The sequence below is a fragment of the Cyrtonyx montezumae genome, unplaced genomic scaffold (assembly GCF_038088225.1).
Source record: "Cyrtonyx montezumae isolate F1298 unplaced genomic scaffold, pur_monq_1.0 scaffold_7, whole genome shotgun sequence".
Lineage (NCBI taxonomy): Eukaryota > Metazoa > Chordata > Aves > Galliformes > Odontophoridae > Cyrtonyx > Cyrtonyx montezumae.
The window spans coordinates 10218273-10506630 of record NW_027072078.1 but is presented as its reverse complement, the minus strand read 5'-3'; the positions used below and the strand labels follow the sequence as shown (position 1 = coordinate 10506630).

Here is a 288358-nt window from a genome sequence, read left to right as displayed (position 1 = left end):
AGACTACAAGAACAGGCAGCCTGTTGTGAATACAAACAAGAATTTAAAGGAGATGAGAAAAAGTTTACAAATTCTCCCACACTATCTCTTACAAACCACAGAGTGCAGCAAACCAGCTAGAGAAAGCAAGCAACAAATCTAATATAGTCCTTGGCTTCATATCTTATTCTGCACCAAAATGGTACAGGCAAGGTTAAGAAGACAAAAAGCTCAAAGAAAATTTAGCAATAAGGAAAAATCAAATTACAGGGGTATCACCTTCATAAAGCAGCAGAGAAGCTAAAAAAATATTAAGCATTCGTGCTCACACAATTGGCTAGATTAGTGTCTTTGAATGGACAGAAATCTTACATAACAGACCTTAAATTAGCCACTGCACAAATCTGATTGCAAACTGAATATAGCACTCTCATGAGAAAGCACTGACTGTGGCTAAAAAGAAAGAACAAAGGTTTTGCATCACAGATTCCTGTTGTTTACTTAGTTTGTAAGTTATTTCAACTAATAGATAGATCAAATAACTTCTGATATGATTTCTCACATGAGGTGGTATCCAAACAAGTACAACACTGAAATTTTGGACAAAATTTAATATTTAAATGACTTTTTGTCAGGAAATAACATCCAGTCAGAACATGGAGGGTCTCCATGATTTTATTTTGCTCAGTTTTTCAAAACAGACTTCCACCTCTGGGCTGTTACAGCTTCTGGTCTGAAAAGTCAGTTTCTTCTTCACTTGAATCTCACATTAACAACAACCCTTGGTCCCCCTCCTCTATTTCTGCTATTAGAATTTCTATTTTTGCCAGAAGCCATTAGATGAATTAAGGGTAAACACAGTAAAACACAAGGACTAAGTTTCATCCAGCTGTCCCTGCTTGAAACTCACACGCTTCAGTGAGAGAAAAGCAAGAAGCTGCACAATGCAGGAGACCCTGAGGTACAAGCTAAGCCCACTGTACTAGAAGAAAGCTGACTGGGAAAGACACACTGACAATTTCATGAGCAAATGAGAGCCTTCACTGCAGAGAAAGAGAATGAACCTGATCAAGTTGGTATTCAGAAGAAACCTCCTTTACAATTCAGAAACTGGACCTACAGTCCAAAACACATGAGAGTGACTTATCAGAAACAATCTGTTTTTTTTCCTCAGAAGTCTATAATACCAACAGTGGAAAAACTTCTCCATCCCTAACTCTTGAAGTTAGGGAAGATGTTTAGGGAAGAATAAAAACAAAGAAGCAAACAAAAAAGAACACCACAATGTGAAGGATAACAAAAGAAGCTCCCTTGAAACAGAAATCACGATACCAAAGGTTTTATCATAATTACTGCTTTAATGCAGAGCTCTATGTTGAAATAAAGATGAAGGCTTATATTAATTTGGACTTAAAATACCACCCGTTAATTTGCTTCTAAAATTGCACTACAGTGTGACATTTTAAGCACACTCCCAATGTAACAGTTTGGAATCCAAGCCACAGTGAGTTTGCCATCTTTACAAGTACTTGTACAAATGTTTTACTCTCCTCTGAGATCAAGAGCTGGAACATGATAGCAGGAGTGCAGTCACGCAGCTTAATTCTCTCAATGCTGTCTCGCACCATGCTTGAGTGACAGCAGCAGGAATTATGTCTTTTGAAAGTACTTCTCAGCAGAAGTCCAACAGAACTCCTAACCCTTGCCAACAAACACTGCACACTACTCCCAGAAGATTAGTGATCTCTTACGGGTTTCTAAGGCAGAAGCTGCGGGGGCAAAAAACAGGAAAAAAGGTAAAAAAAATGTTGTTCTACCTATGAAAATACATACCTACCTCAAAAAACAGCTAGCTTAACACTAATGACAAAAGCATAGGGAGCAAGATATCGGTTCAAAGGGTTCTGCTACAGGGGTTTTAGGCTCAAGTGGAGATAGAAGTTGCACCAATAGTAATTTAAAAGCACAAAGTGCCTGCCTGAGCTCATTACAGATTTTAATAATATATGTACTTTCAACATAAAAGTAATGAGAGATTTCAAGCAACTGCCAATCTAGGACAGACCACTATATGACTCAATTTTCACCCTCATCAAACAAGCAGTGACTAGATGTTTACTTGGTCAATGCCTTGCATGACGTGAGTTACAGGCCACACAAATTCATTTCCATTAACTTGTTCTTCATTTTATACTGCAGTTCCTCAAAAAATAAATAAAAATCCATTCTCAATTTGTAAGACCATATAAACATAAAAAAAACCCATCAGAAATACTGACTTAGCTGTACAGTGGGTAGGAAGGTAGAAGATCCCAATTCAGCATAACACCAGAGAGCACAAACTGCCATGCTAACAGACCCATGGGCATTAACAAGAATACCCATATGCTCAAATTGCACCACTGAAGCTTCAGGTCTCCAGACTGAGCAGCTGGTACTTCAGCTATGGACGTTCCACTTGCCAAGTGCTTTCAGAAAATTCAAAAGAGGGATTATAGAGGCATTCCCTCTTTTCCTCACAACCTTTTTCATTTCTGATTTTTAAGGATGTGCAGCTCCTAATTATTGTAAGGCAGAGACAGCCTGCAGATGCTGATTTACTGTAGCTTTACCAAACATACTGTGAAATCTATGCAACCTTACATTTGGACTTCAGTTTCTATCTTGGAAACTCAGACAGTTCCCTCATGCACGAATCAGCGTACAATTACAGCTTATTATGTAAACTGTTACTGCCAAATGCAACATACAATCTAGGCAAACATTAAAGTCAACACTTACCTCTTAAACATACTAAATCTCATTCTTGAGGCAAACAGCTACATCCTTGCTGAAACACCATTTCCTCTGCCAGGTGCAACGGTTTGCAGATCAGAGACAGAAAATTTCCAATATCAAAACAGTAGATTTGTCCATGCAGACAAACTTGACCTGGCAGCCTGACACCTCTGTGATCTGACCTTGCTTACATGTGCATGTTGCTTGCTTGTCCTGGTCATACCACTCAGTTCCTGAACACTGTAAAACAAAGCTCACTATGAAGAGTCCTCTTCTGTGATAGCAGAGGAGGGAGAAAATGGCACACAACAGAAACTACAACATCTAATTTTAACTCTCCTGTATTTCTCTTGTTTTTTTTCTAACATCTAAATGCCTTTTCCTGTGCCTGGTGCAGTGCTTATAAACCAAGGCTTCAGATCCATGTGCGAAAGAGGAACAAAGACAGAAACACTCCTTTAACTTATCATTCAAGCCAGAGACACGATGTGGACACAGACTGCAAAGAATCTCAAAGGCCTTCACCTGCAGCCGATGTGGCTGGAGCACATAGGAGAAAAAACAAGTTCAACCACAACACAACTAAAAGGAAATACTGGACTCAGTCAGTTTTGAAGGGCAAACAATTGATTTTTACTTCTGAACAATTTTGCAGTGATAAGACTTGAAAATAATTAAGTATAACCTTAAATAAAGGTAAGGTTACACTTGAACATACCTTAAAAAATGAAGAAAGTCAAACATTGACTCCAAATTAATCAGGACCAAACTGAGAAAATAACCACAATCAACATGATAAACATACTTTAAAACGTGAATAGAAAACTAAGGTTTGCTGCGTCAGACACTAAGGCGCCTGAACGTATTCACGTGTACGACTCAACTTTCACACTGTGAAATTGCCACTTTCAATGGGTTGGCACCACACACAGAGATGATGCTATGGTTGACTCAGGATGAACAGTAAGAACATCACAACTAATGTTCTTAAATCTAAATGACTTAAACAGCACTCGAATGGGAATAAGCACCTCTACCATTTTATCCTTTATCCCTCTTACATTCATTAAGATTAGCCACTTCCCAGCTGTGTAACCAAGGCCATCTACTGGTCAGTGGCGTGCACAAATCAAGATGGTTTTCTTGGCCAGTGTCAATTGATGCTCATCAAAACTTAGTTGGATACAGGAATCGAAAATGTACCAAGCAGCTGTTTACAATTAAGCAATGACAATAACAGGAGACATGACCATAGTTTCTGATGAATGTACAGTCTTCCCAAATTCCATATGAACCTAAAGAAGCAAGATTTTACCCAGTGAGAAGGACGTGGTTATTTTATGACTCACACGGTTCAGTCCTAGTCCAGACACCTTGCAACCTCAATGCTCTGTGTAAAACGAATCAGCAGAGTCAGCCTGGCTAACAGGTATGGACTTTACCCTAAAACACACTCATAAACCTAGTAACATTGTTTTCAAGAATTACCACAGCCTGTGTGAAAAAGTCTACAAACATCCTAAATTTGTATGATAGGATGTATATAGACTGTAAGCCATAACTACAACTGTCCATGACTTACAGCAGCAAAAGTAGAAGTCAGAAAAGGAGATGGAAGGCAAATAAAACACACTCAAATCCATACTTTTCTAAAGTGAAGTCTAAGACAAAACAGCAAGAGAATTTAGGAGCAAGCACGCATGCTGTGACACAGAACCCCACAATGTTCTGGTGATTCCTGTCCTGCACTTTTGTGGCAGTAAATTAATTCTTCAATGTATGTGTATTCTTTTTAAGTCAGAAACTAACCCTGGATTACTTTTCTTTTTCCTTTTTTTTTTTCTCCTTACTTTTGGCAGGAAGCATAGCAAAGCCCCACACAGCGTGGTACATGTGCTACTATTGAATATCTACTGCTTATTTCTGAATCAGGAAGATGTCTGTAACAGAGCACCTTCTTTTACTCTTTTTACAGTTCTGTAATACAAGTTACTTGTATGAATTTTGGGCAAGGTGTTTGAATGGCAACACTGGAAATCTCTAAAGCAAAGGACAATGTTCTCCAACTTTTTCAGCAAGTCTTGGATCAGAATTAAACGAACAACCCCATACTCCTTTCTGCCATGAGAACTCAGGACAATCTTTATAGTATATAGCAATGTATTCAACTAGGAGTTAGCTTGAATACACTACATCTACTTCATACTTCACAGTGGTTAGAGTAGCTACATTTGGCTGGCAACACAAAAACAGAAGTTGTTTGTTTGTTTAACCTTGAACAACATCAAAGAAGTATTTTCACACAACCCTATTAATAATACTAGTTTAAGTCTTGCAATTCACATGCTCTTATCAGAGATTTTCAGACAAGGAGAAAAAAATGTAGCAGTTTAAGATAACCGCAGTATTGGAGACCAATGTTCAAATTACTAGAGATAATGTTAAAGCATGTTTCAAAGCCAGCTACAGTTACAAGAGTGGAAAAAGTCTCCATAGACAACTAAAAGAATTAAAGACCACTGGCACCCTGCCTGTCACATTATCACAGATCTCTATCTCAATTTTGATTAGGAAGAAATGTAAAAACTTGGTATAGTTACAATATTCACTGATGCATGTTCTACCCAGAACCAACATTCTTAACACGTAACTCACGCAATTCATGATAACTCAGGCAATAATAAGTGTTAAAGTCTAGAGAAGTTTTAGCAGAGTACTAAGGCCTTACCGTTGTAGTTGTAACATTGACTAATTCATTCTTTAAAGATGAATATTCACTTCAGGAATGAGAGCAATGGAACAGAGACTACAGTAAATGTGACTTGCTTTACAAACTCATCCTGCATCATTTTGATTCATCCTGTAAGAAATACTCATCTTGCTTGACCTTAGCTATGATCTATGACAAAAGTACATTCATTAAATCCTCAGTCCCTTCAAATGTACTCCAATTAAATCCCATGTCCACAGGAAAATCTGTTCCTGACAACATACCAAGAAGCAGCTATTCTTTGTTATGCCAAAACATGGAGGAAGTCTTAGAAAAAGAGTATCACACTACAGTAATATTTCCCTAATTCTGAAAACCATTCTTGCCATAAGCTAAGTAGGGTCAGGAAATCCAGTTCTTATGAATAAAATGGCATGACAGACATCATCAGATCCCTGTGGGTGCAATCAATAACTGTTATGACCCTACCAATCAGCAAAAAGGAAACAAGCTTTCTAAGGTGTTGCGGGTTTCTGGACAATGCACATTCCGGATTACAGTCTGACTGTAAATCTGTTTTACGAAGTGACCCAGAAAAATGATTTTACATAAGGCCCTGAGCAACAATAAGCCCTTGAACAAATTAAACAGGAGATGGTTCATTCAGTAGCTCTAGAGTCAGCCTACACAAGATGAGATGTAAAAAATGTGCTGTACACCACAGCCATGGAGAAAGGCCCTACCTGGAGCTTCTGGCAGAAAAAGCCTATAGAGTTTTGGGGCTGGGGCCCAATACACGCTAACTGAAGAGATATTGGCAGCATATGAAGGGGTTTGAACTGCTTCAGAGGTGGCTGGTACTGAAGTACAGCTCCCCTCGGCAACCCAACCATCTGTCTGCACTTGTGCCCACTACTGTCTAACAACTGAATGAGAAGTTTAAAAGGGATTTCAGATTTTATCTTCATATAATGATTTGCTTATTTCTTCTACAAACAGTTCCAATGGAGTATTTCATTTAGCTACTTTAACAGGACCTCTTAAATTCAAATTTTAGACTGATCATTCTAACACAAACTTCTGAACTTGGAATTATCTGCAAGTTACCAAATTGAAAGGAACATTGTTTTTATTATAAAAAAGTCTACAATCCATTTTCGCAGTGCAACGTTAAAGATCTTTTTTTATTCCAACCTTGCACAAAACATTAATAATGGTTCTAAGTCTCCTAATCTCAAATACATTCAATAATGACATTACCTCAAAATGAACTGTTGAAGCTAGACAATCTAAGAAGTCCTTCTACTGCTATTTCATCTTGCATATTATTCAGTTACATATTATACAGTCCCTAGGGAAAAAAAACACATAAATAAGATAATTTAGAAGGGTCAGAAGCCATGAAAGTGTTGTAGTACTATTTCTTTCTTCTCAGAACACAAAAAGTCAGCATCCCCATAGTAGTGGCCCTTGTGAAAGTGTGCCATCTAAACACCTTGGATGAGCACTATTACCAATTAAACCTGTACCAACCTGTTCCATTAAAAAGGCTTTATTGCAGAATTTCAGCATAGTGGAAACAATTTTGGGGAAATCAAATATACAAAGTTCTTCCCTCCTTTTGGAAAAGAAGAAAAAAATAGACCAAAATGTCTGATATTTGTAACAACAGAACAACTATAATGTAAAGACACCACAGAAGGTATTTATTCTAATAGATTTGGATGTTCAATTCGTGTAATTGTCCAGTCTGGTTTTGCTCCTTCTGTAAATTCCCTTTGGAATCTAGAAAAGGGAAAGTAAGCAAAGAGTTATTAAAATTTACTCTACCCTTAAAGAGCTACTAATATCAACAAAGAAGAAATTCAGGAAATAAATATTTTACTTCTGTATTATTCCTTTGAAAGCTCATAGAACAATGCTCATGCACCAAAGAGGAAGATATAAATTAACTCTTTACAAACTTTAAACACTTAATACATGTTCTGCACTGACACAGTGTGTATGTTTCAGTTGCCAGACTAGTTACCACACAGATAGCTGATGGACACAGTAGGGGCAAGGAAACTTACTCATAGTTTGCTATTAAGAGATGTCTTTTTTCCTTTGTGCTTTCATCTCCAAACACAATCTGGAAGACTTTTGTTTCACCTGGTACTTCTTCAGGTAAGTTAGCACCATTTAGATACCAGAAGCGCATCAGGATACTAACAAACTTCCTTCCTGTTGGAAAGGAAGCAAAATGTAGAATTCATGTTTCTCATTTGTCAGATGTTCCTGATCTGCTATTTAGCCCAGCTTCTACTGAGACCCAGGAAAGGTAGTTAACTTCAGCCAGAAACACTACAACAGAATAATTAACAATAAAGCTTTTAAAGCAGTTTTCATGTTGTTAAGCAGTAACAAAAATACAATCAGGAGAAAGGTATGCAAATTTAGGAGCTCGACCTCCTACCTCATGAAAACACATACAATCTAACTGTATAAAAAAGTTGGTTATCACAAAATCCAAGCATTCATACTACAAAAGAAAGTAGAGAAGATAAATCTCAGGACCAAACAGGAAAAAAAATCTCTACCTCCAAAGACCAGAAAAAAAGCTCACTTGGTTTGAGAATTTGAAATTCTGATTCCAAGACCCAACTCAACTGTGTTTGACAGGGCATGCAATATTGGTATTTAAACAAAAGAAAACTTGTTTGAGCTTAAGAAAAAGTGTTCTGTTACTACTATTCTGCTTTCATAGGATATAGTTAAGACAGTAAAACATCTTTCATCACCCAGCTCTCACTATTATTCCTGGAACTTATGTATTTACATTGCTAAATTGATGAGCTTTCTGCATGTAGAAAAGCCACTGCTTGACTGCTTAGAGATTAAGGGCTAACTACAAAAAAACAAAATTACAAAAGAAGAATGAACGAAACCTACACAGAAATCAAAAAAGTACTGTAACTTACTAACAGTAAGGGTTCTGGTTTAAAAAGAAATTAAGGAGCTATATACTGATGAAGTACAAACAGAAGAACAAGGAATGAAAAAAACAAAAACTACGCCTTTAAAGAGATCAAAGCCAGGAAAAAGACTACCTATTGCTGAAACATTTTAGATTTCTAACATACCATCATCGTCATAGTAAATGCGAACATCTCCTTCTGTTGTGTACATAATAGCATCCATGTCAGCTGCTAAAGCATCCCTGTGGTTCTCAGAGAGTGAAGAAATCTTTTCCTTCAACATCTGAAGTACCTAAATTTAGAAAAATTCGTGCTTAGGTTTTCACTAGGAAGCTGAAGTAGCAACCTCATCTGTAACTGTTAATAAAATGGGCTATACTGCTAAAACACTTGTCTAGCATTGTAAAACACTTAGCAGAAATAAATAAAGCACTGGGTACTCTCAAGCCCTAGTTAATCATATTAAACAAGACCCATTTAATATTCAATTTGATGACAAATGTTTAAAAACTGTACTGTCAAAGCAGAAGCTGTAAGACCAGAAAACACCAGTAAAGTTTGCTTCCACAATTATACTTACACTCTGCCTTTACACTGCTGACTTCACTATATGCATATTCTTTAGGTTTTGATTCAATCATTTTTCAGTTCTCACCAATTTCTTTGTAAATCAGTTCCATTACCATTAAGTTTGTCATTCCAGGATCCACATTCCCACTGGAAAACGTTTAGACATTTGCCAATCAGTAAAGAGTGGAAAACCATTCCTTTACAACTTAACTAACAGATCCCACTCACTGCCACAGCTTTTGAGCATCCTAATATATACACAGCTGTGTTACTTAGAAAGGGTGTGATGCACTAGCTGAACAGCACCACAAAAGGTGATATCACAAGTCAGGAAGAAATTTTGCAGCACATCTTTAACTCATATTCAATTCTTAATCCTAACTTGAATTGCCACTTTTAAAAAACAGAAACTCAGAGGCTGATGGAAGTGCATCTTCACCAGAAGACACTGGCTTGCTACCTCTGTCCCCTGGGAAGGCCAAGGCAACTTCAGCAGTTTAGAATTCATAAGCGATAGGTACACCAGAAATCCTTTTGGCAACTGGTCCCTAAACTTAATGGCAAGAACATTTTTTTCTATACATCAACTGAAAAGCATTGTTTTCTATTCATCAACAAGTTTCACACCTTGAAATTAAACATAAAAAGCTGGGAGAGAAACAACTACTCTATTGAGTTTTACGCTGTTCTCCCCAAATTAACCAAACAGGCAACAGAGATAGATGCCCACAGGCTGAATGCACATTACTTCATACTGGACAATATAATTGGCAGAATTAGAGATGGAAGCACTTACCTCTGCTGAAACCAGACCCTCCAGCAGGTCAAGTTTACGCTGAGACAACAGCTGTGAAACAACAGAAAAAGCCTACAGAAATAAAAAAAAAGTACAAATAAATAATTAAGTTCACTTATTCTTCAGGCAAATACATTGTTAAAGGACAAGTTAACTAAACATTGCATGACTTAAGAGTTCAACATTTGCAGAGTATATCACCATTGGAATGAAACTCTTCCAGCATTAAAAAAGTGATTCTATTAACTGATAAAAGCCTAAGAGATCTTTCCAGGCTCATTTAAAGCACAACAGTTTTGGCAACAGGCAAACAAGAACCTTTCTGTGAAAACATCACAACAGGCTACAGCTGCTTTTACCCTTTTTTTTTTTTTTTTTTTAGTAATTCAAACAATCTGTGCCTTTCCAGTCAATGTTCTCCTCCCTCCCTGGCTGCCCCTTGTCCAGCCCCTTCCCAAGCCACCTCCCAGTCCCAGTCAAAACAGATGCTCGGGACTAAAAAGAAATTGTTTTATGAATTGACTGTATTCCCTAAACCTCAGAGGCATGCAGCTTCCCATCTCTCTAAGTTCTGAGGACAGCGCATAGGGTGAATAGCCCAAAAGAATATTAAGAGAAAATAGTGAGGAAGATGGTATATTTTGCTAGACTTATCTGGAGGGTAAACAGGCAATCAGTAAATAAAGAGAGGCTCACCTTTTGCAGATGGTTGAGATTCACTGATAACTGCACAGGGGAAGGATCTCTGAGAAGAGATCCTTCCCTAGTGGTGGTCAGCCCTTAAATGAGGTCTGGGAGAGGTGGAGCCAGACTCCACCCCTTCCCATCACACAGGTGAATTGCCTTCACCTGTGCCCCTGCAGCTGACTCAGTGCTTGCCTCAAGTGATCCATCAGTGGTTTAGGCCATGATTCAACAGTTCCCATACACAGCGTCACATGCGGTAGCGCCTCAGTGCGTTGACACGGTGTAGGCGCGAAACGCTGTTAGCACGCTTCGGGCTTTACCGCAGGTAAAAATTGACAAGAAAAGGGCACAGAACCAGCGTTCCGCACACGACGCGAGCAGCACGGCGCACTTCGTGCGGCTTTATCTCACGTTCCCAGGCACTTTAACACCACCCCCGCTGTCCGCTGCTGCTCAACCAACCGCAGAGCCCCCGGCCGCCGCGCTGGGCCCCACCTGCTTGGCGCCGCGCGTGAACTCCTCGATGCTGAACTCCGGGTCGAAGTAGAGGCGGATGAGCAGGTAATAGAAGCGGGTGCGGAGCCACGCCAGGGGGTTGGTGATGCGCACCACCACCACCCGCCGCCGCGCCCCCTCTCCCTCCGGCCCGCCACTGGCGAATCGCACGGCGGGGAGGGCTAGGAGGCATCCCGGCGGCGGCGGGACCGGGAGCCGCGCCGTGAGCGGGGCAGCACGGGCCGTCCCCGGCGCCAGGAGCGCGCGCCCCAGCCACCAGGCGCGCCGGGGAGCAGCCCGCAGCGCCATCATGGCGGCGGTGCGCACCGGCACGTCCGTCCGGGCGCCGCTCCGCCGGAAACGCAGCCCGCACCTCCGGTTCCGCTTTGCAGTCTCCTCGCAGAGCCGGACTCCCGGCCCCCACCCGGCGGCAGGAAGTGCGGAACGCTTCCGCTCGGATTTCCTTTCCCGGAGCGGCGGACATGGAGCGGCGCGAGCAGCCCGTGGTGCGGGTGCCGAGTCTGGACGGCGTGACGCGGGAGCGCTTCCTGCGGGACATCTACCCCCGGGTACGGGTACGCTGAAGCGGGGTGCCGGGGCTGCGGCGGGTTCCAGTGGGTTAGAACTCGGCTCCTGCAGAGCATGACACACCGTTGGTGGCTGAATTTCACTTATCGCTGGTTATAAACTGTGCGATTGCTTTCTGTTACTTTGTCACCTCGAGTCTCCAGTCCAGTCATTGTTCTCTGCTATTGATTTTTTTCTCTCCTTCCTTAGAGAGAGCCAGTTGTGCTGAAAGGAATGGAGCTGGGCTCTTGCACAACCAAATGGACAGTAGATTACCTGAGCCAAGCCGAAGGATCTAAGGAAGTAAAGATCCATGTCTCTCCAGTACCGCAGATGGATTTCCTCAGTAAGAATTTTGTGTATAGGTACTTTCATCCAAAACCTTTTGTATTTGGAGGTACATATTTGTCACATACAGAAGTACAGTGCATCTGCATGAAGGTGAGGGTGAGAATGTGAAGCTAGCTTGTGAGAACTTGAAATAACATACTTAGTGTTGTCCTTGGTTCCCCCTCTTCATTCAACTTACAAAAATCTCAACACCATGAATAATGACAAATGGTCCTGAAAGTGATGGCGTGGAGAAATGGTGCAGAGAGATTTTGACAGCGCTCTTTTAGGAAATTTTAACTTGGTATTTGCTAGTGTTGATATTAGATGACATGCTAGTTTGTTTTAATTGTATGATGCAAACAAGCCTAGAATGTTTAGAAAAGACACTGAAGTTGCACTTTCAGTTACAGTAGATATGGTGAGAAAGTTTATGATTTTAAGCCTTGCATTTAGATCATGCGTTATGTTATTGTATTAATTTCCATGTTTATATTTCAGAACTCTGCCTTTTGATGTATTTGTACGAAGGGCAGCTGAAGTCAAACACAAAGAGTACTTCCTTTCTGAGGTAACTTCTTTAGTGTCACAGTTTTGTATTTGGAGGGGAAAAATAATTGTAAATTCAACTCAGTCCACTAAAGCGCTAGATTTTAGAGTTTATGTGGCTTGGAGCCAAGGGAAAAACGTGAGGGATAATAATTATTTAAATGGAAATTGTTTTGTATGTACAATATTGTTAACCTCAGTGGTCCTGTTTCTGCTATCAAGATCTAACTTACATCAGCAAAAGTTCCAGCAAAAAATTGAGAAATTTAACCTCGTTCTAAAATACATGTGTACTTCAGGTGTTTTATAAGAAAATGTCATGAAGATATTTTAGAGTTTGATTACATTTGCTATCAACATACAAAAACAGATTTATTGTGATAAATTTGAGTAGCAAACCTATGGCAATCTTTATGCAACAATGTTCAACTTGGATTTTTCAGATAATTACAATTAGCAAGCAAACAGTTCTAAACGCAAATGTGTTTTTCACTGTTTATGCTACATAGGATACCATATGATTTGAAGGCAGTTGAAATAGCTTCCCACATCAGTGTTCTGAAGCATATAAGTTAGAATGTGCATTTCCTTTGAATTTAGTAAAAGCAATGCTGAAGCAGCTAACAAGTCTTCCACTTGACTCCTCACTTCATTTACATTTCCCATTTGTTGAGATGAACAGCAGGGAGCAGTAAAGTACAACTGTGGGGTAAATAACCCCCAAGGATAGTACTTCACAACAAAATAGTATAGATGATGGTATGTTTTAAGTAGTTCTATATAGATAGGATACAAATAATACAAAAGAGAAGATGGCTTACCTTCAGGATGTCAAGGCACACAGGGGACTCAACATGGGAGGGATCTCCGAGAAGAGATCCTTCCCAGGTGGTGGTCAGCCCTTTAATGGGGTTTGGGAGAGGTGGAGCCAGGCTCCACCCCTTCCAATCACACAGGTATATCACCTCCACCTGTGGGCCCATGGCTGATTTGGTGCTCACCTCAGGTGACCAATCAGTGGTTCAGGCCGTGATTCAGCAGTTTCCATACAACAACAAAGTAGCTGAATTTGTAAATCTATCTGTATAATATTTAAATACATACCTACGTTAGATTAATGAGAAAATGCAAGGTCTTAAGTGTATTTCAAACTGATATTAAAAGCAATGCAATTGTCTTTGTATATTATCTACAGGATGAGAAGTACTATTTGCGAACAGTGGGTGAAGATGTTAGGAAGGTGAGTTACTTGAGACTGCAGTTCCAATATTGTGAAGCAGCAATTTTTGTTGTCATCTGGCTGTGTGGTATAGGTATAAAACTCGTTTGTGGCTATTTAGTCTAGGAATCTGAGTGGAATATTTAAACCTAGGTGTCTAAAATAGTTGCTGTTATAAGAAGTTGGCTGATCACTTTAGAGTATATCCTTTATGTTCTATTCTCTAGCCGTTCCTGTAATCTAATATAAAAGAATTTCTGATGGTCACTTCTACAGTGTGATTTCTAGCAGTCATGGTTCACAGCAGCTCTGTTTTTGTTACCGTCGGTGACCAAGTCTGAGCTGAAAGAATGACAACTGAAAAGCATTGTTTTCTGAAGTTATTTACTAATGCTGAATGAAGTTCTGGCCCCGTGTTCCTAATGATGGGAAGCGATACTACAGTGCCACTTTATTTTAGCATGCATAGATGATTCTCTGAGAGTTTTGTCCTCTTTTATTCAGGATATTGCAGATATCAGAAAACAGTTTCCTGTTTTGGCAGAAGATGTTCAGATTCCAGAGTATTTTGAGAAGGAACAGTTTTTCTCTAGTGTCTTCCGCATCAGCTCAGCAGGATTACAGCTATGGACTCATTATGATGTAAGTAATAATATGTTTAGCATCAAACATTGCAGATGGCATTGTGGGGTTGGGACATTAAGTTACAAATCTCTGTTGACAAGGTTCTGTTAATGACAAACTTATCATACGTAATTGTACAGTGATTTGGGCAGTCTGTTGCTGCAGTGTGGTAGATTCCAAACAAGATGTCTTCTGACATCATACACTGCAATTCTGAATAAATGTATTTGTAAGAAAAATAGTTTTTTGCATTGCAAATAAGACTTAAAAAAACCTATCAGTAGAAACTTGGCAAAATGTGGTAGAGGTAATACTGAAAAATGAGTCAAAATATATTTTGCATTACATTTTGCTGCTTTATGTATCTAAAGAGTGGTGTGCCTTGTGTTTTAAGATGGAAGAACTTGACTCCTGTACAAGGGAAAAATGTAAAGTTACTGGAAAGCAACGTCTTTTAGATTAACTACGCGGAAACTTTTAGCTAGTTCTTAATATATGAGGGATCTAATGCTCTTTTTTTGTACTGATGCTGGTTTAGATTGTTTGCAGAATATGTATTTACTCTTAACTTTAGGCTGACATCTCTTACTATGCTCATTTCAGGTAATGGATAACTTCTTAATCCAAGTAACAGGTAGAAAAAGAGTTGTTCTGTACAGTCCTCGAGATGTACCATATTTATATTTATCAGGTATGTATACCATGTACATCTCATTCAGAGTTTGGTGATCTTCGCTGCCCTTCCAGGTCTGAAGTGCTTCACTCTGGGAAAACAATCTGTAACTGATGACTTTAATTGTAGGAGGTGATTGGTTCCTCTGACTTAGTTTGCTTTGATCAGAGCAAAGAATTTTAGTGATGCAAGTTAGGTAATTAGCAGATGGACACTGTGACTTTGCTTGGTTCTGTTTTCAACACTTAATTGTGTAGTACCGTGCTGTGTCCAGTTTTAAAATGTTATATGTGCCAGTGGAAGTGACTTTCAGTGTTAATAAGGTTGCGTGTGGTTGGAGGAGAAATACATGCAACAAGAGAATATTTGTCTTCAGTACATGAGGAGCGCCATCAGATTTGCCTGGTTTTTAGACAAGTTTCAGTACAATAAAAAATACTAAACTGGATTCAAGAACTGCCATTTCCAGCAGTGTATTAATGCTTTGTTTCTGTTTATTTATTACTTCTGAAAACTTCCCTAGGTACTAAATCAGAGGTTCTAGATGTTGATAACCCAGACTTTGAGAAATACCCACTTTTTGTGAAAGCCAAGCGCTATCAGTGTTATCTGGAAGCAGGAGATGTGTTATTTATTCCAGGTAAGTAACAAATAGTTCCCGGCTGTAGTACAATAAATACAATAGTTGAGGCTTTTCCTCGGGTAGAATTAGTTTAATATAATAAGGATAATTCTGACACTTGCCATGAGTCACAGGGAAGTTTTAGATTGCAATTTTTATTTTAGACATCTTTCTTTCACAGCTATGTGGTTCCACAATGTAATTTCTGAGGAGTTCGGAGTGGCACTGAATGTCTTCTGGAAACACCTTCCTGCTGAATGCTATGATAAGACTGACACTTACGGAAATAAAGATCCGACAGCAGCTTCTAGAGCTATTCAGATCTTGGACAGGGCCTTGAAAACACTTGAAGAACTACCTGAAGAGTACAGGGATTTCTATGCTCGAAGAATGGTTTTACGGATCCAAGAAAAAGCCTATAGGAATGATTATGGATAAAACAATGCATTGTAAGTCACAGGCTCCTGTGAAAATTCTATATGTAAAAGAACTATATATAAAGACAGAAACTGTATGGCTAAAAAGCAGTGTTGATAAACTTTGTTATACATAACTGTTGACCTTGTAGGATGTTTTGTTTTTCCTCATGTGATGTGCACAATCTCTTCTATACAATGAGGCATGTATCTGCACTGCTGGCACTTTTAAATCTACTTGTTTTGGAGTTATTTACATAGGGTTTTTTTTTTCCTGAAATAAAGTTTTGATCTAGACAGATCTAGCAGAATGTATGCTTAGAGATAACCACACATCTTCCTGACTGCCTCCTTGTTTATACTAAAGTTTAGAAAAGCTGTAGAAATTTCTGTGCAGTCCAATAGAGCCGTTGGTGGTAATGGTGATGGTAGTGGCCTGGGATTATGCGCGGGGAGCTATTGCTCCCTCTTGTGGTGAAACTCCAGAGCACAATTAAAGGCTGAGCTGGCAGTAGTGCCGCAGCTTGACCACAAGGTAGGTGATGTATCCTTTTCCTAGCTGAATGAGGCATTATGCAGGAAACTCCCTTGCAACCACAGTCGCTGCCTCAGTGTATTTAGGCAGTACTTCTGCTTCTGCAGCTGTAAAATTCTTGCAACTAACTTTCTCACATGTCAGTCCCTCTATAGCAGGATAATCTGAAATGAAGATCATAGTGCTGAAGGAGGTATAGGATCTGAGGTATAGGATCAGTATCTGAGATGCATTATGTTACCATATGGAAGGAAGCTGCCATTTATTTGCTGGTGATATTTGTGGCAGCCTGTGGTGCTTACAGAAACCATGTAAAATGAAAGTAGACGTGTCACAGAAAGGGTTTCCACTGCCCCTTTGAAATCTGTTTCTTGTGCAGTTTGAGGGGGATATAGTATTTATCTCACATCCACGTCAGGCAGTGGGGCTGTTTTTTGTAGGATGGTATCTTTTCAAAACCTCTTAGACTAGATATGTAGGGCTAATAATGCACTGGAAAAAAACTCTCCAGAGTAGCAGGGGCTTGCTACACTGTGCCCATTATTTCTCTAAACCTATTCTTCTTGGCAGTTTAACACAGTGAAAATAGCTTGCTGCCATGTGAATGGGCACCCAGCCCGGAATGAATAGACATGAATTGACCCAGTCAAGCGATTCTGATGGGCATCATTGTGCACTCTGTGTGTAGAATTTAAATCTATGATCACAAACAGATCTCTCAGAATTTCTTCTGCAGTTGAAGGATTGCTTGTGCAATACTGCTTAGATGGAACCTGTGTCTGTTAGGCTGGGAAAGTCTCTTGATTTGGCAAAGTTGTAATGGCAAGGGCAACATGTGAATTGTTATTGTATGCTAGGAGTAAATGGAAAGGCAGAAAAAGCCTGCAGGATACAGAAAGCTGTTCCAGCATTGTGCCTTTGCATCTCTGTTAACTTTAATGGTCAGCAGCTTCTCATTATGCTGGTACAGAGGAAGTACTGTGCTGATCCCTCATTCTACCGCTTCTTGATTCTCTGCTGTCAAAGAGAGGCACAAACTAGGCTGGGGTTCTCAGGCCCTCTCAACACTCAGGTATAAATAAGGAATCTCTGTGTTCTTCAAATGTAGTTTCTAGTGTGGAGGTAGCCCAGCAGGAAAGCTGCAACAATTCATTTGTTGGGCTGGTGTGAAGTTTGGATTGGAAAATACATATCTGGCTAGGCAGAGATAGCCATGAATTAAATGTCAGCCAAGAGCTATAGGAAGTGCAACTACTTAAGCTTCACGTTACCAACTTTGTTTTTATTATTATAAAAATAAAAACCAACTTTGTTTTTATTTTTATATGACAGCAAATGAGATCATCTCACTGTGACAATCAGCTGGCAGTAACCTAGCCCTGCTCATGCTTCTTTTCCAGTGTTCTCTGAGAAATGTGGGTGAGGAAGGGTCCTGGGGAGGGAAAAAACCTGTCTTGTTTTCACATCTCTGAGAAGACAGTCAGTAAACCCCTAGTGATGTAAGCACATATTTGAGAAAGAGGAACAAATAATACTTCATGAGGATCAGTGAGAAGACCAGCACAGCAGTTATTCTGTCAGTATTTTTTCCACTTTGAACCAGTTTCTTCAATTTCTTAAATAACCGATATGAAACACATTGTTCTGAAATCCTATTAAATTAGAAACCAAGCAGTTTAAAAGTGTATTTTCTTAACCCGAGCATAATGTGTCTGGTGACAAAAATATTGAAGTTAGTGTTCAAAAATAAAATATTAAAAAACAGAACAAAAAAAGCATTGGTGCTTTCTAACTGCTGTGGTACATGTTGTGAAGCAGTACTGCTGAATGAATGGTGGAAGTATTAACGAAATAACTGAGCTAACACTGAGAAAATACATGTAGCTACACTAAAAATCGATGACTAAAATAAGACATTAGAGCCACGAATATTCTGTGGAAGTTCATCCTTTAGGGTGCTACATCAAAATGGGATTGTTCCCCAATAAAACACATGAAGTTGTGGCAATTATAAATGCTGACAATATTAGACATGGAAAACAGTCACTGCCAGCAGTGTATGTAACAGGCTAGTTAGCTGATGCAGGCTGCTCTGGACAAAATATAGACTGTATCTGCAGTCAGTGGTAACCAGATTTTTAGAGTAAAGTTTGAACTGATGCTTTTAAAATGTAATCAACTTCATTGCAACAAAATAGCTGGGGAAAAACAAACAAACAACCTTATCCTTGACTGTATGAAGTATAAGGGATGACACACTACTTCAGAAGAAACACTTATGCATTTTTCTTAATGTTTCCTATAGTGAAAATCAAATGCCAAAACTGATGTCAAAATATTCTTTTAAACGTGTTTCTCTCCAAGAGTGATAATAGGGTCTATCTTAAATGTTTAATAAAAAAAGACTAGGATTGATCACAAAGCATCAGAAATATTTGCAATTGCTTTCAGATATGCAGGATGAAACTCTCTGCCTCATTCACATAGTCTCACAGTGAGTCTATTAACTTGACAAAGGCAAGGATGATTTTACCATAGTAAAGGTTATATTGTGTATATGATCCCAATATGTATTACTTTACAGCTTCAAAAGATTCTTATCTTCTCTGGCCAAAATGTATCTTTACATATCTGGGATATTTAGATGTTTCTATGCAGACAGTATAGGTGCTGAGGATGTACACTCAAAGACAGTAACTTTTACAAGAAATTCTCTATAATCTAATATCGTTCCATAACCAAAGACCTTAGTGTTACTAAAAGAATTATGTATTTATTTTTGACATTTTTTCTTTCAATTATTTTATCTGGGCTCGAGTCAGACTGTAGGAACTGATTCTAAACTCTGTAGGTATTAAATTCTGAGAGCAGTTATCTCTTTATTTGGTGATTGCTATGAGAACCAAGAACAAACTGGAAAGATTAAAAGAACTGCTCAGCCATGTTAAAATGAGCAGCTTCACATGTGATGTTTGGCCAAAAATGCTCAGAAGATACTGCTTGTGGTAGATCACAGCAACATACAGTTTTTGCAGTGAAAGCACCTACATTTCAGATGTCAAGCAGTACATGAGTTGCTGAAAACTTCCATTACAAAACTCAGTGTAGTTCTAAGGAAGGCAAATGAGAATGAAATACACAGATGTGATGCAAGAGTTTCACCTGACATCAGGCTATGGAATATTCTTCGCCAGCTGAAGACCGCTGTTTTGCACATCAGCAGTGCTGCATTTCTTGACAGTGTTCTGTCTTGCGGCAGTGTTTTCATTAGAAACAACTCAGCTCTGAAATGCCAAGTCTAACAGAGGAAACAAACAATGCTGACTAAAAGCGATCTCTGAAAGCCTACTGAAAAGGGAAAACCGTATAAAAATGTAGACTGAAAATTGAAGTAAGAGCATTCTGCTGCTTTTTAAATACATTAGATGTTTATACACATTTAGAAAAAATATTTTTCCCTTTCTCTAGCAGATGTTTTTCTGATCATTTCCTTAAAAAGAATCTGGCACTTCCTGAGTCGCTTAAGAAACAAGCATAATGAAACCCTAGGGACAGGAAACTACAGTAGAGCCGTCGCTATCTTAGAAGGCACAGTACTCTAAGCAAAATGCCTGCCTTAATCAGTTTTTTCACAGTGGACCTTAGTGGTGTGAAACAGCCAGTACTGTGTAATTTTTTGTTGTTTTTGTCAGCAGGAAGAGTGAAATACGCAATGCTAATACTGCTAAAATGAGCTCAGTCAGGACGGCCTGACTGGCATTGGGAAAAGCAGTATCTGTCTCCTCCACACAGGTGTATGTGATCTTAGACTACTGGCTTAGTTACTTCATATTATTTTATTTGAGTTGAGAACAGACATCTTGGACCTTAACAGGGTTAAGAGATAGTAAGATCAATGGAAAGCCAGCTTTGATCTCAAGGATGTCATGAGCAATATTTACATGTGCCTGAATATCTATCAAGTTGTGAACACTGTAAGTAAGGTGTGTGGTTTTTTTTCTCCTTCAATCTACCTTTACAAAAATGAAATTAGATTTCAATACAAGATTGCAAAGATTTTGAAGAAATAACTCCAAAGCGTGATTTGAAGGGGCTGCCTCCCGTAGATTGCAATCTGAGACATGGGCTTTTGCTTTTTGCATTGCACAGGGACACCCTGCACAAAATTTACATCTATAGATTCTGCTAGGCAGTATCTAAAAGTATGGCTCACAAGAGAGCACAGAGATTAGTAGCTACGTTGCTGCATGAAGGGCTGTGAGGCTCTTGGCATCTATGGTACAAAGAATCCAAAGCACTGCTCAGTGCAGGTTTTATGCTAAAGCAACTACAAAAGCAAAGGTTCACCAAGGTTGGAAAAGACCTCTGAGATCATCCAGGTCAGCCATCCACCTGTCACCAACATTTCCCACTAAACCATGTCCCTCAGTATAGAACATCTATGCTGGTTGCTACACGATGTAGCTTATCAGCTACAGAGTACACTGTCATATGTCTTGTATTACAACACACACAGCACTATAGATTATTTCAGTGTTATTTAGAAACAGTGGAACAAAAACCTCAAGCTAGTCAAGATTAATGTATTATATATACAGTAATACCAGTACCATATGTAAACTCACTAAAACAATGCAAAACCAGCTGAGCCATCCATCACTTTTCATGAAACACGTCCTTTAACTTTCCAATATATTTTTTTATCATAGTTATTGCAGAATCACATTTACAAAACAGCTCAAGTTACCTGGACAGAGAATATTATACAAGTCCAAAGTATTCTTATAATTTAACGAATTATTTGAAAGAGACCAGAGAAGAGTTGTCTTCAGAAGTACAAAATTCAAAAACAAGACCACTTGACAGGTGAGAGACAGACATCAACAAAGGCAAGAAGAGGAAAAATAATCTACTTCTGATAAAGTTTAAAGATATTTTGGAGCGTTTGATTTTACCCACATCTTTCCTGTTGTGGTTCCATGTGATATCAAATAAGTCAATTCAGTCAGGCAGATTGTTTTCAAACAGATCGTGTTCAGTTATTTTGCTCATTTGACAGACACCTGCTTTGAGACTCTAGAAGAAGATCTCAAAAAACAGTGAATATATACCAACCCACTGTTATGCTGAGCATATATGAAAAAGAAGACCCTAGTATAATTTCAGATATGTGCTCAAAGTAAATGGATGGGTATGGTCTAAACTCAATAATTCGACTTACAGACCCTAAGACAGGATAAATACCTCCACTCCACACAAATAGCAAAGTAACTGTCAGCTGAGAGAGAACAACATTGTTGCAAACACCGTAAGAGGAAGAAAAAAAGGTGACTTTTCTTTCTGCAAACAGCTCAAAAGGACTCTTTTGGGAAAACTTAAGTGCATGATCATATGCAATCACTTTTATCCAAGAATATCCAGTCATAACGTTCTAATTCCTGAAGTGACTTTGCAACCTTAATTTCAATAATATTTAAATACAGGGCACTCCTATTAGTTCTCTCTGTATCAGCAATAATGTGAATTAAGCAAGCTAGAGCAGCTTACTACGAAGTGCTAGTGCTAACTTACACAAGGAGGCAGAAGGATGTTATCACTGGGAGAACAAAAGATTCCAGTAACATTTTAAGACTCGGACCCTCAATCACCTTTCAAAATGTCAGGTCCAATTTATTACAGAAGCATCTACAGAAATACAACTAAATTAGTCCTAGACAGGAAAAAAGTTAGCTAAGTTTCTAGTATTTAAGATGCACTCAGAATAATTTAGGTTACCTGTAATCTGGACAGTTTCACAGAGCTGAACACTGTTTTAAAGGGATTTTTAACAGCTGTGGCTTAAAATGTTAGTATTTCTCAAAATCTGAACAATGTCTTTCCTTATGTGCAAGAAACAAGTAATATAAAGAATAGCAGCTATTACACACCTGGTTGCACTAAGGACAGTGTAATGTTTCCTTACTCCACTCAAAAATATAAGTGTAAGCAAGAATGAAACCCACTTGAGGCATTTACATCTAAGTATACTGAAAAACTGCCATTACAGTTTACATCAAGAAACAAGCATATACAAACTATGACCCATTTCATCCTAACATAGAAATGTTCACACCTTTGGGTACTTCAAAACAGCTTTCATAGGGATGCAAGTTTCCAGTAAGCTCTTCTGGAATTATGGATGCCAACTATGCTAATACAAAGCCTGCCCTGCAAAAACACACTTTCAAATAATTTGTTTTTTAAACTAGGTCACCACAAACTGCTGACAAAGCATAATGCACAGAATTCAACTGTTTAATCATTTTACACTCACAATGAAGTGTTTCCACCCATTATAAACAGTTTATTTTCTACATTCTTTGCACATCAGTTTTGCATGCATTATAATGAATGAGGCACATCCAACGAAGTACTACAACTGTTAGAGACTAATTTAAAAAAACCCAAAACAGTCAGGTTTCCCTCCATAACATTAAGTCTCAAAATAAGATTAGCTTTTTAACAAAGTGCTTATTCTTCAATCTAATACAGCAACTCTTGAGCTGATTTTGCTTAACAAACTGTTGTAAGCCACCTCTACCAAACAAGTTAGTGTTAGGACAGCAGTTCAGGAACTTCTGAAGATGATGCCAATATTTTAATAGCTGTTTTCAGAAGCTTTCATCAATCTATTCCTGCTGTTTCGGCTGGCACTGAGTTGTTCAGAAATTGGTCTGCGATCTGCACTGCTACTGGATAGGGCAAGTCTCAGCATATCTAAATTAGTCTGCTTACTTTTGAAAACAGCAAAGCTGAACTGATAGGAAGGAAGATCAGTGGTATATTTATTTATTTCAATTTAAATGTGGATAATCAACAATATTTCAAGCAATCTGCAAGCATGTGTAGGCCATTAAAACCATTTTTAAGGTGATCCACATTTCCTTTAAAGAGTCCTGACATACGCTACAAGGGTTATCAAAAAGACAACAGTTCCTCTTTAGTACAGATAAGTATTTAGAATCTCATTAAAATGATAATTGATAAAGAGTGGGCAACTTTGCAAGAGATGTCAGAATACTGTCTCCAATGAAAGCTGTATATTCAAAATATTCCAGTAAAGGAAAGGTGACCCAGGTCTTTCCTTCCCCAGTTTAATAGTAATAGGAAGCAAGAAGCAGGGGAAGGGTACACTAAGCAATCCAACATGGGAGCAAATATAAAAATAAAAAAATAAATTTTTTTTTCTCAGAATTGAGCCTCATTTGTTTCTATAATTTTCACTTTCTTCTGTACTTCCACCCTTCACGAAATCCAAAGCCATTTTAAGCCACGGGTTCACTGTTAAAAGCTGCAGCTGTATTTAAGAAGGATTCCCTAAGATATTAGAAGAAGTTGCTTACAACAGTAGAAAAAAATGCATTGCATCCGTCTTTCATGTTGAAAAATACTCAGGTTTGAGGCAAGAGCAAGATTTGTTCAGCTTGGTTTTGTGCTGGTTTTGTTGCTTTGTTTTTAAATGTCCTGTTTAGAACACTATGCTCTGAATATAGAATTTTGAGTGGCTGTCCAAGCAACCACCGAATTACATGTAAAGGAGAGAATAGTTGTACAAGCAGAACTATGAAATGGCTACAGGCAACAGCCTAAAATTTTTTAATGTGACTTCTCATATACTGTGTACTTATGCCTTTGATTCAGATGAATGCTAATGCTGCCCTTTGTAAGAAAAATGTCATCATTCCAAGATCAGAAGAGCTAAATACCCCTTGAGCTGAAAATGCAGATATTACTGCTGGTCCTTAGAGAAGTTAGTCAAAACAATAGCAAGGTATGTTGAAACAGCAATAAACTATGCCCTTGCAAACATTCTTGGTCACTCAACATAGCTATGTTTAAATTTTTAAGCTCCCCAGGCAAAATGCCTATTCACAAGCAGATGCTGTGCAATGGGTTAAGGAAACACTGCAGTCACAGTAAAGGCAAGGAGCTCAGAAAGAAAAGCAGATTGGCACTATTGTTCCAAAGAAAAATACTCATGACTTTTTTTTTCCATTAGGAGAAATGTTACAAAACTGGAAGATTTAGTTAACTAAAGGAAAAAATCTTCAGCAAAATACAGAACTAAGATTGCTCTAACAATCCTTACACCAAAAAACTAATGCTGTATCTCCTATTGACAGACCAAAGTTTTTAGCCCTGGAAGCTACTAAATTGATGCATCCAGACACGTGAAAGTCTTGAGTACTTCAAACTCCCATTGAAGGCAGCATATGACTTCAGACCGACGACTAAAAATTCCGTCAATAATTTGACGATAAGCATTCACACAACACAAAACTTTTATAGAATAACTCTTCATAACAGTCTTTTTTTCTTTTTTTTTCTTTTCAGGAATCAAATGATGACGTCTTGCAGATGTCCTCCTTTTGAAGCTACTTGAAATGCATATATGGCAGCCACTAGTAACTCAGTACTGATGTAGTATTCTCTTCAGAAAGCATCTGCTCAAAGCTGTAAATCTAGAGAACAGGATTTACCTGTGTCAAAAGTGCTTTAGCAATGAATATACTATTTAGATACAGTCTCAAAATACTTCATGAACTCGGAAATGGTTATCTAAGGAGGGAACTTCATCAGCAAAATGTAGTTGATCATTTATTTCCACGCCCAATTCTTCAAGTATCTGTACAAATTTCTCATGCTCTCTCCCAATCCATGACCTCATTGTGTCAAACACTTGATACGGTGTAACATGAGAATGAACTTCAATTCCTGTCTGTGCAAGTTCTTTCAGCACTTCCGGATAAGTAACCCAAGTATTGCTTCCTCCCGAGTGACCACCATCCAACCAGTAAATGGCTTTTATGTTTTTTAGGAAGGCGTCCATATTTTTGTCTTTCTTAGCTTCTTTCAGCTCATAAAGCAGCTGGTTCAAAACCACACAACCTTTACTGAAGCCAATCAAAGTAAATGACACTGCACCTACAGCAGATGGTATAACGAAGTTCATGGCGGAATTATTAGAGCATTCACAATCTTTCTCTCTTTCTGTGGATGAGCAGCCATTTGCTGTAGGAACAGACTGTGGCTCTGATTTATGAGCAGATATTTTTGCATCCTTGCTGAAACCACATGCGGTTTTCTGAGACTGCAGAATATTCTGAGAGAGTCTGAATGCATTAACTAGCAATGCGTGGAGATGCTTGAAAGCTCCAAAGTCCGTGCTGTGCTCTGGTGCTCCAAACATGTTGCTAGCCACAAAGTTGTCATAACAACTGAATTTGTGCAAGTGCATTCGAGAACACTTTATGACCCAAATAAAACTATTAGGGAATCGGCGAGCAAGTATGGTAGCAACGTTTTCGAAACTCCAGTGCTCCCACTGAAAGTTTTCTGGGTGGCAAGACATGATGTCATAATAGTTCTGAAAAATTAAAAAATAGAGAAGACGCATTACTACACTGCAAAAATAGCTCAGCTCCACTTAGTACATTCACAAGGGATCACGAGCAAGAGAACTGTTTTGTACTGCAAAGATGCTCTCTTGCTGGGCTCTGAGAATAAGAAAAATGTTAAAGAAACTGTTACATTTAAATTCACCTATTCTACTTTAATATTTTTACCACACATTTTTATATCCCAAAAAACAACATAATATTAATACCTTGAAGTACACATCATATCTATAGAACTCAATCCAAAAGAAGAATAAAGTATTATTCATTTTAGTATGACACAGAATCATAGAATGGCTTAGGTTGGAAGGAACCTCAAAGCTCATCCAGTTCCAACCCTCTGCCAAGGGCAGGGTTGATAACCACTAGATCAGTCTGCCCAGGGCCCCATCCAACCTGGCCTTGAGTGCCTGCAGAGATGAGACACCCACAGCTTCTCTGGGCAGCCTGTGCCAGCACCTCACCACTCCGAGTAAATATTGCATCATAACACCTAAATCTCCCCTCTTTTAGTATAAAGCCATTCCCTCATTATCCTGTCACTATCGGACTGTAAAAAGCCAGACCCCTCCTGCATGTAATCTCCCTTCAAGTACTGGAAGACCACAACAAGGCCTCCCTGGAGCCTTCTTTTCTCCAAGCTAAACAAGCCCAGCTTCTTTAAACTTTCTTCACAGAAGAGGTACTCCAAAACACATAATTATAATGTATTTACTCCATTTTCAGAAATATTGGTTGTCCTATTAGAGGCAAACAACAGACTCAGATCTTCAGAATAGGTTTTCTCATGCATGATCCTCACCCCTGAACTTCTAACAGCAGAGAACATGGATCAGTTACATGTACTGAGGACAACACAAGCTCTGAACAAGGCGCAAACAACAGTGGCAACCCAAAGGGTTTTCTTAGACCATCCTGATCCTCAAAATGGGAGTTATGTACTACCAAGTGCGTACAGTTACCGTGTGCCTTTTGATGTCTTCTCTATATCTATCGGAAGGGAGGTTGTGGTGAGCTGGGGGTCAGCTAGAGATTAAAGACTAGAGGGAATGGCCTCAAGCTGTGCCAGGGGAAATTCAGACTAGATGTTAGGAAATGTTTCTTCTCCAAAAGAGCTGTCAGGCACTGGAATGGGCTGCCAGGGATGTGGTGGAGACATTCAAGGAACCCTTAGATGTACTGTTGAGGAACATGGTTTAGTGAGAGCTACTGGTGATAGGCGGACGGTTGGACTGGACAGTGTTGTAGGTCATTTCCAACCTCGGTGATTTCCTGATTCTATGATGAATGTCACCTTAGAGACAACATCTGCATCCTTACAGGCACGATCTCGGCTTTAGCACCTAGAAAGCACCCCGGTGACTGCACTACCCACAAATCTGCTCTGGAAAGCTCCCAGCTTGCCAATTCCCTCTTCTTCTCTCCAAAGACAAGCTCTGACACAGCTCCAGACGCCGCCGCCGCCGCCGCCGTCAGAAACGACGCCCGGAGCACTATTTACAGACGCTTTCCCTCAGCGCAGCCCCACGCGGCGGGCAGGGCCGGCTCCCTCAGCCGCAGGGTCCCCGCTCCCGGCCCCGCACCTCGCCCCGTACCTGCACGTCCCCCGGGAAGTACACGACGTGATGCTGAGACGCGGCCGAGCCGCGCGGGGCCGGCGGCAGCAGCAGAAGCAACTCGTTGGCCCGCTGCGGTTCCGCGCCTTCCACCTCCGGCAGCCGCAGCCACGGCGGGCTCAGCCGCGCTGAAGAGTAGCCGCCGCCGCCACTCGCGGGCCCCGCCGCACAGGCGGCCGGCGTCCCGCAAAGGCTCATGCTCCCGCCCAGGCCGAGGGTTGCGGGACCAAAGAGTCCCCACAGCAGCGAAGCTGCGCCCGCCCGGCAGCGCCCGCTCATGGGGCCGCCGCCTCCAGCCCGCAGCCCAGCCCACAGCGCGCCTGCGCACCACCCCCGCGGCCCACACGGACTTCCCCCAGGGGGCGGTGCACGTGCGCTCGTAACGGCCGCCCGCCTCGCGGTGACGTCACGGAGCTTTAAAAAAGAGCGGGAAAGGGCGTGAGGAGCGGCTGCGCGGCGGCCCTGACAGGGCGGGGCTCTGTGGCGAGGACTTGCTGCGATGCCACGCTGATGGCTCCTTGGCCTCGTCCTGCCCTTGTTAAGCCATATTGAGATGGCAGTGCCCGGCATGTGTTTGGTCTGTGTGGCCTTGCTTGAAAATAGTGCTGGTCTAAAAAATGCAGAGGAAAAATAGGGCAGTGTTTGCCTGTGAGTTTGTTGCTGTGTTCCAGGAGCCCCTGTAAGTGTGCTGCTGTGGTGTATATTCAGCACTATGGGGCACCGTGGGCTCTGCACAGAGCAGTTCATTTCAAAGCAGGTATGTGGGCCCTTACCTTTCCTAAGAGGACTGTTGCATTTTTCAAAGCAATTTAGATGTGTCTATTTCATTTCCCTTATGCTAGCTTGTATAAGGGATGACAGACATAGGAGGAAAGGCTTTTTGGTGTCTTCTGTATTGAGAAAGTGCACAATTCATGGCAAATAAGGAAAAGTGAGCCTTTCTATCCTCCATAGGCGTCCCTGAGGGTGCTAACAATTTTCTTGTTTTTTGTATATTCATTTCTTTGTAATTTCTACTTTGAGCAATACTTTTTTTCATTTGTTTTTGTTTTTATACACTGAAATCAGAAACAAGATTGATGCCTGGTTCTTTTGCTGATGGAGTTTGGCCCTTCATCAAAGGGTTATGGTGCTTCAATGCTTTAAATAGCATTTTTTTTCTGCTTTGCATTTCTAGGAGAAACAGGGTTTTAAAACTTTTTCTGTGATTTTTAGAATTTTAAATCTTAAATAATTTTAAAACTCATCTTTACTGTTTCTCACATAGAAATTACGCTTGATAGAGTTTTTTCAGATATTAAAATTGACAAAAAAAAAAAAGAAAACGGCACTTTTCCATTTCGCCAGGAGATGGTGCTATGCAACGCGAAAGCACTGCAGCAGCCTCTGGTTGTACCCGCTGCCGAGACCTGCGGGGTGTTTCAGCACTAGCTAGTGCTCTTACAGTAGAGCCAGTTGTCATTTCCAAAGTCTGCTTTTAGAGCTGGAGTCCCTCTAGAAACTCAAGTTACTTATCCTGATGTGCTCCCAGGAATTCAAAGCTCTGAGCAATTTAGAGCTGTGGAATTGTTATGACTGGAAGATGGCTACTCAGGTTGTTTAGCCAACCCATCTGCTCAAATCAGTCAGCAAGAAAAGGTTGTTCAGGATCTTGTCGGTCTGTGTTCTGGAAAACATCCAATTTTGGAGACTTCACAACCTCTCTGGATGATGTGTTTTAGTGTTTGATTATGTTCTGAAGAAATCAAGTTGTTTTAAGGGTAGAACAAAATTTTCTGTTTCAATGTTTGCCCAGATGCTCCTGTCCCTTAATCATGTTGTCACCTTTCCACTGGGCTTGCTTGGGTACTTCAGTACCTGGTGAAAAATCCAGAACTGAACCCAACTCAGCAGGCAGATGTGGTCTCACCAGTGCTGAAAAAATGGAAAGACCACCTCTCTTAATCTACAAGTGAAATTTTTCCTAATTCCACCCATAATGTTGCTGCCCTTTGCTGTGATGGTACCCTGTATGTTGTGAATGGTGTGTTTTTCAATTACGTTGCATTTTTGTCATACAAATGTGCATGTTGCGTATTTATCATTACCCTGCTGCACATATTATCTGGAAATTTCCAGTGTTTAAACTGTTCATGTTTCCAGCATGGTAACAGTTTATGAATATCCTGTTAGAAGAATCATGGAATAAGTCAGGTATGAAAACTTACAGAGCTTTTTGATGAAATTCTAGGTCTGTTTAAAAAGTAGAAGTCAGTGCCTATATTAGCTCCTAAACTTAGGCATGTAAGCCAGAGTTTGATTTTCCAAAGAAGTTGTGACTGAGTCACTTAACACACCATCCATAAATTAATACTTCTAATGAAATGAAGCTGCAAATGTCCAAATCTGTCACATAATCTGTCACATACTTGGAAAGAAGCTTGACTTTCCTATATTGAACAGCAGTACTAAAGTTAGATAATAGACATCAAATAAATGTTTGCAATTGTTGAACCTTATTTCACCCTTGCTTCTGTGTGGACTATGCAGCAGCATTGTTTCAGGGAGGTGGGGTTACACTAGGATTAGTGGGGCTCTGTACAGACAAAGATTTGTTTAGGATGAGGGATTACACCTCAGTTTCCTAAAAGTTTTACATGATACCTGTGAATGTTAGGAGAAATTATTGTGCCTAGGGCCAGCTAGAAATATTCAGGTGTTTACTTTGGAATTTCACCAAGTAAATCCCTATTTTCATTACTTTTTTTTTTTTTTAAGTTTAAGGGATTAGTTATAGAATGTTTTTTAGATTTTCCCTGTGAGCATGCCCAAGGGTTAGGATCTTAAAATGAAAACTTTCAGAACCTCTGCTGGAGAAGCAAAATTGTGATGGGGAAAAAAACTTCTAGATCTTATTGTATAATTGATATTTGCAGTTCATGCGGGCAATTTTTCATAATCCAATTAGGGCAGTTCTGGTCTGCGCTGACATAAATTTTTAATTTACAGAACTAATAAAATGTTGTCACTTCTATGTTTCATTAGGTACTGTGCTAAGGAAATACTAAGTAAGACCTATACAATATATGAGAGCATGAAAGCACACAAATGTTTTGGTTTTCTCATGGATACATTTGTAAAGTTGACCAATTGATCAAATAGCGACTATGATACTGTTGTGTCTAGTTGTTTGGGTTTTGATTGTTAATTGTTTACACAAGCAGAGCTCTGACTACTGAATTATGACTACTGAAATTCCATGAAGTAGTAAGGATCCATCTAAGAGAACAGGCTAGGGGAGTGGGAGATTCCATTTTAGTAATTAAGTAATATGAAAGATTATTATCAGTAGCACAAAAAATCTGTGATCTTGGCCACATCTTATGTTGTTTTTTCCAAATGTGTGTTAATTATTCCTACATTTCTTTGCAGACATTATTAACATTTTAATGAATGTTACACTAACTAAAGGTGGTAGTGGTACTTCTGCCTGTAAAGCACTGATATGTTTATATCCTTTATAGGAAATGATGGTCTATATGACCCATTCACACTTAAAATGGGAAACACCAACCTGTTCGTAAACTTAAGAAGATGAAAGCAATTTCACTTGCATGCCATAAGATACATTCTAGTCAGTGATCACTCTGTTTACTTTGCATGTTAGTGATGTTGCTTTTGCAATACACAAGTATCTTCAATGAATCTCAGTATAATTCCTCAGTGTAAGGCACAGAGGTGGTGATTTATGCATCTTTGGTTCCTTAGTTGTTAAATTTATTAGATGTATATTGATTAAAAAGTAGAAAATAGGCACAAATGTGAGGCTAGAAGATGGAACTCTTTTTTTGAGTGCAAGTGTCTTTGCAAGGAGTTGATTTTGATTTATCCATGTGTTTATGAAGTATTTCAAAAGCCAGAAAAAAAGATGCTGAGTAAATATGATGATAATTGTAAGGATATTAGACTATTAAGTGACAGCACTTCATGTGGTGCTACATAGAGTAGGGGCTCTTTTGTTTCATAGGCAGGTTAGAATAATTGTTTTCTGTTACTCCTTGCTGTTGTCTGTTTCTTTCTCTCATGTTCTTTCTTTCCAATTCCTCCCAGTATTTCTGCAGAAGTATCCAAGCCTACTATTGTACTTGTTTTTTCTTATGAGATGTACATATACACATGATCATCTTTGTATTATATTTTATTTTCAGACTGTTTTCAGCTGCAAATGTGTTCAGATTGCTAATTTTTGGATTGGTAGAGGACTGGAAGAGCTGTGAAAATACCTGTTAAATACTGATAGGAAACTCCTTTTTAGATGACATGCAGCTGTGTCTTTCACTGTGAAGAAAATGTATCAGATGTAGCTTATCATTCTTTTCAGGTGTAGTAACGCTTAGAGATACATAACTCTGTCCTCTGTGGTGAAGTATGTGCAGAACAATTCCCAGCAGCTACATAGTGATGGATGGTGAGGTCTTGACTCACAGTTTTATTACTGTGTTAGTGGCAACAGTTCAAATGAAATTACATCTATTATGTTCTGTTACAAGCACTAAAAATTCTGCTGAAATTCCTACTGACAACTATGCCTGCCAACAGCCATCTTTTGTGTAAGGTTGTTCAGGAGAGCATGGGGGAAATTACACTCTCAACAATTTATTGAGTTTTATGAATGTGGGAGTAAAAGCTTTTCAGGATGAAAAATAAATCCCTGGTCTTTTTCTGTCGGAGATCTTTTGGGAACCTACTAAAATAGCAGGATATATGATCTCATCTGAGTATAAAAAATTAAAAACTACAGATGCTGTTTCTCTTGTGCTATTTTTCTGTAGAAATTTATTATCTTTAACTGCTCTGTCTGTACTACAGTTTATCTACATGTCAGTCCTTCCCTTTTGCCCTCTTGGCCATTTTAAATGAGGAATAAGAATTTTAGAGTAAATAACCTGTGACTATTGGGAAAGCTGCTAAATGAATAGATGAGGATGATTCAAATGTATGCCTTTGCTGAGGCAAAGCTGGGAATAAAGTTGGCATTTTTACTTCATGTTTGGGAGCAACTGGCTGAAAATTCTGCCCATGCTGGCTTCAAGTGTGCTGTCTGTTGTCTGCTCTGGTTCTTAGAGGGTGTGGTGCATAGAAAGGGCTGAAATTATTTAATAGAGAAGTTTAGGACAAAGGGCATGAGTATTTAAAAACCAAACCTAAAGCTGTGGTACTTCTGCTATTCTTGGAATGCTTAGTTAAATAACAAGCAAAGAGCTTGTGTTGCAATTTGTCTAAGATATAAGAACAGCTTGTGGCTTAAAGGAACTGTAAACTGTCTGGTATTAATCAATATAAATTGGAAATCTGGTTGGGATAAAAATGAGCACACAGTGGCCCTGGAATTGGAAATGGAAGGAGGTTTTTATTGTTAAAAAAAAAAAATAAACTGGGCCAAAGCTCAGCCCCTAACAATTCCTGTGGTCTGAGATGAGTCTGGCAGAGAAACTATGAAAATCTGGCTTGTACATGTCTGCATCTCAATTTTCCTTCTCTCACTCTTAGTTTAGCTACTGCAAGTACCAGCCTTTTATATCAGATTTCAACTATATTCACTATAGCTTTAAGTTTTTTAATCTATCCTGGATACCTTTGAGTTAGCTCATAGTTCTACAGAGCTGACTAGAGTTTTCCTGAATAAATCAGGAGTTGGAAGTCCACACTCTGATCATTTTCTAAGTTTTCTCATGAGTTTTAATGAGAGTGAATACTATTTAAAGATGACATGAAATCTGCTAGAAGATGTTGAAGTGGTGAGATTTGAACATCTTCCAGCAGAAAGTAGCTAATTCATACGTAGTGCTTGAATGCTACCAGTAAGGTGTTGAGGTGGCCATCTCACTAAAAAGACACTTATAGGCTGATGTTAGTCCACCAAACATTTTTCTTGGTTAATGGAAGTAACTGGGAGTAAGAGAATGCATGCCTCTTACTGGGGTTGTCTGAGACTGATACTGTTGTAAAGCTAGAAAATAAATTTCTTGATAGCTTCTGATTTAGTCTTAGATATTTATATAATCAATAGGCTGATGCTTTCCCAGTCTTTAGAATACTGATATCTAAGCATCTATTCAAAAAGAAAAATTGTCTGGATCTTATACTGAGGTGTTTAGACACGTGGAAGAGAGCATTGTAAATCTGGCTTCAGATACTCAGTTCTTTTGTTAGATGACACGCCAAAGAGGTGCAAAGATAAGTGGAATTAAGTTGAAATTCTTTTTGTAGCAATTTATTATTCTCTGTGAATATAGTACTTATGGAGAAAATGTAAAACATTTTTCCTTGCTATTATTGTTAAAATACTTGAGTCTTGCAAGTAATCTAAATACATTTTCATTGTGTACCAACTCTGACTACTGATAGAGAAATAAGACTTGTCTTTTTCCCCTTTAAATGGCACTATGTTACTATTTTAATGTGTAGTTAAGGGGAATTGATATTTATGCAATATGTGAATGCCACAAACCATCAAATATTAACATTAAGCGTCCAGAAGGAGTTTTTACTGAGCTTTGCTCACCAGCAAAAACAGCAGAATAAAATGTTAATTGTGCTTTGAAAACATTTTATTTCATCCCAAAACTTTGAGTACCATTCTTAGTATATTGTGGGTTTTCTTATAATAAGCCCAATTATTAGAGTTATAAAACCTCATAAATTTCTTATCCAAATTGGCTTGGAGGATAAGGATCAAGCTATTGATGAGAGTGAATTAAAGGGATAGTACTTCATATATGGAGGAAGAACATCCTGATTTCAATTTTGTGGTCTTTCTAGGAAGCTTGCTTCTAAATGAGTTGTCTAAAATTGACTTCCCTGTTTATGCGGCCATTTGAGAAGTGGTATTATTCTACCCAGGTCTTAGTGATTTGTTTAAATTCTCTGAATGTCCCCATTTGTATTTAGTGACTGCCGTTTCTGCCTGCATTGACTTTCAAATCAATTTATATGGTGATGCAGGCGGGAGTCTATCCTTATGTTGTGGCTTTGGCTTTAATTCCAATTCATTTGCTCTTGACTAATGTGGGGTATGGAGGAATGAAAAGGTAGTTTGGAAATGTGTAAATTGAGACCTTGAACAGACATTTAAAATTTAATATTTAATACAGAAGTAAATTCCACAGATAGCTTGGCATTGTGATAGCTGTGATACCTGCTTGTATTGCACCTGATATTATTTACCTGCTAATACAGGAATTTCAGTCCTACCTATGAATTTTGTTATCCATTTATAAGAAACAGGTGATATCAACTTTCAGACTCCTAATGCCTTTCAATATCGTATTTGTGAATGGACTATTGATAACAGTCCTTTAAACTGGAATGGCTTTGAAGGTATGAGATCAAAATATTACTTGCTGGTGGATAAAAGTGATATTGTTTTGAAATTATACACAATTAAGTTGATTAGCCTGGTCAAAATGTACTTGCTAGTCTTGGCTTGTCAAGATGTACTAGCAAGGTGTCAGCGTTTAAGTTTTTTGAGTCATGGTCCCTCTTACATCATTACTTTCCAGATCAGCTTCCAGAATGGTGCTCTCACCAGTGGCTGGGGTAGTAAACTAATGAAATATTGTGGATAATTTTTTCCTACACAGAGCTTTCTTCTTACAAATAGCATAACTATTTGGGATTTCTTTTGTTCTGAGGTTTTAAGAAAAGAGGAAAAAGAAATTAATTGAAGGGTGAAGAAGGAATTGAGTTAAATCTGTGAGGGAACTTCAAAATATCTCTTGATTAATACTTATGGTTCAGGAGGAAATTTTTATCACTACGATTAATAAAATGAAATCCTGTAAAAGAATTATTATTCCAAAATTAAGCTGTCAAAAAAACCAACAGAAACACCTCAGAGAGGTGACTGTAAAGTAAAACTTCAGAATTCAAAATTTGAGGCAAATATACTTTCTGAGAACATAGTATTTTAAATCTCTAATGAAATTGCTTGTTAGAAAAGCATTACCTTTAACAGTGACATGCAACTTTGTGTACTTCGTGGTTTTCATCTTGGTGTTTCAGAGCTTTCAATTGCCAGACAAGCTGACACTGATGAACAAAAGCTGTTGTCTTTTTTATTTTTTTGACAGCTTTGGCTGAAGCAAATGAAAAGCAGCATAATTCATCTGAATAACTTACACAGAGACTTCAAGTGATTTGCAGTTGTTACAAACAGCTGATCTCAGACTCGTATTATCCTAACTGTAAGAGTTTGCTGCTTTCTGTCAGACCTCATTCTAGAAATAACATACATGTTAGCAAAGTTTTCTGAAGATGTGAAATTAAAGAGGAAAAAATGGGAGCTGCTTCTATGTGAATATTTGTAATGCTTGCCTCTTGATGACTAATCCAATGCAATTTCTTGAAGTGCCAATACTTTGTCAGTGCTGGAGTTTATGAAGCTTAATTTCATGGATGAAATTATCCCATTTGCAGATCTTAATATCAGTAATGTTTCAATGTAATACTTTCAGCATTACTCTGTAGTTGCTATTAACTTGATCTTCTAAACAAACTAACTTGATTGAGAGCATAATAACTGTAGTGTCCTGAACACTAGCGCTTTTCTGCCATCTTAGAAGAGAAGCACTGTGTGGCTTTTACTCTCTTGTTCTCTAGTGTAAGCAGATATACAAAAGCAATACACTTCAGGTGGACAGCTCACTTTGTGGAGTAACTTTTCCCAGTACTCCCTCAAGCTGCATTACCAGAGTACAAGTCTCCAAAAATTCCTTGTGCTTTTGCAGTTTGTACTGCAGGATGTGGTTCCAAACAGTACATGCCTGTATTCCTATTTTGTGTTACCCTTTCCTAACAGTTTCTGCCATTTCTGTGATGCTGGCCTGAGTTTATTTTCCCCAGGACTAGCCACTTCTCTATGTTTCCAATGTGCTTCTCCATTACTGCAGAGTGTGAGCACATTGCTTGGAATGGAATGCGTGGGTCAGCAGCAAGTACAGTTAGGTTTGAACAGATAAAGGACCTTTCTCCTCAAGATGTGCTAAATGAATGACAATAAGAAACTGTTTCCTATCAGTTGCAGGGTGCTATGGCTCAAACTTTATAGCAAACTTTATTCAAATTTTATAGCAGCATATTTCTAATTCACTGAAAAGGACTCCTGAATAAATTTAGTTAGCAATTAAGACTTTCCAAATTCTGTTCAATGAAAAGTAAAAAGAACAGCATGCAAGATACACAGATGGCAAAGAGGCAATTTGGAGCAAGCAATTGAGATTTTCTCTTTCCACAGAGAACAATCTGATTTTTTTTTCTCTAGCTTACTCATTATTCAGATAACTGTGGGCATTTGTTTATGGTATATTTTTGCAGCCAATTGATTGACTGCATATATTTGACAACTCAAATTGTTATATAATACTTTTAATTGGATGCTTAGGTCACACAATGTTTCCTTTCTCTGACTTAATGACGTTTATTGCTAACAAGGCTTCCCAAATAAATGTTCAGTACTTAAATTAGCTGCAAATAATTGCTTGCTACTTGTAAAGTTCCCTGTTCTCGTCATTTCTGCTGATGACTTGGGTACTGTAGTATATGCAAATAATGGGTGTGACCTGAGTTTTAAACAAAAATTCAAGTGAATATTCTGGGGCAAAAACATGAAATCATTTTCCAGTTCTGTTTCCATCAGAATTTGAGAATTAATATAGATTGGTGAGCATGGAGCAGGGCATCATATTTGTGCCATTCTAGAATATCCTTTCTGTCTTTAAAAAAAAAAAGTAAAAAATAATTTTATGTTTAGAGAGGTGTTTGTACTGTTAAATCTAAATGTTTCCTGAAAAAAGAAACACTTTCTTTGTGTTGAGCTTGTTGCAGTCCTGCAAAATGTTCTTAGGCAAGCCGTATGTCTGCCTTTACTGAACAGTTTTCTGTCCATGAGGTACTTGTAAACTAGAATGAATTCATCTGAATGTGTAATATCAAAATACCTTCGCAGGATATGGTTCAAATGTTGCAGTTGTGCAACCTGTCATGTGCACGATGTCTGTGCTCTTCATATCTTCCCATGTAGACTTCTCTGCAAAAGTACCAAGCTCAGATATGAAAAGTGAGGAATATCCCCAGTCCAAGCACTCGTGCTTTTGTAGAGCACTAGTCAATGGAAAGTGCCTTGCAAATCCCTCATCATTCCATGGCTAGTTGAAAGTTGCTACTGTTTAACTGATTTTATAGGCTTTAAAATTTCAGCAAAGCATATGATGATCATGCGTTGTCTTTCTCAAAACAGCCATCTTGGTTTATATAGAGCTCTATATCATAGGTCAGTGGGGTAAATAATCTTTTATATCAGTGCCAAAGTGAGTTGCTTGAGACTATGGCAAAGTGCTAGAGATTCTTATTTGCTGTCATATATAAAAACAAACACTCATTTAGATATGGTACTTGATTTTTGCTTTAAGTGTTACTGTATTTCAAAACTGAACTGCATGTTTTGCTACTGCTTGCATGGCTAAGGTGGCTTAATGAGGAAATGTTTCCAGTGGCAAGATGAACATTTAAACTAGAGAAGCTTAGCAAAAAATTTTTTTTTTCTTAACCTTTAAGGTTTTTGTCACTCATGTTTTCATTTACCTGTCTTTGTTTCATTCATATGAATGAACTGACTTGATTTCCTACTGAAATATCTCTGTACAAATGAATGTTTTGTCAGCCTTTGGTTTATTTTTAAGTATGTCAGACTTTTCTGAGATCTTGGAAATCGGAATCTGCTATTTTTCATTTTGATCAGTCGCTATTGCTTCCTCTCTAGCGCTAAGTAACCTTGTCGTTGTTTTGGACTTCCAAGGAACTTTTGATTTTTCACTGCTGCGTTAGAGGGCAGCAGCAGGCTAATAATGCAGGAACTCACAGAGCGTTCTTTCTTTTTGCTGTCATCTTGCCACCTGGTGGCAGAATGTGGAAGGCTGTAGCGTGTGAAAAGCAAAGTCTTAATGCTTTCAGAGGGAGCCTTTCTTCTGCTTATATTCGCGCGATGGACTAAGTCCGGGCTGTTTCCCCTCAAATCTGAGTTCTTTGTATTCAAGTGAATAACTTTATTTCGAGTAACCATAATTTCAAACAAATCCAGAGTTGAGCACTCCTCTTGAAAGAGGGAGGAGAAAAAGACTTTCTTAGCCCTCTTTCTCAATATAAGCTTAAAATGCTTGTCCTTATACTCTGTCTTAAAAGGTCAAGCCTAACTCTGCTTTTGCTGAAGTAAACAGTAAAACTTCTATTGACTAAAGCTTTATACATGTGTGTATTAGAAGTGTAATTTGCTCACTTGTAGTTGGTGTCTTCAGTGTTGTTTCGAAGTGGTTACATTCAATCTTTTTTGTTTTAAACAGTTACCACACAGTAGCAACTGTAACACTGGAAGAGTTTCTGCAAACTGAAGGAGACAACAGCTCCTGAGTACTGAGTAGCACGTGGTGAGTTTGCTGAGTTTTCTTTTTAAATGGTTGCCACTGTAATTATTTGTATATGATCATATTGCTGCTGGAATGGGCTGCCCAGGGAGGTGGTGGAGTCACCAACCCTGGAGACATTCAAGGAATATTTTGACATTCTGATGGGGAACATGGTTTAGTGAGAACGATTGGTGATAGATGGACAGTTGGACTGGATGATCTTGTAGTTTTTCTCCAGCCTTGGTGACTCTATGATGCTATAGCTGCTCTCTTAAAATAGAACTTTCTGTTCTTTAAAATGTAGTCAATTAGTCTCATCAAAATTGATAGATAAAAGCTGATACAGAGTTGATGACAAGAATTCTCTTAAGTGTAGGAGAACTCTTCCAGATACTCCTGTGACCTTTATTTAAAAAAAAAAAAAAAAAAATACAAGGAAACCCTTAATGTTTGCAATGTTTTATTCTTTAGCTTTTTTAGATATCATTTCTATAGGATCCTATTTTTATTTAATTTTCAGCAGTTACTTAACCAGAAAAATAAGATGTATATGTATAGGGAGAGAGATGTCCTCTCAGTTTTAGAAAGCTTCTTAATGCATTTCTATTTGAGTAATTGCAAGCCTTATCCCTTCCCTGTGGACACTATTACTAAGGCAGTTGTCTTACAAGTTTTAAAGATTTTAAAGTATATAAAATATATGTTACAATTATAAAATATTATGTAGATTTTTCTAATATTTTCATAAACAATGTAGTATCTTCAAAATTGTACTGAAATGAAATACTTCATGAAATAGTTGTTGAACTGTTATTTCTATGTATAAATATAAAGCATATGGACATACATGCAAATATTCAAATATGCATTCTTCAGTGAAAATGATTACTTCACCGTATGCTCAAAAATGCTGCTTTCAGTTAATGCTGTTTTGCTGTTGGTTCTGCTGTGATGCTTAATTTTTAATGAAATTAAAATGTAGTTCTTCCCTGATTCTTGGACTGTTTCACATTCAATTCCTCAAGGAACAGTGCAAGGGCAACATTAGGTTTGCATTAGTGTTATTTTTCAGATCATGCACATTTTGCAGTCATTGAGGGTTCAAAGCCCATGACGGTTTAAAGGAGGTGGGCTATTTAAATTGTAGACCTGAAAGCTTTTCAATTTTTAATGTTTGTTCTCTGAATAAGATGATGCTGGTATAATTTAGGGTACTATATTGAATGGAACACAGTGACCTGTTCATGATGAAGTAAGCTTACCGAGGTAGCCTTGGCAGTGGTTTAATGCTGCAATTTCTTGATGTTGGTATGGTAAGTCAGTGCCCATGCATTAAGCTCTGCCACCTAAATAGTCTAATTACTCCTCACTAGCAAGACATTATTTCTTTACCTCTCCAATGAACAAAAGCAAATATTTTTTATTTCTTTAAGGAGCATGTATGTACATAGGTTGCTCAGAAAGTAGTGCCTCCAATTTTTTTTCTGTGGAAACTACTGCAGATAGAAATAAAACAGTACCACTATTTGATAGAGCAAATTCTCATCTACTAAACATTGTTTTTCAACATAGTCACCACCATCATGTATGCATTCTTGCCAGCTATGAACAAAAGACCTTGCATACTGTATTTGTAAAAATCTTTTCCAGCAGAAGTGACCCTCTGTTGCCACGGCTGAAAAGCACCAACCACCAGCTGTGTTCACATCTACTGCTTGGTCTCTGTAAATGCTGAGCAAGTGTCGATGAATGACAATGGGTGTCATTTTTTCCACATGAAGGAATTCTGTGACACACATCTTCTTCATCCACATTTCCATGTCAAACACCTTTTTGTCAGACTGCACCTCTGCTGCCATTTGTTGCACATCAATAATGTGTAATGAGTACTGGTAGGAAGGTTCAGCCTTTACTGCCATATCACCACCATCTTCCTCTGACAGTGTGAGCAAACAAAATAAAATAGAAGACATTACTTTAGTGGAGCCATTGTATAAATGTTCATGCTATACTGCAAGCACTGCTTGCTGTTGCTTCATTGGCCATATTTTTCCAGTATCCTAAGCAATTCAAGATTTCACATACCTAATGTGTCAAAACTACTGAGTTCAATAGAACCCACTGAAATGAGTATCTGTTAAGGGAATAACTCTGCTATTCATTGTCACTTCTATTAACCGAAAATGATTGTGACTTTTTGGATGTTAATACTAATTGCCAGCTGCTATTTCAAACTAAGTCATAATTTCCTGTACTAAACTGGTCTAAATTATTCCTTATATGTACATACAAGCATCTCATTTTTATGGTTATCCATGTAATTTCAATGCAACTGATGGACATTTGTCTCAACAAAAGGAAGAAAATACTCATAAGACTATACTTTCTTGTTTAATTCACACTTTTCTATGCTTTTAGACAAACCCATTCCTTCAGAATGTAATGTGTATATACTAGTGTATATATGTGTGTAAATATATAAATATACACTGAAATGTTATTTACTACTTTTAGCCTAGCAAAGTGAAAGCAGGATGCGACAGTATTCAATATTGAGGAACTAGAGGTAGAATAAATACACAAGCAGGAAAAGTTGTTCAAACTGAAGGAAGATATAGACAGAGATAAATAAAAGAAAACAAATAGAAGCTTAATGGAAGGCTTCAAAACATCATTTACTGATATTTCAGAATAATGTTTCGTTAGAGTAATGGGAACAAGAAAGCCTCTCTAGTTTTAATTTAGATCCTGATAAATTTGAGTGGAATTAAAAATTATATCAGTCATACTGGATCTGTAACCTAGCAGGTTCCCCCTCAGTTCTGTATTGCCAAACAAGTAATTTTGAGTGCTATAGTATTATAGTATGACACAAATAAAATATAAAATTTCAAATTAAATGCAATTACAACTCTTAAATATGTTAATACAGCACATTAAATGGCCAGTTCTTTAAATTTTAGTTTAACATATTTGTTTTGATAGTACATAAGAGAACTGTTAGAACCACTATGTAAAATTGCTTTACGAGTTGCCATAGTGATTGCATTGCAGGGTTCAACAGTGATCTTTTCCTTCTTATTTCTCTTGTATATTTAGAAAAAAACAAGCCAATATTTCACCTTTTTTTTCTAGAAGAAAGTCTAAAGAGAAAGGGAAGTCTAAACAGATAAAATTGTTTTGAATTTTGATTTGTGCTCCTTGTCTTGACTGTGCTTAACTATTACATGTTTTAGTGTTCTCATAACTTGGATTCTTTCTGCTTTGTTTGCTCATGCAGGATGCAGGCCATATAGGGTGAAGTCAGTTTCATGAGATCTCTGATGACCTGTGTATTTGTTCTTGTGTGTTATGCATTCTCTCTCTGTGCAACTTCTTTCACATAATCACAAGTGTTGCCAACCCCTACAATTTTCTAAACTATATATCTGCTTAATAATTGGAGGGTCTTTCTTTCCCAATCTGCTTTGATGTTAATTTTTACAATTATGAACTCAGAACTTAATAAGGAAGCTATATTTAGACTCTCTTCTTATTTTAGTTCCTTCCAGAGGCCATCAATTAGCGCATGCTAATGGATAGCTGCTGAAATGAAGTGCTACCAAATTGGACATGTAAGACCGAGGGAGGGAGAATAGTGATTAACAGTTGTCTAACAGAGGACAGGGAGCCAAAACACCAAGGGTGGTATTCAATAACTATGCTATAGTGACCAAGGTGAAGGGCTTTTTCTCAGTTCAAACTTCCTTCTGCACTGTTTGCTGCACTCTTGTCCATGGAGATACGTTGAACTGGAGAGAGTCACTGTGGTATGAGTTATCCATATATATATATGAGGACATAAGCTATTTTAATGAAAAATCTCCACTGAGCAAAGAATAACTTCCGCCTAAACTTTATTTCTGTACAGATCTTAAATACACCTGAAGAGCACAGATAACATTTAACAACCAAGCACTATTTCACATGCAGAGCATACTGTATGTATACATGCCAGGGAGATTATCATCCCCCTGTACTCAGCTCCGGTGAGGCCACACTTTGAGTACTGTGTTCAGATTTGGCCCTCACTACAAGAAAGACATTGAGGCCCTGGAGAGTGCCCAGAGAAGGGCAACAAACCTGGTGAAGGATCTGGAACACAAGTCTTTTGAGGAGTAGTTGAGGGAACTGGGATTGTTCAGTATGGAGGAGGGGGCTCAGTGAAGACCTTATCGCTCTCTACCTGAAAGGAGGTTGTGGTGAAAGAGGAGGTCAGCTTCTTCTCCCAGGTAACTAGCAAGAAAACAACAGGGAATGGCCTCAAACTGTTCCAAGGGGGATTCAGGTTAGATACTAAGAAAAAATTCCTTCTCAGAGTGGTTAGGCATTGGAGCAGGTTGCCTAAGAAAGTAGTAGAGTCACTGTCCCTGAAGATGTTGTCCTTAGGCATGTGGTTTAGTAGGCAATAGTGGTGGTAAGTAGACAATTGGCCTAGATGATCTTAGTGATCTTTTCCAAACTTTGATTCTATATATTTATATACTTATGAGCGTCTATATACGTATGCGTACTCATGATGACATAAATAATGTGTATGTATTTATGAATCGTCTCAATCTGTTTTCCCAGGCTTTTTCTGGGAAGGAGTGAGAACTGGGTATGATTCTGAGACTGATGGCTTGGGGAAGCCATCTGTTGGCTCAGATCCAGTTTGTAAACCCTTTTGTATTATATCTCTGCCAAATGTAAAGCATGTGTTAAACTGACAATCAGTGCATTTGCACTAAGTACATTCTTCTGCATAAGTGCTGCTTAATGTTTAATTTTGAAGCAAACAGTGCATCTATGGATACCCAATATCCTTTTATTAATCCAAATCAGAAACCTTATATGTCACTATTTATGTGAGCTATGAAAGTTCAGCTGATGCTATAGTACAAAGCTGGTGGAGCTGAGACATGTTAAGTTGGACGAAGATCATATCATGTTCTCAGAAGAGCTCAATATCATGTCAAATGCTTGAGCTCTTTATTCACAAAATAGTTTTTATGCATAGTTTCAAATTCTAATAACTTTTTCAGATTAATAATGTAACTGTTCTGAAGTATTTTTTAAATAACTGGCAAGCATTTAGAAGTACTTAAGAGCCTACATTATTTGTATTCAAGTCACAATATAAAGAGGGAGTTCAGTATAATATGCTACCTCCTCTCCTTCTCAGCACTGTGCAGAAAATATCAATGTTCAGAGCCTTGGAAATGACAACGAACGCTTAATCACTTGCATAAAACTCTTCCATTGACTAAGTAGATAATGAAAATACTCTGAAAGTGGAAAAAAAAATCACCGTATTCTCTTCCAAGGTAAACAAAAGTCCTGCTTTCTAGGGTGAAGGAGTTGGCAAATAACAGGTAACAATTTCCAAGCTCAAACCCTCTTTCAGGTACTACTTGAAGTTTTTTTATTTTTCTGGATTGTGAAACTAGTGGTTTTCTGAGACTGTACCTTAGAGTTTTCTCTTCTTCCTTCCTTGGTGCTTTACTTATCCCACACATTTGTCTGCAGTCAGAATGGCACTTGCTGTTTCTGAATGCAGGCAGTAATTTTGCTGACCAGGATATAGTGTTGATTTAGTAGTGAAATCTATCACTTTTTTCTATTCCATAGTGACTTCAGTTCTATTATTCACATCTGTTTTTTTCACGTGACCTGGAATACCTAAAGAAAAAAATGAGAACTTCAGATTCACTTTCTTTATAGTTGCTTATAACTCATTTTCATGCCACCTCTGATGCAGCCTTCCAGGGCATTTTCCCATGGCTGCTCCCAGCATTGGGCAAGCTGGAGAGTCAGCAGTGATATACTACTAGAGGCAATGCAGCTTTCAGGACATCATGCCTCTGAAGTGCCTGCTTGTTAGACTGGATCATCATCTCCATCAAAATGCTGTCTGTGATTGACATTTACCATTTGAGACGTTATTCAACTGAATCCTACAAAACGTGTATTTTTATATTGGATTAGCAAATCTAAAGCAAAGTTGTCATGGCAGATTTAGTAATTTTTCTCCCAGTGAAACTTGTGCTGTTTCAGTGTCTAAAGATGTAGAATCTATGAATGAGTGATGAATTTTGTAAGGCAATGATCTTGTATCTTGTATCTCAAACACACTGGTTACCCTGTGGAAAAGCTGGTGTGTGGTGTGATGCTGTACTCTACAAAACAGGCTTTTAGACTCATTCACAGCTGGCTTCAGGAAGGACTGAGGCAATATCAAAGGGCTGATGTGACACTTCTCAATAAGTGAGGAAACAAACAGTTGTTTTACACATTGGGCCTAAGAATGTCCTAATTTCTGTCATTCTGTAAGAGAAAAACTGTCTCAATGACAAGTTTTTATTTTCAGAGTGCTTTACTCAATATTTTTAAAGCCTAGATGAGCAAACCAATCAACGCAGTTACAGTCCTAAGTGCTAATAACTGAAGTTACTAAATAAAGATGGCATTCTTTTTAAAGGCTATTATTTTCAAATGCAGTTTCCCAGTTCAGGTTATTCTCCCTCCCCCCCAACCCCAAAGAAGGCACACCTAATAATTTTTCATTGCAGTATTTTTGTCAAATCTGCAAAGCCAGACAACTTTAAAGAATGCCTTTTCTGTGAAGCTAGGAAAGGGATTGACATCATGAAGCTTACTGTTTGTGTGATTCAAGATTTCCAAAGCTGACTAGCATGTGGGAGGGTCACTGTAGGGAGCCCATTTGTTCTGTCTTGTGTGATAACATTCAGGCCTGACCTCTCCTAGTGGCTTACCCCACCAGTGACTATTTGTTTCCTTTTTCACTTGCAAATTTAGATTGTGACCTACATCTTTTCCATTATTTTGCATTAAGAATAGCAGAACTTCAGCAGACTGGATCTGATCAGGATCATTATACAATTTATGCTGAAGTGCTAGAATCCTAAACGAGTTTATGGAATGTAACTTAGACAATGAATAAGGCTGGACTTCCCAATTCGTGTATTTGGATTATGTAGGACTTAATTGTGATCAGGAGCAGCATAACTTTTTTCAGTACATGAGTAAATTTCAACATCTAAGCACTCTGAGTAAAAGTTGCTTTGGACTTGGTGGGTCCCTAAATATCTTTATAAGTCACTTTGATATAGGCATGTTTGCATTGAGTTATATTATAAATAATGCAAACTTAATGTCCATCTGGACAGTAGGTTTTTGCTGTCTCCTAGCACCAGCTGCAAAATTCACTGACAACAAGCTATGTAGCTGTATTATACGTTCAGTGCCAAGAAGGAGCATATTGCTAATTCACCTTCAAGTGCTTGGGCTGGTAAATGGTATGGGAAACTTTCAAGCAGGGTATGAACCTTTGTTTTAAGTCAGTCACTTGGAGAAAACACTTAAATTGAATCACCTTGCCTTAGGTTGGCATTGGCCCTCAGGACTTGTGTTATCTTGTCTTCTAGTCCATTGTAATGCAAGTTGCGATTTTTAAGGTGACACATACTAATAAGAGATACATAACTGCACACAATCTCTACATCTGAATGCTTCAGTTTGTCACATCACTCTGGCTTCTCGACTTCTTATCTGAATAAAACAGCAGATCACCTTCTATAGTGCGATCTCAGTGTTTCCTGGATGTTTTGTCTGCCATGGTTTTGAATCCACTTGTCAGTCTTTAAACATTAGGGATCTTCTTAATTTCTTTAGGCAACCAATCTACTTTATTTCTCATTCAGGATTTTGTTGATGCTTTTGAGTGCTCACTGTCTTGGAAATGCATGTCCCGGAAGACCTGAGGATGCTGTTGAGGAGCCTAGGGCTAACACTTGGTAAATTGAAACTGAGAGCTCAGAGCAAAGGCAATTGAAACTGATGATGGAGGTAAATACGAGACCTAAATTGGAGATGGATATAAGTTTATTGCAAGTTGTTTTTTTTTTTTTCATTTAGAGGGCATTATTTCCCTTCAAGGAGAGATCCATGCTTTTTGGCTGTTTGTATTTATTAGCTAATATATTTAGATCTCTCTAAGCATAAAGCCTATGCTTTGGGCATGCACTTGTATGCATTAGCTATATAAAGCAATGCTCAGTTATAAAGGAATATTGCTTCCTAACAAGGACTACAGCTGAACAAAAGTGTTTACCTTAAACTGAAAGTATCAAATATTTAGCCATGTCCTCCAGCAGCTGACTTAAGGCTGGCAAAAATCAATGTCAGCTTTCTGAATGTGTTGGGAACTATGTAGGTTAACACAAGCTGAGAAGACAGATATTACTTTGTCTTGGCATGTGCGTGTCTGGTTGATTATGCTGTTCTGTTCATGTTGTTTGCCAATGTTAGAGCAGCACTTTGGGAGGTATCAAGATATTTTTTTGTCATCTTTCACACTGCAGTGGATGATCTGGTGGGAATTAGTCTTCTCTACTTCAAAGAATGGTATCATTGCACCTTACTGGAGAGACATACACAAATGCTTAACAGCTATGAAATGTGTAACTACCTTTTTCAGCAATAAACATTTTAAAAGTCCTGCTTTGGGGAGGTTGGTGTGTTGTTGGTAAGTAACTCAGAATGTACTTAATGTCGGTCACATTGCCCTTCATGAAAAAGGCATTTCAACTTTCATGCAATAAAAGAGCAAAATAATTTCCCCCACCCTCATATCCAAAGTAAGATTCTGAACTGATTGTGTTTATCTGCTATGACACTAACTATCTTTGGGTTTAAAGTTCAGGATGTGTTTTCCTGCTGTGCTGAATGAGTGCTATGGTTCTGTCATGCAGTCCCAACTTCAGTATATTGACCATTTGTGTAAGCTCACTGAGATGTTATAAGGCATAATCTGGATAATACAAAACATGTCAAAATGGAAACCACTATATACAAGTAGAAATCATCCCTTGATATTTAAAACCATGGGTTATAGAGCCATTGAGATGCAAAGTAATTGACCTCTGATAGTCTCCTGCTCAAAACCTTACTGAAAAGCAGGGTGAGCTTCAAACACAAAATCACCTGCAGATGCTACAGCATTTCCTGGCTACTGCGAAGGCACTCACTGGGTTTTTACCTGATAGAGGGGTCTGAAATGAGATTTTTTTTACTGTTATTTTACTATGAAAGTATTTGACAGAGTATTTTGGAAAATGGGACTGTGAGCTTTTTACATTTTTATTAAGCAAGCCCTGTGCAGCACCACAGTGAAGCTTGCCTTTCCCTATTCCCCACATTAGCATCTCTGGGGTTGCTATGCTGTGCACAGGCTGTCCTGTTCTGAGAAGGGACATGCTGGAAAGATTAGAAATAAATATACTATGAGGCAATTAGAGCTGGAAACCAGTGGTATGGCTTGCCAGATCTTGGAGCACGTGTATGTCTGATGCTTTCTAGTCCTTGCTCTACTCTCCTCTTCTGCTAAGTGCACTCAATGTTCCCTTTTGAGGCAGCCTATTAAAGGATGTCAGATTGACTCTAAAAATGCTTTGATGGTTGAATCGGTATTCAGCAGGAAAGGAAGCTGTTAATGTGGCTTCCCCCTCCCAGACATTGACTCCTGGAAAAAACGTTGCATGGAAATTAGAAGATTTCAAAACAGAACACATTCTGGGGAAGTATTTATCTCAAGTCCTGCATACTAGAGCTACCTACTTTTAATTTAAGGCTCAGAACTTCAGCTACCTTCAGTATTCTGGCTTTCATGTTTAGCTTTCCAATCTATATGTAGGCTGAACAGTGGTTTGGGATGGCCATTCTAGTAGCTTGTTTTCAGTAATTTTGATGGTGGATTTCAGTACACTACTATCTGTTCACAGGACATTTTATAAAGCCTCCATGTGTTTCTGATGGACTCAGCCAACTCTCAAAAATAAACTTACGCAGACACATTTGAATTGGCCTCATTTGTATGAAAGTTCATTTTGTGATAACAGGTGCTACTATCAGCTTATTACCAGGAAAAGCTAATGAACCAGAGTCATCTGTCATGATGACAGAGTGGGTGTTGATGTCTAATAATGAATTTTATGTTTGGTGTACTGCTTACTGCCAAAATGTGCCATAGTAAGTCTCCTGGAAGAATTTACTGTAGCATTAAAATATAACTTATAAATATGAAACATTTCTAAGTATTTACAATTAGTGAAAGATCACTTTTGAAGAATATATGGCAGAATAGAGCAGCTAATTGAGCAAATATAAGCCATAAACACCTTAGGAGAACTCTTAAATAAAGGACTCTTCTAAAGCTAATTTAGGAATCTGCTGGCTTTGGTGTTTGCTTTGTTGTTTTGTTTTTGTATTCCTTTTTGTTTTTGTATTCCTGACTCTAGCAACACTTCTTCCAAAGTCTGACTTGCACTACGGAGACTGGAGATAGTGGTTTGCTTCCATGAAAGGAAGTGGTGGATTCCTATCAATATATGTTAGCAGTCTACCTTTATAAAACAAGGAGCTAGAGAGAACTGACAGACACTGATTCGGTAGAAATTAGCTTATAGCTCACCTGAGGAGATTTCCTTTCTATGTTTTCTTTAAGTTAAGAGAAAAAAATTAGTATGCATTATTTATCACTGCTCAGTTTTGGATCTGGGTTTATGTGACAATAGGAACGAAGATGATCATGAGATTAATATACAAATTTGAGGAAATCCTGGTTATAGTACAGCCAGGGCAAAGTCTACGTAGGACTAAGGCTTCTAGTTCACGCAGGCTGTGTTTGTACCTTATGTCAAATGATTTAATCTCTAACTGTGTAACCTGCAAAATGGAACAATATGTAGCTCCCAGAAAGCAGTTACTGTTGCAAAGTTCTCTGCAGGCTGGAGATGTTATGTAGATTGAAGACATCTTGTTTCCATTTGTGAGTTTCTGTCAAGATCCAAATGGACTGTTAATGCATTTGGTGAACACAAAAGCTGCTCAGAATTTTCCACTCTTTTCCTCAGACTTTCTATTCATCCGTGTATGTTTAAAGAAGTGAAAAGTGTCCAACGTGTATGTGTTTTAAGAACTTCAAGTTAACTTCATTCTTTCTAAATAATGCTTGCTCAAATATTGTACTCTTTTCAGTTGGTTATTTCTTTAAAGTTTGTTAGTCATATGTTTATTACTGTAGGAATTTAACATGTATTTCAAATTTATTTAAAAACTACTCTGGGGTTTTTTACTCTGAAAATGCTGACCAGTACCGTTCTTAATGAAAATCCTGTTCACTGTAGTGTGTTTAATTAGTTACTTGGCCCTAGCTTATTTTGACTTGGTTAGTGTAGCTCCTCACAGGCACTTTACATCATGACTTTCCTTGCTGAAGCAATTACTTTGACAATGATTGTGATACCTCTTAAGGTTGGGAGATCTGTAAATCTCCCAATCTGAATTCTTACAGTCTTTGCTTAGTACAGGAATGCAAGGAAGGTTTCCGTGGAAATCATTATTCACACTCCAACAGCTGCCATAGACATATTCAGAACATAAGTAGAAGTTTTTGAAGCCCTGTGATGTGCTTGCTCTGGTATGGTGGTTAAATAATTCACCATCAGATTAAGGAGCTGATATGACAGACTTGAGCAGCTATAGGGAATTGCTGAGATATTACCAGTGTAATTTTACCCATAGAGGAGGATTAAGTCCTAGTTAAGCTCCCTTTGGAGACAACAGAAGTTTCAGATGTGCCCAAAATGGGACTAGAGTGGGGGATGAAGGTTCAAATGCTACTCAAAGTATTTGGTAATTCATCAAACACTGTAGGTGATTTGCAAACAAGTTTTGAATTTTAACAGTGATCTCTTTTAAGTCTTACTGAGATATCTAGTAGGTGATAGAAATAAACAGGAGCTCTGACCTGAGTCTGGCTTTTTTGCAAAGACAGACTTTGCCAGAAGACGTGCAAATTTGCAGGCATATTCACGTATTCAGGCTAATGGGTCAGGCTTTTTGATTTCCTGTGCTGTACTGTCTTTATTACAAAATTACTGATTGGGTAAGGATCTTAATATATTAATATTGGTGCCTTAGGTGAGGTATCAGGCAGCTTTTGAGATGACTAATTTTGTGGTCCCACATTTAAAATCATGGATACAGCAGTTGAGAAAATACTGTTATCCTCATTTATTTTTCATATCACACAGCCAAACAAACATCTTATTTTTTAGATCTGTCCCATCTTTTTTGCTAAGCAATTCCATTCTTTATTATTTCAACAAATAAGATCTTAAGATATTTTCTGGCCACAGATGGTTAACTATTTGCATATGGTCGATTCTGTTGTTATTTACAAAAGTGATTGTGGTTATTCTTTATTTTCTTTTTTTTTATTCAGTATAATAAGCGCCTCACAAGCAACTCAGCACTGTTTGATTGTTAGTGCTTGTTAACAACTGAATGCATTTAAAGTTTTGCTTCAATTATCACTATATATATTGTATCTTTGAATTTGTATCTTTGAAGAAAGCAGGTAATGTCTCATTTTAAAGTAATATTTAATTTAAATAAGCAGGAAACAAAGATGGAAGTGTTCTGTATAGTACTAAACAGAAGTAAGACCTGATTTATTTCATTACATTCCTCAAGAACAAGTTGTGTGGTGTTGGGGCAAACAAAGGACATTAAAACATTTAACATAATACTTAGTTTAGTACTAGTAAAATAAGACTTGTGGGAGAGTCTCATTTGTCTTTGGGAGAAGAGTCTAGTTCTCAAAGTAAACCAAATCAATCCTGAAAGTTTACACAACACTCAGATGAATAAAGGAAACTCTTTTATCATTGTTATGAATCTATTGATTTGGATGATCAGACTTACGATGCTTGAATTTTTGGTGTAGGCAGTAAAGTACTCCCTGGTTCTTTGTATCTTTCTTGAGACGCACACACCACTAATTCACACCAGACCCTGGAAGAAAAGATTAGCTCACTGACTGATAGAAAACTGAGATAAAAGCTAAATGATTTCCTAAAGTGCTGGTGCCCAGACAATGGAAGCAGAATTTAGTGGCCAGCTGAGAATTTTGGTTATTCTAGGTTCGAGATAAGTTGTTTCTTAGCAGTAAGAAATTTTCCTCCTCTTCTTCATCTGATTTTCAGGATTTGAATCAGTCTGCCTCTCTTCTCTCTAGGCATATTTGTGCTTTCCCTTCTTTATGACATAAGGAATTCCTTTGAAATATCCTTTAGCCTAAAAAGAATCCCAACACTTAAGCACGAGGAAGTATTTATAGCTCTCAAAATATGTTTAAATTCTTTAAAGTCTCTGAAACTTTGCTAGAAGTGCTGAGCTCCTGATCACTTCAGCTGACTTTGAGAACTGCACTTAACTATTCTTTTACTGCTCTAAAAATACTCCTCTAATGCTGGCTGTTTAGAGGTGTGCTCTCTATGTGCTCTTTATGAAGCAAGTGTTAGCTCTGAACAGGTTAGTAAGCATCAAGACTGTGTGGAACAGATGAAGATGAGTCCACGAAAAAAGGAAACTTCTGTGTACTTTATGAATAGCCCCCATGCTAATATGGTCAAAGGCACAACAAACTCAGTGGTTTGGGCTGATTATCAGTTTATTTGAATGTGAAATTCAAAGCAAATCTTAGGCAGTGTAAACATAGATGTGATCTAAGGCCGGAAGAACCAAGAGAAATGAGACTTACTTTTTGTACCGCTTTCATCTGAAAGTAAAATGCATCAAGAAGTAAATCCTCTATGCCACCATTTTCATGAAGGAAGATGCAGATATTTTTAGACTTCTAGAAATATGATTATCTGCTTTGAGTGGTCTGCGTGATCACTACAGAAGAAATAGAAATCAAGCTTGGGGACAGGGAGAGTGAGAGGCTCAAGTTTCTACTCAGACTTCTACTGGACTGCTGCAGTTTGATTTCTTGCTCTGGATAAGAAATTCAGGTTCTGAATGTTCCAGAGATTGGCATTCCAACCAGAAACTGGATTCAGTCATCCTTAATTAACAGAAGAAGAGTCAATTTCTATCAACCTACCTCACTAATTTTTATTTTATTTTAATTTTATTTTTTTAAGAAGGGAATGTTATCTTTCCCTGTTTTTTTTTTGTTTGTTTGTTTTTTGTTTTTTGTTTTTTTCCCATTTGTATTTATTAAATCTCCAAACGTTTAGGACCAGATTGCAAACTTTAGTGGAGATGGATGTGTATTAGTCATATGAGGAATGAATAAGCCTATCCAGGTGAGCTTATAATTTACCACACAAGATTCACAAAATATGCCTATAGCAATTTAATTGTCAAAGATATTAATCTGTGACTGGCATAATTTCAATTTGGTACAAGTCTAATAGTTGCATTATAACAACAAAGAATCTCTAGTGAAGAACATAGTGTACTAATTGTTGATTACAATCAGAAAAAAAGATTTCCTGCTCCAAAAGGTATATAGTCAGTGTATAAACATCAGCATGCAGGCAGGAAAGCAGAATACAGTACTGAACACCTGTATCTCAGAGGAATTTCAGCAGAGTATGAAGTGATGTGGAAGAGAACAGTGAAATAGTTTAAAAGTTATCTCGTGTCGTTTGCAAAAGGCCACATGAGACAAAGAAGGCTTCTCTGAAACTGTAACAAGTAGGTAATGAATACTGGTATTACTTGTAGAATAAGGAGCAGAAAGCTGTCATGACAGTACATTAAATGAACCGAGTAGAGCAAGATTTGTCCCTGAGGGCTTTGAAATAAAAATGTCTTACTCCTTTCTAATAAAAGCAGATAAAAGTTGAAGAGCTATGTGAGGTTGAAAAGAAAATATTCCTTTTTCTTATTTGGTGATTACTCTTTACACTAATTGCCTCTCTTGAGTGACCTGCAATGCCTGTGAAGTGGATGTCATAATACAATACGCTCAGAAGAGGGCAGCATCAGCCTGAACAAGTGGGGAAAGAGAATGTTGAGGATTTCAGTCTAGCTGGGAGAGATTGCAAAACTTAGCACAAATGCAATTGTTAACTTTGTTAAGATCAGAATCTAGGCCTGTATTCTGACACTAAAACGAATTAAATCCATAATTCAAAATTACAGGAGTATTATAGCTACTCTGTTATGATAAGGGGATGCTTTGTTATCCTGCAATAGCAACGCATTCCTAAGAGTACTGGTTACAGGACCTTATGGCTGTGATACCTACAGCCCTCTAGTTATGGGTCTTTTGAAATGTAAAAATGAAAACAACATGAGAAAAGAACCAAATCCTATGTATTCAATGATGAAATGCTACTGAAATCACAGTCAAGCTAATGTAAACCAGGTATCAATACAGGTAGCAATATTTCCACTGGTCCTGAAGAAAGCTGTCAAGTACTACAGTTTGGCTTGGGACCAGGAATTGAATTAGATTTAGACTAAAGAATGCAACGCTCATGTAGTTATGTTATGGTTTTAGTCTGAAGTGAACTTGCTAGAAGTTTTTATTGAACAAGTACTGGACTGAATCCAGTGTTACTTGGTTAGCCATTATCTTCTAGCTTCTGATGACAAAAAATATTTTATGCAATGGGTTACATTCTGTTTCTATTCAAAGAGCCACTATAAGAATAACAGATTTTACTTTAACAAAGCAGTTAGAAATATGGTCAAGTCATACTGAAGTCAGTGACGTTTACATATGTGTGCTTCTGAGAGGACTCCAAAACAAATTCCAGATCCTTAGGTCTTCAGTATAGCAAGACTGTCAGCCTGCGTAGTGGCAATAGGTGACTTGTGAATAAGTGTGGAAGCTTTTGTTGTAAGAGCTGTCTAGCTATATTCTCAATCAGGATACAGGGAGATAGCAATGTACATTGAGAACTCCTGCTGGCTTTGTTTCTGAAGCATTTAGTTAATTACAGATATTTTGCTGAATGTACTTAAGAGTCCTCTGGCTGAGGAAGATGCATCATGTTTCACTTGGTTCCTTCCTTATAAGCTAAAAGAACTGGAACATGCAAGCTGTTCTTTTTTTCCAAATCTCAGGGTAGGTTATTTAACCTTGCATTGTGAGTCAAAATCCCATTTCAGTAGAAAGACTGCATGTGTATGCACTTAATGAACAAGACCCTAGAGGTTTGTAAAGCACCTAAGTTTATATGTTCCATTAAATATGATCTTCACAGGCTAATTAGTTAGAAATTTCACCCTTGCTTATAGTATAAGTTGTTTTATGGTCAATAACACTAAAATCTGTGTAAACCATGCTCTTTATTAATAAACATTATATGCTTCTGGCTTTCAAATAAGGAAATGGATTACTTGTTTTTTCTCTTGTGTCTGGACTGCTGGCACTGTAAAATTCATGGAATTAGAATTATAGATTGACCACTTCATGTGAGATACAAAAGCAGTACAGATAATTTAGTTTTATAAAAGCAAGACCTCTAGTAAGGACACTAGTACAGTAAAGTAAGCTTACATCAGCAGTATCCAATTTAGCATGCTTCTGGAAGGGCATGAAGTCTCTGGGGATTGGGACAGAATAGCGTGATTCTCTCAATACTACAGGTTTGGATTCAACCGAGATTGGTACTTGCTAAAACTGATTGTTAGCTACTTCTTGTTGGATAGCTTCTGTTCAGTTCCTAGCATATAACACATGTAACTCTAAAACCTCCTCCATATATGGCACTGTTGGCATTCTAACTGGAAATGGAATGATTCTGGATGTGCACCACCCTCCCCATCCCTGCAGAGGCCTCTGTGGGTTAGCATATGAAACAAAATGGTGAAATAAAGGATCTCTGTGGAGCTGTAAACTTACATGATAAACTTCTGTTCTGCCAAGACATACAGACATGTTCATTCTTCCAGTCCAAGGGGTCTCCAGATGATACATACTTGGGGATACATATATAAACAATCAACTAATTTTAGCTTGTCAACTAATAGGATTTCCTGTTTACGACAGCAGAAAATACCAGTGACCTAATGTTTTTAATCCGTACTTCCCCAGAAAGTGACATTATTGAAACAAAATGTCCACTCATCCTAGAATGACAGATTTGCTATGTACAGTTAGCCATACATGCGTATATGAAGATCTAAAATGTATGGCAGCCCAAATATATTTATTAAGTATCTCTTGTGGTAGTGCTCTCTTCCTTAGTCACATTTTATAAACAGATGCTGAAATATTTTCAAGATTTAATTAGAAAAATCAACCTAGTAGTTACTGTGGCAATGAATAAGAATTTAGATTGCCTTTGTATTTTGCAAATGCAGCTGTTTAGCAGCAAAGACAGACTTTGGACTTAATCAAGACCAATTTTTGTTCTGTCTGAAGTAAACAATATTCATCTGATTATGAATATGATTTTGTTTAAACAGTAATACTGTCACATACTGCATCTGCCCTGTCCCTCCAAAGATGTTTCCTGAACTAGTAACATAGATTTGAGATGCATGGAGAAGCATGTGAACCAATATCCATGGGAGAACAACTCACCTCGTTGAGAAAAATAGCTGTTAGATATCTATAGGGGAACTGCTGAGTCACAGCCTGAACCACTGAATGAGCACCTGAAGGAAAGACCTAGTCAGCCCTGGGAGCACAGGTGAAGGCGATTCACCTTTACCACCTTTTAGACCTCATTTAAGGGCTGACTGCCACCAAGGAAGGATCTGTTGTTGGAGACCTTTCCTTTTTGGAGTTCCTTCCCTATGAGCCTTTACCTTTGGAGATGGGTGAGTGCTGTTTTCCTTCTTTTTCTAACACCTCCTTGTTCACACTGGTCTTTTTGCCTTTAGGACCCTTACAAAGCCTAACGTAGACTTCCCTTCAACTTGTATATTCTGTTCTTTCATTTCTTTTTTTTTTACCAAGTACAAAGTATGTTTAGAAGTACTCCATTTAGAAGAAATACGTTTAGAAGTGTTTCCTAACTTTTTCTGTCCTACAATAATTCCTCTCAAAACATGATGTTAAATTAAATTTATGGATCACAGTTATTGCTGAGTTCAGAATCCTAGGAAATATGAAGGATTAGTTAATCTTTCATGTGAGTGCATTTCTCTAAGCATAGAAAGGTATCTATTACAGAAATGCAACCTTGTGGTCCCTGGAGCATCTATGGATGCTTTTTCTGGATTTCTTCTTTACCAAGCTATGCAATGCCCAGTCCAAGGAAAATCTGAATCATGTAGAATTAAATAGTTTAATCCTGTGTGCCTGGGCAGCGCCTGCTCTTGGAGCCTTTTTGTTTATTTTCAGAGTTTAGATCTGGTTCTTGTCTGAGCAATTCTCAAATAAGCATTAAGTATATAATTTATCCAGGCAATGTGAACGTTATTGATAGGGCCCTATGTGCTAGATGATGTTTTACGAGTGAAGGTCAAGTCCTACACCTCTTATGTCTTTTCTTTTGTGTGTTTTGGAGGATTATTCTTCCTCCAAAATCACATTCTGACTGTACATGGTCCTACAGATATGCGAAAAAATGGTATTCATTTTTACAAACTGCCATGGCTGTTACTGACCCTTAATCTCACAGGTTATAAATCCTTCTTCAAGTTCTTCCCCAGGTGATGGGACATAAGTACTGAAGTCCTGTTGTATTCCAAGTGCTACTAATGCCACATAGTTCAGAGACTATAGAAACATACTTCAGGCGAATGCGGGTTTATAGCTTTTTTCACAATGTGGACTTGAAATCAGTCATCACTAAAGCTGACTTGTGCTCCTCCATTTTAAAGGAGATTTTTTTCTTCTGAGGATGTTTCCAAAAGTAAATCTTTCTCTCTAGAGAAACAGAGGGAGGTGTTCAGATCACAGAGCTCAACTTCCTCGTACTACAAAAATTCTAGTGTGCTAAAAAGTAGGGGGTCTGTGGGCTTGAATGGATGCTTTTCTTGCTGCACATGAAAGCAAAATCATATTGCTACTTGGATGGTAGATTTCCCTTAGTAGGCAGCCACCATCTTATTTACAAGGAAATCTCAGCCATTAGTGTGTATGCAAACTGCTTATGGCCGACTAGTTGGCTTTTAGCAGAGATGATACAAAGAAGATATGAGACACACATTGGGTTGAAGTAAGCAGTCTCTATTACCACATCCATATTACTAACTTACGTTTAATTGCTCAGCATTTATGAGGTTCATAGTTTATTGTCTTTCTTGCCACACAATAGTCTGAGCAAGTTTAAAAAGCTCAAAATTTCAAAGGCTGGAGTTCTGGGTGCCTGCCAGCACTGATCTGTTTAACAAACAGGCAGCAGGGTGCTTATTAGTAGGTTGTGGTTTGCAAACTGTGAAGCCTGTGGGGCCAGAAGCAATGATCAAATACTGGATCTATAGATCTCTAAACCTATTAGATGAAAAAGGGGAGTACTGCTGAGTATAAATATATTTTTCATAGGCTCAATTAGGCCAGTGTAAATGACTCTTGTAACTCTTTCTGTTGACCCAGCAGTCTAAATATTAAAGATTAGTGTAAGAGACATTTGTTCCAAATTGCTTGTCTTAGAATTTCCCAGTGACTTATAATTATATAGTATTTGTACCAAAAGAACGGGTGCCAAATTCCTCTTATTATTTCTGTTTATTTCAGTGTAACAAATAGTGCCTTCATACAACTTGAGGTACTTATATATTATTAATAAAAGCCTAAGAAAAATTGGCAGTGAATCAACCACTGCAACCACCAGGTGATTAGCTGGCTTCAATCAATGAAAGTCAGCATGAGTTTGAGTTCCCTAAAGTCACCGAGGCTATGAAAATTTCTAGTTGTTCAGCATCCAACCAAAGGACTATGCAAATGACATTTCACCCCTCTAATTTCGAGCTTCAGTTGCAGCAGCACAAGTGGCTACAGCTATTAATGGCTGCAACCAATAGCTACAGCCATGAAGCTTCTGGGCACAGGTTTTGCTGAGTTAAAGTGATTAACTTCCCTGAGAGTTAATTCTTTTTTGCAATTATTTGTAATGACATCTGCTAAGATAGTCGTTCGTGTTGTACCTCATCGCTTAAGTCGGCTGGCAAGATTCTCCCTTTTTCCTGATTGAGTACATGCTGAACCCATGGCACTTCTAAGACTTAAGTGTTCTCAATCCTGCTCCTTTCCATAATTGCTCTTGTAGATGTATTTTTACTGTTATTAATGCTTGCAAGAAGAAAGTGAAAGAGGTTTTAAAGCTGCTGAAAGACATCACTTTTTTTTAATGTAAAAATTTGTGAATTCTTTCTGTAGTGTATGCTTGATGGTCAGTTTGGTTTCTTTCAAGGAAGGATTGGTTAAAAAGAAAAAAAAATCTGTAATAGTAATCGGAGGGTTGATCCAGATTTATTTAGGTAATAAGAAAGGATAAATCACTTTCTGCAGCTGAGAATCTTCTATTGAAAACACTCAGAATAAAAACAAAAAACTTTTCTCATCTCTTCCTACTCTATTGTCAGCATCTTTTTTTTTTTTTGTTTTGTTGTGTAACTCAGGGCTGCTCTCAGTTTTGAGGAAAAATACCGTGAAAGAAAACATGTTGGCAGCTTTCCTTCAGTGTTTGTCCCAAACTTCGAGTGGCTGATATGAATCAATTTAATTAGAAGGTATAAGTTGTTGGTAAAAATAAAAATGTTCCTACCAAGCCTAATGGAAGTTATGTACTGCACCAGTTTGTAAGAGGTTTGTTACAAATGGCATTTTCAGCGTAACATTTAGCTTCGGGTCTCTGCAGGCTACCGGAGAAATATATATTCACAAAATATAAAAGATAATCAAAACCCAAATATATCTGACCTTACTGACATGCAGCTTTGTTTTAGGTCTCATATTAGCAAGATACTTAAGTGTATACTGAGTGCTGTGTGTGTCAGTAGTTTCATACTGACATGCTACAGAGGGTTTTGTGTTCAAAATTCAGTGTGTCTCTACGTTGCTCAGGCTAGTGCACACCGGGACTTCGTCAGTTCTGATGTTGTCAGCTCAGCAGAATTAAAATACATATCTATAATCAGGTTGGCAATTTTAGAATGTGTGACTTACTTGGACCGTATTTCTGTTTCTAACTCTTCAGTTGCAAGTCTAAATCAGGTCATTTAAGGGCTACATTGGCTCTTTCAGGTAGGAAACCAGAGTCTATTACTCTGAGACTAAATTAGGACTAGAGGCCAGATTAATAAGAATTCTGGAACGTGAATCAGTATTTAAATGTCACTCTGCAAGTATACGTATCAGAGGTTTATTAGTCTCATTATTCCTGAGCAGAAATGACATCTAAAAGCATGAACAGGAACAAAGACTGACTGAAAAAGAGCCTAATGCTAATGCAGAATACCTACATACTCTTGAATACAGGGCAACCTAAAACCCAGCATCCTACCTTTTTAGGTTATTTTTCAAGTTCTAGCACTGTTATTACAAGGGAAATGCAATTACTATGCGACCTTTGTGTTAAGCTGATCCTTAAATTAAGATGTTTTGATTCCCGTTTTTTCTTTCTGGGGTCAGTGGCTATAAGTCAGCCAAAGCAACTACTTGCTCCTCTGTGTGTGAGTACTGATAACGCTTTCCCCCAGTCCAGCTGACAATAAATCTGTTTTTGAAGTCTATGAAGTTTCAGGTATATTGCAAGGAAGAAGGGTAAGAGCTAGAAGGTGTTATTTCTTATTCTCTAATATTCCCTATAGCTGGAGAAATTTTGGTCTCTTTGTACAGCTGGAGTAGTATGAAGTCCTTACAAAGTAGCTGTGTAGAGGTCAATGATTTCCAGTAGTGATGTGGGCTAGTAAAAGGGATCCTAAATAAAAAGCAGTAGTAGTTTTTCTCTGCTAACTTGTGACTTCAGAGTTAACAGAACACTACTCCTACACCTCTTCATTGTAACCTCAAAACGTCTGTCTTTGGCTAGCACCTGAATCCAGCGATTAGTCCTGTATGGGAAAACCTCTTCCTGGAGCACAGCAGAATTGCTAAGATACGCAGGTGCGGTAAGGAAGGAAATGATATAGAAATTATCTTCACCCATCTTTCTCCTGTCTCAACTCTTACTTCCATGGCCTCACACCAGACAAAAGGCCGTAACTATTTGGGTTGCTCAGCCTTATGCTCTGGCTGTAGTATACAATTATGTGCTGTAGTATGTTAGCTGAGCATGGCTTAGGCAAGTTAACTACCTTTATTTAAAATGCAAAAAAATAAGGGCACCTTGAGTTTTATGTTGGGATGGTATTTGCCATGAACTCCAGATTTCTCAATGATCTCTGTCTTTAGCTAACAATTTGTGTTAGAATCTTACTTTTCTTGTTTTTATTGCAACCTAAGATATCACCCTCCACACTACCTCTTTCCTTTCTCTTAAAACCTGCACTTATCCCTTAGTACAGGTTTAAATAAGTTCTACAGCTTCCAAGGACTTTTGCTGTGTTGCAAATACTCAGGACTTCCAAACTATGAATCTTTAATGATGCATTGAAAAAACAAGACAAAATACTCCAAGAATAACACATGTTACATGTCTGTAGAGAAATGTGGAAACTTTTCTTCCATTAGACCAATGGATTATAGATAACACTATGAACCTGGACCAATGTTTTCATGAAAACAAGGCAACTTTCTTGAATTCATGCCATCTTGCTTTGCCTTGAATATACTCTATTTGGCTGAAGTTCAGTAAGGGCATTAGGAGCTGCTACTAGCTGAATGCAAAACAAGCTCTCACAGCCAAAATTAAGAACAGTGCTGTCTTTTGCAGGGTTTTTTGAAACCTAATTACAGCAAATAGTTGGGAATGATTAAAAGGCGTACACCACTTTAAGATAAAAGTTTATTATAGTTAAAAAAAAGGAAGCTCTGTAATTTAAAATGGAAAGTTTGTGAAGCTTTGGGATAAACTTCAGCTGGGAAAAATAACAGGTTTCAGATGTTCCAAATATCGTGTTAACCCCAAATGATTGTTCTATAACACCAGCTTCCTTGTCCACAGCAGTCAATATTGGAATGACCACTCTGCTTAAAGGCACAGTGCTCCATACAGTCAGTGGTTAGTCACTTCACACTGGTCCCACACCAAGGCTGCAAGCTTCCTGATTGAAAAGGGAAGGATGATGGCATGTCTATCTTAACTGGCTCTGATTTCATCATATCTGGGCATTTGAGCAAGAGGTTGGACTAGAGACCTCTTGAGGTCTTCTCCAACCTGAATGATCATAGCAATCTAGTAAAACAAGTGAGTGCAAGAACCAAGATACAATAAAATGAAATAGCCAGGAGATAGTAAGTTCTGCAAGCATTTTGGTACTTCAAGTAATCTCTGTGTATGAGGGAGAAAGAGAGAGAATATTCAAATCTTATTTACTTAATTAATGTTAGCTGCTATTTACTCTACAGTCAGATTTATTTGGATAGTTACTATAATTAAATTCAAACTGACTACTAGAAACACACTGAAAGTTAACAACGATGCAATAAACTTTCTAAGAAACAATTAAGTGTGTTGGGGGACAAGTCTGCTAATGTTTTAAAGGTGCCTTAGAAATGGAGACAAACTATTATCTGACAGCAGTATAGTTAAAAGTAGGGTATTACATTAAAAGAAGTCAGCCTTTGTTTTGCCGTTTTGGGTGCATCTATTCAATAGTGGGCAACAAAATACTGCACAGTAAGCTGGTAGTGGTAGAACCTGCAGCCCACTCCTCGAGGCTGTCAGCATTCTATAGTTTAAAACAACAAGAGCATGTGAGCTAGAGTCTTCTTGCAGTAAGAAAATAAGAAACTAAGAGGAAAAACTCTGTGAGGTATGTTACTCCGGGCCTGATTCTGAATGTATGCTGTCAAGTTAGACCACACTTGCCAGGCATTTGTAAGGTAATGGCAAAGCTCAAAGCTCATTTTTCTTTCTTTTCCTCTTCCTCCTCTTTTGGCCCCAAATATTTTTCTTTTTCTGAATCTGTATGTAAGAACTACTGGTACTTTCCAATTAATAATTTAATCATAAAAGTGAAGTAGGCAGAGTGACAAGCACAAGAAATGCAGTAGAACATATCCTGAGTAGTCTGTGTGATTAACTGAGTGGTAGTCTGAAGGTGATTCTGGTTCTAGCTATCTTAGTACTAATTTGATTTCCTGCCAAAAATGTGGATTTTCACTGAAGGGGTAATAGTCATGTCGTCCACATCGTGTTCCGGGATATAGTACAAAGGATGTAAAGAGTTTCTATTATTATATATAATAAATATTTATACTATTATAATGTTTTAATAATTGCATATAGCAAAACTATTAAATGCTAAGTGAGATATTTTAAAATTAATCTCAGAAATACTGTGAGCTAGATACTGAATACTTTTTCATAAAATTGGAAGCTCATAGGCAAATGTTTGAAACGCATACCTGTTTTGCATATTAGGCCAGAAAAATTTATATGATGCTCTACAATCATCAAAATTTTAACACTTTAGACACAGTCTCGTGGAAGAATAATCTACATAGGTATTTTGACAAAGTTTGGAAGTTAATTGCATGCCCTCCCCAAACAGAGAGGATGCAAAGAATTGTCACACAACCATGGTGGTGCTTTTATTAATCAACAAGAACAAGTAGTTCAACAGGAATGGAATAATTTGAAACAGCTCTGTTCATTCTAATTAAAAAATAAAATAGAGGAGAATAGGAAATGCTCATGATAAGTTGTATGAAAGTAACCAAATGTATACTGTATGAGTGAAAGCCGCCTCACCTTCTAGCAAGATACCTGCTGTGCAATTAGGCCTAAACTATTACATTTTCACTAGTGATGAACAATGAAATACTCCGATATCTTCCATTTGTAGCCACTTGACTTGTTTATCCTAACTTCTTTCTGTAAGACCTTGGAAGTTATTGCAGTTTGCTTCCCTTGCCATATACTGCTGGGATAACGTTTGTCTGCCTTGCTAGTGTCTATTTTGAAAACAGTTGGTGTTTCTTTATGGCCTTCTGGTTGCCACGTGAGTTTTTTTCTTTCTCTTTGGAGCTCAGAAATGTCCTAAAAGGTCCACTACTTATACTACAAAAAGCTTTTTCAAGAGTGAGCCAACAAGATAGATGATAGACACCTGATGAATGGTACAGTGCCTGTTTGAAATTAAATCATCAAACAGAAGATGAAAATAAATGGTTGAGCAAAAATACCTTTGCAGGAACAGTCAGTCATGCATGATATTAACTCACTGAGAGAACTCTGAATTAGAGCAGATGTCAGGAGCCACCTTGTCACTCTGGAGAAGCTCCAAGAAATATTTGAAGATAGAAAGAGTCCACCCATAGAAGCAGACCTTTCAGCCTTGTCAGAAAATTTGATTACCTGAGTATTCTCTTGAAAATTGAATTTTTAATACAGAACACTCTGCTTTCTGTTACATTGTAAACAGTCTCTAAGACACAGGCCAAAGTCAAGGAGAAAACACAACAAAATTAAAGAGCAGTGCTCTGATCCTGGAAGAAAGCTGTTAGTTTACCTCATGAACAACCACCTCACAGCAACACAAGTAGTGTAAGATATTCCACGCAGTGTGATTTTCACAAGTGGTTATCCATGGCAAACCTCTATTCCATTTTCTGGAGTTTGAAGCTTCACAGCTGGAAACACACACAAAAGGATCTTTGTGACCTTTCTCCTTGCTTACCATGTCTGAAGATCTCTATCTTGGCGCACATGAAGGACTCAGATATGGGCTGCTAGGTGCAGAAGCTTCAGTATGGGAAGAAGAGACTGAGAGTTGTAATGTCACATCCTCTGGACATAACAAACTATACACACTTGCATATCAGAGTCATTGTATACAGACACAGGGTGGCCATTGAAGACCTGGGCACAGAGCATCTTATTTCTTTGGGTATTCAGTTTAATAAATTCATTTGTTGGTTTCATCAATATACAGGGCATGATGTAGAGCTTTGCCTGAATGTATAGGAGTGTGTTAGTTTACTGCAGGGCTTAAATCCTAAATAAATGAGTAAAATCTAAGATGACAGTCGTTTCTTGAAGTGATGGGCAGCATGATACAACACTTGCTGGCTGAACTGTTTTGGTCTGTTTGGCAGAGACTTTAACAGGAACCCAATGAACCTCATCAGTGTTTAAGAGGGCTTGAATTCATACCCTCAATGGGCAGAGATAGCAACATCTAACCAGAGAGTATTAAAACTAAAGCTTTTTAAACAATTCTGTTTAAATAATTCTGTTGTGATTAAATCTGAATGGATTTGTTGGTGCAGGCAGTATTTTGAGACCATTTAATGTTTATCAGATACAAAGTGAAGGAGTTAATTTTCTGTCATTGTGGGATATGGTGACCCACTGTGCTTAATGTCAGCATGTGATTCTAGCTCCTACTTTGTTCAGCTTTGTTTACTTTCCACTTATAACTGGAATTTATCTGTTGTGGCAGAACCAAGCATTCACTTGGTTCTTCATACGTGTGCGATGTTAATATAGGTATGATAAAGAGCAGCTTGATCTTGTATTTCTTACTCAGGCAAAATTCTCACTGACTTATTGAATCTGACTCAAAAGTGCTGTTAATTGATTTTTTCAATAGAGCTTTTGTAGTAGTGCCCTGAGAACTGGTACAGGTTTTTACAAGATTATATAATAAATAGGTTTTGTTCTTGCTCTTCCTTTTGTGAAGGAAAAGAATGCTACTGCTTTTGTGATTATAGAAACGTAGTATTTCTTATGACTCAATAGAAGACCAAGTGCTGTCTCACTGCTCAGCATATGGGCAGGCAAATCTCACCCAGGTATGTTAAGTAGTACTTACTGCCATTTTTTCTGCACTCTTTTTGCACTCCTTTTTTATTGTGCTTTGTCATTAGTTGTTCTGTTAGTTACATATAACTTAACACCTGGCAACAAGCAGTAATAGTATTGTATTTTCTGTGGTGAGGTACTTCTTCACAGTAGTGAGCATGTCTAGGATTTGGCCTTCCACATACGATGTCCTTCTAGTTGCAGTGTTGTCATTCAATTTTTTTGCTTCAGGTTCTCATGTTCATAAGCATAAGGAGGTTTATTGATTTCTTGCTGATTACTTCTATACAGTTCATGTTATCTGTAGTGCTTGCTGTATTTGGGGTGGACATCACAGTATCTGTCTATGGCAAACTGTGGATAGAAAAACATAATCACTAACTTTACCACTTAACAGAGATTCATAAACAGGGCTTACACTTAAAGAGAGACTCCCCAAGTCTTCATCTTTGGTTCTGGAATCCTGTCTTTTTTTACTAGAGTTAGAGTAAGAGGAGGTATCTGAGGAAAAGGTCCTATGCAACCTGCTCTGTTGGTCTTGTTTTGAGAAGTGGTGTTGGACTAGATGATATCCAGAGGCACCTTCCATCTTCATCCATTTTGTCATTCCTTACTACACAATAGGACTGACCAGTCAAGAGCAAGGAGGACTTCCTTGAACAAAGACTTGTTTGTCAGCTTCTTGAGAAAGACAGAGTTTACTGCTGGCAGCCCTCAGCATTTACACAACTGGAAACCTTTTTTCACGTGACAATGCTAATGCTGTTCCACTCAGTGAGTCACTAAGAGTTTTCTAGTGCAAGGTCTCTTAAATTATTTCAACACAGTTTATATTTCAAAGTGGCAGAAACTGATTTAAGATGTTTTAATTAAATTTGAAGTGGTCTATATCCAGATGTCTAGAGAAATGTGAGGCTGATGGAACTGCAATTTTGTGTTGTTTTGTCTCACGTATGGAAAGATATCTCTAGCAGAACTTGAACTTTAGAGCTATGTGAGCACTAGAAGTCAGAAGCAGAAACAGGTGACTGTCACCACTGTCAGGAAGTATCAGCTAGTATTATTCATGATGCCTGGTACAGCAGAATCTATGCATCAACAGAGAACATGCTCTTTTTGTGCTGGTCATTGCAAAACCTGAAGAGAAAACATAACTGTTGCCACAGGAAGTTCACCATGTAAATGTCCATAATAATGAAAACCGGTGTTTGCAGGATGTCATGGAAATGCTCGCCTTTTTTCAGTAGGTTTATGAAACACATTTTTCTTTTATTAGCATAGAATGATTAAATTATAAATCAATGTTTTTATTTCTAAAGTTTATTTATCAGAATGAAATACCATAAAGTAGGTCACAGGTGGAAAAAGAAGAGTCCTTATCTTAAATGGGAAATATTTTTTTAATGAAAGTGAGACCATAAGCTATTAATTGGTATTTTGCTGTTTATTTGTATCTTCCTGTTAACGCAGGCATGCTGTTATTGCATAGAACCCATTATACCTCTTAGATATACCATATTGTCTAGGAGAGTATGGCTATTGCCATAAACATCAAGCTTGGAGGAATGCTACTTTTGTTTAAGGTTGAAGCTCTTCCATTTTGATGGGTAGATTAGTTCATTATGGAGTAGATTTGGAACCTTTTAGTGACATCATCAAGGAGTTTCCTAAGATTAAATAACATGTTCATTGCTGAACTGAAATGGTATTATAGCTGAAACGGTTGCAATAACTATAGTGAAGTCAACCAAGACTTCAGAACACGAACTGTCTTTTTTTAGAAACATTTGAAGATTTTAGACTTCTACCTGAAAATTGTGTTATTATTCCATAGCAGAACTCAGCACAAATGTGACTATATGGAAAGTATGAACGGAGATAATTCCATCGTGTATTTGTAGAAAGAGAGAATGGATCTACTGCACAAGAGAAATGATTGGAAGACTTTACAGGACTTTTCACTGGAACATAATTTCCTCAAAATCAGGGTGGGAAAATGTGTTGTTGATGTGGACAATCCTCAGGGCTGACAGATCAACAACACTTGCAAATTGGTTTTTGTAAGCATTTTCTTCATAACTCTGTTTTCACCTCTAAATTCTTTGTCTTACCTCTTATTTTTTTTCTTTATAACTCTTGCAGTTTACATGCTTTTGTTAATATGATATCAGTACTAGAAGGACTTATTTTTCCATGTTGACTCTGTGGTTCCAGAGAGAATGACATAGCAGGAAAGTGACTGCATCAGTGAAAGAGTATCCAGCTTGGCATTTAGTGTTGTGCTGGTGACTTTGATTTAACGAAGAACTGGTTAACTGACCTTAAAAAGCAACCACAATTTTACAACCATGGAAGCCTAGGGAGTCTGGCTTAATTACCTTGCTGGTAACCCCAGGTGGCTTATCAATAATTGTTTCTTTATTGTGAACCTGGAAGCTTCTGAAGTTTAGAAAGTGAATAGCTATGTTGTCCAGATTCTTTGAATCAGGTTATTTTATTCTACACATGTGCAAAGCCCAGAACTGTGATTCTGTAGTCTGGGTCCTCAGTGACATGGCCATACAAATGAATAGCAGCACCAGCTGCTTAGCTTGCATTTGAAATCAGTGATTCAGACTGAGTTCCTGGGATGCTAGTATGTACATGTGTCTATGTGAAAATACACAGCAGGCAAGACAGAAGGGTGTTCAAACTGTATTTGCAGGTAGTATTTGAATGATCTTGGGTATGAAGACATAAGAAAACTGAAACATGCTGTATATTCAAGCTTCTGATGCAAGAATTCATAGAACTTACCTACGTTTTCTGTATGTAATAGTATTTGGATTTTTACGTTCACAAATGTTCATAATTCATTCAAAGGAGTAGTCCTTAAGTGTCCTGTTGTTGAATTCTGAGAGTTTTTTTCCGTTTTTTTATTAAAAAAATTTTTATTAAAAAAAAAAAGGATATAGTTTTAAAGCTGTGGTTAAAATCCTACTAAATTCTGGTATATAACTGCTTATTTGGGTTAAAAGGGAACTCGGCATACAGTCTATATGTTCTTGCTGAAAACCCTCAGAAATGCAGGCTCACAGCTTCTTCAGGCCTACAGGCTACTGATGGACCTGCACTTGCATGGAAATGTACCTCAGGACAATAAAGAAGCAGCAGTCTTTAATTTCCTGATCCTGCAGACTTCTGCATAATTAAATGCAAGAAGAGCAAATATATAAGGACTAAGTGTTCCCAAGATCACTTGCCACTTCGTATCTGGAAATAATAGGGCTGCTACTCAGTTCCTGTACACTGTAGCTCTGCTGAAATGAACTGTGCTTTAACTGTCCTTCTAGCTGTGGCTCTGGTCCAGTATCAGCTACATGCTGCTGTCTGTGTGTGAGCAGCTTTGATGCATGTGCTGTGGGCTGTAGAATAACTATATAAGTGTGCTCTCCACATCATAGGTAAACACAGAAATCTTCAGCAGAAGTGTTGCAGGGTTTGGGAGGGAGCATGGAGTGTGTTCCTTATTTTCTTTTGCAAATGAAAGATTGCTCTGTAAGCTCAGAAGGTGTTCTATTTCCCTTTGAGTCAAGGTCAGTCAGTGTATCTGAAAAGAAAAACTCTCTCAATGTCCTCCGTGTTAAGAGTCCTCAGGCTTAAGAGGGCAGTATGATTTGACAGAATGGGCTTGCATTGCTTCTTTGGCGTGTTGCTGCACTATGTGGTTGCTCCCTCTTTTACCTGCTGAGTGGGAAAGTCACTGTGGTTTAAAAGCACTTTAAGGCAAATTAAGTTACTTCTACATGGTAAGAATTTGCTTGCTTTATAGGTGAGCCATTGTTAGCAGTGGTTATCAGCCAGGTGCAGCCACAAACTATGCAATTGCAAACTTAGGCAGCTTCAGCCTTACTTGCTCCTGGAACCTTGTGTCAGTAAAGATTTTATTACAGATCAGTGCTTGTGCTTCTCAGTCCTTGGTGTGGACCCTTGGTAGTCTCTAAAATGTGAAGAAATCCTGCACATGCACCTTCACCCCCAAGCAAGGAAACATAACCACCGGAAAAGAGAAATGAAAAGTTGAACTCATTCGGGCTTTTATTAATTTATGTACTGGGTAACTTGGGACAGTATGACTCTTGTTTCTCTCTCCTCCCATGCCCCATAAGCTAAAAAGCTGAAAAAGGTTTATAAATTTTGTGACTCTTTGTAGTAGAGTTTGCTGGTATCTAGACAGCTTTTTCTAGCTGTGGATGCTTTGTGAGAGGGGTGATATTAGAAAACAGGTTGTTTGTCTCACAGACCACACAGAGATGATCAAGTCTATCTTGCAGCTCAGCAGCAGAGACAGGTTTCCTGGAGCTTGCTACTAGAAGGCATGACTTATCCGAAGAGGATCTGATAGTTCTCTGCTTCTTGTTTGACTATTACTCACTGGGACTTTAAACTCCCAGGACACTGAACAGTGGAAGAAATTTTAGTTCACTGCCTGCCTTTGTTGACATATGCAATTTCCTACCCTCAATTGACGCCCTGAGCCCCGAGGTGGAGGGGCCATTAAGGGCAATTCAGCACACGTTGTGCATTTGACTTCTGGTTTCTCAGATGAGGCTCCCAAGGCAAGGAACAGCTAATGCCAATTACAGTTGTGGCTTTTGTGTGAAGAACACTAGTCCAGTAGAAGCTGTCCTGGGACCACCGTGGTGTTTTACCAGGGGGGAAAAAAAAAAGAAAAAAGGTGGAAATAATTTTCAGTCTTGAAAGTATAGTATCTTGCCAAGGTCTTTGGAAAAACTTTTGTAAATGCTTTCTTCACACGTCAAAAACAAGAAATTCCTTTCAAGGCATTAGTGACGACTCTACTTTGACTTTTTTTATAATCACTTGTTTTTTTCACAAATGCTTTAAAATGATCTTCTGAATGTGATTAAGTTCTCTATGTTTGTGATTAAGTATGTGATTAAGTTCTCTCTTGAAGCTTTCATAAACAAAACAGATTTTGAACTTCTTTTTACATGAAGTTCCACGTAACCTAGAAGCTGTGCCAGAGTATACTGTGTGAAAGCCTCTGTGCTATGTAGGTCCCCATTTCACCAGGGTAGCGCTGATTTATCTTCCCTCCTTGGCTAACATTTCTATACATCTAAGTATGAAAGTCCTGGAGGATTAATTTTATATCTTGTAAAGAAGTTGGCATTGTTCATGATAATGCACAGCCTTTGTTACAATTACAGCAAGTCTTGGGAAGGTTCAACTATTTCATTAGCTGGCTGAAAACAACAGAGTCTAAAGTTTCATTAAAATCAGATGTAATATTTGTATTGCAAGATCATTTGGAAACTAATAGGAATAATCTAAGACAAAATATCCCAATGAAGTTTGGGCTACACTAACCACATTGAGGATCATAATTCAGTGATACTGTATTATGCAGTATTGCGGTCCCAGACTTCAGAGGTAATCTCCAGGTGGTGTGGATAGTTAAGGTGAAGTGATGCACGCTTTGCTTAGGGGAGTATGTTATGTGGGGCACAAGTACTGGGATAAGAGACTGACTTGGGTACATTGTATTTTTCTCATAGCTGAAGCTGTCACAAATAACAGCAGGAGGGCATGACGACTTGCCTGAGGAGACGTCAGCAGTTCATAGGCTCCTGGGTTTGGAGGCTGTGCAGAGTTTGTGCAGGGATTCCCTCTCAGATTATTTTTTCTGGGAAACAATTGTGGTAGTATATGGTAGTGAAATACAGCAGCTTGATGATTACTAATGGTCATATTCGGCTTACCACTTGCTCAAAGAAACCAAGCTGGGCTTGCTCATACATTTCAAAACAGGTCCTAATGGTAAAGGAAGAAGAGAGGGGGGTTTGAATGCTGTTGGCCTACAAAAATACAAGTCACTTTAACAGCAGCAGTATTTCCTTCTAAGCTTTACAACTTCTCTTGCTTCTTCAGCCTGGAGAAGAGAAGGCTGCGATGAGACCTCATTGCAGCCTTCCAGTATTTAAAAGGGGGTTATAAAAAGGAGGGGAAATCAACTTTTAACTCTGTTTGATAGTGATAGGAAAAGGGGAGATGGTCTAAGCCTTCCCTCCTTGAGTTTAAAACTGGTTGTCAAGGGGAAGTTCCTCACAGAGGGAGTTGAGAGGTGCTGGAACAGGCTGCCCAGAGAGGCTGTGGATGCTCCAATCCCTGGAAGCGTTCAAGACCGGGTTGGGTGGGGCCCTGGGCAGCCTGATCTAGTATCAGATCTTGAGGTTGGTGGCACTGCGTGTGGCATGGGAGTTGGAATTTGATGAACGCTGGGGTCCCTTCCAACCCAAACCATTTTGAGTCCTATGATTCTGTATTTTGTTTGTGTTTTGAATATCTGTTTAACTTAAGTAGCTAATGTAGTGAAGGACAGAAGTGTTTGTTAGAAAGCAAAAAATGGTGTCTGTGAAGCAAAACTGTAAAAGTTCTCATTATACATGTTCTGAGGAAATCTAAGTAAACAAAGATGTTAGTTCACACACGATGTGTTTATAACCAAAGGACATTTTGATAGAAAACAACTGCAGTAACAGCAAAATATGTAACAAATATCAAGATGTTTATGACCAGTTCTCAGTGCTCACTTTTAAAGAGGAGTGTTAAGATTGAAGAGCCTTAGTATCTGTTTTCTGTAATTAAGGCTCAAACACTGAAGCAGTGGAGGCTTATCAATTCCTAATCCATTATCTTTGGAAGTAAACTGAGAGCTCAGTGGAAAACTTACTGAAATCAAGAGGAAAAATTCCCAGAAACTGCAGTGGGATTAAATCAGGTACAAATGCTCTTCGGATTCTTTTGTCCCAAGACTTAGGAGCTGAAAATCTTGTCTTTTCTTTCCATTTCCATGGGGAAGGTATCAGTGGTGAGATGGAGTTAAATGCAGTAGAGCAAACTGTGTCTGAACTTTAGGTTGGCAATGCATATGCCTTTGGATAAATGCAAAATAGTCTGTAAATGAAGAAGAGAGAGTAGAGTCAAAAGCAGTTTTTCCATTGATAGCAAATTGTTTGCAGCACGAGTAAAGAGAGTTCAGGTTGGGGAACTTGTGAGACTCATCAGGGTAGGAAGAGTGACTTTATGAGTTGCTAAACAGGTTTCTTAACCTTGCAGAATTCTGAATTCCAAGGGAATCCCTAGGGAATGTCAATGGAAAAGTGATGGTGAAGGAGGTCTGACTGGGTTAGAAGAGCACTGGGAATGTAAAAATGATGCAATATAACCTCACTAATATTTTTGATTCAAGAACGCTCTCATGGAATGAGCTGAAGTAATTAAAGTTCATATAGCATTCAGCCTTACTTGTGTCTTGTCTTCATCATGCAAAATTATTTCAGCCCAGAACTAAAACATTAAATCAGAAAATGTGAAATGAAAAATAAGCAGCAGAATACATGGCTTCTGATGAGATTAACTGGCTGTAAAAACCGGGGTGAAGATGTTGAGGTTTACAATTATCAAAGCTGTCTTTGCTTTTTTGCTTTTTATTTTTTGCAGCACTTTCTCAGCCACAAATCTGCTTCCCACACAAGACAGCAACAGTGTTTCTTTGTACAGCTATCGTTAAGTACAGCAGAATGCCAAGTGAATATCAAAGCTTTGAATGCAAACTGTTAGTGTTTTCTTTCCTTCCTTCCTATGGTAAAGAAAATAAGAGGTTTATTTCAATTATGTGCTTTTAACGCATTCAAATTACAAAATAATATATTCTACACACATTGCTGAGTATTTCTGTCAGTAAGATTTTTTTCAGAAAGATCTCTTCTTGTATATGGAGTGTGTATTTGAGACCTTTGGAAAGCTGAAGAATGTTTTCAGCAGAGAGACAGTGATCTGACTCTAATTTGTCTTTGCCTGACTGATCTGGCTGAACTTTCTTACTCACCAGAAGCAGCAGGAACACTCACAAATCATGCTAGCTCACAGGGCTGAGGCAGTGATAGTTGACTGGGAACAAATATTGCATATGAGGTGTGTTTCAGTCTTTGCAGTTTTGGAGATCTGTTAAGTTCCTTCTTCATAATTAGATTGTTACAAGCTGCATGGTGGATGAAATGCAAACATCACAACTCCATGTTGGACTGAGGTTACATTACAAGAAAAGTTAGTTATGTCTACATGGCACAATGCAGCGTTGTATTGCTGTGCCAAGCTAGCACTGAGGACCAGAAGCACAACCTTGAGAGCTGGAAACATATCTGCAGTGGTATGCGATAGGAAACTTAGTAATGCAAGCTGGCTGTAGAGTAGCTAAAGGCAGGCACACTGAGAGTTTGTGTAGCCATGCCTCTTGCTTCCTACTGCTCAGCTCACACTGTTTACTTCATTGCCTGCAACCACAGAAGATGGTGGATATGGATATGTTCTTTCCCCACAGCTTGTAGACTCCAGTGCTGGGAATACACTAGAGAGTGCTTCTGAAAAGTTGTTACGTTTTATAGTACTCGGGAAGTGGATTTCTGGATTCATGGCCTGTGTTCCTCAAGGTTACCATGCATAGCCCTGGCCTCTGGCTTCTATGAACAGACCTGCCAATTGATGTACCTCCCCTTCTTCAACCAGCCTCAAAGTTCAGTAAGATATTCTGTTTCAAACAATGTCTACTTCTGCTTTATCAATAGGATACAAGTACAGATGGATTTAAACCTTTATGTTTTCTTGAAGTAATATTCTACTGAATGTTGATGATGCTGAAAAGGAAAGAAGGACAGTCTGTAGCAAGGTGTGTGGTGATAGAACAAGAGGAAATGGCTTCAAGCTTTAAGAGGGCAGATTTAGATTAGATAGAAGGAAAAATATCTTCTACAGTGAGGTGGTGAGGCACTGGGACAGGTTGCCTAGTGGTGTGGTTGATGCCTCATCCTTGGAGGCTTTCAAGGCAAGGCTGGATCAGGCCCTGGGGACATCCCTGTTTATGGCAGGGGCCATAAACTAGGACTAGATGGCCTTCAGGACTCCGTTCTCACTCTAAGGTTTCTATGGAAAACCTGACTGTTTTATGTACTGACCCATGTGCAGTTCCATTCAGTTAAACAGTGAACTACCTCACTGGAAAGTAACCACTTGAGTGTGTGTTTTTTTTTGTTTGTTTTTTGTTTTTTTTTTTTAAGTTCTAGCTCTCATCTGGAAGATTTTAGAAGAGGATTAATCACTTCCCAGTTTTGCTGAACCTGAAACAAGACTTTCTGACTGAAAAGCACATAACTTGATTTTCTTGTGGCTGAATGTATAAACCACCAAGGAATGCTGTCATCCAGTCAGGATACTTTCATTTCGTTTTTGGGAGAATTGGCAGTGGAAATAATCATACAGAAATAAGACAGTCTCTACCTCTGATGCAGTTGGTATATTTTAATTTCAGGAAGTGTGGATCCTCTTGCTGGGGTTCTGAGAGAAGATAAAATCTGTTGGCAACAATTGGAATCTTGCTTTGTCAGTTTCATGCTGCTTGCAAAGAGGGCAAAGGCAACAACACAGATTGAGCACTGGAGTGAAGTAAATTATGTAATTGCAAAATGGATATAAAGTAAGAAAACTAGCATTTATGTTTGGGAGAAGAACAAGCAGAACATGTTAAAATGTCCCAGCTACCTTTCATCTTACCAGCTGGACAACAGAGAACTTTGCTTGTCCTGCTGCTCTGAGGAATGAGGGGAAAAAAAAACACACCAGAAGCATTGAAACAATTATCAACTTGAGGTGGCACATACTGCTGAAATGTGCTAGGATACTACTTACGCTGTAAAGCAAACTGCAAGCCACTGAGAAGAGCTCTCAGAGAGCAAATTTTTCAGCAAGAGAAATTCAAGAAGTTTCTAAGAAGTAGAGCTGGTCAATACTTTCCTATCAAAAGATTTTTAAGATTAACATTGACTGTGGTCATGTACTGATCTTGTCTTGAAACATAGAATCATAAAATATGTAGAACAAAGAATGACAATAGCATTCTGAATACCCAGGGATCTCAGCTGAGTATGTGAATGCAAATAGACAGCACTTCGCTCACTCAACTTTTTCCAGAGTGATGTATGTACTGGTATTTTGGTAAGTGTGATATCAGTGTTATTGTAAATAGAAGCCAACATTTAAAAAGGGGATTGTTTATATTACTGTATGATATGTGATGAACAGAAATCTCAGATGCCTTTACGTAGAGCCTTTGTGAGTGGGTTCCTCACTGCGTTAAGACAAAATCCTTGCATTTATGATCATGTTACGGACATAAGCAGGAGGGAGTATTATGTGTCTGCCTAATTGCTTGAAGGATGCTGATTACAGCCACTATAAAGAGGTGAGGAAATACCATTGAAGTTTTCTTTGCTGCAATAGCAGAAGCATGAGGTTGCTCATCAAATGTCTTTTACTGTTGGTCCCTAAGGGAGATGAGTGTGATCACTTTCCAAGTCCACATGTACTTGGAGAGAGGCAAACTGAAACATCTGCAGGGAGTGGAGATTGCTGCTGACAGTGCAGATGGCCTGCATGTGAACCTGTGGTCTTGTTGGGATCCTAGAGCATTCCCTACAGGGCACTGAGATGACCCAGACAATCCTCTTTAGGAGGGAGTTGAAAACTTTTGCAACACAGTTAAAAGATTATAGAAAAACAAAAACTTCTGTGGATTACAGAATTGTGTGGGTTGGAAGGGATCCCTAGAGGTCACTGAGTCCAACTCACTGCTAAAGCAGGCTCCCTATGTCATGTCACACAGGTTGGTGGGTCTTGAATATCTCCAGAGACGGAGTCTCCACAACCTCTCTGGGCAACCTGTAGGAGTTTTCCAGGAATGTTTACTGCACCAGCCCTAGAAGGTTTGATGGACCTCCAATCAGTCCCTGGGAGGAGTGGCAGCGTTCTCCTAGCACCCGGTCTGCCTCTGGGTTTGTAATCTTGTGCTACAGCCATTAGCTGAAGATGAGGCCTCTGGAAAATACCAAAAAAAGCTATAACAAATAAATTCCATTTGTTGCAGATACTGCAGCCTCCTGATGGAAAAAAAAAATGGAACATCAATTTGGTGACACAAAATTAGTCCAACACCTAGAAAACATCCTTGTCTTTTCCTTGCTGGAAGCATGTTTAATGTCAAATTAAATGTTTGTGGCAGTTCACCACAAATTATTATATGTTATGCGCTACCATTGCTGCACTGAAAAAGCCTCAGTGGTGGCAAAGTAGTATGAGTTCATGGCAGTTGATAAAAAGAATCCTTCAGAGTAAAGACATGCAAAGATATTTACCTTTTAATTATTTCATTCTTGTTATTCCTCTGAAGAGATATATGAAATGAATTAATCTACTGATCCTTATCAAATCATTTCTTGCTGCTTAGCTGTGGAATTTTAGAATCATAAGAAGCTTATGAGACATAGGCATTGATTGCCAAGTCAGTGGAAACTTTAGAAGACTGTCAAAACTAAACTTGTTTGACGAGTAGGGCCAAAGTATTTGAATTTGCATAATGCTGAAAAGACTTTGGGTTTTGGTTGGGTTTTTAGTAGTTCTTGAATAGCAGTTGATGTCCGATATTGCAAGATACAGATATTAGAGTGCTCTGATGTGGAGAGGAAACTGCATTGTTTCTTGCATTGTAACAGCAGAGGTGGTTATTTCATGGTGATAGAAACTAATGAAAACTGTAACAATCTGACCCTGGGGATGGAGGTCTCAACCACTCATTGTAACAAATGTGTACATACAGCTTTGAACTGTACATGTCCCATTGCTTATTGTAGTATGTGTGCTGTGTGTCTATGACACACATTCCCGTTCCTGCAGAACTATTGTCTGATAGCCACAAGCTGGGACTGACTTAGTTATGTGCCAGTTCTTCAGATGAATTGCTTAGCCTGTAAATTTTGTATAATTACCATGTAAGTTTTTATCAGTATGCTAAGTCCTAAGAATTCTTTCAGACTGACCTGTCACCAGGAAGGCTTGAAGCTAGACTGGCATTGGCACAGGTAACTCCAGTCTTGGAAAGTTTTGCCTATTTGTTTCACTTTTAAAATGCATGCTTCTTATTCAGTGTAAGATAAGAAATTAGCTATTGTAACTGCTACTGAATGAGTTCTTGCACTATCCTTAACTACTGTGCAGACCTGATGCTTACTCCAGATGACTCATGTATTCCCTATCACCTTGATGTTGAGGGTGAGGGAAATGAGCAGTTGTTGTTTTTGCCCTGTTTGTTTTCATTGTTTTAAGAAATGCTCTGTTTAGAGATTTGTGATTGGTAGGATTGTGCTGTTATCTCCTGCAGTAACCTCCCCTCTGTCCCACCTCCTATGAGCCTTCTCTTGGTGAGAGGCTTGTGTGAGAGAATAGACAAATCTACATACAATATTTTTTCTCCTTGGCAACAATCAGCTGTCAATCCAAGGAACTCAGGGACTCCTGTAGAGCTCCAGTTAGTGGTGATGGGAACAGAGGATCCTATGTACAGTCTTTGAAACTCTGGTCACAGGTCCATGGATTCTCAGAAAGGAGTCCTGCCCTGGTTTTAGGGAGGAGTAAATCCCATCACTGTCAGTGACAAACTGATTAGAACTCTTCAGTGTATGTTAGCAGAGAGATCTCCAGAAGTGGTATTTCAGCCAGCAGTAAATCTATGGTCCTAAATAAGCACTTCAGATAGCTTGAATAAAGATAACAGAAATCTTAAATTAAGCCACTTTAACTGTTTTCAGTCAGGAAAACAGGAGAAAAGCTTGAGTTCAGAAACCCGGTGTTCAGTTTGCTCTCTTGCAGAATTCCTATGTGACCTGGACAAGTAATTTTCTGTTTCCATCTAAGGTGGTCCAGTTATAAGACTCCTCTCCTCTGTCTTAAGTTTTTTAAATTACAAAGTTTGAAAACAGGGATTGTCTTTTCCTATTGGGAATACTAGATATTCAGTAGGAGGGAACCTCATTTCAGCTCAGACCATGTTGTTACACAGGTGATAACGGTACCTCTGAAATAGCGTGGTCCAATTATTTAAGATTAAAGGAAGAAGTTACATTAGGCTCTGAAGTTTTTCAGGTTAACAGGAGATTTCTTATACCTCCTAGAAATCTGTGTTGTTATGGAACTGGATAGAGGCAGAAACTGAGAATCTGGAACTGCCCTAAGTGGAAAGGGATATCATAGACTCTTATATTGACAGAAATCCTATCAGTGTCCATCTCATCCGTGGGAGAATAAGGGAACTGCTGCACACAGCAGAGCAGGTGGACTACTGAATTTGGGGCGCAACAAGTGAAGTTATGGGTGGGTCATAGGCTGCCATCCTTTCATGTTTTTGGTAATAAAGGCAGCTGTGGTTTGAGTGTCAATGCATGGCTTTTGAGTGAATACAAAGGAGCAGACAGCTTCACTTAGTTCTGAAATGAGATGCAATCATATCTGTGAATCAAGCAGTGGCTAATCACACTAATCTGCATTACAATGCATCCTAGTGCTGAACTACCAAACTGCAGTGCACTGCAAATGCCCTCATTGCTGACCTGGGCTGTGTCTGCATAAGGCATAGTGCCATCCTGACACAGGAAGATACAAAGAGAAATGCTTTTTGCCGCAGCAAAGAGCAGTCTTAACAGGAGCCAAGTCTCACTAATCCAGGACTGGCATTGTTTGTTCACAGTTTGCATGACTGCATCTCATGAATAGTTACTATTATTGTTGTGGTTTTTTTTCTGAAACTAACCCAGTGTTTCTTAAGTTAGCTATTTGAATATTACTTTCCTAACAGCTCCAGCGAAGTACGTAGAATGTGAAAAGATGGCTGCCTTAGAGCTAACACTTTCAAAATAAATTCAGTGTCTCCTGTATTAGTTGCTACTTCTATTTCTGCTTCTTGAGACACTATGAACACATGTTAGCATATTTTGCCTGATCAGCAGTAGGAATAGCATCAGAAAATATCCCTACCAGTATTCCTTTGGCCCCTTCCTCTTCTCAGAGCATTTATTTTACTCATACTGTGAAAACAGCTTGTTTAAGTTCGTTAAGAAGAATGCAACTGTCATGAAAGCTGAGTTAATAGCTCATGATCACAGCCTAGCCAGTTCATAAATGTGCCTTTCTCATCACTTTTCATTTTCCTTTAAAATAAGATGGTATGTAAGTATCAGGGCACAGACAACAAGGAAACAAAATATCCACCTGGTAGCAGTCTTGAACCTATAAATAAATTCAACTCCTAACAGATAGAGAATCAGTCATAGAAGTCTAGAAGAAATCTTTTTTTTCTTATTTAAGACCATGTATCCTTAGTAGAAAGGTACTGGGATGTTTGACTTTCCTTGACACTGAAGATTGGATGAAGATTTTAATTTCATTTTAAAATTAAAATAGAATTTAGAATTTTTACATGATTAAGCTTATTGGAACTTCAGGATTTTTAATTCTCTAGATTTTTGCCCAAATAGCATAGGAAAAATAACCTCTGTGCAGAAGGATTCTCATTCTAAAGAGTAGCAGGTGAAAGAAAATTATATCTGTGCAGAAGATTTCTAAACAAAATAGCATATGCATTCATTTTTTAGAGATTTTAAATTAAACTCTTTATTGTGAAGTAGCTATAGAAGTACTTGCATTTACGTAGGTAGTGGCTAGTTAAAGCAAGGGAAGCACGATTAATGAAGTTGGAACTGTTCTGGTGGCAAAGAGTATGAAAGATGTATTTGATTACGAGTAGCAGCCCTTCTGGGCTTGTATGCTGAGTAAATGGCTAATATTTTTAGAAATACACTTGTATTCACTGATAATGATGATAACTACCTCTTGATTTTTGTGCCTTCAAAAACTCCTATTTCAACAAAAGCAGATGTTGCTGTCAAGTCTGGAGTCTTTATAGTCTTTTGTCCTAGTGCAGCAGCTGAATACAGGTTCACATCTTCAGTGTCCTGTGTTAGAGCATACTGAGTCCAACACGGAGCAGCCATGGCCACCAGTACATGTGCTATTTTATGTTCTAAGCGCAAATCAAGTTATGTTCCAGTCTAGAAATTAGGAGGGTGTAGATTTCAGTATTACTTGATCATTAGATTGACAAGTTTCAGGCTAGGTAGCACTGAAATGTTTTGGGAGCTTTAGGAAGCAGATATTCTGTTTAAATAAAATAGGAAACAATCCAAACCTGCAAATAGACGTGAGAGTGTGGATGGATTTAATAGCACATTTATATTCAGCTCTACATCCACTGCAATTGCCTTGTTTCTTAAAGGACTTCATTTCACAGTGGAGAAAAGTACAAAACACCCCAGCAGGGCCTAGATGGGAAGGATGTTTGCTGTCAGCACTCTGAGGTCATGGGAAAGTAGAAAAGTGGGGAAAAAAGCTGTGAATGACAGGGCAGGAGAGACCAGAACTTTTGCCCTGGTATGTCAACATCTCCCACACAAGGGTAAGGAGTTTAGAGAAGAGAGAATGAAATTAAATTTGAAAGGGTATCTGCAGGAGTAGTTGCTTACCCTGAAGCTGAAAAAGAAAAGGTCTAAGGGACTGACTCTGAGAGTGTAGGGCTTGAGGAACAGTCTGCTTTTTGCAATGGTTGACTAAAATCAGCTTTATGAAGACATAGGGAGTAAGAAGTAAACAAGAAAGATCCATTCTTGACTGGAATCAAGCACATGAAATGAAGATCTTTCAGAAAAGGTTTGTGTGAAAGATTATGGAAATATACTCCTTCTAGAAGGAGTTTTGAAAGTTGTGCCAGAGGCTGAGGGAGCCTTCAGCACTAGGATGCTTGCTGAGCGTCAGACAACCACACTGTAATTCTCTGGTCAAATGCATTCTTTTTGTTTCTGAATTATTGACTGGGATGAGTACAGGCAGTGGTTTTACTACTGTGAATTTATTTTTCCTTTCTTCCTTTCTTTCGTTTCTGGAATGTGGACAAGTGTTTTTAGGATGTGTGAGCTGTGCTGTTTCAAGTTGTTGTGATGACATGGAATACTGGTCTTGAGAGTAAAAGGAAGGAGCACCAGGCCAGCTGTGCTGGATAAGTTTAGATACAGGTTCCTCACTTATGTCAAATGAACAGTTTGTGCCGAATTCCTCAGCCACTCTCTAAAGGTGTAGTGCTGACTCCTGGTAGGAAATCAGGAAAAATAGACACTGACAGTTGACAGCATGTAACTTTATGGCTCTTGGTATCTATTAATACAGCATTGCAAGGTTGTACAGTTGTGTCAGACTGTTGCAATTCCTATTCCATTTTGTCACCATGCATTCAATACTGTAGATATGTGGATAGCACCCTGCTGCAGAGTAGCTGTCAGCTGACAAGGGCACACACTTCTACCGCTGTCTGTTCTTGTGTAACAAAGCAAACAGATATTTTATCTGTTTAACTACACAATGCAAATGCTTCTTGCCCAGAGCCTGTCTTCTCAGTTTAAATATGTGTTAATTGAATAACAGACAATATTTGTCACAAGGGAGCTATATATCTCAAGGATGTCTGCCACTGGATCCTGACAAGTTTTGCAGAGCAGTATTTTTTTAAGCAGCACATCCTTGCTGCATCATGTGGGTTCTGCTGCAGCTATCGTTCCAGACAGGACTGGTCATAACCTCTGGAATAGATCAGCAGTGTGAGCTTGGTTTTGTTATTGTGGTAACTCTTGTAACTTGAGAAGTCAATAGCTGGCTTCTTTCATATAACTTATCTTATAATACAGAAATGGCAGTGTGCTTCTGGTAAGGAAACCCAATTCTGTTTATTTTTTTTCCAATTCATAAAGAAACATTGTGTTCACTGTCTTACTGGTTCAATCATTTTGAGACTGTGCCCCTGAAAGCATCTAGAAGGATTTTTCTGTCTAAATATTCTCAGGAGCCAGGGTAATTATTACATGTTTTTAGTGCCTGCCTTCATTTGGATATCAAGTCACTAATCTTCAAGACCTTTTGGAATCAGATTGTAAGGCCATCCTGAGATCTATTAAACAAGTTTGCCTCTCAGATGATGGATACTCTAACTTACTAAAATCATCTTTCAGATAGATCAGACCAGATACTCAAAATCACTAGTCAGTTTTAAATGCTGGGAACCATCACTTAGTTCTTTTCAGTGATGTGTCAGGTTGACATATGACTTTTTTAAAACTCCAAACCTCTTCCAGCATCTAGAATTATACAAAAAAGTTTGGACTGAAATTAGAATCAGACTTCGCCTGATTCTGGGACACATTTTGAAAGTGTTGTATCAACTGTGTATCAGCAATGGCACTGTTGATTTTGATATTAGTTATTTATGTACTGCCTGAGAACACTACAGCGAATCTGTTAGCCACACTAAAATACATCGTTTGTCCTGGCAGAAAATTTCTCACAAGCAGTAGATGTCTAAAACAAATTGGACACACAGGCACAATCTTAGGATCCTGATTTTCATCCACCTGCTCTGTATAATTCCCCCTTTTGCTTAAAGTAATTTTCCACTTGCACTGAAATTTGCCTTTAAGTGGGAATATCTTGAAGTAGAGCTGTAATTACAGTTAAGGCTTCGGTATCTGCATAAATCTATTCAATGAGAATATTTGCATAGGAACTGGAAACTGTAGGGCTTTGGGGGAAGGTCATCTTTCCAGAACACACTAAAATAATTTTTGTAAAGCCTGACTTTATCCAAGGATATATGCACTGGAAACAGTCTTTGTTGTACTACTATTTTATTGCAAGCGTATTTGTAACTAGAGATGGGCAAAATTCTTCACTTAAAATCCAAACTTGTTTTCACATGGCTGCTTCTAAAATTGGTTTGTACTTACATACTTCTGATTTTACTTTTTGTTTAAATGTACTTATTGAGGACTGGAGAAAGCAGGCATAAAATCAGAATTGATCTTAAAAGCAGTAGAGCAGAGAATGAAAGAAGTAGAGTACATTGAGAACAGTAATAGTGTTGGAGATAAAGGGTCAGAGAAGATCTAGAACAGAAAAACTGCTGCGTGAAAAGGAATGAACACAGATATTGTCCTAGAGAATAAAAACTACTCTCATTTCTGTTTCCGTGGTGTCTTTAAGAGAGAAAAGTTTAGATGTAGGTATTTAAAAATTGTTTTTCAAGGGCAATTCAATTAGAAATCCTATTCCTATTTAGTTGGGTGAGCACTGCAAAATGTGTCTTAAGAATTTCCTCAAATCAGAAATTCAGAGAGGTTCACTCTTTAGTATTCAGATGCCAGTTTGGCCCCAGCTTAGCAATGTTTCTGGTTGCTTCGGTGATATGATTGGTTTTATTCTTTCCGATAAGTTGAGCAAGGGCTTCACAGGAAAAGAGCAGTGTTAGATAGTAGTATTATGCAATTCATCTTAACACTGCAGATTTTATATTGCTTCTTTTTGAGACACTATTCTTCTTATGAAGTTGCCTAAAGACCTTAAGTATTTAAAGTAATTAAAATATTTCTAGGAAGTGTTGATTATTTCTACTGTTCATACCTGGCTCACTCAATGAAATAAATGTACATTTTAAATTGAGTAACCTCTGCCTTTTAAGTGTACATATTGTCCCTAGTAGCAGTAAATACAGTCTGGTTATTTGCCTTTAACCTCCCGTGTGGCTTTGACTGAATACCACTGTCAGTAACATAATAAATCACTAGAGAATATGAAACAGCATCAGAGATACATTAAGAACCATTCCCAGGGTGTCTCCTCTTTCTGAGTCTCACCCTGAAGGCCTTCATTGTAGCTGTAGCTGTTTTATCTGTAATGTATTTGCTTTGATTTTGGAAAGATGCAGTCATTTTTCAAATTGCCTTGTAATAGTTGATATAGAGAAGAATGGTATTACCTTGCCAAAAAAAAGAAAAAAAGAAAAGAAACCTTTATTCTTTCTGTTTAGTGTTTTCTTTAATCCTTGTTAAGCTCTTCAGATGAAGAGAATGGATATTTTAAATCAATTCCACTATTAAGTCCACATAGAAGTTCCTATAACCCAAGAAAATTTTTTCTGGAGCCATCTATGCATTTGGTGTAAAAGCATGCATTAATTGTCTTTCAAGGGCAATTTCCCTCTGAGACCTATTTGGTCTTGTGTAAAATCATACCCTCTGATGAATTTCCAAGAAAAGGAATGAGAGCAGAGGGCTGTTTCTCTCAGATTACTGTCACCTAACTAATGGTAATGTGAAATCTAACTTTGGAAAAAAAAAAAAAGGTTCTGATCTGGTATTTCAGTCTGGTATTTGGATCCAACTGGAATTAGATGCATCAGAAACCAAGGATGTTGCCTCCATGGTAGCCAGAGGTATGTAAACTGAGAAGAATCCTTTGGAATAACTGACATCAAGTTCTAGAAGTTCTGTTATATTTGGACTTGCAGAGAAGCATCAAAGGTATGGAGAAGGCCAGTACTACTGCAGAGTTTGCCTTTCTTTTCTCAGTGCTGACTACTGGAGATGGTAACGTTATAGTGAAGTAGCTGGTAACGTTGCCAATGGGATGTTGCATCCTGCACGTTGGTTACAGCAATCCCATGTAATGCTACAGGCTTGGGGTGGAATGGCTGGAAGTCTGCAGAGGAAAAGGACCTGAAGGTATTGATAAGCACTTGGCTGAACATGAGCCATCAGTGTGCCCAGGTGGCCAAGAATGCCAATGGCATTTTGGCTTCTATTAGAAATAGTGTAACCAGCAGGAGCAGGGAAGTGATCATCCCCCTGTACTCAGCTCTGGTGAGGCCGTACTTCTAGTACTGTGTTCAGTTTTTGGCCCCTCACTATAAGAAAGACATCAAGGCCCCAGAGCATGCTCAGAGAAGAGGAATGAAGTTGGTGAGGGGTCTGGAGCACAGACCTTATGAAGAGGGGCTGAGGGAACTGGGATTGTTCAGTCTGGAGAAGGAGAGGTTCAGGGGAGATGTTATTGCCTTTTATAATTACCTGAAAGGAAGCTGTGGTGAGACTGGAATTTACCTCTTCTCCCAGGTAACTAGTGATAGGAAGACAGGGAAAAGGCTCAAATTGCATCAGGGAAGGTTTGGGTTGGATGTTAGGAAAAAATTATTCTCAGAGTGTGAGGCATTGGAATGGGCTGCTCAGGGAGGTGGTGGAGTCACTGTCCCTGGAGGTGTTCAAGAAACATTCAGATGTGGTACTAAGGAACATGGTGTGGTGGGTGGACAGTTGGACTAGATGATCTTAGAAGTCTTTTCCAACCTAAATGATTCTTTGATTGCTGTGTGGTAAATGCAGATATAATGTATTTGGAAAACAAAGGAATTTGATTATAATACTAAAATTAAGTGAAGTAGATTAATCTGTTGCTGGCAGTATGGAAAAAGTAGCTGCATCGCTCTGGAAATTATGTGCGTGTCCATGGGCAAAGTATTAATGTCAAAAGATCATATCTTTCCTTCTCCACTGCCTGAAGTTTTTGTTTAGATCTGGGCAGTTAGACAACCCTAATGAGAGTTTGGCTTTGAGAGTCTTTTTTTTTTTTAATTTTATTATACACAGGCATTTGTTAAACCTAGAGCCATCCTGCTGCATAGTCACATTTTTGGGCTTAATCTGATCCATTTCCAAATGGCTTGTGATAAACTCAAGACTGCCAGTTTGAACTCAAGGCCTTGCAAGGTGTTTCAAAAATGCATGATCTGTTTTGCACTGTGGGGGGGAAATTCCACTGAGGGGGAAAAAAATCAAATCAAGAAACAATTGTCTTACTTCCCTGACACTGTCTCCTGGGCAATTGTAAAATATTTTACTTCCATTGTGATTTATTTGTGTGTTGGCCAGTATGGCTAAATCTGCTCTGCAAACTGCTGCGGGGCTATTTCAGACCTCAGCAGAATAGGACGTGAAATGCAGTCTCCTGAGTGGCTCGAAGCTGTTCAACTGCTTGGAGACCCCAGGGCACCAGATCTCATGACAAAGAACATACTGTCTCAAGTGTAGCATTTAACTGTGTCGCAGAGTAATAGGAAATGCGTTTTGTGAAGAAAAAAGTTTAAAACACTGAAGAGTTTTCTACCAAGTCAGCAGGGTAATTAGTTATCTCACCTATGGGTCCACCAAGGGGTTCTTGGCCATGAAGGGGGAGTAGGCTGTGCTGACAAAAGCAGTGGTGAAGAAGAGGCAGGTGGGGGTAGGTGGAACAGCATCTTTCTGTTTTCACAGTGGAGAGCTGCAAGATTGGTTCAGCTTTAACGCTGCCCCTTATCTTCATCAAACAAAGTAAAGACATAGAGGATGGGAATCAATCCGAATGGAAAAATGATGACTGGCATTGTTAAGACATTTAGAATGAGGTGTTTCCTACATGGCCATGGAGAACACTTGCTGATTCTTAACATGAAGTCCCTGAAATCAGAAAGCAGGGACTGGAAACTAGACCTGCAACTAGTTTGAGATGGACCTTTCTCTGCTACTGCTAATTTGATTACAGACATGTAAAATGATGTGGTTACACATACAAATGTGGCAAATGGAGAAAGGAGGTTTAATTCCCCATTGCACAACACTTGAAATGTGCCTGTACAACCCTGGGGAATTCTAAGTCTTTTTGTTCTTTACTTCTTTTGACATATAATAATTAGAACCAATAGCAGTTCCTCATTCTGTGAGGTGTTGTGAAAATAAAAAGTGGAAGGTGCTTGGATGCAATGCTAACAAAGACCATTTCAAGACATTAGATGGACGACATGATACTTTAGTTTCTGCTCAGCAGTGAGGAAGAGTATTCATTTCTCTAACTCTTTCAGCATTTTACTGAAGTATTAGTATCGTCTCAAAAAATATGCATTTGTTTCCATCCAGGCTTTCTAAGTGAAATGATTCAGGGAGGAGGGGAACAAAAAAACATATTTTAATATGATTATAGATAATTCAATTTCCATGCTAGTGATCAGCAGTTAATTAGTAGCTGAAAACATTAATCCAGTCTGTGAACCACAAAACTACAGTCTATTCCAATGACTCGAAGATAGAGCAAACCTTTGGAGCCAGTTTAGTAATATAAGTAGAGCACAAATCTGACCAAAGCGATCTAATGAAAAGTTCAAGCGCGACCCAATGGTCTCTAGAAAGTTAGAATTCCAGAATAATTGAATTCAGAGTAATTTCATCCATTTGTGTGGGCTTCTGTGAAGTGGGAGATGGACAAGAGTTTCATTTCATTCTGGCTCATCTAAAGAAATCTTAGACTTTTCCTTACTGATCAGGTTACCTTTAGTTTTCAGTATGACATTTTATAACAGCTTGTTGGGACTGCCTGCTATTGTTCCTCACGTAAACTTATGGAAATTCTGGGTAGAAGTAAGCACAATGGTTTTTACCACTGTGATTGGTACACATTTTCCACACTCGATAAATGTGAGTGATTTGCTAAATGCCTGCCAATTACATACTGTAACTTTCCCTTTTTATGCAATTATTCGTATAATCTAGATACTCCAATCAGTGATAGCTTGTGAAAGCTGCCTTTTATAACAATTAAACCAGTTGTGGTATCGAAATGAGTTCTTGTATCTTCTACCGGCAGCTACAATTTTGGTTAAAAGGATGGTGAATGTAATCTGCAGCCCTTTGAAAAGGGGGAAGTACTGCAAGGAAATTCCAGCACAGGTTTTTTTTTTTTTTGTCTGGCTATTTGCAAAGTTCCCAGCAACTTCCATCTGTCTACCTCTGGCAGCCATGTAATAAGTTAATAGTGCAATAATAGCTGATGAACTGGGAGGGAGCAGAGGAAGCAGCGGAGCTGTGCTAAGAACGGAACGATGTGCCCTTACTATGATAAACTGATCCCATTCCATCAAATGACAAAGCTGTCTCCACTCTTCATCCCGTATGAGCGGCTGAAGAAAAAAAATCATGGAATTGCTATAGCTCACTGCAGCTGTCAGGAAATGATACTAATTAGTTTAATTTGCAATAACACAAGCACTTAACTCTCCAAATAATCTAAGTTAGTAAGTCAGTTTTTATATTATGACAATGACATGTTTAAGAGCCTCTGGAGCAGTGATTTCTTTAACCTCTGACTCAAATGTTTTACAAAGGAATACTGCAAAACTCTTTGTCCCGTGTTACTTTAGTACCTGCTTAGGAGGGCAATTACTTGTTAGGAAATTGTGGCAGCAAAAATTAAGAGAAGAAAATCTGACAGATGTCATACACTGAGATTCTGCATGGCAGCATCAAGAAAAGAAATCTTATTTCAAATAAAAATGTCTTTCCTATGCTATTAATTGCTATAAGATGATATCAACAAAAATTGGTTCTTTCTCCTCATTTCTTCTTTATGCTGTTTCTGAATATGGCCACATTTTCTTATTTGTTTCACTTTTTGAAATTTAGGCGCTCATCTTCAGGTATTGCATGCAAGTTTCTCATTTTTCTGTCCAAGACACTGTGGATAAAACACTTGGAAATGCTGGCCAAACTCAGAAAGGATTTTTTTTTCGCACCAGATTGGCTTGAAAATAATGAGTTTTAAATAACCCGTCAAACAGACTATCAGTTAGGTTGGTTTCATTTCCTTTAGACCTCTTGTACTTTAAGCTGGACAGTCAGACAGGTGGCCACTCAGTTTTGTGCAGTTCTCTGGTACGATATGCAGCCATTTAGTATAGCATCAGCTTTAGAACTGTAGAGCAATCACATCTTGGAAATGAATGGGGCACTTTATACCTAGGCAAGTTCTTGTTTCAGGCTCTGTTCAAATTCAAATGCTACTTTAATTAATGCATTGTTTCTATTTTCAGAAGTTACTTTAGTTTTGCTTAGTATAACAAGGATGATGATGGGAAGGAGGAATGCACACTGTTATGGCCTATCTTCATTTTGGAATTAAGTATTAAACTTTGGAGCAGAATTTTTTTTCTGAGAGGACACTAGTGACAAGTGATTGTAGTTTCCAGTGATGGAACAGTGGAAATTGGTGGCTCCCAATACATTCTGTGAGCTGACTTTGAAGCCTTAACTGCCCTGACTTCTAAAGGCTTTGGTCAGACTTTCAAGGTTAGATCTTAAGAGCTTTTGTAATTGGTACAGTTTCATTGTACAGTATCAATCATACTCCTCCTGAAATCTCTACTCTGCTTCTTGAATTTTACTTCAAAGTATATTCTTCCCAACCTTTAAAAAAAAAAAAAACTGAGTGCCAGGAATAGTGATAACAGTTTGGAAGGTAAATTGACATAATAAGCAGGCAAAAAAAGAAATCTCTGTAATCACATAAACATACAGAAAACAAACAAAAAAACAGTATTAAAAAACCCTTGCTTACTTTAAAGAAAAAAATGCAGAACTTCCACTTTGTACTCGTTTCTTCAACCCTCATAATTCAGTTTATCAGCTGTCAATAACCAAATGCATGCTTTTCTTTTCCCAAGAGCTGATTAATGCTGTAGTCTTCTCCTGTAATTTACAGCATAGCATTCTGTTGATTCTCCTGGAGTTTTCAAGCTGAATTACTGTAACTAATATACCACTAACTCTGTACTGCAAAGCCCTGACCTTTAGAATCTCTCATTTTAGCAGAAAACTGGCATAGAAAATTTCAACGCAGTAAGTGTTTTTAGCATTTTTTTCTTTATCTCAATCCAGAAATACATATGCTCCATCTTATTAGTTTTATTTGCCACTAGCATCAGGTTGGGTTAGACAGTTCTAAAGATAAGGAGATAGCAAAGGATGGGCTATTGCATTTGCAATGGATGAGCTATAACCAGGAAAAGACTGGAAACGTGGTTCTTTTGGCTTCGCTCTGAAAAAGAGTTAATACATTTAAGTCATGGTGCATATACCCATACACATTCTGATTGCAGGTCCTCTCAGACATCCTTTTCCTATAGGAAATACTCAGATTTTCATATCCAGGAGAAAGGCTTTGCAGCAGCAAAGAACTACTATCTGAAATATAGTTGTGATAATTGTTTGAATTCAAATTGTAGCATTTGCTCTTTAGATCCTGCACAAGTTGAGATTATTTCAAATGAGAAGTGCTAAATAGCATTTCTATGCAAACAGATACCATTTTCTCATGGTCAGCAGTGCTATGTCAGGACACTGATACTTACAATGGAGCCTTAGCAACACATTCTGTTATGAAGTGGGGGTAGTGAAGGCTTACGAAGAAGAGAATGTCTTTATTAGACTTTTTCTGTGTGTTATTTGGAGGGTTATGAAATGACACTCATCTAGGGGTGCTTATGTGCTTCTTGAATCAGTTTGGGTAGTCAGTGCTACTTTTTAGTCCGCTTTCCTTTTTCCTAATGTTCTAAAGAAAATGTTGGTATTTTTTCAGGCTGTAGTGTGCTGTTTTTGCAGAGGCACCCTATCCTGAGGCAAAAGCAATATGTTTTGATCAGGATACCACAACACAAAAAGTGGAATTACCCTTTCCCAGGGACTTCTGTGCTTTCTGGGTAATATTTTCAGGCAGAATGACATATATTTTCCCATGAGTTCTGGCTAGGCCACAGGAATGGTGCATAGAGGAATAGATAAATGACTTGAACCTCAGTATAGAAAAAAGCAATAACCAGATAACGATAGTTCTCTGGCTGTATGGAACTGCAGGATTCCTTAGAGAAGTAAAACCTTGCTCAGCAGGTGAAATGGAAGCCTCAAACTAGAGGTAAATGATCTTGTTGCCATCAGAGGGACCTCACTGCACAGCACGGGGAAAAACAACATGCTATGTCTTTCCTAAAGGAGTAGTTTCTGATACCTTCCTCATTAAGCTGGAGCTAGTCATTCCAGGTAGCAATATGGACAGGACAACTTGCAAGTTTCCCCCTCCACCTTCTCTCATCCTCTATTGCCAAGCCTCATCCTCAGTATATCTGTTTTCTGGTACTTCAGTGTTATAAAAACATAGGTTTCTGGTGTGAAACCCATAAACACTGAGAGCCCCTTCATGGTTCAACTGGATAAATTCTTGTACAAATGGTTATCTTAAAAGCAAAAAAGACATCACACATGAAAATTAAAATCTTAAGACTGTTGATCAATGACACAAATTCAGTATTAAAAACAGGATTTTCCAAAACAGATGCATTAAATATTTAAGTATTTAAGGGGAAAAAAACCTTCTCAGTGTTTGTATCAAAGTGAATAGGATTTTTAGGGTAGTCTGCTCTCTGAGAACAGCAATATAGCTGAATTGAAATACTGTCATTCATTCTGCTGCGTTTTTTTTTGCTTTTTTTTTTTCTTTCCCAAGAGGTAGTTATGTTCTAAACCCATCACGAAAAATATCTTCTCCTAAAATGTGTAATTACCCTCTGTCACTCTCAAATCTCCTCTGGTTTCTGAGCTCATTTAATAATGGTGAATAGATGAGCAAAAGTTACAAATGAAGGTACTATCAATTTGATACTCAGCACATAAATACCTATAATGATAGTGTGCTTGTCAGCATCTATTGTTTCCATTTCTGTCCATTTTCTGCTTCTACAGGGAGCATCCTCATCTTGTGCAGAAAGTGAGAGACAAATAGGGATTTCAAACTGTATAAAAAGGGCCCCAAGTATTATAGAGTGTTTCAGATGGTCTCTGTGTTCCCCTAGATTTTAGGCTGCTGGATTAAGAAGTTTTAACTTGGAGATTCACATCTTCTGCGTGCCAAGACAAATCTGGAGAGATTTGTTTCCAAGAAGCACGTTGAAAGAGTGAATCAGGGCAAAACATGCAGGCTTATCTCTAGTGTGTCAAAAGCAATAGCTTATTTTGTATGCCATATTCTATTTAACTTATTTCCAAGTGGGTGCCACAGCGAGGAAGTGTTCAGAAAAGATCAGTGTAAAGTTCTGAAGAGATGGTTAAGGGGAGATTCGTGGGCAGAGTTGTTTTGAATGGGAGAGAGAGTGAGCAAGGATGAAAGTCCAAGGGTATAAAACAAAAAAATCCCTATCAACTCCCTCACATATATTTTGACTTGTTACTATTGCTTTCTTCATGCCACCTTTCAGCCCTTTCTGGCAGTCATCATGCAGTCATAGCAAACATTTAATTGCCAATATTAGAGTATTAGAATGCTCTAGTGGATTGTTCTTCTAATAGCTGTGGGCATGGATGGCTTGTGGTGCAATTGCCATTATAAACAAAAAGCTGCAAGTGCCCATGGAGCTTTTCAGTTTGCCTCATATGTGTGCAGGGCTGGTAAAAGACTGTGATGTAATAAACTGCACTGTTTGCTGCTTTGCATGTCATATGTGGGTGGAATGCTTTCAAAAGCAGTCTAGGCTTGGATGGTGGTGTATGAGCAAGAGCTTCCAGAGTATTTCTGTAGTAACCCATTTAATGTGTACGGGTCTACCGAGGGCAGCCTGGTGGAGGTTCTGGCCTCTTGTGTCACCCTGGGAGTGCTGGACTGTTTTGGAATTTGTCTTATTTTCAGATGTGCTAAATTTACATCCATATCCTACAGTCTGTTATGAGGAAGCCTTAACTTGCACTTGAAGTTTGTGGGTAGTAAGGGGTCATCACAGACCCAAATTTATTTTGCTCACACACCTTAGATCCAATGGGCTTTGTGACAAAGGAGCCATAGGGCAATTCAAATGAATGTGCCTGGACCACGCAGCATCCCAGGCCACCCCTGCTAGAAGAAGCACTTATACCAGACTTCAGGCCTCCCTAATTCCAGTAAGGAAACTGTGAGCTGGGGAGGGCAGAGTGACTGGTTGCAATTCTAGTGGAGACCTTGTGCCACATGGATCTGTGCAAACACACACATAATTTCTCCTATTATTGCTCTGTTTTCTTCACTGTTTCACTTCAAACAAAAACATAATCTGAATCTGCTATTTCAGAGATCTGTCCTTGCTACTTTTTGCAGGTAAAGTACTACTCTGTGCTCTGATTTTAATATACTCATCTCTTAATATTTTAAATGGAAAAAATTGCCACTGTTCTGTGTAATATTTCAAACATCAGTATTTACAGTAAAGGCTTCTTCAAATGGATTGCACTGACGTTGCCCTAAGAAAGCACAGTACAGATGGGGCAAGGCTAGGCTGTGATATTTTTTATGAGCAGTGGGAAAATCCCCTCAGGGCAATCATTTGCTTTGCTACACACAGACATTCCAGGGCAGAGTCAACAACAGTCTCTAAAATACCTTCCTCCAGAATACATGCTTGTTATTGTGATGTGAAATGTCGGACTTCATCAGGGCTCCCATAACTGCATTTTTATTCAGTATTTCACTGTTTCTTTCTCAAGGGAAACACCCCATGTATCTTAACTCTGAAAGGAAACCCAATTGCTACTTGTATGCCTTGTCTGCCCTGTTGAATTTTCCAGAATTGAGGAAAAGACTGCAATTTGAGATATACGTAAAACTCACAAAAGATAATATATACCCTCTCAAACACCCTCCTGCATGATATTATTGGCTTGGGTTTGTTTTGTTTTAATAAATGCTGCTGTCTGCAAGAGGCCAAGGGAAAGTTTTTAAAGTGATGGAAATTTTAGAGCTAGCTTTGCTAATGTAGGTACTACCTGGAAGGAGTCATAAAAATATTTCTGAAGACGTAATTTACCATTTATTTGCTTTTAATATTTCCTTAAAATGTTTGCCAAACTGATACAGTTCCTGGTGTTTAGAAGAAGGCATGCCTGCATTCTTGCCAAACCTCATCTTTCAGCTGAAACCTGCTCCAGTTCCATTTCCGTCATTTTTTTGGTACCAGAACTTCAAGCCTGTGACCTCTATTGTGGGATTAGAAGGAACTCTCAAGGGCTGCTGATAGAACTGGGAATTTTGGTAAGAGTAAGGAGGTCACGGATGTGCCCTTCCCAGCAGCAGCTCTATCCCAGCCCTCCCTTCTGCTCCTTCTCAGCCACTGTGTGGGAGCACACACATGCACGTGTGTGCACACACCTTCTCAGTAAAAGTGAAGCTATTATGTCTTCACTACTGTATTCTACCCATTTACATTTAATTTTATGAGGTGCACAAGGCCCTGACACGCAGGTGATTAACTATAAGTTACATTTACAACAGAAACAGCGTAACAGCAGCTTTTGTTCTGCGTGTCTTCGTCTTTTTTGTCCTCTTTCCTTTTGTTCAGATCAGGTAATTTTTGTAAAAATATTCCCTCTTTGGTGTGTGCATGTGTTGGTTTTACAGGACAACAAGCTGTTTGGCCATTTCTGTGAGCTGAAGTAAAAGTTAAAAGTAAACGCTCTGCTCACTGAATTAAATATAACTTTTTCCATGAGTCTGTTGAGACTGGGTCTGAACTCAGGGCCTCATTATCCAATCCAAAGCAATCCAGGTGATAAATTTCTGATCCTCAGACCCCAAAGTCGCAGCCTGTGAGTTCCTGCTGCTATGTAAATATCCCTTATTGATCCTCCTCTTCCCACCAGCCCTGCTGTTGCAAATTTCAGCCAGGACCAAAATGCTGCCCTGAGCTCCTTCACGAGGATGTTTCATTCAGCTTCTGTCCTTGCTGCACCCACACAGCAGCACCAGTGGGCTCAGCTCACAATGCAAATAAAAACCAAGACAGAGATATACAAGTCTCTGTTTGCTCAGCCATTCTTGCAGAGAACAGGATAAACTACAGTGCTCAGTTTCAGTACAGATGTAATGGATGGGGTGACTGTCTGTGGAACTAGATGAAATAAAAGAATGGGTTATGTTTTTTTATTGATTGAATAGGTGTTCAATCAATACACACCCGAGGCTAGATCTGTGTTGTAACCAAGGCCAGTGATTAGTACCGCAGCTGTGAATACCATAATCAACTTCTCACTGATTTTATACAGTACTTAAAAATAACTTGCAAAACCACAAGGTGATAATACCTTCCTATAGATCTTTCTTCTTATTAGTTTTTAGGTTTAATTATATTCCTATTTGTTCTGTATCTCTCGCAGACCTGTCTGCCCCTTCTCACTCACAAACACCTGTGTACAAATGATGTACACAATATATTGAAAGGACCCAGAGGTGCTTTGCAGATTGTGGGCTTGATTCTTTCTTTTAAGCGCTAGCTTTACATCAGTGAATTGGTGTGATGAGCCGCTAAGCCAGCTGTCAGGCTGTGTCACATAGCTGCAGCAGTTCAAGCTACTTGAAAGCAAGAGGTCTGATGCTTTATGTCTTGATGTCCTTTTCTCCAAAGAATGAGTGTTCTCCATCCTCATCATAGTGACGTGCCTACAGAGGCTGTTAGATTTAGCAGCCTTTGTATGTATGTCCACGTGGGAGAACAGATGCTGATTTATTAAAAAAAAAAAAAAAAAGCCAAACCAAACAAACCTGTGAAAAAAGAATTGCAAAAGTCATCTGTTTCAGTGACCTTCTAATTCTGCTGTACTGGTACTCCTGAGGACGTTGCTGTCAATGCCATTTACATCTCTGAACGGAAGGGAATGTACAGCCATGAGATAAGGATGTTCATCTACTCTTTAAAATTGTTTGTTGACTTAGTTCCCCTAGTTCCTGCTTGCAGCAGAGGAATACTTTTGTTTCAGAGCATTTGTTAGACCTTGCTTATTTTTTTGCTCAAAATATAAAAGCATGAGACCCAACTGCCAGGGTTCATTGTATTCCTTCAAAGGCAGCAAGAGGTAGCATTACAATTAACAAATGAGCAGCTGTTCTGGGATGAGCACACATCAGCCCGAAGTCTAGGCTGGGAAGGAGGAGGCCATAGCTTTGGAGCTCTGACCACACCATGTGATTCGGAGACATGTTCCATGCTGACTGAGGATGAGCAAGGACAAAAGCTCATCTTTCCCCTGATAAAACTGTTGCCAGGTGCTAGCCAACAAAATGTGCAAGCTAAATAATAATAGAATTATATTTTACAGGTAGTTTCAGCAGTGAGCTACAACTGTTTCTGCTGAAATATTTGAATTTTCTTTCAGTTATTCCACAGTCCTTAAGTTAGGTAACCCTGTTTCCTGTGACAGAACAGATTCCTCTTTTGCACAATTTTTCAGAAAGAGTTGTTTTTCTTTATAAAGAAATCAGAGATCAAAAATCATTCATACAAGTTCACTTGAAGTTTGCTTTGTAACAGCAGCCAGATTTTACCAGCTAAAGTGAGTATGCGTGGAATATATCTGAAGAGTTCCCACTGTTCAGAGTTCATACTTAGATATCACATCAAACTCAGGGAAAAAATAAGTTGGAGAAAGCTCCACAAAAATGGTTTATCAACTAGGGGAGCACTCAGCTATCATTTGAAGTTATAAGGTTTGTGCAAGTTTGCCTATCAATAAATTATAATACATCTGCCATTCAGGTCTTGTTACTGGGAGCTGGAGTGGAAGAGCATATATTGTAACCTCTGCAGTTTTGCTTTTGCCTGAGGCAAGATCCCAGCTCTACTGAAAGCAATGGCAAATCTTGCATGTGTTCAGTGACACAGGGTTTCTTCTCAGAGTTTTTCTTTTTTTTTTTTATTATTATTATATTGGGCAACAGGCCCCCTCTGACCAAGTCTGGTTCAGTCTCAGTAGCATTTACAAATTCTGTCTAGCAGGACTAAGCTCCAGCATACAGAGAAAATAATTCTACTTAGAGTTGTTTAACACTGGGACCAAAGGGAGATCGTATGGTGCCTTTTGACTCCAGCAAAATATGCATACACACACGTACTCCACATCTCACCTGGTTTAAAGCACCCCTCAACTTCAGCTTTAATTTTGCTTATTTTTGCCCCATAGTTAAAAGCTAGATGAATAATTATCAAGGGCTGAGTGTACCAAAAGCCCCTTATGGCCCCAACAGCCTCACCTGTGGCCTACACTTCCACTGCTGCCCATCCACCCAAGGACTGTGTTCAAGCTGTGCTCTGGCTATCCCCTGCTTCTTCTTGGAAGTAATGCATTCTGTAAGTTAGAAGCAAACAATCCATCCAACATAAGTAACAGTTCAGGTCAGACTGAAAAAAAGAATTTTTCAGTGGTGAATTAAGAAATGGAATAAAATTTTGGACGAAGTTAACAATATATTCCATTGAAACCAAAGGGCAGCTTTGGTTTCTTTGTTTTATTCCTCTTGGAACCATTGGCCTTGGTTTTTAAAAATCACTTGATTTTTAATTTGTTTACGTTTTAACTGAAGAAATATGTATACCAGAATGAGAAATGTTGTTTGGAAAATGTTCTGAAGAAACATCTGTGTCTAGAATGCAAAAATCCTTCCCCCCAGATGCTTTATCTACTGTTTGAGAAGTGATGCTGTGCAAAAATACAGGTAGTGCAAAGATCTCTGTGATTTTCACAGCCCACAGGACGTGTATGGAAACTTGACAGCTTCTGACCTTCACTCTGCAGCTTGCTATCTTCTCTTTTCAAGAAATTCCTTAACTGAGTGATAGATTCAGCCTGCTTGCTTACAATTTCACCTGTACTGTATATAGAAAAAAGCATGTTAAGTAATAGATCCTGTATGTGAATTTTGGCTCCTGGTAATCTTCCAAGTTCCTTGTACTGCTGCTTGTCAGAACAGTGCTTTGAAACAACCTCATCTGCTGAATGCTACTAAATATTTCTTATAGCTTCATAATTCTCTTGGCTGATCATTCTCAAAGTTTTCCACAAACATTTAAATATTTGCTAAAAACACCCTGAGAATGGAAGGAGATGAGATGTAAATATGACACGTGATTCATATGAAATTATAAATTAAATGCACTTACAGTTTTACTTTCTTGAGATAAGTAGATTTCTGTGTCTCACATGGGGCTACTTTAGTGGAGTTGTCCTTAAAATATACAGTTAAAATCAAACCAGATCAGTTATGAGAAATAAATTTCTCACAAAAAATGCCAGCCTACAGAAATGTTATAAAGAGCTAGAGTGTGTTCTTTAATCACAAGTACCCCAAACAGCATGCAACTGCCTTAATTTTGTATAATACGTATTCCTAACACGCTATCAGAAGAAAAAGTCCAAAATCCTGAAAATCATTTTGAGTAATTAAATATAGCCACTTGTTTAAATGGAACATCTCTAAACCCTAAGGCAGCAGGATCTGCAAAAGAATAACTCACCAAAAACAAGAGCATTCATCTAAAGTCAAGTTGAACATCGGATGGAGGCTAGCAAATGCTGATGAACTGTCCAAGGCTTGTGTCTTGGCCAGTGACACAAAAATGAAAACTGATGATTTCTTCAAAGGAGGTTATTACAGCTCAGTCTGAGCTGTAGGTGAATAGTTTCATTTATTACCATATTAGATATCACAGGGACATAAAACTCTGCATGACTGATTAAGAGTCACCCTTAGTAAGTCTTAATGTTGAGATGAAATCATTCAAGTGATTCTGGGCTTGGCTCCTATACTGTTCCAGGCTTTCTGAGTTTATTTGCAGTTCAACCTTTTTCATCTTTCTGTAGATACTATGAAACAAGTTGAAAGTTTCTTCACTGGTTATGGCTCCCTATTTTTTGACATGTTGATTCCAACTCGGATTTTTCCATGATTTTAAGATTCTATGATTATTCTTTTTTGTTGCATTGATAGTCTTTGAGTGGTGTTCATAGAATTTGTGGCCCGGAGAAAGGAACACACCAGCAGGTGTGCCTTTCTGGCAAAGCTTGCCTGATATCTTTCCTTACAACTTGGTACTAGCTATGGATTTTGCAAGTGCAGAAGGGGCTGGATTTTGCTGATGACAGTTCATTAACTCCTTTGATTTAGTAATAGCAAAAGAAGTTTTCTGAGATAGAAAAAATGCATAATCTGAGCTTAGGAGGCCTGGTGGAGTAACACAAGGAATAACAGAAGGTGGAAAGATGGAGCAAAAGTTTTTTTTGTTTGTCTGTTTTTAGCAATTATTCCAAATTCTAATTGACTTTAACAAGATTGTTTCAATTTGTGTCAGGCTACACAAATCTCAGAGTCTTCAAAAACAGGATAGATAAGAAGGAAATAATCTGAAGCCATATTTAATGTTTGCCCTCTACAGAAAAAGGCAAAGACATTTAATGGTACTTATTTTGGAGAAACTTAAAGTAGATTGGTCTTTAAAATGGTGATCAAATAGCAAAAAGTTAGAGTGTTTTAGCTTTGTTACTTGTGCAGCGGTACAGAAACCTGCTCTGGGTGCAACTGCAGAAATGGGAATTATGCCATTGATTTTTATATATGTAAAATTCAGCCCTGTCTCTTTAGCTTCTTTCCTACGTTGGACTGGTTATTGATTCAGACCAGGTGATGAACCAAATGAAGTTTTAAAACATTTAAAATGTGTGAAATAAAAGATAATAAGCATATACTATTTTTCCTAGGGAATGTCTAGATGTTACTATTAAAAGAGACTGACAAAATGTGTAATTCAAACATTTGTGTCCCAACAGACAGTTCAAAATGATTCTAAATATGGAAAGTTTGTAGATCATCCAAAACCAAAAGAAAATCTGAGAATCTGGATGCTGCTTTGCATTTTGGAAATGTTTTCCCAGTTTGGGACGCAGCCTGGTCTGGAGGAATGCTCAGCACGAGGAATCAGGAATGACTGGGGAACCTGCCAGTGACCAGCTGCGTAGCCTTGGGCAGTCGTTCAGCTCTTCATCTCTTCATCTTGCTTCCGCCTCGCACAAAGCGAAGCTCAGTGCATGCAGAGGGTGAGAAGCTGGAGAGCAATGGAACCAGGGACCTTGCTGTCTTTCTTGAGCCTGCCTTCATGAGGAACAGCAATGTCATGCATGGTTCTACAGGCACTTGGCTCCTCCTTGCTCAGGGAAAAGCAAGAGCTGGACCTGGCAAGATCATTTTAAAAACAAACAACCAAAAAGCCCTTTACGATTGTCAGCAAACTTAATGATGTAAGATTGCCTAATGTGTCAGATTGGTTTCCTTTTCCAGATGTAGGAAATAGGAGGTGACTTGCAAAGGAGAGGTTTTCACTTGTGTTTTTGTGACTTCAAAGACTGAATCTGGTAGAAGATTAATCAGACTTGTGCTTCTGTGTCAATAATTTTTCTGAAAACTCCACCTAAGTGATCTCTATTGACTGAGCTAGAGCAAAACCAAATCATAGTCCAAGCTTCTCAATGGTCAGGCTGTGTGCTAATGGTCAGACAGGAGCTCCATCAGGCATTCATAGAAGTAACTGCTCAAGTGGAAGTTATAAGTGGCAATACTACATCCCAGAGGACAATTTCTATTATTTGTTATGTAGCTTCAGCCCACATCCGGCAAAACTTTTCCCATACTACTCTGGCTCTTGTGCAGGGCAGATGCAATGCTTTGTGTCATTGCAGAGTCTGGGTCATTCTTGATGTCTTAGGATTCAGCTGGTGCAAGCTTACTATCTTTAGTGGCTTGGTTCTGGACAGTGGAGGAACAGCTCCAGATTTATATGTGCCAAATGTATTTCATGTGCTTTTATAGCCTTGGAAGAAAAAATGTCTTTTGCACTGCTCCTAGTCCTTAGCAAATACCTTTTTTAACTGAAAATCTACATGCTTTAAGTATCTGAATTTTAACCTGCTACACCTCCTATTGCAGCAAGTTCTGGAAACTTTCCAATAGAAAATAAAAAACAATAAAAAAAGCTAGGCTAGCAGTTACTAATTTAGGTTCACTGAATATGATGATAACCCTTAGCAAAGTTCCTCCAGAACTTGCACTCAGCCTTGAAAAGATGCACTGCACCGTCTCTTTGCCAGCCTTTGCTCTTGGACACTGGAAGTGCCATCAGGAAACTATGTCTGTGTCGCTGCACAGACACCATGTAAAACTGCTCCTGATCTGCTGTGCTTCACTGTGGTGTCAGCTCGTGAAGTTTCCTCTTCCACTGAAGGTTTATTTACCTTTCTATTCTCCGTGCAAGTGCTAGTTTGCTTTCACCACATAAAGAGAAGAAGGTAAAGCACAGACAGAAGCCTGTCTTCTCTCTGATCTGCCTGAAAAAGCAAAAGGGTCAAAAGCAGATAGTGAGTGTGATTCCAAATCTGGATACTGTACTTAATAATTACAGCAGTTCTGGCTTAGGGATTTTTTTGTTTGTTTGCCTGTTTTTTAAACAAAGTTCTGCTCAGTGTTGTAACTTGATCTAACTTCAAGAGGAGCTTATCTTCACTTTTACTCACTGGAGAAATGACAGTGAAACATGTCGCTACAAATCCTAAGTACTGTTCAGTGTATTTTAATGGAACTGTACTCTCTTCTAACATTGGAGAGGCTGTGACTAAATACTTTAGATGAAATCCTGATGCTGTAGGTGAGAAAGAAAACTTTTGTTGTTGTTTTGAATGAGATTAGGAATTTACCCCTAGAAGAATGAGGATGGTCTTCAGGGGAAATAGTAATTTTTTGTTTGTGGGTTTGGAGTGTTTTTTATTTATTTTATTTTATTTTATTTTATTTTATTTTATTTTATTTTATTTTATTTTATTTTATTTTATTTTATTTTATTTTATTTTATTTTATTTTATTTTATTTTATTTTATTTTATTTTATTTTATTTTATTTTATTTTATTTTCTAATTGAGCTAATCTTAGAATGGATCCATTTATAAAAATTATCTGATAATTTGGTTGCCATGCTTGTTTGAATGGTGAGAGCAATGACTACGGATTAATGACCGATCTGTTTGGAAAAGAGAAATTTGCAGGCTCTGCCTGTGTTCTACCCGAATCCAAAACCACTAAAGAAGTAGAATTGTTGGTAGGTATGTTGTCACGGAAAAGTTACACTGTAGATTGCCACTCCACTGTTCACAGGGAAGGGCAGATATCAAAATGATATGGAGAATTAAATATTGATAGCACAACACAGAACAACATTCTGATTTCATTTGCTTTTGTACAGCTGTACAGAGGCACATCGCAGCAACACCGTCAGTTTTTCTCCATATTCAGATGGTTTATATCTTTTACAGTGTACTGTACGTTTTTGCAGCAGTGTGCAGGAACCTGAAGCTCAACAGCCTAAGCTGATGCTCGGCTCACACTGCTCCATCTTACATAGAGCTGACAGAAGCAGCATCTTGTGGAAGGGGGCTGTTACTGAGGCTGACTTGCCTGCAACAGCCTTTATCGATACTGTTGCAACATGTTGCATACCAAATAAGGTAGCCTTACTGAATTGCCTTTTGGGATTGAAGCAAGGCCCAGGCTAACTCTCCAGACATGCCCAAGGACTGTTTCAGGGATCACCAGTTGGCTTGGGCCAACACCACGTCAAGTCTAAACCCTTGGTGCCACAGGCCATTATGTTCTGGAACGCAGGAACATTCTTAAAACTGCTAGATATTTACTATTGCTGTACCTTGAGTGTTACCTGACACAAAATGAGCCCTGATGAGTGTATATTTTTAAATGTTAAAAAAAAAGGGTTTTAAAACCTCCCAACTGTGTCAATAAATGCAAATTTGATTACAGAGGAGGTGTGCAAGTGTAGCAGGAACATCCAAATACGATGCTGATAAGACTATGCTGAAAACAAAACCAGTGAGAGCTCTCCTGTCACCCCAGATCAAAAATGGTTATTGAAGCTTTTGACACCTGAGTTGATGATAGGAATAACTAAACATGCCACGCTGCTGTGTGTGTGTGCTGCCTTTGCAGGAGGGGCTGTGTGGTCTTTGTCAGGAAAAATAAATATCAGGGAAAATAGAATGGAGAAGGAATTACATGTAATTCAGAAAGGACTTACAGTGCAAATTATTTTCTCCCATCAAAGATGAAACATTCAAATTTTCAACTTTTTATAGTGGTTTGAAATAGAAATTTTTTATCATCTTAAAAATTGTGTTAAACCAGGAAAATATATAGCTCTTAGCAGCAAACCAAAAGCAACTGCAGCTGCAATCTGCAGCTCACCACAAGTTTTAAGAAGACTTGGTGCTGCAGAAAAGGTTGACTTTATTTGCAGGAGAAGAATTTTGAATGACTGTAGAAGTGATGAAAGATAGCCAAGTAAAGGCTCAAGGAGCTGTGACTGTAGTGAAGGAGGTGGGTGGACAGGTCTCTGTATACAACAGTGCTAGGAGTTGTGGAATTGCTAAAATAGCCCCTGCCTAATGTAATCACCTTTCAAAGAATATTTGAGAGGCATTTTGTCATTCAAATATAAACAAAGGCTGCGTTTGAAATTCAAAACTTGTCCAAAGTCATTTTTCTTTCAAAGATTGTTTCCCTTGCCTGTGCTCATTCTTGTGCTTTAAAAAGACAACTTTTTAAAGGGCAAGTTATTTTTAATTGTTTAAAAAACAAAGCACAAAACCTTTTACAAAGCAGTAAGTAAAACCAAATGTATCTTCCAATAACTTCACTTTTCTAGGAGCAATAGTGAGTACAATAGAAACTGCAGCCACTACCCGAGAACTTTTAGGAAATGTCATCAGATCAGAGATCTCATGAGCATAAACGAGGTACAAATATGGTGTTTTTTTTATTATTTGTTTTTAACAATAAAAAAGACTGTATCAGGTTAACGAGTTTAGCTCTTAAAATGGTTTCTCATTTGAAACCATTCCAGATTATGTTATGAACAAGTGGTATGATCCCTTAGCTGTCCCTGCACAAGGATGTCCCTGGATTCAAAGGCAATGCTGCGTTCAGGCTGCCACGGGATCATGACCTTGACCCAAAGACAAATTATTCACAGTGGTCTCTTCCACTCACACCGAGCAAGAACTACAGAAAGGAAAGGGAGCAAACTGCTTGCTAGTGTCCTTATTAGCTGTAGTTTAAGGCAGGAAAATAAAAATAACAAATCGTGCAATTAAACTTATATTGGGAAATGAATTATGGACGACATTGAGAGCAGACTCTGCATAAAATTATATCCCTGTTTATCTTATAGGATAATCTCTGGTAGTTGTTACAGTCCCGAATAACCAGCTTCTCTATCTCACGCCTGCACGCCGCAGGTAGCGCTGTGTGTGTTCCGTCTAGTGGCTGGCTGAGCTGTGAGTTTCCTTCCTGCAGGTGGAGCGTTGATGTAGGCTTTGCTCTGTCTATCCTTTATGCTCTGATAAGCTGGCTTTGTCTTCAGGCGGGTCACACCAGGGAGGACTGACAGAGCGCTCCTCTCCCCATCTCCAGATGGGAGTTACTGACACCGCCCTCATCTCGGGTCTTCTGGTCACTTCTACGCGTGGCTTGTTTAACTGTCTGCTGAAAGCTTTTGGAGGGAGCGGTGACCAGGTTGCCACTGTGCAATACTTGATTTAGAGGAAAGTGGATTTCAGCAAAAGCAGTCATGGGCGTTATTTGCAGACATTTGTAGAAATTTCAAAATGAAAAGTGATAATTCTTGAGCGCTCCCGTAGCTTTTCTTGGTTCCAAATGTTTATCACTCACTACATTCCATCGTATTGCGGCAGGCGGCCCTGGAAAGCCACAGCCCGGACCTCACCGCGCTGCCTTGCTGGGCAACCCACCGCTGCGCAAAATGGGGCGGGGGGGGGGAGAGCTGCGGGGCTGCTGCTGCCCTCAAGGGGGAAGTCACTGCTCGGGGAAGTCACTGCTCGGGGCTGTACCGTGCCGCGTTTGGAGGCAGCCTGCGCTCGGGATCAGGCCCCGTTCTGGATATGGGGTAATGAGGTCATAAACGAAAGAGAACTGCAGCCTGGCAGTCGCACGGCCACTTTCCATGCCTGGTTTCACAGCAGCCTACCGCACGTTCTGCTGCTTTATTAGCTGTTGTTTCTCATCTTTGGGAAGGGTTCAGGAAGCTTGTTTTAGCCGCAGTGAGTAAACTGTCGTGGCAGAAATGAGGAAACAGTTAAAAGGGAGGGGCTGCCGCTTTGTGCGGGTTCCTTAATTGTCTTCTCCGAAAATATACGGAAAAAAAAATAGACCTCGGGCTTCCTGCGCTTTTCGTTCCCGAGCCGAGACCCCCGCGCCAGGCCTGCCCAGTGGCAGCCGCTCCTCCTCGGCGCCCATGAAGCAGGGCCTGTAATCAAGGTGGAAACCGAGAACGTGATGCCCTTGGTTCTCTTCCTCGCCACCCCCTCCCACCCGCCGCCGCCGCCGTGCCCCGAGGCGCGACCCGTCCCGTCCCGGCGGGAGGGCTCCTGTGAGGGCGGGCAGGAGGGCCTGCGGCGGGCGGCTGCTGGCAGCGTTCGTTCGCCTGTGGTCCCCGCACACGTGCTAGGGGGTTCCCGGCCGGCGGGCTGTGCGGCGAGCGCGCCGCGCCTCCGCCTCGCGGCAAGCCAGCGGCAGCGCTCGGTGCGGGCGAAGGGAGGCGGCCGGGGGCTGTCCTGCGGCCGGGGGCTGTCCTGCCGCCGGGGACCGGGATGGGAGAGCGGGAAGGCCCCGGCACTTGGCACGGGCCGCCGGCCCGGCGTTTCAGCTCGGCCGTTCTTACGTGGGCCGGGCAGGAGGGAGATGGGGTCGGCGGCCTCGCTGCCCGGCCTTTGTGCCGCAGCTGGCGGACTCCGCCGGATTCGGGCGGTGCTGGGAAGGTTCCGCTCCTGCCCGTGCCCTGTCCCGCGGCATGCCTGCGGACGGGGGGTAACCCCCGGGTCCCGTCTCCCGCGGCACCTGTGCCCGCCCTCCTCCGGCACCACGGGCCGCAGGAACCTCTGAGGCCACTGCTGCCGCCCCTTCTCCCCGGGCTGGCGAGAGCAGAGCCTCACTGCCCCATCGCTACTGCCGGAGCACGGCTGCCGCTGCGGGGTCTTCCCCGCCTGCCCGGTGCCTGCCTGAGACAGCTCCGTGTCCTCTCGTGCCCATTGCGCCGCTCCGGTGGGGCCGTGCGCAGTCCGCGGCGACATCGCCGCCCCTCGGTCTATTGCGGGCTCAGACAGGCCTGGCGCGGGGCAGGAGCAGGAGGACCAGGGCTCCCTGAGCAAACCCCTCGAGGTGGGCGCTCCTCATCCTCTCTGAGTCGCAGAGAGGCACTCCCCTGCAAAGCCACCGGAGCCGCCGGCGCGTGGTCGCACTTCTGGGCAACCCTTCCAGCGAGCACGTTAGAAAAACGCGGGGCTGCCAAGCACTTGGCCGCAGTTGGGCAAATCCCTCCCTGGTGGGCTAGGGGAGAGAGAACGGCCCGCCGCCACCCCAACGAGAGCAGGGCTGGGTGGGCTCCGGCGGAGCAAGAGGGCTGACCGCCGTGCGGGACGGGAGGTGCGGGGCTGCTCCTAGGGACGAAGTCAATGTCCGCAGAGAGCTGATGGCCCCACAGGTTGAGGCTGTTGCACAGAGGAACAGATCCAGTAATCGCTAGGGCTATAATACCCTTATTTGTGCTCCAGCATGTGACACAATCCTCAAAATGTAGTAGCTCCGAGTTACCACCTCTTTATTACTTTCACGAGCTAATAGGTGAGGTGACTGTTACCTTCTGTACTTGAAGGAGGCTCAGAGAAGCAGACAGGTAACTCCATGCTGCTCGCTTTTAGGATGCGAAGGGCAGGGTAGGGAGAGTTAAACCAAAAAAACTAGGGACCGAGCGTGAAATTTGAGATAGTAATGACCTGCTTGACTCTTATGATTTTATTTTTTGTTATTGTTTTTAACTGCGGTTGCAAATATGTCAGAAAATCGAGGACCTCGTCTACCCGTGTGTGAGCTGCTTTGTTTTGTCCGAAGGGTGATTCGGTAACGGGCGCCTCCCGTTCCGTCACTCATTCGCAATGTCTCCTTAACGGTAGGGTTTTCAATGAAGTTTTTGTTGTCGCGCTTTAGAGAACGGAGCACGGGACGGAGCCGCAGCGTTCGTTTCCCCCGCGCGGGTCGGGGAGAGCCGGGAGCGGAGCGCTCCTTTCGCAGCCGCCGCGGCGGTGCCGGGAGAGGTGCGGTGTCTCTGGACTGAGATGTACCGGGCGTAGGAATGGATGCTAAACAAAGTGTCTCGTGTACAAACTGCTCCGAATATTTACAGGTAATTGTGAACGTCAGTTCCCCGCCGCGCTGACGGAGCGCTGAGGTTTCGGGACGATAGGCACCGTGCGGGGGCCCGGGCCGGGGGTGCCTGCGGCCGCTCGGAGGCTGCCCGGGAAAGGTCCCAGTGCCTCCCGCGGGGCCGGAAGGCTGAGCACGGCGGCCGTGGGGCAGCGAGCGGAACTGCCGTCCCGTTGCGTCTGAGATCATTTTGCTGCGTGGTTTCCAGCGGCGGTCCTTTCCGAACCCGAAATTCGTCACGGTCCCACCGCGAGCCCCGAGAGGGGAAAGAGACCCACGCGGTGTCTCTGTCTCGTTCCTCTCCTTGGCCGGGCAGCGCGGGGCGGCCGGTTCGGGGCACGGCCGGGAGCAGCCGTCGCGAGCGGGTACGGCGCCGTCGGGGGCCAAAGCCGGAACCATGCCACCTGCGCGGGGCCCGCGGGGCTGCGGGCAGTGCGGTGCGATGCGATGCGATGCCGTGCCGGCAGCCGGGATCGCGGCCTCTGGGGCCCACGGGCGGTCCCGCAGCCAGTGCCCCTTCGCAGAAGTGCCAGCCCTGGCTCCGAGAGCTCGTCGCAAATATCTGCGCGCAAGGGAAGGCAGCATCTTGAGGACACGGGAAAAGACCACGAGCTGCTTGCAGGCGGCGAGGCGGCGGGGTTTGCCTTTTCCTCCCCCGGGGCTCCGTATGCGTGCCCTCTGCAGTGCGCTGTTGCTGTCAGCACGGGGCTTGCGGAACCTCAAATGCTTGAGCGCTGCCCGTCGGGCCGTTGTGGGGTTTTGGACATGGACGGGGACCGGGATGGGGACAGAGAGAAGCCCGCCTCGCGGCGTGACCCGGGAGGCACCGAGCTGCCTCACCTTGCCGCACCTGCGAGGTGTTTGTGCTCTTGCGGGACAGTTGCCGCTCTTGTGTTTTAGGGTGAGTTTCCTCGATGTGTTCGGCGATATTCCCAGCCTTTACAGTTCAATAAAACCTCTGCTGTTTGTCTTCACTCGAAATCCCGCGCCGTGGCTGCCCCCTTTTCCCGGGCAGCCCCGCAGCCCTCCGCTATTTGCACAGAGAACCATAAAGCCGCAGCCCCAGCCCTGCAGCCCGGGCCCCAACAGCGGCAGGCTCTAGGGGCGGTGACACCGCACGGCTCCCGCAGCACCTCTTTGTGCCTCGCGGTGCGGGCAGGGAGCTGCGGGTTCCGAGTGCTCCGTGCCGTTTTACGCGAGCGGGCGGCGTGAGAGGAGTGGACTTGTTAGCACGGGTCGAAGTTGGGATTGAGAACACAGAGCGCGGTGAGGGACGTGGCGGGATTCGGGAAAGCTCCCGAGGCGACGGTGCCCGACGGGGCGGTTCCGGTCCCTCGAGCCGGAGCCGGCCGGGCAGATGGGCTCACACGTCGCTAATTGACCCAAATCGTTGCAATTACAGGGACGCGTGCCGCGGGCGCAAGCTCTCAGTGCTGTGTACTTGGAAAGCGGCCGCCGTCGCTCGCCCGCATCTCGGCGGCAGGCGGGCCGGTAGCTTCGGGGCCGGGGCAGCTCCCGTTCGTTCGTTCGTTCGTTCGTTCCCGGGGCTGGGCAGGGCGCCGCGCTCGCAACGAAGGCAGCGAAGCCCTCTCTTCGTTTCTGGCGGGGAGCGCTCGTTCAAAGAACAGCCGCAGGGCACGGGTCCGCGCTGCCCGCTCCCGACAGTTTTAAATACAGAAACAGATTTATTTTGGAAAACCCGTACAAAGGCGCAGAACCACGCACGTCGGCGAGGGTGAGAGGGTTGCTGAGCGGGCACACGGCGGAGGGGCCCGCGTGCGGCCACGTGCGTGCGGGGCGAGCCGCGACCGGGCGCGGGAAGAGGCGGGGGAGCGGCGGGGCTACGCTGTGCCCCGGCTGTGGGGCTGCCGGCAGTCTTCCTTGACGGTACGTGGCCCTTTCGCCGTGTTACCGGCGTTAGCGGCAGCGGCCAGTGACATCTCCGAAAGGAAGGATGAAAACGAGGGTGCGGTCTGCAGAGACATTATCCTTCCAAAGTCACTGAGCTGCAGCTCAGGATGCCTTAAAGCCGCTTCTGGTTTGGTTTGGTTTTTCTTTTCTAACAGACACAGTGCGAACCCGCAGTGTGAACCGAGCGGCGTTGCGAGCCGCGTGTCCGAACCCCGGAGCTCACGGGCTGCCGCTGCTCTCGGAACGCAGCGGCGCGCGAACGGGAAGCGGCGATGCGACGGCCCGCGGTGCCTGCCGGAGCCGGGGCTGCCCCCGCGGTGTGCTGCGGAACCCGTCCCGAGTCCAAGCGAGCCTTCGCCTCGGCTTCGCGGCCCGGCCCAGGGATGGCGGAGCCGCGGCGCAGCCCTGGCGGCGAGGCTCAGCGGCGGGGCTGCCGCCGAAGAGCCGAGCGAGAGCTCGGGGCCCATGTACAGCCTCGCCGGGATAACCTCGACGGCGGCGGGGCGGAGCGGCGCGGCGCGGCGCGACCGGGCCTAGGCAGCGTGGCACGGCGCAGCTCGGGAGGGGCGGCCGCTCCCGCAGCAGGTGCTGCTTGTGCTGCCCGGCCGCAACAAGGGGCCGCGGGCGGGAGGCAGCCGCGGGCGAGCGGAGCTGCGCCGGCGCCGGTGCCCGCGCGATGGCGCTGTGCGAAGGGGAAGGGAACGGCGCCGGGCCGGACCGAACCGAGCCGAGCCGAGCCGAGCCCAGCGGGGGCAACGGGACGGTACGGACACGGCCTCGGCCCCGGGAAGCGGCGCGGGGCTCGAGTCCCGGCTACCGAGAGGGGAGCCGGGAGCCCTCGCGGGCCGCAGCCTCCCGTCCCTGCCCAGACTACCCGGGGCCGTCCCGTCGCCTTCCCGCCGGCCGCCGCGGCCCGGGACCTCCGCGCTTCGAGGTAGCGCCCCGCAGGCCGGCGCTCCGAGCACAGCTGCACGGCGGCCGCTATGGTGCGGTGCCGAACCGCCGTCAGGCAGCGGCGCCCCCGGACGCCGTGGTCTACGGGAGGCGCGGGGAGGACGGGGAGATCTCGAGAGGCGAGAAAAGCGCCCGCGGACGGCGGTCCGGGCGTCCCGCTGCGGGCAGCGCGGGTGGCTGTCGGGAGGAGTCGCGCGGGGCGAGCGTGGGCCCGGCCCGGCCCGGTGGCGGCACTGCCTGCCGCCTCTGGAGCGGCGGCTAATGGAAACCAAACCTTGCCGAGGTGGTGGTTCTGTTCTTTTGTTTTGTGCAGATTTTTTTTTTTAGTCCGGAAACTTCGTAACGGGGAGCGCGGGGCTTGGGGAGCTGACACTACTCACGGCGCGGAGTGGGAGAGCAGAAAGCTCCCGCGCTGCAGTTCGCGTTAAAAGAGAAAAAGAGGTTATGGTTAGTAATCAAAAATCCACTTCTTATATCCAGATCAGGGGCAGACGAGAAAAGGCGACGGGAAATAATCGCCCCTTTTTTTTTTTTTTTTCCGGGGAAAATAATGGCAACGTGAAAGTCACGCACGGGAGAGGGAAAAAAAAAAAAAGCATTTGTAATTTGAAACAGAAAGAAAAAAATGTATTGGGAAAAACGTATCAAAGAAGGCAAACACCTCGTACTCTATAATCTATCTGAATTAATGTTAACGAAACGGGGTCTGCTGACCGGGACGCAGCGCTCAGTCCGGGTCCTCGCAGGTTCGATAACAAAACCCTTCACTTCCGTGTCCACGTTTTCAAAAGATCACCGCTGCCGGTGGCAAAGTTAAAGGAGAATTCGGCAGGGCCGCCCGGCGTGTAACCGCACGGACACGTACGGGGTGCGCCGGCACTGCGGGGCCCTGCGAGCGAGTGGCAAAGTGGGCAAAAACCAAAGGCCGCGTCAAGGTGCTGAGGGTTCGTTGCAAATAAAGCAATCGTCACATATATATTTAAGTGTATTTAATCGTATGTATTATTCAAATGCCCTTCTGACTAGTTTAATAATTTAGAATCGATAGTTTTCCTAAAAACTTTATGAAATATTTACACGCAATAAAACATTAATGGATTAACAAGGCAGCGAGCTCTGATCGGAGCTGTGCTGAAGTCCCGGGATCCGCACGGCTCTGCTGCTGGGAGAGATCCCCGACACCGTGTGAATGGAGATCCTCCGACGGCGACGTTTATAAAATCGCTCATTAATGGGCTTGGATTGAGTCCCTCCATCCATCCACATCATCAGATATAATAATAGTAACGAATCAGACAGGGAGATCCTGGCTAAACCGTTGGCATTTTTTTTTCCAGAAGTGTCGAAGTCCCAAATCCCCAATTCCGCCAACTTTGCGGCCATTGATCCGCGGGAGTCCGGAGTTCGACATCAAAGGTAAGAACAGAACGTTCTGCGATTATTCGATACTCAGGGAAAACGTGACTTCCCCGTGCGCCCCGCGGCACCGCGGGCCGAGATCGAAAAAAAAAACCCAAACAAAAAGGGGTGGGGGTAGCTCGGGTTCTCGGGTTTTTCAAAAAGAAAAGCGGCACTTCTCCCAACTACGGGGCTGCTTCGCGAAGGGGGAGGATGGGCCCCGCAGGATGCCGAGTCCCGCTCCCGCAGCTTCGCTCCATCCCGGCCTGGGGCAGCGACACTGCGGCGGTGCCCTGCCCTGCCCTGCCCTGCCCGGGGGGGACAGCCGCGAGTGCTCCAACCGCGGTGGCGGAGCCGCTTTTCGGGGCTGGGGTCGAGTCGCGGGGCCGAGCGGTGTGTCTTACCCTGCCGCGGTCCGCCGCTTCTGTGGCATCACTCCCGGCACGGCACCGCACCGGGACAACTGAGCGCTCACCGGGGCCGTCCCCACCGCTCGGAGCCGAGCCCGGGGCAGCACGGCGGGGGTCCTCTGGTGCTGATTTTTTTCCCCACCTCCCGCAGCCCCCTCTCTTTTTTTTTTTTTTTTTTCTTTTTTTTTTGACCCTCCGGCGCCACCGTAAAAGGCGCAGCTCTTAAGGGGGCTCGGCGGGGAGGGCGGCGTGGCGGGCGGCGCTCGCCAAGCAAAGAGCGGAGCGGCGGACGGGTGGGGGAAAAAGTCAGCTGGCACCGGAGCTGTCCGCCGCTTTTCTCCCCCGGCCGTCCGCCCAAGCCCACCGGCGGCAAGTTCCCCGCTCCACCTTAACGCGGTGCTCGTTCCTCCGGTGGCGGGCGGAGAGAGCTCGGGGCGCGGGGCTTCGGCGGCCCCGGGCCGGGCAGGGGGCGCTGCGAGTCCTCGGGGCGCGCCTGCGGGCACGGCCCCGCCGGGCAGCGCCGCACCTTGCACTGGGCACGCACCGCGCCCCGCCGCAGCCCCGCCCGCTCATCCCCGCGCGTCTTGCGCTGCCCGCGGTTCCGCTGTTCAATAATTCAGCGGCGGCAGCAGCCGCTCCCGGCCGCCTCTCACCTCCTACCGGCCCCGCCATCAATTATTCAGGGCTCGCTCGGTAACCGCCTGCAGCCGGGCGCCGGCGGGGCCCTACGTGCGCCGGGCCACCCTCTCCCGGCCCCTGGCTCCGGGCAGAGGGGCGGCGGAGGCTGCGTGGGACCGAGCGTGCGCTGGGGCTGGATGCCGGTGGCGGCTTCGTTCCTGCCCGGTCGGTCCCCGCTCCTCAACTCCGGCTTATCCTCTCTCTCTCTTTCTCTCTCTCTCTCTCTCTCTCTCTCTCTTTTTTTTTCTTTCCTCTTTCCCCCTCTTTCTTCTCCCGACTCCTCCTCCACCCCTGCCCCTCGGCCCTCTCCCCGCCCCGCTGCCCGGTCCCTGCGCCCTCCTGCCCCGCTCGCCTCCCGGCACCCCATCCTGCCGCTCTGCCTTTTCCCCGCTCCCTCCTTCCCCCTGCCCGGCTCCGCTCCGTTCGCTGTCCCCGCGCGCGCCGCTCCATGCCCAGGCGCTCCGCTCCCCGCCAGGTGGGTCTCTGCCTCCCACCGGCGGCCGCGTCGCCGCCCGGGCCCGAGCGATCCCCGCGGCGCGGTTTTTGCGGGGGGGCGGGCAGGGGGAGGGCTGTGGGGGCGAGGCGGGGTGGCGGTGTTTGGGATGCACAGCCCTGGGACGGCCGCGCCGCGCACACACACGGGCAGGCACACGCACACGCGCGCACACGCACCAAATCCGAACGCGAGGACAGCCCCGAGCGGGACTCGCTTCGCCTCGATGATTCAACGCCGCCGATAATCGCTCCTCCGCTCGCCGCGGCGAGTTCCCTCCCGCCGCTGCCGTCGCCGGCAGAGGAGGGAGAGATTGAAAGTGACACCGCGAGGTCGCCGCTTCCCGCGCCGCTCGGGAGCGGCTCTGCGGGGCGCCGCGCGCCTTCTGCCCCCGACACGCGCTGCGCCCAAAGCGGGCGCGGATCCGCCTCTTTCAGCCCTCCGCTTCGCACCGCGGCGGCAGCCCCGCGCCTCCCCGCCCCGCGCCCCCGCCCGCTCCGCTCCTTTCCGTCCGCCGCCCGGGACCCACCGGGAGGGGGCTCCGGCCCCGCAGCCTGGGGCGAGGGCGAGGAGGGGGCTAGGGGTGGGGGGAGAGGGAGAAGGGAAGAAAGCGGCGTACGTGGAGGAACCGAGAAAACTTTCCACCCTGGATTCTCTACTTTTGATCCATGGACAGAACCCAACTCAGCCAACTTACAGCCAGGCTCTAAGCAGTAAGTACGGCGGCGGCTCCCGGCGGTCCGCGGCGGGCGGCGAGGGGAAGGGGGGGTGGGGGCTACTTCTCCCCTCCCCTGCTCCGCGGCACCTGCCCGAGCGGGCTGCCCGGAGCCCGCCCGGCCCCGTCCCGCCGGGAGCCGCAGGGTCCCGGGTGGAGGCGGCGGCTGAAGCCCCCTCGTTTCTTTCGCCCTAGGTCCGTGCTCCTTCTACTGCGACCTGCCAGCGGGAGCCGCGTCCCCGAGCATGGAGCGGAGGAGCGAGAGCCCCTGTCTGCGGGACAGCCCCGACAGAGGCAGCGGCAGCCCCGATGTCAAAGGCCCCCCCCCCGGGAAGGTGGCCAGGCTGGAGCAGAACGGCAGCCCCATGGGCACACGCGGGAGGCCCAACGGCGCCGTCACCAAGCCCGTGGGAGGTATAACCGTGCTGCGCAGCGCGGGAGTGCGGGCGGTCCTGCGGGAAAGCCTCGGCGCGGCCGCGCAGCGCCTGGCTCCGCTTCGAGCCCCGGGAAGCAGCGGCCGGGCCCGAGCGGGGCGGGAGGCTCCGAGAGCGGCTCTGCGCGACGGGCACGCGGCGCTCGCGGCCGGGAGAGCCCTGGTGCTGCCGGCAGCGCTCGGCGGAGTGGAAGGGGGACAGGGACGCACGTGCGAGGGTCGGATCTGACAGCAAAACTCTTAGTTCTGCAGCGATCCCGCAGTTTTCTGCGGTGCCTAACTTTCATACTTTGCTGTCTCGCCGCTGGTCGATTTCGCGTTCGGAGCGCGCTTAGGGCAAGTCTGAGTAACACACGTGGTTGCTATGCTTTCTTTTTTTCCAAGCAGCCAAACTCTCTAAAATGCCCCCTTTCCCGGACGACCTCTGATGCCGATTTAATCCGGCGTAGCCTTGTTTGGAAAATCGTATTGAAAAGTCACGAAATTAGCTGTGTGTCCACTCGTAGCTTTACCTTTCTTCTAAAGCTTCTCTCCGTATTTGTATTTAAAACCGTGCGGAGAGGGAATACACAAACGCGGTTGTTTATACACAAAGAGTTTGTGTAAATGGCATTGTGAGAGATACTTTGTGCTGGCCGTCACATGACTCCCTGCTACGTGAGATTTATTTAGCGATTTTCCATTAGATGCTGATTTAGACCTCTTTGGCTCAATAGGCGATCTAATTGCTGAGGTTTGCTAAGGGGCTGCAGATCTTATTTTCTTTTATTTTAGAAAAGTAGGACTCATTTCTGTACCTAATGAAGGGTAAGAGATCTCTCTGGTTTTCTCTCTTTCTTGGATCACTGTGTGTCTGCTTTTAAACCTCTTAACTATTTTCTTCTAACCTACGAATTGATGGTAAAATAATTACTGAATAGTTATAAAAATCAACGAGTTAATCGTATCCAAAATGCTGAAGTAGTAACGTGTGGAGTTTTGGATGCTTTTTGGGAGACAGAGGAGTCACTGCTACTGGATTTTCCAGGGAATTTTAGAGCTGAATCTTTTTGCTCGTGGGCCTTATTGAAGTACACTTTCAAGGAATGTTTTTAAATGTTTTGGAATACATGTGCCACTTTCTAATTGCTGCTGTGTTCGCTAAGAAATTCTTAGGGTTTTGAGATGATATTGGTGGCTCAGATCGAATCTGGCCTGTTGGCTTAGGGAAGATTTCTCACACGACAAAGACTCATTTCCTAAAGCAAACTTTTAAGAGCTTGCATTTTCATTCATTACTCTTTGGCTCGTTTCTAATGTTGATTTAGAGTGGAGCGTGCAAGTGTGGGTCGGTAGGTAAGGCATGAGAAAATGTTTTTCCTCACTGGTGTATTTTAAACAGTCGGAATCCCTTTAGTTTTAAGCAATTCATAATAAAGTTTATTCATTACTCTGTATTGATACTGAAAGCAAGAAGAAAATTATTCCTGTCTGAATACTTACCTAGGTTCTATAATACTCAATACTAAATTAGTTAAGGCAGATTTCTTTAATAAGATAATGGTGCTGTTTAAAATTGATTTCATTTTTTTTTCCTCTCCTGGAAATGCTCTCAGGATAAATCGACATAGCTAATTTCCAGATATTTTTCCTCTGCTCTTTTTCAAGTTTGATCTCTAAGAACCCGTGTGACCAGGCAGTCTCTTTCTGGATGCATGTCACACTGCTTCAGTGTGTCTGGAAGCCTGCATCTTTGCAGCGAATGCTGCGGCATTCATAATTCTGTTTTCCTGTTGAATTGTGAAATGCAGCTGTAGACATTAGCAGAAGGACTTTTAATCTGCTGACAAATTAGTATAAAACTTCAAACAAATATTGATAAAGGCTGTTTTAGTGCTGTTTCTGGTTTTGATAAAAAGAGAACTACTGAAGGATGTAGTGAAATGACATCCAGGGCTTTGATTGTCAGTCTTTCAGTTTCTTCTTACATTTCAGTCTCAAAATAGGTGCTAAAATTAATGGAATGTGAACTTCAGGGGAAAAAAATGGGAAATGCTTTACTGAAGCTAGAGACCATTTTTGTTTGGATTTTATTTTTTGTTTTATTCTGTAAAGTGTATCTAAAGATTTTGAAAGCAAAGACAGATACTAACAGTTCTTTTGGGCCTTGGATATATGTAAATGCTGGTGCTCCTTCCTCCCTGTCATGTGTTCTGTTGGCCTGATACTGTGTGTTTCTGAGCAAAATCCCTGAGAACAGAAAAATAAGCTCTGACTGGTGCTCTGATGAGAACAATGACCTTTGGTAACAAGTTTTATAGTCCCAGTTATGTTTGCTACCATTTTTTTTTACAGGGACTTCCTTAGAAATAGGGAAATATTATATTGCTGAAGGTATTTGTATCTTTTCCTTGAGGTTTATGAGTGGAGAAGCGTATAGAAATCAGCTTTTGCAGTGCAGGCAGAAGAGCAGTTGTTCTCATGAAAAATTTTGTCTTTATGACTCTGCTTTTTTTTTTCCTGTTCCTAAACTGAAGGTACTTAATTCAGAGGCCATTACACAGCTGTAATAAACTAGCAAAGGTCAGAAAAAAGATAAATGGGCTCTTAAAGGCTACGGTTAATGGGGGCTTTAGAAGTTGTGGTTACAATATTGTTAGTGTCAGTCCAACGTGTTAGAGTCCAGTTCTTGTTTGCCCTGACTAGCCCAGTGCTCTGTAAAACGTTTCAGCAGTTATCCAGCTTGTCTGTTCTATAACTCGCATTCAAGAGAGCGCAAGTGCTCAGTTGCTCAGGAGAGGCAGATTTATTAAGGTCCCTGGGAAGACAACAACAACAAAAGGCTAATATTGCTTTAAAAAACATATGAAGCCTGGGAGAGAGTTTCGAGTAAGTAAGAGCACCGTGGTGTTGACAGCTTTATGTCTCTGTTGGGTAACATTCACTTACTAGAATTGGCGTGTCCTTGCAGTTAGTAATTCACTCCATAAGGACTTATGGAAAAAAAAATCATTAATGGCTAAGAAACTTATATTTGCGAAATTGTTGACCACAATTCACAAACCTGTTTGTGTGTAAGTGGATGTGCACGCGCGTTGATGCGTGTTTGTTAGGAAGAGCCTAGAAAATGAGACTCTGCAGCCTGTGAGCACAACTTACAGTGCCAGGGTAAGGGCAGAGCTGGTATGAAATTTGGTTTGCTGAAGTACAAACGCAGAACCAACATACTGCCAAGGAATGTGTCCAGGTTTGGGGTAGGAAATGAGTGCAAAAAAATTGTTGTTTAGATTATTTTGATGCAGGTTGATAGTAATACACTGTGATTCACTTAACTGCTACAGTGCGTGATTTAATTTACAAAATATTACTGGAGAAAAGACTCGCAGACAATTCAGACTAAGTGTTGTGATTGGGATGTTTCTCTGCGGCACGATTCCCGTGCGTATGTGGAATTGGGTGCATGGGTGGGACGGATGGCGACTCTCGCTGAGGTAAGCCCCTGGAGGTTCTGCTGTGTCAGAGCTATGTCCACTCAGGTACAGCGAGAAAGCCGTTCCGATACCTTTCTGTATCAGAAAGGAACAGAAAGTACTTCTGTAACAGAAGTGCCGACCAATGATGGTTAACGAGTTGTTTGTCAAAATCCATTCTATTTCTGCAAAAATGTCATAGGATCTTTGCTGTATTCTATATCTCTTACACGGATTTAACATACTTTAATGGAGTGCAAAACTCACTTATGTGTGGCTGGAAGAGTAGAGCTTGCTCAGCTCTGCTGTTCTGCACTAAGCAGTCAGGTGGCATTAAGCTCTCAATGGGATCCTGAATGGAGCAAGGAAGCAAGTTCCAGTTGTCCTTACAAATGGAGCAAAGGGGTAGGTTAAGTTTCAGATGGTCTTCCTACCTAGATGAGGGATATCTCCTTGCTGACAGAAGGAAGCATGTAGCTACTTGGAGAATTGAATGCTAAGAGATAACAGAAGCGTGAGAGCTGCAGATCCTTGTTAGTTCTGAAATCAGCAGTGTGAGACTGTATTTTCTGTTGCAGAATAGTTGGAAAATGTTGCCTTTTGTTTCAGTATGATTCATTAGGAGTTAAGAGGAAATGTAAATGCGTTTCTAATATGTAACAAGGGAGAGACTTTTAGTTTAATGTGTAGCTTAAGAAAAGCAAGGCAGTGATTTCTTTTCAATGACTGATGCTGAGAAATGGATTTCTGATCTTCTTGCCGATCTCTCCCTCCTTTTCCAATCAGCTTATGTCGCATAAACAGAACAAACAGAACAGTCACTCTGGGAGAGTCATGTAGTGTATCAGCTGTATTTCTGCTGAGGTAGAAAAATAGCCTCTCTTTATGTGTTTTCAGTAGTTGGCCTGTTATTAAAATAAAGACACGGTCGGTTAAAGTATATGTGCAATTGAACATACACATTAAACAGAATATAGGGTATCCACCCATTCGGTGACCTAGGCATAATTTGACGTTTAGAGTAATTTTGGAACTCTAAGTTGCATCTGCAGAAAGCCACTGGCAATTTTGAATTCAAGATTTAAGATTAGCTGTAGCAAGATTGTATTTTTTCCCACAACAGTTCCTAAGTATTTAGCGTCATCTCCCTGCTTCCTCTCCACCCCAGGCATGGCCACATCAGTTAGCTAGATGCATTGTCCTTGTCATGAGCCAAAGGAAAGAAAAAACAACTATCTTTGAAGAAGTCACCATTAGTTTTTTCTTCCCTCCCTGTGTAAGTCAGGTCCTGCCTTTCCTTTGTGTCCCTGGGATAGTCAGAGTAGATTCTTTGTCAATTATTTATAGGGCACTTGTTTGAAAACTCTGGCCAGAGTGATTCTGTCAGTGACTGCCCAGGATTCTCTTTCTGCCTGAGGAAGATGGCAAAATTATACAAGAATCTACCAAGACTCCAGTGAGGAAACATACTTTTGAGAAATTAAGTTGCGATATCTTTTTCTCTCAGAATTTATACTAAGTAGTAGAACATCAAAGGAAGAAAAGCAGTTTTAAACTTTTATTGTTATAAATAAATGCTTACAGGTGAAGCTTAGGGATTCCTTTCCTTTCCTAAATACTGGAATTTTGGATGCCTTTATGTTCTATTTATTTATTTTTTTTCTTTCACTGCACTGAATATTTTGTCTAGATTAAAAATCGAAAAAGCCCAGAATCGTGTAATTGTAATCAAATCTTCATTTCAACAGACTGCAGTCACCCTTGCAGTTTCTAGCTTGTAGTACAGGCTTTCAGATGATACCAGGTCATACCTTAAAATATCTTAAAAAGTGTTTGTGTTTAATGCTTCTCATGGAAATGCTAACCTGAATAGTTATATGGTTACTTTTCATTATTGCTGTTTTCCTTAAAGCTGCCTGGAATGGGGAGTAAAGAGGCCACAATAGAGATATGGAGCTGAAGTAAGCTGCTTGAACCAGTCAGATTTTTGTCACTCGCAGGGGCACAGAAGGTGGTAATACGATGGCATCCACGGTGGTGAGAGCTGAGGACAGCTTTACTGCAGGCATGTATTTATATTCACCAAACAGATGTGTGACCTGTTTAGGAAAACTCTTTTTTTTTTTGTGTGTGTGTGATTGAGCGGTCCTCAACCCGCTTTTAAGTTCTATTTTTAAACTTCTTAAAATAACTGCAAATCTGTAAATCTTAGGAAGATTTTTTTTTCTGAATCCCAAATTGCAAAGCATAGATAAGTTAGGCCTTTAATTACCGTCCGTCATCGTAATCTAGTTAAATTAGTAAGTACTGCTGTGTTTTAGGATTAAAGGGCCAGTTGTCCAAGGTATGAAGCATTACTGACTCCCTTTGAATTAACAGGTCAGGATTTGTTCAAGGTAACCCGTGCCTGCTGCTGGCTCTGGTGCTGCTGACCCAGTGTAGGCTTCCTGGAAGCACACGGGGTTTCATGCCATTCCAGCATGCCAAACGAGGGATCGGGGCCCCATCTACCTCTGGAAAATTGTCCTGTGGTAATTGCTTCCTCCTGTATCAAGTGTGCTGGGTCATGGATGTTGATCCGCATGGTGACATGTGTCACTAGCACAGGTTTAAGGAGCAGGTACAACAAACAAAAGGCACCTGAGCAGCTGATGGCTTTTGAGAAATATTTCCTAGCCTCTAGCCATACTAAGCAAAAATTGCCCCAACAAGCTTAGTACTTGCTGCAGAACACTCATCAACGACATACCTGCTCTTTGGTTGCATACAAATCAGGTAAAATTGAGGAGTGGTATGGAGCACAGAAAACATGCTTTGTCATTTAATTCGGGAGGAACCATTAGCCCATCTCTGTGAGGTTGTTGTGGCCATTCACAGCGAATTGACAGCTTTAATGTGTGCTGTGCTCTCTGCCAGCCTGTGATGCTGTCGATGCTGTTGCAGTTGGACCATTAAGATTGTTTTGTTTCTGAATTCCACGTACAGGAGCATGTGTTGCAGCTGTTATGTGTACTTTGTCTCCCACCTTCATTTGCTTTGATCCAAGTGTTAGTGTGGGGAAAAGATATCATTCTGTATTTCCAAGTTTATTGCTTTTGTTTTATGTTTCAAAAAATGTAAACTAATATTATAATTATTTTTGTTGTTATTTTTTCCTTTTAAATACCTGTACAAGCTCTGCTGATAGAACCTGAAGATTTAAAAATATACCAAGATTTCAGCATTCCACAGTTAGCAGTTATTTATATTCAAGGCTGCTGACATTGTGAAACCCTTATAAACAATATTTGAAAGGTTTTTTTTTTTTTAATGTAATTCTTACTCTGATTTTTAAAGATGTGAACACTGATGTTGCTAATGTCAGAGGACTTATTTAAAACCTTTCAGGAGTCTTTTCTGCTTGGAATAAGACCACAAATAATTAACAGAGTTGCTTAAAAGGCTGAGCAAGGGCCCTGCATTGCTAATACTGTAATCCTATTGCCAAGGCAGAGACTGTGTGTCTGAGCTGAAGATATGTTTTAAATTCTCTATCAAATGCTAAATGCAGAGATGGTAGGAGAAAAGATAGGACTGTTATAATTTGTAGTAGCTTTATAGCTAAGGGGACAGGAGGAACTTGAGAAAAGAATCAGGTAGTTCTAAATAAGAGTTTAAGGATATGACTTGTTTTCTATGTACAACATTTCCTGCCTGATAGTTTAAACCTTGTCAGTAATTTTGCTTTACCCGATGTCCTTGTATCAGACGGGCATGCAATATTAAGCAGATGGGCATGCAATATTAAGCAGTTTATCTGTGTATTGTTAGTAGCAATGCCAGCAAGGTAAAAAGGCTCAAAAAAAGCTTAATGAAAATAACCTGTCAGACTGCTTTATATGAAACTGAGGCATCTCGTGAAATAACCGTACACCCACTGCGTTTCCATAGCTCGGGAGGAATGTCTCCCACTGAAATACGCTCCCTTCTTATGTATTTCTCAAAGACACACAGTGAGGTGGAAAGATGCTGTTGACAGTGTACGTTTTCAAAAGTGCAGAGTCTGTCAAGAAATGTCCAGTGAGGGAGCGTTTCTTGTATCTGAACCATGGTTTGTATCAATGCATACAGCCGCAGGGTTACCTTGTTTCTGTCTTTTTACGCTGTCCTATTTCAACTCGTATTTTGTTGAGTCTCCTCAGGGTTAGTCTGCCTTTACTTATGTATCCCTCGTACTTAACTTTCTAGAAGTTGCTGACTTCGTGTACACTTGGACTGAAACTTCAGATAAGTGAGGAAACTGAAATATAACTATTTACCATCCTAGTAACCTCTACTCAGAAGGAGTGTTTTGTCATAAATTTTGCTGACAGACACATACTGGAAATGAGGCTCGTCATTTTCAAAACTATAACCAAGCTATTTTTCCAGAGTAATATAAATTCATATTTTGAGCATATTTTGGTTTATATGCGTTTCCATTATTTATATATTAAAATTAGATGTGCACAATTTCCAATCTTATTATTTTGAGTGGTTATTAAGAAATGTAGTTATAAATTATGAGTTATACAATACTTCAGAGTAAAAGGTGATTTTCATAATGTCTTTTCCCAACTTACAAATAACTTTTTTGCCATAATACAAACATGCTAGCAGAACAACATGATAGATGTCTCTTTAAGTATCGTAGTAAAAGAAAATGACTTGTATTCTGGGGCTGTGGATAGTTTATGTTGTTTTGGACCCATTTCCCAAGCAGTGATCGAAAACAGATTACAATAACAATTATACAGTCAGAAGATGCAATATCCATTTCTGCTTTAATTGAGTGAAAGAATAATAAAAACATCATTAAGAAAAATGAGGTGGACCTGTCATACACTCTACCAATTTTTAGACTTGGAGAAAATGCAGAGTAACAGAAGTATGGGCTTTTTTTTTTTTTTTCTCTTTTTTTAAGATGAGTTTGTAGCTCAAGCTCTGGCTGGTAGACTTCATGCAAGCTGCTGTGAGCGAGGGTGCAGTAAGTAGGCTTGCTAATTGACTGCTTTCCTTGGACATTATCTGAGAGCTTGGGTTTGGCTTAACAAAGGTAATGCTTCAGTCATTGCTTTGAGCCTTACTAATTATATGAATATTGTCATGGTATCATACTGCCCTGCCAAATAGATGGGCTCAGAGAGTGCCATGAAGAGGACGAGAGTAGTAAAAAGGCTTCTCCTTCAGAATAAAGTACTGTGCTGCTTTGTGGAGAAAAGAGAATCTGCAGGTTTGATTGTTTGTTTGTTTTTCCTGTAGGTGCTTTTATTCTTTTTTTCTTCCCTCAGCTAATTGTGGACCTGGTTTCCGATAGAAGTACTGGGTCTCTTAAACCATCACCAGCTGAGACAGGTTCTTGGGTGACCCTTTGGCTACCCCAGTGTCTCAGGCTGCAGCCACACACAAGTTTAGACCCTGTGCCAGGCAGCATGTGCAGCTGTGCTGCTCTTGAGATAGGACCCCCAGGTAGTTGAAGGCCCAAGGCTTAGGGAACCTGGCTCACTGTTTTCTACAAAGCTGAATGCTAGAGCTGTGAGCCCAGTGTCCATTCAGCTGTACTATGTGTGGAAATAGATCCTCACTGAAGCAACCTTTCCTGCACTCGTGCTCCATGCAACTTTGTAAATCAGCATTTGGAGTGGCATCCGGAAGTGATCTGGGAGCCAACTCAGCCTTTGGAGAGCAGATGTAATCTGCTCCCTTTGGCTGACACCTCCAAGCAAGCACTTGTGTTTGCACCAGCAGGAGTATCTGGTTCTCTGGTGTAGCTTAGCATACACAGTGTTGTAGGAATTTAGCCTGCTGAGCCCAAAAAGCTTGGATTGCTGGTTCTCAGCCAGTGAACCCACACATGGTAGATTGGCCTCACCAGGTCCTTTGCATTTCCTTCCCAAAATACAGCTTACTGGCTGAATAGAGTAACTGTACTGCGTACTTGAGCAAGGGGTAAATCTGTTGACTCCCATTCCTTGGCCTCATGACTTGTTGGTGAAGATGTTATAGCTTTTAAAATCTGTTATACTGGCAGATAAAAGTAAATATTCCTAAAAGGAGAATCTTTTAGAGAAAGAGTTGTCAAATGTGTGGTATCTTATTTGTGAAAACCTGGAGTGTTTCCCCCACAGCCCATTATTTTCACTTCTTGAAGAAGAAAGAATGTGGGGATGCCACTCAAAAAAGTTCTCTCCACAGGACTGTGGGATGTGGACAATGAAGTTACAATTTAAGGCTGAGCCTCAGATTCTGTTTTTGCTCCATGGTATGCAGTATGAACCCGACCATATGTGCAGGCTCAAGGAATACATGCGGCATGCTGAGCAGGGAAAGGGGAGGTGGTGGAGGGTGCTATTTGCTTCCCAGAGCAGGAAATGGTAGTGTGGCTCCATTCACTCTCCCTCTGAAGATCTGATGGAGGCTTCTGAGGTCCCCTTGTACCAAACAACCATCACCTAGTAGCGATGTTGCTATTGCATTAGCTGAACCCTTGCTGAAAGAAGAGCAGGATGAGGGGCTCTGTCAGTAACCACTGAGTTTGGTGGCAGTTATTCTTAGTGTGTAATGTGGTTTATCTACCTTCTGCATTCTTCTGACTTTTGTCCATAAACAGTTCTGCTGTATATAGCTTTAAAATGAGCTATTGGTGTCTAAAAGACATGAGAGAATGAGGCAACGATTACAGATCCACTGATCTTGTCTTACAGCAGAAGCAGCCTGTAATAGACTTCAGGAGGGAGATGTAGCTGCAGTAAGCTATTTGTCTGGTAACATGAAAGAGAATGATACTATTTCTTCTTGCGAGGGGTGGTTCACAGAGGAATGGATGTGAAGGGGAAAAGAGCTTGCTAGTCAGTCCCAATGGAGATCCCACAGCAGGCCTGAGCGTGCTGCAAAGCTCTTCTCCAGAAATAAAACCTCAAACCAGCTCCAAATGCTTTTCTGTTACATTCCAGGGGACTTATCCTGGTACCAGGAGACTAGTTAATAGAACCTTCATTAAAATGCTTTTGCTTAAAGATGTTTTTTTTTTTTTTTTTAATTTTGCTTTAAAAATTATATAATATGGTGGCATCTGCTAGCACCACCAGTTAAGGGCTTATTAGTGGTTTCAGTTTTCAGGGTTTTAAAATGTTGGTCATTAAAATTAATTCTGGGTGGAACTTGGCTTGGAAAGTCTTATCCCCCTTGACTTTCTGTTTTGTTTTGTTTTGTTTTTTTTTAACATAGTTGAGAGAAAAACAAGAAAAAGGAGTCCCCAAACAAAGCAAAAAACAAACAAACAAAAAACAAAAACAAAAACCCTAAACTTGTCTTGAAGGTGCGTAAACCAAAACCTAAAACTTATAGAAAATTAATGGCTTAAGATGACTTTAAAAAAAGAAAAAAAAAAGCCAACTTAATTTGAAAAGGTTTCCTTCACTGGTTTTGAGTGAAATCAGTGCATTTTCCATTAGTTCATATTATAAATTATTGCTGCAGGGTATTTTTTCTTATTTTAAGTGGGAGACACATAGAAACAACTGAGCTGTTTTATTTAGGAAAAATGTAGCACTAGTGTCTTTGCCTTCGCCTTTCAGTGTGAATTAGAAATACAGTGCATGGTTCTTGGTGTGCAGACAGGCCTGGTGCTGGCACAAGCACTTTTGTTAGTGTTGGGGCTGGCTGGCAGGAACTTTCAGCTAGAACTATGGGACGGTTGCCTGTGCCTTCTTCTGTCTAGAGCTCCTGTAAAACAGTGTTTTGATGTCTGCATTCTCCTTCGCTGCTCATTTTGGTGGCCGAGCGGAGGGCTGGCGGTGCTTTGTTCTCTTTAACTGCTCTGCCTCCTGACTGCCCTGCTGCAGCCTTGCCCGGCTTAACCGGGCTGCATCAGAGAGACTGTGCGCAAAGCTCAAGCAGCCGCTCTCCTTCGCTTAGACCTAAGCAGGCTGCGGGTCAGGGCCAGCGCTGAGTTACTGTAACTAGTTCAGCCGAGGCAGGTAGCTGTCAGGAGCAGCTGAGCCACTGTTGCTAGCAAAGGGCCTCATCTCCCCTGAGTACCCATTCTGTTCTGTCCCAGGCACACAGCCGGAGAGGCTGTGCTAGAGGTAAATATTCCATATCCTCCGTATCCCTCTTTATTTCTCTTTTCTCATTAGTCTAACACATGCTCTCAATACTGTTTTTTTTTTTGTTTGTTTTTTTTTTTTTTTTTTTTTTTTAGAAATTTGAGTATTATCAAATCAACTTACCAGTTTCATAATATGTTTCTGTGGTGGGAGAGTGGCTTGGAATATTTTGTGTTAAACAGTAAAGCTGTTATTTCAGCTTGGAGTAGGATTCTTTGGCTAGTTAAGCTGTCAGAAGCAGGGGACATCTGCAGAGATGTTGGTGACTTCTTTATAAAATTTCCTGAGAGCTGGGGTAGTTGTGATGGTTGGGTGACTGAAGCCACAGAAAGGACTGGAAGCTGAAGAAGGATGTAAATAATATCTTGTGGTTTGCATTCACCATTGGTTAAAATATAATATGTAGAAATGCATTTCCTGCCTACAGATTTATTGAATATTTAAAGCCAGAAAAAATAACAGAGGAGGAGGAGAAAGATATTGTCCTTAGTTTATTTCCTCTGTCCCTCTTCAGGAGAAAAATTCTACAATGTAATATTATTTAACATGATTTTTTTATTTGTTTGTTTCTTTGATAAACATTGTATTAAAATCATCTGTGGACTGAGTTCTTCCTTACCAAATTGCATCCTGGAACAAATTATTTGCAACAGACTTATAAACCCTCAAAGAGTAGGAGTTTAACAGCATCACATTACTGTTTGTGTACAAAATCAGATATCTCGTGTTTTGTCTAGAACACGCTGGAGAGCAGAGGATTAGTGAAAAGTAAGGTTCTTTTCTCTAAACAAAACTCTTTCTTATTATAATGAGATGCTTGGCACTTTTTTTGTTTTGTTTTGTATAGGAATATACATCTGTGAAGATGCTGGTGCAGTCTCTGGTATTTGACATACAGGTTTCCCACTGGCCTGCTCAGTGTGCTCTTCCTGTGTTTCCAAGTGGTTAGTGACAATCAACTGCAAAGTAACTCCTCCAGTCCCCCGTAAGAAAGATTTACAGTGGAAGAATTCCCAGCCTCACAATGACACTGTTGTAAGCTGGTGCTTGATACGTAGAAGGCTGAAATATGGTCCATTTACCCAAACCAAATTTATTGTAATTGAAGTGCCAATAGCATATATTTTGTCCAAGTTTCGTCCAAGTTATTTTATATCTAAAAATTACGGAGTAGCTTGAAAGTGAGCCTTAATGGACGTGACTGACCCTCTTGTGAGCTCCATCTCATCTACCTTTTTGCTGAACTGCATGGACACAGGCTGTGTGCAAGATCTGCTTCAAGCCTGATCCTTCTCAAGTGTGAACATTCATATGTGCATGTGGGAATGGCACAGACGTGCCTACTCAGCCTGTCATTGTGCGTCCTGTATCTGCAGGCCTTATTTGGATTCTGCAGGATTTTCTGGGTTAGATCTCACGTTGCCACCAGCTAGAGCTGTGCTGTGATTTAAATAAAAGTGGTGTTGAGATCAGAACAACATAACTGCTTTTTCAAGTACTTTTTGGTTTCCTTTCTCTAAGGAAAAAAAGAATTAAAAAGGAATGCATTTGATCTTTTCTCATTATAACTTTTTCTTCTCTCATTATATGTTTGTTCATCTAGTGAAACCTTGAATACATACCTCCTATTTTTTTGATATAGACACTAGATTTTCATCTGTGTAAACTTGCAGACGCTGATCCCTGTTTTGAAGAAGGGCACCCTGAAGCTTCCTTGTTTTTCTTTTTTCTTTTTTTTTTGGTGATGGTGCTCAGTTTTTCAGAATAGAAGTAGTAATATTGGAAATATTTATGTTGTATTGGATGTGGGGTGGACATTCTTCACACAGAAATGGAGGTATTTCTGAATAACCAAAAGCTGTCAAACTCACCTGTTCTCTGCCTTTTCTATTAGAGGGGCAGGATGGTGGGAGAAGAACTGCCAGGGCTTTCCTGCATCGGGTGGATACCGATTTCTCTCTTTAAAGCAGCTTTCTCAATTTAGGTTCATTTTTCAAATTTGTTTAAAAGAAAGGGAAAGGGAGCTGTGTACCGAATCAGTATATTTAAGGTCAGCTGTATAACAGTGCAAACAGATATAAATAAATGGACTGTTTTCCCGCCTCTGCCTTTGCTGAATTAAGTGTTCTCGCATGAAGAAAAAACAGTAGCAGATTAAGTTAGGGGACTTCTATAGTTTGATTGCTTCCTGTGGTTACTATAAGTTGTGTAAGGATGTTTTATTGTTAAATGTGTGGAATCTTCACCCAGATAATTTCCTCAAGATGACCCATGCTTTAGTAGCAAAGCCACAGTCCCTGTTGCAGGGAAGGACTCTCATATGTGGAAGCCCAGCTGAGGTTGCTAGTAATTTAGTGCTTTGAAGGCATTCAGGATCGAGTCTCATCGCAGAACAAGTGCAAACTTAAAATGTATTGTGCGGTCAGAGGTGGGGAACAACCTGCTTTAAGCACGTAGGTGAATTTTTTTGTCATCTTAGCATCCTTTAGAATTTTTATTTTTAGTTTTTAACACTGGACTTGGAGGTATGTATGTACATAAATATTTGTGTATGCTGCTTGCTTTTTCCTAGGATTGATTTTTTTATTTTTTCTTCCCCTATTGGAATGATTAGCTTAGAGAATGACCCGTGGTACAGTCTCTGCAAAGGAAATGTTTTCTGCATACAGTAATGAAGAGTTTTCAGTAGTTTATGAATTTTTGAATAAATGTCCTGGTTTCCCAACCATATAAATATGCTTTGTCTTGGAGAGAGATTGCTCTGTGTGTGTGTCTCTGTTCTGTTTAAAAAAACAAACAACAATCAAAAACCCCAAGCACAACGGCAACAACAAAAACTTTATTTTCCACTTTCTTCATTTGATAAAAATCTCTCCACTCTAGAATGATTTCCTTTGGGTTTGACACCACCATTTGATCTCAGTTTTTAATAATTTTGGTGGGTTTCACTCCCAGAAGAAAACATGCTTGTGCTATGAAGTATTCCCACTAGAAATCTGGGAAGTCTTAAAACCTCATGTTACTCAGGGCTAGGAACTGGCTTCTTTATTAATTCTCTGCTAGACAACCCCTGTACAGTAAATCTTTCCATAGCACTATGCTGTTGAAATTAATCAAGCTGATGTTTGGAAATTGTTCAAATTAGATTAAATTAAATAACACCTAGATGGAGCTCAAAACTTGTGCTGATGGAAAGAGATTTTAATCTAAAAAGACACAAATTTTATTGGCGCCTCTTCTTATTGGTTGATCTTCATATTATGCTTATTAGGACGAGCAAGCACTGCTTCCGATTTAATGGGCATTAGAGGTGGGTGGCTGTAATAATTTAACCTCTCCTGCAGCTTTTCCATAGCCTTTTCTCCTTTGGTTTAGGTGCCAAACCTGGGGTGGTCACGTGGAAGTTGGTGATGTGTAGAAGTTTGACTGCTGGTAGTGTCACTTTTATTTCTCACTCTGAAGCATGCACTGGATATTATTTGAATATGAACAACAATAACAACAACAACAAAAAGTGCAGGGCTTCTTAAAGATCTTCCCTGTCTTGTCCTTTAGTTGGCTATCAGATATAAACAGCTTGCACTTGCAAATATTGCAGCCAAAAATGTTTTTCCAGGGAACTGATTGACTCCAGTTTGATAATATTTTTAACTGGCTTCAAGCTTTTGTTAAATGAATATTTTGTGTGGTGGAGTGTCCTTAGTGTAAGGACTGTTTCCATTTTTCTTCATTTTTAGAATGAATTACTCTGCAGGAAAATAAAACTATAGAGTGAAACTAGCAAGTGGGAGAAAATGTCCGTGTGGGCACAGGTCTCTCTGGTGCATATTTAGTTGTTCATTTTCATTCTTCATTTTCCTGCTGCTTTAATGAGTCTCAACAAAAAGAAATGCAACCAAAGCCTTCCCTGTACAGCTCAAGTTCTCCACGAAGGCAACTGCAGAGCTTACCTCCTATTTCCAATGTGTTTTAAAAATATTTGTTATGCAGAGGTACGGATCGCCACCAACCATTCTGTTCTTCTGGAAACACTTTGTCTGTGTTCTCTACCATGGAATACAGGGAAATCCTGTGTATAAGTGTTCTTTTGAAAGGCTTTATGTGGTCATATTTTATGTTCCTCTAAAACTTAATGCTATGTATATGAGGTCAGAGTATTGACAACAGCGCTGAAGATCTGTTTCTGAGTCAGCTGAATGAAATAATGTCAAGTGGAAAAAGTCTTTTGGATAATTTGGTATCATTATTGATGTCTTGTGTGCAATTCAGCATTGTGCTCCTCCTTTGAGAAAACAAAATGTTTTCTTTTTAGCCCTCAGATTACCCCTTGCTTTCTCCATGTGTGAAAATCAGTGCCGTATGTTACCCACCATGAGTTATACTGCATCACTAGAGCATCTCTCTAAAGCTGGGAGAGCAAACATACAAGAGTTTTGCTCAAAAGGGATCTCAGCCCTTTTGGTGTGTATGCATGGAGAGGGAGGATGACTAGTTCTTGCTGTTCAGGCACTAGAGAAAAGAGCTGAGGGCTTTCAGGATTTATGAGTTAGGCTTTTCTTACTGCGTGCAAGGCTTCATTCTGGGTGCTTGGTCTCCTGCTCTCTTGAGTACTGCTGTAAATTGTTCAGCTGGAATGATGATGAGGACAGACTGGCTTGTATCCCTCTTCTTTAAGGGCCCTGTAGTGAGGTGGAGGTTCCATTTATACACATAGGAGAAGACATCATGCATATTGGTGTGCAAAGAGTGTGCTGGTTTTAGCTGCAGGTGGTTTTTCATGTACTGGAAGTATGTTAATTTATATTCAGATAGTATCAGGAAACAGAGAAGTTCAAGGCAATAAATTGATTTGAGATGTTATAGCTTAACTCTTTCCAGTGCTGAATAGAGGTCAGAGCAGATGGGATTTCCTTGAGGTGAGCACTACTTGGAAAGAAGCTGGGTGACTGCTGTTTTCTAGGAAAACAAGGTTGGCTTTAAGACTCCAGCCACAACAACGAGAGGCATCATAACACGTTAGCAATGGCAGATGTGGTAACCTGCCCTTTGCTCTCTGGTTTTAAGATACTAATGACAGCTTATCTTCAGTTATACTGGGTCACTGAGCTTACAGGTATTTTTGCAAAAGCTGTTTCTGGAGCAGGGCTGCTGCAAGCCTGGATGGCCCAAACAGGCCATTTAGAAAATAATCACAAGCAAGCTTCCTGTGAGTCTATCGTGCCATCCATACAGTAGTGTTGTGACAGCAGCATTTCTACCCTTTGAGGTCCTGTTTGCACTAAGACAGTAAATTATGGGCATAAACTGTGTGGAGAATAGGTGCAGCTTCTGTGCTGAAACGGTGGAAAGGCAGTTCTGTGACTAGGAAAGCATGCTGCAGGAGGGTAAAAGATGCCGCAGCATCCCTCTCATCAGTTTGCATTCACCCACTTATGCCATCTTGCCAAAATGTAATTTACACAACCAATACTGCAGCCTTAGCATTTGGCCAATTATCGTATTCTTTTGTTGAGACATTTATAGCCCCATCAAAAGTGCTGTGACAGACCATACGTTCGATGGAAAGGCATGTTTGTTGCTTACAGGGGTTAAATTTCATTTTAACTAGTTAAATGATTTATGGACAAACAATTCAGCTTTTAACCTTGGAAAGGAATAATAATTTTGCCGTTGACTTCAGTGGGAGCAGAATCAGCCATGCTCTGTCTTTTCAGTAAAGCACCCAGAGGTATTTTTCACTGTATGTTCCTGAGCGAGTGTGTTTAAATTTGTTTACTTGAACTTGCAAAATGCACTACTTTATCTCAGAATCAGTGATAAAGAGGGAACAGCATCAATATGATGCTGTAACCTACTTACCCATTACTAAAGGATGTGTTTTAAAACAGAGTGCTAAAATCTATGAACTGGATATCCAGGCTTGTAGCTACTGCTGCTGCTCTGCAGTTAGAATGCCCAACTGGGAGCTGCTCCCTGCCACCTATGGCAGAAAACAATAAATGTGTGTCTAAAATACATTTTAAGTAAAACTCATGTTTGTAAATTCAAGCCAGGAGGATTCAAGTCCCTTGGCAGGTGTTACTGCTGTGACTGGGTCTATTTCAGGGCAGAGTGGCTGCTTCTGAAGAGATATTTAACCACTGGTTTGCAGATATTAGAACTGCTGATAGATGATCTTAAAGTTAATTAACTGGCTTTGTGTAGGAGAACAAAATTTGGCTTTCTCCTCTCTTTCCCTTGAAGAAGTGCGCAGTCCAGGGATAGAGTGATCTGATCTGTATCTATCCTTTCATTAATATTTTCATAATAATTATTTTTGTATTTATTATGTATGTGCAATGGTCGTATTTGTTTCTGAAGAACAGGATTGAAAAATAAACTAGTAAACTTTTAGGCGAGCCCTAGATACTTTGAGAATGGCTTAGATTTGTCTTTCTCTGAATATTTCATAGCTTATCTAGGGGCTAGCAAATTATGTGTATCTAATTAATAAATTTATGTTGCTGGAGGTAATGATTTTTTCCTTTGCCATGCACTGCATGGCCTATAGCAATTGGTGGATACAGATGTTCCTGCTCAGTCAGTTTTCTGTGTTTTCTTCTCATGCTTTTCCCTCCATGCTCAGACATGCAATACTGTAAGGCATGTTCTGCAAATCAGCTTGTTTCTGGTCTGTCTGTGGTACTGGATTCCTTTAAGTTCATGCCCCACAATTTATTACCAGAGATGAGTTGATCTCATTACCACATGTAAATTTACAATAAAAGAGAATGAAATTGAATCCAGAACACCCTCTGAGTTTTTTACTTCTGTGATTCACCCTCATTCTTGATACTCTTTCTAAGAGCTGTTCTCACTCTCTTCATACATTAAGAAGGGGAACACTGCTGGCTTCTTCAGGGCTGCCAGAACATTAGCTGCAAATTCACAAAATTATCATTTTCAGCAAAATCTATGCAACGGTGTGTACTTTGCACAATGAGTAGGATGGCCGTGGTCTGGAGATCTGTGAATTAACCTAGTGAATCCAAGTGGTGCATGTAGGACTAGCCCCAGACGATATTTCCATGACAATATTTCCTGTGTGGAGAGAAGCAGGAGAGTAGTGTTTACATGCCAGGTTTTCAGATGACTGAGTTTGGAGGAGCACTGACCTGCAAGAATAGGACATTCAAGGAACTGTAGAAAATTTCTTCAGTATTGAAAAAGTCTAAGTAAAAACAATGTCATTTGTCCTCATGCTGACTGTTATTTTGTTCCTAAATTGTATTCTCTGGAGCTTTTAGTGTGGTTTGTAAATGAGTCAAGTGATGAGACTTCAGTATTTCCCTTGAAAAGAAAACAAAAGCTATCCCCTGGGGAAGAAAGGCTGATATCCATTTATGACGAGCCTTCTAGGAGGTGTTTTAATTTAAAGCTTTTATCAGACATGTATGACACATTTCTGGTTCCTCTCTCACAGACTTCTTTTTTTCCATCTAGGTTTGATGATTCCAGTCTTTTGTGTGGTGGAGCAGTCGGATGCCTCTCTTGAATATGATAATCGAGAAGAGCATGCTGAGTTCGTTCTGGTTCGCAAAGATGTGCTCTTTAGCCAGCTGGTGGAGACAGCGCTCCTGGCTCTGGGGTATTCCCACAGCTCTGCGGCTCAGGCACAAGGTATTCAGTAAAGTTCTTTTCCCTCTTTTCTGTGCTGACAGAAGAGTGCACCTGAGGTTATTCAGTGCAAGTAGAAAGCAAGAAAATCGGTGACAAATCTTGGAAGTATTTTAATCGGTTGTATTGATTACTTAATCTTAAACTAGGTGTAGAGCAACACTTAAAGCATTAGCTGCATGGTGCTGAAGTGTGAAATATGGTGATAATGATCAGTCAGCGTATTCATGACACATTTGTTTTGTATCTCAAGGCAGGTTGCTGCTTCGAGGAACTCAGCACGGAAAAGCTGGGTAGATCCTCTAGGTGTAAGGCTAGATGGTATCTGATATTTCTCTTTGCATCAGGGCCATTTTGAACAGTGTGTTGTAATGTTTTGTTTTTGAAGCAGTGGATTGAATATAATAGGGTTATATATACACATTCCCTTTATGGCCAATAGTTGTACTGCTAAATGTGCAAACTGATTTCTGTTTCTGCTAATCTCCAATACTGCTGCGAAGAGCTTCGTAAATCTCTACCGTTCCTTCTATTTGAAGATGATTTTCCAGAAGGAGCAAAACCTTAAAATTAACAAAGCTTTCCTCTCTATACCCGAATTATCAACATGAACCTAAAATGCTATTAACGGGGGAGGCAGGCAGGAGGGTGGGGGAGAGGGAAAAGTCTTTCCAAAGTCAGTATCACATTTCAAGAAACTTCGCTGAGGAGATTATTTCATTGTTTTCTCTTTTGGATGAGAAGCCTGTAACTTTGTTTCATCCTCATGTCATCAATTGGACCCCTGCAGTTTAGGGTAGTTTAACAGTAGCTTTGCCTAGGGATTTGGATTTTATCTGTTGGTTTTAGTCACTTTGTATAGCTGGGAATTTGAATGTGCTAACAGAGGGAGCAGTGGTAGTGCTGAATGAATGCAGGAGTTCCAGGCAGCGGTTAATAGCGCTGCACTCTTTGTACAAACTTCTCTTCAAGCAGGGCGATAATGATTCATTTCCTCTGTCAGCCTCTGCTTTATGAGAGAGACTCAGATCTGCTTACGGGCAGAGCCCGTGCACAGCTCTAATGTATTTATTTATTTACACAATACAGTACTAAAAGCTATATGAGAAGGTAGTTGTTTTGTTTTTTAGCAGGAAACATTTCATGTCGTTTTAGGAACACTTTTTTTTTTTCTTTTTTTCCAATAAATGTAAAAGGTCAGTGTATCCCACTGTTTCCATCCTGGTGAGCCAGCTTCCTGTTTGACAGCACTATCCATCTCAGTTAACACAGTTGCTCAACGTGTTGTGAGCGAACATGTGGAACACACTGCATTCAGTGGCCAAGATTTCAATCTTGGCACTTACGAAGGGGAATGGGCTTTGCGGGAAACCTGCTCTGAGGAGGCATGCCACTCAGTGCAGTGATCCACACTGGCCAAGCATCTCACTGGGGGAACCTTGCATTTACAACAGCTCTGCTGTGAGAGCACCAAGGAGTAGAGACAGATTGAATCACAAAGGAAATTAGTCACTGTGCAGGGAGGAAACGGCCACTGCTTAAACTACCAACTTCAACGGGGAGCAGGTTCGCCTAGTAATCTGTCATTTGGTGTTGTGCTCAAATAACTCATCTATAAAATCAAAATTGAACCTCTAATTGTTTCAATTAGTCTAAAAGAAAAGTCTTTGCCATTTTTTGTCTTTAACGGATTAATTACCTTTCACTAGAAAACATCAGGTTGTATAATATTTAGAAATGACAGAAATTACTTAAGAGATCTGTCAGGAACTAAATCTCTTCCTTTGTCAGCGTATTTACCTTCGCACTGAAGGATCAGTTCTCTGAAGTCTTCTATAATTCCTGGACAAATACTACAGGATGTACTGGTTTTAACATATAAAACTGAAGTGTGCAGCATGTTCTGAAATGACTCGCTTCTGTGCTACTGTTGCAAGCAGAGACATGAGGTCCAGGCAGAGAGAAAGTATAGGTATCTGAGACTGGCTAGTTTCGTGTGAAAAATTCTGGAATGCTGGGCTATAATCTGTCTACCAGTGTTTACAGAAACATGCTGCTAAATTCTTGAATAAAGGACTTATTTGGGAGTTCTATTTTCTGATAAGAAGAAGAGGAAAATATATAAGGCTATTTGCTCTGTTCATCCTGGTTATAGGAAGAGTCTGCTTCTGTTCCAGTAGTTGGGATTGATTTCATTTAGCAATATACGTTGATAGACAGCCACTTAGTTCTTCTCTATGCTTTGTGATCAGCTGAATTACAGGATCTGCATGAGAAGCTGAAGATCCTCAGGTGCATTTCTCAAAATGGTGAAGCTTTGAGCCATTCAGAGAACTGTCTGAGAAGGTGTCCTCATCCTCTAGGACAAAATAAACACGAGCTTATCAAAGCTTTGTTTTGTAACAGCTGCTTATGCAGTAACCTTAATCTAGTATGTCATAGACATCACCTACTGAGTTAGGACAATGTGTAACTTTTTCCTTTCTCTTTCTTGGGTTGCCTCTCGGGAGGAGTACCAGTGTTCACTTCATCTCACGGGACACTTCTTGTGTTCGTGCATTCTAAAGAACTGAGTCTCCGATGTCAGATAAAAGCTACTTGTGGGGGGAAAAATGGAGTTGTGGCAGGAGAGAGAACTGCTGTGCGATTTCACACAGCCTTCGCTGCAGTCCATCACCGCATTTGCACAGCCCTGCTGTCTCAAGCAGGCAGTGTGTGATTTCTGTGTAGGGCCCCATCTCATGTCGCCTGCTGTACTGCAGCCTGTGTGCCAGGAGGAAGACGTGACATGGAGGGAAGCGCATGTCCAAGGAGGCCCTGCTGTGGGCCTGCCCAGAGCTGCTGAGCTCCCCAGGGAGTTGAGGAGTCTCAGCATAAATATCTTGAAATGTGTATGTACTGGGGAATATACATTGAAGATAGCCCTGTGCCTTGATGGAAGAGGCTTTTTATTCCCCCACAGTTTGGGGAGGACACAATTATTACACAAACAGCTGGTTGCAAGTATTTTTTATTGATGGTGGCAAGAGCAGAAACTTTTCCAATGAGCACTGCCCTCGTGAAACTTCCTTTTCTGACAGGAGCTGTGAAAAGTCTTCTGGAACAGAATGGGAATTTGTTAACAGCTTGGCACTGGGGTGTGAAAGTTGGTGGTGTGAATGGCAACAAAGGTTTAATCAACATTTATGTATTTTTCTTTCATCACTTGAGTTTACACCTGACACTAGGGAACCTGCTACATGTGCCTTCCGGAGAGGAAAAGAGTCATGCTTTAAAAGGGTACCTGTTCCGTATGTAATTTAATAAAAAATTACATATTCCAGTGCCTTTTTGAAAGTTATTTTCTGTTATTATTATTTGTTGTTGTTGTTGGGTGTGGTATTCTAAATGAGCTGTGCGGGAATGGGGAGCTGGTAGGGACTGAGTACTGAGACCAAAGCAGTATGAAGGTAGCTGCAATCTGAAGTACTTTGTGAGTGGTCTGAAGCTTTTGGTCCTGCTGTGAAAGCTGGCTCCCTCCCTCTGCAGCGTAGAAGAGCAGTGCTGACACTTCTACCAATTTCTTTGAATCCATATGAAAAATAAAATGTGTTTTTGAGTAGTTCTCTGCTAGATGTTGTAATCATACACAAAACTGGTGTACATTGTCTACAGAGCCTCACAAAGCTGAATTGCCCATCAAAGTAGACTTTGCCTTCAGCTCCAAGGTTTTTCTGCTGGATATGTTGGCATGGCAAAGAGGTGTCTGCTCTGTGTTTGTGGGTAGCTTAAATGGGGCACTGGTATACCTGTTGTCTGGGATGCACATCTTGAATGTTGTTGCTCTGCGGTGTTAATGGCTGTGGTCTGCTTCTCAAGAGCAAGGCTCAGGGAGGCCTCCAACAGAAAGTTAATAGGAAAAGATCCCTGTGAAATATTCCCATCTGTGCTGCCTCTGGGACCACAGTAGTTTCCAAATGAATGTCTAGTGAAGGCAGAATGTACCAGCTGGGGGCTGTGTTGAATGCATGCAAGCTGATTTTGTATTTCTCTATCAAGGAAGGTACAGTAAAAATGTAAAAAAAAAACCCTGGAAAACTTGTGCTGCTTGCATCCAGCTAAGTTCACTGCAGTTGGGAAGATAAGTTGCTCTTTAATGCAGGTGTAACGTAGCAGTATGGGCAAGATGAGGGGAAACCTGGGTTCAAGTATTTCCTGTGCAATAAATTGCAAGGGTGCTATAATCCAGGATCTTCTGCCTCCTCATCCAAGTGCCAGGTGCCATTTGAATGTTTGGGCTGTGGCTTCCTTTTGTGTAATCAAACACCTCTTAGTCTAGGGTTTAATGAGAAGAGAAACCAACCCAGCCCTCTTCAGGGCTCTGTTCACGGGAGCAGTCTCATTCCATCCTTAACAGCTCTTTATTTAGCAGTCCACTTTTGCCCACGTTGCCTGGGGATGCTTCTTATGGGCAAGCTTGACTTTCTTCTTTATGACTTCGCAGGTGAAATTGGGAAAGGCCCCAGTCTGATCATTTAGGAGTAGTAAGCATGTGAGGTATAACTCCAATGGACATCCTGCAGTAAACTCAGACATGGCATTTAGTGACAAATTTGTCTGGGATTGCTGAGCCGATGGGATTTCTTGCAGTGATACTCAGCTATTCAGATCAAAGTGGTCCTTGTAAAAGGACCTTCTTGAATTGTGCATTGCTTGAGTTGTATCCTTTGTCTTTCTCCCTGATGTTTAAAGAAAGTGGTCTGAGTACTGCTCAAATATTTATTTCCCTGTATACAGATGCTTACCAACCAATCTCTGTTTTGTCTACCCTACAAAACTTCATGACAACTGCAAGTGAAACTCAATTACAGGAGCCTAGAGAGAAAGTCAGCCTTCAATTGAGAATGCTGAAAGCCTCTTCCTGCTTTGCTTTTCAGTAGGCATAACAGTGCACAGTGGACATAGGATTTGAAAGGCGCTATTGTTAAAGGTTCTGCTTCTCATGCCATTTCAAATATAGCCCAAGTGTTCTTTCTAAATACCACTTGGAACCACTAAGAAATTTTAAAGTATTAAGGAGAGATAGAGACCCATGCTGCCTATATTCATAGGGTTTACTTAGACTGTTTTTTTTTTTTTGTGACAGAAAAAGAAATATTATGGTATCATATTAAAATATACCATTAATTGAACCAATTTCATGTTTTACGTTTAAGAAATATACATTTGTAATTTAGATCAATATTATAAGTACATATATGTTATTTCATACATGTAAGTTATACAGATATGTATTTCTGTGCGTATGTAGAAACAGAAGATCAGAACCCAGTAATAGACAACTGACTTTTCAGGTTGCCACCCTTCTTGTCCACTGTAGCGAAAGGTGTGAGCTACAGTTAATTGTCATTCTTTGATAAGCTCATGATGGAAGTTCTTAACTTTTCAGTAGTGGTCAAAGAAATGTCTCTTTCCTTTTTCTCCCCACCACCAGCCCAGTACTGATGTGTACCACGTGGTATTGGCCTTCTGATCCCAATATGTTATTTACAGGATTCTTGTGATGGAACAAAACCTTCCACAAATAATAATCTATTTTTCTAGATGGCAAACATCTGGGTAATATAAGTAAATGGGTAATTTATTGGTGTTTGAACAGCTTAGAGGCAAGTACCCAAAGTCAGCCCTGACCAGCTCAGCACTTCTGACGCTGTGGTTTGTGCCTCCCTAGAGCCTGACTGGGAAGCAGGAAACAGGGACAGGGAGAGGAGACAGAGGGGACAGAATGAGCCTGGGCTGTCACAGGGAAGTTCCCTACCTTTGTGACCTGCCTGCCCCAGGCTTCTTTTGCCTGTGAACGGTGTTTTAGGACAAGTACTTTCCAGTGTGTCTCATCTGATGAGCTGGTGGCAGCGGAGTGCCTGTAGTTTGTTTGTTCCGTGCTCACAACCAGTAAGCCTCAGACTGTGTTGCACAGAGATAGGAACATAGCAGTTAATGATTCCTCTCTTCCTTTGTTTTTGAGAAACATTGCTGAGGCCATAGCAGCAAATCCATACCTTTGTTTTATGAGGGCTGTGGTCTGTTGTGCTTCCCTCTAGCTGTGTGCTACAGGCTCAGTGAGAGGATAACTGGGCAGTGCTGGAGGTTCTTCATGTGTCACACTCTTTGAGGACATATTTTCATATGTTTTGCTAGTTTTATAAACCAGTAAATAAATTCAGGGGAAACTGAGCCACAGACTTCTTTTAAAAAATGATTTGCATTTATTTATTTATTTGTTTATTTGCCCTGCCACAGCAACCTTTACAACAATTTGGCATAAAATAAAAATTGCACTCTCTCTGAAAGGCCTGTGCGTACTCAATTAAAAACTCAGACCAGCTTTTAATAAATTCTGATTTTTCTTGGCCTCTTCCCAACCTCTCAGCTAAGCCCACAGGCCCATGAACCACTGGTATTTTTGAGGAAAATTGAGAAACGATGTTTATTCATTTTAATTTAAAACAAAATAATTGTTTTTCTTGCATGAATTTGATATAGTGCTCTATTTTAAATTGGGAATAAATTGGGTTAGCCTAGGTCTTTCCCTGTCAAGGGAAGGAAAATGAAGTGCATTTAGCAGCCAGGTAGCTAAAAAGCTAAATATATTTCAAACATTCAGTGGCATATGAGGAGAGAAGAACCTGGTGGTGCTTCATACAAGTTAGGAGAGCTTTTTTGATTTGTTTTTTTCTTTTAAGATATTCTTGTTTGCTGAGATACTGCTACCCTTATCTAGAGCAGGGCCTGGAAAACATTTTAGCTCTGCGGCATGAAGAGGATATTTTTTGTACAGCTGCAAATTGCCTTGCTCCTGTGTTCTCCTTGTGGACCCAGCTCCAGCTGCTGCTTTCCATGTCCAGGCAGGGGCAGGTCTTGTGCCCTACATGCACTTTTAGGTGTAAAGTAGGGTCATTTCCAAGTTGCTTACCGCCACGTATAAACACTGTGGAAGAGATATCCAACTTTGGTCATTCTGGCCCTACCCATGATGTAAATGAACTCAGTCATTGATAGCTGTCTTTACATTGGCATCTTTCTTGCCTGTAGAATTTTATATAGGGGCAGTCTGTCCTCCTGTATGGTTTGTCTCCCAGAGTCTAAAGGAGATGGCTAAATGTACAGCGTGGAAAACGATAAGCAGAAGATGGTTCTGTTAGTGGCTTTTTTCCAGCCTGGTCATTAAGAACTCATTCCTATTAGGATGATTAAGGCCCCAATTGATGCTCAGCTTGGGCTGAAAGAAGCAGGTGTGTATGCCGTCCTCTGTCCACTGAGCTGCTTGGCTGTTTGCAGTAAGACTCTCTTCCTTTCCCTACTGCAGGGCTTACAGACGATCCCTTGTGCTCTTTCTGTCCATCAGTGACTACTTTTGCTTTATCCAGGGGGGGAAAAAAAATAATAAATTCTAGGACGAAGTAGCTGTCAATTAATAAAGCTGTAGTAATGCTGGGATCTGGGGTCTGTATTTTAATCTGTTTTCACTCCCCACTTGTGTACATGCAGCACTTTCAACTTCACCTGTCTGTTTCCTCAGTCACCAATAAAAAGTTGAATTCAAACAAGGAAACTAGGAAGAGAATGTGTGTGCCAGTCAGGATTCTTAGCTAAATTGCTTTCATACTTTGTTTTTATAATATATTTTCTGCTTAGCCACATTTTGGCCTTTTTCCTTTTTCAAACGAAAATCATTATGTGGGATAACGAGTAGATAGTTCCTACTTCCACAGTGACAGTTTCATACTAAAAATGTCCCTTGGCATGGAGATCGTTAACTGATGGCAATTTGTCTGTCTTTCTGAATAGATTTTTCTTTTTTTCAGCATTAGCTATAGAATCTATGAAGTAGTCTGTGGGTGGAAAAGTATTTATTTTGCACTGAAACTGAGAATAGACAAAGTGCTTGAGGAAAGGAGCACATCAAATAGTGAGCTATAGGTAACACCAGATCTTTTCAACATCCTGGAAGATGATGTTTAGGCAGAATTGTACAGCGCTCAACATGAGAAAACGGGAATTTTATTTTATATTCCATAGAGTATGTTTCAAACATCACTATTTATGTATCTGCTTATACAGACAGCATCTATTATATATATGTTCATGATGGGTCTAAAAACTGCATGCGTTACAAAGAGAAAACTTTCTTTTTCTTTGGCTTGAGTGTGGAGAATACACGCTTTTCTGTATCTGAAAGCTGGCATTTGTTTGCTTAAAATAATAGAGTATGATAATATTCACAAGGATTTATTAATATATGGTCATGGAGCTTTTAAACAGAGGGCTGCACATGCTAGTAATTCTTTTTTTTTTTCAGAGATCTCTGCTAAAAGTGCATAGCAACACCATACATTTGCATTTTCTGATCACTAAAAATCCCCCCTACCATAAATGGTATGTGAAATTGAGAACCTAATTAAAAGATTAACAGCATGTACAGTGCTTTACCCAAAAGGCAAGTGTTAATTTGTTAAAACACTAAAGATTTTTATGCTGTCTTCTTTGACACGATCAAAATATTTTCAGTGAAACTGGTCTCTTTATTATAAATTCTTCTGCCGAGTTAAGATGACTTAATTTCTTATCTAATTGCATAAAGAATTATAAATTATCTTTTCTAAGAGACCTATGACACTAAAATGCAGAACGAACAAATAAAACTGATTTGTTCTAGTACAAATGAAGATACGTGGCAGTATTTTTATTACAGACACCATTTGTTTGGGTTGAGCGTCTGAATATTTTCCAGTGAGACATAAAGTGCTCTTTGTAGAGCAGTCATTCCAATGCATCTTGAGGTGTTTTACAACTAATTGCCATGAAGTGAAGGAACCCAAGTCAACAAGGAACAGCCACTTCCATAAAATAAAACCCCGTGCTGAATGGGATAAATCTGTTCAAAAGGAAATATGCTGTATGTGTATTCCTGGAAACAGTGAAATCTCCTTGGATCAAGCATAGAACTTTTATTTTGTGTTCTGAGGAAAGATCTATTGCTCTCAAAAGTGTTTTATCTCTGGCAAAGATGACTTGCTGCATATGAAGCAGTAGATTCCAGCCAAGTGAAAGGTACCACAGGCTAGAGCACAGAGGTGAATCACTGAAAGTCTGTTTTATAGTAGGAAAGCATGATGATGTGTAGGATGGTGGAGTGGAGGTGGGCATTTCTGTGATGAAAAGGGAAACAAAGGTCCTGCCATGACCGTGTTAGTGCTACGAATCCCACTGAGATGCTGTGATGCTGCAGTTAGGTTTTCCTTCAGGAGGAAGGAAATTCTGTAGGAAACTTCTGCAGTTCCCATTTTTATGCTCTCCTTGGGTGCTCCTGCTCGTAAAACACAATCAGGATGTATTTTTATGAAACAATTGGATATTTATAAGCAAAAAGTATAATAGTAATAAAATATTAAAGGTAATTTAATGTTACCCTTCTGGAATAATTTAGTAGAAACTGGCAGTTGTTAAAATTTGTCTTTTGTGACTGTTCTCCATGGAATTTTATTCTGTCACTAAAAGTTTAAAATGTTTTATATTAAATTTACCATTTTGTACTGAAATGTATCCATGTTTGTGCCAAGGCTGTTAGAATGTTACTGAAGTTCTGGTTAACTAGATTAGATTAAGCCCTACTAAATTCTTAAGATCAGGAACAAGTATACTGCTCATAAAAGAAAAAAGAAAATAATATTCTACTGCTTTTTTAAGGGTTAAATTAATACATTTACTACAGGATTTGATTTTATATTGTATAAATATATTCTTTTATTTGTCCAGAAGTGCTTTTATCATGAAATTTACTGATAGAAAGCTGCTTCTGTTAAGATGATTGTGATTCCCAGATTCTAAAATACCAATGCCAAATTGTCGAAATCCCAATGTGCGTTTATGAATTTTTTAAGAAGGGGGCCAAAAGGGTAGTGGGTGACTTTATAAAAGCAAGTAGGAAAGGAGTGTAACAACTTTTAACTAGAGAGCTTCCACAGTACAGCTTGGATGATATGAGAGAAAACTGCAGCATTTATGGTGAACTGTGGATTACTGTGTGTGTGTGTATCTATCTATCTATGTCTGTCTGTCTGTCTGTCTGTCTGTCTCTATCATTATTTATGCCTTACAATCAAAATTTATTTGAATAGCAAGGTTAGGGCCTATTTATTTTACTGTAAAAACGAGGTTTTTTTTTTCTTTACCCTTCTGTAGCTGTGTAGGAAAATTGCATTTTGCAGTTAAATTCTTTGCTGTGCAAGTGTCTTATCTGTATGGTAAGGTGGGGAAGGAAAGATATAAAAGAGACAGCCAAGAGAGCAAGAGCTCCCAAGTTGTTTTTGACCACAGTGTCCTTGCTCTGTGGGTGGCTCAGTTTCATATTTGATCACATAGTAAGCATCTCTGCCATTCCAAAGGGGGGGAGCACCCCCTGCCCACTGCTTTTCTTCACCTGCTGTGTGAAGTAAGATTAGGATGGAGGCCCAGGCTCTGCTGTAGTGCTAAGTGGCACACTGGTACCGGTGGTAGCAGTGTGGATTGTGTTGAAGGAGAGACTGTTACACAACAGAATTGCCATCAGGCATCTTCACGGCTTCCCCTGAATCCTTCTCTTTTCATGTGAATCTCTTATGCCTAAATTCTGGTTTTGCATATACATATGTCAGAGATGGAGAAATCTTAGCTGCAGATGGAAAGAAAAAAACCACTGTCTTGATATTTAGAAGAATCTAGAATTAGAGGGAGATAAATTTACGTAGCCTTTGCACCATAATGATGTGGAAAGACCTGACACAAAGCCATAAGGCTTTTTTCACAGATTCAGTTGTCTGGAAATTGTGCAATGTTGTTTAAATGGAATGACTTTTAACAGCTCGCAATAAATTTGAAAAAAAAAAAAAAATGAAATAGTGTTTTCACCAAGGATTACATGATGGCAGTGCTGACTCCTATGCAATTAATAGACACTATGTACTTGGTTTTCCTTTGAGTGCTTAGCATTTTGTCTAGATTTTATTCAAGCCATGTATCCAGGAACTGGCTATGGATGCAAGCTGCAGCTAACTGAACTGCAGTCAGGACTATTACACTACCCTATGGGCTATGTGGCAAGATCTCTAGCTAAATTAGGATTGTAACAATTTAGACGTTGCATGCACATCCTCTAGGAGATAGGCAGTCCCCAGTCCGCATGTGTACCCTGTCCATGATCATCTGTAACTAGATGATCCTTAAGGACCTTCCAACCTAAGCCATTCTACGATTGTGGTTGAATATGGCAAAATAACTCATCTCCATAGCATTTGTCTTTTACAAAACAAGCAGTAACTTTTCTGCAGCAGTTGCGAGATGCAGTTTGTGACTTCACAGGTCGATAAGTGGAATAGGTTGTAATTTTGTCTCAGGTCATCGGTGTATTGAGTCAGGTCTTGTGTGGCAAGTGTTCCTTTGTAGCTCCTTGTAGAAGAAGGCTGGGAATGCTGGTCACTGATCTCATGCGCCTACTGACTGTCATTTTATGTCTCATTTTGTGGTGTAGTGTTGAGAGGAACAAAATTGCTGTCTGATGTGAGAAGCCAAGAGCTTAAAACTAGAAGCAAAGTACTTTATTTCTGTGTTTGCTGGATTTAATCCTTTTATACAGCATGCTTTTTAGAAAAAGGGCTACGTTTGTACAGGAGTAGGTGCCAAAACACTAGTAAGTATAATAACTCATCTGGTGGGTGGATCAGACTTCTACATGCTATTCTGGAGTAAAATTAAACCTGTGTGGAAGTATAATACCTAGTATTGTTAATTCTTGATATTTCTATTTTTTCCCCCATGCTTCTGGGGCTCTTGATGAGATCATCTTCATCTTGCCTTTAAAAATGTAATCTGTAAAGGTAAGAAAATCTTAAAGGGTTCCATAGGATGCTTGTGAGCATGGCCCAGACTTTGGCATAAAAAGGTGGAAAGAAAAGCATGTATTTCAATTGGCTGGGGACAAAACGAGAAGCTGTTTGGTAACTTTAGGATATTGTATTGCTCTCTGAAGCACATTACTTTGTGGGTGTGCAGGCATTTGATGGTGTGATCGTGCATGGGTATGTGTTGGTTTCAAACATGCCTGGGGCCTTCTGTGACTCTTTCATTATTTTTGAGCCTTTGGCACTGAGCATCAGTGGGGGATGTGCAGAGATGGGGAAAGCAAGAGAAGCTATATATTAGAACCTAGTAGCAGGTTTAAATTAAGCAGAAACCTCGGTATGTTATAAACTTATAAGGCTATATATACACTATGGCATGTGGCTGGACCATAGTCATGCTCAGCAAACCACTGAATATTATAGGACAATTCATATGTTTTTTAATTCTTCCCAGAAAAAAAGAGAATCTCAGTATGGAGCAACATCCATTTCTACTATCAGCAGCACAGTAATTTAAACTTGCAAAAATAGCAGATTAGATATTTGCCTGAAACTGCATATGCTGTTCTGCATCTTGCTGATATTCTGGCAGGACATCACAGGGCTTGATGGTAACTGGGGCTGAAGGAGACTTGGGGGAGCTACCATAGTGTAGCAAAGGTTATGGAAAAGTAGAATTTGCCATTAAATGTCCTATGAAGTGTTAGTTATTTAGACAGTGCAGAGATGGGAAGAGAGATGCCGAAGTGGGAAGTGCACAACACGAGCATGTCTTTTTTTGCTGAGTCACGGCTGACAATTCCTTTGGGGCTTTGCTCCTTAAGGAGAAAGAACTAACAACAGAAGTGAAATGGCTAGTAGTGGTAGGTAATGTCCTGACCTCTTAAAATTTAACATAAGATGCCTACCTCAGGGATGACTATTTCTTCCAGTGGTGGAAACTTAAATGCAGTTTTATGGTACTGCTATAGTAAGGTCAAAAAGGGAGCTGGAAAGCTTTGTCTTGGTGTCAAATGCAAAAATTAAACAGGCATCCAGTTATGTTATGTGTAATCCAAAATCAGTGCACACAGTGCTGCTAGTGTTAATAATTTTTCGTGCTGTACTTCAACAAGGGATTCTTTACAAAACAAGTGAAATTTTATTTAAAGTTACAGCAGTGTAAATAAATTTGAATGATTCTGAGGTCAGTGGAATTTTCACTTACCACTGATGCAATTGAGGGCGGAGGTTGAAAAACGATTTTTATTTCTAGGCACAGCTCATGCTGCATTTCAAATCTTGTTCTGTGTGAAGAAATAACTAACCTGTTGAGAAGCAGGCTGATCACAGAGGAGGTAACACAAATTCAGAGATATTTATGTATAGGATCAGTAGCCTCTGATGATTTCTGTTGTGATGATCTGTTTTCTTTCCAGAAAACTTGTTTGGGGTGTTCTGTCCACATAATTTATCAGCTGTATTCTAATACAGAAAAACAAACAAACAAAAACAACCAAACCACACTAATTACAGCTATTCTGAGAAGAGTTACTTAGCTACATGAGGAATAGGCCAAAGCCATTTAATACAGAACATTTTTCCTTACATGAAAGTCATCAGTCCACAGGATATTTTTGTCTAATGGTCTTCTGATTGTCTTGATTGTTTCGTTTGTAATCTGTCATACAAACTTGAGTATCAGTTCTTGCTTGATTATGTGAATACTCATGTAGATGTAAATACACTTAGGCTGGTACAGCAAACTCCTAGGAATCCTCCCGCCTCTGTAGATTCACAAAGATTACCTGTGTCCTCAGAGTGTGGGAGTGCTGAGGTTGAAAGTTGGGAGGCATGTTTGTTTTGCTAAATAGAAGGCTTGACCTGGTTTCAAGTACTTTTCTCAAGAGGAGGAAGGAGAAAGCTAAAGAGAGGAGGAAGATGCATTGGGAATCTTACAGCAGGCTTATGGTGTTACTTCAGTTGAGTGCATCTGACTGAATGTGAGGGTGGCAAACAGCCACCTTTATGGCAAGAGCAGAGAAGTTGATCTTTAGCTTGACTGATACATATTTGTATGAAGCAAAGTTTTAAAAGAAGAGAAAAATATTTGTTGTGTTTTTGCACTGTTTATGGTTGAAATATCATAAGTACTTGGTTGTAATAAAGGAAATACAGGAGCTGCTCTGGAAGGAAGCAGTGCCTCCTGTTTTACCATGTCAGCCCATAGTGTCAGAGGTGGATGTAGATGGTATATCAGAAAAGGTTGAACCTTCCCACCAATATTCCATTATATTTTGTTGCCGTGCAACAGATGGCAGCAGAGAGGGGCATTCTGACCAAATGGCATCTGACGTGGAAGGGCACGTGAATAAAAGGTGTGTCACTGAATTCCTCCATGTAAAAAAATGGTCCCCATTGATGTTCACTGATATTTGCTGGATGTTTCTGGAGACCAAACGATAGATGTGGGCACAGTGAGGCAGTGGGTGGTGTGTTTCAGCGCTGGTAACAGCCATGTGAAAGTCAAGCCATGTTCCAGATGGCCATGCAGATTTTTACGAGAACAGCATGCAGGCTTTTGTTCATTGCTAGTGAAAAAACATAGCTAACGTTGGTGACTGTGTTGAAAAATGTTTTGTAGCTGAAAATTTGCTCTATTAAGTGGTGTTATTGTACTCTTCATAGTTGTTGTAGTTTCCATGGAAATAAATAGGAGGCGTTACTTTCAGAGCAACCTATGTGCAGTACCTTTCTGTCAGATAATGGGTAAGAAATATTACTTGAAATTAAGATTTATAGATCTATGTGAAGGAGGAGTTTTGTGAAGTTTCCACGTAAAATTTGAGTTCCCTGTGTAATAGCATCCATAAATCAGGACAGTGCTTTCTTTGCTTTGGAAGTGAAGGTAAAGTGTTTTGTTTGTAAAACTTGGGGTGGTTGGTACTTGTCTGTAGACCTCTAAACAGTGCATAAGTTCACAAGATTTCTCTTTGATTCGCTATTTTTTTCCCATTTATTAACAAGGTGGTTATGTGGGACCATTCATCAGAGACTTCAGAAATCATGGGAGATTTATGATGTCATATGATGTCATTACAGCAATGTGGTGCATTGTAAAACCTGAGAGCAACCACTGCATACCACAGAGCGAATAATGGAGCATTCATTCACTCCTACCAAATCCCAGCATAAAATATTCCACAGGCTCTCTTAAAACAGAAACTGTGCCCATAGGAGTGTGTAGGGTGAAGTTAGGCCCTGGAGGGTGCAACCTGAGTACGGTGCAGGCAGTTGTAGATACTTGAATTCCCAGCAGTTCCGGTGCTAAGGCTGCCCAAAAGCTAGAGTCTCTCTGAGGTAAAATCCCTTCAGAGGGAAGTGGCTGAAAAAATCTTGGTTGGCTCATGAGAAGCTTGTGAGAACGAGTAGTAGAGGCCAATTTCTGCCCTGTTACACCATCCCAAGTCTGGAGCAGTGCCAGAGACGAGCTCTTTCCCTGCTGTGACTGGGCTGGAGGGAGCACAGCTTGGAGGGGTCTAAGCAACCAGTGACTCTAAACCACACATAAAATGAGTTTAGCAATCTTGGACAGTTGAACAATGATTCATTTTATAATATGACCACAAAATGTAGCTGACTTGGTAATGATTGCTTCAAACAGCTCGAGAAACTGAATGAGCAAGTAGTCAAGATTACCCTTAGCCCTACTCAGTGTCCTTGTCAGGCTGGAGGTCAAGGCTTCCCAGCATAGCTTCTGCCCGGACAGGCGGGGCTGAGCTCTGCCTGTATTGCAGGCAAACAAAGGTCTCATTCTCCAATGTTAAGTGTGCTTTAGCAGCCACTGCTGCACGATGATGCCTAGAGCAAAGTGAAAGGAAATGTTGAGTCTGCTGTGTGTTTCTTGTTCAGGATGTTAACAGCTGTATGGCAAGTCCTTCTGAAGTATAGGATGAAGAGCCAGAAAGGTACAAGCACACTTTTGCTGCCATCCTTTCGTACCTGTAATCACATCCAGGCTTAACAGCACTGTCATTTCGTTTTGGCAAGGAGTATGGCAGCCCTTGAAGTGGGATTTCTTGGTGTTCTGTTCCACCTCAGGGGGTAGAAAAAGGTCCATTGCACCCTGTCCTGTTTTAGAACAAACCACACGAAAGTGTGCAGACGTGCTCAGAGCCCCTCTTTTTATAGACTACTGCCATTTGTTGTAGGGGTTGCCATGGCAAACAAGGGCAGAAAATCCTATCTTGCTGTTCAAGTGAAATACTTAGAAATTGTAAAGAGACAGATTTTGAGAATATAAATTAATTAAATGGCAGTAATTGCATTATTGCACTATCTTGCCAGGGAAATAGCTATTCCTGTGAGAGTCTATTACTGTGCTAGGAGCAGAGTGTAATTTTTTAAAAGTGTTTTAGATTATCCAATATTGGCTTTATGATTTTTTTCTAACTACCGGTAAACAGCTGCTTAACTCAGCAAGGGTTACCCATCATCCTATATGCTGGAGTTGTAAAGGTTGTAGGATGCACTTACAGTTTGGGCTTAAACTGTCAGAAGCATATAACTGTAACCTCACCAAGCTGGCCACTGGAACTTCTCGGTAGCTTGCCTTGTTGGGACTGTGGGATAGGACAGGAAACATTTGGCTTCGTCCAGGATAGCACTCCTGCAGCTGTCCAGTGTGTGTTATGTTCATTGACTGCTGGAGGTGCAAAGTGTCAGGGAGGCAGCAGACATCTATGGTAAGTTTCTTCTTTTGCAAGAAGAAGAAAAGAATTAAAGCTGCTTTATGTTGCTTGTCTTATTTTTTCCCTGTGTCCTTACTAAATACTTAACAGTTCTGACCTTACTGTGGTAATGTCGTCCTTCAAATCCCCAATAAAAGGATGAATAGTATGCCTCAGAAAAAGAACTAAAAAAGTGAATGCTGCCTAGCATATTTTTAGTCTGATTTAACAAGCTGCTCAGAAATATTTTTTGCTTTTAGTGCTGAAAACATGCAGTTCTATATCTTTACATCAGTAATAGCTATTCATTAGAGTATTTCCTTGCATTTTTAAGTGGGACTATGTTATGTCCTTTTAATTAAAGTCTGTGAAGAAATGAAGACTGAAATGCCACTTTGCCAGTCTGGAAGAGAAATTTTTGTTTTGAAGGAGAAAGAGATCAGAATAATACTATATATAAATAGAAATTAAAGATGAATTTAGTAAATATGCTATGTGGAGCCTTACTCGGTTGGCTCAGTGAGCAACGTCCTTCCTTTAGGTGGGGCAGATGCTTGGCATTCTTCGAGCATCCTTGATCTTTGCTCACTTCATCTGGGCACTGGTAAAGCCAACTTCAGGCTAGTTGAATGTGTGTATGGGTCGTTGGCTCTACACTCATAATGCCAATATTGGCAGTCCTAGAAATTGCCTACCTGCTGTTCACTTTTGTCTGAACATAAGAATTGGGCAGCAAGAGCACATGTTTAATGCCTACATCACATTTCAGGAGCTTTTGAATCTTCTCAGTTTTGCCACTGCCTGCTTGACTTTGAGAATTCATCTTTGGCTGCTGCTAGTAGCACAGCTCGATTAAGTTGGTTGCACTGGTGAGAAAAGTTGTGTGTGTACTCTGTTAAACTTCCAGAGTTCATTTGAGTGCACTGAGAGTGTCATCTTGTACTGCTTGTTCCTGAGGAGGCCGTAGGCTGTTCTGTGAATCCAAGGAATGTAATGTAACAAAGCTTTTATGTTGTGCATTGACGATATATTTCAGAGGGGGAACGGCAACTTCCCAAATGTAGCTCCAGTCAGCATCCTCATCAGGAGCTGGCAAAGTCTGTTTCAGGATGCTCTCAGTATGCCACAGTTGCCAGCTACCTCTTAGACTAAGGTATTTGTAGTGATATAAGAGTTCAACTCTGTCTTACAAAAATAAAGATCTCTCTTCTGGAATCTCACTAGAGGCTGAGCCAAGTTTTTCTTCATTTAAAATTACTTGAACCCCCTGGTTTTCCCCATATTTTGTGTAGAATTGCTCTTTCTTATTATGTTCATCATTATTCAGTTGAGAGGTTTTTCACTGTATTATCCAAGTTTAAATAATTTCATGTTCAAGGCTAATATTCAGGAGTTTTGAATGCCATGGTATTCTGATAGTTTCTAGTACAGAGATTAGATACCGATGAGTCAGTGTTTTGAAAGGTAGGTTCATATCCACTTATAAGCTTTTATTACCTTCATAAAAATAGCAAAGAATACACATTTTTCAAAAGTATGAAAAGAGTTAATTCAAACTTACTTTTCTGTAAATGTTGCAGTCATTCCTTATGGGTAAACATATGCATAAAACACTATAACTGCACCCACAACATTCATTCTTATTAGATGAATACACTTTTTTTTTGTACTAACTCTGCATAGTAAGTGAATAATTTCTATCTTAAATTCTACATTTTTCTTCTCTGGTTACAACCAAAATTATACAGATTCCCTGTGTGGAATTATATCCTCAGCTACTCTACCCCAAGGTATTTTTAAACTTTTCTCCTAAACGATGTATATTGTTTTAATTACAGAACACAACAATTATCTGGAAGCTATTGGTTGTTTGTCAGTTCGAGGTGCCACTTAAGTCCTTTTCTTCTCACCATTAACTAAATAATAATTGTTTCAAAGGCAGGCTATTATAAGAGCCCTAATCAAATCCTAGCAGGCATGTCATTATCATGGCAGGGGAAAGCAAAGGAGCAGGTCTCTCCATGGGTGAAAGCATCAGGAAGAAATGGGCAGTTGTATTTCTTTTGGCAGGCGGAAACTGTCGTGAGCCCAAAAATCCAGCCAAAACGGAGTGAGCTTTGAGTTGACTTGAGCCCTTTATCAAATGTTTTCATGAACGCTTGCTTTTTTTTTCCATATTGTTTTAATTATGCTTCTCAATATCATGAGAGACACGCTTAGACCTACTCTGTTTCAGGCTTATTTGTGAAAGGATTTCTCATCAGCTAATAGTCTTAATTTCAAAAAAAATCTTCATTGTTTGGGTTAAGATCTGAGCTCAGATGTGTGATCACATAAGGGAAAATTCCATGGAGATTTGAAGTGGAATGAAGCCCCCTCCTTAATACTTTTGTCTAACATATGTCACTGTATTAAAAATAATTACTTTGGTTCCTTAGAGGGGAAGTAGAAGGTGTTGCTTTTTTTTTTTGCTTTTTTTTTTTTTTTTTAAACAAAAAAGAAACCCGCAACAACTTGGAATTCTATATTGAGGCAAACAAACTCCTGAGACTGCTTTCATTTGAAAAGGATATTTTAAATGATACTTTTTACTTGAACGTTGGCCAGTTTAATTTAGATTATTGCTTCTGACAATTAACCTCATGTAGGGCTGCACTTGTCTCATTAGCAATGAGGCAAGTGATGAACTTGGATCCGTGAAGGCTCACCCCTCACCTGGGAAGCTCACCCACCAGGGCTGTGTTGTGGCTCTGACAAGTAACAAACTCACTGAAGGGCAGCCTGGAAAGGGCAGGCCTTGGGGGCTGAGCAAATACAGGAATAACCTCATCAGATTTATTGAATACTTTTGCTGGGAGAGAAAGTTAAGCAGCAGGGGAGGCATGGGGTGTAGAATTTAAAGATATGTTGTTTCAGATTGATCTGGTCCTGATTTTTTTCCTGTATCAGATTTTTCCTGTTTGAGATAGAATTTCTCCTTTGAAATGTATCTACTTTAAAAACATATTTTTAAAATAAAAAGAGAATAAAATAATAGCAAGTAAGGATGGGGCTAAATAATTAATTAAAGAATAAAATTCTTACATTCTCTTTGACCATAAGGCTTCATCTGCCAGGAAATTATCAGTTGATTTGTTTTTCTTGTAAGCAAAAACAGTTATGCAAGTTGTGGTTTCAAGAACTGGCCTTCCCCCCTTTCTCTCTTGGATTTTTGTCCACTGAAGCAAAATATCTGTTATTTCCAGAGTCCACTGATCTATGCTGCACAGGGAATATGCAGAAGGTGCTGTATTTTGAGGGTTGTTTTAGAAGGAAAAGGATTGTAGGTAATTTTTGCAATAGAAATAATGACTTCACCAACTTCGTATGTCTGAAGACTTGTTCAAATATTGTCAGAGCATGACTACTTGTGTTCAAACCTGAGGTAAAACACAAAGGATTTTCTGGCAGTACTTGGGGAAAAAATGAATAAAATCTAATTCACTTTTTAAAATATATTTTTCCTTTAAATTGACTTAGTGTTTTATTGTATCAGCTCCCTACAAGTACTTCATTACTTCTGCTGTGAAAATCAGTAGAAGGAACATGACTTAGACTGCTTTGTTCTCTCCCATTGTATGGCTATGTATATAATATTTGCAGCCAATGAAAAGGTGTTATACATGTTCTATAGAAATTGTTATTCCATCAAGTATGTAATAATGTATATGTAAAAATGATCTATAAGATAGTATCTGAAGAAAGATTTGCCATGGCAGTTAAGTGGGTTATTTTAGTGGAAAAATGAAATACTGTTTCTCCTTGACTGCGGGGAGAGAGTGTCTGTGCAGCCAGCTTGTGAAATGTGTAGCCCATATGTGTGTGGACAGCTAACACTGAGGTGCAAACGTGTCCTGCAGGCACTGCCTGGGCTGCCTGCGGTGCTCCTTGGGATATCCTAGAGAAGCTGTGCCTTGCCCCATTGTGCCCTGGTGAAAGGGCCTGGTGGCAGGGACCTGGGCATGTCAAGGGAGGACTTCTGGGGAACAGGAATCCCTCGCTTATCCCAGCCAACCAAAATCATTGCTGTCTATAGTGATGCCCTCTTCCCCTTGTTTTTTTTTTTTTTTTTTTTTTTTTTTAATTTGGGTAACATGCATGGGAACGTAGATGAGAAGAGAAGTCATGACTCAGGCGGAACTAAGTTGTTGTCTTGGGGTAGGAATAGGGGATGTTAGAGGTTTGCGGTCTGGAGATTTATTCCCGTAGAGCTTGGAGGGGGCTGGCTATTGTTCCAAGACAAGGCAGAGTGGCACGGGTGGGAAGATGGAGGCGGCAGGGATGTGGCCCCAGGGTGGGCGGCAGCAGGAACTGGGTGGCCAAGCTGCTACCGTGAGGGAGTCTCGTCTGGGGTTCAAAGCATCTTATGGACTGAGACAAATCTGAGGAGAGAACACTTATTAATGTATTTGTAAGCTAAAAATGAAAACTTTTCACTTCTTACAAGAGGCCTAAGGTGCAGACAACAAAATGCAGACAATTTTCTAGCTGAGAAAGAGAATGGTGGCTTTTTCTATCTCCTGTTGCCTAGGATGAGCGTGCATCCCATCAGCCTGGAACATCTACCTAGTTCTTGTGAGATTTCGATTCTGCAAAGTCCTTTTCTCCCTCTGGCAGAAAACAACTGAGCCATGTTAATAGCATGACTTCATAATTCTAATAAGATCTTCCTAAAGTTTAAGTGGCGACATCTTATTCTATTTGCTAATATTTTCCTTCGCTAAAAAATTTACTCAAAAGAAGAGATGATATTCCTCTTATTTAAATATGACGTGAGACACACCTAATGCACTATGAAGGCTTTTATATTCTATGTACTTGGATGAAAGCTGTTAAAGTCCTTTGTGTCTTCATTTTGGTACCTCTGATTGGTGACTGTTAGGAGCTTATGTAACCACGGCAAGAAAACAGAGTATCTCTGTTGCAAACCGTTATAGTTTGTATCAATAAACCGCATTCTTTGGATGTTTCCAGGCGAGGGACCTCCAGATTTTCAGCTCTCTTCTTTAGATACACAGTAAAAATATTTTACCTTGTAATAGGTAGAGGAGGTAACAGTGAGGCCAATATTTTGGACCACCAGCAATAAAATCACTCTTCTCTGGTAAGATTGGGGTAGAACTTCATTTACAGCAAGATTTGTTTGAACAACTTCAACAATTCTTTGTAAGCAATGTTAGGTCTAGAAAAATGTATCTGAAGAAGCTGTTTCCCACAATATCTTTTAGGTTCATCCACTGCTTATCAATTTTATTAAATATTTTAAATATTTGCCTCCTGTATTATGATTTTCACGCTGTGACACTTTTATACTTTATATCCAGGCCGTGGTGTTGTGAGGTCACACTGACTGGGACCCTTACTGCAAGAGGTTCACAAATCAGTTATTCTGTGATAAACTGTAAACCAAGGCCATCATCTGGAGAGCTTGAAAGCTGTTTAAACGATGATAGCCTTTTTGATTTAATTTTCATGTCCTGTAAACTCAAATATGAAATAGTAAAAGGAGAGTATTTCTGAGGCAGCAGATTTTTCTACATGGACAAGATTTGTGACAAGCAATGCAATGGTCTTGACCCCCGGTGCAACTGATCAAGAAAGCATGCTGAAAGGCTCAAATTAATGAAGAGAGGTCTGTTCTCAGAGGGCTGCAGACCAGAAGTGTGGGAGCAACCTCTTCATTCCAAATATACTTCTCTCTCTCTCTCTCTCTCTTTTTTTCCTCTACTAACTTGAAACAAATTTCAACTTGTTGTGATGTCTGAATTATTTGAAGATTTTAGACATCCCAGAATTTCTGGATAAATCTTTGGCAACAAGGCTTCTACTTGCTCAGAAAATCTCCAGTTCTTTGTAGTTTTTACCTGTCTTGAGACACACAGTAGAGTATGACTGATAATATTTAGTCTCTAAATGAACAACTGGCTTTGGGGGAGTAAAATAGACTTTCATTAAGATGCAGATACCCACAGTACAACCCACATCCCACCACCTGAGTGAGTGCCAAGAGCAGGGAATAGGTACTGGCTGTGGGAAATGACTGTGTCGGCAGAAACCAGATTGAGGCTTTTCCTTGAGGGTGACCTTTGAAATCAATCAGATTGTGAAAACGACAAACCTCCCAAAGCTTCCTCTTCATTTTGTGCTTGCTGTGCCTGTAGTGCCCCCTCAGTGCTGAAGTTTACTCTGGTTTCTTGCATGCAAGAGGGGAGGGAATATGTTTGGCTTATTGGAGAGTTGTTCAGCTGTGTGTTCTGGAGTACATGGGCATGCAGTGTTTTCTTCTTTCCATATAAGACTTTGGGAAGTATTTATTTGTGTCTTATTGTGAGCTTTATCTGTGGTGTTATCAGCTAAAGATTTCAGGCAGTTACTGTGTATTTGTGAAGTGGAATTAACTGGCAGCAACATTATGGCTGTACATTATGGTAGAATGGCATATGTGGTAGATCCCAGAGATTCTCCAGTACTGGTACCAACCTGTGATTAAGGCATCATCCTAACGCATCTGTATTTTATGATATTCCCCAGAACCGTGATCAGGCCTCTGGATTCCCTTTCTACTTAGAAATGCAGAAGCTGTATGTATGTGGGCCTAAGACACCTGGAACTTTGGGAAAGGATTGGAAGTGACAGTCTTTTTGCCTTTTTCACTTGAAATATCTCCATGATGAATTTTTAGCCCTTCCCATTTGAAAATGTAGTACAGGAAATAGAAAGAAGTGGTGAGAGCACTGAGCTCTGGAGGAATAGGATTCTGGTACAGAAGTTGGTTTAGTGCAGGAGTTTTGGTATTAATCAACAGTTTATGTCTCCAGAATACCCATCACTCGGGCTGTTGTGATAACTTGTGCCTTAAACTGTGTGCAGGACCACAGTAAAAGAGACCTGAGGGTGCTGGTGTGTTGCCTTCCAGCATGGCAGGCTGTGAAGTGCTGACAGCTCCTTCCTACGGGGTGAGCCCCAGGAGGTACTACAGCTCTTCACTCCTGGTGGTGCCACCGGTGTTTGAGACTTTACTGAATCTTACAGTGTCAGTTAAAGTCTTTTAAACTCCGCAGCCTTTAAATCTTGTGATTGCTTGATAATCTTAGCTGCTATGTAAAGAAGCACTAAACTTCTGGGAATATTTTAAGGTATGATTTGCCTGCTCTTTGAGCTTTCAGATCCAAAGCATGAATAACTCTTTCTAGTCTTTTCCAAGTGCACTGAATTTATATTTAAAATTAAAAAAGCTTCTTCTTTCAGTCTTTTACTCACAAATTAATGCTAGGGTGAAAATGCTAACAGAATCCAAAAAGGATCTTGTGGCTTTGTAAGGAAATAGATTCAGTTCTAGGAAGATGTGGGCTAAGAAAACAATTCTGGGTTCATCTCAGCATAATGTGGGCTCATCTATGGTATAAGAGGAAACTGTTCTTTTCAAGTCTGGTAACAGTTCCTGCTCACTCTGAGTCATCTCCTCTAGTGGTGAAGGACAGACCTCTTTTTCTTTTCTTTTCTTTTCTTTTTTCTTTTTCTTTTTTTTTCTTTTTTTTACTTTTTCCTGCTGATAGGAAATTTAGCATAGTTTGGTAACCAGCATAGCTGTATTTAAACTTATCAGAAATGCAGAGTTGTTTTGCTTTTCATTGGAATAAAGGAGGGAGATGAGAAAGTTCAGAATCAGATTATTGAGTGAAACTGATGTCAGTAATGGAAGAATTTGTATAAGGTTTAATGTTTTAAATACCTGAACTTACAATGCTGCTCCACTTAGAGACTAGTATTTTGAAATGAAAGATCACAACCTTAAAGATAATATTCTTGGTCTTTCTCTAGTAGATCTATTTGTAAAGAAAGGGTAAAATTTGATTCTTTGCTTCTTACCCCTTTGTAAGCTATTAAGAAAGCCTTGGCCTAAAGATGAACAAACCCTCAATCTCTGTTACACTGCACATTTTAAATATATATATGCATGCATGTTTACATATAATCTTGCATCCATTTATTTTATTTTTAATATAAAAATTCTGAAATACAAGGCTTGTCTCTCATTAACCTGCTTCATGGTGAGTGCAGTTCTTAGCCAAACATTGTTAGAGACACTAGAATTAAGCCTATGGACATTGATCTGGATAAGCTTTCACTCAGAATAATACAACTCCAGAGAGGAAAAGAGTTCTGAGTCAAATTGCAGAGGTAACAACAACCAAATCTTCACGTGTTTCATTATGTTAAATTCAAAAGTCAACTGTTCTTGGGGGTTTCCACTTGAAATCCTCAGTCCCTCTTTTTCATCAGCAGCTCATGTTTTCCCACCCTGCTAGTTAGATTGTGTCCTACCAGTTCTTTTGTTGTTCCTCTTTATATATATATTGTTTGTTTTATTTTTTGTGGAAGTCAGGAATTGAATATGTAGTGGGAGGAAAGAAAAGACAAGGCAAGCCAAAAGTAGTGATTTTGTGAATAGCTATCCTGGTAGTTCTGTATACAGTGTAAGGAAAACCCCTCAAACCCACAAATTTTAAACTAAGAAGGTTAAGCTGTTAAACTGTGTAGTCCAAAATATGAATTTGCATGTAGTTTAGGGGTTTGTCTGTACAGCATAGCATGCTGTGTGTCCTTATTTTTTCTTTGGACTTGAGACCCATGAATTTTCAAATCTACTTGGAGTTGACTCAACACAAAAATGGTTGGCTACTGTATTTCTACAGTCTGAGCCAGATTTCTGTGCTCTCTGCAGTTGTGTTACTGTGAGTAGGCAGGATATTCAGATTCATACAAGGCCAAACAATGTCCGTAGGCTTAATTCTAAGCCTATTAGCCACTACAATGTCCTATTAGCAATGCTTTTTTATAACCTTTAAAATGTATTTTATAAATTCAATTGCAGTACCATGTTATTGTGCTTTTTTCCTGCTTAGTAGGCTGCCTTGCTGTGTGGAGCTTATAGGCGAGCAACAAAGCTGGGTGAATTGAAGGAGTCTGTGGGCACTTGCATCCTTTTAAAAACAGATACAGGTTTGCCCTAAAGAAGGAAAACATTTTCTGGCTCTCTCTCTCTCTTCTCCAATTGAAAGTATCATGATATACAATCCAAGAAAGGTTTCTGGAGGGGGAGGACTGAAGATGATCTCAGAGGTTGTCTGCAGATGCCTTCTCCTCAGTCTGTGGTGGTTGTGTTATGCTGGCAGGAGGATATTAAGGTTAGAAAGCAAACCTTTCATGTGAAGTTCTAGTCTTTTTACATGTGTTCTGCCTCTTGTAGGTCATGAGGTGGTTACACAGTTACTGAGTCCAGAATTTCAGGCTAGATGGTCCAGGCAACATTTGTGGTTGTTAACAAGGGATACTGTGCATCAGAGAAAAACTTCAGCAGTTGAATATGCTTGTATGCATGTTTTTTTTTAGTAACTGAGGCAAATATGTTAAAGTTGTTTTCAGCCTGAGGTGGTAAGCATTGCAGGTCCCCAGCAGCCTGTGTTGATTCTCTGTGAGAATCTGAAACATACACAAGACGTGTGGTCACGGTGCCAGGCGGGGTGGAAGAGAAGAAGCCAGTGTTTGTCCAGGGAGGCTGGGACTCAGTGGGAGGCAAAATTCTCCAAAATACAAGGAAGAGTGATGGTTTTGAGATAGCAAAACAAACTTCCATGCATGGGAGCAGCTGAAGAGAGCTCTTTGACCAGGGAATTGTCTGTGTTGTGTTGCTTGTCTGGATTTTGCAGGTGTTCAGCAGCCACTGGTCCCTAGCAGGAGATGCAGCCTTTGCTCCTGTGGAGCTGAGCAAGCTCAAATGTTTCCAGGTTTGAGATGGGAATAGTCTTGCTGTAAGAGTTGAGGTGGTCTGAAAGACAAAAATTTCATGCAAAAATGGAGAATATGCCGTGTTGAGTTTTGTATGGAGATATTAGTGAAGGAGTGGGTGCTGCAACCCTACAGGCACTGAGGCTTTTGAATAATACCACTGAGAAAGAAGCACTGTAATGATAGTGGAGGGCAAAGCTGAGCTCTGGAGGGACAGTGTTATGAAAATCATCCACTTCTGCTACTTAATGTCCTAGACACAGTAGCCTTTCTGTGATGAGTTTTGATGACCAAAAAGACTTGGTTTTTTTTCTAATGCTCTGCTTAGAGGAGTGGTTCTATTGCTCAGAAACAAACAAACAAGGAACAAAAAAGGTTGAGGAAATACTTCCCTTTATGTGTGTATTACTTCTTGCTGTCCAAGGTAAGTACAGACTGATCCCCAAAATAGCAAAAGAGGAACACTATGCATGGCTAAATGCTTTTCCTCAATCAAAACAGCAGTTTTAAAAATAATGTAGGAAAGGACTTCAAAAAATACAGTTTGGTAATATTTTGTACCTCTTTTTGTTCATTACCCTCCTGCATATTTGTAGTGTTCATGAACTATTAAGGATTAAAAAAAAATGTTTTTTCCTTTTTATTTTTCCTGTTTCCTTACCAATTATTGGCTGTTTTTCAAACAGAATAGGGGGTCAGAAAATTAAATAAAGGCTTCCAAAATAACATGCTTCAGAAACACTTATTTAATTTGTGAGTTCATTCTGTTCTTCTCCCCCTACCTCCCTTCACTTTTTTTTTTAAAGATCTTTATTAATTTAGTAACTTAGTGCCTATATTAAATTAATCTAATAAAAGTCAGAGTCCTCACATAACATTTCCCAAATGTGAAGTAGCATCTATTACATGAGGCACAATCTTTATGCAGTAAAACGTAAACTTGATATGTAAAATTACAAGGCTGTTTGGTATATATTATTTAAGTCAAATACTTGAGTACAGTCAAGCTGGAGGAAAGGAATGGGCAGCACTGCCATTCAAAACATTAAAAACTCAAGTCAAGCTTCACATATCAAAGCAGTTTCTATTTGTGAAAGTATTCTAAAGTTCAGTAATTAAACCTTGAAACATTAGCAATCTTTCTGTTGACAGTTAGTCATAGCCATATTTCTATAAACATTTCAATATATAATCATAAGAGTATATAACCTATATTAAAATCTGCATTTTACTACAGATCTGCAAGCCTGAAAGGTCAGATGAGAGTACGTAGACTGACCAACCCATTGCACCACAAAATTTTGCTCAGTAAGCCCCCTTTTGTAAGCATGGTTTATGACAGTGTTTTAAAAAACAGCATTAGAAAACATCTCCATGCAAGTGGCCTTGTGCTGCCAGAGCTTCAGGTGGCTCAGCCGTGCCTTTCCCTTGGGTGAAGGTCATCCTTTTGTGCAGAGCCCTAAAGTTGCACAAGCTGCGATGCAGTGTTAGTCGCTCATGGAGTGTGGGTGTTCCCACTGGTTTGTGTATGTGTACATCTCAGTGTAATCACATAGTTTATTCCTGTTCTCTCACTAAATTATTTACTGTGGTTTGAAATGAGGAGAAGGGGTTTTCTTTTGTATTGGCATAAACATAGGATTATGCTCACTGTGTGCTTTTAATCACTAAATCACTGATTTGTCAATTGACTTAATACAGTCTACCTCACAGGGATGTTTCGAGGCTTAATTAATTAATGTTTTTAGAGTGCTTCAGGATTCTGTGATGAAAGGTGCTTTAGAAGTGCAGAGGAGGATTATGCTGATTATTTTTTCCATCTATTGCCCCAATATGTCACTGATTGAAATTCAATCAGAAGAATATGGGCACCCCTATAATGATTTAGTGGTGGGTTGTTAGAGTTAAGGTGGTATGGTCTGGTTGCAGTTGGACTCAATGATCTTGAAGGTCTTTTCCAAACTTGGCTGTTCTATGGTTATGTGATTCCATAAAGGCAGCAAAGGCAGTGTTTAAAAATTAAAAAAAAAAAAAAAAAAGAATTGTAAGAGCTAGAAAAGGCAGCTCAATAAATGCAATTATGTAATACAAAAATTAAAGTGGTCTTTTTTTTTTTTTTTTTTGTTAGTTGTTCCTGTTACTTTTTTCCCCCCTTCCTGCTTGAAAATTAATTTCCCTTGGTGGATTAACAATAGTAACTACAAATTACGCCTTTATGTTGTTACAGTTTGATGATATATTACAGCCAGGGCACAGGTTAGAAACACAGGCTGAGTTATTATGTACTGCAGGGTAGTGATTTCCTGCAAACTGATTTATGGATAAATAATTCGATGTACTTATTACATGGGACAGGCAGTTTTAAATTTCTGTAACAAAGCGCAGCTGAACAAAGGAAAATCACTTGCTACAGTATAGGGGCAAGACAAATTTGAAGAGGATAAACAGATCTAATCAGTGTCAAACCCCCTGTCTTGCAGGAGGCCCTGTCAGCAGTGGTTGATAGGTAAACAACTTAGTTATCCAGGGACAGGGGTCTTTTTGAGTGTTTCATTGAGGTCTTCTGTTTGGAGCTGTAAATTAATCAGAAGTGTTCGGGTACTAATGCTAAGCTGTAGTTTCTTCTGAGTTCTAGTTGTTTTTGATAAGAGCTCTGTTAAAAAGAAGGAAGTTTAACTAAGACTATTAGGTTGAACCTGTGGCGTGGCAGCTGATGATGGTTGTGTTCTACACCCAGCCTGTGTTCACAGTCAAATGCTTTCAGGTTGTGATCCTGTAACACAGGAAACAGAACTTTGGAATAGCCCGTAGCCATGGGGCACAGCTCTGGTCTGGTATAACACTGCCAAATCAAATTATCACAAAACACTTTCAAGTGGTAAATATAACCCAGGAGACCATATACCAGCTTGGGCACTGCCTATCCTTTGGAAGAGCACTGGCCCAGGATCAGTGAACATGAAGCTGAAGTGTCAGAAGAGAGCTTTGCAGTTCACAGTTTACAACTTGAGTGTGCCTATCAATCCACAGGGAGAGCAATTATCTGCTTTAACACTTCATCCCATGTGGGTCTCAGCAGGTTACATTTGCTTATGCTTTAGTAAATGACAGTTTTTGGTGCTGTGCATCAGGGATTCAAATGGTTTGTCAGCTTAGAGTTGACAAGTGCTTTTCTTAATTATGCTTGGTAAAGAATTGGTATTCTCTGCAATCTCTCTTTTGTGCATTAGCCAAAGAACACAAAATTTCTTCTTTTTCACTCTCTGTACATACTTGGGCAAGCATTATTTATGATTCCTTTTGTAGCTGCCTCCAAAAGCTGCTGAGGCAGTGGTGGTGATGCTGATATAAAATGTTCAGTTGTTGTGGATGAATTTGACAGCTGAGCTCCCAGAAGTGTTCCACTAGTCTGTTATGGCATGGCTGTGGGAAAAGGGAGTTGCACAAATGTAAAATTAGACTACTCTGCCTTATTTTTCATGTCTGCATTTTGATAAAACAAATGAGTATGCCTTCAACGCCAGGTGAACACATTGCTGAGGTTTAAGCTTATAAAAGACCTATCTTTGGCAGGACATGCCTTTAAGGAAGCAGCAGCCAACATGAGTAGAAAATCTCTTCTAAAATATGCTCTGACAAAAATTTCTTTTGAGAAAAGTGTTTGGTCTGTTTTTTGTCTTGAGTTGGATGGCTGACCTGGGCAACCATTTCTAGTGAGTTTTTGAGAGCTATTTTCACGTATAACCATTTCTTTACCATGTAATCTTTGAAATCTGTCGAACTTTCCTTTCAAAGATCTTGTTACAAGATAAGAGTCCCAAGGGATCATTGGTACTTGAAAGAGAATGAGACTCGTTAAGAAAAGAGTTTTGTGGATTCATGAAGGACATGCTTTCAAATTTCCTGAGCAAACTGGTCTGCTTCTGGAGCAGTAGGCTGTTCACTGAAACAGACAGTGACCTTGGCTCACTCTTGTCCTCACTCTGGAGTCACAGGTCATGGTAGAATAAAGCTCAGTGCCATCATTTAAAGTGATTACATTAAAGCTCTCTGAGCTGTGCTGTATGGAGTCAGTGAGCCGCACCATAAAAGTACATGTAGAAGGTACACCTTGCTGCCGGGCTGTTCTCATCTGTGGGTTGCTGTTGCATTAGCAGTCTGGCAGTTCTGGTTGAGAAGGGACCTTAGGGGGAAAGTTGTGGTCCACAGGTTTTAAATTCAAAGACATGACTTTAAACTTGCTGAAAATGGGTTTGCTCAACAAACTGGCATCATCTTCCCAAATGCAGCCCAAGAGTTCCCTTAAAAATAGTGTTGGAGCCATGAAATAAACCACCTGTAAAGTCTGCTGAGGAGCTGGATGGAAACCATAGCTTCTGGCTATCATTTGGACCAGCTTAATGTGTTCTGGAAAAAAAATAATTCACACGTCGTATCACACCGGCTGAAAAAATAGCGTACATCAGCAGCGCTGTAACGCAGAGTAAAGGACTTGCAGCAGGTGTTAACGTGCAGAGGCACGGAGCATTTTGGTAACACCTGTGTTTGTCTAAATCCAGCCAAAACAATTTCCTCTCCAGTTGTAGAGGAGAATTAAAAAAAAAAGGCCTACCTAACTTCCAGTAGTAGCAGACATTAGCTGTGAAGTGATTTGCATAGTTTTTTCCATGGTGCATAGTAGGTGTGCTTTGGTTTTTTTCCTCCAACTTTTTACTTTGGGAACACCTTTGATAACTTCAGTGCCCCCTGGCTGTCTCTTTGTCTCTCACCAGCATTGCCAGGGCCAAGCAGTTGCAGATGGAATGCTCCCTGAGTGCTTTCCTTAATTGAATGAAAAATAAATATTACAAATTTGGATGTGACTTATGGGGTGCATATGATGCTTATTTTTTCAATTACATGAAAACTTGGCATGGTTAAACATAGGAAGCCAAGTGTTCTGTGAAGCTGGTTATAGATTTCTGGATTTTTAGGTGATTTTGCTTTAAATTATTGTATAGCAGAAGGAGGTGAAGGAAGTCAGCTGCTAAACTGTGTTTTCCCAGCATGTATTTCACTTGGTGGACCCTTGATGCTCATTTCATGACTAATATATGCTGTATTATACGCATTTCTTGTTGTCACCAGAGATAACATTAAGTAAACTATCCCCTTAAGAAAAAACAGCTTTTCTTGGCAAGTGGAGTATGACTCAAGGAGCCAGCACTGGAGACATACGGTGCTGTGAATGAGTGCTGTGTGTTACTCTACTGGATCGGAGTCCAGGCACTATTTATACTACAGCATATTCAGCACCAGATTGTTAAATCTTAATACTGAAACAGTGCATCATTTAAATGTTTTTGTTCTGTTTATGTCCCATTTTCAAGCGTTGGATATCAAGCAATACTAGCTAACTTTTTGTTGCATTTGGGCAAGATCTCTGGGTGCTGAAAATTTTATATTGTGCTCTTGAAATATTAGCCTGTCTGTACCAGCATGTTACATTGAAACTTTGTACCACTAAAGATAAATTAGGTCTCCTTCTAGCTTCTCTCAAGATATGGTGATAGAATACCTTGGGAATCACTGTATCAATGGTAAATGCAAGCAATCAGGTGCCGCAGAAATTGAGTTGTTCTCTAATTATTTTCTCCTTTATGTATGAAAGGGGAAAAAAAAGTACTTCTTATCAGGTATTTAAAGGTCTCAGGATTGTGGTGTCCTTTTGTATCTGTGCAAGAAGTTTTGTATCACCGTTTCAGATGTGTTATTTATTTTACAATTGTGTTTTAAAGATCAGTATAAAAGGCCTTCGCCATTTATTTTAGTTGGATTAATTCCAGAGCTGGTAAAGAACCAGTAGAAAGGAAGAAGAGGGCTGTTGTGTCTTGGCTTCATAGCATCCTTCAAGAGAATAAATAGGCAGACCTCATCAATTTAAGTGTGAGAAAAGGTGATGAGCATCTTGTGGGGCTGAGCTAAAAGAATTTGTGTGGACAGAGCAGCGGGGTGATGGCAACACTGTAATAGAGGGAGCAGAAGTAATAGTTGTGATATGTTATGCAGTACAGAACATGGCTGAGCTGCTTTCTTTTCGTGTAAGGTATCACTGTGGCTTTTTTGTTTATTTGTGTGCCTTCTTCCTGGAAGTAATTCCTGAGTATTAGTCATTGTTTTTGGTGTGGGCAGGCCCTCTGCAGTTGTCTAAACAGAAATAATACCTCTACACCAAATGGTTTACCATCCAAGTTTATAGTCTTTGTGACAAGCCCATCTAGAGAGGTGATGATCCCTGTTAAAGAATAAACTGACGTAGAAACAGGACTTACAACATCCCCACTCCCCCATGCTATTTTGGATCTGTGGTCAGCAGCTTGCAGTTGTTTTTTGCTAAGAAAAGCAGCTATCTGCATAGAGGGACTTGCAGCTGAGAGTGAATTCCTACTTCGTGGATTTCCAATGCTATGCATCCACATTGGGAATAACAACATGATTAGATTTTAAGTGTGCTGAAAGCCCACATGTAGGTATTTTCCTGTACAAGTCAAAACCAATGCATTTATTTGCTGAAAGGTTTTGGAGGCTAGGAAGTGTGGACCGTAGAGTATTTAAAGTTTCTTCTAACTTAGAAAGGCCTTTAGTAAGATGATGAAAGATGTGAAGGGGGGAAGCATTCTGTGCTTCCTTCAAGTAATTTAAGAGCCAGGAACATGTCAGCAACTCTCCACTAAAAATTTGAAGTCTATTCCTACTGTTTCCCATGGTTTGCTTGAGGAATCAGTACAAAACATTTTTTTGAGAAAGACTGCAGTAAGCCTCAAGGCACACACTGAATCTCCTGAACAAACAAGCTTATCAAACGGTTTAGTAAGCAGTAAAATGCAAAGTATGAATGTTTTGTTTTCTTTCAGGAATAATCAAGCTTGGGAGATGGAATCCCCTCCCTCTCAGTTATGTGACCGATGCACCAGATGCGACGGTAGCCGACATGCTACAAGATGTCTATCATGTTGTGACATTGAAAATCCAATTACAAAGGTGGGTGTTTCTAAACATCTGTCCTTTTCTATTCTCTGAGCTGTTTTGTCAATTACAGCATTACTATAGAGATCAGCACATCCTATCTTCATTAATTTCAGTCTTCTGATGAAAGGACAGGAAAGCTAGGTCATCTGACAACTATTTGGTGCATGTTCTGATTTTTTTGTTTTATTTTGTTTTCTGAAGTAGCAATATGGTAGCAGAGTGAGGAAGGGCAGAAACTCAACTAAGTAAAGGTATGAGGTCTCTCAGGGCAGACTTATCCACAGTCCCTGATTTGATGGGTTCTCAAGGCCTTTATGACTACAAAAACTAAACACCTTTCCTTTTACCAGGGGTTCCATTGTGAAGCCCTGGTCTTCTACTGCCAGTTGCTTAGACAGGGGAGGAGAGCTCGCTGACTTTCCCTTGTTCCCCAGTTGTCTGCCCGCTGGAGAGGTGGGAAGATGAGGAAGGAATCTGTTACTGCAGCTCCATGTGGCCTTAGGAAACATTTTCCTTTTCTGAACGCTAGTTCTGACTAGCAGAGCAAAACTTTCTGATTCTTTTATATGTACTTGCCCTAATTTCCCCCATTCCTACATTTTCCCCCTTTTTCTCTATTACCTTCAAAAGAGTTCTCAAACAGCAGCTGATGTCTGTGAAAGGAGGTGCATAGCGCTTTGTAGAAGTGGTGGTAAGCCCACACTGCACAGTCATTTGTAGCTTTATGGACAGGAGACATCAGAAGAAAGAGACAAAAATAACAGAATAACACTGGAATAATTTGTGCAAAGTTCATCAAAGCTCATACTGGACAAAATAAGGGTCCATTGATGGTGAATGCATACCTACCAACTGTTCAGTTTAACTTGAAATTTGGAAGTAGTTGGCTCTTAGCTAACATTAAGCTCCTAAACTCCAGCATTTCCTTCCTGTTATCTCTGATGTTGGTTGAGGTTTCCAGTTCCCCTTACAGACCTTTCCTTTGTTTTATATACTGTTGCTATCTCTTGCCTCAGCTGCATCTCTTACCATAGTTTTGAAAGCTTCTGGAGTCTGCGCTTACTGTAAAAGTACAGTAACTCACCTCTCCAGAGGTATGAGCTACCAGGAGTCCATCTATCCTATTGTTCTGTCAGTGTTGCCAGTGAGTATCAACCCAAGATCAAGGTCTTACTTTTTATCTTCAAAGTGTTTAAAGGCCTAGATGCAGTATAAATAGAAGATAGCCTGTGACTTTGAGATAAAGATGGTTATTGGCTACTTGAACACCTCAAGCACAGCTGAACTTTCAACTCTTAGGGTAAAGCCTGCCAGTGTAGGCAGAAACCAGAACAACCTCACAGTTTTTTGGAGAGTGTGCACTAAACCTGTATTCAATGAAATTGATTTTTCAGACTTGCTGCCCAAAGCCTTGTTTCTACACAGTGAGGACCCTTACTGTTCACTGATTTTGTTAGTGACGTTGTGGCATATATGTTTATTTTTCTATCTCAGCAGGAATATCTTTGTTTGGAGAGCATGGCTTTATCCAGCCAATTCTGTGGCTTGGTCTACAGAGCTTTTTGCCCTCTACCAGGCTCCAGAGGAAATGGTTATGCCACATATATAACATAATAGTAGATTTAGCTGCTTTTCCTGCCGTGTACTGTCATAATTTTGGTTGAACTATACATCTTCTGGGTGCTGGGCATGATGGGGAGGAGAGAGAGGAGAGAAACACCTTGATGGGCTGGCTTAGCAAGAGACTAGTTTGTGCTCACTGCTTGAAGGACTGTGGCTCTTGTATGTGTAGTGTAAGTGTCTGTGAAGGTGATGTTTCTATCTGCTTTCTTTCTGTTTTGACAGTTGTTCCAAGTTGGAAGACTTGCCAGCAGAGCAGTGGAACCATGCCACAGTTCGCAATGCCTTAAAGGAACTGCTCAAAGAGATGAATCAGAGCACATTAGCCAAAGAATGCCCTCTTTCACAGGTTAGTGTTTTTAGAAGGCTTAGGGAAAGCCAGATTTCCAAGATCTAACATTCCGTAAAGGGCTTAAGCTGAACAATTCCTTAAATATTGAATCTCTTTCTACTTTTCTTTAGAAAGGAAAAATTCTAATTAATGTGAAAGAGTGTTTTTTGTACCATATTTTATTAGTGGGTCATCAGGTGGAAACTATGAATGAATTGCATGGATTTTTATTCTGCAGTTCAGAGATTCTTCATCCAGACCTTAACTTGAACGTTTTGCAATAGGAATGAAGATATTCAAATGTAAGATTTGAGTGGCTTCTTTCCACTTGCAGAGGCCTGCTTCTGACACTTAATATATGAGTAGATCTCATCAGCCTCCAGCTGTGATAAAAAATATACCTTCTTAACAGTTTTGCCCAAATTTCTACAGTAATAAAAATATATGTAGTTATTTTCAAAGAAACACAATAATTTGTTGTCTCATTCTCCATGACTACTTTATAAATGATGTCATGTCTAAGATATAGGTTTCTACAGATATGGTGAGCAGTATTTGTATTTCAGATTGTCATAACAAGAGAGTCCAAAAAATATTTGTGACTGAGACCTCCTTGTCTCTCACTTTCAAAAAAAAAAAAACAAACAAAAAAACCCCCAAACCAACACAGAACAAACTCTTCAGCACCCAGGCAAGCAAATTTGCTGGAACAAAAAATTAATTGCCCTCTAAAAACTTCATTAAAATCTTATTTGTCTATTGCATCTTTAAAAAGTCAAAGATGAGTAATTCCTGGTTGATAAAAAATCAATTTGTATTTGCCTTTATCTGCATTTTTTTTTTCTTGTGACTTGTCTGTCTTGCAACACACTGTATGCTCATCCTGCAATTCATGATCCAAGGCCTCTGTGAACCAAGAGAATTCATTCTGTGTGTAACCAGCACAGATTTTCCTCACTGTCTTATGACTACAACTGGGTTATGGAAGTGAGATTCAGAGCACAATTTGGATCTTTGCAATTGATAGGAATTGCTTTACAGCAGAAAATGTCCTTCATCTTCCTTAGCTGTGTTGGGTCTGCAGAACTAGAAGGAGTGAGAAGGCTGCAAGGAAAATCCGTGTAACTTGTCTTGTTTACTAAAGGAGTCGCAGTGACTCTAGATATGCACAGAGCTTAAGAGTGTTGAATACGGAAGTATTTTTCCTTCGCGCAGTTTAAGTGTAATTTCTTTAAATAGAATTACCGGTGGAATCTGGTCAGCTAATGATGATTGCAGCATATGGTTGTCTCTGCCCAGTCTTCTTCGATATGCAGTATAACTAAACCATGCATCATTTTATATGCAGAATTCATTTGTTGTCTAGGTCTTGTACCTCCCACTTCAGTTTCAAAGTCTACCAGGTGGAAATGCTGCAGTTGGTTTACTCTCTCCATAACCTCAGTCTGAAAAATATTAATAAGACTACTGATGGCATGACTGTAGCACCAAGAATCCCTGCCCCAGTAGTTATTTAGTGGTTAAAGCTAAATGGAGTAAGAAAATTGAACTTGTTTAGTTTTAAGGATAGCTGTAAGTGACCTTGAGTAATGACTGACCTCTGAAGTGGGGCTGCAAGAATGCAACATTTATTATTATTATTATTGCCATAACATTTCAGTCTCTTTTGCTTTGGCTCACAAAATACAAAACATACAATGGAAGGTTGTATAGGAGCTGCCTATTAGTATCATCTGAATATGCCTGTAATACAATTCCTTCTCCCAAATCAGTTTTAAAAAAATATCGTGCCAAATGTGAAATGTCATTACAACCCCCTTGTGGTTAATATATTATTGACAGCAGCAAATTGCAGAGTGGTCTCTTAGGAGTCGAACTGCAGAGTAAATGCTGCTGTTTATTAATGTGTTCACAGTGCCTCAAGTATAGAAGTGGAGAGGGGCAGTGTGGGGAGCTCTCTCCCACCCGCCACGATGCTCCATCTCTGGTTCTCGGTGCATGAGCTCTCCGTGCAGCCCAGATGGGGATTCTGATTGCCACTAATGGGAAATGTAATCATTCACTTTGATTTAAAATTGTTCTGGTTTTTTTTTTTTGTTTGTTTGTTTATTGTTGGTTTTTTTTCTGCAAGGTGTATTATGTGGCTGCAGCATAGTACCCTTAGCATAAGGCTGCTGTTGAAACAAATAAATCCCAGTTAACTAAGCTGAGAGGAAGGAGGGTAGGTAGGGGGGAGTATGTTGTATGGCAGAAGGAAATCCAATTACTTCAGCATTTCCATCTCTGCATAGAGACTTCTGTCTTTCCTGTATATTGTATAACTCATTGCAAAACTGGCCTTTTTTTTTTTTTTGTCTCCTTCCTGGACCAAGATTTCTTGGCATGTGAGCATGTCCCATATTTTTCTCCTTGAACTTATTGCACCAAATTTTCTTTATGGCAATATTTCTCAGGTTTTAGTCCAATGAGTTTTCATTTCACTTGACTGTTATGGCCACACGCATCCCAAACACGTTGACTACTTTATATATCTATTCCTTCCTTAAGGGTTTTCCCAGGAAAGATATTCATGATTTAGAAGTTTACAATTAGTGGGTTGTTGTTTTTTTTTTTTTTGCCACCCTCTTCTGGATAAATATTCTCTTTCTGCAAACTCATCAAGACTCCTGGTAGAAACAGTCATAGAATCTCTTTTGACTTCATACAGTGATGAGGGTATTTTGCTTTGTAGTTTGAAAGTTCCACTGCTCTACTGTCAAGTGGCCAAACAGAATTTGTCCTGGGATTTTCTGCCAATGGTTGATACACTATTTAAGTTTCCTATTTAGCTTAAGCCTTGCTTTCTCAAATAAAGGTTAATAGGTTAATATATTCCGTGATATTTAATAGTCCTTCAATTTTTGTAATGTTGCATTATTATAGAGCTAGAGGATTTGCAGAAGAAAAACAGAAAAGTGAAATCACTACATAGGCAGAACTAAACAGTTGTCCCACCATCCCTAAGTGACTGAAAATGTAACCGAAGTGGCACTAAGAAAATGGAAGCTTGCTCCACTTTGTTCAAAATCCTTTCTTAGCAGAGACTGTCACCGTGTCGTGCTTTCAAAATACTACTGCCTGTTAAACTGATTCAGAACAAGGGAGGATTTATGGGGAAGGAATTGTTGCTGGCTACTACAGTGCTAGGTTTATGTCTCAAAATATTGATTTTAATTAGAAAATTGAATCTCAGTTTTAGAAATTGAAGCTGCCACTTAAAAAGGGTCTGATTTTATAGCCTTCCAACTCTACTGCAGTGCACCACAGTAGCTTCCTAGTGAAAAAGTTAAAGTTCAAAGGCAGAAGACCCTGTTTACTGAAAGTGAAATTACGTGCTGAGAACTGAAACCAATCTACACCATCCAATACTCTCAAAACTTAATTTTACTCGCGTTGTTTTTTAAGTCCCCTAAACTCAAGGTTCAGGAGCAACTAGAGCTGCTGGAGTGAACTTATTAGAGAGCTGGAGGATTTGTCAGAGGGAGGGAAGGGATGATTTTTGTTTTAGAACAACTGTTGAAATTGAGTAACCCCACGTGTAAGCCTTGTAGCTTTACAGAGATGGCTTAGATGCCATTTTGCACAAGAGCTTACAGGACCCTGTGAGTAAGAGCTTGAACTTGTGTTAAATAGCTTGTTCTAGCCTGCAGTTGTAGTAATTCTCTCATCCCTGTGCAAAAAGGTTGTGCAATGTCCCAGTGCTTTTCTTGGCTCTCGCATTAAGCGAGGAAGGAGGACAGAAGAAAGCTGTAGCTTCTGGAGAAGGCACGTTGACTCCCATGTATCAGTGGTATTAGACTGCCTTTCCTTGAGTTTGTGCACATGCTGAGAGTGAGTAACCCTGGAAGAGTTACGAGAGGAGAAGCAAAATGTTGTTTCTAAAAAGTTGCCTCCTCTCTAGAATGGATGAAGAAACCTAAAAAAGAAGAAAGAAAAAACTACCAGTAACCAGACTTCTCCCCACTTAACAAGCAGAAGCATCCCAGATAGGAAGTATCATTTTTATGGGCATCAGGTGCTGCAGAACAGCACTGCTCCTCTCTGCTCCCAGTTGGCTTGAGCTGCTAAGAGAGAATTCACAAAGAGCAGAGTGGTGTCGGTTAAACAAGTGGTACTTCAGTTTTGTTGATCTTTGCTGTGGTTTTTGGCTGTTCTGCATTGCAGTATGGATAGTTCCTTTCACTGTTAATATCACTGTTAATTTCTCTTTTGGGTGATTTTTCACACAAGAGCTAATCACACGTTTCTGTAAATTACATTAATTTAACTTATTTGCCTAAACGTTGTTCTGTAGCAAGTAGCACGAATGTTCTCTCATTCTTGGCTGTGTGGTCTCACTGCATTTGGAAGCAGAACAGAGACAGCTGAAAAGCATTATTTGGATTCTGCATGCTGGAGCATCTAATCTTATCTTTAGGATCTGGTTCCTAAATTATGATTGTTCTCACCTGGATCCAGCAAGCACGTGCTCCCCAGCATGGCACCACCTGTTGTTATGCAACTGAGTTTATATATTGTAATATCACAAGTGGAAGTAGAATTACTCCTACTTTCAGTCTATGCTGCAGGCTTCAGTCTGGGTTTGTCCTGCATCTTTTTTGCCTTGTTACTGGAAGAGAGTAATTAGGTTTGGGGGTGCAGTGTGAAGAATAAAATCAATTTTGTGTTCTTATCAAATGCTGCTTTTTGGTTTTAAAGGTGAAAATGGATGGTCACTGTGTGTTTATGCGTCATTTGTCATTATGTTAAAATTCCAAATTATGCAAGATTTTTTAAGGTCTTTTTCTCTTGTTTTTTCTTTTCCCTGTACTTCCAGAGTATGATTTCATCCATTGTAAATAGCACATACTATGCCAATGTGTCAGCAACCAAGTGCCAGGAGTTTGGGAGATGGTACAAAAAGTACAAGAAGATTAAAGGTAAATTGATTTTTTTTATTTTATTTTTTCTTACTTTCTAACTTCTTGAACTTTTGCTGGAAGTTTCCGATTATTTACTTTAAGTAAAAGTGATGGTAAGCTTTAATAATGTTTGTGAATTTGTCTACAAAGAGGGAATGGTCACAGCACGTTTGAAATTTGGTCTGATACTTTACAAACAAGGCTGGCATCAAAACACAAGCCACTCAAAATGTGCTTATAATATCCCATTTAGTTGTGCTGAAAGATCCACTTTGATGCCTTTTGAATTATGCTAAAATGTTTTGGAAAAGATGTGTTCTGGTAGCTCGGAATTTAAAAGTTAAATTACTTTGTAAATTACCTTAGTTGCATTATAATCATGAAACCTAAGTCTAAGTAACAAGTGCCCTTCCTCTTTGTTTTAAATCCTGCTAAATATACTGACATTTCTGCTGTGTTTTGTCATGTGGAATCTGGATACCGGTGAGGAGCATTTAGTACCTGGTTGTTAGGAGGCATTGCTTTAGGAGGCATTGCTAAGTAATATATTTAAGGCTTTTTTTTTTTTTAATCTGTTACACCACTGAAGAGAAAATCTACTGTCTGAAGAAAGGTATAGGCTACTTTTGTTGTTTCTGTCTGTGACCCTTTCGGTGGCCAGGAAAGTCAATAACAGGATTCACAGGCGTAATGTAGGACTACAGCAATGTCCTGTCCTAATTGAGAAACTGTTGTATTTTCAATCACAGGAAGATTAGCATCTTTCAAATAGTCTGTAGTCTGTTTATCTTAAAGAAAACTGGCATACCTGAGCTATGAAAGGTTTCTTGTTTAGTTTCCATAAGACAGACTAGAAATCTACCTAATACCATCAAAAGTCTGCTTTTCAAATTAGGATCATGTGAAATAAAATTGCATAAAATCTCAGAACAAGTTCTGAGGCATGTGGATTTTCTCTGATGCGCATCTGGCTTATGCAGCACGTACCTGTAGGAGTCTCAGCTGTGTGGTGATTAGTTTTTCACTGGGCAAAAATAAAAAGGGATGTATTATAGGCAAATTATCTGTGAATGGGAGGAAGGATGTTCAGGCAGATGTGGGTAGCAATGTCCATGTGGAAATGCAGGTGTTGCTTTTCACCTGTTAAAATAAATTAGACTTGAAGTAAAAATGTTGATGACAAATAAACTTGGTAGTTTCTTGTCTCTCTAAATTGCCATTGTGTTACACAGAAGTGTTTTTTTAAATGTCGTCTTGTAATAAAATAATTTTACTTAAGTGCTCTAACTGTCCTCTTGGTTAAAAACAATCAAAGGACTCAAATAGCTTCAAGGTCATCACTGTTTGCTTTTATTTGCTGTTCTTGGAGAGCAGAGAGAGAATTTTTCTTTTTTTCCCCAAACTCAGCAAGGGTGTAATGCCAGTTGCAGGGGCACTGGAAGCCCTTAACTGCAGTGTTCTGAGTGGTAGAAATGCCACTAAAGCTTATGAGTGTTTCTAGCACACTGCTGTCTTCCACTTTCTTCCATTCTTAGAGCATTGAAATCCTTAAGCTCTTATTTTTTTTTCTTAATAAGTGCACAGTTAAATTGTTAAGTGCTATAAAAGCAGAATGAGACCTCAATCAGGAGGTCAAGGATCCAAACCTGAAGAGTTTGCCAGGTAACTCTGCGTATGTGCTATTCAAAGAGACACAGCCAGTCGCTGCTGTTTGGAATTGTGTGTGTGTGCTAGTAGGAGGAGAAAAAGGAAGGTTAAGGTATGTGTGAAGTAAACACAAGCTGCTATAAAGCAGTTCAAGTCGTGTTGATTCATCAGCTGTACGAGTGGGAGAGAAAACAAAGAATCTATGGCAGGTACTTTGGTGCATGGAGAAAAAGCAGCCATGGAACTTCAGGGCAGTAGTCTAGGCCTCCTGGAAACAGGAGGGGCACTTCTTTGGGAAGTTTCAATTTCTCATCATTTCTGTTTTCATGATGTTTTGTTTCTTTGCCATAGGCAGATATTTTTACAGGACATCTCAATTAATACTCGAACTCGGTGACTTATGTGCTTCAGTCATCACATGTCCCTTAAAAGAAAGGTAGATACACAACACAGTGGTTCACTTTTGGGGTTGTAATCTGGATAACTTAGGTAAAATTGATATGGAGTCACTGAGACAAGAACCCTACCCATATGCAAGTCTAGAGCTGGTTATTAGAAAGTAAAAACAAAAAACAATTCACATGAGCTGTGGTAAATGCAAAATATGAAGGAGCTTCAGAATAACTTTATTGATGTTGCAAACTAAATGCAGCCCACAGTGTTAAATGTGTTTCCTATTATCTCCTAATGTCTGTTTTAATAAAACAGTGGGAACTAAATGGTTGCTTCTTAATCAAAACCATGATTTCCTAAACATAAGCTTTATGATTCTGTTACAAATTGCCACATATAGATCTCCCAGGTCAAACTTTTTTCCTTGCTCATAGAAATAAATAAACACTAAAACAATTATACACTCTAGAAGATCAAAATAATTACAACTGAAGCCATGCAAAAGTAAGAAGTTATTTGGAAAAAAAAAAAGCATCAAGTTTCAGAGTACATAGTTAATGTTTATATAAATATAAGAAAGTGAACAATCAATGATCTGATATCATTAGCAACAGATGTAAGATCTATATACAAGTGGGATTGTATGTAATCTCAAGGAAACGCTCTCAGTGAGCATTCTGTTGAACTCACTGAAAAGATAGCTAACCTATTTTTGCTTCTAATTAAAAAAAAATGTTTTCAGTTCATCAACTTAGTGCGGTAATTTTGTCTTGTGTCAAGACCATACTTGGAGTAAAATTCTGCTTGATTTTTTTTTCCCAGCCACCCAACCCCCTTAAGCTTTTAAAAGACATTCAGAGTTTATTCAGAGGCAGAAGAGTTAGTATGCACATTCTGGAGTTGCTGGTGTGAGGATGGAACTTTTTTTACTTTCCACTGCATATATATGCAAGGACAAGTGAGTTTCTAACAGGATATCTGCTCTTTCCAGATATCTCCTTAGGATATACATGTGTATTTCAAAGAGAGCTTGTATTAACTCAGTTCTAATAGAAAATGCACGGAAGTTGTAAAACAAGAAGCTTACAGTTCTGTGAACTTTCTTTTCCCTCTGTGGACCTGTGTAATCATTTGGGGTGGTGATTAAGCTGTTTAGTTCGTATTGTCATTTTGTCCAGAATGTGCACCATGAATGATTGTAATATTATTGTGCAAAACTCTTTTAACTCTGTTTTAATTTCATTTTTTAATATATTTTGAAAAATGCACACCCTTTTGGTTCACAGTTGCATGCATGGCAAGTTTTAGGTATCATTAAATTGCTTGAATCAAGAACCCTACTTTCCCATTTTTACTTAAGGCTACATGCTAGTGTCGGCAGTGGTAACTGTACAACGTGGAGCGAAATGTTTCTGAACTTCACTATGCAACTAATGTCATTGTCAAGGGATGGAATTTGCACCAGTTACCTACTCGTTGCCTGGTATTTTGGGTTCATAGCATTTCAAATATTTTTTTAGTTCTGTTTTTCAATAGATGTTTCACTTCCCAAGTGTCATGCTTTCTATTTTTATCAGAAGGGCTATCGCTGTATCAGGATCCTTTCACAACTGAAACTCTTAACTGGTGTGAATCTTTTCTTTTTTTGCTTGATGACACAGCTTGGCTTGGTGGGAGGAAGTTATGAAGGCAGAGGGGAGAAATAAAAATATTGTGAACTTAAAAATAAGACTTATTTTCTTTATCTCTACATTAGGGACATCTTATTTTTTTTTTTCTCCTGCCATCAGTGACTGTCAAAATTTATTTTTCTGTGGATGTGCGTTTTGAGACTGTGGCTGTCTCAAAGTTTTTGTGGAATGATGTGTCCTTCTGTTTAAAGGAGGAGGTCCCAGTTGTTTCTATTTCAACAGATACAGAATAGGCTTCCATAAGAAAGAGCTTTTACAGCTTTCTTACACTGAGAATCTGCTTTGGCTGCTCTTTGTTTTTTCCCAGTATTAATGATGTGATGTTGTCTGCTGTTTTGTTCTTGGGAGTATGTTTGCTTACTTCCCATAAGGAATTGACAGACCAATCTGTTTTTCTGATACAGTGTTCTAGAGGCCATTCTAGGTGAAGAGACGTTAGAAACAGAACTCAGAGGGGTTTTCAGTTTTGTTAATTCCAGACTGAAGGAGCCTTGGATTGCAGCATGGTTATCATACCAGCGTGACTTGGTGAAAATTTTAACTATCTGCTTTGCTGAATAGTTTTGAGTTGTTTCTCAGAAGCAGATGTTGCAGAAGCCTCATGAAAAGACATGACAGAACTCTCTCAATCAGCGTTTCTGACTTTTAACAATACCCCATTTATTGATACATGTGTGGACATGCATAAATAGAAGGTCACAGGTATGTCTATGTCAACTATATATGCATGTACTTGGTCTTGACCTTTAGCCTTTTTAACTAGGTGGTTGAAGCAAAAATCTTAAGGTTTTTTAAGAGGAGATAACTTCATGTGTTGTTTGGATGTTAGTTGCAACTCTGACACTAAGCCGGATAAGGTCATTTAGGTTATCTGTGTGGCTCTTGACCCTTACTGAATTTTTTTTTTTTGCTTTCTTTTATGCTCCTAACTATGTTTTTACTCCACTAAAAATAAGACTCACTTTTTAAAAGAAAAAGGTAAGAAAATAGCAGCCGTTGCAGGCAAGCTTTTCAGCATCTAGGTCACATACAAGACCTGAAGATCATCTCTGACTTGAACGTGTCCTCACCGCATGTAGGCTGCTGAGCTGTACTGTTTTATGAGGATAGAAGTTCATCTGTTTGCATTAGGTCATGAGGATAAAGCGGGATCTCTCTCTTTAAGTATATGTGGAAGTTGGCATATTTCGGTAAGATTTAGAGACCCCTTGACTACTGTTTTCCCCACCCACATTAGAATACTGTATTTCAGCATTGTCACTGATGTTAAGTACCAGGCTCAGGGGTTTGTATGCCCGTATTATTAAGGGACAATTTACCTGCTGCAGTGTGTTCTGGGAGCCTTATAAATTGTGCCCTCTTGCCTGTTCCCCTGTATAAAGAGAATTAAAATGGACACTTTTTTTTTTTTTAATTCTTAAGCTTAACTTTTATCTAAAGTAAATATGTGTATGAATTTCAGCTTTGCTGAGCATCTTTTTTTTGTTGTTTTTTGTCTCTTCTGGAGCCTTGGCTCTCACTCTAAATAGCACTTGTGGCATGGCAGGAGGAGAGGATGTGTCCATTAGCTGAACTGCCTCGTGTGCCTGCACGTACCTGAATTTGCAACCATTGCTGCTGTAGGGGAGCGTGTGTCAGTTCAGTAGAGGTTAAAGCCTTTCTGTAGAGAAACTGCCTAGTCCTTTGTCCCTTCTATCTTGTCTCTGTCATGCGGAAGATTTTTATGACTGCTTTTATCCCTTTGTTTTAATCTAGGGATGTTGACTGTGTCTGCTCAGATGATCTCACTATGCCAACTGTATGGTTTAAAAATGCATTCAGTTCCAAGTACAATGCTTTTTCTCAGTGAGGGCCAGTTGTGAACTGAGGCTGGGACTTGTGTCTAGCCACTTTTGATTTCACAGTGACTATGGAATGGGCTTCATCATGGAAATATTTTTTTTTTTTAAATCTCCAGAATTTCAAAAGAAAATCTCCTTCATATGTTAAAAAAAATATTCTTGTGTGCTGCCAAACACACTAACTTTTGTTAGTTCAATAGGAAAGGAATGTTTAGAAAGTAAGTGCTATTGGAGGATAGGTTGGAAAGGGAGGAAGACCTGAAGCTTAGACACAGACATCAACGTTCCTGGTATGAGAGCTGCAATATGACTGCCCCTGGTCACGTGAACTTCATGGAATGCGTAATCCATTCTGTCACTGAGAGCAGAACTGAATTCTGTTCACTCCAAGTGTCCGAGGGGTTTATACGTCTTTTGTAATGATGTTTGTGTTCTGTCTCATTCCTTTCATCATCTTTGCTGTTATGAGTCAGGAAGAGACATGTACTTATCTCCCAGAGGGAGTGCGCAATTGTCTGAGTATTCTAGGCAATTTGCACCTCCCTCTTGAGGTGTCCACAAAAGGTTAATACTTAAATAGCAGGACAGACTTCCATCACAGTACTTTGACAGGGAGCAAGATATTTTTGTATCAGATGAGTCCATCTAACTGGTATACTATTTCTGTCAGTTCTGAGTAATGTTTGTCCTAATTCTCCTTTTCCATTTTACACGACCCGTATTCATACATTAGATTGTGATTGCTAAAATACCTTCGGTGTAATGACTTTTTCTGCCATACGAAGAATAAAGCTCATACTGCTATGTGACCTCCTTAACTTGCATGGTAACCCCAAAATAGTCTAGAATGAATCCATGTTATATTCTTCCTTTCTGAGAAACAGCTTTTGGAAGCAGCGCAGTTCAGGGACAGCCCATGAGAAGAATGACTTCCTACATTTAAGCAGAATTGACAGAAGACATGTTAGTGTTTGTGTGTCCCATGAGATGATTCAAATTTAGTCTGTAGGACAAGAGGAGGGGAAAGTCTGCTGTGTGAAAGTCAACAGTGTAAGCTCACTCCACTCAGTTCCCCCAGCACTGATGCCGATCGAAGGCCTGCTTTTTTGATGGTTCTTTCAAGCACAAAAATAGTGACTTGTGCTTTGGGAACTGAGCGATTTGCAACAGAGAACAGACAATGGCCTTTCCTGTCTGTTTTCCATTAGGCTTGGATAAAGGCCTTTGCTACCCACAGCCAGAGGCCAAAAAATTTCTGTATGTGCTCCATAGCTATTTTGAGGTTATTTGCTATTCTGCAGGAGTAGAGGAAGGAAAAGGTTTTAAAAGTTAAGATTTCTTACCAAGTGTGCTACCCTGGTCAACTCACATTTTCGCTAATTCTGACTGCAGGGACAAAAGGCCCATCCAGAGGTCAAAACAGTAAATGAAACCAGTGGATGACTTTGGGTTAATATGAAAATTGAATGTTGAATGAAAATGAGACTCCTCAGACCAGTCTTTTGTACTGAAGTGGTTAAGTGGGCTGTGATTAAAACAAATAAGTAATTATGCTAATTATAGATGAAAAGATAGAGAATTACCACTATAAAAGCACCTCCTGTGCTCTAGATGGCTTTGTTGTATTTACAAAGAGAAAGCTGGTAATCATAGGGTAAGCAAGAGGGCACCCTGTTGGTGTAGTGCAGCAGCCCCAACTCTGCACTTCGCTCTGAGTTGGAGGGGTGGTATGGTGTCAGAGTTTCTTTTCCCAATCAGAGCTCCATGGTTCAGATCAGGCTCAGCTCCAGTGAGTAAGGTGCTGTCGAGCTATGAGAAACTGTGGGAACCTTTCTATCTCAAGATTAGTGCCTGTCATACTGAAGCTCACAAACAGAGCTCTCTGCTGGCCCATGCTTGCTCAGTTTAGCCTTTACCACTGCTGGTAATGGCTTTTATGATCACTAGGTTTTAAGTAATAAATAAAACAAAGAAGCAAGCTCTGAAGCTATTGCACTGCAGAGCTCTGGGGTGGTGACATCCTGTCACAATTGAAGTATGGCAGTCCTGCTGACTAGTAACTTATTACAAAATGCTTCTTTAGCAGTCTTTTCGTACTCTGTTTTATGCAAAATGACTGTATGCCAGTGGGACGAAAAGTTGGGGACTTGCTGGGTCACGGGTGCTGCAGGGCCCTCTGTGTGACCATGGCAGTGTGGTGCTGGGAGACATACTAAGATCTTGCTCTCCCTGCTGCATCCATTATTGCGTGTGCAAGGAATTTGGTTTCCAGTGCCGTCCGTCAGTACTGTTCCTAAGCCCTAAATACCCCACAGGCTCTTTCTCAGAATGTTCCTATTAACAACTTGGTGAAAATAAAGGGTGAGGGGAAGGGAAGGTGGAGAAATAAATCTTATTTTAAATCTCTTGAGCTAGTTACATTTCAAATGGAAAGTTGCATCTGGACCACCCCAAGCTATTGTGCTGTGGACTGTGTCAGCTGTTTGTGCAGGGAAGATTTGGGTAGAGGATAAGAGCATCGGGCAGGGGAAGGGTGCACTGGGTTGTTTTTGTGCTGTATCCAGGAAGTTTCTAGCTCAGTATGAAGTCAAAATACATTGACACACGTGGTAATCATTATGAGAAAAGAAAGGAACATTTAAATATGACAATTTGCTGCTTCCATTCTGGGAATTATGTTGATCTCCAAGTGTTTTGCAGAGGTAATGACATGCTGTAGCAGGGTATGGGCAAGCGAAGGGCAGATACCGTACTGGTGTACTCAGTGAGCTGCCCGCTAAGCTTGGACACAGTACTTACAGTTCTGATACCTGGAGCCTACCTACGTGCTATGTATGGCTTTTGGAGACTGGGCTCTTAAATGAGGAAGTGGTGTGGGGCTTAGATCAAAATTATATACCAGGTGGCACAATGCAGGGAAGAAAGGGAAAACACTGCTGTAGTTCTTGCTGTGGCTGGACCACAGATGGGAGGTGGGTAACAGCCTCCTGGGCCAGCTTTTTCGTAAATAACACAAGCATTGCTAGCAGAAGAGGTCTCTCATGACTACTTGAACATAGACTGCAGGTTTCCATTGAGCACCCTTCTTCACAGTTTAAGGTCCTGCTGTTCCATCTTCGCTGTTTTACAAGCCATCAAGTTCAAGTACCAGCCAGCTCATAAAGTACTACAAGAGCAGTAAATGTACCCCAAGGTTTGGGTGAGGGGATAGCATATGAGGGAAGGGCAGAGGAGAGGAACATGGAGTAGAAACGCGGAAAACGGAGGATGCAAGAGGAAAAAAAACCTCCCCACAAATGAATTGTTGTGGCTCCTGTATGCCATTTCTTTTTAGAGAGTTGCCTGGAAACTGACCTGCCTCCTGTGTCAGTGCTGACTTCCACCTCAGCATTGTGTCATGCTCACTTCTGTCCAGGCCCACAGATCCCCACCGGTTCATAGCCACCAGTAAACAACAGGGAATATGATATGGGGAATGTGCTGGTGGAGGAAAAAGTCTTGAGGAGTTGAGTAATGCACATTTTTTCTGTCTAGCATAACTGTTAATGGTAACCTTTTATTATTGAAGTGGTTGAAGTGACTAGAGTCTGGTTGATTTATTGGGGAATAGATGTGTGGCAGTATAGCTTAATGCGACTGAGAAAGGAAACTGGTAACAAGGGCAAAAACACCTATGGAAGCAAGTCAAGTGGTGTCTCTGTGTAATTGTGATTCCAAGTAGCACTGCAGAGATTAACAGCCTGGCAGCCTTTTCATCTTAAATTTTATTTTTATAGGGGTTTATGACTTGGCACTGAAGTCAAGAGTGGGTGGAAACTTGGCAAATGTGGTTCAGCCCAGAAAGTGGATGTTATTTATATTTACTTCTCACCAGGATTTCAAAAACACTTGGTTAACTGTTTTTGAGTTCTAACAAGTAGTAATTTATTGGTTTCAGTGACTTATTCTCTGTATATTTCTTAAACTACAAAATAGTTGAGAAACTGTTTCAGGTCTCCTGAAGCTAATTGTGGGAAGACTTTAGATGTCCAAGGGTGTAAATGAAGTCTGAGAGTAGTTCTTGATGCATTTCCTTTTAGCAGAATGCTCCTATTATTTCATGTACACTGAGCAACATCTTTATTTGTGCTTATATGAAATTAATTCCCAATTCTCAAGTTGTTGCTGCATCTTTGGAATAATTACATTTAGTTTTCCTGGCAACAGTGCGTATTTAATAGCATGATTCAGGTACAGGGTCACCATGGAAAGGCTCAGATGATTCTATGGCCACATGATTTCTGAATGGGCCATGGCACAGGCTGGGGTTCATCTCAAGTGTGACAGAACAGCCCCTCTTCCTCATGACCCTGCACACCTTCTGTGCCTAATTTTTGGGGACGGGTACTGAAATCAGTATTTAAATAGAGATTTTTAGTATTTTCAACAAACTGATATGCTAAGTGTTTAGTAGGCTGTGAATAATGTGCAGAGATGGTCGGCCACTTACAGTAGTGTCCGTGTATTGTATAGCTTTTTATAGTTGAAACATCACACACAAATACACAGTTATAAAATCAGTAGAGTTGAAACAGTAGCTTTTGTAGAAAAACGGAATTAAGAATTTTATTAGAAATATTTAATTTTTTTTTCTTTAACAAGGATTTTATTGAAGGCTGAAGGTTCTTTCAAATTTGTATTTGAAAAAAAAAGATGGAAGAGGACATTAAAAATTCTTTAAGATTCCTGGGTACTAATTTATCTACTTATAAAAATTAGTACTTGTGATGTTCTGGAAAGACAGTTCTAAAGATAGAAGTGGTGAGTGTGTGTGTTCTGAGCATGATTCCATCCCTAGTGAGAGTTCAACCCTCTCTGTCTGAGATTAACTCTGAAAGGTGAAAAGAGCTGTCTTCCTATTTAAAAGGAAACAGAGAAAGTCAACGGTAAATTGTCACCTTGAGTACCGTGTAAAGTTTCAAAGCCTTATATAAGGTTAAGTTTTAAACGAGTTCAAAAGCCTTGTACCATTGTTGGTCATTACACAAGTTCTGATTGTATTATGCTATTTATGAAATAAATCCTATCTTTTTATTTGTCAAGAGCATCATAAAAATGAGGTGGTAGTGTGCTAGCTGTATGGTATCAATCCCTGGACACTTTTAGGTCAATAGAGAAATGCCCAGTTATATGTAGTGAAGCTCATGGAATCTTCAACTTTGTATAAAATCACTTCTGATTACTTAAAGTTATCTAAGTAGTAGTTTTACTTTTTTTATTTTTTAAACTTTATTTCTGATTTCAAAAAGGAAGTTTAGTTTTATAACACAGGCACTTCATTTGGCAGTTGCATGAGAAGATGTTGCAGTATTAGTGATGTAAGGTATCTGAAAGGAGGGACATAGCTGCATATATGATTACAGTGAATGCATCTGGTTTGAAATGTTTCATTTTTTTGTAATGTGATGTCACTTAAGAATAACAGGTCTTTCTTGTACTGAAGATGCATTTTGAAGATGGCAAAGCCATAAAATAGCACTATAAACCAGTAAAAGGTTGCTGCCAGAATCTGTTTTCAGAAAAGTGGGCATTAATGTGCAGTTCCTTCAAGGTTTCCAGAGAGAGTGATGAGGCTTTAGTTACAAGAACCATTGCTCTGAAATTTTCTCATTTGTGAATCAAGGACGTGCATGGTTATGTAGCATGCTTTCAGGCAAGCACCTTGATTCTGCTACAATGCATCTAGGTGAATTCACAGTACCTGGGAACTTTGTCCACATATGATGCAAGGTAGAGTTTATGTTGGAAAAGATATAATTGCTGAGTTTGTAATGAGAAGTTGTTCCACGAGCTGCCCAGGGAATGGTCTGGTTTCCATTGAATTGATGTGGGTGGATACTAATTTGGGTTTCTTTCCTTCAGCTAGATGCCAGTGATTCTGAAATGCTTCCCCTCTTTTAAGAGTTATTCAATTTGATGACAGATTCAGAAGTTTCTGACAGCGTGAGTGGAAATGTATAAACTTGTTTCTTTAGGAAACTGTATAAATGTATAAACTTGTTTCTTTAGGAAACCTGCTACCAGTTTGATAAGGAGAATTCCTAAGTAGCAAGTAAAACCTAAGCAGTACAAAAGTCTTTTTTTTTGTTGTTGTTGCTCTTGCTTTGTACTGCTTTTCTTATGTTTTAGTGTAGCTTTTATGCAAGTGCAGATTTGAAAACCAAAGTGGGTGCTATACATCTGGAGTAATCCTTACCCAAATCGTCGTCTTCTAAATGATAACCAACTCAAATGACAGCAAAATGTTTTTTTTTCTCTTTTTACAGTGGAAAGAGTGGAAAGAGAAAACCTTTCAGACTATTGTGTTCTTGGTCAACGTCCCATGCACTTACCAAATATCAACCAACTGGCAACTTTGGGAAAAACTAACGAACAGTCTCCTCATGGCCAAATTCACCACAGTACTCCAATCCGAAACCAAGTGCCAACGATGCAGACAATGATAAACCCTGGGCTCCTGTCTCCTCAGCTCAGTCCACAACTGGTGAGGCAGCAGATAGCAATGGCCCATCTGATAAACCAGCAGATTGCCGTCAGCCGGCTATTGGCTCACCAGCACCCACAAGCTATCAACCAGCAGTTCTTGAATCATCCACCCATCCCTAGAGCTGTCAAACCAGAGCCATCAAATTCATCGGTGGAAGTCTCTCCAGATATTTACCAGCAAGTCAGAGATGAACTGAAGAGAGCCAGCGTATCTCAAGCTGTCTTTGCAAGAGTAGCGTTCAACCGCACACAGGTATCTGTTTCTGTTTTATAACCAAGAAGTGCTTGAGGGGTCAAAGTTGTGACTCTTGTGGGGATATGTGGTTGCTACAGATCAAGGCAAGGTGTACTATAGAAACAGGTCAAACTATCCACCATTTTTTCACTGTCTCATTGGCGTGACTGAGCAAGGATGTTTCTTTGTAGTACAGCTGTTTGCTTGCAGTTGTTCACCCCAGTGCTGTTACCTGAGCTTTGTTCTGTAGTCGTAATTCTGCTGGTGTGAGTTCTTCTCTGCTTATAAACTTCCATATCTGCTTCTGCCTGATGGCCAGGAAGAGGTAACAAGAGACTATGGGAGTCAGCAGCATCTTTTAGTTTGCCACTTTCTCAGTTCCTTCTTGTGGTAACTACAGTTGATGGCACAACTACTGCCAGATGCTACTGACCCAGAAATGAGTCAGATAAGTGTTCATAGGCCTAAAGATAGTCTTGGTCCTGGCTGGCTGCATAAGAGACGATTGCTGGAAAAGTTGTCTGCCATTTGCAGCTGACCCATTTGACACAGATTTTCTCACTCAAATATTGAAATTCAGATGTTGAAATAATTAAATGATAGCATCGGCGTAAGCCTTGCACCTGGAGTACCTTAGGTAACGCATGTTCAAAAATGCAGGCTGTTTACATTTATCTTGCTGCCAGACAGCATTCAAAGTATACAAAGCATGATTTCTAGTTGGTGATATTCCTCCATATGGATTAATAAATGGGAAGTGATGTCATATTTAAATACTGGTGCAATTTTCTTTTGTGCAGTCAGAACTGATCTTTGAGTTTACCTTTACCAGCGAAGGAAGACAAGCGCCACATATGTATGTGTCTGCTGGAGGTCTGTCTTTAGAACCATACAGTGCCTTTGCACGTTCTCCTGGATTAATGATTTTCTTTGGCACTGCCATTTTGGAAATGCCATATTATGAGGGAACTAATTAAAGTATGGAGCACATTTTTATTACTTCCCTTTTTCCATTAAATTCATAAGATGGCTGCACTCAGAAAAAACATTCATGTTCAATCAACATGTCTTTGAGTTCTGGGGTTAGCCTTGAGGATATCGAATGAAAGCAACATAGGAATGTATGAGTATTTCCTCTTTAAAATGCTGCTTTTAATTTGGAAAAGCTTTTCATCCCTCTGAGATCATAACCTGTTGTATATAAAGCCTTGTATAATCAAGGTAGATGGTATTGACAGAATGACACATTGAGTGAGAGGTCAGCATTAACATTGCTGGTGAGGATTTTGCTATTGTCACTGTACATGATGTTTTACTTTAGGCATATTGGGACAGATTGGTACTACCCAAATCTGTCACTAGACCACAGGTTTATCCCTAAAGCAGAAAGCTGTCAAACTGTGTCAGACTGGCTGTTCAGTTGTAGTATTTAAAAGAAGGCAATGTTTTATCCTGTGTGTCTAGGAAACCCCACACCTTGCCTGAACACTGACTGAACACTGCATTTGTGTTCTGAAGACAGCAGTGAAAAGGCTGGCATTTCTGAGAGACCACTCTGCTCTTCTTCTAGCAATTGCACAAGTTTTCATCCACCTATGGTGTTTAATAGCAGCCCTGATAAGAGTTTGCATCACAGATTATCAGAAATATGGACTAAGGAAGCTTTAATGTGGTGGTTTTGCTTTTTCTGTTTTATTTGGCGTATCTGTCCTGTGCCAAGCCAGTGCAGGATCTGCAGACTGTTGTCCTGTGCATCACAGTGGGGAGAGCACTGTGCTGCTGTTGGGTGCTGAGGCAGTGTCTCTTTGAGGTTCTGTACTTCACAAGTGTGAAACTGTTCATACTGAGCTCACTTGCTGGGAACACAGACCAGAGCAGCCCTGAGTTGACATACCAATGTAATGTCCTTTGGGAAGGTGCCAAATCAACTCTCTTGGAAAGGACTGCACCAGGAAATGCGATGTAATGCTCTGTCCTCCAACCTGTTTACACTTGAGCTTGGTATATAGAACAGTGTGCAATTCTAGGGTATTAGTATCACTGGTTTTGTTTATCCTCATCCTGATGATATTTGTCTCAGATTGCACTAACTTATCCAGCTTTTATTAATTAAAAAAAAATGCTTTATTGAAAACTATGCACATTTAATTTTATACAAAGGGAAAGAAATTGTCTATGCATGATGGAAGACTAAATAGTAATGTGATGTACTATACAGCCCATGACAGTGATTCCAGAACAGGCTAGTCTCAGACATCCATAAAACTGTGTTGCTTATCTCAGAGCTGTGCATCATTAGTCTAAAAGATCAGTGAACCTTATATGCAGTGCATCACATCCTTATGAACTGTTGCCACAGTAAAAAAAAGTGTAGTTGCATATTTATGCATTGCCATCCTCAGCTTTTACTTCCAGCTTAAATTGGTTTCCTCTCAGGTCAGAAACTGTTACCCCCAGTATTAAGAAGAGGTGCTCAGGCAGTCAGCCTTGCACTGCACAGTAGAAGATGTGGGATGATGCCAAACACCTGTGGTGGTGAGGTAGAACTTCCTGATGTGGAGGTTCAGGTCTGCTTATACAGCCTTTCATTCTCCTTTCTGAGTCTTCTCCTCAGGAGACATGGGCATCTGTGCATTTCTCTGGAAATGTTTGGATTAGAAACTGGAGACCTGTTATTTCTCATGATGATATCAAAGAATAGATGCTGTGTGCCAGCCAGCTAATAATTGTATTAATCACTGCTTATGGGCCACTGCTTAATACTTCTTCATGGTAGCTCTGCAGCACACATTAGCCTGTAATTAAGTATAGCTTCATGAAATATGTACTGTGAGACTTGCTTAATAGATAAACTATTCTCTAATTTATTTTCAAGTCCAATGACCTACATACTTGATGCTGAAAAACCCCCTCTTACGAACATTATTTCTCCCCTGAGACCTTCCATCTGAGTGAATCTGTTAAATGAAGTAGAGGAAGCTTTGATCCAAACTAGGCTAAATCCATTGGAACAAATGACCGACACGTGTGTGTGTGTGGGAAGGGAGGATGGTCAGAAGATGGAGAGATGCAGTCGCACGGTTTGTGAGACATCCAAACCTTCCTCTGAAAGTTGGAAAGTCCTAGCTTCAGACGTGGTATTTTCTTGTGTCTGTGGCCATGTTGTTGTTTGCACAACAAATAAGGTGAAAATAAGGTGCTTCAGCTTCTGTCACAAGTGCTGTGCCACTGCAGTCCCACTGAGATGGGAAGCTCACTACTTGCCCTGTGCCCAGGATTGGTGCACAGCATGCTTGACTAGGAATTGGCCCTAGCTGTGTCAACCATGAAGAGGGTTCGTTTTAAACAGAAAGTTCTAAAATGAACATTTTAAGGTTTATTTGAAATTGGGTATCAAAAACCCTCTAAGGTGTGTATAATTGTTGCTTGTGTAAATGCCTTGGGCTGTGCCTTCTTTTTACTTTGTGATATTGATTCTCTAGCAGTAATTTTAATTCACCCCATTGCAGAATCTAAGTGCTTCAGCAGATGGGACAGTTGGAAGAGAACCCCCAGAGAGAAGTTAGTTTTTAAGGTGTTTTTAATGGCGTCATTCCCAGCAGGGGAGAAACTCCTACCTACATAACCTTCAAAACATTTAAAATGATTGTACTCGCTAGCATGGTTGTGTTAGCTAAGAACGGTGTATGTTGGAAAGACACCCTCATAGGTTTTATACATCCTCACAGTTGCCAGCTGCACTGCATTTCTGGACTACAGGCATGGTTCTCCTCTGTGAACTGTGGCAGGGTGCTACTCAAACTTGTCAGTGTGCTTATGTAGCCCAAGGAGTGGTACTGGGACTGTTCTGCTGCAAGCTGGGGCCCCACTGGAAGACGTGAGTTGCAGGCAGATAGGAAAGAACATGAAGGGTGTTTGTATTCCTGGCCTGCATTTAGCTGCCACCATTTCCTTCCCTCCAAGGTGACTGTGGGGACCCTTGGTCATACAGGCGAGGAGAGAGGTGTGGATTGAGGCAGGGGAGGAAGCCGGTCATGCTGAAGCTGCTCAGCAGCATTGCTGGGGCAAGAGATGCAGTTTCTTGCTCATGTAGTTGCTCCTAAGACTACAGTCTTGCTCCTGGAGGAGAATACACACGGAAACTTTTTGCATCCTCTGGGTAGAGTCCTTGTACTATCTCCTTCCTTGCGTCTCCTAATGCAGCATCCAAGTTGCAACTGAAAGGCTGATATCACTGAAGCTTGTGATATCACAGGTTGTAGTGTGTTGGTAAGTGGACAAGCAGTGATGAATACAGAGGTAAGAGGACTTGTTTAAAGGAAGTGTGTGGAAAAGCTCTTTTGAGTTTACCTTCTCTGAATTTTTTTAATATTTTTTTTTAGCAAATCTGAAGTTACTAAAGTGATCTGTGCTCTTCAGAATCTGTAGTTTTAAAGCAGGGGATTTGAATCCTGCTTTGCATGACAAAAATGAACTTGCTTTCCTCTTCTGCCTGCTTTCTGGGCCTTCCTCATTGCTGCAGGCTTACGCAGGGGTGGTCAGTAAGGCTGTTTTTGTAAGAATCCAGACACTCTAAATCACTGAGTTGGGGAATCGCTTTTCTCCGCTTTGGGTGTGCCCCATTGACTGAAAAGCCTATAGACTGAGTGTTTTCTGTTTATGTCTTTTTTTTTTTTACGCATCTTTTTTTGCCAATGTTTTGACATAATAGCCAAAACTAGTAAAATGTTTGGGCGAATGGCCAGTGCTTGTTTTACTGAACAGCCTTACAAACTGGGAATATCCGTGAACCTGAGGCATTTCGAATGAAACAGTTGTGGTGTGAGATGTAGAGAGCTGGGGGAACAGGCGTGTTTGAGATATGTGAAGCTCTTTTCCCAAAGAAAGTTGGCTGCATCTAACTCTCTTTTCCCTTCCCCTCTCAGCAGTTAGCACTGTAGACAAGAAGGCAGGTCATCTCCTGTGTCCTAGCAGGTGCTTTTTTGGGTAAAATCAAGTAACAGAACAGGGAGGGGGAAACTCTACCAACCTCAGTGTAGTGACATTTTATAATGAAATAAACTGTTCTCACCTTGTTTGAGGGATTCTACCATACCTTGGCTGCAGGAGTGGGCTGAGGTGTAGGCAAATGCAGGCTCAGTTCTGGGTGCCCCAGCTGCTGGTGTGACTGTGTGCAAGTCCAGGCTCCTTCCACAGGGAATGGGACAGTAATGCTTCCTGGCGTGCAAATACACAGCAGGTCAGGTGTGGAGAGGCTTGGAGGCTCTGAGGGCAAAGAGAGTGTGGTTGGTGAGGAAACTCCAAAGAAAGTCTTTGGAGCCAAACAGAGAAGGAAGTGGGTGGCAACTCCATTCGTGCCTAATTCTGCTTTCTTTGGCAAAATTCCCTCAGACTGGAGTGGGAACAGAACGGGGTCCTTTAAGAGGCTTTTAAGAATAGAAATATGCTCTGTTGAAATAGCCAACTCTTCCACCTCTGTTTGCTTGTGAGCCAAATCCTGGACAGGATGCCTCTTGTAAGTAATTTGCCCTTTGACTTAAGTGTGAGAAAGATGAGCAGCTTTCATTCTCTGCCTACTATCTGGTGAGACATTCACGCTGCATTCATTGCTATGGTATCTGTCCCATTGTGCACAGACTTTCAATTAGTGAGGGTTCTGGTTTTGCTTTTAGTGGGGGGGATTTTTGGTTGTTTTTTTCCCCCCATAGAAAACTCTCTCTCATTGCATGAAACCGTTTCATGCCGCCTGCTTGTTTTATTCTTCTGTGTAATGTGGCACAAGCAGCATTCTGTTGTACTCACAGGAAAGAAGGCAGTCTGTAAGGGAAGTGCTTAATTTAATAAATTGCAGATTTTTAGTACATGGGATATTTGTTCCAACAGTGGGTTTTGCACTGCCCAAAATTTCAGTTTCAATTAAGTTAATTGTATTCAATAAGCTGAATGAAAAGATCTTAAGTAGCATGTGAGTCAGGCTTTCAGAATGTGTGCTTGTCAGAGGCGGCTGCTGCCTGCTCAGCTGATGCACGGGAGTCCTGAGCCTGGAAGCAAGCTCACGGCTGGCTGTGCAGCGTGCATGAGCAGAGTGCCTTGCTCATTTTCCAGCATATTTCAGTACAAAGGTTTGACGTACGTGTTACAAATGGTGGCACACTGTGGCTGCGGATGATAGGTCCTTCTCTGCCTGCTTTTCTCCACGCATCCACGTTCATCTCCACATGCACATCTAGTCTTCCCTAATAAAAGAAATACTATAATAAAAAAGAGACTTTATTAAACTAATGCAATAAAGGCATTTTCTTTGAGGATTTAAAAACTTCATTTTTAATAATAAAAATCAAATTGTCATAGTTGGACCCTGCAGAAGTCTTATTCAAATCAGCCTCTAAATGCTGCATGCCTAAGCAGCTCTCTCCTGAGATGTGTGTATTTTAGCATTAGTTAAATGAGTTTAAAAGTGTTTGGTGTATCTTATTCAGCCCAGAAGACAATACTGGAGCCTCTAGTTTAAAGCCAAGAGGCAGAAAGATGTCATGATAAAAGCTTGCCCTGGCACAAGAAAAACATGGCAGGTGGAACTACTTTATTTCCTGGAAGGGTGATGAGAAGTTGGTGCTAATGCAGAGCTCTGCAGGCTGACTTTCAGCCTCAGCTTTCAGCTGCAGTTAGCAGGCACCTTTAAACAGAAACAGGAATTTCAGCCTGGCCAAATCAAGCTCCCTGTGTACTGAAGTGAGATTTCAGTGTTGGTTACTAGGGAGGAGTAGCTGACCAGTGGCTCTCCAGGTGCTGCCTTCCCGTGCTGGAAACAGACCTTCATGCTGAATGAGGATGCTGAAGGGGACAGGCTTATTGCATTGGTTGTGAAGATTCAGATTTTTTTTTTGTTCAACACGTACATTTCCTGATCCTAATCAGTCACATCTATACCTGAAAGGAAGCAGAATAGCTTTTCTATTGTGATGGCTGGTTACATGTGCTACTTGGGCTCTGAGTACTACAGAAGCAATTTTTTTCTAGTATTTCAGCATTTTCTCTGTTGCTCTTGGCAGTAGCTGAAGCATGGAGAGGCACAAATAAACCGAAACTATGGAAAAAAGTGTTTGTTCTTTTTTAGTCCTTCGTGTATATAATCTCCTTCTACAGAACACACAAACTGAGGTTTAGCACATTAGTTGGGTTTATTCAGGTTTTTGCCTTGGCCAGTGTTTCAGTTGTCCGAGCCTGTTCTGAACCTTTTTAAAGTTGTGCCTGCTCTTGTGGCCACACTGCTGAGGTGTGGATGAAGCAGAGTCCGGCTCCCAGCTGAGGCACTGAACTTGACGTGGCCAGTGCTGAGTCCCCAGCTGCCTGATGGCACTCACTCTCCTCTGTACCTAGGACATTAGGGTCTGAGCTATGCTCCAGTATGAACGCCTCACCCTGATCCAGCCTACTTTTGAAAAGCCTTGGTTGCAAAACTGTCCTTCCTTAGGTCACTGGTAGTGCACTCTGCTGTCCCACTGAGACCTCATTTATGCCTTTACAAGCTTGAACCAAAGCCCCTGGGGAAGAAAGCAGAAAGATTTCACTTGCCTTCCATGGGCTTTGGTCAATCTTTTGTGTTGGCCTCAAAGGCTGCTTAGTCAGTCCTTTGGACGGAGGACTTGGTCTGAATAACATTTGCTATCCATTGTAGTGCTTTCTCTTTCAGAAGTTGCTTGTAAAAGATTGCTTGCCTGTGAAGTTCGAGTTGCTTGTCCTGGAAATACTGTATCTAGTAAAAAAAATAAAAGAGTTCACAAATGGGGTTTCATAGGATGAGTGCAGAGCAAACCCCCAAGATAGTGACCTTGCTGGATTGTTTTTCTTTGAAAGATTAAAGTTCGGCTTGTTTGAGAAAAAAAAAAAAAACAAAAAAACCACCGTCAAAATTGCTCCTACTTTAAATAGCTCCAAAGACTTTTTTTATTTTGGTTGGGCATGTGCTCACTTTTCCACCTCTGGCTATTATTTTTTTAAAGTCTATTAGGGATCCAGTGTGTAATTTAAAAAAGTGCCAGCTCCAAGCATAAACCAAACAGTGCCTGTGCAGAGTCCTTGTCTGGGAATGCTTGTATAGCACAGCTCAGCTGTGAGCAGAGCCCGTGCTACTGTTCAACTTCTCATCCATTGCCTCTTCAGTGACTGGATTAAAAATGACGCTCAGGAGTGGAAAAACGATGACTTTATTAACGTACCTATGCTGAAATGCATCCTGAAAGCCACGTTTGGTAAAGAAAGACCTGTTTGGTCAATTAAAATCAGTATGAGACTTTCTAATCCCTGAGGATCTTTTATTAGGTTTGCAGAGTTGATTGCTCTGAGAGCTGTCAATAGTATTTATTTATTTATTTATTTTAACACGTGAGATGTGAGTAAGTTGAAAGGAGCTAATTTAGCCAGTGGAATTTTATAACAAAAGTACAAGAGCTGTGGGTTTCCCTCTCTCAGAGCCTTCAGCAGGAATATAATTTGCAGAAACAAAAACAGTCTCTGGCTGGCTTTAGGGTTTTCTCAAAAATAGAAACAGTAGGGTTTGACTGGCTGGGCCAGTTTCCTCACCACACACCTGGTGTATATCACTTTAAAATATAAATTATGCCTCATTAAATTACAATTAAATGAAATCATGATCATTTGTTTTTCTGGAAGGAAGATGTTTTGCATATTGAAAGCCTAATTTGTTGCAGGTGACAAAAAGGCTGAGCGGATTATTTAATATCACTTTATTTTTATAATGCTGCTCTCTGGTTGGATTGTGTATACTTCAGTAGCTCAGAATTATATTATTGTAAATGTTATTGCTTTCAAGATGCTTAATTTTATTGTTCTACTCTACCGCTCAGCTATCTAACCACGCTGTTTACCAGCACTTTTTATCTTTAGTTGCAGGAGGACAGGAGATTTTTCCCTCTGAGTCCGTTTTCTTATTATCTGTCCTGCTGTTGATGTGGCTCCAGAGCTGTCAAAGTGCTTGGCCTACTACAGCTGAGCTGCAGACCCACTTGTTGCAGCCAGATTTCCTACCTGCAGGCCTGGAATGAGCATTGGGGCAGGGCCCAGTGACAACTGACGCAGTGTTACAGAGTCCTGTGACTGAGATGCAGTGTGCAATACTGCTATGTGTCTGTAAAGGAGATCTTCACAGAAGCACAAGCCACAGACTGAGGTTCACAACCATTGAATCTCTCATGATGTGTGAGCCCCCAAGCCCACAGCTGGTGTCTCAGGCAGTGAGGTATCTTGTCAGTGCCACGACTGAGCCATGTGTACCCATGTGCCCCTGATTTACATAGGGAGTCGATGACTGCACTGAAAAGTAATTGCTGGCATGCTTTCACATATGTTTCCGCTCTCCATTTTTGAAATTGAACCATAAATTTAGCCAGGCTAGGAGAGGGGGAGAGAAGGCGGTCTTAGAGTCAGCTCCAGAAGCTTTCAGGTACCTTTCTTTCAACAACCCCATTAATTTTTGGAAGCTGACCCAAAGGGGGGGGGAAGTTATGTATCTTTTAAGGCCTAGAAAATTAAAAATTTAGAGAATCTGTGGAATTGATATTTGTTAACTGCCTTTGGAGAACTTTCCACTGACTTTGAGGAATTATGATAGGGAAATGCTATGTTGATCTTGGAATACCGCAAGTCACAGGCTCAGTCTTCTGAAATGTCCTGTTTCTGTTCATCTGCAGCACGTGAGTCTGGCAAACTTTGGAATTTTTTTATTTTTATTTTTTACAAAACAATCCCCAGTTTCCCTGAGGGGTAAATTCCAAGAGGGAATCTGGATAAAAGCACATGGCTGTGCCAGGGCTGCAGAATGACTATACCACCTTTGAACCTCTTCTCGGTGTGAGCCTGCTCCACCAGCCGGCCTCCCTCCAACCTCCTCTTCCCATTACTGGTCCAAGGGTCCCGCCATGGCTCCAGACCAAGTCTGGGCTGTCTGGGATCTGCAGGAAAATCGTGAGAGGAAGCTCTTCTCTTTATTTTATAGATCAGGAGCTAAAAAGGTGAGCTGTGTGCAGCCTACCTGCAGGTTGCCTATGGAGCTCACAGGCATAAATGCTGCTGAAGCAGACCTTGCACGTCTTCTGATGTAGGTGTTCAATAGCACATAATGGATAAAAGCAGATACAGACACTTGTTTGCCTGTTGGTTTTGTCAGGAATTCTACTCAGTAAGCTCAGTAAATAGCAAAAAATGTTGGCATTTGCACATTACTCAGCTGTATGACCTGTGTTTAACAAGTCTTTCTGGGGGAGACTCTCTGGTATGGCAGAAAATAGGCTGAACATTACAGGGTTTTGACTAGGTAGCTGTTTTCTGGTAGCATTTTCCTTCTGAGAAAGAAGTGCTTGTGAGGCAGCTTGCCTCAGTCACGGCTGTGTGATAGTGGTGCACAACACCCGTGTCAGCAGCTGTGTGTGAATTGCACTGGGCCCTGCGTCCCCTTTGTGGCTGGTTGCTGAAGGTCACAGCTCGCTCCCATGGTGGTCTCGGGCTTGCAGTGCTGCTTCATTGCACACCAGTGTGTGTGAGCACTGGCTCGGGAGGGGACTGTTGTCACTTCTGGGAGTGAAATGGCCTCTTGTGAAGTGGGGACATGGTGGGTGCCTCTGGAGCGTGGGTGGAACATGCTTTGCTCTAGTGGTTAGTGTCGGCCCTGATCCAGGCTTGTATATTGTGCCCTGACTTCCAGATAAGCTGTGGAACTATTGAGTGCTTGCAGTTATGCATCGTTTTAATCCCATCATTAGATTTAAGCCTCATTTAATACTATTTTCCTCTCTAACTCCTTTTTTCTTCTTTCTTTTCTTTACTTTCTTTTTTTTTCATGTGCTGGTTACCTCCTGGAAGAATGTTTTTTGTTAAAATGAGGTGAATATGGTATTACTTTGTTGCAGCACGAAGCTTTTGGTGTTTTAAAATAAGGTATAAAAAAACGGGTTAAATCCCTAGAGCTAGATACTAAGGCTTTATTATTTACTGCATTTTCTCCTCTCAGAAACAACTGTCCAAACCAAAATGAACGGACTGTAACATCAAACCCAACCAAATGTTTTTCTTTATAAACCTCCTGCACTGTTTAAATGTCGAAACTAAATTTACCAAACTTGGCAGATTTGTCAAAGATGAACAGGCCTGCCAAGCGTTCCCAGCATCAAGTAAAGACAGAGAGAGAGGGAGAGGGAGACGGAGACATCTAACAGCTCCTAAAATATTTGCTGCGAGCACCTGGTGGTAACTGCACTTTCTTCTACCAAGTGTACCTGCCTTCATATCCAGGATTTCTATGTTCATATGCTTATTATAGTGCCAGAATAGGACAGTCACAAAATAGACCCCAGCCCCTACAAGACAAGCACTTTCCTACAAAATATCCCCGGTGGACGTGACTGAGATTGTGATGTGGGCTCTCGGTTTTTCTAAACAAATTTAAAACACCACCATGTGACTGGTCTTAATTTTTTTTTTTTTTAAACAGGGCTTGTTGTCTGAGATCCTGCGTAAAGAAGAAGACCCTAGGACAGCTTCCCAGTCCCTTCTGGTAAATTTAAGGGCGATGCAGAATTTCCTCAACTTGCCTGACTCAGAACGGGATCGAATCTATCAGGATGAGAGAGAGAGAAGCATGAACCCCAATGTGAGCATGGTGGCTTCAGCAGCCAGCAGCCCGAGCTCCTCTAGAACCCCCCAGGTAAGATGTGATCCTTTGTTGCCTATTTGTTATGTGGTCCTATGCTGCTATTAGTCCAGGGAAGAACTTGCTCTCTGCCCTTCCTCTGTATGTTGCTCCCTTTGCCCAGGTGAGTTGTGGAAATACTTTTATATGGTCTTGGAGTGGCTGTTGAGAGGTGTTTATTGAATTTGAACAAGACTTAGTGATGATTCTAGCTTTGTTCAATGCCATAAAGGAGTCTGTGATTTTAGTACCTGAAAGGGTGCTTGTGGGCTTTCCAGACAGGGTGTTTTAGACGACATTATAGAAAGATTATTTACATAACCTTTTGTCATAGTGCTCTGTTATGTTCTACAGAACACACAAAATTTCTGAGCTTGTGGAGAGGTTGATATATATTGCAGTTAAAAACATGCAGTGAATAGGAGCCAACAGTGAGTTAAAAATCAGTGCACGCTGTCTAGGAAATGACAGTCCTTTAGTTAGTTTACACTAGTAATTATTTGAAGTACAGAAAGTAGAGCTGGGCACAGTGCTAGGATGGGAGATGCTACTTTAGATGCTCTAAACCAGTTAATTCAACTTGTTGACTTAGCTAATTTATTAACATTCTGTTCCCATCCGCTTCTCTGGATAAATTGTTCCTTTGCACTGAGAAAGAACATCCTGGTACCGCTACACTGTCATAGTGTATCCACCCTTGAGCCAGGCTTCTTGCTGTCCCAGACCTATGCTCCAAAAAGGAAAAGGTGTTTGCGCAGAGGCAATGATTAACTCTTGTCGTGACGTTTGTGTAACTTGAGTTTGAAATTTCTAACTGTGCAGATGTGACAGCTCAGGTCTAGAACTGATCTTGATCTTTCATAAGCCTACCTTTGTAACCCTCCTGCTCTGGTGCTTCCGCAGTCACATAGTCTGCAGAGTCTCTGAGTGCTCACTCGAGCTGTGCATGTCTTTACCAAGCTTATAATATCACTGAGCAATTCTCATCCTGAATACTGGAGCTGCAGCTGCTAAAAATAAGTAAGCGTCTTGGGGCAGGGGTTAAAGGCACACGGATCGTCCTTAAGGTGTGCTGATTTTGTAGAAACTGTTGAGCTCAGTCCAGATGTTTGCGTGTACTTTACCACTGCACGATATAAATCTGCTTTCACTGAAAGCAAGCATATCTTGCTAAGCTGAATTCATTGCTGAATTTTTTGTAATGTGCAAAATTGATTGTTGTATAATTCTTAACTGTTTTTAGTTATCTTTCCGTGAAAATGAAATTCTGAAGTGAGCTATTTTAACATCTAAACAGTTTAAACATTTATAGATGCGTTTATAATTACATGAAAGGATTAGCTTACTACAGCTAATATTTAGTGCAATGGATTTCATAACATGAATAAAACAATAATAACTGAAACAACAACAGAAAGAAATGGATGATTTAGATGCAGTCTGGTGAAAATAAAAATCAGATCTGTGTCAAATCTGTCACTCTGTCTTTTTCCTCTGACAAAATAAGAAAGCTTCCCCATGTTCTAGTGACAGCTTTAAGTAAGTAAAATTCTGTTTTTAAGAGTGAAACATTGTTAGAAAACCCATACACGAGAAATATAAAGCAGCTCGTCCTTCCGTTATTTTCTGGAAGAATCTGGTAGAATATTGTGAGATTTTTTTAAACACCAAAAGCGATGCAGAAACCTTTTTGTACCCAGTGCTTGTCTTGTGCCCGCTGGATAAAATTTCCCCAGTCCTCTGAGGGCCAGTACCAGTCAGCACAGGTGCTGTTTTGACAACTTGGACACCTCTGCAAATTAGGCTGCTTCCCAGCTCCTGGGCAGGCAGCTCGGCTGCTGTGCTTCCCCATATGCCTGGTATTAGTCCCGATGAGACAAGTACCCTGTTCATATACCATGCAGTGATCCTGAAACATTGCCTCCCCAGGCAGATATGTCGTATACCACAGACAATGGTGCTTTGGAGGTATCAGTGGTAACTAGCGAGGAGGAACTACACTGGCCTTTCCAGAATTATGTTACAGTGTTGGAGAAGTTGATTTAATGTCATTTTGAGACATGGTTTCCATAGATACCAATCTCTTGAGGCAGTACTTCTGGGAATGGTTTTTTTAGTGTGCTGGATGGAGTATGGTTAAGTGCTGGGACAGCTGTGGTGGTGGGTTCGTCAGCATGAGGAGTCACCTAGATTGACTCCATCGCTTTGGAACCCAAAGCCCTTCAGGGTATTCCCCAAACACAGACAGATGTGATCTAGCAGCGGTGTGGACGTGAGAGCAGCAGATCAATCTAGCAAGAGGATGCAAGTGCTTGGGGAAAGAGGTTCTGAGATTTTAAAGGTTATTGTGTACATGTTGCCACCTCTCTCCTCTGTCAAAGACCAGCAGTAACTGCTGGGATTTCAGCACTCTAGCATTGTGATTACAAACCCTTTTGTTTTCTTTTTTTTTCACCATTTGCAGTGGGCCATTTAAATAATGGCAAATTTCTTGCTAATATGAAGATCAGTTTTGAATCCAGGCCTCTGGCATTAAACGCTTGTGATATTTCCATTTGGCACTTGCCCTACCTGTTCTGGAGATCAAATAAAAAAGAGCCCAGCATTCAGGGTGTGTAGGGCAGGCTGGCTCCTGACTTCTGGTTGTGGCAATGGCAGTGCAGGAGATCCATGCAGAATAAGATGTGTTCTGAAACTGTCCTTTATGTGCTAATTTTATTCTCAGACTCTCAGGCCTCACCTTTGAGGCCTTGGTGACCTCAGCTGCTGTGCTAGTCAAAGGCTCCATTGCCTGGGAAGACTTCAAGAAGTTTATACCCTTCACAGCACTGTGATGTCTTCGATTAAGCTCCGCTAAATGAATGCTGTCAGATTTGGACAGTCATCTTCCTTTCCCATGATCTCTTCGTTGTTTTCCTGTGTTCCTTACGACTGCCCTAATTCTTATCTATCTCTGAGGACTGAACTTTGCAGCTTGGTGTTCCTGTTGGTCCATCCATGGGGCTGTACCCACCATGGTCAGGGCTTGTGGATGAGTTTGGCCTTAGCCTCCAGTGGTGCCAGGGCACCAGAGGCTCTGGTCTACCCCAGCTGTGCTCCTGCTGCCCTTGTCTCAATGCAGAGATGCAAAAATCTCCAGCCTTTCTCTATGGGTCCTGTGCTGAGAGCCCTGTTGTGTTGGGTAAGTCAGGAAACAAGCCAAGGAGGCTCAAAGCTGCAGGGGGCCCTTGCTGAGCTGGGTGCATGCATTCAGTTGACTTCTGTGCCACATAGTATTGTGTGGGTTGTGCACAGTGAGCCGCTTCTGATCCACAGACTCTCTTCAGAAAGAGAGGTAATATAAGCTGATGAAGGCTTTATCTGCAAGCAATGGGAAGAGTGATTAGTTTGTTGTCTTGATTGAATTTTGGCTCCATTATTAATGTGGGCCTTGAAATAGAAAAGTTGTTAGGGACAGGAAGATTTGGAGGAAAGCAAAACAAAATAATTTCACAAGGCTTGGTTTTGCCTAGTTAGCCTTCTCATTAACAAATAGGCATTTGGGCATGTCTGCCTAGTTAAAAATTGATATTTAGATGTATTCTAGCAGTCTTCAACTCTGGAACAATAGTGGGAGCCAGCTGAAAAGGCTTATGATTGGGCCAGATATCAAAATATCACTTGAGTTTATGGGAGATTTCGATCTATATGAAGGTGTGAGTTTTGTGACTTAGCTTAGAGAGTTTCCTAAGACTTCGACATCTCAATAGAAAACGGGGATTTTATGTCAGCAAGCTATGTATTTTCCCTTGACAAATGCTGGAGTTCAAGGATCAGCCCTGGCAAATTCGGTCTGAGCTCCAAAGGGCTGCTGGAGCTGTGTGCACTGCCCCCTGTCCCTCACCTGCCTCCGTCATCTGAGGATGGCCATGGCTGAGGGGCTTTAAAATAAAGATCTCGTAGAAGCCTGCAGCACTGTACTCATAGCAGTCTTGCAAGAGTAGTCCAGCCTGGAGAAGGTATTGGCAGCGTCTGTTATTGTCCTTCATTTGTCACAGAAGCTGATGGGAAATCATTCAATTAAAAGGAGTGCAGTGGAATACACAAAATCTCAATATGAGTTTAGGAGAATGAGGGCAGCACATCAAAGGCATGCCGAAGCCCAGCTTTATGAAATGATTTTTTTTTTCATTTCCACTGATTTCCTAGGTGAAATTAGGGGACTGTCTGGCCAGCATAATGATGATAAGGCTGGGAAACCATACATACTCAAATGACATACGTATAGTTTTAATAAAGGATGAGGGAGACTTGAGGGAGTGCATTAAATTGAGTAATAATTTATTATTTAGAGACCTCTACCCATTTACTCATTTTTTCTGGGAGAATTGGCTCTTCCTCCAAGGTGTAGGCCACTTTTAAAGAGGGGGGAAGAAGGTAGAGACCGGTGTCAGTGCTGTGGCAGCTAGCTGGCTGAGCAAACTTCAGTGACTGCCTGCAGCCGAGTGCCCAGCTACCTATCATGTTGTTGAGCTGCTCAATAAACATGCTGGGGGGGGGGGGGGGGAAGAGTTGACAGGGCCTTGCATGTCCTATAGGAATGCACTGCAATTATTTCCAATCACAATTAACCTGATTAGAATAATGGACAGGAAGTGTCCCTCTGTAGCTAATGCAGTTTGGCATCAGCTGACTGAAATCCTTTGATAATTTCTGCACAGATGGCTGGGCTGAAAGCAGCACTTTTTTAATTATTATTTTCATGGTCTCTTGGTAGGCCAAAACCTCGACACCAACAACAGACCTCCCCATTAAGGCGGACGGCGCCAACGTCAACATCACAGCTGCCATTTATGACGAGATCCAACAGGAGATGAAAAGGGCCAAGGTATCTCAAGCTCTGTTTGCCAAAGTGGCTGCCAATAAAAGTCAGGTGAGTGGTAGAGGGGATTTCGTTCTTTTTGGGGTTTTGTGTTTAAAGCCAACTTTGGGGTTGGAGCTAGACCTATATTCTCCTCCCACCAATAAAAATACATCTGTTCATACAATAATAATAACCTTCATCTCTGGGGAACCTGTCGTGTTTCTGGCATTTGCCTGCTTAAGTGGTTTCCTTTTTCCTTTTAAAATAGACTGAGAAAAGGACTGTCTTGCAGCTGAGCTTTTCCCCCCATTTTGTGCAAACACACATCTTCTCCCACTTGTAGTGTATAACTTACAGTCCTATTAGTACAAGGATCTTCCAAAATGATGGTACCCTTCTTGTTTTGCAGATAGAGAACAGTTTTTGGTTTTTTTTAAGTATTTAATGCAAGGAAGGTGATGGGAAACTGTATTAGGAAGGTGTTTTTTCTCTCATGTTGTGTATATCGTATTGCCATGTGAAAATTCACATAAATCCAATCATTTTTACAAAAAAAAGAATGAGAGGGCACTGCAGTATGTTCCCCTGGATTAATTTTCACCTTGAATGTAAAAAATACATGTGGGTAAACCTAGGCTGGAGCGAAATTCTTGAAGAGAATCCATTAATTTAAAAATTTCATCCAACTGTTTAAAAAAATATAATGTATCAGTATGAATTTTGTGGAAGAGAGGGCAGATGTTTTTTATAGGAACGACATAGGAAGGACAGCAAGTGGATGATGGTTCCATGGTTCCAATGGAGATCATTGGAAGGAACTGTGTATGCTGTGTGAGAAGAGTTGCTTCCATCCTGAATGAAATTACTAAGTTGTGCTGGGAGAGGGCATCAGTTTGCACACAAAAATGCACAAATGCCTCTGTCTGAAAGGGTTAGGTGCGTGTACTCTGTTAAATACATTTTTTTCCCTCTGTGCAGGAAAGCAATATTATAGTCATTAAAGTAAATGTAAAATAAGAAGTTGAAAGGCATATAAACAAAGCATCAAAGGCTACCAGAGCACATGGGGGAGCCTTGTCCTTGTTACAGGTATTTGTGCCCACACATTTGGAGGTCTGATCCATTTTTTCCTTCCTCATTTAATCATTAATTTTCCTTGTGTTTTGCTTTATCTTGTCCAAATACAGGGGTTACTGTCCACAACCCCTCCAGCCCCCAACAAAATCCCAGGCACAGTATGAAATACATGAAAGGAAAATACCATGGAACCCTCTTAAACTGTTAAATGCATAAAAATCTCATGTACCACATGGCAAAATATAATGAGAACTGGAGCTGTTAAACGAATAAAGCTGTTAAAAGCATAATGCCACTTGGCACAACTACTGTGCATTTAACGGTTTTCCACTGTGTAATAAATGACATATGTGGTAAACGTGCAGTAAATATAAAAACTGCACAATTGATTTTGCAAACGTGCCCCTTATTCTTTACTCCATGCAGATATCAAAGTTCCGCCCAGAATCCGGACTGGACAGCTTTTAATAAGGAGCGTGTAGCACAAACTGAATGCCAGCTTCTCTGAAGTTTGGCTTAAAATTGCTTGTAAGCTTCCTGTCATTATACCCAGAGGCTTCTTGAAATAGAGAGGGACTGAACCACCCAACAATAATTTTGGTGGCTCACCAGCTTCAGTCTGTGCCAGTCTCTCTGGCAGTGTTGCACACCAGCACCAAAACAAAAATAAGCTTCATAGTCTTTCACGTGGAAAAAGAACAGGGCAGATTTTGGAAGCCAGATGCAAAAGGATAAGCACAGGATCCACACATGTTATCATTTAAAGCAAAGTTACTGCCTGTAAAGGTTTTGTTTCTTCAACAGAGGCAAATAAAGAAGCATTTCTCAGGCTGATGTTTCTTTTGTTTCACAGTCCTGCCAAAGCAATACTGGCTCCCTGGGATGACCCAGCATTTGCCATGCTGAGATGTCATAGCTCTCTGCTGGAGCATGAAAGTGGTTTGTGAGGGAACTGGAAGGCAGGGACGGAGAAGCTGCAGCTACAAACCCTAGTGGTACGTGGCCTCCGCAGCCCCAGAGCCCACCTGTCTGGCCCACCCCTTGACCTGGCTGGGTTTGCTGTCCTGCAGCTGCCCACGTGCCCCCCATGGGCAGTGGAGTGCCGGAAGTAAGGAAATAGCTGTTTGTGTAGAGGAGATGCCATGGTATGGTGGAAAAGTCAGTCTCTCAACTTACCTAAAAACCAGCTGTGGGGCTTCCCCATTGCTTTGTATATACATTGCTTTGTTGTGCCAGTTGCAGGATCTTCTGATAACAATGCTGCTGATTTCACCAGCTCAGTTACATGGTGAGAAGTGCTCTTAGAAAAGCGCTCATATTTACAAAAGAAAAGAGTTTGAAAGAGGGTTTGCTTGGACTCTTAGCAAGATTCGTTCACTTGCTGTTCTTCACGGGCCTGGCTTGCATTGCACTGGCTTCCTCTATTATTCCCTCACCCCAGACAACTGTGAGAGGCTTCCAGTTTGCTAACAAGGCATGTGTTATGTTGGGCGCTGCTGTTCTGTCAACAGCAATCCACGGTGCTGTGAGATCTTCACAGTTTTAGCAGCCAGTGAATCTCCAACAGGGCTGTTCTGATATTTTATATGCGGGGCTGTATGTCATGGACTCAAGAGAGAATCCAGAGCCAATGGAGGCCTCATTTCATCTCCTGTCTTCATACAGGAAGAGCAGTACTCACTGAGAGCAGTTACTGCAAGTGGCATCATCTACTGGTAGAGTTAATTGACTTCTATTTTAACAAGTAGCCATCCTTATTCTTAAGTCATGGTAGATTAGCAGTTCAGCAATGGAAGGGAAGGGCAGTTGGTAGAAACTGAGGGTACAAATTGTGGACCTCACAAGTCAACATACATGCAAGGATGTATGACCGCATAGAAGTATCAAGATAGTATGCAAGGCTTTCCTTTTAAGGGATCACCCTTCATAAAGATCTCAAACCGTTCATTTTAGACATTGACTTATTTTCGTTAATATGCTTCTTATTCCTTGTGACATATCTAGATATTTTTTGTCTTGTTTGTGAAGTGCGATGCATCCCTTTTTCCTCAGCAGGAGCTGAAATGTACAGCACCCTTCAAACTCAGCCTCCAAAGCTGTCATCCCATTCTAGGTGCCAGCTGTTAGTGAGGTACCCACTGGACAGCATGCTTCTCTGGGGATGTTGCATGCTGGCGCCCTTTGTCCCTTAAATGACTACACTTGGGACCTGTAGCATCACATTGAGTGTGTTTCTGAACACTGGATTTGGCCTCTTATCTGTGCTTTGGAATCTCCTGGTTATATTTAATTTATGTGGAGTTAACCTGTGTGCCATTTTAGAGAGATTTGAGTGGCCAGTTTGATTCCAGAATGGGGCGGTGGGACAAAGGACAGGGCAGATGGAAGGATCTGACCTTCAGCATCACTAGTTCAGTGAAAACAGAAAGCAGACCCCAGAAACTGAAATTCTCCCCCAAGGGACTGGAATATGTTTCGGTTATACCACAGTAAAAAGTAAGAGAGAACCCTTTGAGCAACTTCTGAAAAAAATAAGCTGGCAAAACTCAGTCTCTGGTTCTTATCTTTGCCTCATTTAAAAATAAACAAATCAAAAACAAACTTGAGTGTTGGGGGCAGAGAAGTTGAGGTCCTTCAAGTTAAAAGGAATGCGGGACTGTGGATAGAAGTACTTTTTGTGTCAGTTCCTTGTCTTTTCCCTGACTTTTCCTTGTGAGAGCCCTGCCACTTGTTTGGGAGCCTGTTCTCTGGCCAGGGACAGCTGGGAGCCCGACAATAGGAACCCATACTGTATGGGTCTCAGCCCCTTGACTATCACCACAGCACTGTTCATGCTCTGAGCAGAATACACAGGTACTGTGAGAGAGATGAGCAGCCACCACTCTGAGGCAGGTTTTGTCCTTTACTGTCTGTCCCTCCCAACTTATATCCCCCTTTTTCGGTATGATGGAATGCCTTCCCTCCTCTTTTAGCTTAGAATAGGTATTTCCTGTGCTCTTAAACTAATTAGCTCCCAGTGACAATGAACAACAAGTAGAAAAAGAAAGCTGCTCGTGAAAGTGCATGTAGTATGTGCGTGTATGGCACGTTTCTTCCTGCTACAGCACCTCAGTGTCTTTATGATGCTTATGTTATCTGTACAGCTAGGGCTTATCTGTTGTGCTGATAGTTTAATGTTCTTGTCACATATGCAGGAAGTACAGAAAGACATTTTTCTCCATGACTGGAGTTAAAATTTCTCTTAAGTGAGTTTGGATAGCTGACTCCCATCCACTATAGCTTCTACTACAGTGCCTGTCTCAGCCGCTGAGCAAAGCAAGGTCACTTGTGGAGCTGGGACTTTGCTCAGAAAGCTGTTGGCAGTGCTGGGAGCTGATGGCAGACTGCTTGCCTTAGCCACAAGCCTGCACTGCCTCTCCAGTGTGGAGAGAAGCTTATCTGAACTTGGCACGCTGGAAATATCCACAGTGTACAGCATCCTTCCTTCTGAGCCCAAGAAGGGTAAGCAGACTTCTTGTTCCCATGAATCTAAGATGTGTCAGGGCACATGTACTTCATTCTTTTTTTTTGGTATTATTTCTTGATTTATGAGGCTAATGAGAAACTAGACCTAATGAAAGTGCTTTGTATTTTTCCTTAAATTTTGGTAGGAGGAGAAGTACTGAATGTTTCAGAAAACTCAGGCTATCGAGTGACTGACCTTGAACTGTACCAAAATGCTCCCAGTAAAGCTTCTCAGGTTTAGTCCCCCTCCCCCCAGCCCTCATCAAGAATTCATTGAAGCCATGACAGAACTCTCCATTACAGTTAGTCTTTTATCCATTTCAGCTTTCTTGATTAGGTTATCTTGAATCATTAGGGGGTTTATTTATTTTAATAGACACTTATTGGATTCATGGAAAGAGAGTTTGGCGACTAAGGAACAAGAGCTGAATATTATCTGGCTCATTTCACGCTGCAGAGAGTCCCAAACTGAGCAGAGGGAAGAGACTGAGAAAGTTTGACCAGAGGACTCCCTGTGATCCCGTGTAGAAAGGGAACTTTCTCTGGATAATGCATCATTTCTTTTCTAATCTTTCAAGACTTGCATTGATCATTGCTGCTTTTTTTCCTTTTGTCACATATGTTGACATTTTCTGCACTGATGATGTGGGTGAGGAAGTGGCCTTTTACATTTATTTTTGAGATTTATTCCTGAATCACTCTTACTAAAAACTCTTCATTTGCCTACTCATACTGGATTCCCCAGAAAATGTCAGTATGGAAAACCAACTGTATTGTTATTATTATTAATTTCAATGTGAACGCATGGAAGCACAAGACTGGTTTAGTTAGCTTTCTCTAGGCTGGCGGTTTCTCACAGTCCAGCTCTGGGAGATGGGCTGCTTGATACCCAGCTGCTTCTTTCTTCTTTGGCTCTGAGTAGAGATGCTGCTAGAAGCTTAAGTACTGGCCTGTAGCCCCAACATAACTTATTCTGAGCGTTTCCCTTGTACTTTAATCAGTAATTTGGTCCTTGATTGACTACAGGTTGATCACCATCTGCAGGATGCTTGTGCATACGTTCTCTGAGTGCTAGATAACCTGATCTTATTGTAGCCTGGTAACTCTGGCTGCAGAGGATAAGGATAAGGATAAGGCTAGCCAAAGTGAAAGGGTCAGACTGCTATAAAGGGCTCAGGATAAATGAGAAGAGAATATGGCTTGTGATTGCTGCACCACCTAACTGTCTCTCAAGGGGGTTTTGGTGTGCCAGGACTAATGCGTTGGTGTAGTAAGCATGCTGTTTCTTTGACAGCATAAAAGCACAATGGGAATGGCTGGCTTCCTGCAGATTTTTGTTGATGTTTGCTTAGCTATGTGGAATTGTATTTGATTTGGAGATGGAGAGAGAGGTTAAAAATAGTATATTAATATGATATTATTTGTTTGATCAAATAAAATGCTCAGAAAATGTTTACCTTGTCTCATGAGAACAACAAAAATAGAGGCCAGAACTCCTCTGCAGCTCTCCTTAGTGAGCTGATTTGGGCTGCATTCTTGATGCCTCTACAAGTTTTGGGGTGAAATGAAGGAAGTTCTGAGCTGAATTCCTTGTAACCACAAGCACTGGGTGTGCCTGACTGTAGAGCCAAAAGCATCCTTTAATTGTGCTGTTTTTCCTCCTCTTATTTTTAATGGAAGACGTTCCTATTTAAGAACCTTAGAAGTCGACAGTAAGGGCCAGATTCTGCCACCCATACTGATGCTGACGTATCAATCCCTCCTGGTAACTATGGCACTCAAGAGGGCTGGTTGTGCTGTGGAGTGAGACTTGTGATGTGCAGGGGAGGCACGATCAGAAACACAGCGTATCGCGGCTCTGGGGAAGGATGCGTTATTTGTTAGATTTTTAGAATATGTTCACACACGCTGAATTTACTTGTAATAAAATGAGCTCAGATGTTTTGGGTGAGCGATGGAAAAGGTGGCAAGATAGCATCTTGTTCTTTACTCTTCCTTCTTTGTGCCGATAAATGTAGCTAAATTCACTGTAAATGGGTGTAGCTCCCAAGATTTCTGTATGTTAGCATTTTTTAAATGAAATAATTCTCCTGGAAAGCTCTGTGTAACGTACAGAGACCCAAAGAAATAAATAAAAAGAAATTATAAAATTGCGACCAAAAAAACCCCAAGTTGTTTTTTTTTTAAACAGAAAGAGGGGATTTGTATATTAATAATTCATGAGTTCTCATTGAACATGCACGAAGAAACGGTGCTATTCAATAGAGAATACTGTCATCTGTCACTGTTTTATTTGACATTTACACTTTTTTTTTTTTTTGCCTGGTACTGCAAAACTTTCTTGGATGGCATGCTAAGATTATTTAAATAAATAATTAAGGAATCCAATGCAGACTTTTCATCTGTGCATGGGGAAGGCGGTTACTTGCAATCATAAAGAACGTGTGAGTATGCTGCAGCGCCGTGTTTCCTCACATACTAACCCAAGTATCACCTAGTAAGCGGCCCCGTAAACGAACAGAGTCTTGAATGGAGGGATGAGAGATTGGGTACTCGAATAAATAAAGAGAAGGGTAGGAAAAGAGCAGTGAAAGGAGAGATTTGATGCAGATAAGCGTGCACGTGCACATGGCGGGTACGTTGCGTCTGTGTGTGGGGGTGAGTGAATGATAGCTGTTGTGAAGAAAGCTGCCACAAATACATTGCTGTTACTGATGGAAAAATAAATATTTATAAATGGCACTGGGGGAGATCCAGTTGCACAAAATGTGAGAGAAGACAGGGCATTTAGCACAAAGGCAATTCAGAGTTAGGCGCACCTTGCAATTTCTTGCTAATATTAGGCTCATGAAAATCTTTCTGCTCTGTAGGTTAGTTATTATTTATAAAAATCACAGAACCAGCTGATACATTCATAAGCTAATTATTGTAGCAGCTGGGTACACATGGTGCAATATGTCTGAGGCTGTGAAGTATCACAGATTTCTTGGGGCCTGCTGTGGTGGGGGTGTGCTGTTGAAGGCTAGATCCCTTAATCTGATCAGCCAAGCAAATACTTTGTGGGGAAACTGGATTAATATCTCTCTAAATACCATGGATGTGCTTCACCTTCAGAACCAGGCTCCTTTAAACGTGCCATTAGCTTATCTCCTTTGGGGAATTGAGAAGTTCTCAGGTGTCCTCAGGATGACGGGGTCTTTGCCTGGTGCTTGCCTTTGCCAGAAATTAATTTCGTTTGCTCATGTCTGCACACATGGTCACACTGCAGTCTAATCTTTTCCCTAATAGCTCCAAGGTCAGGACCTCGCATGTTGCCAGGCAAATTGAGCGCTACCCTTCTTAAAGACTAATGGCAGCGAGTGCGTTGTCCATAATGAGGCCTGTAGTGTTGCTCTAAGTGATTGTAATGAGCGCCGATTATAACGGGACAGATAAATCAAGATGCAGCCATTGCTGTTGGGCTGGCTGGGCCAGCTCTAGGAAGTGGAGGCATCGAGGAGCTGGGCACCCCGTGGCCCTTGAGAGAGACAGAGCTGTTCTGTTGCAGGCCTGTCCTGTGCTGGGGTCGGCTCTGCTGAGTGTGGGGCTTTGCCTTTTTTTGCTGCTGAAGGATTGGTTGTGGTGCTCTGCCGTCCCCAGGGAGGCATTAAACATACCTGCCTGAAACATTTGAGAGAGTTCTGGTGAAAACTTATTCAGATCAGTGAAAAGGAGGGAGAAACACGAGCTTGTTTTTTCCACAGATGGTTTGTTTTCCATCTCAAAAATTATTCCCTTTGTATGGAGAAGCCCCTGAGAACTCTCAATGGAGCTGTGAGACTTTTCCCTTGTATTTTCTCCAAAAGAAAGTTTATGGGGATTTCTAAGCCGAGGAAGGGGACTGAAGAGGGCTGAGGGCAAGGGATGTGGTCATACTGAATCGAAATGCAGGCATCACCTGGCTGAGAGATTACCCAAAGACATGTCAAAATACTTGGAGAAATATAGATTTTTTTCCCCCCTAAGTAAATGGTAAGATATCTTGTTTTCATCCTTGCCCCACTTACCCCCCCAGTCCTCCTAGTTTATTGCAAGAAAAGATCAGGTCTGCACAAATGTGGCCTCTCACTTGTAAAAACAAGGCAGTGTTGTGTTACAGATTAGTTTATAAATCCCTAGTGGCTTCACAGTTCAGTGCCTACAGCTGCTGCAGATGGGCCTGGGTTTTTGTCTCTTCGCTGTGCTGCAGCCGGCAGTTGAAGGAGAAAATGGAATGATCAGGTTATTAACATGTAGGCCGCGAGGAAGAGGCTGCACAATGAGAACAGCTGGTGTTGCTGTCTTGGCTGATGCAGCGGAGATAATCAAATCTTGCCTTTTTTGGGGGGTGAAGGCAGAAGACATAGTGGAGAGTGAGACAAACAACAGCTTATGATATTATATATGGGGTTTATAGTGCATGCTAGAAGTTGTCAATGGCTTACAAGTTGTGATACAATAAAGCAACAAACAAAAAAATATCCTGTATGGGCCTGGAATGAACCTGTCCGTTCAGCTTGCTCTCACTGTTTGGAAAAACACTATTTTGGCTACTTTTTGTACCATACAGTTTTAACGTTGATCAAGTTGATCTTTTAGGTAATGTAAGGTGCCTGTCAAAGTGGTGTCAAAATGCTGAGTTGGAGCTCAAAAATGATGGGTTATAGAGCTACTAGGTAAAATATTTTGACAGGAGTCACTAAGGTGCGTTTGACAGCATCCTCAGCATTACCTTCTCATTTGCTGTCATTTGCATCCTATCTCCTTGTGCACAGGCACAGGAGAGGCATTGCTGTCCTCAGCCCGAAGTGGGCTGGCTGTGTTTCCCGCAGATGTGCAGCAACAGCCCCATCCCTGGATGACTGCTGGGGACCTGTTCTCACCTTACAGCTCCTGCCACTTTGCTCTCTGCCTGGCTTTGTGTTTTAGGGTTCTTTCTGTTTCCTGAAGTGCTGGCACTTCCTACTGCAGTGCTCTGAGCTCTCAGTCCCTCTGGAGCGGTCCAGCAGGATTTAGTACAGCAGTAACTGTAAAAAGCTAATTCTTCAAACGAACTATCAAACGATATGGGGTGTATTAAAATTATTTGGATCAGTAGCTGGTCCTAATAATTGGATTATTTCCAATTTGCGTTTCTCTTTAAGTCTGCTTTAAGTCTAGCTGATGTTCCACTCACATCTAGTTCTTAGTGCTTAGTGAATTAACTGTGCTGACCCTCCTGTTGCAGGGCTGGCTGTGTGAGCTACTTCGCTGGAAAGAAAACCCAAGTCCAGAAAACCGCACCCTTTGGGAGAACCTCTGCACCATTCGCCGCTTCCTGAACCTTCCTCAGCACGAGAGGGATGTGATCTACGAGGAGGAGTCCAGGCATCATCACAGTGAGCGTATGCAGCATGTTGTCCAGCTCACTCCTGAGCCTGTGCAGGTCAGAGTGCTAACTTCCTTCTCAAGGAGTTTTTGCAGGGGAACAGCCGTCAGAAGTAGAGAAAAGCAACTGGCTTGAGCTTCCCTGTGATTAGGAGGGTGAGACACACCAATTTACGTCTGTCTGTAGGGCTGCATGCAAGCCACAGCTCTCAAGGTGTGAGCTCCCTGTGTGTATGCTGCAGTATGTGTGTGAGTGTGTGCATGTTCGTGTTGGTGGCTGAAGAAGAGGGATGTGCCAGGCCATGCCACCGCCAACAGCAAGGTCAGTGTTAGTGATGTTATGGAGCTCTCCTTGTGTCAGTAGGTGTGTTGTGGCTTAAACATTTTATCTGCCTGAAGGTGCTAGCATTTGGAGGAGCACAAATGTGTTCCTCAGCAGCAGCAAGAGAAGCATACAGCTGGTTAGGAAGAGGAGCAGGAACAGGGTTTGGCCAGATGTTCCTTCTCATGGAACCTGAGCACCCTTGATGCCTGCTCTATAACTGTGTCCAACCAGGCAACTGCAGTCATGGTCTACAGTTTCTCTATCAGCCTCACAGGTATCTCTATTAAACTAGTGAGGCATGTTACAAAACTGAACATCTGTAGTGGTCAGAAAAGATTTGGGACTGGTGTGAAGTGAGAGCTGGACTTTTTACTTAAGAGATCTTTCCTTCACTCCACATTTTTGTGAACTCATATTTTAAAATGGTTACCTGATTTCCTAGTGGAAGGGGAGACTGTGAAGTGTTACTTGCACTTTGATCATGTTGCCAAACGTCAGAGAAGCTGTTGATCTGAAGACTCTATTAGGTGTTGTTCTAGAAATTAAGCAAAATGAACATTGCTATTCCACTGCAGAGAATCTTCAACGTGACACTTGCAAGTGTCGTGAAATCAGTGAGACCAGCAAACAGTAGAGGAAGGGATCAGACCAGTAATGGGAAGAAGTTTCCAAAGAGGCAGATTGTTGGGCGGGCCAGCTCTGGGAATGGTGTGGTAGTTCCAGATTATGAAAAATCTTTTCATTCTTCTGCTCATTTTGAGTATGTTATCTAGGTTGTCAGCATTCTTTAGTGGTACATCTGGAGAATGGGGCAGGAAGCAAGGGAGTGTTATGAAAAAGTGTAAAGTCCGCTGTGGAGAGAGGGCAAAGGTTTGATAGGTGATAGCAGTGAGCATGTAGGGAGAACAGATGTGTGACAGCTCAGGAGAACTTGGGGGGCAGAAGCCAAATGAATAAGAAGGGGATGTGTTGACTCAATCTAAAAAAATGTGGGGTGACACCTTCTGCAGCAGAACATTGTCACTGCCGGCCTTCAGGGCCATTCACCTGACTGTACTTAGTGATGGCTGTCAATCAGCTGTGTTTCTCTCTGATGATCTCACGGTTCCTCCTCCCACCTTTGCTCTCCCCATTATTGTTTGGTCACAAGTTGCACTGCTGTGTGACTCTTGCTGTGAACCTTGGCATTCAGCCTACGCTCCTTGTCTCTGCTCTTGTTTTGCTGCTGCTAGAACTGCTGTATCAATCCAGTCACCTTTTTTAAAGGTGGGAGGTTTTCCTTATGTAGTCCTGCCCATTCTTAAACACCTCTGTCTCACCAAGATTAATTATTGCCTAGTTCGGTCTCCTTTGTCTCTTCTGATGCTGACTTCCTCCTTGCTCTTCATGTTGTCTTTGCCTAGAAGAAAAAAGTGTGGTTCCTGGTCTTCAGATTCTCAAAGCTTTAATGTAGAGGAAGTGCTGTAAGTAATTAATATTACAAGATGTGGCTTCTATGTTCACAAAAGTTTGTGAGATCTTGGAGGCAAGGAACTACAAAAGGGTAAAGGGCTGAGCTAACACATGGGAAGATGACTTGTATTGTGTAGATTCAAGCAAATTAACCCAGTTCTGGTGCCCACACCAAGCAGAAAATATCCTCTGAGGGACAGTGTGAAGAAAAAGTTTCCTTGAGCACTCGTTGGTGACCTTGATGACTAGCCTACTTTCCAAAGTCTTCTGCACATCATTTTGCACTGTAGTGCAGGTTGGCTCTTCTGAGTGACACGTTACAGTGTGTTGGAATTTGTATTTGTATTTGTCAGCAAGTTACAAAGCCATGGATTAATTATTTATTACAGTCAAAATATGAAAAATGAAGAAAAATAAATGGAACCAGCTGGCAACTACATAAAACAAAACTCTGGAGACCCTGGTATATGGTTGATACAGTAGGCTTGTGTTTTGAGGGTGCTGCATTTTAGTGCTATGTTTGGCCATCCAAAAACCCCAGTAGGCTTCTGCATGGCCTGCTGCACTAGTGCAAGACACAGGAGGCTCCCTGTCCACCTGCTCCCTACTGCACCAAGCAGTTTTTGTACAGTGCAGTCTCTGAGATTTAAATTTTTTCACACAGCAAGGTTAGTTTTTTGGGGTGTTGTGAGGGTCAGTATTAGGTAATTCGCCATGAAGAATCAAAGACAGTAGCAAGACATGTAAAACTGAGGTCCTCACACTTGCAGTTGCTGGTGATTTTATGACAGTTTACATAAGGGTAGGGGTGTTGGGCTCAACTCCTGGCTGAACTCCAGGCCAAGTAATTACATTCTGCCTATCTAAAATTCCCTCTGTAGTGACAAATGGGGAAGCAATGCTCATTTCCTTCTCAGATGGTGAGTGCAGAATGTCTGTTGTGGTGCTGGGTTGCATTTTAGCAGGGGTAGAAACATCGAAGAGCTGCAGACACTGTCCTACTTCACTTTACAGGTTTTGCTAGTAAAAAGTGCACTGTAAATCAAGCCTTTACCTGCAGCCTTGATGTCACAATGACAACCCTTTGAAGGAGTACGAGTAGCAGTGCTGTAAGTAACAGCAGTTGTAGTGCCATAACACTGAAGCAGGCAGGAGTCTCTTACCTCCGTTTTCTCTCTCTGCTTACACCTTTCTTCCTGTCTGCTGTGACACATACAGTATTTTGTTCCTGCTACTTGAGACTCCTGCTCCTCCAGCGATGAGGCTGGCTGAGCCTGAAATCAGGCTGCCCCATGCTATTGCCACCACAGCTGAGCCTCTGTTGGGCTGGGGCACCCCTCCATCAGGGTGGAAGAACCTCCTGGCTGTCATCATGAGGCACAGCCAAGCAAAAAGGAAAGGGCAGATCAAGTTTAGCCTCCTCCTGGCACAGCTTCTTGGAAATGGCAAAGAGTTAATAGGGCCTTATGTAGTTCACGTGGTGATTGTGGGCTTGGACACACCTTCACTGAGGGGATCTCCCCGTGGCTGGTGTGGTTTCTCTACAGTCATGGCAAGGTGCGTGCAGCGGGGCAGTCATCCTAGTGCTGCAGAAGATGGACAGAATGTGGCTCCTGATATGTGAGGGACTGTCATTTCTCTTGTGGTAGCTTGTTGCCCTCTGTTCCGTAACATTAGCCCATGCCTCACTGTATAGTTTTAGGTTTAGTGCTTTACAAAGAAACATTTTTTTTCTTTCTTCCATTAGATTTTTCCTGTCAGCCATATATTAAGCCATTTAATTAAATATTTTCCTATTTCTGAAATGAAAAATGTGTACAGTGGAAGCTCAGTGCACAAGGAATTCTGCACACTTGATTTATTTGTTATTGTGCAGAGGAGTCATAAAATCTGAGCCCTGTGGAGCTCTGTGACACAGCAGTGCTCTCTGGCAGCACTGCATGTGACCATATGGACATGCTGGGGCATGTACCTTCCTGCACACGCTGATTGCAGAGCATCTACGCTGCACCTATGCATTGCTATGCACGATGGCACAGCTCAGCACGGACTCAGGCATGCACTGAGAGGCTCTTTCTCCCTCCAGTTCTGTGCTACGTGTTGTGATCAGTGTATTCTGCTGTGGGACTGAGGATCCCCTAAGGGGCCTTGAGCTTGTGCCTAGCTGGATCCCACAAATACTCCTCCTCTGATTTATGGTGTCCAAGTTGCAGGCTACTAGGGATGAGAGGGCATGCTGTAAAGCAGTATTGTATTTCTGCACTCTTCTCATCCTCTTCCACCACCATCAGGTGTGGGATCCCGACTGGGACTTTGATCTGGCCCAGTCTGGCTCTTTTACACAGGTTTTCTGGACAGCCACTTTGCAGCAAGCAGTCCTCATGCTTCTGTGTTCAGCCTCCTGTTCCGCACAGGCAAGAGTACCCCAGCGTGTTTTCTGTTCCTCGCCAAATCCCGCTGCTCCTAGCTGTTGGCTGGCATTGGGCCTTCCTAGCATGCTAGTGCTGAGAGGTGCCTCCAGCCCCTTCCTGCTGCTAACCTGGGATTTGGTGTTTGTTACGGACATGCCGGGACACAGTAAATCTAATTTCTCTCCCTTCTCCCACTGTTTGTCTGCTGTATACAAGGTGACCACTCTAGAGAATAACCGTGTTGCCTGACACTTTAATATGGTGCTAATTCATTGTTAATTGCTGGGGCAGAGAAACCTGACTCAGTTGGGAAAATGATGAATCAAGTTGCTGTCTCTGGAGTGTTAAGGTGGATAAGCCACTTGTCTGGAGCTGTGAGCCACCACTCGATCCAAAAGCAGGGAAACCTCACCTCTCATTTCCTGATAAGATTTCAGACAATCTTCTGAAGCTGGTAGGTATGTGCTGATATGACAGCAGTCAGAGATTGGCTTTAAAGAAGCGGGAACAGTTTTCACATGCTTTCTGATGCATTATTACTTTCATAGCTTTTAAAAAAATTATATCCTTCCACCTCTTTTTTTTTTCCCCTCAGAAGCTTTGATTTAGACAAATCTGGCAGTTTATAATAGTTCAGATCATAAATCATGGAGAAACAGTAGTAAATTAAGAAAGGCATAGCAGAAAGCTGTAGGAAAGCTCTTTTGTATTGTGTTCATTCAGTCCTTCTTTAAATATGCAGAAAACAACATACCACAGAAGTAAAAGAAACACTAATTTTGTCATTTTTTTGAGGGATGGAATGGAACAAATATTTTAGAAACGACAATGAACTACAAAACAACAGAACGTGGGGCCCTCGTAAAAATGGGTCAAGGCAAATGGTGATGGCAATCCAATGAAACTAATTTCATATTCTCTTTCTAGAAGTAATAAAGAAGGGAATGAACACCACAGTAGTGCTTCCTAATGAAATATCTGATTCTAAACAACATCTTAGAGTTCATGGGTCACACAGTACGTAGCGTGCAGATAGGAAAAACAGTGATACTTAAAATTTCTTCTCTGTAAAATAATATCAATTAATAATAGTTAGGCATTTATGGATAATGAGTGAAACAAAGCTGTGTTATTCCATTGAGGAGTATAGCGTGCTTAACAATTTTTAGGATGATGTACACAGTTTTTACTATGTTTGTGATTATTACAATGGATTTCATATACTGGAAGTTAGAACTGGGTTGTCAGGGAAACCCAGACAAAAACTACTCACTTTTGATGGTTGAGGTCCTATGGTTCACTGTTAAGGTTTGCACCCTCGCATTTTTGCTTGTTAGTAATTTCTCTGCACCCCAAAGACAGACAATGAATGAACCTACTGCTTTTTGTTTCTGCCATCCCCTGCCTGTGGTTGGCAGTGATGTCTGCTCAGATGGAATGACCAAGACAAGCTGTACCCAGCAAGTCCGGGTGGACTTTTAGAGGCATTTCTATCACAAGTTGATTTATTCCACTTGGGAAGCTTGGAGCTTTGGTTTGAGTAGGCTGCACCTGGAGTATTTGTTTTCTCTTTCATTTAGATCTTCAGGGGGAAAACATGTCAGAGCCAGACCTGTCAATTTAGGGACTGCAGAATATCTGCCTTACTCAGCTGTTACATTTACTCTTTCAAATCAGAAAGAAGAATAATACTCTGTGCTGGTATCTCCTTTTAATCTAAACCATTGAAAAAATCACTGAAACCAGGGTAACTCTTGAGAGGTTGGGTGGGTGTGTTGGGCCATGCCCCCTCAGCAAGCTGTACGTGTGAAGCCCTCTCAGAGTGCTGCCCCTGAGCTGCTCGCTGGTGCTGCTGCAGTACTCTGGAGATGCATCGTGCATCCAAATGCACACTTGCTTGGTGAACATTCTGGTGTCCACTATTTTTTCTGACAGTCTGTGGTGGCTCAGGAGCCTAGGTCAAGTTTTGACAAGGGCAGAAGGAACAGGTATCTGACAGTGAGCCCCTTAAAATTAGACTTTGAGGTAACTAATAGAATTTCTTATGATTGATAGTTATCCTGATTCAAGTGGAAAGCCACTGAGCTTTGACTGCTACAGCCAAACCTACCTACTGCACCTTCTCAGCTGTTTCTGCTTAGTGTGGGTATCTAATATACTGCTGATTCCTATCAACTTTAAGCTCATTATTCCCCTTATAATGGTAGTGAGGAGTGCACTTGCAATTAAAGCAATACTGCTCCTGCTCTGAAATTAAAGTTTATTAATCAATTTGAGCCTAGAAATGGGAGCTCAGTTGGACAGTTTTATTTTTTCAAAGGTTATGATTTTAGCCTCACTGAAGTTGTAGTCCCTGTATGCCAGAAGACCACACATCTGCTATTTAACAGACTCGCCAAGCTGTACAGCCACCTCAGTGCCACCTACTCATGAGCACTCAATTTGGCACAGAATGGACCGAGGGCAGGGACCAAGTGAGGTGGGAACACTCAGTGGAGAGCTGCCTTCCTGGCTGGCTGCTTTGCAGAGCTCCTGTAGCTTTGCTCCTGCTGCCCCAGCTCCTGCAAAGGGCTGCTCAAGCCAGAAAGCCATTCGAAACCTGAATGCACCAATCTAGTGCTTTGGAGACCTGGCAGGAACGAGCAGGGTGATGCTGGTCTGACGCATCATCTCTTTAGCAAATTACATTGCTGTAGCTTTGGCCCCTGCTGTCTTACCCTTTTGCCTTTCACACACAATTTGGCCAGGTTTGGCTCTCATTTCTTCCAGTGCTGGCCCTGTTATAAATGCTAAGCTGCCAATGTTGTAAAGAGTCATGGTAGGTTGAGGATGAGCAAACATCCAGGGCAAGATTACTAAATAGAGCTCTTTAAATTCACATAACCTTTGAAGCTTGCGCTGGCTGGCAGCAGGCAAATCTGGAAGGATGAAAAGCTGCTGGCCGAGCCTCCATTCCATTTATGTTGGAGAATGTTTGCAGTTAAAAACATGGCTCTTTTTCATTTCATTTTAATAGTCCCTGAATGCTCTCTGTTCCTCACATTTGTATATAGATGATAATATCAGGCTTTAGAGCTGTGTGTTTATAGGCTGTTGGTTGCAGGCAGCTTTTTATTCTCCAGCTCCTTACAGAAGTCTTAGGTTTAAGTTAGAGTCCCAGATCACTGCAGCTGGCCTTTGTGTACAATTACAAAAATTATATGGGGAGGGAAACAATCTTGTACTGTGCTATCTGAACACATTGCCCTATTTGTCCCCCAAAGATCTCCGAGAGCGGGTGAGCTGCTCTTTTACTCATGCTGTACAGCATCCCCTGAGAAAACTGCAGCTTCTGGGCAGTGCTGGGAGTCAGGCAACGGCAGGGCAGGAAATAGACGTGTGGTCTCTCTGCGCTGGGCCAGTTTGGTCATATATTTGTTGGTGTGGACTTTTCTCTTTTTTTTTTTTTTTTTAATTTGGATTGTCTGGAAATACCCAGGCACTACAATATGTGCTGAGATCTGCTTTTTTCAGGGACAAATGTGCTGTGTATGTGTGTTGTCCCGTGTTCGCATGGACTTTTATGAGAATTACAGATTGAAATGGGAAATGTTTCTGTGTATGCACTATTCTCACACATCAAGTATTCAAAAGTACAGTAGCACATATTTTTTCTCACAGTCATCTATGCTTACAGTGTTTCAAAGAATATTCCAAAATGTCTTGGCACAGACAAAGCGAAGCTGTTTGCAAGATCCCTAGCTGTGGAACAACAAAGGCTACATTCTGAACACACATCACACATGACTTTAATAAAAGTCTTAAACAAAGATCAGATAATGTATTTAGAAAATTGATCTTCACAGTTTATAACGATGCTCCCAGTGTGGAAGGAAGCAGGTATCCCCTCGTGCCTCCCTTTCAGTGTCTTTTCCCCAGTTCTGCTCTCACCTTCATGTTTTGGATTAGAACGTTAAAGAAAAAATGTGTTTTTAAATACAAATATATGCATTTCAAAGCCCCTGACTTGGAATCAAAGTCCCTGATTTGGGACTAGCTCAAATCACAGCGCCTAACTTCAGAAGGACGTGGTGTCCACCGACCAAGGAATACAGGCACATATAAGGTGCCTCTCATGGAGCATTGGGAAGATTGAAAATCTGAAATCATTATTTTCTTTCTAGTGCGTATGACAAAAAGGATGTGGTAAGTCACAGAACATGTCCTGGGTAGTATAGACCCAGCAATCACATTAACTTAAAGTAAGAAAACATTCCTTGGTTTCCAGTTTGGACCAATCCTCTGCTATTTTTAACACTGTAGTGGAAAGTACTGCTGATACCCTTGAACTTCCTAGTGTTTTTTCTCAAAGTCATGATTTGGGTTATCAGCTTTCTATTAGGCTGTGCTGTTTGACCCAAGGCACATGGGCAAGGAGGTCTAGGAAGATACCCTTCTTTCCTGCCAGAAGTCCTGATATATGGAAGTAGAGCAAAAAGGTTTCATGCAGACGCATAGTTTAGACGAGTTTAGGAGACTGATGTGGCTAAAACTCTTGGTTAGGCTTGGGAAAAATGAGCCACCTCAATCTAGCTTGCAGAAAGTTTGGCTACCTAGATTTCTTTTTACTTGTTGAGGTTTTGGTAATTTTTAGATTTGGAGCATGCAGGACGTGGTAGAAATGCAGAGGATTTCTGCCCATAAGAAGTAAGAGCTCACTCCTTTTCCGGGCTCAGTTGAGAGGGGCTGTGGTGGCAGCTGTGGATCCACCCAGCTGCAGCAGAAACGAAACGCTCTGAAATTCCAGGACTCAATAGGCCTCTTAAAAAGATCTGTCTGGACAACACTGCACTAGTTAAGTGCTAAGTTATTATTATTATTTATTATTTATTTCCTCTCCTATTTCTTCTCTTACCAAACAAACAGGAAATGTCTTTGTTCTTTCATTTTAGAAGTGAAATGAATGTATTCCCCGCAGCTTTTGAAATTTTCATAATCCATAATAAATAAAATCATATCTAATAGCATAACTGCTTTCAATTGGCAGTGTGATCTAGATGCATTGCAATGGCAGAAACATAAATAGTTACAGCCTCTGAAAGCCTACTTCCTATTTGCTAAATATACTTGGCTCGCTTTAAATTCCTTTGTGTGCAGTCATTAATACAATCCTCTTTGACAGCATTTAATTAAAGTGCTTTTCTCTATTAAATTCATTAAAACTTTTTTTTATATACAACTGTTTCCCAGACACTGAATGTTAAGGACCTGTAGGCCTCTCTTTAAATAACTTCTCTCTCCTTGTTGTAAATTGTTAATTAAATTTTACTTAGACTGTTTAAAGATGGCTTGGAAAAGAGAGACAGATTTCAGGATATGGTCTCAATCATGTCTGACTTTTTTTAACACGCTTTTTTCCATGTTGCTGTAGACTGTGTGTTTCATTGTTTATGAATGTTTGCTGGAACCACGCGAAGAAATATCCTTAAAAACTCATCCCTATTTCACGTCAAAAATTTGCACCTTTTTCATGCAATTTCGTAGCCTAAGAGGGGGAGTAAGAAGGGAGGAGCTGTTCAGTATTAATAGATTATTGACAGTTTAATGTCTTGGCACCTAGACAGCCCATAAGGTATAATAAACAGGAAGCTGTCTGTTGTGAGAGCAGTCAATAGCGTATTCAATCAGAACCTTTCAGTTAATTGCTGGTTGACCTCAGAGATTTCCTTTAAGTGAAACTGTCCTTTGCTCAGATCTCATCTGGTTTTCAGGGTTTAATTTGAGAATGCCCTACCCATATGGTGGTTTTCGCATATGATCCTGGCTGCATTTTTGCTTTGCTCCATGGATGGTATTGCAGGAGCCTGTGCCTGCCTGGAGCACTGTGAGCCATGACCAGAGACATTGCAGACAGAGCACCGGGGCTGTGGGCATGGGCACCGTGCCACATGGTGAAGCACCAATGGCAGCCCCACCCTGGGCATGCAGTGGGACACACCATGGGCACCTGCAGCATGCCTAATGCAGGCAGGGCTGTACTGCACTGCCGGGAGTATTTTCTAAGTGCCTGAGCTGTTTGCCGGTGTTTATGAATAGAGTCTGACATGCAGCAGATAGGAGAGGGCTGGCACTACTGCACTCACATCCGACCCCACTGCACTCCATGGATAACGCTGCCCTGCTCCCTGGCACAAGTGCCAACCCAGACTCATTTGTACTGTGCTTCCTTAATTTCTGTACTTAACTGTTCTAATCTTTTTTGGATTGTGTATCTTGATGAGATCTAGATAAGCTACAAAGGCAAGCAGGCAGGAAACCACACGGGCAGGCCCCGACCCTGACTAACTGGAAACCGTCTGCGTACTTGGAGGTAGCCTGCGTGGCTTATAGCAAGTCTGCTGTGTTTGGGTTTCTCTTCCTTTCCCTCCAACTGTTGCCTCTGAGCATGTGTGTTTTCCCTAAGTGCAATGAGGGAGGGTCAGCTGCAGCAGTCCTTATTTGGTATTTGGGTTTCCCAATGGCAGCAAGCACTACTCTGTGAAGGAAACTCTTCTGCACCAGAACTCACTTAATTCACTTTTCATTCAGGCAGGAGACTTTTTTTTTGTCTCTAGATCTTGCAGCAATTGTGTCTTTCAGCCACTTATCATGAATTTTGACTGTGGTTTGCTGGAAGGAGTATTATTATTTTTAATCTCTAATTTTGCTCTGGGTTTCATTGATTTCTGTGGTTGTCTTTGTCCGACAGTGTGGAACAAACTGCTTATGTGTTTTTAATGGCCTGATTAAGCACCGGGAAGCACTGCTGACTTGGAGTTATGTTGCTTCTGCTGTCCCCTTCTTTAAATGAGATCAGGCTTAAGAATGCCAAGTGGCTCTGCTTGGGATCCATTTAAGCTCAGTGTGGTTCCCTCCCTGAGGGAGGCTGTACATTTCTGGGCTTCATGAGTGTCAAAAAGGTGATGAGGAATAGTGGTTAAGATGATGCTTCCTCTCCTGGAATGTTCAAATGAAGGAAGAGGCTTTTTGGAGAGAGTGGAACAAAATAATGGTGAGATGAACTGGAACTGAGGTTGAGATTCTTCATACATTTGTGTCCTTCTGGAACATACCTGCTTCATGCTGAGATGTCCCTGGCCAGAGATACTCAGAGGTACTTTCTGGCTTTATCAGGCTTACTGACCAAGCTGCTAATCAGTGTTGCTCAGACCAACAGGCTCCCACATGCAATAAAAATCGTAAGCTTTATTGGATTTTGAGATAGGAAAGATTCACATCCTGATCCTTTTATAAACTTGTTACATTTCATTTTTACCCACCAGTGCACCTCTTTGTAAACGTGACCGTGAAGTCTGTAGGAAGTTAGATGGCTGTGAGTTTCCATTCTTGGTGGTATGGCCCAGAGCTATGGAGGTGCTCGAGCTGAGCTTAAGAAACTGCTGACATTTCTGAACTACAGAAAAAAAAGAAGTTGGTGCTTAAAAATTTTTTTCCTGTTAAAATAGAAAAAAAAAAAAAAAAAGCAGCATTTTAGAACAACTTAATGCTTTAAAGGAAAATGGAAAGGTAAAATTTGAAGGCCAAAAGTTGTTCTGAATAAAAGAAGCCAGAATATGCTGTTTCATGAAAAATGCCTGAATGGTTGCTTGAGCTTTGTCAGAATATTTTCCCCTCCACCAGGCCAGCAGCTTGGCAGAGTAGGCTTCATTTAGGCAATATCTGTCACTCAGTCAAAATTTTTGACTGAAAGAAAGATGTTTGGCAGAAAAGTGCTGTGCAGTTCTTATCTTAATAAAGCTAAGAATTGTTTCACATTTCTAGCAAAAGCCCGGGGCTCCTCATTCACAGATCTGTGCATGTTGTGGGCTTGTGTCAGCCTGGGTCTTCCCCCTGCAATTGGATGCACGGTGCCATGCAGGAGGCTGGCCAGTCAGCAGGGCTCTCCTCAGAGGCAGTGGAAAAACCAGTGACACAACATATCTTACCCTCTGTTGTCCTATAAAGTAACCCATTTTATTAAAAATGAGCATGTACCTTTTATTTTCCAACTGCATATTTTGTTGTACTGTAAAGGGAAACTGCAGGTGCTGCAGGTAGGAGACTTTCCAGAAAGCCTCCCTCTTCCAGCAGCAGTAACCCACGAAATAGGTGCAGGTCAGGGCAGCGAGCCGCTGGCAGCACTTACACTGGCTCAGCTCCCTCAGCTGCCAGAGGTGCCCACCTTTTGCAGAGCATAACCAGGAAGACAAAGAATTTCACATTTAATTCTGCAAAGCCTCCTGTCCTCAGTGTCCCAATCTGTGGGGCAGGATGTACTTTGGTTATTCGATTTTATTTACCCAGTTTCAAGCTAAGGGTATAATAAAGCACATTATGCCAGTTACATGTGTGGCAATGCTGGATATTTTGCCTTTTACCATGGTAGTTGATTATAATGCACTTTTAAAGACATACTTTCTAAAAAAAGGAATATTTATACTTTTATGTGTTTGATTCACACAGTATAGTTTGCTCAAGTCCTGTTATTAAGTGCACTGGTGGTTACGTCTAGAAAGCAAAAAACATGCTGAGTAGTGTTTTATCAGCACAAATCTACCATTTCCACTAACCATAACAGTCAGGTTCTTCTGACTCCTAACTGCCTCCATTGTAAAAATTAACAGTACAGTTGGGTATTCCCGGAACCCCAAATAGCCATCTGTGAGGACATAAAGCAGTTTGAAGGGACAAATAATTACCCCTCCCCCCACTGAATGCAGTGCCTAATCCAAACATATCCTTCCTGAAATAATTCAGTGCCTGCTCCTGAGCTGAGTGACTGGAAAACAGCGTGATTATGGTGGCGCCACTCGTGCCACCATGGTTAAGGGATTAGGGAGAGTGACCTTACATACTGCGCTAGGTTGGGGTGGCTCAAGGAAGACCTCACTCAGGCTACAAGCCATTGCTTCTCCAGCTTTTCAAATGAAAAGGAGAACATGCGTAGTGTTAATTAAACAAGAAAATGCGGAGGTTGCCAGAAGTATTTCGTCTGAAATAAAGCAAACCAAAAAGCCTTTTGTTACTTCTTAGATCCTGTGGCATTGTGCCAGCTCCTCATTAGGATTAGCAGGGTTGGGATGGGGAAATTCAGGATCAATCTGAAATCTCTGGCAGACACTCCCTCCTGCTGCAGCCAGGCCCATTTGGAAGCTGCAAAACTGAGCTGTGCATGCAGCGGCACCCATGATCCTCATAGGGCCTCAAGAGAAAGTGCAGAAGAGCTGAGTCAGGCCCACAGAGCTCATGGTCTCGTTCTGAAGAAGACAAGCCTTAAGTTAAAGGTTTTGAAGCCCTCTGTGCATACATATGTTGTAAGTCCTGCATTGGTGGGACTACAGTTAGTGTCACCACGCAGAAGAGCAGTGCAAACCTTTACGGGCTGCTGCTCATTCCCTTGCCGGCGAGGCTGCCCCCACTACTGCAGGTTATAGACCTGAGGGGCTTGTGCTGGTGTCCTGGAGGCCAGCGGGGCCCTGCCTGCCTGCTGGGGGATGCAGCCAGCCCCATGCCAGCTGTGCTGGCCGTGCCCCATCCCCAGACAATGGAGCCATCCATCACCGATGCCTTCAGGAGAGAGTCTGCAGCGCGTTGTGCAATGCTTCCTGGCCACATCGGCCTCTCTGTCACCAGCACCCTGGCTTGTGCCAGCGGAAGCCGGTACGAAGCCGGCCACGGCGTACTTATACAGTAGGTATGTGCCGACTCCACCTGCGGCTGAAGTGTTTGTTTACAGCACTCCCAGTCTGCAGCTGGATACTTGAGAAAGGGATCTTCGCTGTTGTGCAGTTACTATGCAGTAAAGCTAAGGATCTGGCTTAAACCAGCCAAAGATGGGAATTTCAGAGCTAATCCACTAACGTTCATCAGCATGAGCTCATTTATGCTAGCCCATAAAATCAGCCAGTTCTCAGGCACTTGGACAGCAATGAAAGTTGTGCCTGTGCTTTTGTGGGAAGAGTTGAGTTAGCGTTCGGGAGAGAACAGTTACCCCAGGAAACACCGGGACACTGCTCTGCATTGTCAGAGTTTAGTGATTTATTTTTTTAACATTATACAGACAAAATAGTGGCTATTGTGTAGGCACGTGCTGTCTATTAGTGGAGATCAGGAAAGGGAAATAAACCACGCATTACTGAAGAATAAGATCATGATTGCGGTCAAGTGATGGCAGAATTTCTTTTTTCTCTTTGTCAAGCTGATTTGTAAACATTCTTCAAACAACTGTGCAGACAGCAGTTCCACAGCTCGGGGAAAGAAAAGCAAAGATGAGGACAAATTCCTCTACACAGATGTTTTACAGGAACCGTAGGACCTGTCCAAAAGTTATCTGGTCATCTCCAGTTGTCACTGAGAGCTACGCTGCACATGCAGCCTCTGAGCAGCGCACTGTAATCAGGCTGTAATTTATGTTTTATCTCCCGCGATGATAGTTCTTAAAAATGTTTTCTGGTGTATTTGCTCTTTGATGCGTGCTAAGCTCCTGTTAGCATTAATGGGAGCAGCATGTGCCGGGGGTGGAGGGGGCAGACACCTTCCCCTGCCTTTAAGTCGGGATTAATTGCATTTTGCTTACACTTATAACTTCTGTGCGATGACAGATGCCATGCACAATTGAAAGTTTTTGCTATTTTTTTTTTCTGTTTCTCATATCTTCCTTGTGTCTTTTGGCTCCTTTCTGACCGCCTTTGATGGTTAGAGCCTGGAAGAGAGTTGCAGGATTGGGCCCCTATTTCAGAGGCCAGGTGTTTGCTCCATGTTTTCGGATCTGTTTGCTGGCCTTGAGCAACATGACTGCCGTAAAGCAAAGGGAAGCATGTGGAGAGTGTGCTCCAAAGATGTTGAAATGAATTGCTTCAACCAGCTCACATTCCAGTCTGGGAAACAAACTTGCCTTTGAGTTTGGATTCCTTGTGGAACTCATTTCTTTATTCCCATTTTCTTCTTATTCCCCTTTTTGCATGGCTCAGAGAGAGCATCGTACCTCAAAGCGGAGACATTTAGGACACGGGCTTTGTCAGACTGGGCTCCAGGAGTGGTCAGCAGCAGATGAACGGTGATATTTAGGGAAAGGCCTGATTGTCTGAGGGATTTTTTTTTTCACTGTGACTGCTTTGTCTTTGCAGCTGAATAGGGCGCAGGGCTCTTGGGTTACAAGTGGTTCCAGACAACAGCTCATAAAGCTTTGGTCTGCCTTGCATGAGACGGGGCACATCACGTCACAAACAGGTATTATAATTATCTGTAATAATGGTGTTTACTCTTGTGAAGCAATTACTAAACTGCACTGGAAAATGCACAGGATGTGCTGCTAGTATTTGAGTTACAAAATTAAAAGAAGGTCAGAGTGAAGTTAGATGAAAGTGAACATATTTATCCTTGTCAGACTTCCTACCATTTTGCACGCTCATATTGATTTCTTTTGACACGGTCTTCTTTTATTGAGTACCATATATATATTTTTAAATCCCTTACCGATAACAGTACCTGCTAAGGGCAATTGTAAAAGGAAACTAAGTATATTAAACCTGCCTGGAGTCAAAATGTAATCTAACACCTGTAGTCTGCAATTTGTCATCACTTCATAGATACTTTTCCTTTTTTAATAACAGTTGTGGATTTTCCTGAGTTTTGACCTTAGGATACTGTATAATCCAAGAAAAGCAAGGAAACTAAACCACAGTCTTTAACACAGCTTTATGATGTCAAGGTGTGAAATCACCGCTGTGAGAACGAGCCCAAAGAAAATACTTCATTTGTGGCTGGGACTGGTTTTGCAGTGTTTACCCGAGTGCATATATTTTTGTAAGGAAGAAAAAAGGTAGTACAACAGCCACATTTTTTAAAAGAAAGAAATGAATGCAGGTGTAAATTGTAACTTCTGCTACAGTTTCTTGTACAGACATTCCTAGGAAACCTGTAATGAGTCTTGGCTCAGCAATCATGTCTAACTGCCATGCTAGCTGGTGCAACCAGGAGGCTGTCGGGGTGCAATCTTGTTTACTGCAGCCGTTTGCTCTACCTTTGCTTGCTTCTCTACGTGAAGATAAGCTGCTGGAGACAAGGGGTAGTGGATGTAAGGCTGCTTGAGTAGATTACTTCTGTAAGATCTGCTACGGCGGACAGACCATACATCCTTCTATATATAAGATTTGTCTGCAAAGTGGTGGAGATTGTCTCTTAAGGAAATTCCTGACATGATAGTCAGACACTGTTTCTAATCGGCCGCAGTGGCCACACAGGCAACTACAGGTGGCTTTGCATGGTGCTGTCAGCTGGTGCCCTGCTGGCAGCAGGTACGTGTCTGTGCCTCCTCCACATCCCGCCTGGCTCCACTCACCGAGTTCACGTCTCTAGCTCAAGCCATCGGCGGAACAGTGAATCCAGCCAAAACTAAACACAGCACAGACAGTGACTGCAGTGACATGATGTTCATTCAGTCTGGGTTTGTTCATGTCCTGCTGGTGTGGGGACGGCTGTCCCAGCTGCCAGAGCCAGGTTTCTTCTGCAGGAGCATCCCGACAAGCGGGGAATGGGGCATGCGAAGCTGCGCGGTGATCCCTTCCCCCCAATAGTTCTTGGCTTTGGATTTTAGAAAGACCACAAACCCTTAGCTTATTACAAGTAATCCCGATCACTCCCATAATGATACACTACATTATATACTCTCCTAAACTTAATCATTCAATATCTCACTTCCTTCCCTGTAGGCATGTACTATTATATTTTACACATGGCTTCCAGCTGGTTTTCATTGCGGCCTTCAAATCATATTTCACTACAGTGCGACTTAAGACCAGTCATTTTATCTTTTAAAGTCAGCTTCCATCATATTAGTTTTCCTGCAAGTTTTCTGCCAGGGCTGGTTAATTTGTTTGAAAAAATGAGTTTGTCTACGAGGTTAAAGCCTGCCTGAATGAAACTTCATAAAGCGGCATCTCTCATACCTGCTCTGTTCTGGATGCTAGGAACGTAGCGATGCCTGTAGAGTTTAAAAATGAAATCTCTTGAGGGGACGGAAAAAAATAAGTCCTCTGGGCATGGAAGGAAATCTATATCTTCACATTGATTCAAAAGGAGATGGGGAGATGGTGAGGAGGGAGGGAAAGGGGAAGTCAGCTCCAGATGTGGTGGCTGCGGCAGGGCTGCCCCACCTGTGGGCTGAGGGCGGTGGGAAGGAGACGCAGGCGGAAAGCAGAGGTGGGACCACAGAGCCTGCTGAGGCCTCTGCTACCGGGACCCACGGGGCGAGCCGAGCCTGGCACCGAGCGGGGCGAGGCAAACAGCGCCGGAGCGGTGCTGGGGATGCACTGCAGAGGGAGAGGGGACGGGGGAGGCGGTGAGCAGCGTGCCTGCCCCTTGTGACCCCACTGTCCGTAGGAAAAGGAAAACTGCATGTGGCTGTTGTTTTTATACAATTTAGTGACAGGTTCAGGCCACAGTTTGGAAGGATTTAGCAGTGTTTGGAAATGTGCTGTAACCTAACTTCATCACAGAATAGATGGGCTTTCCTTTTTTTGCATTATGGAAGCAGAACAGGGCTGACTCAAAATACAAAGGGTATGGCAGGCTGTGCAAAAGGATGGGAGGATGAAGGGATTTTTAACCATAGATTTAAGGGCGTAATAATGACCCCACGATCCAAAAATCTGTAATGTCGAAACCGGGCAGTTTCGTTTGCGAGGATGTGGTGCGCAGAGCCAGGCACAAAGTAAGTACATTGCTCAAATCAAGCACTGTATTTTACAAATGTAGTTCAGAGCAAATTGTTAACACAAAGGTAACTTAAATTTCATTTCGTATCATGTGCCTCAACTGTTGTTTCATTTCCCATAGAAAGGCACGCACTTATATACTAAATAGCCCATTTTATTAGAAGGAAATACAAAGCCAATTACAGCTTAAATCCAAAGAAAGCTCTGCATATTTATCCATCTCTGTATGTGCAAATGCGTAACGCCATATCACTGAAACGCCCTCTCAATGCCACTAGAAATCCAGAGGAAGCCCCTAGAAATCAGTGACATTGTGAAATGTTATACAGCGTAAGAGTAGCTGTAAGGTTTTGTATTGTTTAAGAGCGCAGCAAGGCAAATGAAAAACAACCTTTTTTGTATGTTTTACCCTGAAATTCCCAAGTTATGTATTTTTCTCTTCTGGAAACGATGGCGAGGTCACTCCAGAGAAGGAAGGGTTAAGGAAAATTATTCCTTCCCTCCTGCTCTCGGCCCTCTTTGGTTGATTGCTTTATAGATGCTGTAGGCATCTCTTCATCTCCTTCAAATTAAACATTTTACTGCTGCTGATCCTGTATTGTTGGATTTTTTTCATCATTACATTTGATTGGAAGTCTTGTAACGTTTTTCAGGCTGGATCATTTCTCATGCTATTTGTCAACTGAAGAGGAAAAAAAACCCACACTTCTAACTCCAAGAATGAACTGAGTAATTCACACTCTTTCTGGATGTGTTTCTATCCGTGTTAGCTGCTACTTGAATTTAGCTTCTGATTAGCAGTACTACATGAGCTTTTTCATATGATGCCATCTGTAAATTCACTGGCGGTTTGTGTTGTTAGATCCTTTTCTTTTTGTCTGCTCTGGGCCTTACAGTGTCAGGGGGCAGGTCCAGAGGGCACTGCAGTGGAGATAATGTAGGTGGGATCTGTGTTGCAGAGGTGTTAAGCTAGGTCCTCAGCTGGCATCAGCAAGCCCAGTACTGTGGCACTCAGTGCTCCCTGCTGATGTTGATACAGATCTCACCCTCACCTATAGTGCCTCTCTTTGGAAACATCAGTCCTTTTAGTTGAGAGCAATCAACGAACAAAAAATAAATGCTCAAAAAGCAACTGAGCTCTTCAGTTCATTGGAATCTTATGCTCTTTTATTGCATGAGATGTAGTAAGACACAGAATACCCAGCATTTCCATTTGAGTTCCTGCTCTCACCTAATCCTCAGTTAGCTCCATCTGACACCTGCAGTGTTTATGTGCTTGGGAAGAAAAGGAATTAATTGGCACCAAAACACATCAGCAGTTCTGCTCCCCAGCAGCTCTCTCACATCCACACATCCCCTCCTGTTGCCGGTGGCAGCACCTGCTTCTAAGTGACTGCTGTGGAGCTGCCTCCTTGTTCCAGTGCTTTCTGTCATCGCCATGAGCATCGCTCTGTGCTGCTGGCACGTGCTGCGGTCCTCGGGACGTGCACGTGCAGTCCTACAGGTGCCCTGCCCTGCCTCCTGTATGGGTGCTGAGCTGGGGACGAAGCCCGGCGTGCCCACAGAGTGTCTCTTGCTGCCAGGGGCACAGCAGTGCAAGTATAGCTGCTCTGCCAGGAGGTGAGCTGTGTTGTATTCACGCTGTCCCCTCCAGGCTCAGCTCCTTGGCAGTTAGTTGCACAGCCGGCACTTGTTGGGGAGCATCATGTGCTTTTCACAAACTGTGGCTGGAGATAACTGGTGTTGTACAGTATAGTGGCTGTATCTGAGGGAGAAAATGACTGAAGGGCTCTTCAGGACGGAGCCATTTCATTTCTTTGCATGGACAGTCGGATATTCCATAGTGGACTTTTATTATGCATTCATTAATAACTTGAACAGGGTAGGACTTTACTGGGAGCTCTGTATGTCTGTAAAATTCGGTGCAGGTTTTCAACAGATTTCCATTATTGACTCTTATTTTTCCCTTTAGAGAGCCTTAATGTAGGGTTGATTTTCTCAATGTTCAGCAAAGCCGTTCTCTTCTTTGGATGAGGAGCTAGAATTCCCTTTTATTTGTGGAAGGAAATATTTATCCATATTGATTTTGTTAGCTCTGTAGCTTTGAGCTCTAATAATTATTTCCCTGCATCTGATGAAACCCCTGGGCAAATACAGCCTTCAATCCTGTAGGGGATTTTTGCCAGTTACCTCTCTTGTATAGATTTTGTTTCAAAGAAAGCATATGTAGTTCCTCTGTGTTTCTAGCAGTTCAGAGCAAGTGTTTTGGTTGTTTTTTCCCCTGGAAAAAGGGCTATACGAGGCCATTCCTTAGCCATGTGAAGTGGCTTTTAGGAAGATTAAGAGCTACATAGCTTTCTTCAAACTTGCCAGAAAGGAGATACTGCTGCTGTAATCTGTTACAAGACAGGAAAGTGTGTCTGCCCAGAGGCTTTCTCATAATGGAGGGATGGAATTATTTGAACTCACAACTCTTTACTATTGATATTTATACCATGGTAACACAGAAATATCTGCTCAAGAGATGCACTTAAGCTGGCTCTGATAAGCAATGGACTATCAACGACGTCACTTTGACATAAAGGAAATCTTATTATAATATCTCTGGACTTTTACTTATATATATATGTACGTATGTAATATATATACATATATATGTTTACATATATATGCATATATAATATATTTACATATTCCCATAAAGCAGCCATGATTGTTTTTTAATGCCAAATCATTACCGATGACAAAGTAGAAAAGTATTTTGGATATATTTCTTTTTAATGCCTATATTCTGTATTTATTACTTTGTACTTTCATATTTATTTTTTTACCTACATTGTCTGCCTTTTATATTGCCTTCTCCTTTCAGTCTGTAGTTACCAGTGCAGCTGCATTATAGGTAAGAAAGGAATTGAGAAATCAGTATTAATTTGCACTTTTCTTCATAAAGACAAATTAGACCCTGTGTGAAGACGTGTACAGGTGCCTCTTATCTCAGGCACCGGAGGGGTCACCGTGTACATGAGGTACTTGTCTGCTTAATCTTACAGGTGCTGCACAGACAGCAGTCCCAGCCTGCCAAGGAGAATTCCCCACCTAGAGAAGAGGCTCCTCCTCCACCCGCTGAGGACAGTTGTGCCAAAAAGCCCAGATCCCGCACCAAGATATCCTTGGAAGCTCTAGGTATCCTTCAAAGCTTTATCCACGATGTAGGTCTCTACCCTGATCAGGAAGCCATTCATACCCTCTCTGCTCAGCTGGATCTCCCCAAACACACCATCATCAAATTTTTCCAGAACCAGCGCTACCATGTAAAGCACCATGGGAAGCTAAAAGAGCATTTGGGAACAGTGGTTGACGTGGCAGAGTACAAGGATGAGGAGCTGCTGACAGAGTCGGAGGAGAACGACAGTGAAGAGGGCTCAGAGGAGATGTACAAAGTGGAGCCTGAGGAGGAAAACCCTGACAAAAGCAAGGCAGCTCCAGCAGACATCGACCAGAGATAATGTGAGATAAGAACACAGAAAGCAATACAATGATCCAAGGATGTTGTTTCTGTTTTGGTTTTTCTTCTCTTTTTACTTTTTTTTTTTTGTTTCTTGTTGCGCATGATCCATGTGCAAACTGAATGAATTCAGCATTGCCCAGTCAGACATCGCCTTGACACAGACACTCGAGTGTTACACATCCTACATGTGACTGAAGTAATCATTGTAATCATATAGGATTATGCCTTCATTAATCTTGCACTTATGAAAGGGACATCTAGCAAGTAAATGGAACGAAAAAGTCCTATGAAATCAATGAAGGAAAAATTGCAACTTTGTGTGTGTATATATATATATTTACATAAAATATATATATATTAAAATTGCATGGGACGGAACTTTACAACCTGCAAGTATAGACTGTGAAATGAGTTCTTTAAAGATGAGACTTGTTTATGTATTAAAACCACTTCACAATGAGTTGCTTTGGCTTTTTGATAAACTGCCGCCTGCTCTCAGGGTGTGGTGACTATTTTTGAATTCCTATTTATTTTCTATGTTTATCCCTGATTTTTTTTTTTTTATTATTATTATATGGCTTCCTATCTGGCAACTTGATGGGTAATTTTTGAGGTATGTATTTAAAGACATAAATCAACACTGCCAAAAAAAAAAAAGAAAAAAAAAAAAGAGGAACGAAAGAGAAAATGGAAAAAACAAATCAGGGCACCTTAAAAAGAAAACTAGTAAGTTAAAGTACTTTAGAGAAAACGCGCACTTAAAAAGGACACAGCACGTTCCACTCTCCAGACAGTCCTTTCCGTAGTGAACAGATGAATCTTCACGGAGTAAGAATGACTAAAACTGAAATTCAGTGCATGGAAGACTTGTCCGCTAAAGAGGTCTTTATAGAAAGAGAAGAAAAATTATGCGTTGAGATTCGATGTATGGAATTCATACTATGAGCCACATTTTACTGTGGATTTTATTTACTTGTTCTCTGTTTCAGATCTTAAGATTTATAAGCTTCCTTCTTGTTGCTTTTTGTTTTAACTGAAGTGAAACACGTACACACACACACACGCAAGTGTAAAGTTACATCGAGACACAGAACGCCACAATCCCAACAATCCTGTCCAGGTAGACTGCTGAGAGAGAAAGGGTTTGTGCTGCCAATTCCCATTCACCCTCCTCACCAGCCTCCCCGTCTTTCTGTTTTTGCTGGGCTTCCTCTGTGTCATGCACTCTGTGCCAGCGAAATGAAGTGTTTTCAGCCACGGGTCTCCCAAGCCGCAGCCCCTCCAGCGCTGAGCGCCCGAGGCCTCCCTGCCGTGGGGCACCAGGCCCTTCACACCCACTCACTCCTCCTCGAAGGGTCTCGCAGCGACCTAGCTATCAACTACATCAAGTTACAGAAGGCAGAGCTAATACTGACTGACTGCGATGGCGTGAGTGCTAAAGCTGCAATCTACTACAGTTTCCACCTGTTTCGAGGCATCATGTCGCAAGAGACACCGAGTAGTATTTACTTTTCACTTCTGTGCAAGGATTTCCAAGGAAAGACCTCTCCTTCGCTACTGCCTTTGCAGCTGGATTGATTTCAGACGCCTGTTCAAACGGCAACCACAACCGTACCAACAAGGTTCCCGGTTACTTTTTTTTTCTTCGCAGGCTTTTCACGTAACCTTGACAAAGACCTCATGCAATATCACTTGGAAAGTTCTTTTCTGTTTACTACACCAGGCAATGTAATATAACTGTTAATACTATTTATATATTTGAAAGGAATAAAAGGTAGGAGATAGAAACGAAAAACGAACCTCTATGTGTAGATATTTACTCAGAACAGACGATATACAGGGAGAAGACGTTGCAATACAAGCTACTTCTAGCTGCTCAGTAACCTCTGGAATTTTTAAGGGAATTTTTCAAAAGTAATACTCGAAATGCAAGAGTATCTGTGCATAAATCTCAGATACCTTTGCAAAATATTGGTGGCTTGCTTACTTAACGCCCCTTTTGCTCTTCATCCTTTACTTCTGTAGTATGCTGCAGCTTTAATCGGAATTTCAGTGGTTGCTGCTTTGTTTCTCTCAGCGCTACTCTTTCGAGACTGTCTTCTATCCTGTAGCTGAAATCACTCCATACATTTGAAAGGAAACTGAATTTTGCCAAGCTACGTTAAGTTTTTCATCCGATGATGGCATCAACATTTGGTATCTTTTACACTTCAACCAAAAATTTTATTAGGTATTTTTTCAATGCTGAGTCTTGCCTTTTTATTTTAAATTTCACTGCCGATTTTGCAGTGATTCTAAGTGAATCTGTGGGCATTTTAGCCTGTGGTCTTGCCAGAACTTTGCGAATTACAATGCATATATGTCTATTTATTCAATATCCATCATATAATATCTATTTGGAGAAAGAAACTTTTCTTGTAGTGCCTCTTAACAAAGCACAATTTTCCGCCTTTTTGTGAAATAAAAAATAAAATAAAAAAAAAACAAATTGTGTTTTATTGCGGTATCAACAATGTGAATAAGGATTAACATATTGTAAATGTTCTTTTTTTTCCATGTAAATCAACTTTATCTTTGTTATCACTAAGTGATAATTAATTTTTAACTTATGTGCATTGTTAGGCTGTTAGAATTTTTTGGTTGTTGAAATAAAACGCATTCAATAAATATGACTTAATTTGTCAAGTAATTTACTGCGCTTTTTGAAAGTTTCTGCTGCGTTTAAGTGGAACAAGGTCTGCAAAATGGGAGGAGGGAGCGCCTGTCGATGAGAAGGACTGATCTGAGCCCTGGTAACAGAGCCTCAAAGACTTCCACGAGCCCACCTGGCTCGGCACAGTTGACAAATTCCCACCAGACTGACCCGCCATGCCACAGGCCTCTTACGTACGCATGTGCACACACACAGTCTCCTGCGGGGTCTGGAGGAGGGTGTGGGTGCCGTCAGCCCATCAGAGAGCATGCTCAAAACACACAAAGATCCACTTCCAGTCTGCTGCCTTCTTGTGCTGGTAGATATTTTCTGTTTATAATTAAAAAGCCACAAATGACTGCGTGTCAGGAAACTTTTGGAGCACACATGTCCATGGTTAATGGACATAATAAAAGGCTTTATTATATTTATAGCAGGGCATCCTACTGAGTGTCTAGAGGAATGCCGGAAGGACTGATCTATCTGAGAAATGTGTGAAACGATTTTGGGGAGAATACGGATAAATGGAAAAAATTGCTCAAAATTCTTACGCTGACAACGTGGTGAGTGTCTGGATTCAATCCTAGCAGACAGCATACAACGCACGTCACACTTGAGTTGTCTAGGAACTGAGGTGAAGCAATTTTAAAAACTATTTAATATTTTTCTATAGTTCCAGTGCAGTTTTCTTCTTTTTAATGCATACTGTACAAAATACTTGTGTTCCCTCAAGAAAAAAAAAAAAAAAAGAAACGGAGGAGTGGGAATATCTACATCTTTTGATATTTAGGCACCTGCCTGTCACCTGAATTTCATCTGAGACCCCAAAAAATAACCATCCATCTGTCCACTCAGGGAACCATGTCACTCTGAGGCTGTGCACAACAGCACCTGGCCACGTGCTGAGCTCTGGAATCTGGAATGCACAACAGCTCTCCCTGCATCGCCTCTGAAAGGGTCTTGGGCTCCCTTTGCACCTTCCATGGGAACAGCAAGCAGGCAAAGGAGAACTGAACAAAACACCTGCACAGTGCAGCCTGTCTACCGGCAAATGGCTGTAAGGCGGCAAACTTGGAGCTGGAGAAGTACCTTTTGTTCCGAACTGCTGGCAAAGTCTTGGTGCGTCCAGCAGGGAGGCGGGGCTGCGGTTCCCACAGGCCTCAGTGGGGCATGGGCCATCCCTACAAACTGCACCCGTGCCCTGGGTAGATGCTGCCAAGTTGTCAACGGTGTTGGACTGGGGCCCTTTCCTGCCTGCCAGCAGGGCAAGAAACAAAAGGAGCAACAACCCTTGCTTTGCTGATAGATAATTTTATACGTGCACTCTGTGTGTGAGTCTAAATAATATTCAGACACACACACACACACACTTTAATTGAGGGGAAAAAAATCCTATAAACATATGGGTTTTTCTTAGAAACAGTAAAAAAAAAATCACTTAATAGCTGCTACAGCGGAAATATTTCTATTAATGCCTCGAGTTCTCTATACTTTACATGCTGCTACTCCTATCTGCTTTTCATGTTTTAGTCACCCGGACATATGTATTTCCAATTTCAAACCTATGTGAGTGAAAAATAAACATTTTAAGATGAGTTTAAAACGTTTTTAAGACCATGACCCCACAGCCTATTGCCTGAAGTTCACTGCTGTTTAGACAAAAGTAGCTGTTCAATCTCTTCCCACTTGGTAACCAATTACTTACACTAGGCTAAATGGATTAGAATTCTTCATTGATGAAATTCTGTTCCTATCCTGAAGCCGTTAAACACATGGGGATAAAAGCTAGGTAGCTCTGACAGCGAGCAAATGGCATCTTAAAATCATAAACGAGCCATTACAAAAAAAGCTCCACTTACAATATAAAGTGCAGTGATTAATTAAAGATGCAGTTTTGACTTATTTATAGCCATTAAAAAAACATATCGGTTTTAACACAAAATAACATGAGCCAAGTCATCCAGGGGGAGAGATGCTGGCAGCCTGAGACTTGGAGGGCAGGCAATGTGACAAAGCCAACAGGGAGCGGCAAATGCAGGCCGCCCCTGACAGCACAGGCTAAGTTCACAGGAGGATGGGAAGAGATGGTTGCGCTGTCCCTGCCCAGCTGCCCTTCTTTCTGCCCACACGCACACCTCGGCTGCAAAGACAACTTGAGTGAGGGAGTGATGGCAGCAGTCTGAGCAGGGGTTTCTGCAGACTTCACCCTCCCTACAAACACATTTGCTGCTGACGGCCAAATGCTGGTTCTGCTTCAGCGGTGGGCGTGGGTCAACAGAGGCAGAAGGAATAAAGGCAGAGGGAGGCAGGGCTGGGGGGCTGCTGCTCACAGCTCACCTCTGCCAGGGGCCCTGCAGCACCCAGCCCTGCCCACGGGGCAAGAAGTGGCCCCCATCCTGTGGCACTGCCCCACATCTGCTGCTTCCTAACAGCAGCGGCACCGCGTGCCCTTCAGAGGGGTCTGGTCTTCATTGGAAGAGCTCAGAAAATCCGCCGCTGCCCTCAGCAGTTTGTTCGAATGGCGGTTTTCCTCCCTCCTAAATCTGTACCATACTCCAATGGGAATTTGGCTGGTGTTCCCTCCCAGCCTTTGTTTTTCGTTAGGCTTTTCTCTTCCGGGTGAATGTCACACGTAGCAAAGGATGCTTCTACCCCCTCCTCTGAAGCAGCTGTTCTGACCACATCGATCCCCCAACTGCACACCTTAGTGTTCAGCTGTGCCTATTTCAAGGAAAAACCTGCTCTCGCTAACAAGATTCACCTTCCAGAGCTTTTATTTTTATTGAAAACCATTGCCTACAAAGAACCTCTAACGTTCACAGACATCACCCATTGCTGTTTGTTACACAGCTTTTACTCTGCAAATTCAACACATGTTTCCGGCATTTTGCTTCTTTCAACCTGAGCAACAACAAACCTCTGCATGAGGTCAACCGCTCAGATGAGCGCCCCGTGCTCAGCCGTGCCCACTCGCACCAGGCTGCCTGCACGGGGCCGCCTGCACGCAGCGCTCGCTGCAGTTAAGGGCCGTGCAAATGACGTCACGAATTTAGCTCTCTGCTTTCGCGCCACAGCCTTGCACGCGCCGCAGCTCTCGCGCCGCCGAGGCGCAGCCAATCAGAAGCGGCGCGAGCCGCGCCCCAGCCAATGGGAGAGGGGGGCGCGCGGCGAGGCGCGCTCCCCGCTGTGTATAGCGGCCATTTTCTCGCCCCTAGCGGCCATTTTGAGTACACGCGCTGGTCGCTGCTGCCCGTGGGCGCGGCTATGCTGGGCTGCGCTTTGTCTGTGGCGTGGGTCACTTTTGCGCGGGTTTCTTGCCCGTGGAGCATGAGGTGACACGTTCGTGCCATGTGGCGCGGTACATGGAGTGCCTCTGAGTGCCGCAGTGAGCTCTGGGTTCAAAGCAATGCTCATCCCAGCACAAAGAGCAGTGCTTGCAGCTGCCCCTGTACAGAATGGCTGGGACACGATCCAGCGTGAAGGCAAACTCCAGCTCTTAGGAAGCTTCCTCAGCTCGCAGTGGAGAAGACAAAAGTGCCCAGTGAAAGTGAGGTAATGAAAGAGCACAACAACAAGCTGCCAGCTGGGAAGCACATATTAATGGTGGAATCGTGTAATCACAGAGTGCATGAGGTTGGAAGGGACCCCTGGGATCACACAGCCCACCTTCTGTCTGTCTGGGACACGCATGTGGAGGTGACTCCAAAACTAATGCCTCCTGTTCACTTCCATGCACTGAACACTGATAAAACACACTCTCCACTGCAAAAAAATCTGTTTCCAACACAGTTACCACCATTAGTTCTGTCTTTCTGTAAGCAGAGAACAAAGCCTGCGTGCTGTACTCGTAAATATCTGACAGTGGAGGTGACCACTGTCACAGTCACTGCTGCTGGAACCCAGCACGCACCCCTCCCCGCCTCACATCCACTGGTTGGTCTCCATAGGTGTTAAGCAAGCATCTGTGAATGGCAGTGGGTGCCATTTTGTCCATGTGTAGGAATTCAGTGACACAGCTTTGCTTCACCTGCCCTTCCACGTTGGGCACCATTGTGTGTTACTGCCCCTGTGCCACCGTCTGTCACACAGCAGCAGCATGTAACAGAACATGGGTGGGAAGCTTCAGCCTTCACTGCTGTACCCACAACATGCACCTCTGGTATGGGCCAACATCATAAAACAGGGAGCATTTCTGTTGGAGCAGCCTTCATAAAATACATACTACAGTTAATGTGTATGAGTAACAAAATGTTTTGAAAAAGGATGGTGCGGAGCAGGGACGGCCACCACAGGCTGGGCAGCCTGTTCAGTGCTCACTCACACTCTGTGCAGTGTTTCCTCATGGGCAGATGGGGCTTGCTGAGTTTCAGTCTGAGCCCGTTGCCTCTGGTCCTGTTGCAAGGCATTGCAGAAACAGCATGCCCTCATCCTGTCAATGTCCTTCCCTGGCTGAGACAGACAGTCCCTGCTGGAGAGCCATCCTACAGATGGAAGGACCATACATGGGCTATCATATGTTATGTATTTTACCTCTGGCAGTCCCTTCCTCACCATGCAGCCCTGGGCCGCTTGCTGCTGCCCCACGGGAACACTGGAAATGAAGCCCCAGGGAGATGTGTGCTGCCATAACATTGTGGGGCACAGGAGATCTGGCACGTGACATTTCAGTGGGTGTCTTTGTTGCTCTGGCTGTCCTGTCACCGTGTACAGCTGTGAAGATGTGTGGTGCTGATGACACGCTCTAATGTTCTAGTTCCTTCTGTGTTTTATCTCAGAGGCATTGGTATCTTTTCCTTTTGTTGCCTCTGAAACCACACGTGTGGCTGTTGGTGGAGGTTGGTTTCATAATGGATGGACACAGGCTTGGGAATATCCTGTGTAAGCGCTGTTCCTGGTCCCATCGATACCATCTAGCAGTGCCTGTTGTCTTTATAGTGATCTTGAGCAAACAGTTTTATTTCCAATGAGGACATCACGCATTGATCTAAACACTCATCTGTAATGGATCAATTTACATTAGGAGAACAGAATTTTAGCATTGCTGATCATTGTATTGGAAGAAGTATATGTTTAGTTACAGGCTAAAGTCAATTAAATGGCCCTGTGCCTTTTGCTATGAGAAAGTCAACAAGCCACTCCATCTTGAACAGTTATCCATCTACAGCTCCTTAAAAAAAAGGCCTTCAGCATTGCCCCGATCCTCAGCTCTCACTTTCTCCTTCAGAGGCCTGTTCTGCAATGATGGGCTTGTTGTGCAGTCTGCTAAAACGCTCTCAGCTAAAAGGCACAAGAGAAATGAGCTTGCTCCTGCTGCTGCTGGTTTGGAGAGGGCTTTCTCAGGGCCATGCAAAGCCACACATCCAGCAGGGATGCCACAGACACGCTGTTGTCTGTGGGAGATGCTAGAAAATGCTGACTGTGCTGTTTGTATCCTCATGGGTGAGAGTGTTACCTCTGAGTGGCCCTGGTTTGAGGGGAGAAGATACTGGGAGAAATTTGTACAGTGTGGTGGTATTCCTTGCTTCAGAGTATGACAGAGGCTGCAAGGAGTGCTGCCAGCTTCCTGACAAAGGGAACATGATTTCAGTTGGTGATGTAGCTGCAGAGGGAAAAGGAACCTGCAATTTCAAAAGGAAAACACATAGGGGAACTGCAGGGCAATGCAATGCTGGGATCTGAGGAGTACGTCTCGCGGGGCTCTGGCAGACGTGGCCCTGGCAGGTGGAGGCATTGGCTGTCCCAGCCCACTGCCAGCAGTCGGTGTCCTCCCCGTGTCCGTGCCCTGTCTGCTGTGTGTGTCTCACCACGGAGGGCTGCAGGATGGGTGCTGGCCAGTGTGCTCTGTGCCCCAGTGCGGGCTCCCAGCAGTGTGTGCCTGCCAGCAGCCCCCAGCACAGCTTGTGGGCTGGGCCCGTAGCACTAAATGTGTATCTTTACATTGACATAGATACATACACACGCTCCTTCTCTACCACCCAGGACACGCCAGCTCTTGTCACACTCTTTCATTATACACACAAAGCACCGCTGCAATGCTAATAATAATAATGAGGGAAGGAATAACAGGTCTTACAAAGCTTATTAAGAAATTGATCTTTGTTTTGCTCTTGAATAAAGAGGCAGACCTTGAAAATGCTGAAGCCATTCAGATAATTGGTTATTGGCTCTCTTGAGTGATTATATCCACCTCTGTTCCACCAAGTTCAGCAGGTCTCGTGCTGGTCAATTAGCCTTTGGCATCTGGAGAGGAAATGCTCCATTCAGGTTTTCTCAAAGCCATTTTCTGTAGCATACAGTGGCCTGAGCAGGAGAGGTTCCCCATGGGCACTATGGGAACTCAGCACTCCCACCCCTGCACTTGGGCTGGCACCACTGGGCAGCCTGGCCTGACCTTCTAGGGAAGAATGCTGATATGGAGGGCAATCTTCCCCAGGGACTGGCCTGCAGGAAGAGAGCCAGAACAAGCAGGGTTTCCTCCAGCGAGCACACACCGAGGCCTGGCTCTCCTGTGGGCCAAGCAGAGCCACACGCTGCACTGCTGCCCACAGCTGCTGTGGCAGTGTGCACAGGCAGGCTGCAGTCTCCCCCAGCTCTGCAGCTCCCATCCCTTAGGCACTGCCAGGCCGTGCAGAGCTGAACAGCTGATGCTGTTTAGTGGCTTTTCCTGCCGAGCGCTCGGTCTTGCCTTTACCGCGATGGCTTGCCAAAGGGCTCCAACACTTGCATTGCTGCGAGGCAGACCCTGTAATAATAGTTGGTTACATTCAGAGATTCAGTTCAGATTTTAAAACCTCATCAAATAGTTAATGACTGACTGTTTCAACACAGCAGTTCCTGCAAGACTTGGGAGAGAAGAGAGGGGGAGATGGAAAAGTTATTCATGTCCCATCTGTCTGGAACGCCTGTCCCCTCCCTCCCACCCACTGAGTCACTTCCTCTCTTTATATCTCACTTAAATATTTTTTTTCCCCTTTAGCTTATGATTAACAGACACTCACCCTTTGCAAATTGTCTTTTTCTTTTTCTGATGCAATATTTGTTAAGGTCCTACGGGTAAGAAGAACATGTCTTGCTCACAGATGTATGGGCTGAAATGCAGTATATGCTGCATATACCATGTAAATGAATGCATCAACTGCTGCAACATCCTATTGGCATCACAGCCTTCCAAAGCCACCCAAGGAACTCACAATATACTGCCCCAGTGGCTTTGTTCCTCTTGCCCAGCACCTAGAGGACAGCTCTGGCAGCAGTGTTGAGAGGCTCACTCAGCTGTGGGGTCTGACCCGGGTGTGGGTGTGGGTGTGGGTGTGGGTGTGGGTGTGGGTGTGGGAGGGGTGGGCAGGTGGGCTGGGCTGGGTTTGTTTTAGAGCCAAACACTTGATCAGCTCTATCTGACTGGGACAGTTCACAGAGAAACACCAGCAATGAGTTCAGCTCCTGGCCGCTGCCCTTTTCTGTAATCCCTTTTTGCAGCAAGATCCCCCTGGCTTTCCTGGTTCCACTCAGTTGGCCATCAGCTAATGGGTGATGCAGTAACCTGGGTACCGTGTCTGCTGTGGGATGCAGTGCAGACTGGGGCACAGATGTGTCGCACAGGCTCCGCGGAGTCACATTGGCTCCTGTTGGAGGCTTTAGCTGTGTGCAGGTCCTGCAGGGCCATGGGCTGGCCCCGTGCCAGCCTCCCAATTCCAGAAGCTTGCAGCAGGGGTGCCCAGGCTGCCTCTGCGCTGGCATGGCTCCATCAGTGATTTTTTGGCTCTGACTCCATGTCTGGTGAAAGTAGCTGTCCTATCCCCAGACGTGCACGTTGTGAAGAGCTCGAACTTCCTCACGAGCCCTGGCCTGGGACCAGCGTCCTCATATGATGTGCACGGGTGGTGGTGCGGGTGGGCTGAGACAGGCGCAGGAGCTGACGGTGTGCCTGCCTTTCCTGCAGGGGAGGGCCCTGTGTCCGTCAAACCCTAGCAGTTTCCCTTGAAGAATGGTGCTGAGGGGGAGTATGCAGACCTTGTGGTAATGAGACAGAAGTGAAAGTTTAAACCTTTTTGTTTTCGTGACACCTGATGGAGGATTGTTAAATGGCCAGGCAGGTTTATGGGAGAGCTGATGAGTCCAAGGATGGGGTGCCGCATTACTAAAAGCTGAGCAAGCACAGGGTTCATGTTGCTGGACGTATTTTGTTTTCTTTTTTAAAGGGAAGTTTGTTAGTTTATTCTCCTAGGCCTTCGCTCTGATGGGTAGCAGTGCATTCTTTAGAAATTTCCTCCTTGACCTTATTTTTGTAAACAGATTTCCACACGTGCATGCACGGACAGTATAGCTGCCCTTGTATTACATACGATAGCTAATGAAATTAGTATTTCAATTGCCCCAGGCAACCTTTGGAAATAACACAATAGCTTCGATTGTTTATTTCCCTGAGAGATGTTAATGATTAACTCTGAAAAGTGATTCTTCTACCTGTACTACAGAAACTTCCTTAGTTCTGTGCAATAGCAAGATATCTTTAGGTAATATATGGCTTGCAGAAAGCTACGTTCTGTAACATTACTGTGCAGATAGATTTGGCTGCTGGAAAACTGCTTCAGCCTATGATTTTAGTGCTGCCAGCTGGCAGAAATGATCACATATGTAAAACCTTCAGCTGAGCCAGAAAACCTGAGTTCAAATCTCTTGCCAGGGATTGCAGGATAGAATGATTAACCTGATTTTATATTTCTGGATAACTATCAAGTGCCTGAATATTTATAGTAATAAATGTCTTCCATATGTGCTGATACTGCATCCATAGAATGTGATAGCATTATATTGTTATTGTCTTACTTGAAGACGCTAATTATAGCTAATCCTATAGGCACATGAATCATGAATCACTGGCCCAATTTCTGCCATCTTCTGAAGGTGCATCTGACTCTGCTCATGTGAGCAGTGCAGGTCAGCAGAGAGCTCAGGGCAAATTTCAGATCCTGAGCTGAGTTCTCAGAAGTTACATGAACATTTGGTATTTGAGGAAGTAAGCTAGTAAAGTGCCTACCTGCAGCTTTATGCCTTGTGAGAGTTACTAGTAGGTGCCTTAATGTATCTTTTAGTGTCAGGATGCCACTGAACATATACAGGCTTTAAACTACAGGCCTGTGGTTTGAGTGGCCCTGGGAATCTCTAAGTCAAAAGTGGCAGTTGGAGCCTGCTGGACGGGTACAGTAACTGTGTGTGGGGCAGTGTGTGTGCCTGCTGGGCTGGCCCAGTGCGGTTCTGGGGAGGCTCAGTTCCTGCAGCACGAGCACTTCTCCACTAGCTCACCAAGTCATGCTCTTAAACACACCTTAACGCAGTAAAACCTCCTCAGTGCAGTGGCTGCTCCCCGCTTGGTTGGAAAAGGCAATAGAGGTGCTGTATGAAAGCTGTAGTGCTGTAGTGCAAAGGCTGTTAAAAACAGGGGAAGAGGGACTAAACCACCGTTCCAGTAGTTTTTCTCTTCCTTTGAAGCAGAGGTGAGCCCGCCCAGACGTCTTCCTTTTAAATACTGACTACTGCATCTGTTTTAAACCAAAAATAATACCTTTTGATTGGAAACGCTTCAGTAACATTATTTGTGCATTTTATTGAGGCAGAGGTTGCAATTATTAGAGTCACTAGGAATTTCAGACATTTAAACACAGCCTTTATTTCTCCAGAGTAAACCACATCCCTGTGCAATTATTCTTCTATCTAAATGCCTTTAAACCAAGTCCTGAACCGAATCTGACATTTATTGCTGGTGGTCCCTCTTACAAGTCAGCCCTTGAAACGAACGCGTAGAGCTCGACAGTCACTGAAGAGGTCGGGCTGCTGCCCTGGGCTGCTGAGGAAGGCAGAGCCGGCTCAGCTGCGGCGGGCAGCCCTGGCTAGGTGCTGTGGCTCTGAGATTGCAGCTGTTGGTCTGGTCAGGTACTGGAGTCTGGGCCCTGCAGACTCTTAACAGAATAAAAAGAAGGGTTTGTCTGGTCATGGAAACCACTTCAGCCATGTGATCACTTCATGGCTTTTCTCTCAGCTGGCCTCTCACCAAGAAGCAAACAACTGCATCTGTGGCAGAAAAGGGAGTCAGCTCAACAGCGAATGCTCCCTCAAGCATGCTCTCAGTGTTGCCCCTTAATCTTTTCAGCAAACTTTTTTGGAAACTTTAATTAAAACCCTGAGAATGCTAACGGGCCTCTAAGGCCTGCGTTTCCTTTGTCTTCTGGCCTCTCCACAGGCTCTGTTGGCAGCACACAGCCTAGGCATTTAAGCACTTTCAGTTTCAGTTTCTTCTGGCATAAATAAAGAGTCTGGGCTTAAAAGTTGTTTTAAATCTTGGCGTTAATCATACAACAAACCTTGAAGCCAACAGAGGCGTGCAGCTTGCAGCTTACCTTGGGAGACAAGGAGGTGAGAGCTTGCTTAGGAGGTGATTTGGGGCAGTAAAAATAAAAGCAATATTCCTTACCTGACCAAGGAATTTTGACACCTGCTTATTGAAATCCCTAGCAGATGCTGTCTGGCTTTTGGAGGGAGCACGATTAAGCTCATGGTAGAGTGTGAGGGAGTCAGTCATTACTTTTTTGTGCTGTATATATGAGCTAGGAGTGTTTTCAGGTACCACTGAAGAGGTGCTCGCAAACCTGTGACATGCCAGGACACTGGTATGCCTGGAGAGGAGAGCTGTCGTCTCACGCTGTGAGCCTGTGGGAGCTGGTTGCTGTCCTACAGCACGTGTGGACAAGGTTTCAGCTTTCATAACCTTATCCGAAGTGTGCTCCCCTCTCCCTTTCCCCAGGCTACCTGCATGTTGGTTGACCCCATGCCTGAAACCTAAGCAGTTCTCTAGAGAAACATTGCTCTTGCTTATTCCTGTGATGATGATGAGCAGAGCAAAACACATAACTCTATTAAACAAAAAAAAGCTGGGTCTCTAACAATTGCTCATCTGAGGGCAAGCAGGTTCCTGGCAGGAGTGTGTGTGCACATACGTACTTTGAGGTTTTTGTCTATATAGCAGACCAGGTCTTGAGTGCCCTGTCAATTAAAGGCAGCAATTCAAAGTGATTCACAGCAGATTACGCCAGCCTGTCTCTTGATGGAGCTTGCTCTGGTCCTGTGCCTGCAGGTGCTGCACAGACTGCCAAGCCTGGAGCAAGCCTGCAGTTATGCTGTCAGCCTCGCTTAGATCTAATGCTTTATGACAACTGTCTACCTGTAATGTGATAATGGGCTGAAAACCTCTGCAAAATTGATAGGGTCTCTTGAAAGAAGGAGAAACTTCAGATGTGGCAGGCCTGACTCTTTCTTCCTCAAGGTTTGCTTGAGATGTTGGGAGATCGAGTTCTCCTTGTGCCCCACCTGGAGGGGTGGCTGTGTCAGTGCCTGTGGAGCTACAGGCTTCCAACTTTTTCCAAGTACAGGGGAGTCAACCTGTTGCATTTTTGGGTGCTTAAAATCTGCAGTTAACTCTGAAACCTAAGACGGTCTTGGCCTTCTACCTTTTAGGGCTTCCCAGTGATCTCTCTCCATAATCTGGATGTTCTGGATAAAATCATCTTTTACCTTCAAGATGTTTCTGGAGTTTATCCAATAATTTGGTTATGTTTAATCCTCAAAATATTTGACATTGGCTAGAATGTGTAGCCAGTAGCACTCTTAAAGAGATAACACTTGGCAGCACATAACGCAGCGGGTATTGAAGGGGCCAGATTCCTGCCCACCTTTTGGTGTTATCATCCAGGAATAACTTCAGTGCCTGTGGATGGTGCTCTCAAGATCAGAGTCCCCTCTGGAGAAAACAGAGGTGTGTACACAGAGCAGAGCTGTCCTAACAGCCACGTGGTAATTGCTGAGAGGCCTGAGGCTGCAGCGTATCCCTTCCCTTCTGCTCCTCATCCTCCCGGGCATAGGTCCTTGTGGTAGCTCTGACCCCCACACTGCTTGCTGTCACATCTGTGGGCTTATCTTGCTTCTTAAAGAGCCCATAAACCGATTAGCTGTGGGTAAATGATCCCTGGGCTGTCTTTAGAGTAATTAAAACCAAAAGGCAAACAGTTACTCTGGGCTATCGGCAGCCTATCAACAAAACTTGTGCCTTGAAATGTGTGTTCAGTTTCTGTTATTAAAAGGCACAGAGCCATATGTGAAACATTATCACACATCTTTGTGAAATTAGCAGAACTATTTGAACAACCATTTTGTCTCTATCAAAACAGAACCTTGTTATTATTGTTTTTTTCATACTGTGTAGGAAGGTGAGAGAGCCTTTGGAGAGCAGGAGGGCTGAGACAGAGAATCCGACTTCTGTAGGCCTGACTGTATTTGCTGTGATCAGGATGCTGCCTGAGAAGTCCAGGCAGTGCTGGTCATAAACCAGGAAGCAGGGGGAAGAGGAAGGGCCCTATGTTGCCTCAAGTCCTGAGCTAGAGAAGGCTACCTGGGTTTCCTTTAACCTCTTAATTGCTCAATTGTCAAATCTAGTTCCTATTAGAGTGAATTGAAGCAAAAAAAAAAAAAAAAAAAAAAAAAAAAAAAAAAAAACCCCAAAAATAAAGCCAGTTCTGAGTGTGCTTTGAAATTCTTACTGCTTATGGTTAGGAGCATGCATTAGAAAAGTTATGTCACTCCTGGCTGTGTATGAACTTTCAAAATAGCCTTAGACTTCTTTTAAAATAAATAAACAAATCTAGACCACAGTTTCTTGAACCTGAACCTGTTTCCTCTGAAAATGGCACTAAAAACAAGGGCAGGATTTCCTGGAGGGAGGTGAATAAATAAGAGAATCTGTTTTTGATACGAAGCAACCAAGAACTGTAGGTAAATTCAACATGTGATCTACGATGGGGCTGAAGGGAAGCATGGTGTCTTTTGTCCTTTAGTGGTCACTTTAAAAAGAGCAAAGAAAGAAAAATCAAGTATTAACTTGTTTGGCCATGCGTTTAGCAACTGACACTAGCATGCCATTCTGTCCTGTGGGCCAAGTGCTGGCTTTGCATGGCACGCCAAGGATTTGTAGCTGGAGTATTCTTTTGAGTACGCGTGTCTGGTTTCAGTGGTGTTGAAGATGAACGAGTTTGTATTTGGAGAAGATAACTGTCGAAGTAAATGCCATTGCTTCTTGCCGTATGTAGTTATCAGCCAGATGGACTGAGATAAGGCAAACAAAACTGAAGAAATGAAATTGGTAGATTTAATCTGCTTAGTCAGACTGAACAACAACATCCCTTGATTGTCATAGCTGAACCAGCAAATATAAAAAACCAAAGGCAGTCAACCCTACACTTACAACCCACTTGAGGTTTTCACGCTGACAACCAGGTCGCTAAGTATAAATGGTCCTCCCACTACTGGTTTGTCTGAGTCTTGCGTTATATTCTGGGATATGATGCATCACTAGCCTCTTGGTCTTGTTTTTTTTATCTGAATAACTACATTAGGACTGCTTTTCTTGTGCCAAGTATTTCTGCTAGAAAATATTTTGGAGGACTCGCATAATAACAAACATGTGAAGGATTTCTGATATGAAAGAGTCTTGCTTATGTTCATTTTCTTGCTTCAGATTGAGATTAACTTTGTTCAACAACTGCTTAAAATCTAAACCCATATGTCTCCAAAAGAGCAGTGCCCAGAACTACAGGCTCTTGGTACATTTATAGGAGAAATAAGATAATTAGAAATAGTAACATTCGATGTGAACTCTGAATACCTGGGCCCAGCTCCCCATTATTAATATAGAGCAACGGCTTTCATTCTTTTTCTGAAGAGTTGTGGATCCCAGTTGAAATCTGACGTATTTTGCTTTTCTGAGAAGATCGTCTGTGGTTCCTTTTAGAAGCAGCTCACAAGTGCCCAAGGTTGTATGTACCAGAGCTGAAAAACAGGAACAGGGGAAGAGAAGCTTTGGGTATAGATATTCAGCTGTGTTTGTGCATTAACAGTTGTATGTAATTTCATTGGTAAATACATATACATGTCGTTGTTTTGTACACAAAGATTCCATCTCTTTTCCTCTGACAACGTTATACAATGCAAATATGGAGAATTTAGGATTTCTGATAGATCAAAAATGAACCGAACAAAAATGCTTTCAGAGATACTTTCTGAGACCATAGCAAATAGTGCTTGGATCTTACATGGCATAATAATGCAGTAAACTGGAAATGCCTCTCTAAACATGATAAATTACCACTGTTAGCAAAAGGTAGACATGTTTTGGGATAGGACAGAACAATAAACAGCCTGAAAGCCCTTACTGTGTTTTAGCTCTGGGGGCTCAGCAGCCATTACTAGGGACTTTTGCGCGTTTTTTTGCGTGAAATCAAACTAACGTGCAAAAACACAGCTAATTTTTTGGCTTCACAGAAGGCACTTGGTGCCAGAAGTGCTGATGAGTTGGAACAGAGGAAAGAGAATCACCTCCCTGGTGTTTCTGGGCCATCAACCTTGCAGTGTTCCATCTCTTGGCCCTCCTGAGGATGCTGTGGCAAGAAGTGCCTTCTGGTTTTCCCTGTTTAAATCATTGGACAGCCAGTGCACAAATACATCTTGGGGATGCGAGCTGGGAAGTGACTCCTCGAGCTCTCAGATCCTGCCTTGAATGCAGATGCTTAGGCCACTATAGTTATTGGTGTGCTGGCACTTCTAGGGTGAATGTCTTCTCACATTTTGCCTGGACGGGGCACTATGCAATCTGAGTGTGGCTCCTCAACAAGCGTTTATAGGAGGAGCAACAATTTTGTCAGTGTGTCTTACTGCTGTATTTATTAGGCACCTGAAATAGGAAATAATATAGCTTCCAAGACCTGAGAAAAGGTGTAGAAACATTTCTAGCAGGGACCAAGTTAATAGTCAGTCTGATAAGCTGCAGTGGCTCTGATTGCAGTGGAGATATCGGCCTGGAAGACTGCCCAGTGTGCTGTAGCAAGATCCCTGTAATTAGCACGTGACCACCACTGGTGGTGTATTGGAGAGTAATAAGAACCTGATGAAGTTCGTCATCTCTCTGCAGTTGTTGCAGGCCCTTGGTCCAGCTCTTTATGAAGCTGTGGGTAGCCCTTTAATTAAAGCTACCAATTATGTACTTGACAGAGATCCTGTCGGCTGGTGAGCTGTAATGTTAAACGCCAATTGATTACAGAATGTCTCTGCAACTTTGCAGCCCTGTGATCCACCCCATATCAATATTATACTTGGATGTCTTCTGAAATTGTATATAATCGGCGCCTTATTAAATCTGCAGCATCCCTGTTAAATTATGTGCCGTGTGTAATGGTTGCTAGAGAGCTGACCCTCGATGAAAGTGCTGCTTGTATAGGGAAGTGGGAGTGACTTTTGCCGGTGGCTGCAACGAAGTGGAAGGACGGCTGAAGCGCCTCTGGGGGCAGCAGGGGAACTTCTCAGGCAGACGAGCCCTTTGAAATGCTTCTGCAGGGACAGTATATGTACGGATGGAGATTTATTTGCAATAAAAATTGGGGATTTATATCTTCCAAAATATTCTTAAAACAATATTTTAGAATGGTTTATTTCGGACTCCTTCTCCCCTTGGTGTTTTTGTTATTCTTTTTTTTTTTTTTGCCAACTGCGAAATGCTAATATTTTATTCCACCTCCTTCCCTCCCACCCCCCCCCCAAAAAAAAAATCCCAAAAAGTAAATAATTAAAAAAAAATTGTGGCTGGAGAAAACACAACCACAAAAGAGACTGTCTCAATGATAACACTGGAAAAAAAAATGTCATGGAGGGATAACAGGGTAAATAAGACTGTGAGTCTTAACTAGTCTGATGCTGCTACAGTCAGGTCATTGATGCATATGGACTGAAAGTTTTATGTGGAACTGTATGTCAAGTATCTAGAGAGGGAACCATTTCTTGTAAGTTTGCTTGAGCAATTCTTAAAACTTTTTGGTTTTACAATATCCTGTGGCAGTGATTTCCACAACTAACTGAAATTGTTTAGTTAGCATGCACCGATTATTGCTAGACAAAGAGGCTTTCTCCATCCAATTTAGCCATAACTACCTTAACTATGTAATAATCTCTTTCAAGGGAACCAATAGTAAGTTTAAAAAGGTCTACTTTTGTAATCAGCATCGTAATTTATTCATCTGTCTATCTAGCACTTTTTTAATGCTATTCAGGCTCATCTTCCTTTCTGAGCTCCCTGCTTTATGCAAGTGCATGCAGTAAGGCTGTGGAGGTGGCTCCCACGTTTTCACAGGTAGGCTTTGTGTAGCTTCCTCCCTGTCCCTCAGCTGCAACCCCTCACCATTGTGTCAGCTCCAGGCTGCTGCCCTGCCCTCCACTGCAGGCAGTGCAGCTGCTGGGTCCTGGCAGAATGAGCTGCCTGGGGTGACAGGTAGCTGAGGGCCTGTGTTGTATGGGTAAAGTCACATGAAGGGAGAACACAGTTGTGAAAACCTTGCCTTCTCCCTGCTTTTTCTTAGTGTGTCATAGTGGCAGTCTAGTCTAGAGCCTGGTGTTTGTACAGATGCACGGGTGGTTTGCTGGAGCTGGCTGCAAGAGGGCACTGACCTGGGGAGCGCTGTGCTTTGTTCTTTGCAGACCAACTAATTAGCCTGAGCAGGGAGCCCTGCTGGGGTGGCAGCACCGTTTCAGGTCCCCAGTGATCCTGGGTATCTGCCCTGAGCTGAACTGCCCAGTGGGTACACATTTCTTGTCTTTGCTTCACACAGCTTGGTGGTAAAGCATGGGGTGGTAGTGTTGCAGCTGTATAATTGCACCTCATCTAGAGTGTATCCCAAGTATTGTATTGATTTAGAAAGAAAAGATGTGTCTAGAAATTATCTCTTCATTTGTGTTTATTAGAGAATTGTGTAAAAAATGCATGCTCAATTGCTGCTGAATTGCTATAATTTATTACATTATACCTTGAACATTTGGTTAAAATGTATATATATTAGAGCTGGACCCCAACAGGGCTTTATGTCTGTTCTGCGGAAGCTGAGGTAGGAATTTCATTTCTACGTTTGGCATTTAAGTGCTTTGGAATAAAAAGGTCCAGGAGTCTGGACCCAAGCAGAGGAGTGAGATGCACCCCCCAGCACTGAGTGTCAGCCAGCACTGGCAGAAACATGCTAGGAGGAGTTCTGATTTCTCAGTGCTGCTCTCACCTGGACTTTGGTGCAGCTATGTTCAAAGTTCTTACATTACCAAAAGAACTGCAACCCTGATGAATTCTTAGTCAGAGTTAATTATCTTCTCCTACACTGGTTTGTGTAGGGATTTGAGTTGCGTGCTGTATGGCATGTATGTGCCATAGCACTTAACACACCGTAGCGATCCAGAGTGCTCTGTGGAGCAGGAATTTCATAGTGTCCACCAGACGTCACCATAAACTGCTTAGGGATGGGTTCTCCAAAGTGCCAGCTTCTACTGTGAAGTTCATTAGGAAGTTGGGGATTACAGGTACTATTTCTACTGTTCATAGACATAGAGATCAGCCTTGCTCTCAGTAGGGTTCAAAGGCTTGGGGAGAAGGGGGGGAAGTGGGCAATAGATACTCTCCTCTGCTTCATGCTCCAGTTGGCCTGAGATCTCCCATTTAGCAGAATAGGAACCTTTAATGTGATTTCAGATTGTGGGTCGCAAATAACTTGCCAAGTGATTTGCTCATATTAAGTTGCACTTCAGACTTTCATTCTCAAAGGTGGACACTGTCTTATTTACGATTCTCCAAGGGAGAAAAACAGATTTTAATAGAACTTGCTAAATAGAGCAAATGAGGCTGTGATACACCATCTCTCTGTTATATATTAATCTAGTGTTATTAAGTGTTAACTTAACAATGTGTTGTATGAACAGCTAAAAGGGGCCAGGAACGGTCTGAGTGTCAAACATGTAAACAGCTAGTTTTTTATTGGAATCATTAACTGCACTGCAGCTAAATCCTTTGTTTTCATGGCTGGTTTAAATTAAACTAGCAAAATTGTCCTCTTTAAAAAAAAACAAAAACAAAAAACCCAACAACAATAAACATTGCTCTGAGTACATATCAGAAGGTTCAAAAGCGTAATTTGATTCTATGTCTATTTAAAAGATCTCATAATTTTTTAAAATTTGATTTACTCAAATTTCCTTTGGTACAAAGCTGGGATTGTCTAGGGCTGCTTCAGGGAAGCATGTTTAATGTGTCCTTTTTGGAGACACTTGTAGTGTAATCCGTTGATATTTTGTACTTTTAAGTACATGCATAGAAATTGGGAATATTCTCCTGAGCTGAATCCTGAGGTACATGGCTCATGTCTACTGAATTTCAAAGATTTGAGTGTATAACTTCATTAGATTTCCAAGGAAGTGCTCAGCTGCTATCTGCAACTGAGACAGCAGGTTTAATGATACAGTGATCTTTACCTTGTCTGAAGAAGGTGATCAGCATCATTGCTGCTTGCCACAGAGCCAGGCTGCTTGATGCCTGGGGCTTCCCAGATTTAAGCTCAGTCAGTGCTGGGGACTGCTGCTGCTTCTTGCTTTTCTTCTGCTCCGTCCTTCCCCTCTCTTACACAGCATCTGGCTGTTGCAGCCTCTCAGTGTGCAGATGGGCCTGCTCAATAGCCTATGTCTGTGGAACAATCTATTTTGAAAACATACACGTTTACCTCTAATATAATGTTTTTATACTGTGCTTTTGTACTTTAATATTAAATGTTGGACCAAGTTGTTCTAAGCACCAGGAGGGCACTAGCACCTCATGGGCAGGGTGAGCTGTGGTAGCCCGTGGGCTGGGGTTGAGACAGGATCTTCTAACTTCAACATGCTGCTGGCTGGGCAGTAATGGACAGCTGAAGGCTTGGCAAAATCCTATCTAGCTTTTCTTTGGTTTTATTTTGTTGTAAATATAGGCTGGTGTGGTCAGGTGCCTCCCAGAACTGTTCTGACACTAGAAGTAGTTGCACAGGCAGCTAGGGGAGCTTGGAGCCTTGTTGCAGGAGAGGTGGGCAGCAGGAGGCAGAGAATGAGCAATTACCCTCCCTTACTGGAAGAGGAGATTTGAACACGACCTAGAGCCAGATATCTTAATGGTTGCAGGTAGGGGAAAGACAATACAGAACAAAACATCCCTGTCCTTCCCTTGCCTTTCTGGGAATACTTCTAAAGGAATGAAAGAGGCAATCAGTAAGTGATTCGACAGAATACATTCCTGATTTATCAGCGAAGTCAAATGAAATTACTCAAACAATTCGGAGATTAGGAGCATTGCAGAGCTCTATCTCTTTCTTGAAGGCGGTACACCCACAGTTTTTATTTACCAGAGCACTCAAATACAATTTGTCTCAGTCAGTGATGGTAGGATCTTTCAAGCAGTGCTGACTTCCATTCATGAGGGTCTGAGCCTTGCACAGAAGGCAGGGGCTGCAGATAATGTAAGGGCAAGGTCAGCGTTCCCAAGGATATACTGAAGTACCATCTAGGGGGGTGGCAGTAACTGGTGCCCCAAATAATTTCTATGGTCTTGTTGCTGAAAAGTCTACCCTCAGAACTGCTCGTTGGGTTCCCCAGGCTTTAAATACACATCACCTACTGCTGGAAACAGTAAAGCAGGGTTCTTTGTCTCCTGTGTTTGAGGTTGAGATCACCTCTCTTGTGGTGTTCCTACAACACATAGTTTGATATTCAAACATGTACCAAATGCTTCCCTGTCCTCATGCAATAGTAAATCATGAAGAAGCTTAGTAACAGACTGCACAGAGCCTTCCCCTTGTACTGAAGGAGGGTGTGGAAGCATAACAGCTCAGATTGGCCCCCATCCTGCGACAAGTACTTGAAGAAAAAGCATTCATGCTTTGCCTCAGTGTCAGAAAGGGCTTTCCTTGAACCCAACTATTATCCATCTTGGGGTGTTGACCCTTCAGTGAAGTTGGCTTCCTCCTGCCTCAGACAGGGAACACTGAGGAAAGTGAAACTCCGTGGTAAGCAACAGACAGGCGTTTGATAGGCTCTTTGAGGACTTGGAAAGCATTAAGGAGTCAAAAGTTAAAATATTTGTGATTGGTTGAGGAATACTTCTATTGCCTGATGCACCACTGACCCTTGAATTCTGTTTTTGGCTCCTGAGATTGGCTCTAAGATTGGTGGAAGAAAGTAAATGAAGGCGCTGGTAGAGGTGACTGTAGTGATGTTCTGTTTTATTTTAAGAGAGCGTCAAAGCATTGCAGAGCTGCACTTTAGTGACTTGTGCCCTTCTCCTCAGTGGTACAACTAATTTATACTTTGTTAGGCAATAACATAAATGTTTATAAATGTTTCTTTCCTGATAGGGTGCGCAAAAGCTGTTACCAGTTTAAGGGGGGGAAATAATTAAAACAAATATTTCCCTATTTTTACTCCCCACTGCTTTCCACATGCTGAGGCAATTTCCCACTCTCCTCAGCTGTCTCCAAGGGATATATAGAAAAGTTTTGTTGAGAGATGCTTGGAACAAAACCCCAAATTCAGCGCATCCTGGGCTTTGTGGATGTTCCAAATTAAACCCAAACTGAACAGCTGGAATCTACCTTTTGTGGTCTTTTTTTTCCTTCTGCCTCACAGCTACTGATTGCTTTTTGATACGTGTCCTCAGAAGTGGAAGTCTTGCTTAGGGGGTAATGCCCTACTTGGATAGGCAAAGAGTATGATTCTCAAATCTTCTTTTATGATTACAATGATGAGATCAGGAAAAAAAAAGCAATTACAACTGAAGATACTGGAACATGTTGCCCAGTGATGATGTGGAAACCCAGTCCCTGAAGACATTCCAAGCCAGACTGGAACGGGCTCTGCACAACCTGATTGACCTGAGGTATCCCTGTTCATTGTGGGGGAGTTAGACTAGGTGACCTTTAAAGGTCCCTTCCAGCTTTAAGGATTCTATGATTCTGTGATACTTCTATCAGAAAAATGAGCAGAGTGAGAACTGGCAGACAAATTCTGAACTCAGAATAAAAGTAGTGCAATTCAGCAAAACTTGCTCATTGCACATTGCACATTGCACATCACTTGTGGAGCCACTGCTGTTTCTTCTTGGTTGCGTGACCCCCCAGGCCATGTGTGCCTGCTGGCTTCAGGAGCAAGGCTGCTCCAGGAGGGCCCTGGCTGGCAGGCTAGCCGCTTTCACCCCGTGCAGCATCTCGTCCTCCTGCTTCTTGCCCTTGCATGCTGGCTGAGCCAGCTGGCTGCTGGAGGGATTTGCCAGCTGCTTCCGTCTGTTGAAGTGCTGGAGGGATGGGGTGGTCATTTCATGGCAATTACAGTCCTCTCTCACCAAACAAGGCCAGGTTCTCCTCTTGTTCACTCCCATGTCTGTGGAGTTAATCCCAGCCTACAGTGATGCTAGAAAACTCTGACCTCAGCAACCAGTTTCCAATTGTAGTCCTAAAAGAAGAATGGTTGGCTAGTTTGGGTTTTCTGCCCGTGCTTAAGTGCGTTTTGTTTTCATTATGGGGTGTCAAGTTGTTAATATTTATGGAGTACACAAAAGAATGAAAATTCTGTTTCGTGTTCAATCTGACATCTTTTGGCACCACGACGCTTTACTCGTGGTAGTAGTTCTGTTTCAATTCGACAGTGCTCTTTCGAGATGAAGTCCTTTAAAGTGTGGTTTGGCTCTGAGGAGGGATTCTATGCAAATGGTATTCAGGGGGTCTGTCGTTATTGTTTCCGATATTAATAATTTCCAGATCAAATGCAGTTTGCTTGGGTTTATTTTCTTGCTCTTTCTTCAGAAAGTTGAAGAACATTGAAGATACAAGCTGTGTACCTGCGTGCCCTGATACAGTACATGCGTTTGGAGATATCAGCTACATACTTGTGAGCACGCCTCGTTTGTAATACATGCTTTGCATGCTGAACTGAATCTGTGAAATACAGGATGGATGCAGTGTGAACAAATATTGACTCTTTAAGTATTGTATAGACATAAATGTAGTTGTTGAAATCACGGTTATCTGGAAAACCTTCCAAGAAGTGCACGGTATTCCCTGCTAAGACTTCATTCAGTATTTGGTAAACCAGTTCAGGCATGCGTTGTATATCTTTAAGTTTCCAGATGCGAAATACTCAGACCAAAACGTTCTCACTGAACAAAAACATTTAGGTTTGAATGTTAATTCCATCAGTCCATGCTAAATATCTTCTACTTCTTTTTCATTCATTTCTTACAGTTCATTCCTGTACTATATTCTACTATTGAGCAGATGCTCTAGTATTAATAGATTTCTAACTGAAGATTCATACAGGAGGAAAGAAGCACACATATTTCTAATAGGACATAGCCAAAAAATAAAAAAAAGCAATAGTAACCTTTGTGCTAGAGGCATAGGTTATTAGTCACTTAGATAACTGCTTGTTATTGCCAGTGATCCTGTAAGTACAGACGTTAACGCTGCATGCCCTCCTTAGAGTACACTCTATCACACACTCCATGCTAACATTTAATGCACTCTGCACCAGCTGAGTAGGATGTAATGTAAAAGTTAATTTGCAAACTTTCACATTTTCTAGCATATTTCAAAGTCCATCCAGACACTTTAGTTAGGGTTATGGTGCCAATGGATTACAACCTTTGATCTGGAGGAATCCAAGCTTAGCTTTTGCTTTGCTCACCTCCTCCTGTGGTCCGTGTGAATGGCTAGTGACTGCGTCCAGTGTTCAGGCAAACAAACCCGCTCTTGGTTCTGCTCATGAGAAGGATCCTGATGTGAGGCCTGAGCTAAGTGTCCTGGGGTGCTGGCACAGTTTTATTTTCTTTCCATGTTGTAGTGACCAAATTAAATAGCAGTCTAGAACGGCCTGTCCTCTTACATACAGACAGGGTGCCTAAGTTTGTTTTTTTCTTTTGCCATAAAACAGGAAGTAATTTATTTATTTCATTATTTATGGGATCTCTAGTGCAGTCACTCTTCTGTTTTTTTTTTTGTTGTTTTTTTTTTTTACATTTAAAATGGAAAACACTTGTAGGTGCCATCAATGCTTGATTTGCTACATGGGAATGGTTATGGTTGCAGGGAGCCCAGGGATACTTTATGAGCTGTTAAGTAACTCATTAACTAGGATGCTGCTTGCTTGATGTGAAAGGCTCAGGTAGGCTGGGGTGTCTTCTGGTACAGTGTCCAGCAGTTTAAGATGCAGCAAATGAATGTTCCCCTAGTAGTGCAAAAGTAGACTCTCTCCTATCCCAATAGACAGCATTTCTTTCTAAATGGCAGACACAGTTCATCTTTGCTGCTGAATCTTTCCCAGAGAAAACATCTATTTCTCGCATAGATAAATAAAGCTTTCTGTTCTATCAGCAGATGTGTGTTAGGAAGTGAGATTGTACTACTATTAAACTTTGTAGTCTTAATAAATAGATTTGAATATAGAATCTAAATGTGTCAGTTAGTGGTGCTGTTTTTGGTTTATACCTTTACCGTAGCGTTCCTGGGTCAGCTATAGAGTGTGTCACAGCCATACCCACCCCCTGCCCCCATTCCCTGCTACCTCTGCAACTTTTATCATAAGCAGGCTGTGGGGAAAGAGCTATTACAGGCAGAGGGTGAGTGTTTGGGGAAAAGTGAACTGGTGAGTGCCTTCCCCTGAGAGAACAAGGAAGAGCAAGCCCTTTCCCTTATGATGGGGGTGATCCTTTCCCTGAATGAAAAGGAAAGCAGCTGCGCAGCCTCTGTGCTGTGGCAAGTTACAGTTATAATGCATGGGCCCACTTACTCAAAAAAAAAAAAAAACAAAAAAAAAAAACAAAAAAAACCCAATATATCTCAAGACATTACAGCAGTTTTGGAGAAGCCCTGATGTGTGTGATGTCAGCTCCTGCAATTTGGACATGGTGAGTGGAGTAAGAAAAGGGGCAGGGAAAGAGGGGTAAAAAGCTAAAAAGCTGACAAAGATCTGTGATAGGCACAGAGGATTGCAGTGCTTCAGGGGAGAGACCAGGCTAGAGTCCTGCCCTGGCTGGGCACCTTGTTTTATCAGTTAGGAGCTGCCCTGCTGCTTATAGTGCCAGTTCCTGCAACGTGCTTGCGGCATGGTGCTAACAGTTCATCATGGGTGATGTGATTCCACCACATTAAATGTATGAGAGTGTATATTTTGCCAACTGCATTGCAGAAGGAGTTTGGATAGGAGAGGATGTTCACTGCAACACTTGTAGCAGTGGTGTCAGAGCTTTTGAGATCAGTGAGGGAACAGAAACCGTAGCAATTCTGCGTTGTTGACTGCAGGTCAGCTGCGTAGCACTATTAACCCATTTGGGCCAGAAACTGACTTTGTGTTCTCAACTGCAAAAAGATGGTGAGTGTTTTTAGGGAAGTTACGGATTAAAATGACGATTCCAAATTAACTCAGTTCTCCTGTCATTGCTAATAGAGAAAATGATATGTACGTGCTTTTTGGCTGGAGAATTAGTTGAAAATGCAGTCTTTTTTTGGATTTTGATCATCCCTAACTTCCTAAGAAAACATAAAAGTCTGGACATCATATGGATAAAGCCTCACTTTTTGTAGCTAGCCATGATTAGTGTAAAGTGAAGGGGTAAAAAAGTTTTCAACATTGTAATACCAATGTTTTCAAGCCCATTTATTGGTAAACTATGACTTAGGTGCACCAAAGCAGAATCTTAAAAATTTTGAGGCCGTACAGTAAAAGCTTCTCAAATGCCCTTCTGGCTTCTGTTTGTTTGTTCAGGATGCAGTGGGCTTCTGCTATGAGCACTTTTCCCACCTGTAACTAAGACAGTTTACAAGTGTCTGGTTTAAACAAACACAAGCAAAATTCTCCCATGTTCACCTGTCTTACAGCTGGTGCTGTGAGATGCTTGACAAATACTGCAAGACTCCAGCCAAATATTTTGGCAAGGCTCCCAGTTGCTTCCAGCTGATAGACATGCATCACGCTTAGTCAATATGAAATATTGGGGGTGCTCTGAAAAAGGGTACAGCAACGGAGAGTGAATGAAGTAGGAAATGAAGTAGGAGAAATAGTTTGTTCTTTTGTATGATTTTTATTGTTTAGCTTTTTTTTTTTTTTTTTCCCTAAACTGGTTATTGTTGTGATGGAGAAAAGATGAGGCTGGAAGGGACCTCTGGAGACCATCTAGTCCCACCTCCATGTACAAAGCAAGGTCAGGTAGAGCATTTATGATTGGAAAATGAGGCTGGTTACACCACAGAGCCCACATTTCAGAAGTTCAATTGCTTGAACTCAACCAGAAAGTGAAGAGGAGGAAAGTGTGCTGGGCTCTTAAGAAAGCAAAAGAAGCTGGCTTCACTGACGACTTAAGTATTTCCTGAATACACCATGAGTGTCCATTAAGTCTCAAAACCGATACACAATCTAGTACGTTCTTTGCTGAGCTGAATGATGATATGGATGTACGATATGTATGTATATATTTAAATGAATGTCATGCTTGAGAAAGGTAGATTGCAGCTGTGCAAAAAGTATTGAAGCCTTTTCTTCAGGCAGACTTCTCTAATGTCAGATTAGTGCTGTGTACAGCTAGAAGCTTCCTGCATCAAGAATTCAAGCTTCCAAGTGGGCACTTCAGCAGTGGAGCAAGCACAGAGAACTAAAAGCAGATTAACCGTGCATCAAAACTAGTAGGTCTGACACACCTTGGAGTACTGCATTTCTGGCTGCCACCACTATTGTCTGGGGTGGCAGTCCTAGTTTCTGTCCTAGGAGGAGGCTGGAGGCTGACAGATGATTCTAGGTAATGATTGTGACCTGGACAGTTGGCTGTGAGAAGCCTAAGTTCCTGGCCAACTGGTAGTCTAAGTGTTTAAAAATTAAAACTCATTTCTAATTGAAGTGAAAAATTAAAATCTCAGCTCCTTGAGTGAAACAAATTAAGGAGAATGTTGATTATTTCCCTAGAAATTGTTCTGTTGGATTTAATGTTAAATGTAATAGTCATATTAAATATGAATTGCATGGCTATGAAGAGTCAATGTAAATATTTACTGCAGCATTAACTGTTATGATTTAATTGCAATGGAATGTTTGCAGTGCTGTAGAATCATAGAATCCTTGGAGTTGGAAGGGACCTTTACAGGTCATCCAGTCCAACTCCCCTGCAATGAACAGGGACATGCACAGCTAGATCAGGTTACCCAGGGCCTGATCCAGCCTCACCTTGAAAGTCTGCAGAGATGGAGCATCATCAACCACGTCACTAGGCAACCTGTTCCAATGTCTCACCACCCTCACTGTAAAAGAGATTTTCCTTATATCCTACCTCAGTCTACCCTTTTTAAGTTTGAAACCATTTCCCCACGTTCTGCCACCACAGATCCTGCTAAAAGGTCCCCTTCTTTCCTGTAGCTCCCCTTTAGAAACTGAAAGGCTGCTATCAGGTCACCTTGGAGCCTCCTCTTCTCCAGGCTCAACAGCCCAAGCTCTCTCAGCCTGTCCTCACAGGAGAGGTGTTCCATCCTTCTTTTTCATTTTTGTGTCCCTTCTCTGGACACGTTTACAAGGCTGCTTTCCCTGGCTATCCCTGGCTGCTGGAACCCTCCCTGACTGGTACAGTTTGACTTTCTTGCTGTCTCCGAAGTCTTGCTTACCTCCTAGGTTCACATCTGTGCTTATCCTACCATCTTCCTGTTCTGAAGCAGCTGTAGGAAAAGGTACAGGCAAAGCTGGTTTAAAACAGTTTATGGTGGCTTTTTATCATTTTCCATTTCTGTGAAGAGGGAAAGCATTTCCCATTGCATTTTGCTGTCTGTGTGTGGTGGAATAAACATCTGCTGGGCCAGTCCTAATTTGTGAGCAAGGGTAATTCCCATGGCACAGGTGTGTTATCCTCCAAAAGATTTTATTTCTCTCAAATGTCGACATGTCTGCAAATAATTTGAGGTAGTGCCATTTTATAGCCTTACACCCTGTGGAGGATAATTGCTGAGCTTTTTTCCCCGTCACCTTACCATAGCCTTGTTTTATTCATCAGAGGAATACTCCCACTTATGCCCCTCCCACTTGCCACATAAAAACTCTCTTTGAAGTGGGAATGCAACTCACAATAAGTTTATTGTTAAAGTAAATTAGCACTGAATGAGAACACAGTGTATGTTTATGAGCCAATACATTTTGGAGAACGAGCCATTAAATTCCAGTAGTTTGGCTCCCGACTTTGTGGCTTGCAGCTGGCTTGTGTGAAGGTCTGATAAGAATCAGTAGAAGAATGAAGTGACCATCTCCTGCAAATAGAACACTTCTCTTTGACCTTTCTGTCTGCAAAATACAGAACCTTTATGGATCTGTTTCTTTTTGTTGCTGGCTGCATCTGCAGATGATTGGAAACATACCTACGAGTCCCAGGATGTTCAGATCCAAAGTCTTGGAAGTTCAGTTCTGCACCAAACCCTTTGAAGTTCATTCTCAGCTCTGCAAATGACTGATAGAAGTGGCTGAGCATCTGAAACTTGTTAAGAACGTAATTCAAGGACTCCCATTTAGCTTAGTGACATTTGGATCGGGCCCTCAGTGTGAACTTGTCTGAAATAAGGGACATTCATTTCCCATCTCAGTTTTGGCCTAATTTTGATCGCTAGGAATCTGAAGCGGTCAGACAGAACCTGCTGAGATTTTTGTTTATACCTACATTCATTTCAGTAGTTTTTAAATGTCAGCCTGGCACAAAGTGATATTTAAAACAAAGCAAGGTTTCAAAATAGTAAAGAAAATGGACATCCCTGAAATCTGGGCTGGTCTGCAGCGCTGATGTACGCACAAGCCATTTTCTGGGTTCTGAGCTTCATCCTGTTCTCAAATATGGTAGCAAGTTCATATGGATGAGAAACAGAGAATGTGGAGTGCATTGCTTTCTGGCTTATTCTGGGGGGACTTCAGATCATGCATATCACAGCTAGATATGGGAAAGTCCCCTTACTGCAGGGAATTCCAACTCTCTGGAAGCCACCAGCCCAAGGACTGGGTGCTGGGAGCTCTCCTTGCCCTGTGCCAGCTCCTCAGGGATGCAGCAGCACATGGCAGCTGGAAGCACTGCTGTAGCTCTCAGGTTCCTCCAGTTAGCACAAAGGTTCAAACCTATGCAGTGAAATATTTCATACTTTAGGAAATGAAGTGCTAAATGCAATCGTCTTAGGAGCATGAGGCCAAGTAAAGCATTAACACTGCAGTTAAGACAAACAAATTCAGGACTAACTAATATTGTTGACTTTGCTTGCACAAAATGTCACTTTCTTTGAGCTTTTATTCTCTCCCATAAGAGCAGGTTTAAAGGCAAACACGAATATTAGTCATCTTCCTCCTATTAATTATTGTTAAAGATTTAAGGGATCATAGACTTTGAGGTTAATGCCCCATTCAATGTGGGAAAAGGCAAAACTGTATCCCCAGTGTGGTGTTTGTTCTGGCTGGCTGGCTGATCACAGGCCAACTGTCCTGCCTTGTGACATCAGCAGTAACTGTGAAATGGAGCAGGCTTCAGGGGAAGGGAGTGAGTGTGTGAATGTGCCTGCTTGCATGCATTGCTCACACGAGGGCAGGTGGATGAGTGCATCAGTGGACCTGCTTCTAATTCCTGGTGCGGCACGACTTTTGTTGCCAGTGTGTGACATTTTATCTTTATCCTTCAGAGCGATCTCTTCCATGTTTTACATACAGAACTTCTGAAATCCTAGATCAACTTTGAAGTAAAAGCTTTGACTTCCTCAAACCATGGGGAGTTTTGGTGATCCAATCTTCTCTAAAAGTGATTCTCCAAATGGCATCATGAGGCTCCTAGGTTCACATTTATCCATTCCAGATCTGATCTGTTTGCTTTACAAAAGTGATGCTGTCCTTCTGTGCTCTTCCTTGGATCAGGATGGGCAGGGTTCTTCCTCCTCTGGGAATCTGTTCTGTTGGAGCTGCCCTTTATCTGCCTTATATAGGCATTACCAAGGATGGAATTTAGCCTAGTCTTTAGAGTTATTGCAGGATACGTGTGCATGTAATAGAAAAGGAACCAAACCTACTAGGTGACTCTTAGGAAGATTTGAAGAATGGAACAGTTTTGGTGACCTCAGTACGTTTACAGAGTACTGAATACAATATTGAGTATACAGCCATGGGAAGAGAAGCCATTTACCTAAAGCTTTTGTTTGCCCCACAATTCAGTTTTAGAGCAATCACAGCCAACTGCTAATCTGAATAAAATTTGATAAACAGTTTTAGCTACAAGAGTTGTAATATTTCATCTTATATCAGAATAACTATGCCTGTATCAAAGTAGATCAAAGTAAACTGTATTGCACTTCCCAAAGCATTTTGTCTGGAACATTTATAATTTAGAGCTGAGCATTTTTTTTCTGCATTGATGATTCAAGCTTCAGAACTCAAATTTATGAATTGGTGTATTTTTCAGTTCTATCTGAAGAAAAGGGAGGGCAATATTTTGAAACAGTAGTTTTCTTTATTATTTTAAGCTTAGGTGAAAAAATTAAATAATTATGAAGACTTTTGCATCAAGAGGATTTCCAGGTCTGCTTAGATTTATTATAGAATTTAATTTTTAAATTACACAGCCACTGAACCTGGATCTCCATTCTTTATACACAGCCCTGCTCATAATGATAGCCAGGAAGTTGCTGCCTGGAAGGGGGACTTGTACCCACACTGTTCACTTGCCAGGGAAAGCTTCAGTCACTGCCCGGGGTGTTTGGCTCTCCACCTCATCCAGACTCACCTGAATATTGTGAGGTGAAAAGAAGGGGACTGAATTTACAGTCTGATCTCCATTTCTGTACTCGGGAGTATTTGATATAAGTTCTTCCCTTTTCTGAAAAGATCTTACAACATTAGTTTTAACTGATACCTACTGTCTTGTTCTGCACAGCAACATTTGTAAGAGTGAAAAAGCACTTTTCCTTCCTGAATTCATCTACTGTTTTGTGAGAGTGGCAGACTTGGGAACAACTGCTGATTATGACAGGTGAAAGTCATGAATGCGGAGGGACTGGGTGGAAAATTGCACTGCAATCTGCCATCCCCCGGTGAGCAGGAGGGAGATGGTACTCTGCCAGCATGCCCTCTGTGCACTGCTTAAGAGCAGGACTCTCCCAAGCACCAGTGCTGAGATTTAGCACGTTTCAGAAATCAGGTCTTTAAGCAAACGAGAGAGCATCTTGGAGGAACGCTGGGCCCGCAGCAGGAGCCCATCACCTGGCAGCCAGCGGGTTGAGGCAGAGCTACAGAAAGCCGCTTGGCAACGGGCAAGTGGGCCAGACAGCAGGGGAGCAGCACCATTTGCTCCGCGACTTGGCATTAATGAGACACCTACTGGAATTCTGCACACTCTTTAAAGACCTTCTGTGCGGAAAATTGTTATGTTTACTATAATCCTTTGCAAGTGAAAAACCAAACTGGGATCTTCCCCGCTGTACTTATCTGTGGGCTTCCTGGGAGGCTTTTGGAGCCGTGCAAGTCAGTTTGCTTTCAGGATGGAGGTGCTGAGAGGTAGGCAGCCACTGAAAGAGATGCCCAGACTGGAGAACCTTGGTCATGAAGCAGATAGGGCACACACATCCTGAAGGGCTATTATTTGACTTGTCAGTCAGGGCTGGGTTGTTCCAAATGGTTCCCCTCTGTGTGCTTACTGCTGAGAGCATTGTCACTGCATGTGCAGGAGAGAGCTAATGTAGCACGGTTGAAAGTACACAATGGAGAACAGCTCTTAGAAAGGTAGACCCAAACTAGGGTTTTATTTTTCAGCAGCTTAAGCATCGGGTATGCTGAGTTCCTTCTCTGTGGGATTAGCACTGAAGGGGTAGGCTGTATGCCACCCAGGCTGTGGTTAAAGGTACTTTGTCTTAGTCCACCTAGAAGGAGGCTGTGTGGAAACAGAAACAGCCCAACGTGCTCCCTAGTATTTGATGCAGATGGGGAGCAGGGAGGAGGGAAGGTGCCTTTTTCATTTCACGATGCTGCTGATGACTTACAGGGTCTCATTTCTTTCCAAGGAGACTCCCCTTCCTCTGTACTTTGAAACACCATTGCTGTCCTGCCCTGGTACTTTTCCTGCCTTATCACTGTATGAACACGGCACTGGTGTGCAACCCCCCCTCCCGCCTCCCCGATTGTTCACCCTGAATCTGTGGCCCAGCTGCCAGCGTGTCCAGGTGGAGATCCTGAGTCCTGCCCACAGTAAGCTGCTCCTCCTCTGGGGAAGAGCTGGCTGCTTCCTGCTGCTCATGGGCTCACTGATCCACAGCTGCGCAGGAAGCAGCACCACCGCCCGTCACCATCACTCTTTGGCCCACCTATAGGAGAAGGACCAGGAAGAGAGAGGGAAAAATAGACAGGAGAGGAACTGTGCTTCCGTTGAGGGGGCCTGGAGATGTCGTGTCACTTGCTGTAGCTGAGAACAAGCATAGCATCCTCTGTAGGACCAGAGCCAAGAGGCAGTGAGAGAAATGTATAATCATGTGCCTGGTGTGTTGGGGGGAGGGGAAAATGTCATTTAAAGTGTAATAACACCTAGGTTTTATAATCCTGCCCAGCTCAGGCTTGACAATTCTTCTGATAGCCCAAATACTATAAATTTAGTTGAAGATAACAGAACAGATGGGAAAAACATATGGTTTGTAGGTAGTGTGTGGTGGCTGGTATTTGTGGTACATTAGGGGAATTTATTTTATTATCTCTCTTTCCCTCTATAACTTTTTTGATACTTTCCTGAGTTTTTTCTGCCTTTAGGTGAGCTTAGGGTTTTGGAAATGTCTGTTAACTTTGCGTTGTTCGACCAAATTGTCTGTTGCTTTATAAATCTCCTTTACTATTAGGGAGTTTGTTGCCTGTATGAGTTTTCAAGCTCCTGTTTAAGCCACCTGGAGTCCAATTACTTATTCCATCTGTCCCACTGATGACTATGGAGAGCTTGAATGGACAAGTGACACTGGACAGGGACTTGCTGCTGCATGGCTGTGTTAGCAGTCGGTACAGTGTGCTTTGGCCACGAGATGATGCAGCACAGGAGCATGCTGGCACATGCAGGCAGGACCGCTGGGGTGACTGGGCAGTGGCCACAGTCCCTCCTGTGCTTGCTCTTCCTGCCTCAGCACAGCAGCCCCCACCTCCCTCTCCGCCTTGGAGAAAGCCTGCTTGCTCTGCAGGGGGGCTGTTGAAAGGCAACAGAGTATTAACCCCGCAATCTACCTTCCAATCCACTCTCCACAAAATCTGAGTGTTGTGCCAGAGCTAGAGATGAAGCTCAGATTTCTTATGATATGAAATTCAGAGAATCCAAACTGGATTTACAGCATAAATATACAACTTTAGGCAGTTGCCAGCTGAAGCCATTATATGATTTTATGAAAAGATGTGTAAGAAATGCAAGTCATGGTTGGAGCACAAACTTACCCATAATGAACAGGAACTTTACACAGGAGTTCAGGAAATAATGCATATGTAATTGTAAGACTCTAGAAAAGAACCCTCTTACTTTGGAGAGGACTATGTAGCCATAGTTCGAAGAGAAGGAATACGTTTTTGCCATAGTAAATGGGGACAGGATAATAATAATAGGGCCCAGCTTTTGTTAAAGAATTGAGATGAGGCTTGAACTAAACTCATCCTCTTAACTCTCAGAATTGTCTGTCTCCTGAGCCCCACCTAAGTGCTGGGAGCTCTGAGATGGGCTGTTGACCTGCTGGGTCTTCACTCTGTGTGAGTATTCTTCTGGTGCAGTGCTTGGACCAAAACTCCTAAGTAGGTGCAAGGCTCTGTTATCCAGTGATTGACCTTGGTTCATCATCTCAGACTCCGCAAATCAGCCTGGCGATGTGTGATCATTCATTAGAGATATGGTGTATGGGCACACCCTGATGAAGTGAAGGCTGCAATTATTTTCTGTTTTGTAAACACTGTTGCTCTGTGGAATAGATGACATAGAGTGCATGGCACCAAGCTTATCCTGTTGAGAAATCCAGATGTGCCACAGGGAAACAGTGATTCTACAGTAACTTAGCTGAGACACATTTGGGTTGATGTCCAAGTTGCTAGGAGCAGGAGGTACCAAATAGTTATGCTTTTGCCCAAAGTGAGAATTCAAACAGGATTTTTTCTTCGGCTATGTATGGGAAGATGCTCTACAAATTAATATGAAACCAAGGCTGTAATTCTGCAAAGTGTTTTACATTCAGCAATGAGATTGTGCTTGATCAGATCTGATCCAGCCAACAGGATCAATTCTACATTCCTATTGATAGGGGTGGGTTTTGGGTTTGGTTTGTGGAACTGACTGGGACAAACTCAGGGACATGGATGTGTGCAATGAGAGCAATTGTCAGGGTCCAGCTGGCAGATGGCCACTCTGAGTTGCCATGGAAAGCACAGCTCAACGGTGAACAGAAACGGTAAGAGAAGGATTTTCTTGTCAATGTAGTTTGGGACTACCAGAATGTTAAAACTGATAAGCATGTGCGTGTCATAATAATGAAGATCCTTAACTCTGGCATCTCCCCCTTGAGGCCAGACTTTAAAATTACAGAACTCTGAACATGAAAAAAAACCTGTTCAAAATAGCTCTGAAGTCCCAGAACTGCAGCTCCTAGCGGAAGAACTTTTGATTCCCATGAACACCAGGTGACACTTCCATTAAGTGTGCCTAGTAGCCCAGGAAGAGTAAGTCAAGTTGTGCGAAAGAGGGCCCTCCACACGTATCTATTGATACTAGTGTGAGCAAAGCAGAAATGAGACTGGAGCTTGGCAAGGAGGAGGCTAAGTAACAGGCCTGATGTTATGGCAGAGGACATATGATAGCTCCCACCATCTCTGAAGGCTCATAGAAGGATGCTGTGCTGGGTATGGGATCACTTGCCCACGGGGCTCTACAGAGGGGTCTTGGGTTTTTGTTTAACAGGAAAACGCTTCTTCTCTGGCACACAGACATTTTTTGTTTGCCTAACTTGTTTGCAAAGTGACTTTTCATGGCTTGAGTACATTTTTTTAGAAAGGGAATGCTCTCTGGGTTAGATTTTTTTTTTTCTAAAGTGGTAAAATTTCTGATTGTATTTTATGTATGTATTCCACCTGATGGATACTTGGATGTAGAACTACTCACTTGTCCTTTAAGCAAGGTATTTTTTCAGCCGTAATTGTGTCTTTTATTCTTAAATTTACCCTTATAATTAAAAGTATGCGACAAGCTTTAGCATTCCTAAACTACGATCCTCTGAATGTGACTGGTTGTGCTTGATGTCTTTTTCTTCCACTTTTCTCTGTCCTCGAGTTCCTAACTACCAAGTAGACAAAACTATTTGTTTGCTACCAATAGCTGTTCCACCCACTTGCCACACTTATTTAGCGGTTCAGCAAGGCAGTACTTTAAAATAACCCAGAACTTGTTTCTGCCTTGGCTTATGCTGACTCACTATGGCTGTAGCTCCCCGGGAGAGGAGGGAATCAGTCTCAATCTACAAACATTCCTCTGAAATATTTGGCAGTGCCATTTTTTTTTAACCTTACTGCAGAAATTTCCTTAGCAGGGCCATGAAAATGTCTTTTACGTCTGATAAGGCGTTTAATTAATCCTTGGATCCCTCAGAGTTTCAATAAGTGTGCCTTGCTGAAAATTTCATTGACAGCCCTGTCTGCAGAGGGATGGGACAGAGCAGGGCTGCGGGCCACAGGCTGGAATCGCTGCTGAAGGAAGCCTGCTCACAGTGGAGCTCACAGGAAAGAAAACCCCATCGTGGTCCTGAAGCAATGTCCATCTGCTTTGTGCTGGTATAGGCTGCACACAGCCCATGGAGCTGTGCTTGGCACGCCTTCCTGTGTGCCAGATGAAATCAGGGCTGAGTAAAGCTGTCTGGGTATTAAAAGATACAAGGAGAAAGCAGAATGAATAGCCCTTGGCTTTGCTGCGGAGGAAGGGTAAAACCTTTGATAACACGGATGCAGAGGAAGAGCTGTTGGCTTCACAGATGGTTGAGGGTTGCAGCCTCCATTCTGCAGGCTGTTTGTAGTGAAGGTGCCCAGGACCTCAGCTGTCCCTGGTGTCCCCAAAGTGCCTTGGCCCCTTCTCAAAACCCAGCTTTCCACTGCCACCTCCTCGCAGGGCCGAAGGCTTGTAGGCTGAGTTGTTTGTCCCCTGCATCGGATGTGGTGACTGTGATTAGTTATCCATTGTAAGGGAAATGTGAACTAGGGAATAGAAGGAAAATGTTGACTTTCAATTCCATAGCACTTATAATCTGTTCAATACCAAAAATGTCATTTATTACTGAAGACTTGTGTTTGTGCTATTCTTTGTATTGTTGCAAAGAAAGTCTAATTATTTCTCTGCATGGATTTATTTATACTGCTTGTGCATGCTCTTCTTCCTGCCCTTTAAATAAAGTGAAGGCCAGCAGAGCCTGGTGGCAGTAAGGGGCTGCCTGTCCCTCTGGGAGGCAGCCCAGCCAGGTACCCTGTTATTCCCCATGTTAGTAGGAGCACACACCTGGCCCAGAGTGAGGGCACACCTGCCCTGCTGACACACCTTTTCTGGCTCCATTTTGGCCCAGGCTTCATCTTCCTCCTGACCTTCTCCTCTTTTCATAAACTCATGGCTTGAACTTAGGCAACAGAAAGGGAAAGGGAAGAGGGCACTCAAGAAAGGGAGGATGAAGGAGAAGTATGTAGCGATATGGGGAAAATGGGGATAGTGGCTGGTTGGTAAGTGGGAGCAGGGTGAACACAGCAAAGTGCACTGCTTTTCATCCAACTGCCCAGTGCAGAGCTTGTGGAGTTTAAATTTATTGGAGAAGGACACAAAGAAAGTGCACACAAACAGGGTGTTTTCTGTTCACCTGTAGTGCAATGAAGGCACAATAAATAGGTCAGTAAAATATATCTTGGGGAGGAAGTAAAGGAGCCACTTTGTGCAGGTACGTGCCAACGCCTGAAGTACCCTTGTAAAACAGGCAGCTGCTCTTCTGCCAGCCCCTCCCAGGTGTCCGTGTGGGGGCTGTGCTGGCTGTTTCTGCTCCTGCCAGGCACTGGAAGAGTTAAAGCAAAAAAACCCAAACACTCCTGAAAATGAAGAGGCAGAGGAGCTTGACATCTGATTTGGGAAAGAAGGAAGTACAATTAAATATTTAAGGGAAACAACCATTTAAGACTTTTCTTTGGGGGGGGGGTGGGGAGGGGGGCAGTCTATCGGGTTTTGCTCAGGCCAGAAGGATGAGGCTCTGTGTTTGTCACTGGGACTAGGTACACATGGCTCTGTGGATTTTGTACTTTTACAGCTGCTCCATGATTATGTAAGAGAAAAAAATAATCCTTTATAGTCCCTGATTATCGGGTTACAGTTTATTAGAGATATAAATGCCAGTAATTTACATGACTCTGTATTCAGTTGTCCTTGAAAAAATGTGATTTATAACTAAAAGGACAGTGCAAGGAACTCTTTATGAAACAACAATACATTATTAGTTGGAACAAGCATCATATACTTAGAAATTTCAAGTCTTTGAGTATTTTTGAGCAAAGTTTGCGTGCAGTGATTATCTTCCTTCTTTATGGACAAAAATATTTTATTGCTAGCTATTATGAACTCCACAATCTCCAGGCAGAGATTACAATGGACTAGATACAGGACACTATCAATAATCTTAGTTAACATGTCAGCTCTATTAGCTTACTACACTGATAGCGGTCATTGTGGACTGGCTGACAATCAAAAGTATGCCGCAAGACAATTGGACAACATTTACATTTATGAAGAATTATTCTACAGGGCCAGATATCTGATGTCTGAAAATCTTACTCTTCTTCATGCTGCAGTTTGCTGCTGCTGTTTCACTGTGCAAATGATTGTAAAGCAAGAAGGTTATGGGAGGACGCTTGTGCGAAGCTCTACTGAACACCGGCTGCGGTGGCTTGTCTGTACTTGGTTGTCTTCCAGATCTCTGGGGTTGGGCTCCACCTGTGCCAAAGAAGTGTGTCGTCTAGTGGTTCCCATCTTCTCCAGAGCCAAGCCTCATGTTCGAACCCTGGCAGTGTCCCACGCTTCCTTGGATCCAGCTCCAACTGGATCAGGGCTCAAAGTCCTGGTTTGCCGCTCGCACATGTATGCGTGCACCTGCGTCTTCATGTGAAGTGTTAGCAAGTACAGTTTGGCGTGTCAGTGCAAAATCTGTCAGAGCAGGTTGCCCACCTGAAGTTGGTTTCTTAAATGTAGGGCAGCCACATTTCTACTGCGATTTCTGTGATTCTGGAAATCCTGTTGCAGTTTAGAAGGGAGAGGTGGTGCTGTCTCTTTCCCATCATCCTGGGAGTTGGACTGGGTGGTAAATTGCAGCCTCTATACCATATCTCTGTTTATGCAAGGGGTGTAAGTTAGAATGGCCTCGGGCTTCTCTGCCCCAGGCTGGGGTACAGACAAGGTGCCGTGATGGTTTTTCAAACCCTCCAGTGCACTAATGCTCTGGGAATGTGCTCGGTCTCTCTCTCAGGCCTTATTCAGACAAAACTCTTGAGCATGCCATTTCTTTGTTGTTTTGCTGAAGTTCCTCAGATCAATTCTTGATCTAGTATTTCAAATGTGTTCTCTTTTTCCATTCATTTGTGGTGAGACATGCATATGTTTTAAGATCAAGTTTTGGTGTTTATCACAATTTAGCAAGAATTTCAGCAGGATGTAGTTTTATTTCCCTTCTCATAAATTGTGCTGTTTGTCAGATGTGATATGTACAGTATCTAGGAAATATTCCATACTTACTGTTTAAAGGCAGTTGTTAGTCAGATTTACAAACATTTAAGAAGGTTTCTGTTGCAGCTTTGAAAATCAGACAATTAATTTAAAATAGTCTTTTCTGAGTGGGACTATCCGGTAGAAAATATCTGTTGGAAATCTACCCACGAGACTTTTATGATAGCAAATGCAGTTTCTTCCCAAAGAAAGGTTAACTTTGCCTGAGTTTTATAAGCTTATCATAAAAAATATCTAAATGTTTCAGATGAGTGTGGCCGTAATTTCTCTCTTGACTATCTAAACAAAATGGAAATCGTTATTTTCATCTGGATTCATCCTAAATCTAGCTGGCTGATCAGATGGAGCTGCTTTGGGTCAGGTGCTTGGTATCCTCTCTCTATCAGTGTTAAAGACATTCAATATTGGCTATGTTTACATGATATATTGCAAGCAGACACAAGCCAAAATGTTTTTAAAATAACCCTCAGGATTGTGTTCGTGTGGCACTGAGCTTGAGCTAACAGAACTTCTTTATCACCAAGGTTCTCAAGCTTGTCTTGTGTAGAGGCAAGTTTTGTTTTAAAGACAAAAGGCTTTTAGTGGAATAATGCAAGTCTAACGTCTTCTTTTTACTTTACTGTCCAAAGAAGTGTACAAGGTACTGCCATGCAGATCATGAATATTCAGATTTCCTTCACACTTTCTTTATTAGCCTTGTTTTGCTTTGCCAAATTCTAGCTTGAGTTGGAACCATGCTGCAGAAAGGCAAATGATGTATTTGCTTTAGCCCAAAAGAGTACACAAAGCACTGGAGCTCTCCAAACCCACATCAAAGGTGCATGTACCCTCTGGTGCTCCAGACGTGTCTGTCAGAAAGAATAAGCATTTGCTGCAGCATAGGAAGGTACTTAACCTGCCTGCTAATGTAGCAAATTATTTCTGCCCCTCCTAGCTTGGAAAAGGCACTCGAAATTTAAACCGGCGCAGTGCTGGCAAATTGCAAAGCAACTCAGGTGGCGAACAGCTCCACAGAGAGTATCAAAGGAAGCGGACGTAAGAGAGACAGGGAATATTCTGAAGAGCTGTATTTGGTGGCAGTGTCTTCCGGTGTGCAGTACGAGAGGATCTCCTCAAACAAGAGCTTGCTCTTCTGCTGCTCACTCTGCTCAGACAGGAGCAAAGCACAGAGGACTTTTCAGGAGCTGTTCAAAGCAGAGTATGGGGAACTTGTTTTGCCTAAAATCTGTCCCACTTGATTACTGTCAGACTGAAAACCAGACTTTGCTCAGTTTGTACAGCTAGCCTCAGGCTCCTGTAATTTACTTTGATCTACATGGATCCCCGAGGATCTCTTAACTTGTGAGCTGCACTCTGCAGCCTGTTCCAAATGGGAAATTGTTTCTTTGTGACAGGCTGGTTGCAAAGCTCCCTTCCTTCCTCCTCTTCTCATAGCAGGAGGCAGTTCTGCTCTCCTAGTCACAGGACATAGCCCTTTTCTGAAAAGTGGATTTCCAACAGGGTAAATAGAGTTAGTGATGCACAGCCAGTGCCGCAGATTGGGCATTTCCAGCACACATCCTGCAGGCTGCATGCAGCCTGGCCCAGCCCCCTGCCCTGTGCAACTCAAGCATAACTCTTATTATAAAAGCTAGATGCATGGTAGCAAATCTGGTTACAAAAAAGTCAAAACCATTTACTGATGGTTAGTTTATTAAGTAACTATGAAAAACATGGCAGGTGTTATCTGTCCTGACAAAAAAACCCGCAGATTTCTCTGAAATCAGTTTGTCTCACCAGTCTGTATCTGGGTGAACCAAAGAGAAGGGAAAATCTTTCAAAAGAAATGTGGAAAATAAAGCTGGTAATTACAATTTTTTTTTTGCTTTGACAATAGCTGAAAGTATTGATGCTACCGCTGTGTCTCAACTTGTCGTTTTCGTTAGTTATTGATAGCAAATTTAATGTCACTGAAGAAGTGGCTTCTTTGGTATGGTTAAAAGACACAACTATATATCTTCATTTGTATGAAGCAGTAAAAACTACATAAAAGTGCTTTTACTCAACATTTGTCATTTGGTATAGCTACTGATGGCACCCCAGCAATGGTTGATTAAAAAAAAAAAAAAGAGATATTTATAAAATTAATAGAAGATGATGCAATTGCTGTTGGCAACACATTTGGTGAAATATCACTGCATCATACATAAAGAAAATCTATGCATGAAAGCTATAAAAATGGATACAAGTTGTGCAAATGGAAAAAATTTGCATGGCCATCCAGACCATGGCTTGTCTTTCATGTGACTCCACACTGTGCTCTCATTCACTGTTTTTCTCCATAAATGTTTAGCAAGCATCAATGAATGTCAGTGGGTGCCATTTTTTCCACCATGGAGGAGTCCAGTGACACACCTTTGCTTCATCCGCACTTCCATGTCAGATGCCATTGTGTCAGAGTGCCTTTCTGCTGCCATCTGTCACATGGAAACAACTTGTGGTGGGGTACTGGTGGGAAAGTTACTGCCATACCACCAACATCCACCTCTAACATCATGGACCAACATCAGAAAATAAGAGGCATTACTTTTGAAGCATCTTGCATGTATGTTTTCTGTGCAGCCCAAGTCAATTCCTCTTTGCTTGGCATGGGCCAGGCAAGCCAAAAGGTTGGACTCATATTATAGGTGAAACCAATCATCTATTTATATTTACATTCTAAATTTCTCTTTTCTTCTCAAAGCCACCACCCCAATTGAGAGCTATGGCATTTCCTGCAAACGATGGTCAGCTGTGGTTAAAAAACAGTCATTGTACCAGAGGTTGTCATCTCTCAGCGGGACTTTTTCTTCCCTAGAAAATTTCCTTTCTAGGTCTGTGTTGCTCAATTGATACTGAAGTGTCAGCTGGCATACAGGGATGCTCCTCTGGTTTACTCAGTTTTGTCTGAGAGCGGGGTGGGAAATGTTCTGTCAGTTTTGTTTCTCACATAAAATACACTTTTCACAACATGGATTTGCTTCTGTTTGGGGAATGCTGACTTCAGGGATTTGGGTTTAAAGGTTGTTTTTCTTTCTTTTTATTTTTTTAAGCTAGTTTGAAGCTTAGAGTCGCACACTTACATTTGAAGAAAGCTTACATTTCTGTGTGGGAAATACCAGTTATTTTGGTGATTCCGTCTCTGTCAGTTTTGCAGCAGGAAAACATGATTTTGTGCAAATGGTTGTGGAAAGAGGACATTAACCAAAGTTTTCTACCAAGAAGCTGTTTCTTCTGTAGCTGAACCACATATTTTCTGCTTTGTTTGATCGAACCATTTGACCTCCCAGAATGGAAATGTTTTGCTTGGGGGCCCAGAGCATCATTGACCCCGAGGTTCCCTTTCCTGCACAGGCAGCTTCCCCACTGCTGCCTTCCTCTGCAGCTGGGCTGCAGTGGGGAACTCAGGTGGGCCCAAGGGGGGAAAGCAGGCTCTTTAGCCGCTGGAGCAAGCTGCTCTAAATCTTGAACTGCTTCATGATGAAACATTTTTGCCTTTCTGAACAGAGCTGTTTTGATGTCACTTGTTCCACAAGTGTAGGCCAGCATGCAAAATAAAAGTGATTTCTGTATGCTGACGTAGCAGTAAATGTTGAATACTGGCATGTAGCTCAGGACTGAAACTCTGTTTTTCAACTGTTAAGTGGAGAGCCCAGGTTTAGATGGCAGAGTGTTTGTGGTTTAGCTTCCTAGTTCCATTTGTGAGGATTTACAGTACTGTAAACCTAGACTAATGTCATATAAATCCATCGTAATGTGACTATGTTTATTTCCCTCCATGGAGCTGTCTAGATTTAACCAGTGAGAATGGGAACAGTATTTGGCCCTTTAATATCTATCTCCAGATAATAAAAGTCAGATGAGGGTTTCACTAAATATTTGGCAATCCTACTAAAACAAGCCCATCAAACTGCGCAGTACGTAGATTAATTTCCTCCACCAGCATCTGGGCTCAGCATTATAATTAGCAGCAGATCTCCTAGTGATATGCCAAACAAAGATGTTTATGTCAAATAGCTATTTCTTAAAAGAGGAAAAAGAGAGAAGGGGCGGCTTAGATTTATGGAATACCTTGCAATCAGTGCACATTGCTAGCCCATGTGATGTGCAGTTACTGCCAGAGATGCCTACAGATGGCACAACCTTCAGTTATGTTACTGAGTTTGTGCTTGTATTGGGCATCTGCACTGTGAGGGCAAGGGGCACATAACAGTTCTCTCTAACCTCTTGGAACTTCCCTTTTGATCTTTTGGTGTGCAAATCATGCTTACTCACCTGGACTCACCTGGCTTTAAATCAGCTCTGCATGCAGAGTGCACCTCCTACTAGTGACAGGTGATGCTCAGAAAAGCTGGCACAGACACTCCCTCTGCCAACAACTGAAGTGCTCATAGCCAAAGCCCACAGAAGCCTCCACCCACTGGACTGCGTTGTGAGAAGGATGAAGTTCCCAGTGATGTTTTGGAACAGGGAGATCCCAATCACTGCAAGGAATCTGTGGAGAGGGTACAGAAGGAACTATTCAGACCTCTGAAGGGGTTTTAACAGTTACAAACGGATAAAGATCTACATGTGGCCTCCATAAAGGAAAGCGATCTCTCTGAGACCAGGCAATCACTATGTAACAAGCAGAAGTGCAAAGTGTCAGTTGAATGTGGAGGAATTCTGTGAATTTCTGAAATGACTAAATGAAATCACTGTCCAAAATGATGAGGAGTAGTCAGAAGGCAGATTTGGCAACTGTTGCTTCTAAGTTGCTTTACTACAAAAACGGCCTTGGACCTGGAGCTGTGGCGCACTAACATTTGCATCTTCAGCTCGTGTGGTAGAGGGCTGTGACTCCATCAGTGACACAGGATGCTTTCATTCATTCATAACCTAGAGATATTAGACATCGTAAAAAGTTCAGTCTACCAGTTTGATGATAACGTATCCATTGTCTGCACTGCAAACTTCTCAGCTAGCATTCCAGGATTATTTGTCAGGCGGTAATTAGAATGATGTGTTTTAAATCTTCTGAAATGATGCCAGGAAGAAAATTGCTTTCCATTCTGAACAGTGTTAGTGGTACAGCTGGAAATGCTGCTGCCTGACGAAAATACTTTTAAACATCTCTTGGTCTGCGTTTGGTCCCAGCCTGCCTGAGGAGCACAAGCGGTATCTTATATTCCCTTTGCTGGGATGCAGAAGAATTATTAACAAGCTGTCAGTGCTGATTACACATATGGAAGAGTCCAGGTTGGAACACCACTGAACCCTACTGCAAAGAGCTAAAAATGGTACCTGGGCTTTATGCAGAGTTTAAATTTTGACCAGAAAATTGATAGGCTTTTCTGGACTCAAACCATAGAACAAGAATGAATATCTAGTATTAGAGTTTGAAATAAAGCTTAAAAAGGTAGATTTCAAGACGTTACTGAACCTTTCATAAGGAGCTTCAGTATTTCTGATTTTAACTGCCATGTCTATGATGAAATGTCCTAATATCTCATTTGTCTGTGACTGTACCCAGGAATGAAGTCTCTGGGTCAGATCACGTCACTGTAATCAGAGCATTAGGTAACAAAAAATCTGACTGTAGCTGTCATTATCACCCAGTCAGGTTTGAGAGTAGTATTCAGTTAATCCTGAGTTTTAGAGAAAGTTGCTGAATGGACAGGTGTCGACATGGACTCTTTCCTGCCCAAATCAGTAAGAAAAACTCTTGATAAAGCAAATGAGAAATGAATGTATTCATTTAAGGTATTCAGATGTTATCTTTTGGTCACAGTAGTATTTTTTCAAGTTGACTAAACATGCAGGGAAAAAAAATAGTTTGTGGCTGCATTTTCCCCTAGATATGAACCTGTCTTTCATTATGCAGAAGTCCTCAAATTCCAACAACCAGTTTTTAGGAATGTCTAAATGGTTTATTAAGGTTATTTAATCAACATTAATGGTGTGATGATTTATCACATACTTTTTATACTGAACACTAGGTCTTCAGCTGATGTAAATCAGCATAGCAAGGCTAACCTGTGCTGATTTAAAGCAACGCAGGGAAGGACTGAAGGAGAGTAAAGGGTGTCACCGTCCTGTATAGCAGAACTGAGTGTGTTGGAGGTGTTTTCAGTTCTTAGCTCTGTGTTGTTGTTCTACTCACAAACATTTGTGTTTGTGGTATCTCTGGAAGTGCTTGAAGGATAAGTCTGTGTATAGACATTCTTTGGCTCTTGATCTGGGGCTGTCACACTATTCGGGTTCTTAAGTGAATAAGTCCTCTATCTGAGGACTGAAATCCTCATTAGGGCCCCCTTTCCCGCTTATACTTTGCATTACATGGTCTCTTGTTCCCACTACTCCCGCAGGGATCCTACCTGTGCTGAAAACATGGGGAAAGGACCCCCATGTTTTCTGCCTTCAGACTATGGAAAGAAACAAGGTACTGTCAGCGTGAAGGCTGTTGATCGGTGAAGGCACATGCTTTCTGCATGTCCCTTGCTGGGTTTCTTGCCTCTGTCCCAGCAGCACTTGTGGAGTGCCTCTCCCTGCAGCGAGGCCTCCTTCTGCTGTGCTGATTTCTCCCATCATATTGCGTTTGGGGAGCAAAGGAAAACAATCCATGTCATTTCTCCTTATAAACTGAGGAAGTGCAGTGTGTGGATTTCATGGCAGAGTGCAGAAGGACCACAGAAATGCAAGTGGTGAAGAGGAATAACGTGACCAATGCTCTCTTGGCAACGTGGTCTGCTTCTGGCTTTTCCTGCTCTGCCTTGAGACCTGCCACAGCCCTCAGCACCACCCAAGTATCTCTGCACCACACCTGCTGAGCCTCTGAGGCTACCGTGACTGCTGGGGGTGAGGAGTGACAGTGCCCACCACAGCCTGACCAGCAACGAGGCTGCTGGCAGCTCAGGATGGTATTTGTCCCTGTGCCCAGCAAGAGACCCCCTCTCTGTTTGCATAGTAAAAGGGAAAGGTGGTTCTTCTGCTTTCTCTTTTTCACAGTGCAAGGTGAGCCACAGTTTGTCAGTTGGCATGCAACTTCATTCCTTCTGCTTTCTTTTTCTCTCACTTTTTCTCCATAGTGCAAAAATAGTATCAGTAACACATTTATATCCTGCCCGAAAGGTAACATGTGGACAATGTTGTAAAACTCCAGGTGGGAGCTGTGGCTGTCGTACAGAAATGACATATGTAAAAGTTACCAAATATACACAGAAGCTTTGAAGGAGAAAGGTGTGATTTCAGAGAAAATCATCTTTTGCTTCCTGAGACAACTGGGAAACCAGGTTGCTTGCCCCTCATGGGAGCTTTCGTGGCACTGGATTACTTGAAAGTAAGTAAGTTGGCCCTGAAAGTCCTTATGCAAGGTGGAAAACTTACCAGTGTCTATCTCTCCTTAGTAGGTTCAGAATGATGTGGTTAGGTGGTGGCAGAAGAGCAGAGAGAGCGGTGGGAGAATGTACCTCTCATGGGTAGCCTCTCGTGGAGGCTGTCTGTGCTCTCAGATGGTTCTGAGCCATCTCCTGTTTGGCAAGAGTACTCCCAATCCCAGATCTTTCTGATCTTCCATCCATCTGCATGGTTCACCCCTCCTTGTTGTGCTTGCTGGTCCCTGAGTATTTGCTGTATGAGTCAGAGCGGTCAAGGCTAAAGACACTGGTTTAGTTGTGCCCATTGCCCAGGTCACTCATTAGCTGTATGCTGTGTCTTTGCTAGCAAGTTCACTTGCAGGCAGGGGCAGCTTCATGAGACAGCAAGGAGTTGGATTTCCTAGTGCCACCTCCCCACTCGCATGGCAGCAAAAAGCCTGCAAATCCTAACTTATCAGCAGCTCTGGGCACACCTCTCAGCAGTGCATTGGAGCAGAAAAGAGAATTCAGAGGTGTGTTTGGGTCAGGCGATGGCAGCTCATTCCTCATTTAGAAGTAATCTGTGTGCAGACTTGCAAATGGCAGTCAGTTGCTCTGCAGAGTATTGTCAATGTTTTCCATCATTTCTGAGAAACTCAGCATACATGGCCTTATGCCATTGAGGCGTCTCCCATCCTGGTTCCTGACAAGACATTAGTAAGGGGGCTGCGTAAAAAAACCTGTGTAAGCCCATCACAGTTGTCTGCTGATTGACTGCAGAACATTTTGGAACTGGGCCGATAAGAAAATCCAAATTCTTTTGTGAAAAGCATTTTAGGTGGAAAACAAATTTTAGTGAAAGTGACTTACATGGAGAGAAAAAAGTTTCACCTAAAGTGGAGAGATTTCCATTGAAGCTGCCATTCTGTCTACTTCATAGAAATCCCACTATATTTCCGTCCTGCTCTGTTTGTGGGACATGGTAGCTGGGCTTCACCTTTCATGATGCACCACAGAAAGGGTCTCCAGCAGTAGCAAGCTCCTCTTCACATGGAGTGCTGCATGGTGGAGCAGGAAAGCTGGGCATCTGACCAGTACCCAAACTGCAGTGCCTAGGTGGCATTCCTGTTCACTCCAGTATGAATGAAAAATGTTCAGTTTCTTTTTTCATCTGGAAAAATATCCATTTCATTAAAAATCAAACAAGGCAAAAGAAAAAATAGAGGTGAAAGTGGTTGATAAGTTTTGGGCAAGACCAGATTCTGTCGGTGGCTCCTTGATAGTGTCTGTAATTTGTCCCTTATTCATCAGAGAACTCTCCCCTTTCACGTGCCGTAGCACTCAATTTCAAGTTCACATAAGGAATTGGCAAATTTTCACTTCGTCAGGAGCTGGGCCCAGCCCTAAACTCATCCCACTCAGCCAGATACTCTCTGAAAATTGTGATCTTTTCAGCACAGATTTTGTCTTCTTTCAGCTCATTCTACATATAGACATTGGAGCATAAGCTAGCTCCTTAAATAAAAACCAAAGCAAAGCACTTGACTTGAGAAGAATAGAAGACCCAAAGGGAAAGAACAAAACAAAAAAGACACTTAGGTACTGGATTGAGCAGATGCCGTAGGTTGTTATAGCAACTTGAGTTCTAAAACAAGAGAGAATACCCACATGCTGCCACATCTGAAGTCTGGAGTGTGTTTCTTCAATAGAATTCAGGCTTCGAGGAAACACCTATTTGCTATTATTAAAAAGAAATCGGTGTGTAAGGCTTCCTCAGAAAGATCTACATACATTTTCCTGTGAAAGAGAAGAGCTCTTTAAGATGCTTTGAAAAGGCTTGTGGTATTGTTTGTTTATGATATTTACAGCAAAGTGCATGCATGCCTGTATGCATGTGTGCAATGTGGATTTCAACTCACAAAGAGAACTTGAAAGCCTTCCAGCAGAAACATAAGCGCTCTGACAAAGAGCTTGTGAGGGAATAACTGGCAGCAGCAGATACTGAGGTGACAGTGAGCAGTTGTAACATCAAACCTGAAACACTTACAGTTTTGTGTACTTCTATGAGAAATAATGACTACTCAGATGCTGTCTGTCTCTGTCAACGCAAGGAAAAAGCACCAATTACTACCAGATCTGTGAGATAAAGCTTCAGGAAGGTGTAACTGAAAGTTTTCATGGCAAAATACCGTATTTTATGTGAAAATATGTTAAATGAACTCCGAGTTCAGGTAGAAATATGTCCTAATGAAGTGAATAGAAGTCTTTCTCTCGACTCAGCTGAGAAGGTCAGGCGCCAAGATACTTGCACATGTAGGATTGCTATGTTTGGGATCTTTGCTCCAGTTTCAGCTGAGTAACTTGTGTGGGAGTGCCTGAGCATCTTGTGCCTGAGATGCTCCCCTGGAAAATGCAGGGCACTTGTAATGCCACATTTGGTGATTATACCCTAATTCTACTTTGCAGCTTTTTTTTTTTTTTTTTTTGTCACTGTTTGCACTGTAAGTCATCTGTGAATCCATGTCTTGGGTAATCCACCCACCAGCTGGCTTTACGTAGCTAAAGTGGAGCGAGTGGCTCGCAGCACCAGCTGAGATCAAAGCCTGCACTTAAATAAAGGCCGGCTGTGGGGAAGGGGCAGAGTGAGCACAGGGCTGCTCTCAGCACTTGGAGAACTGGCCGGCCCGAGATAGTGAGGTGAGGCTGGGAGTGGGCACAGACCTGTGCAGGACTGGGTCCTTGCTCAGCTGCTGAGTCTGTAGCTCCTACATCACATTTGAAAGTCACTTCTCAGTGTCTTTGAACTTTTCTGTCTTACCTTGCTGTTTCCTGAAGGTATAATTTTCAGTAGGAGCTAGCTAAGGCCAGCTGTTTTTTGTAGTCTTCTTCCAAAAATAGTGCATCTGGTTGGAATTTTTCTTCTCTCTCCCTTTAATTCAAATATGGCTGAAAGACTTTGCCCAAACATACCTCCAGTAGTAATAATATTTAACGATACATCTTCAGACAGGAAAGAATATGGAAGCTATTAAACCCAGAGGCAAATATTTTCTGAGTTATGAGTGTGAGAAAATTGAGTTATAGGTAAAGTGCGAGTGGTTTTGCAATCTTCATAGCAGGTGTTAAGGCCAATCTGCTAAAATAATTATTTATTTGCCTTAAAAGTGTAACCTTGGCTTTTGAAAGCTGTTCTGGAGGGAGTGTGGTTTTCGTCTATGAATGAATTAAGTGAGAGTTGGAGTATGAAGCAGTTATTAGAATTGGTGGAAAGGGGAGGTTTGGTTTTAAAAACTAATTATCTAAACCACCAAAAAAAACCAACAGAGAAATCACATGAAGAGCTAGATTATTTAGTTTTGTTGGTGACTGCCCAGCCACTAGTGGAGGGCAGTCCATGGTTCAAATTCAAGTACATATCCAGTATTGGTATTTTTTGGAACAGCTGTCAGCTTGAATTCTGATAGATCTGAGACAGAATAGGCTCTAGGAGAGGTTTTTTTCCTAGCATACTGGCACTAGTGCTGTGTTAGACATGGTGCAGTTACTGCATGAGCTAACTCACATCTTCTGCGAAGTCTGTAAGTGAAAAGCTACCACGTAGTGCTTGCTCTTGTATTCTCTAATGGATTTGTCAGAGAAGCTTTTCTTAATGGTTATGTCTGTCACACTGGATGATAAACATGGGATTGTTTTTTCTCCCTGCAGAAATCAATGTCAGGGAGGGGAATAAAAACAACAGAGGCTCACACTTGTACAAAAGCAGCCCAGCACATGGAAGGTGTCAGCAGCTGTGGATGTAGCAAGAGGAGCAAGGACAGTAAGAAAACCTTCTCACCAAGTGGGCAGCCCAGCTGTACCTCCTAGGTAAGCTTGTTGGGTTTCAGCAGAACATCCCTTTTGGGGACACAGGGTTCCGGGGCCTGAGACAAGAAGGTCCTACCCTGCACCCAGAAGGGAAGCTGCAGCCTAGGGTATGGGCCTCTGCTGTATGGGAGCTACCACGGGTACCTGAAGCAGTGGCTGTGCACTATGGGGTATGAGAAGTCCCCTTAGCCAAGTGTAAATGCTCTGTTGGTAGAGATGTAATCAGTGCCAGCTGATAAGCTGAATATTTCCATCTCAGGAAACATGTCACAAATGGAAAACTTCTGGACAGAGGCAAATCAGGGTTTCATTCGAACAAAACAAGAGCTCTGCATCAAATGGCATTCATACAGAGGAAAATCCCTGCTTTGCCTGATAAAACAGAGGGTTTTTTTTTAAGGAACTGTACATAGTTTCCTTCCCAAGACTCCATTTAGACTGTCTCATTGTTGAGAGTTGAGGAATAATGTGGGAAAGAGGGTTTTTGTACCTAGCAAAGATCCAAAGAGATATAGACTCCCATTTCACCTTCAGTGGAGACAAGATCTAATCATTTCAACTCAAAAATGGGATGCAGGCTTTATTCTCCTGGTGAGTGGTGGAGTAGAGAGGATTAAGAGACCAGATTTTGTCCTTGAGCTTAGTAAAAACCCTTCTGAGCTTTCTTTGAAAATAATTCCTGGCACAGTCAGCTTTAAACCTAAGTTTGACTTTTTTTTTTTCCTCTCCTAGTACCAAACATGATTAGAACATAGTATGGATTAATTGCTCTGCCAAATGTCATTCCTATAAATCAAATCTGTTTTCTGACATATGAGTGAGTGTCTGAATACTCCAAAGCCATTAAAAATATCTGCATAATTTTAAAACCTGCTAAATGTTTTTTTCTTTTTCTTCTCTCTCTCTCTCTCTCTTTCTACTTTCATTCTTGATACAGTATGGTATTTTACTCTGATACTCTGATGATGAGAAGTTGAATGGCAAGTTTCAGTCAAACGTTTTTTTTTATTTTTATTTTTTTAATCCAATCCCAAAATCTTGACAATGGCACTCACAGTGGGAAATGCCACCAACTGTAAATTTACACACGGACAAAAATTGGCAACCTTAATCAGCTCATTTTCAGGCATAACTTGTGGGATGTCTGCCCACGTTCTCTCTGCAGGAATTGGTGTTATCCCACTACTCAAGTATTTGTGTTTTAGTGCTCCAGGTGTATAACAGTGTGCGAGACAAAGTCTCCAGAGCTCATCCTACTAGTTCATACTGTGTTTCCTGTGTAAGGTGGTACAAATATTTGCATGGGACAACAATGACTGCTGCACTCTCTGACTATCTGTATCATGCAACAAGAGCTGGGCAAAAATCATCCAGCACATCTTTTATTTCATTGGTAATGCTGATTCAACAAATCCAAAGCAGTTTGTGGGACTTGTTCAGTTCTGCCAGCTCTTGAGAGGAGCTAGCTGCACTTGTAGTCAGGCTTGTCCTTACAAGCTGGCAGGACTGCCCTCATCTTGAGACCCATTCGCTTTTCAGCAAAGGTGCTGGGAAATATTTGCAAGTGGCTTTTGTTCTCTATCTAGAAGACTGTTCACCCTGACCTGGGGACGGCATCAGCCTGGAGTGGCTGTCAGTCTGTATGACAACCTGAAAAATTCATTTTTTCCTTCCTCCATCCCTCATATTTCCCTTCATATGGAGGAGAATAAAAAAGTAATAAAAAATAACAATTAGAAGAATAGTTTCTGTCCTGTTTTACAGGAACTCTTTTTTTTAATCTTTCACAAAAGAATATTTGGTTTCTCACTCACATTTGTCTCTTGTTGCCCGTGTGCGCACAGAAAGGTGAGTTGCTGCATCTGGCCTCAGCCTGGTCCAGAGCCCACTGTTGCCCGCAGGGGCCTTCCTTGCTCAAATGATTTTCTGAGTAATGCCTGGAAAACCAGAGGAGTGACTGCACTGAGCACTCTGACAACTATTCAGGTTTCCTTCCTGGACCTCCTTCTGTGTCTTCTGTCTGTGACACTGTATGAAAAACTGAAAGCTAGAAACTTTCGTTATTCCAGCAATGTTTCCCCTTTTGACAAAAGATTGGCTAAATTCCCAAATACTTTTAGTTGTCCTAAAATATATTTTTTTTTCTGGAAAATGAGCTTTGGAAATCACCAGCCATTATGCTTTTCAAACTGCTTCTCATTGTTATGAATTCAAATAATAACCACTCATGATTAAGAGGGTTGCCATGCTGCTCTGCAGTGGGAACAGATGCAGGGTATCATAGGTTATGATATAACTCGTTTCAGACCTTTTGTTGAATACCATGGTATGATATGGAAATGGGGTTCTGGCCTCTTTACCTTCTGTGGGATGGGACTAAGTAGTTTCTTTGAACTGAAGCAGCACACTGGGA

The 288358-nt window shown here is 41.5% G+C and overlaps 4 protein-coding genes across 4 annotated transcripts; 2 read left to right on the top strand and 2 right to left on the bottom strand.

Moving 5' to 3' along the window:
• Window positions 1-6604: 6604 nt before the first annotated feature.
• Window positions 6605-11290, bottom strand: MAIP1 (matrix AAA peptidase interacting protein 1). The gene is made up of 5 exons (XM_065750369.1): window positions 10973-11290; window positions 9791-9862; window positions 8590-8716; window positions 7540-7690; window positions 6605-7252 (listed from the first exon to the last, which is right to left on the bottom strand). The coding sequence occupies exons 1-5, from the start codon at window positions 11282-11284 to the stop codon at window positions 7174-7176; spliced, it is 741 nt and encodes a 246-aa protein (XP_065606441.1). The 5' UTR covers window positions 11285-11290; the 3' UTR covers window positions 6605-7173.
• A 157-nt stretch (window positions 11291-11447) lies between these two features.
• TYW5 (tRNA-yW synthesizing protein 5) lies at window positions 11448-16031 on the top strand. Its single transcript, XM_065750367.1, has 8 exons — window positions 11448-11541; window positions 11750-11904; window positions 12371-12440; window positions 13614-13658; window positions 14142-14279; window positions 14865-14952; window positions 15458-15574; window positions 15738-16031. Exons 1-8 carry the CDS (start codon window positions 11455-11457, stop codon window positions 15992-15994), a joined length of 957 nt encoding a protein of 318 aa, XP_065606439.1. The 5' UTR covers window positions 11448-11454; the 3' UTR covers window positions 15995-16031.
• Window positions 16032-24838: 8807 nt separating this feature from the next.
• On the bottom strand, window positions 24839-27839 carry CUNH2orf69 (chromosome unknown C2orf69 homolog). Its single transcript, XM_065750293.1, has 2 exons — window positions 27540-27839; window positions 24839-25913 (listed from the first exon to the last, which is right to left on the bottom strand). Exons 1-2 carry the CDS (start codon window positions 27837-27839, stop codon window positions 25074-25076), a joined length of 1140 nt encoding a protein of 379 aa, XP_065606365.1. The 3' UTR covers window positions 24839-25073.
• An 86117-nt stretch (window positions 27840-113956) lies between these two features.
• SATB2 (SATB homeobox 2) lies at window positions 113957-234731 on the top strand. Its single transcript, XM_065750362.1, has 11 exons — window positions 113957-114056; window positions 114254-114472; window positions 133549-133725; window positions 167068-167194; window positions 169028-169151; window positions 173989-174091; window positions 185951-186423; window positions 197912-198124; window positions 202866-203021; window positions 212779-212976; window positions 233890-234731. The coding sequence occupies exons 2-11, from the start codon at window positions 114304-114306 to the stop codon at window positions 234343-234345; spliced, it is 2196 nt and encodes a 731-aa protein (XP_065606434.1). The 5' UTR covers window positions 113957-114056; window positions 114254-114303; the 3' UTR covers window positions 234346-234731.
• Window positions 234732-288358: the final 53627 nt, after the last annotated feature.

Coding starts and splice junctions, on each gene's coding strand:
- MAIP1 (XM_065750369.1), bottom strand. CDS start 11,284: ATGATGGCGCTGCGGGCTGCTCCCCGGCGCGCCTGGTGGCTGGGGCGC. Junction 9,863..10,972: donor TCACGCGCGGCGCCAAGCAG/GTGGGGCCCAGC, acceptor TTATTTCTGTAG/GCTTTTTCTGTTGTTTCACA. Junction 7,253..7,539: donor CTCTTAATAGCAAACTATGA/GTAAGTTTCCTT, acceptor TCCCTTTTCTAG/ATTCCAAAGGGAATTTACAG.
- TYW5 (XM_065750367.1), top strand. CDS start 11,455: ATGGAGCGGCGCGAGCAGCCCGTGGTGCGGGTGCCGAGTCTGGACGGC. Junction 13,659..14,141: donor TGGGTGAAGATGTTAGGAAG/GTGAGTTACTTG, acceptor TCTTTTATTCAG/GATATTGCAGATATCAGAAA. Junction 14,280..14,864: donor AGCTATGGACTCATTATGAT/GTAAGTAATAAT, acceptor TGCTCATTTCAG/GTAATGGATAACTTCTTAAT.
- CUNH2orf69 (XM_065750293.1), bottom strand. CDS start 27,839: ATGAGCGGGCGCTGCCGGGCGGGCGCAGCTTCGCTGCTGTGGGGACTC. Junction 25,914..27,539: donor ACTTCCCGGGGGACGTGCAG/GTACGGGGCGAG, acceptor TTAATTTTTCAG/AACTATTATGACATCATGTC.
- SATB2 (XM_065750362.1), top strand. CDS start 114,304: ATGGAGCGGAGGAGCGAGAGCCCCTGTCTGCGGGACAGCCCCGACAGA. Junction 169,152..173,988: donor AAGAATGCCCTCTTTCACAG/GTTAGTGTTTTT, acceptor CTGTACTTCCAG/AGTATGATTTCATCCATTGT. Junction 186,424..197,911: donor TAGCGTTCAACCGCACACAG/GTATCTGTTTCT, acceptor TTTTTTAAACAG/GGCTTGTTGTCTGAGATCCT.